At 39.5% G+C, this 275,741-nt stretch overlaps 5 protein-coding genes and 1 long non-coding RNA gene across 11 annotated transcripts; 3 read left to right on the top strand and 3 right to left on the bottom strand.

The window, feature by feature from the left end:
• Positions 1-45,308: 45,308 nt before the first annotated feature.
• Positions 45,309-49,085, bottom strand: LOC309512971 (uncharacterized protein). 3 transcript variants are annotated; one of them, XM_082188740.1, is made up of 10 exons: positions 48,982-49,079; positions 48,451-48,652; positions 48,084-48,351; positions 47,829-48,006; positions 47,621-47,697; positions 46,964-47,144; positions 46,600-46,848; positions 46,111-46,282; positions 45,878-46,026; positions 45,309-45,779 (listed from the first exon to the last, which is right to left on the bottom strand). In XM_082188740.1, exons 1-10 carry the CDS (start codon positions 49,073-49,075, stop codon positions 45,601-45,603), a joined length of 1,749 nt encoding a protein of 582 aa, XP_082044866.1. In that variant the 5' UTR covers positions 49,076-49,079; the 3' UTR covers positions 45,309-45,600. The 3 variants fall into 3 exon arrangements, with proteins under 3 accessions (XP_082044866.1, XP_082044868.1, XP_082044867.1); XM_082188742.1 differs by lacking the exon at positions 47,621-47,697 and having other exon boundaries at positions 48,982-49,085; XM_082188741.1 differs by lacking the exons at positions 45,309-45,779; positions 45,878-46,026; positions 46,111-46,282 and having other exon boundaries at positions 46,791-46,883.
• Positions 49,086-49,338: 253 nt separating this feature from the next.
• On the top strand, positions 49,339-51,360 carry LOC309512185. The gene is made up of 5 exons (XR_014210918.1): positions 49,339-49,726; positions 50,011-50,199; positions 50,271-50,333; positions 50,433-50,580; positions 50,662-51,360. It is a non-coding gene; the product is annotated as an uncharacterized lncRNA (long non-coding RNA).
• Positions 51,361-55,766: 4,406 nt separating this feature from the next.
• Positions 55,767-78,780, top strand: kansl3 (KAT8 regulatory NSL complex subunit 3). 2 transcript variants are annotated; one of them, XM_082188652.1, is made up of 20 exons: positions 55,767-56,094; positions 57,256-57,541; positions 62,315-62,485; positions 62,714-62,804; positions 63,997-64,182; positions 64,271-64,402; positions 64,546-64,662; positions 64,847-64,945; positions 65,426-65,497; positions 65,580-65,654; positions 65,779-65,936; positions 66,019-66,082; positions 66,327-66,515; positions 66,982-67,138; positions 71,885-71,962; positions 73,567-73,743; positions 75,180-75,267; positions 75,884-76,011; positions 77,805-77,893; positions 78,006-78,780. In XM_082188652.1, the coding sequence occupies exons 2-20, from the start codon at positions 57,327-57,329 to the stop codon at positions 78,252-78,254; spliced, it is 2,535 nt and encodes an 844-aa protein (XP_082044778.1). In that variant the 5' UTR covers positions 55,767-56,094; positions 57,256-57,326; the 3' UTR covers positions 78,255-78,780. The 2 variants fall into 2 exon arrangements, with proteins under 2 accessions (XP_082044778.1, XP_082044779.1); XM_082188653.1 differs by lacking the exon at positions 71,885-71,962 and having other exon boundaries at positions 55,768-56,094.
• A 17,178-nt stretch (positions 78,781-95,958) lies between these two features.
• Positions 95,959-196,099, top strand: bmp1a (bone morphogenetic protein 1a). Its single transcript, XM_082188693.1, has 20 exons — positions 95,959-96,163; positions 128,589-128,702; positions 132,271-132,399; positions 133,617-133,734; positions 137,951-138,129; positions 142,707-142,812; positions 155,858-155,982; positions 161,348-161,463; positions 162,391-162,493; positions 162,596-162,712; positions 164,042-164,187; positions 166,366-166,561; positions 166,935-167,060; positions 178,079-178,239; positions 182,369-182,549; positions 183,995-184,120; positions 185,298-185,425; positions 186,519-186,732; positions 189,072-189,322; positions 192,709-196,099. The coding sequence occupies exons 1-20, from the start codon at positions 96,019-96,021 to the stop codon at positions 192,844-192,846; spliced, it is 2,919 nt and encodes a 972-aa protein (XP_082044819.1). The 5' UTR covers positions 95,959-96,018; the 3' UTR covers positions 192,847-196,099.
• Positions 196,100-199,316: 3,217 nt separating this feature from the next.
• Positions 199,317-272,947, bottom strand: disp3 (dispatched RND transporter family member 3). Its single transcript, XM_082188676.1, has 21 exons — positions 272,479-272,947; positions 236,956-237,930; positions 235,995-236,214; positions 234,242-234,378; positions 229,675-229,809; positions 229,427-229,587; positions 228,086-228,225; positions 226,765-226,853; positions 224,933-225,097; positions 222,496-222,657; positions 218,449-218,580; positions 216,445-216,581; positions 215,084-215,257; positions 214,776-214,902; positions 212,809-212,984; positions 211,416-211,542; positions 211,194-211,339; positions 206,549-206,708; positions 206,193-206,306; positions 203,675-203,850; positions 199,317-202,535 (listed from the first exon to the last, which is right to left on the bottom strand). Exons 2-21 carry the CDS (start codon positions 237,920-237,922, stop codon positions 202,191-202,193), a joined length of 3,990 nt encoding a protein of 1,329 aa, XP_082044802.1. The 5' UTR covers positions 237,923-237,930; positions 272,479-272,947; the 3' UTR covers positions 199,317-202,190.
• Positions 244,206-246,530, bottom strand: LOC309513215 (uncharacterized protein). 3 transcript variants are annotated; one of them, XM_082188959.1, is made up of 2 exons: positions 245,361-246,530; positions 244,206-245,297 (listed from the first exon to the last, which is right to left on the bottom strand). In XM_082188959.1, exons 1-2 carry the CDS (start codon positions 246,513-246,515, stop codon positions 244,497-244,499), a joined length of 1,956 nt encoding a protein of 651 aa, XP_082045085.1. In that variant the 5' UTR covers positions 246,516-246,530; the 3' UTR covers positions 244,206-244,496. The 3 variants fall into 3 exon arrangements, with proteins under 3 accessions (XP_082045085.1, XP_082045084.1, XP_082045086.1); XM_082188958.1 differs by having other exon boundaries at positions 244,206-245,495; positions 245,544-246,530; XM_082188960.1 differs by having other exon boundaries at positions 244,206-245,549; positions 245,754-246,530.
• Positions 272,948-275,741: the final 2,794 nt, after the last annotated feature.

The raw sequence follows: 275,741 nt of genomic DNA, 5'->3' as shown, positions 1-275,741 counted from the left end.
TGATTAAAGTTAAACGCATAGCAGGCACACAAACACTTCATATTGAGTAAATTTGACTGAAAATGGCAGATTAATCCGTTTATATTCTAAAATCGATGTTTTGTTCTGTGTAAATTACCTGTAAATAACATTTGGATGTAAATGGTCCTCTTCCTGACATAAACGCAAGAGTCGCTAATACAGAGCGTCCCGCAGATTACCTTTATGAGATTTTCCGGCTGCTGAATATCAATTCACGCCACACTACAGTCAAGCAATATATAGGCTATTATCCACCAAAATGCAGATTCGTCTCACCATGTCACAAAGCTCAGATCATCTCAAACTTGTTATTTGAACATGACAATGAGTTGAATATACTACCAATAGAGCACCTTTAGGATGTGCTGGAATTGGAGATTCGCATCATGGATGTGCACCCGCCAAATCTGCAGCAACTGAAACTATCATGTAGCCTGGAAATCCAGACCTAAATCTAAAAGATTAATGGTCTGGCATCGACTAATGAAAATCGGCCAGCTCGAGGGGCGGCACCAAGCATGCATATGAAAATCTCACTGCACGCAATTGGATAACACTACGACCAATCACAAAGAGCCCCATACGCTTAGCTACCAGCGGAGCGAACTGGTAGATTAGACTCTAGGATTCAAGCGCCATCTTCTGTTCCTCTTTTAGATAAAAAGCCAAGTCTAACTCGTTCATTATAGTGGCCAAAGCCGTTTCAAACAACTGGTGTTCATCCATAGCCATCTTGCAATGTTTACTAATGACGTCGACGTCACAGCGCTGTCGTCATCTGTTTAGCTCGCCTCTGGCCCGCCTATATCAGATAACCCAATGTGATTGGTGCAGCTCAGATACAAGGGCATATTTAATGTGCATAATTACTTGACGCCACACTGTAAAAATAAAAGGTGCCTGGAGGAACCTTTTGGGGTTCTTCACTTTGCCACACCGGCGGAAACGTCTGTAGATCCTCTAGGCACCCTTTAAAAAGGGGCGGTTCTCTGAGGAACCACACAGGTTTCCTGAGGAACTCTTATATAAGGCACTGTGTGGAACCACTGTGGGTGCCTCCAGGAACCAAATTTCAATTTTATTTTATTTGTATTAAATTAATTTCATGTTGTTACTATGGTTACCACCATTAACTTCTATTATAATAAACAAACTGAACCAAATACAAAATAAGAATTGTTTATTACATATTTTAGATCCATTTTAATACATACACTTCCAAGCACTTGAAAAAAAAAGCTAGTAATAGATTAATATCAATGAATATACACACACACAAAAAGTATGATATATAAGTAACATGAATAATCAACCATGTGTATACAATAGGCTACACAAGAAAAGACATCTCATCAAAATGCATGGAAAACACATGTTCCATGTAATAAATCAATGTAAAAAATTTCAATTTTGACTAATTAAAAATGTCCATCTTCACTTAATTTTAAAACATGTGTTTCAGTCCGCTTGTTAAGTCTGACGTCACTGTTTCCAAGTCCAAAAGCTCTATCAGATGCCAAAAACAAACAACAAACAGTGCTAATATACACTCATTGTGCTGTAATATTCCTGAAAATTAGGATCCTAACCTTTATCTCTATTCCGAAATCTCAGATGGTTAGTTATTCAGCTATTTTGAATCATAAAATGTTGAAGTCTGGGATGCCGTGAGACTGGAGACTGAAATGTACACTATGCCTTTTGAAAAGCTTAAATGTGTGACTTGAATCAACAGTTCCCATAAATGGTTGTTGAGTATTCTCAATATCTAGAAACAAGATAGAAGTAGAGGCTTCGACCCGGAAACAGTATTCCTTATGTCACAACAAGCAGAAAACATTTTCCATTTTAACAGAGTTAAGGTGCAGTAAAATGATCTGTTGTTCTGTGAATGTTCACTGGTGAATTCAGTCATTTCAATAAGAATCCACACGATCAGCAATTTAGTCTTTTTGCCTGTGTAATTTCACGAAATTCACAAATGTGATGCACCTTTACTCGCTGCAACATAAAATGCAATCAATTATAAAATCTTCACAAGGGACACGTGAGGTACTTAACGAGTTAGAAAAGTGAAAAGGTGCATCAGCTTCATTTTCTGTTTGCTTTTCCTCTTTTCTGGTGGATGGTCCAGGCACTTCAGTGATTTTCAGGTCTACAGGAGGATTTTTATTCTTGATCAAACTTGTATTTCAGCTTACCGAGATCCCTGCAAAGTACAAAATGTACTGTTAGTAAGGTTATTAAAGTTATTAAATAATTTCCTCAGCCTTGTGACGTTCCAAACCTGTTTGACTTTCTGTCGGTGGAACCCGAAAGCAGATCTCAGGCATAATGCAACCCGTCACCATTCAATATCACTGCATGAAACACAAGCATACATTTTTTTTGTAATTCATTCAAACTATTCTTATGTACACTTGTCTAGTTAAATTCAATGCAACAATTTATGTAAAAATGGTTAAGCTCCAAAAATGTCCCAGAAAAGATCCTAAAAATAGTCAATGAGTTCACAACTCATGTGTTATGGGTTGTGTTGTAAGTCTTCTGAAGTCATATAATAGCTTTTTCCTTTTTTTTTGTCGAAAAAGACTAAACTTTAAGTTATAATTCAGGGTTCAAATGTCTTATATTCAAATGCATATGATTAAGGTATAGCCTATAAAAAATGCATAGCATTATTGGCTCCAAACCTGTGATATTATTTTTCTGAGTAACATGAATGAGATTTGAGAGCATGAGGGAAGATTTTCAGAGAATAACTTATTAAAAAAGTACACAGTCAAACAATACAATTTCACACAGAGAAAGTTCATAGTAATAAAGTACTTGCATGTGGTGTATAGGTAACTTACTGTAATTCAATGTTGCCACTGAAACGTTCAGATTATTTTAGAAATGTACTGGTTGTTCTGGGGAAACCAAAGAACAAAGCTGATTATTCACAACATAATATTTATTGACCAGTAAATGGCTTTAAAATGGTATTTGAGAGAATGGGGGCACCTGTAGTAAGTAAAGTTAGGCTAAACAAAAACAGACCAAACTATATTAACTGGCTTTTGTTATTCATAACAAACGCCAATGACGACAGCAGGAATCAGCTAAATTAGTTAGGCTATCTCAGCAATTTGAAGACATAGTTTTACAGAATATGTTGAATTGAATGACTAAATCAATCTAAGACAATAAGTCAATAATTTCCATTTGTTCATTAACTTACGTTAGATCAACGTAGTTAGCATCGCGGCTAAAACCTTCATACCAGATACTGTGCAATAAACGAGTGGTAAACACTGTAAAAAAGTAGTAATGTATAATCAGTTTAGTTTATATATATGTGTGTTTGAATATATAGTGAGTTGACTCTGTATTTATATTTATTTGGCGAGTTTACAAACCTTGTAACGGAGAGCCGATCAAACGGCGGAAGCTTTGATGAGAGGACGGAGCCGTTACCCGATGACGTCGATCAGCTGAGCTTTGTTGCGCGCGAGCAGCGCGAGGATCACTGAAGCGACGACAGCAGAGGAATAGCAGCAGTTTCGTGACAGAATAAAACTTTTCTAATAATAATTTATGAAGAAGTAGGTAAAAATTATTATTTTATTACTATTATTTATTCAATAATAATGAATGAATTCTTCTTATTAATATTATTATAATTTAGTGTTGTTGTTTAAGGTTTAAATTAATCAACAAAATAGGCCTATAGATACTAAATAAATGTAAGCTACCCAGGTGAAAAAGACGTAGGCTACTGTTAAATGTATTAAAAATGCATTAAAGTATATTTGTATTGTAGGCCTACTAAAAACACACTCAAGTACATTTTTAATAGTACGTCTTTTTTCACCTGGGTATGTATACTGAATCAAACTTAAGTAGCCTATAATAATAATAATAGGATAATAATATTCTCATTCTGGCCTCACAGAACCATTGGGTTCCTCCAGATGCTGGCTTTAACATAAGAGATCTTCCAGGAACCACTTAAATGTTAAAAGATCTTCCAATAACCCTTTTATCGCATTCAAGTTCCTCTATTTTCCCCCAAAGCACTTCGAGGTCTCATGGTAATGAAAAGGTGACTCCAGAACCTCTGAACTAAATACAAAGTGCTTAAAGGATCCCATAAGTTCCAGCAAGAACCTCAAAGAATCTCAATGCTCCTCCAGTAACCCTACAGGAGAAAGAGCTTTGAGGCACTTAAATTACATTTTGAAGTTCCTTGAGTATCCGACAGGATATTTGAGGCTCCTTTAGTTTTTACAGTGCAGAGTAACTCGCTGAGCAAATTCAACTTGTGCTCTCGTGAGAACTCTGGATTTCCAGGGAAACTATCATGTCAATATGAACCAAAATCTCGAAGGAATGTTTCCAGCACCTTGTTGAATCTAAGCAACGAAGAATTAAGGCAGTGCTGGCGAGTGTAGGTTTGAAGTTGAAAAAAAAAAACTTAATTGTAAGCAATAATTCATTTATTTAACAATATGGCTTATCATGCAATCATACTATGCGTAGGCTACTCTTCATAATTATCAGGTATTATCACATATTTTCCTCATTTCTTGTTTACATTCTTTGCAGTTTGGGGTCAGAAAGACATTTATAGAGCGATATAAAAAAATATACATTTTAACAATGCAAATTATATAATTTCTCATCTATACGTTTATGTTGTGTTTTGGGGGATGTAAAGTACTTTTTTTTTTCCTGTTTACTGCAAAATTCCTCAACTACACCATGTGCATATGAAATATACAATTTTATGAAAAAGTAAACACTTTATTGATGATCAAAATTAAAAATATTTAATGAGCAAATGTTTCTGGATATTGATCTAGGTGTTAGAGGCAGAATTCTGCCATCTGCCGGTTAGAGACATCTATATGTTGTAAGCTCGCGCTCGATCGGCCCAATGGAGGCATCCGACCAGCGCGGAAGGTCTTAACGTGTTACTGTCCTTTTCTCGAGCAAAGTATTTTTTGATTAAATGCAATACATTTGAATATGTATTCTCTCGTTATTTCATCTGACTCCATAAATGAAAAGGTTTTAATGATATCTTTGGATCATTAATTGTGAGCGAATGTTTGACTATTCCTTTTAAAATAATGTCAAAGTCAGTTAGAATAATCAAATGTAACAATTTATTATGTCAGGTAAATGTATCATGCCAATGTCATAATCAATTCAAAGATAATCGATACAAAACATCAAATGCTCTGGAATAAAGAGAAAAGATGCAACCCAACATTAAGAAACACATGAGGCTGAGAGGTCTCCCTCTCAGCCTCCCGGGCAAATCTGAGTTACAGAAAAGGCCTCGAATCCTCTGCTGCATTTCATTATATAGTCAGAACCTCTTTCACTTGGAAACATCTTTTAACAATAGAAATTTGCATTCAGAGGTTACACCTTTGGGTGTAGGGAGACCATTTGTCTAGAGGCCAACCCCTCCTTGTGTGCCAGTTATCCATAAACTCTTAAAAACCTTATTACCTTTAGTTTTACTTATTTGGAAATTAGACATTTGTACCAGTCGCACTGTGACATTTTAAATGATACCAAACATGAAAAATACTCTGTGATAATAATTTACATTAAACTATACATTTTCTTTGGTTAATTCAGGTGATCATCTGAGCATGAGAGAGAGGGGGTGAGGGGAAAGGGAAATAGATTAGGATGACTCGGAGGTGAGACTTTCGTCTCGATGGTGCATGAGGGCTAGTTCAAATGGTAATTTCCAGAGAGGTCCTTTTTCCTCTCAGGGTCTGGTCGCTCTTCAAACAGACTGTCCGGCATTTCCTAATTTCTCAATTCTTACAATGTATGATTGGAAGATGGCGCCGATGTCTGTGGCATGCCGTCTGAGGTCCTCCCTGTTCACACACTTGCTATGCTTTTATATATGTCTCATTTAGTTTTAAATTGCAACGCTACATTGGTGTATGACCTACCATCTACCATCTACCAGAACAACTACCATCATGGAAACCTCCTGGTTTAATGTAATGAAATGGATGGTCACCTAAAACCTACTATTTGTCCTCAGGATATTATTTTACCTCTTTTCCTGAGAGAAATCATGGACACAGTTGGCTCTGGCCTGTTATCGATTATTAACAAATAGTCCAATCATTTTAAGCCAAAATGGGGGTCAACCTTGAACAAATTGCAACAGAAGCAAACTCAACTGATTTTGTATCCCCAATATGTCCTGAGTAAGGAAAAAAAAAGGCCAGAAGAATCCCATTAGGGGAAAGTTTCGAAAAAATACCCAAATATAGCTTATTCATACACCTATTCATTCTTTTTCTTACGTGAATAGGGTAATTTTTTTTAACCTTTTAGATATCACCATGAAAATCAGTTGAGTTTGCTTCTGTTGCAATTTGTTCAACCCTTTTTCATAAAATGACTGGACTAAAATGTTTGTCTACTGGTTCCTTCTCGAACAGTCTTAAATTGGCTGTGATCACGCCATATCTCAAAAAACAAAACCTGGATCTTCCATCTCTTTCTAACTTTCATTCTATTTCTAATCTACCTTTGATCTCAAAGATGATTGAGAGGGTTGTACTGACTCAATTACAATCTTATTTGGCTATAAATTCTCCTCAAACGTTTCGATCTGGTTTTAATGTTTTACAAAGTACTGAATCTGCTCTTTAAAGAGTTTCAAGCGATAATTTTACAGAAACTGTTTCTGGGAAACCCATAGCTTAAGTTTTATTAGATCTGAGTGCTGCATTTGATTTGGTCGACCATGAGGTCCTGTTGAGATGCTTTGGGCCTTCGTGGAATAGTCTTACAGTGGTTCTTGATTGTGGTGTCTATTTTTCCTTAAAACATAACGATAAAATTGCTTTACAATCACTGTTGGCCTGTTTAAAAGAACTCAAGCTTTGGCTTTCAAGTAATTTTCTTTAAATGAAAATAAAATTGAAATAATTCTATTTGGGCCTGAGGAAAACGTCTCGGTATGGTAACCCTCGTTCCCTGAAGGAGCGAACGGAGACGCCACATCAGAGTGATCCGGCTGATAGGAATCTCGCTAGAGAGCAAATCTACTTCCAGTGTAAATAAACGAGCCAATGCACATTTGTGTGCAATCATTTGAAGCAGCTGCTCTGCCATGCAGCACGGGTATATAATGAGCAGAGGTGCAATTGCACTTCAGTTTTTCGCTGAAAAGCCAAGCAGTTGGCCCGGCCAGCAGCGGGGTACAGGAGCTGTGGCTACGAAACGTGGCGTCTCCGTTCCCTTCTTCAGGGAACCAGCCTTACCATACATAATTGAGAAGTTCCCTTTCAGTCGGTCACGTTCGTCGCAACGTTGGAGTCCCTACCAAAGTGCCACAGCTGCTGCCAACTTCCAGTGCCCTATGCAAGCCTCCTACCCCTTCTTGCCTGGAAGGACGATAGTAGAGGGCTTACACAGAGAGTGTCTGTCACTGTTCTTCCGTGGTAACCCATACAGCGAGACTATTTGGATAACACTGGTAAAGTGTGCCCTTTCCATTAGGAGAATGCTGCAGAAGCCACATTCTTCCCCGAAGGAATTATATGGAGATATACATATGGACTAACCCGAAGGTTGTACTGCATATGAGATACTGGGTGACTTAGGAAAGACACAGGCTTTCATTTAGCAGCAACCATGGAAGAATACACATATGGGATACCCGCAGGGTCGCACATATGGAGCCCAGCCTAGACCTGGTTCTCAATGATTCAACAGATAAAGGCCTGGCGCCGGATGCTCTGCCACGTCCGGCTCTGAGGGTGGTGGAGAACTCGACAAGTTTTTCACTCTGAAGCAATAAATGCGTACAGTAGGGCGCAGCAAGCCGACAGAGCCGGGCCTCTCATTGCTTCTACCAGTTTAGGGTGGGAACACGGGAGGCGACCGGCTCTACACGTAGGCTATAGAACCTAGCGAACGTGTTAGGTGTCGCCCAGCCCACAGCTCTACAGATATCTGTTAGCGAGGCGCCACATGCCAATGCCAAGGAAGATGCAATGCCTTTCATAGAGTGAGCACGCAACCTGAGCGGGCAGGGCACGCCTTTTGCTCTTGCCTTTGTCTTTGCCCCCCCTTTTGGCAGGGGCCTGGACAGGCTGGGCAGCCTGCATGCGGCTAGCTCCTCGGCGCCGCTTGGGTGGAGGCTGCTGCTGTGGCACGGGAGCAAGGGCATACGCAGGAGGACGCCTTCGGCGACGGGCAGACTGAGGTGCTGTGGGCAGTGGATGGGTGGAGGCAGCAGCTGACCACAGAGGGAGGATGTGTTTGATGGCCTCAGTCTGCTTCTGTACAGCCGAGAACTGCTGGGCGATGTTCTCGACCGTGTCGCCGAAGAGGCCGGTCTGGGACACGGGGGAGTTAAGGAACCTGACTTTGTTGGTCTCCCTCATGTCCGCAAATACAGCCAGAGATGCCGTTCCTGGACCACCATCATGCACATCGCACGACCCACCGACCGTGCGGTCACCTTCGTCGCTCAAAGCGCAAGGTCCGTCGCGGCAGAAAGATCTTGAAAAACTTGGGGATCATGACCACCCTCGTGCAGGTCCTTCAGTGGCTTAGCCTGATGGACCTGCAACAACGCCATGGTGTGTAAGGAAGAGGCGGCTTCCCCACGGTAAGCCTGGTAAGCATTGCCAGTTAAGTCTGACGAGTGCTTACAGGCCTGGGAAGGGAGACAAGGCCCCCCAGCCAGGTGGAGTTAGGGCACAGTTGCATAGCAACTACGGAATGGTTTCTGTCAGTGAAAGGTGCCGTCCATGAACCAGTGAGCTCCTCATGCACCTCCGGGAAGAAAGGAACCGGGGTGGGTGTCTGAGAATCTGTCGTTCCCGAAGGAAGCAATGCAGCTGAATCATCATCCCTGGAGAAGTCTGATACACCCACCAATACAGCGATCAACATCCGGTCATCGGGGGGAGCGATGAAAGATACGGCTGGTACACACCTCGTGGATGGTCCAGCATGCTTTCTCGGCAGCTCAGCTGGCTGCGGAGTGCTGGTGGGATGAGGGTTCCAAGGAGGTTGGTTCCCCGAAGGAAGCGCACTCACCGTGATCGTCAGGTCACCTGCACCTACTGCCTGAAGTAACCCTTTGAGGATGGTTAGATCACGGCCGAGGCGCAGGGACTCCGCCCCTTTGCAGGAATGAGAGTCTCAACCGTAGCTCCAAGATGGTCATCCTCCCACAATGGGTACATGACTCATCCACAAACTCAGCATCCAGAAACACACAAGTAGAATGACATCTTTAAAAAGACGCAGCACCACTTGTGTATGCTCTTTCAGTGAACTGCTCTCCTTGGTGCTGAAGCATTTGTAATTTTTTTGACAAATGAAAAATAAGCTTTATTCCTTCGATTATCCCGGTTTTTTTTTCAATGTTATTTTTTTCATTTTTTTTTACACACCTTTAGAGTAGACCAACCAAAACAAGCCCAGTTTTTTGGTTTGTCTGTGTGTGTGTAAAAATTAAATAAAATAAATAAATAAATAAATCTGAGCAACTGATTAACTAAGGAAAATACAACTGGGGTCGTACTGATCCCCAAACACCATTTGAGAGTTCAATAAAAATAAATAATTTTTTTTTTTAAAAGTCCTCACAAAACCACAGCCCTATTCACAGTGAACAAATACTTGCAGATAAATAAACAGAACCAACGAAATAGTTTTATTATAAGTTGCAATAATTCAATTGAATTATATAATAGGAAATGGTAAAAGGATACTTTTTCCATTTAACAAATTTGAATGGCAATATCAATCCAAAATCAAAGCCCATATCTAAATTAAAAGAGTGGATCATAATGTTTTAGATTAATATAGTTCAGTTGCCTTGAATGCCAAAGTACACACAGAGACAGGAACACAAAATTATAGCCCACATAGCAAAAATCAAAGTTAACTTATTAGATTCTATAATCATATTGTCACAGAACAGAGACTCACAACAAAATGGGTTAAGGTGAGAAACAGATTTATTATAGTCAGATGGTTGCAAGCATAAGCGGGTGCAGATAAATGAGAATGTCTTTGAGAAATGGTGGATGGAGATACTGACAGTTTTTTCTGTTGTAGATGATTGCAGATGACAAGGAGGTAGATGGCAAGAGCACACACCGATGTTGGAAGCGAGGCGAGTCGTAGCTGGATGAGGAAACAGACAAAGGAAACCAGGAAGACGATGGAGACTTGTTGAAACAGGACGGGAGACTAACAGACATAACAGACATAACATAAGTCAGTCCCTCCAGAAAAACGCGATTATGCGATCGCATGATTCAATGCATAATCAGCCAAAGTCCGCATATTTATGCGGGGGACGCATTTTTTCAAATACGCCGCACTTTCGCCGCATAAATTGCAGATTTCCGCGTGCAAAATATGCGGGCTTGCATGATTTCATAATCCCCGCATTTTCGTTGCAAAAAATCACATATATCTTAGCAGAAAGTTGAAAAATTATGCGTTTACTTCAGGGGGGCAGGGTTTTATATTATTTTGAAGTTTCCCCGGGCGCTGCCATTGGCTAGTGGACCCCCACCTGCTGTTAGCATCCCATTGACTCCCATTCATTTTGGTGTCACTTTGACAGTGAATAACTTTACAACTGAGGCGTTTAAAGACTCCATTTGTCCATTATTTATTTCTAAAGAAACACGAAAATGTATAAAAGGCTCCATTACCTTGTAGCTTACATTATGGCCCCGTAGAAGCAATTTTTGTAAAAATAGGCTAACGATTGCGTCATAACCACGCGACTCTCTGTCGCACAGTAGAGAATTACCGTATGGACAGGAGGAGAAGCTCGCGGGCAATCGGGGGGACGTGGAGGCAAAGTGACAAAATAATTAATCAGAATACATAGCAGAAGTTTCTCCTGCTCCTAGCTCATGGACACCTCCTACTCACACTCCCGTCTCTGCAAGTTTCGGAAGGGAATGATTCAGATTTCTCTTGGCACAGCTACTAGAAGACAGACGGGTTGCTCACGTCACATCTACGTCGTCAAGCTCAGTTTGAGTCTGCGCAGTACGCTCGACCCCCAGGAAGTAAGAGTTTCTAATTGACTTCACTTTGTCTCCGTTGAATCCAATGGGGTCGCTGTGTCCATTTCTTTTACTGTCTATGGTCAGATCCCATCTACGGAGAGCCTTGGCACTTCCTATTAGCCCCTTTGTATCGATCTTGGTTGCAGTTCCATTAGAATTCCACTGGAGGTGATCGCGGGCGAGTGCAGACTGAATGGGAGTCTATGGGGCTAGACGGCTAAATGTGTCTCTTTCACCCGACTGCCATTGAGAAATCTCAAATTTTATTGTAGGTTTTGCAAGTTCAACATGGGTTATAAGTCGAAAATTGAATGAACGAGTACTTATGTCCTTTCGATTTCTTACAGGCTGAGTTGTTGTTGCCCGTAACACGCTAGCATTCTGCTAATGAACGCTGATTGGTCAGTGAAGGACTGATTACGACCAGAGATACCGCTTGATGGCATCGTGGCATCCGAAGCGGGACCAGAAACAAACAAAACAAAAACTCTTCTAGCACGTGTATTTACCTGTGTCAGCTGTGTTGTCGATGCCTCGAGAGAAAAGAAAGTGCAGAGCGCGAAAGCACCAAAGTGACTGAAGGATCGCCGTAAAGCAGTATCTCTGGTCGTACGATGTGTATGACGTCATTGACATTTTAAAAGACTTTTTAAAGCAAATAAGTGACTCTAAAAAATCTAACACCCAGCAATGTGTAATTTCTTTGCATCTCCTTTCGGATACAACATTCAAATTACTAGACAAAAAATTATATCCTGAGAAAAGTGGATTTTGATGGGTATAGCGCCATAGACCTCCATTCATTCTGCACTCGCCTGCGAGCGCCCCCGCATGGACTGAAGGATCCGTGTTACTGCAGCCAGTCCAGAAACCGGAAGTAAGCAGAGAGTGACAATTCTCTTCCCATTAGACATTCTCTGCTATGGTTTACTTCACACAAGCGCAGCCATTTCCCCTGTTGCCATGGGAACGTTATGAAGTGACGTAATTACGCAACATCATTGAAAAGCTGCAAACCCAGGGGGGCAGGGTTTCATATTATTTTGAAGTTTCCCCGGGCACCGCCATTGGCTAGCGGACCATCACCTGCTGTTAGCATCCCATTGACTCCCATTTATTTTGGCGTCACTTTGACAGCGAATAACTTTACATCTGAGGCGTTTAAAGACTCCATTTGTCCATTATTTATTTCTAAAAAAACTCGAAAATGTATAAAAGGCTCCATTACCTTGTATCTTACGTTATGGCCTCGTAGATGCAGTTTTTGTAAAAATAGGCTAACGATTGCGTCATAACACGCGACTCTCTGTCGCACAGTAGAGAGATTACCGTATGGACAGGAGGAGAAGCTCGCGGGCAATCGGGGGGACGTGGAGGCAAAATGACAAAGTGATTAATCAGAATACTTAGCAAAAGTTTCTCCTGCTCCTAGTTCATGGACACATCCTACTCACACTCTCCGTCTCTGCAAGTTTCGGAAGGGAATGATTCAGATTTCTCTCAGCACAGCTACTAGAAGACAGACGGGTTGCTCACGTCACATCTACGTCGTCAGGCTCAGTTTGAGTCTGCGCAGTACGCTCGACCATCAGGAAGTTAGTGCTTCTAATTATGACCGCCGCTAGCGTAGCTAGCCGGTCATATAGGGATTGTCAAAGTTTTTTTTTCTTTTTTTTTTTCGTCACCTTACTGAATTTTTCGTCAACGATACCAGGGACACCGAAGCACCGGGGAACATGAAATTTGGTGGGCATGTAGCCCCACTAGACTTCTAAGGAAAAATTTCGTTTGGTCCCCGGGGGCCACTCCCCCCCCGCGCTGGGCCCCCCCAAACCCCCAAAAATGCAGTTTTTCCTAAATAACTACCTGAACCGTGGCACCGAGGATGAAGAAATTTTTATGGTATGTTGGTCTACTAGACTTTTACAGAAAAATTTCGTTTGGTCCCTGGGGGCCACTTCCCCCCCCGCGCTGGGGCCCCCTTAAATTTTTCGTCAACGATACCAGGGACACCGAAACACCGGGGAACATGAAATTTGGTGGGCATGTAGCCCCACTAGACTTCTAAGGAAAAATTTCGTTTGGTCCCCGGGGGCCACTCCCCCCCCGCGCTGGGCCCCCCCAAACCCCAAAAAATGCAGTTTTTCCTAAATAACTACCTGAACCGTGGCACCGAGGATGAAGAAATTTTTATCGTATGTTGGTCTACTAGACTTTTACGGAAAAATTTCGTTTGGTCCCCAGGGGCCACTTCCCCCCCCCGCGCTGGGGCCCCCTTAAATTTTTCGTCAACGATACCAGGGACACCGAAACACCGGGGAACATGAAATTTGGTGGGCATGTAGCCCCACTAGACTTCTAAGGAAAAATTTCGTTTGGTCCCCGGGGGCCACTCCCCCCCCGCGCTGGGCCCCCCCAAACCCAAAAAAATGCAGTTTTTCCTAAATAACTACCTGAACCGTGGCACCGAGGATGAAGACATTTTTATGGTATGTTGGTCTACTAGACTTTTACGGAAAAATTTCATTTGGTCCGCGGGGGCCACTTCCCCCCCCGCGCTGGGGCCCCCGTAAATTTTTCGTCAACGATACCAGGGACACCGAAACACCGGGGAACATGAAATTTGGTGGGCATGTAGCCCCACTAGACTTCTACGGAAAAATTTCGTTTGGTCCCCGGGGGCCACTCCCCCCCCGCGCTGGGCCCCCCCAAACCCCAAAAAATGCAGTTTTTCCTAAATAACTACCTGAACCGTGGCACCGAGGATGAAGAAATTTTTATGGTATGTTCGTCTACTAGACTTTTACGGAAAAATTTCGTTTGGTCCCCGGGGGCCACTCCCCCCTCCCCGCGCTGGGGCCCCCGTAAATTTTTCGTCAACGATACCAGGGACACCGAAGCACCGGGAAACATGAAATTTGGTGGGCATGTAGCCCCACTACACTTCTACGGAAAAATTTCGTTTGGTCCCCGGGGGCCACTCCCCCCCCGCGCTGGGCCCCCCCAAACCCCAAAAAATTCAGTTTTTCCTAAATAACTACCTGAACCGTGGCACCGAGGATGAAGACATTTTTATGGTATGTTGGTCTACTAGACTTTTACGGAAAAATTTCGTTTGGTCCCCGGGGGCCACTTCCCCCCCCTGCGCTGGGGCCCCCGTAAATTTTTCGTCAACGATACCAGGGACACCGAAACACCGGGGAACATGAAATTTGGTGGGCATGTAGCCCCACTAGACTTCTACGGAAAAATTTCGTTTGGTCCCCGGGGGCCACTCCCACCCCCCCCCCCCCCCCCCACCCGCGCTGGGCCCCCCCAAACCCAAAAAAATGCAGTTTTTCCTAAATAACTACCTGAACCGTGGCACCGAGGATGAAGAAATTTTTATGGCACATCAACCTAGCCCATAATCACTCATTTGTGATTTGCGCCCCTCCCATAAAAAATGAAAATGCAATATTATTCTGCTTTAATCGCCCCTATCTTCAGTGGAGATGTTCAGAACTGCACCATATTTCATGTGTATGATTAACTTGACAACCTCTGGGGGTATCCTCTGCTAAGTTTTGTAGAATTTCATCCATGGGGGGGTATAAAATAAATTCATTTATGTGCACATTTAGTGACTGTACACTCATCGGCCTGTAGATGGTGCTGTTGAGCGAAGGGTTGCTGGTTTAGGATGATACTGTCACACACACACACATGCAGGAATACAAACAAACGCAAGCATGCACACACACTGACATCCACACGCACAGACACACACCCATTACACACACATACAAATCCACATGCACAGACACACACACACACAAACACACACGCGCACACATGTACGCACACATACATACACGCACAGACACACACACACACACACACACACACACACAGACACACACATACACAAATACACACACATACACACACACACACACACACACACACAGACAGACATGCACATACTATTACTTTTTTTAGGTATATACATAAACACGCAATACAGCCAAATTACTCCACGTCATTTTTTTTTGTGGAAATCCAGTGCAGGCCTGAGCGGCGGTCATATTTTGTACCGCGATGCGGTACATCTAGTTGACTTCACTTGTCTCTGTTGAATCCAATGGGGTCGCTGTGTCCAGTTTATATACTGTCTATGTGCAAACCCTGCGATGCCGATGAAACCATGATGATTTGTAAGTTTGAGCCATGTGTTTATTAAGGTCTGAAATAAAACAAGATGAGAACTTAAATATTCCCAGCACTTTATGTGATGTAGTATGCTTGCTTATCATAGGAAGTAACAAGAAATGACTCTTTACATTAAAGTAGTAGCCTAGTGAATAGGGTGTTGGGGGAATAACTTTTTTTATTTTTTTTATCAAACCGCAGTTTTTGCAAGTTCCCGCAATTTCATCTCATAAAATTGCATAAATATCCCACATATTCCATCGCATTTTTTAAGAAAACGTGCCGCATAGTCAAGGATTTTTGCCCGCAACAATCACAAAAAAACTCAGCGTTTTTCTGGAGGGACTGATAAGTGGTAAGTGCAGACAGGTAAGTGAGTCCTTACTTGTGAACAAAACCAGACAAAGTGCCAGAGTGAAGTGTGTGCTTATATGTGTCTGTGATGATGAGCAGATGAGTTGCAGGTGCGGGTGATTAATACTCAGGTGACAGCGATCTTTGTGATTGAGTGGTGATGGAGCCTGATCCCTGACACATATAAATATATTATTATTATCAGTTACATACAGATACAGTAACATAGTTAATATATTTTCTTAATTTGACATTAGAATTGTTACATTCTGTTCAATGTGATTTGATTCATTATTATTAATGAACCAGTTAATGGTAATGAGGAAACACGAGACCACCTTGTGGAGACCACTGTGACTGTCAATATTTTTATTTAATCCAAAGAAATGCATATACATATTTTTTTATTACAGTGTAGCCAATATGTGTTCACATGTTTGAAGTCCCTTTGTCCAGACCTGAAGGTGAGGGCTTATGTAAATATTCTGTGTTTGCCAATACCAGCATCACTGTTTTTGGTTAATTTTTTACATGAAACAACACAACCTCACATGTTTTCTCCTATTAACATCACTAAGATTTATGAAGAAAAAAAAAACAGGATTTGCATTTAGAAAACTGTAAGTTAAAGTCCCCCTGTGGTGAAAATCAAGCTTTTTTATGTTGTTTATATGTCTATGTGGTGTTTTTAATATGCTTTAAGACAAGCCATGTGCAAAGTCATAAGTAAACACCAAAGACAGTCTCAAAAACACGGTTTAAAATCGCTAGTGTTTCTGACATCACAAACTACCTTGTAACCAATCAGATCAACGTGTGATCGTCAACGAGTGGATCTCTGAGCTGGTGTGAGTGAGTGGAGGCGGGCTAATATGCACATTTAGAGATCTGCATATACTAAATGGTGTACAAATCTACAATGGTGTAGAGTTATATTCAAGCTATTTGAAGGCTTGAAGACATTTTTTTTTTTTTTTAAGAAAAAAACATTTAAATATGTCATTTTGGTGATCAAAGATACGTTTTAAGGGATACAATTATTGACAACAGGGGGACTTTAAGTACATACGTTTTGGTGCTATTTGCACAATTTCACTATAAGTACTTTTAAAAGAAATTCTTCCAAACAGATCACCAAGTTGTTTTGTATTTTTTCAACTGACTTACCTACTGTATAATATGCAATAAAAATTATTCAACCCCCTTAACCTGCAAGACATTTTGCTGCCGAGAACAACATTTTATGAAAACAATTCAACAAAGGCTTCAGTAAACTATTATAGAAAGTTAAATAATACACATTTGAGTTATTCCGAAAAAGTAAAGTTGATGAAAAATCAAATTGGCTCTAAACATTCATGTACAAAATTATTTAACCTGACCCAAGCTTCGGTAGATTTGGATGTGTACTTTGGGATGTTTGTTCTGCAGGAAAGTCCATTGATCATCAGGCTTCGGTCTCTGCACTGAAGGCATAACCATCTTTGCCAAAATGGCTTGATCCTTCAAAGAATTCATGTTGTCCTTCATACAGTCAAAACATTTTAAACTTGTGAATAATGCAGCCAACTGAGTCTAGGGACTTTTAGTGTTTTGGAAATCTTCTTGTAGCCATAGACTTTCTAATTTAATAAAACAATTAGTGAGAGCTCTTTTGACTTGGCCATATTTGCTACTCAACTTTAGCACATGCATGGGCTAAATGTGTATGCGTGACAGAACATACAGTTTTGTTATATAGTTTACAAAGGCTCAATTGTATTTTAACACAATTTTGTACCATAAAAGTGACTTAAAATCAACAGGGCTGAATAATTAAGACATATACTGTAGCTGTATTACAAAACAAATCCTATTATTCAAAAGCATTACATTATATATTGACATTATCACTTTTAATTTGCCAATACTGTTGTGGATGCAATTTAAAAAAAAATCTGTATCTTTAGGAAAACGTATACATTTGTAAATCATTACAATCCCCGTCCAACTATCCCCATATAGACCTTATGTAGCCCCGCCCCTTTTCAGCGCTGCGCTCGTTGTCTTTTGACTTCCGGTCTGTATTTTCACAGCGATTTTAAGTGTTTATTAATGAACGGCTCGTTTTCCTAATCTTCCCGGTCGACTGACATTTGTTAAGTCATCTGCTTTAAACATTACAGCCCTCATGATAACTTAACTTTACATTAAGTAAATCCACTTCAAAAGCTAATTACTCGTGGACAGCAATGCCATAGAAATATACAGAGCGACCGCAAAAACGGAAGTTAAAAGACAATATTCTAAAGATGGCGGCGTCCTCGTTTCTCTGGCGCATAAGGTCTATACAGTTGAATAATTTTGATTGCAAATGTACATAAAATTACCATAGTAACGGAAAAGACTATCTCGTCATTTATTTGGAATAACAAGCCAAGGCGAATAAGTCTAAAGCATCTTGTTAAGCCAAAAGAGGTGGGAGGTTTGGCTTTGCCTAACTTTCAAACGTATTACTGGGCAGCCAACTTTAGAAGCTTACTGTACTGGTGCCGGCATGATTTGCAACTGTGTAAACCTCTCTGGGTGCAAATAGAGGCTGTTTGTTGTTCCCCAGTCACATTGACATCTTTGCTCTGTTCTTCTATCCCTCCTACTCATAGTATCTCAATTAAGAATCCAATTGTTAAACACTCTCTGAGGATTTGGACTCAGTTCCGCAGAGCTCTAGAGCTTAAGGGTCTTTCTTCAGCTGCACCCATTGCAAGTAACGCTTCCTTTCCACCCCCTCTTTTTGATGGGGCTTTCAATATTTGGAAGTCACGGGGTCTAGTTACAATTGATCAGCGATTTATTGATAATAATTTTGCTTCATTTGACCAACTTAAAAATACATTTTCTTTGTCCGGTTTTTTCAAGTTTGGAGCTTTGCCCGTAAACATTTTCCGTAGTTCCCCTCTGCCCCTTCTAGTGGTGTCTTGGAGTGTATTTTAGACCAGCATAAATGTATAAGGGGTGCCATTTCAAAGATTTACAGTATAATAAATGACAATCAAACCCCATCTAGCGGGTCATTAAAATCTCTCTGGGAGCAGGACTTAAGTATTTTGTTAGAAGATGAAACCCGGCACACTATCTTAAAAAGGATACATTCTTCTTCAGTTAGCTCTAGGCATAGGCTTGTATTTAAGGTAGTGCATCGTATTCATTGGTCTAGGGTGCAACTTGGAAGGATATTTCTGATATGATATGTCTGATTTAGACCCCACCCGCCCACACTGTGTTGCGGAGCCAGCCTCTTTGTTTCATTCTTTCTGGTCCTTTCTTAAGTTATTATGTTTTTTGGGGGGAATTTTTTGTTTTTAGTCTCAGAAATCCCAACCCATTGACAGCTTTATTTGGGGTCCTTCCGGAAAATGTTAAACTTAAAGTATTAGAGAGGGATAATATTGCACTTTGCACACTGTTGGCTAGACGACTTATACTAATCTCCTGAGACCCTGCGTCCTCATATGAGGACATTACATTTTTGCCTCTTGACACAATGATAGTCAAATTTGTAAATCTTAGACCAGTTGGCCACATTTAGGGACACTGCCCACACCATCCTGTGGTGATATCACAACATTACACCAATGTCAGTGAGAAGAAAATGGCTGGAATATCAGCAAAACACTTCTACACCAGTCAGGGGCAATTCCAGGATTTTATAAATGGGGGGGCACAGGGGGGACCAAGAACCAGTGAGGGGGGGCCCATGGGAAATCAGAAAATTCAACTGGAAATAAATACTTGTTTAGAAAAAATTACGCACGATTTCAAAAATATTTGCAATGCCCTGTTGCCCTAATATAGATAAATGTGGCACTGCATTTATTGGACCACACAGTTTTGTTCTAATAAATAAAAATAAATAAAAAAGACTCTGTCCTCTTTTCATTCTCAACTCCCCCCACCCCCCACTAAATTCTGCCTAAAAATAAATAAAAAAACATTAAGTTTTGAAATGACATAGAGTTGCATGTAGTTATGGTGTTAGTTAACGTTCTCACATTTTATGTTTACCATGCCATGGCTTTTTTGGACAAATATTATTGTGCCTTTAGTCTTTAAAACAACATAAATTAGTATATCTCTTTTATATTTATGTGGTGGAGTGTGCTGCCGCTGAATACCACTGACAAGTCCTCTCTGTAACGTTAGTCTGAAGAAGTTACGTTAGCTAATCTAACGTTAAGGTCCTTGCACACTAACATACCCACATGTGCGATATTTCAAAATATATACTGTAATTGAGTGTGTATACCATAAACAGTGACGTGTCGAGGTGTCTCTCTCTCCTGTTTGAAAAACGCGGACCAGTGATTCTGCTTTGCGATCGCAAATCAAGCAGTGATTGACAGCGCTCTGATCCAATGGCGTTGGGCATTGTCATGTTGACAGTAAATCTAGCCCAATGATGTTGGGGGGGGGGGGGGGGGGGGGGGGGGGGCACCAGGGGGGGCCAATCATATTCCAGGGGGGGGCCGGTGCCACCCTGTGCCCCCCCTGTAGACACGCCCCTGACACCAGTTCCCGAAAGAAAAATGACCCAGGTAAAAAATCTATTCAAATTATATGAATGAAACAAATGTATTTATGTACAATACTGTCTCTATCATCATATGGGGATTAAAATTTGACATATTTTAGTAATAGTAGCACTCTAGGACATCAGTAAATGTGAAGCACTCGTTTGAGGACATTGGGACTATATAACATCATTTATTCTATCATGTGGTTAGCTAAACTTGGGAATATTTAGAAAAAAATTAATTCCCATTGAAAAAACAACAACATTTGTCTGTGTGTGTGTGTGTGTGTGTGTGTGTGTGTGTGTGTGTGTGTGTGTGTGTGTGTGTGTGTGTGTGTGTGTATATGCATTATCGAGTTAACATTGAAAAACTGGTTTGCTTTAGTGCAGAAAACTGGTAAAAATCAAGAAGTTTAAAATGAAAGTGAGCCAATAAGTGGTCTTCTACTGCTCTCTGCTGGCCATTACCATTACTATTATAACACAATCAGATTTTGTCAGTTTATCACTTCATTTGTACTGACACTTCACATAATTGCTAGTACTATGGTAAATCATAGACCCACTGTCCTCACATGAGGACATCATATGGTAAATCATAGACCCACTGTCCTCACATGAGGACATCATATGGTAAATCATAGACCCACGGTCCTCACATGAGGACATCATATGGTAAATCATAGACCCACGGTCCTCACATGAGGACATCATATGGTAAATCATAGACCCACTGTCCTCACATGAGGACATCATATGGTAAATCATAGACCCACTGTCCTCACATGAGGACATCATATGGTAAATCAAAGACCCACTGTCCTCACATGAGGACATCATATGGTAAATCATAGACCCACTGTCCTCACATGAGGACATCATTTTCTGCAAAAACTACTTCCTGTACAAAAACAAATTTTAGTTATTATACTTATTAGGTCCTACTTATCCCAAATAGCAAGAAAAATGATAAAATGCACACCAGGCAAACTCTCGGGTCTCAGGAGGCTAATTAATTGGAAGCTGCCATCTCCTCCAACCTATCGTTAGTGGGTTTTTTACCTACTTTTTGCCCTCAAACTTGAAAAGATTAAATTTGGAGTTAGAATGAAACCCAAACTTTTCTTGAAATCTTGGAGGCCTTTTTTAGATTATTTTAAGGAGACAAGCTCTGGTTAAATTCATTTACAATTGTACTTCATTTCTTAAAGTACATTTTTTTTGTTTTTTGTTTTTTTTTGATTTTCAAAAGTGAGGTTATAAATATTCCTTTCTCACAAATTTATTGTGATGTGTAATAAGAACATTTTATTAAATCATTAGAAAAAAGTAATTTGAACAACTCTTTTATTAACAGCTAGTTAATAAACAATACAATCAAATAATAATTTTACAGTAATTTTACAGTAAAATTGTTTTCCAGCATGCATTGGCCTCTATACATGGACAAATGCTAAGGTATAAACTATTTTTACAGATATAAGATGTTCTCTTTTTAGCTTTACTTTAAAAATAAAAAAATGTTAGCGATACAAATAAGCAGGAAAGCCTTGAATGCCAGACCTTTTGGTTATCAAGATTGAACCTTTTTTAGTTGTTTATTAATTTCAGTTGGCAGCGTAGTCCGGGTTGGATCACATCACTGATTTGAATTTTCAATCATTGGAAATTACTTTCCAACAGCACCATAGGCACACTGAATATCGGGATCCGTTGGATGAAACACTTTAAATGTACATGTGCTGTAATCATACTTCACAGTGCAGCCTTCAGTATGGATAATCGCTCTGTGCATCCTGTAACAAAAAGCACATATTACTGTATGGGAAATTTCTTGGCATATAAAACTTTCAAAATACTATCCATAATCACAGAAATAAAATTTAAGCCCATCCCTCAGTTTGCAAACACATAAATGAAAATAATGTGTAAATTCAGCACCTGAAAACTGTGATATGAAGCTGTTTTAAATACAAAAAGGTGAATGCAACATGAACTAACCATGAACAACACTTGTGAAAAGTAAATGTTATTTCCTAATTGAAATGTGGTTATGTTAAAGTTGAAACTTGTATTCAAATATATTTGTAATTCCAAATGTAATGATGAAGTTGCAATTTATATTAACTTTAAATTTAATATCAAATAGCACACTACAGTAAACATTATAATCAAGTACTTTACATTTGTTTTAGTATGTTAGTCAACACATACTTCTGCATATCAAAAGATTATTGAAAGATTGATTTAAAATGTACTTTAAGGTAAGATTCTAATTTGACATTATTACGAAGTGCACTTTTTAAAAGTTTACTTAAGTGTGTACTTAAGACAACACTTAAGTTGTCTTTTATTTCATTAATATTATATACAGTATATGCAAGTACAGAATTGTAACAATATACTTTTAAAGTTTGATGTAAACTACAAGTGCGCATTCAGTATCTAAGCACACTTATATTCAGCAATAAAATACTTTGCAGCATTTTTTAATCTTGGTTATTGTTACTTTTTACATATACTAACACATTTTAAACATTTCAAGTTATTGATAAATTACCAGTTAATGTAATATGAACAATTATGAATAAACAATAAATATTAGTATATTAAATTAATACATTAACATATCCTTGACTACTAAATGCTGTTAGTCTGTGATACCAAATGCATTACCTTATGTTAATGAATTAAACCTTGGAATTTTTTAATTCATGATTTTGATAGATGACTTTCTTGAATTTTATTGTTATTATTATTATTTTTTGTTACAGTCTAAAGTTTCCTCTCTGGCTGAAACTGAGGGACATGTCTACATTTGATTTAGTTTTAAAGAACAACATATTTGGTTTTGTAAAGTTTTCACAATAATTAACGTTAAATATTTTACGTGTCACAGCAGTCCATTCCATTGGAGTTGCACACGCATCTGATACATCTGTCATTTGTCCAAGTACTTCCAAATGCATGTTTGGATTTATCATAGCCATCCATACAATATGTTGCCCCTATATGAATTCAAACAAATTAAGAGTTATTAATAAGAAATACAGTGTTCATTTACCTAATAGTGTACATACTGTTGGCTAGTTTACATTAAATATTCTTTGGGGAGCTGATATGTCCTGCAGTGTGACATGGTATACTTCATATGAAACTTTTATAACCATAGTTCCTCTTCAGTCGGTCTCTCGACGCCACGTCGGGGACCGACGAATAGAAATCTCGCTAGAGAGGCCAATCTACTTCGAGTGAAACTAAACGAGCCAGTACACATTGGCGTGCAATCATTTGCATCAGCTGTTCAGCCACGCAGCACGGGTATATAATGAGTAGCAGGTGCGATTGCACTTCAGCTTTTTGCTTCGGAGCCGAGCACTGAGTGTGATACGAGAACGAGCGAGCTCTTCATCGCGACCTCTCATGTCTGGTGCGGGCTTTACAGTCTTATTTTACTATCTTTTTGTTTTCTTCTTCATTGAGCAAAACAAAAAGGCTGTACAGCTGGTACGGTACACCAAGAGCGCTGAAAAGCCGTTCTCGCGGCTGGTAAGACCGCCGTGAAGAGAGAGACAGCACACGACAGACTGCATACTTCCCTGTCTGTTTCCGCTGTGACCGTTCCCCTGTGTGCTTCAGCACCAAGGAGAACAGTCCCTAAAAGAGCTTACACGGGTGGAGCGCGTCTTTTTAAAGATGTCACTCTACATGTGTGTTTCTGGATGCGGTCGTTACCTGGGATCGCGGGATGGTCACGAGCGCTGCATTGCGTGTCTGGGCATTGAACACACTGAGGCAGTGTTCGTGGATGAGTCATGTACCCATTGTGGGAGGATGACCATCTCGGAGCTACAGTCGAGACTGAATTGTACCCAAGAAAAGCGGTAGGTTACATCCAGACTTGGAGCTGCGAGTTTTGAATCAGAGCCTTCACAAGCTACCGTTCAAAATGCTCACGCAGAAACGCATTTTCATCTGTCTCCGAGATTCTATAGCCTGGACATTCCTTCTACGCCAGGCACTCTAGTGCTCTCGTCCTAAGTGTTCCTGTGCGCAGATTTACACTGGAACAGGCAGGGCTCGTTGTGGCATAGTGGGTACTCGTTCCCCAAAGTGTCGTAATCTATGCAGTTGGAGTTCTCTCGAAAGGGAACGTCTCGGTTTACAACTGTAACCCATGTTCCCTGAGAAGAGAACTTGAACTGCATAGATTACGAAACTTTGGGGAACGAGTACCCACTTGCTTCATCACAGAAGCTGACGCTGTTGTGTGCCAGCGTCCCTTTGTAGCTTCCGTGTATGCCGTAACACGTTACGTCATGACGCAACGCCAATCAGGATTGGAATAGTTTAATTCATGCTTCAGACGCGCTACGCTGGGGGCATTCCCCAAAGTGTCGTAATCGACGCAGTGTCTCGTTCCCTTCTCAGGGAACATGGGTTACAGTCGTGACCCGAGACGTTTTTTTCAATACTACACATAACAATGATTGCAGTTAAACTCTGCAGGGCAGTGGCCATCCACAAAGACACCCTTGTTTTATGACCTCTAATTAATTGAAAAACTACTTTTAAAAATATAATACTGATTTGTTACAGGACAAGACTGAAAAATAAAATAGGGGAACCAAAAAGATGATTAAAATTGTAAAAAAAATAAAATAATTTAAAGATATTGTGTTAATAGGACATTATAGATACAGTTTCCTTTAAACATTTATCAATTTTGATAGTTTACCTAAATATTTGTTTTGCTGCAAAACAACAGAGTGATGAGTAACTCGTGATGCTCTAATGAATCATGCACTTTTATTAAAAATGTTAACTTCGTGTTGATATTAAAAGACTTTAAAAAGTCTCAGTAGTGCATTTATTATTTTTTCACAATATGTGAGGGCAAAATATGGTATTACAGAATGTGTATTTTCATTTACCTGGTTTTCGAAGTTCATGGAAACAGGCAGGATCGCTTAAAGAGACAAAGGCACAAAATACCAAAACCAGAGCCAAATATGTCTGTAAAGAGAAAACTAGGAACTTATTATAAAAACAATGGTATACAACGGTAAATGTTTATATCGATTTTCATATCTATATTTGAAATATAGATATGAAATATAGATATAGATATATTGATTTTTACTATATTGAAATTCAGTAGAATTAAACTCACCATTTTTGCAAGTTTAGCAGATGATGGTCTGATGAAATGAAATGCAGTTGTAGCACATTGGGTCTTTTTAAACAAAGCAGAAGAGGGGTGGAACATCTGGCCAAACCACATGATCACTGATGATCAGCTTCTATGATTATCGACTTTGAAGACTTGAAACGTATTATGCTACATAAAAGTGCAAAGGTCTTTTTAATGTAGGCGTGATGGGCCTCTAAGTTCCTTTACGGATAGGCTATAGAGTATGTGAAATGTATTTTTGTGAATATTTGTAGTGTTATTGTATGGTTATTGGTTGCTGAATTTGTAGTTTATTGTGAAATCGTTATCTAAAGCTAAGTATTTTTCATTGTATCAACAGTAACTTATCATAAGCAGTTTCACAATCTCTTTCACAACACCAGATGACTTTAACTTACTACTTCTTACATATTTCTCAATTGTATTATGATTGTGTCAACCCCATGTGATTTCCTCATTGTGTATTTTATGCTGAACTCTTTTTTCCCTTTGCATATTCAATAGCCAACATTATGACCTTAAACACAAGCTAGCCCAACCAAGCCAGTCCAAGTTAGTATTTTAATGCTCAATATATGAAAGCAAAACGATGAATACAGAGATAATGTTTGAAAGTGTCCATACCTAACAAAGGGAAATACACCAGTTCAGTGTAACCCTGAGATCTTAGTACATTATGCAAAATTTCTCTTCTGTGATCCATGGGAGAAGAAAATTAGGGAAGGTTAATCATGACAATTTTCATTTGTGAAATGGTTTCCACTAAAGATGCAGAGTTGCATATCCTGGCAAAGCTTTTGGATCTGGACCTCCTTGGACCCTGGAACAAACCAAAAAGTAACCTTTCATTGGCCCTCAGGATTGTTGTAGTCAGTAAGATGATTTTATACAGTTTATAAAATAGATTTAGAGACTTTTAGTGGTGAATAACTAGTATTTTAGATGAATGTTGTTGTTTTTTTTCGTGACATCGTATGTGTGTTCAGACTGATTACATGTGCTTGACCCTCTGCCTGGTATGGACTATGACCTTAGGTTATTATTGTCAATAAACTGCGTTTGAATTCTCACTCTCTCTGCTGAATGCTGTCATTCCACCAACACCAAATCATTACAGTAAATTGTATTTTGTACATATAAACAAGTTTTGATTTTGGCGAGTTCACACTTACAAATCCTCAGATAGAGTAAAGGAGTATGCGTATCTGCCGTGCTGTCTGAGGAGAGGTCTCTGAGCTCTGTATTTTGGCCCGAACCCAGAATACTTCCCCTATATTTTGGCTGTTGCAGGAACCAGCCAAGATTGAGGAGTCGAGGTGGTGGAGGGATGATGAAAACTGTTGAGGAACGTATGAGTACGATATTATTGCTGAATATTAAGGGCCTTTCCAAATACCCACACTTTCGGTCTTTGCAATTGACTACTTGTCTACTTACATGACATATTTCCTGTATTTGGCCCAAGTGTTCAAGTAGGCGTGAAGACTGCAAGTGTGTGTAGAACTTTTCATTACCCGATTGGACACACTTAGTGGGCCCTATCATACACCCGGTGCAATGCAGCGCCAGGCGCGTCGCGAATGTTTTTGGCTAGTTTCAGCCCGACACAGTTATCATTTTCACATCCTGCACCACGTTGTTTCAATAGCAATTTAAAGAGCGTGTTAGTAATGTGCGTCTATATGCGGGTCCACAGCGCGCACACTTTGTCCCGTGTGGCGCGAGCGCAACTGGCTTTTAAAGGGAATGGGAGATGAGACTCTGATTGGTTTATTTCATGTTACGCCCAAAACACACCCATTACTCATAAAGAGAATAGGGACAACCCTTTTAGACCATGCGCGGGGTGCGCCGACCATTTTTCCAGTCATTAAACTAGCAAAAGTGGATTCGGACACACACTAAGTGCACTTGCGCCATACGCTTTAAGACCATGCGCTTAGATTGTTAAAATAGGGCCCATTGTGTTGCAAAAATGCAAGTGTTTACAGAGCTTTATTTTGATTTTCAATACTTTGCATTTTGAAAATAAGCTTCTACATGTCCGTCCAGTAGTCCCTGTGTAACAGAAGACACAATTTAAAATTGTGGTGCTTCTAATTAAGTAATAAAAAGCAGTTGCAAATGTTGTACACAATACACATAGCCTACTCATCTTTGCACCAATAAAAAGACACTTTAACTATTTGTTTTAATACCAAATTATTATTATTTTTTAATACTTTGTTTATTGAGATGCAACAACTTATGCCAGTGTAATACAACAATATCATACATTAAAAATTTAGATCTCTTTTACATAAAAAAACAAAACAAAAAAAAAACAGGCCTAAGTGAATTAGGATAGCTACACATTAAGAAGAGTTGGAAATAATCATGCATACAAGAGAAGCACATCATGATATGAGAGTAGGTAATTTAGGAAAAATAGTAAGTGATTAAATGACTAATGATTTAGCAGTAATAAAATGCGAGTGAAAATAGGTTGAAAATCAAGTTATCTTATCTCTTTCTACCTCATTCATTATATTACTAAAATCAGAATTGAAATAATGGATATAAAGTGTTTCCCAATAGTCTTTAAAAAAGACAATTTACCTCTCAAAATATATGTAATCTTTTCCATCGACAAACAAAAAGACATATTATTGATCCACTGTACAATAGGTGGCTTTTCCACTTTCTTCCAATCCATAGCTATTAAACGCTTTGCTTGAAGGATACACGTCAATGAATCTACGAGTGTTGCTACAGTGTACAATATTCTCAGGAAAAATCCCCCAAATAAAAATTTCTGGTCTCATTGGGAGATTGACAGATACCATCTGAGAAATGAGTAAAATTACCTCTTTCCAAAACTGCACCTTAGGACAATTCCACATGCAGTGCAACAGTGCCTGATCAGTTGAGCATTTAATGCATGTGTCTGGAAAATTCTGATTAATTTTATTTAACCTAACTGGAGTAAAATACGTTCTCATAATCCAGTACTGTATTAATTTGAGATTACTGTTAATAGTTTGCGATTGAGCATTCATACATATATTTTCCCATATATCTAAGGAAATGTTCATTTTTAAATCTTCTCTCCAGAAGAACAATTTGGATTCTGAAGATTCTTTAGAGTATGACTCTAACAATTTATAAAACATCGATATTAAGCCTTTAGATTGGGAAGACTTTGATAGTAAAATCTCAAAAGAAGTCTTAGTGGATATTGTAAGCTTTGTACCTTGGTAGGAAGAAACATAGCTCCTAAACTGAAGGAATTTAAAGAAATGTTTTTTGGGAATATCAAACTGTACTACAATCTCCACAAAAGATATTAACTCATTTCTATTATAAAAATCCAAAATTTTTTGCAGCCCTAAATCATACCACAGCTTAAATCCTGGATCTGATGTAGCTGGTTTGAAACTACCCCATATTGGGGTATAACATGATAAAGTATTTGACTGACCTACATAATTATGCACATCGCACCAGACTTTAATTGTATTAATGAAAATAGGGTTATGAGATATAGGGCCCTATTTTAACGATCTGAAATGCAAGTATCAAACGCGAAACGCAAGTAACTTTGTGGGCGGATATTTGTGGGCGTAACGTGCAATAAACCAATCAGAGCGTCATCTCACATTCCCTTTAAAAGCAGGCACGCTTGTTCTATGACGGATTGCTATTATAACGGTGGATTTGCCAGGCGCACGCCAGGAGCGGTTCACAGCCGAGGAGACCGACGTTCTCGTCATGGCCATAAAAGACACTTTGTCAGGTGTCCTTATATACTTATGTGTCTTGCCACTATTGGTCAAACAGGTTTGATCCGTCATTACTACAATTAGCTTGAATAATTTGGGTAAATGTGTAAGCTAGATTTATGCCTATTTTTTTCACATCTTCATGGACACCACAATGATTTCCCTCGTGTGGTAATATTTTTCCTTGTAATTATTTATGGTTTACAAAAATGGGAACTGCTGCGTCTGTGTAGATGAGAGAAGCAAAGTGTATGCGCGTTGTGCACACGCTACATTACAGCATGCACCCTTAAAATAGCATCTGAATAATGCGCCACTGTCTTTAGACTAGGTTTTTGCTGGTCTGTAGCCGAATTGTTTTCTGGAACTGCAAAATAGCACCAGGGAATGTTTGCGCCAGAACATGCCTCTCTTTTCGCTGAACCGCCCCCGGGAGCGCAAGTTCATTCCCTAATTTACCGACATGCGTCTGTGGAGGGAAAAGTCCGCTGTGTGTCAAGTGCAAAATAGGAATGATACATGCGTCGGTGTACAAAGTCAATTATGCTGGGTTCATGATAGGGCCCCTTATATCTTTGCCTTTTCTGAGAGTTTTGATATTTGTCGAATAAAGATCAAGCGTAGCGTAAGTTCTGGCAGGTCATGTTAGTCAAGCTCGCATCAGCTGACCCTCAGCTGATCCACATCTACCTATAGGAATACGACGCCTATCACCGTATACATATATAAGCTCCTTCAGTATTATCAGCAGATATCGCGTTTCTCAGGAGCTAATTGAATGCAAAATTCGGCAGGCAAACAACATCATCTCACAAGGAATTGTGCAATCGGGAATTTAGCAAGAGGAATTCGTTCCCCACAAGGATTTCACCTCAGATTCATCTTAAACTTGAACACGAGATTTGCCGCATTGATCATAAGTTGCGTCTTTGTAGGCTGAAATTCAGCATGGTGGTAGCCTATATTTAAGCTGTGTAAAAAAAACATTAAAAAAAATAAAAAAACACTATTATTGAAACACTGCTTGTTCTAAGGCTATCTAGTGGCTATTAAAAACTGCTTGCTTTAAAAGCTGTTAGTTGCTATTTGTAGAGTTGATAAATGTTAAATCTAGTCTGCATTTTGTCAGTTATTGATAAATCTACATGGTGTCAGAAGAGGTCGAACATGGCACAAGGTCTCCGCCGTATTGATCCGCTAATCTTCGACGAGCACATTGCTGACAACTGGAGCAAATTCGAAAAAGAATGGCGCATATATTGCAATGCTGGTCTATCAGACAAATCGAAAAAGGTGCAGGCGTAAACTCTGCTGAATTTAGCGGGCCCCGACGCGGTGGAGAAATCCGAGGCTTTCACGTCTGCAGAGGGAGAGAACAGAGAAGATCCCGATGTATTACTGAAAAAGTTTGCAGAACTCTGCTTGCCTACAAAGAACATTATAATGGACAGACACGTCTTCAACACGACTAATCAAAAACCTGGTGAGTCCATTCAGTCGTATGTTTCCACCTTAAAGTTACTCGCAAAAAAATGCGACTTTGGAACTTTAAATGACGAGCTAATCCGTGACCGCATAGTTTGCGGGATTGAAAGTGACGGCGTGCGGAAACAGCTGCGAAAAAAATCTGACGTTGGACTCTGCAGTTAATATATGCCTGTTATATGAGCAATCTGAAAAGAGCACAAAAGAACTGAAACACGAGACTGAAGTATGTGCAATACAAGATCGCTGCATCAATTTGCAACAGATATCACGTCCCTGATAAACTCAAGTGCTCTGCTTTTAATTAACAGTGCAACAACTGTGGAAAATGGAACCATTTTGCAAAATGCTGTAGATCAACTCCATCATACAAAACGGCATCACAGTCACAAACTCGTGATTACCATCCTAAACAAACTACTGCACAATTCAGAAACTATAAGCCTAATCGGGTGAATGAATTAGGCACGAATCTGGATACCCCTGAGGACACTTTCTATTGTGAGACAGTGGATGATGTTTCGCAGAAAGGTGAAATATTCACAACAGTGCAACAGACACACGGGCCTGGCCAATTGAAACTGAAGGTGGACACAGGTGCCAAATGCAACGTTATATCTGCCCACCAGTTACATCTCATTGCACCCTCAGCTCACATAAACACTACTGAAAAAGTTAATCTCATTGCATATGGTGGGCATGAGGGCACAACGATACTAGATTGTGAACAAGGCCAACTAAAATTCCATGTTGTAAATCGCAATGTGAGACCACTACTAGGATTGCAAGACAGTATAGCTATGGGTCTGATACAGTTAAGACCACATGTGCATGCAGTACAAAACCAAGAACCAGAGGTACAAGAGTTCAGTGATCTGTTCGACACCACAGTGCTTGGCAAACTGCCTGTTGTTTATCACATGCGATTAGACATGTCAATAGCGCCCTCTGTCTGTGCCCATAGCAATGAAGGGGAAAGTCATGGCAGAGCTTGAGAGAATGACTACATTGGGTGTAATCACCCCTGAAACCGAAGCCACTGAATGGGTGTCTGCCATGGTCGCTGCCAAAAAGAAAGATGGCTCTGTAAGAATCTGCATAGATCCTGTGCATCTCAACAAGGCACTCCTAAGGCCCCACCATCCACTGAAAACCATTGAGCAGGTCATCGCTGACATGCCGGGTGCCAAGGTTTTCAGTATCCTCGACGCAAAATGTGGATTTTGGCAAATCCCCTTAGACGAGGCATCTTCGAAGCTGACCACATTCATGACGCCTTTTGGCAGGTACAGATTCCTGCGCATGCCTTACGGAATTTCCACTGGCAGTGAAGTGTTCCAGCGATCCATGGAGCAGCTCTTTGATGCACAACCATGTCAAATTGTGGTAGATGACATACTAGTCTGGGGCTGCACACTACAGGAACATGATGAGCGACTGAAACAGATACTCCACAAAATCCGCGGCTGTAACATGAAATTAAACCCTGATAAGTGCAAATTTCGTGTCACCTCAGTGTATTATATAGGCCATCAGCTACAACTACAGCTATCCGCCAAATGCCAAAACCTGAGGACAAACAGGCCTTACAACGGTTTCTTGGTATGACCAACTACTTATCGAAATTCATTCCACACTATAGTGACGTTACAGGCCCTCTACGTGAACGGTTAAAGCAGGATGTGGAATGGTCGTGGCATGAGCTGCAGGATGCCGCTTTCCAAAAGCTGAAGGACGCTGTATCCAGTCCCCCAGTTCTGCAATTCTTTGATGTCACCAAACCTGTCATCCTTTCAGCTGACGCATCCCAACATGGACTGGGCGCTGTGTGTCTTCAGCAGGGTGCTCCTGTTGCATTTGCTTCACGCGCCTTAACACCAACTGAATCTCGGTATGCCCAAATCGAGAAAGAAATGTTAGCATTAGTATTTGCGACGAAGAAGTTTCATGACTTCATCTACGGCCGACCCGTCAACGTGGAAACAGATCACCAGCCCCTCATCACAATCTTAAAAAAGCCGCTACACACCGCCTCAGCACGTCTTCAAAGTATGATGCTCAAGCTCCAACGTTTCAGTCTCAACGTGATCTACAAACGGGGCAAGGAACTCTTTGTCGCTGATGCCCTATCACGTGCTCATCTCCCCTCCACTGACCCTCCCCTTTCGGATGACCTGCTAGAGGTAATGACACTTCAAGTTCTCTCATCACAGCGGACAGAGGAACTCCGAACTGTTGTAAAATCTGATCCCACATGCCAAAGACTTGTTAACATGATAATGCATGGCTGGCCAAACTCCTTCAAAGAGCTCTCACATGATCTCCGCCCATTCTTTTCCATGAGAGAGGAATTTGTTGTTGAAGATGGACTGATTTTTCGAGGACAGAGACTCCTGATACCACCATCGCTACAAAGTTACTACGTGACTCAGCTACATCAAGGCCATCCAGGTCTGGCGGCCACAAAACGCAGGGCAAAAGAAACAATGTACTGGCCCACGATGTATGATGATATCGAGAGAGCAATCTCTCGTTGTGCTCCTTCTAATGCCCTTAGACCCCATCAATCACATGAACCGATGCAACCACACAATGTTCCTGATCTTCCCTGGATGTTCACTGAGGCAGACATATTTGAATGGCATGGAAAAAAGCATTTGGTTCTAGTGGACTCATTCTCTGGTTGGTTTGAGCTTGACCATCTACCCGACATGAGAAGGGTCACTGTAATTGCGAAACTTAAGAGACACTTTGCCGTCCATGGCATTCCTGACGCTCATGACTGACAATGCACGGCAGTTTGTATGTAGCGAATTTTCTGGTTTTGCACGTGCATGGGACTTTGAGCTCATTCGGAGTAGCCCATATTACCCACAATCCAACGGGCTTGCAGAACATGCAGTGCGATCCGCCAAGCATCTGCTAGAGAAATGGCACAGACAATACGTAAGGAATCGACGTCTGCTCCTCGGTGTTCAAGAGCCTGCGCCCACTGATTGTTCAGAAGATGATTACAGGCCACTTCCACCAGTATCACCTCTTACAAACCTCTTGTCATCTACAGTGTTACCGTCTCAGAGCGAAGCACCTGCCACTGGTGTTGTCGCTGAAACTGCCCAACCTGTAGTGACTCGGTCAGGGAGAGTTAGCCATCCTAACCCACGTTATCAGGACTATGTAACTGGTTAAATATGCCCGTCACATTTATTACAGTGTTACATGTTATACTGCTTATTCACATGTTCAGTTGGTAAGTGTTAGCTTAAGGGAAGGGATGTAGAGTTGATAAATGTTATATCATAGTTGATAAATGCTATAGCCCTTTAAGGGTGGTGTTACATGGGAAGGTGGGTGTGGACCAGAGTGCAGAGTTGCAGGAGTGTAATGCAAGAAGAGAGAAATAAAACAAGGAACACGTTCGGTTAAATCTAGTCTGCATTTTGTCAGTTATTGACAAATCTACACTATTGGTAACATGGTTGTTTTACTTTCAAGGTTATTTAGCCCAGTCGTTATTTGGAACATGGCTTTGTTTTAGGCTTATACCTGGTGTCATTGTCACATGCTGTGCTAAGCTTATCAGGCATCAGTAATGTGCTGTCATTTCAGCAACATTGCTATCAGTACTGTATGGTGGTTGCTAGTGCAATGTTATCGATTATATGCTTGTTACTTGGGCTTCTAGTATTTTGCGCATACTGTCCTCAGCAACATGCTGTGGTAATCAAGCGTTGTTTATGCTATCTGGTTGCATTGGAAAAATGCCTGTTCTTTATTCTATCTGATTATTGCAACATGCTGTGTGTTAAAGTTACCACATGCTTGTGGCTAAAGCTATCTAGATATTGGTAACATATGGCGCTTTTCCACTGCATGGTACGGATCGGTTCGGCTCGGTACGGTTCGACTCGGCGCGGAACGGTTCGGCTCGCTTCGCTTTTCCACTGCGTGGTACGACTCGGCTCGGTACGGCACGGTTCAGTTCGCTTTAGCTCGGTTGCTTTTCCACTGCAGTTAGTACCGCTTCAAAGTGGGTGGGACTGATCGTTATAGTTACCGTCTCTACTGCCATTACATCATCATATTAAATGCGAATTTTCCATTCCGTGTTTCCCCATCCACTCCTCGGCAACCAACGAGAAGAACGTCTGCACCTCGTCCATCGTCTGCACCTCGTTTTTTTTTTTTTTTTTTAAGCAAATACTTTTAAAACAGGTGCTACAGCGTTGGCTGTTGTTTACTGGCTATTTAAATCTAGCGGGTTTAGTGTCTCGTGTCGTAAATACAATGACGCTGGTATTGATGATTCTGTCTGACCAATCAGTGATCTGCAGTGTTTTCACGTCACATTTTAGTATCGGTACGGTACGCTTGGAACCTCAACAGAGGTGGTACCATTTAAAGCGAGCTGAAGCGAGCCGTACCGTACCGTACCATGCAGTGGAAATGCGCCATAAGTGAGCCGTACCGAACCGAGCCGTAGTTAGTTTAATTAGTTTGTGGATTTATTTCATACAAAATATTTCATCCAGCACTTTCTGTTTGAAGATCGGGATATATTATGCCAGCATTTGGTGGGAGGAGGAGATGAAGCTGGCCATAGTGGTCTGTGCAGAAGACTTGTCTGGTTGTCGTGGTCTTTGCTGAGGATTTGTTGCAAGGGCTGTCAAGTCCAGGGGCTCTCAACTTTCCTGCAGAGTTTAGCTCCAACCTTGAGCAAACTTACCTGCCTAACTAATCTCAGAGCTTGATTAGCTTGTTCAGGTGTGTTTGATTTGGAGCAAAACGCTGCAGAAAAGTGGACCTTGAGGGCCAGAGTTGAGAACCCCATGGTCTTGATAAGGTCTTCACAGGGGATCTGTCTCTAGCGCTTGTCTAGTTTTCATGGTCTCCACTAACACTCAGGGCTGTGTTGTGGTCGTCTCAGGGTGCAGATCCACCATCTGGGTCTGGACTCTGGATGCGGACTTTAACCTCGACTACGGTGACCTTGGGATATAAAGATGAGACAGACAGACTAATATTAGCATAGATGCCTCCTCTTATGATGTATCAAATACATTGGATGTTATGGCCAGTGTTGGGGAAAACGCAACGTGAGTTACATAATCAGATTACTTTTTTCAAGTAACTAGTAAAGTATTTGCCTTTACAACAAAATATCTGAGTTACTTTTTCAAATAACACAAAGTACTTTGTTTTGCCAATTGACAGCTCTCCTGTCCTCATGTTGAGAGAAATCGGGAGTGAGTGCAGAGGCGTTGTGGGCGCTATGTGAAAATGATGGGTATTATAGTTCTAGACATGTGAGCAGGGGGTTATTCCAGTAAGCAAGGTTATCTTACTGTAAAACATACACTGAACTCTTGGTTTGTACATCCAAACCTTGCTTACTAGAGGAATGCTGGTTCCAAAAACACATCTGGGAGTAAGTTCAGCAAACCCAGAGTATGTTCACCGTTAACACACAAGACATTCTCAACAGAGCGACGAATCGACGAGTCAACATGGAAACGGACGCAAAAAGCATGTTATACTACTTCTTTCTTCTTTTGTTTAATGGCTAATTACATACTTGGTGAATATCGCCACCTTTTCGGTGGTTGTATTTAATCTTTATACTTTATGTATTTAACCCTTTCACGCATAGTGGTCACTACAGTGGACAGCTATTAAAAAAGCATTTTCTTGAATTTGCACGGGTTTTTATGGCAAAGTTGCACATCAGCCTCTTCATTGGACCCTGGTGCATCATCCTATAAATTGCAACCAAGTGCCAAGCCTTTGTGTTTCGATTTTTTCCCCCTCCAATCCAAGATGGCCAAGGGTCAGTCAGACATGCCAAGTTGCTCCGGAATATCCACCCATTCCTTCTATCCTAGGAGACTCTTGTAGGTAAAAAAAAAAAAATTGCAGCATCAAGCAATATCTAATGAGTCATATCACAGTAAAATTTTCCAAGTTTTGATTTTAGATTGAGAGAAAACTCTGATTAATCACATGTCCACTGTAGTGGACTTCATGCATCAACTGCTATATTTCAGCTACAATTCATAATTATAATGTGAATATTGTTTTTGAAATTTAAAACTTAAAAACTTAATCTGCAGTGACTTTTTTTACTGTAAATAAATGTACTTGTATTATTAGAATGTAATTTTCATTGACATCGAAAAAAGTCATGTGATTACATAATGTATGACACTTGTAATGCATTACTTTACTTGTTAGATCAAAAAGTAATCTGATTTCGTAATGCATGTTACTTGTAATGCGTTTCCTTACTCATAACATCAAAAAGTAATCTGATTACGTAATGCATGTTACTTGTAATGCGTTTCTTTACTCGTTACATCAAAAAGTAATCTGATTAGGTAATGCACATTACTTGTAGTTAATTACTTGTTAGATCAAAAAGTAATCTGATTAGGTAATGCATGTTACTTGTAACACATTACTTTACTTGTAACATCAAAAAAGTAATCTGAATGCGTTATGCATGTTACTTGTAATGCATGTTACTTGTAATGCGTTACCCCCAACACTGATCATTTCAGATGAGATTGAAAGAACGTATCGCTAGGTTTTCTCAGAGGAGGGCTATGATAGAAATGTGCATGTCCATCTTGAACATAATCAGAATTATCAGCTAATAAGGGTAAATCTCCATACTCTGGTGCACTGCAGGAAGCATCTGAGTGGTTTCCACAGTTGTACCTTGACAGACTGTAGAAAATTCTGATGGAATCACGTCCTCATGTTCTGATATCAAAGATACGCGAAGTGCAACTTGCATGAAGTTGTATGAAGCCTTTGCAATATTTTGCATTTATATTTTTTGTATATATTTTATAGTTTTCACATGTTTTGATATAATTGTATTGATTAGTTTGTTAAATTCACATACTTTATCTGTTTGATTATTGTCTTATATTTAATATAGTATATCTTAAGTTTAAACCATAACCGCATGCTGTCCACTCAAGTGGACATCTGAAGATCTCTTTGAAAAATTTGTAAAAAAAAATCAATTAAAAAAAAACAATTCTTGTTTTTCATGCCCTACGAGCAATAAAAACACATAGGAAAAAAATCCTGACTGAGGTTATCATAATTCATGCATGAAAGGGTTAAAGGGGTCATGAACTGGCTTTTTACATTTTTTTATATTGTTGTCTGAGGTCAACTTATGACGTTCGCTTGATTTTTACATTCAAAAACATCTAAATGAATAAGTAATAGGCTATTTTCTGCCCTAGTTTTGCTCCAAAACGCTCGGTTTTTATGGGCGTGTCGCATTGAAGACTTGGAAAATAACGCCCACTGCTGTGAGTGGATAACAGTTTTGCATATTATAATGAGTTTCAACTCACTCGTCAGTGCACGTGGGGGAAATTGTTTTGAAAACTTCCAATGTTGTAAAATGGCAACCGGAATGATTCGCCCATATACATGTTCGACCCAGAGTCCGATCCCGAATCGCAGGACAATGAACCAACAACACCTCAAATACAACGGATACTTCAGCCTGTGACAGCGTGGTAAGTTATTGTTAATTGTTTATGCTACTTCTAATGTATCTTTAAGGTTTTTATAATTTGATATTATAGTGTAAGCGAATATGATCGTGAAATTCTTTTGTCAAAATAAAAAAAAATACCAATAATGTGAAACAATTATGCATACATAATCCTTATACGTTTTGGTTGTGACAAGTCAGGTATATGTACTTGTACTTACCACTGATATATTATAAATAATGGTTAAATTACTGTTTCGTGTTAATGAATTATTAATGAATAAAACAGTTTGTCGAATGTTGTACCTTAGTTTTTCGTTCAACATGGTCAGTGAGGTGTAAAACATACACACTGTCGATAACTAAAAACGTCTTTTTTCAATAACCTGTAGGTGTAACTGTGCAAACTGTGCTGTTATGCCAAGAGAAAATATATGCTGCTTGGAGATTCCTCAGGTAAGTACAAGACACACAATGTTTATGTTTACTTATATTTATGTGAATGTTTTTAATTATATATATATATATAGAGAGAGAGAGAGAGAGAGAGAATTAAAGTGTTCTTGTTTTGTAGATTGTTACAAGGATTAACCAGGTACCAGACATACATACATGACCCATCACCCAGGCTTTGAACCAGTGTGCCTTAATGTGTATTCTCTGCAGAACGCACTTAATGTTTACAGAGCTGATTATGGCGCCTTGAGACTCAGAGGAATAGAACCGTAAGATTTGTGTAATGTCAAAAAAGTCTTTATAATTCACTTTGTAATACAATAACTTTTTTTGTAAAGCAGTCATTACATTAGAATAGAATTTAAGTAAATTTCATACAACAGTATGTTTCAGTGAAAACGTACTCGGTTACTAACGTAACCTCGGTTCTCTCTAGAAGAGGGAACGAGTACTGCGTAAGATATCTTACGCTAGGGGAAAATCCTTTTCCGCGAGATATTGAAGCCAAAAATTATCCTTAATTTTGTAATAATGCAAAACGCGTTGCAGCAGCAATGCAGACATAGGCGAGACAGCTCGCGCGCCTATTGGCTGCTCTGCGGCAACTGCAGCAGCCTATCGAGCGAGGCCTGGCGTGACGTCAGACCCAATCAGGGCACTTCGCGCCCGCTGCGTCACGTCCCGCCGAAATGGGCGTGGTCTAGGCCTATAAATATCGCTCGCAGGCAGCTATTATTTGGTTTTTCATCATCGAAGCAACCAGAGCGTGTGCATGCACGGCAAGATACGCAGTACTCGTTCCCTCTTCTAGAGAGAACCGAGGTTACGTTAGTAACCGAGTACGTTCTCTTACGAGAGGTCTCTCGTACTGCGTAAGATATCTTACGCTAGGGGACCCAGTGTAAAACGCCGTGCATGCTGAGATCTGACACCAAAGACCCAAGGGCGAAAGCCCGGGGTACATATAGTGCACAATCACTCAGTGAACTCACAGAGAGTCCGGGAAGAGGGAGGGGTGCAGCCTCACTTTTCCACATAAAGTAGCGTCGAAGGGACGCAAATTTCATCATACAGACAGGGCGGGGTACGGCCTGAACTGATGGGAAAAAATGTGGGTCTTACACAGTTTGCCCAGCTTTAAACTGTCGAAAATTGAGCTGTGCTCAGTAAACGCAGCATTCTGAGCTGAACGCATCAGGTCAGATAATACTGGTAGTTTAGACCGACAGCAGCCTGGCCTGCAGGGCGGGAACCTCTAGGTTATAAAACCTTATAAATGTAGACGGGGAGGCCCAGCCTGCCGCCATACAAATATCTTGCAAGGCAATCCCACTTGACCAGGCCCACGAAGAGGCCATGCCTCTCGTGGAATGCGCTCTGACACCCAAAGGGCACTGCATGCCCTTGGAGGCGTATGCCAGCGCTATAGCATCAACTATCCATCTGGATAGGCTCTGTTTCGACGCGGCTAGTCCCTTAGAACGTCCGCTAAACGAAACAAAGAGCTGTTCCGTCTGTCTGAAAACAGACGAGCGAGACACATAAGCTCGTAATGCCCTGACTGGACAAAGGAGGCTCGCGTCTCTTTCCTCATCAGGGACCGGTAGGGCTGACAGAGAGATAATCTGCGCCCTAAACGGTGTGTTGAGGGATTTTGGAACATAACCGTGCTTAGGTTTGAGTATAACTTTTGAGTCATTGGGCCCAAACTCCATGCACGCCGCGCTCACAGAGAGCGCGTGCAGATCCCCTATGCGCTTCACTGAAGCGAGAGCCAGCAAAAACACCGTTTTGAAAGACAGGTGTTTCAAATCGATTGACTGTAAAGGCTCAAATGGCGCACCTTTCATGGCTTCCAGAACCGTAGAAAGGTCCCATACGGGGACTGAGGGAGGTCTGGGAGGATTCAGTCTCTTAGCTCCTCTAAGGAAGCGGATGACTAAATCGTTCCTTCCTATTGACTGACCAAGCGTTGTTTCTGAGAACGCTGCTATAGCCGCCACATAAACTTTGAGCGAGGAGGGGGCCCTGCCCCCATCCAACAGCTCTTGTAGGAAGGAAAGCACCTCCGTCACATCACAGTTTGTGGGTGACACACCACGGGCTGTGCACCAGCCCGAAAACACTGACCATTTCGAAGAATAGAGTCGTCTTGTAGACGGAGCTCTAGCCTGCGTGATCGTGTTTAATACTCCTTTAGGGAGTCCAACATGTACCCGTTGATGGCCCAGACATGAAGGGACCATAGTTCCGGGTGAGGATGCCAGATCGAGCCGCGGGCCTGTGAGAGGAGATCTCTCCTCACTGGTACTGGCCACGGGGCAGTACTTGCTAACTGCATCACGGCTGGGAACCAAGGTTGGTTTTTCCAGAACGGTGCTACCAGCAGTACTGAGCATCCTTCTTCCCTGATCCGTTCTATCACCTGAGGCAGGAGAGAGACGGGGGGAAAAGCATAGAGCGGGCGGCGGGGCCACACATGGGCCAGCGCGCTCCTGCTCTTGGAGAAAAATTCTTGACAGTGAGCGTTTTCTTGAGACGCAAACAGGTCCACTTCCGCTCTGCCGAATTTCTTCCACAGCAGTTGGACTGTCTGTGGGTGTAGAGACCATTCGCCTGCCGGAACATTGTTCCTGGACAGTCTGTCTGGTCCTATATTCATGATCCCTGGCACGTGCGCTGCTCTGAGCGAGCGCAGGTTGCACTGAGCCCATACCAGGAGGCGTTCTGCCAGCCTGTACAGTTTCTCGGATCTGATGCCGCCCTGGCGATTTATGTAGGACACCACAGACATGTTGTCCGAACGGACCAAGACGTGGTGACCTTTTATTTGGGGACAAAAACGCGTCAGTGCGTTGTCTACTGCCAGCATTTCGAGGCAGTTTATGTGCAGGAGCTTCTCCCGTTCTGACCACTGGCCGAAGAACGGTCTGCCCTCGAGCAGCGCTCCCCATCCCGAGGTGGACGCGTCCGTGGACACCACTTTCACCCTCGAGGAAGTCCCCAGGCTTACACCTGATTGGTACCAGTCGTTCGCTTTCCTGGGTTTCAGAGCTGTAACGCATTTCTGATTGACCCTGAGGCGAAGCAAACCGGGTGCCCACGCTTCGCGTGGGACTCGCGCTTTCAGCCAAAACTGCAGCGGGCGCATGCGGAGCAGACCCAGCTGGAGCACTGACGATGCTGAGGCCATGAGACCTAGCATCTTCTGAAATCTCTTGAGCGGGACAGACGCGCCGCAGCGAAAAGAGTTCGCTGTGCGTCGAATGTCTACCGCGCGCTGTTGTGATAGTCGCGCTATCATGGATAGTGAGTCCAGTTCTGTGCCCAGGAAAGATATTTTCTGACTGGGTGACAGGGAGCTCTTCGCCCAATTGACACTCAGACCCAAATCCTCGAGGTGATCGAGTAAAATGGTCGTGTGTTCTATGAGCACTGCGCGAGATTGCGCTAGAATCAGCCAATCGTCCAAATAGTTCAGCACTCGCATGCCTCTCATTCTGAGGGGTGCGAGCGCCGCATCCATGCACTTCGTAAATGTACGGGGTGCTAGGGACAAACCGAACGGCAGGACTGTGTACTGATATGCCTGGCCCTCGAAGGCGAATCTCAAATATCGCCTGTGACGTGACGCTATCTGTATTTGAAAACATGCGTCTTTCAGATCTATTGACACAAACCAATCTCCTTGGCGAATCTGCACAAGGATTTGCCTGGTCGTGAGCATCCTGAACTGTCGCTTCACAAGCACTTTGTTCAGTTGCCTTAGATCTAGTATGGGTCTGAGACCCCCGTCTTTTTTCGGTACCAGGAAGTATCTGCTGTATAGCCCTCCCTCGCTCTGATCTTGAGAGAGAGGTTCTATGGCCCCTTTGCTCAATAGTTTCGTCACCTCGGCTCGAAGTAGATGTGCTACTTCTGTTTCTACCGTGGTCTCGACGCGCGCCACATAGCGGCGAGGGCGTCGGCGAAACTGCAGCGAATAGCCTCTTTCTATAATGTTCAGCACCCACTTCGAAACCCCGGGTAGCTTTGCCCATGCGTCTGCATGGATAGCTAGGGGTCGAATACGAAGCGTGCTCCGCTCGCTCAGCGATGGAGAAGCTTCGGTGTGCTGTAACACAAGCGTGTCGCTCGTGACATTTGAGGCATGGGGCGCGCTGATGACAGCGGGCAGATTGCCCGCGCTCGACTCCTCTGCGGTGGTTAACCGCGAGGGGGAGGGCTGGGCGGTTCCCGTGGGAACTGTCATGTCTATGTGTGGATGTGGGCGCGGGACAGCGGGCACATTTATCACACCGAAAGCATCGTTCGCTTGCGTGAAGCGAGTGCACGTTGGTTTCGTTTTTACAGAAACCGTGAGACATGCATAACGTGGTGTTAGTGGGCACATTCACCATGTTTGAAGCGCAATCGGTCTGAGCCGATTCATGTGCGCGAGCCCTGTGTGACGGGCTGTGCTTGTGTGTAGAGATGGGCACTGGGCAGTGGGCATTCTTCTTACACAAAGCACCATCGGCCGTGGCCGGGACACCAGAAAAAATTCACACTTATGGGATTTATCTGGGTAGCCGTAAAAACGGCGTTTGTGTGCAGGCAAGCGGGTGACAGAACCGACTTGTTTACTGCAGGATACACTGGAACAGTCACATTTACTGGAACTGAACGAGCGAGAAGTTGCCATAGAAACAGAGAGCGTCAACATGCTGGCGTTTATTGCAGGCCTGCGTGCATTACAACAGGCTTGTTCACTGCAATATTGACATTTCCAGTCGCCTGAATTCCAGAGGGGAATGGGAAATGTATAGGAAAAAGGAGGTTGGTCCGTCCGCAGCGGGACCAGAAAAACTCCCTTTTTTCCTTACGCCAGTGACGCACGGAACACCATAGAAACGGTGTTTGGGTGCAGGCGAGCGGGTTGTACAACGCGCTCGTTGGCTGCAAAATACACATCTGCAGTCGCCTTTTCAGGGAACTGACAGAGCGAGCATTGACGGCATAATTTTATCTGCCGGTAGACCCGGGGATCGAACGCGGGTCTCTCGCGTGCAAAAACCTGAGAGTCTGCCACTGGGCCACAGGGGGAGACACATTGTAACTCAGTTAGCGCGAGTATTATAAGAGAGCGTCAACGTGCTGGCGTTTGTTTGCAGGCATGCGTGTATTACAACAGGCTTGCTCACTGCAATACAGACATTTCCAGTCGCCCGAACTTCAGAGGGGAATGAGAAATGTACGAGAAAGAGGAGGTCGGTCCATCCGCGGGGGGACCAGAAAACGCTCTTTTCTCCTTTCGCCAGTGACGCACGGAAACCATAGAAACGGTGTTTGGGTGCAGGCGAGCGGGTTGTGCAACGCGCTCGTTGGCTGCAAAATGCACGTCTGCAGTCGCTTTTCAGGGAACTGACAGAGCGAAGCATTGGCGGCATAATTTTAACTGCCGCTAGACCGGGATTCGAACTCCGGTCTCTCGTGAGAAAAACCAATGATTCCGCCACTGAGCCACAGGGGGGGAACGCAAAGGTTTTCGGATGCACGAGCATATAAGAGCGTCACATGCTTTCTTCGGCGTATGCTTGCAGGCGCGCTTGTATTAAAACAGGCTCGCCTGCTGCAATATTGATATTTCCAGTCGCATGATCAGGGAACTGGGAATATGTATGAGAAATTGAAGGTCAGTCCATCCTCGGAGGGACTAAAAAACACATCTTTCTCCTTTCGCCGGTGAGTGACGCATGAATGGGGCGCAGAAGGCAGGGTAGCTTTCTTATAACGTAAAGAAAAACTAACCCCGACCGTCCGCTTCCAGCCTCCCTTGTGAGCGGCGCAGTTTGCGCGGCTTGAACAGAGGGAGAGAGAAAGCTAGCCCCGTGACCGCCCGCTCCTGACATCCTCTGTGAGCGGCGCGGTGTGCGCGGCTCGAACAGAGGGAGAACAGGTATCGTCCCCCAAGCAGGCAAGGCAAGCGGGCGAACCGGCAAGCTTTGCGGGTTGGGGGGGGGGGGGCGGAGGAGCAGTCTCGGAGAAGGATGCCAGGTGAGTCCTCAGAGTCACCATAGGCAGTACCTAACTCGCAGTGAGGGCAGTCGCCGTCAGCGAGTGCGAGAGCTGCGTGATCAGGAAAAGGGGCGTCTTGAAAAAGACGCCCAGCTCTTTTAGTGCAATGGGAGTGTGTGTCGCGGCGGCGAGCACACACACATACATAAACACAGTAGCAGAGAAAGGATATAATGCCGGAAAGCGCAGCAGGAAGGCAAGGAAGGCGGCGCGGCCAGCGACTTCAGTGACTCGTCCCGCTGAAGGTGCTCTCTCTCGACGGCGCGGCTTCTAATCCAGCTCCAGCGATGCGTGTGCTTCGCTTGAAGGATGAAAAATCAGATAATAGCTGCCTGCGAGCGATATTTATAGGCCTAGACCACGCCCATTTCGGCGGGACGTGACGCAGCGGGCGCGAAGTGCCCTGATTGGGTCTGACGTCACGCCAGGCCTCGCTCGATAGGCTGCTGCAGTTGCCGCAGAGCAGCCAATAGGCGCGCGAGCTGTCTCGCCTATGTCTGCATTGCTGCTGCAACGCGTTTTGCATTATTACAAAATTAAGGATAATTTTTGGCTTCAATATCTCGCGGAAAAGGATTTTCCCCTAGCGTAAGATATCTTACGCAGTACGAGAGACCTCTCGTAAGAGAACACTATTTTAACAAGAACAGTTTGATTGTTTTTGTGTTTTTTTTTTTAATTCAAAATCAATACAATAGATGTAATGACAACATTTGTCATCAATTCACAATAATAGCAGATAAAGCAATTTATCTCATTTTGTCAATGTCTTTCACATTAGGCGCTACAGGCACTTAGCGTACAGGACCTTTGTGAGCTGGTGCTGGGGCTATCTGGGCAGGAAGATCAGGGTTGTTATCCCGTCTTGTGTTGTCCTGCGCATACGCCAAGAGTTTCCAGACGCTGGAGGCAGCTAATAGGATTTAGACCTCCCCTTGATTGAACCGTGATACATGCCTTGCGATGGCCTCTTCCATGGAGGGTCTGTCATACTGGGCAGAGAGTGTTTCAGGGACATTTAGTTTGTGGATCTCCTCCATGTAGGGAAGAGGGTCTGGGATTACCTTTTCAAAAAGGAATGTCATCAAATTGATGACATAGCCTTGAAAAAAATAATTGCACAATAGATATTATGCATGTTATTTACTGATTTGAAATTATTTACTTTATTGTGAACAACAATAAATTTGTTCAACTTACAGTATGTTTCCTGTGATTTTAATGGCCTCATGGAGTATATTCCTTTTTTGGCTTTGGGAAACAAAAGCCTATACATTGGCGTTCCAGTCGATGTTTTAGCCTGAGGACGATTTGAGTTCTCGTTGAAATGCATACCTGCCAAATAAAGTCTGAAATAAAAACAACTAAATACATCAACAAAGTTATTAAAGACATCATTATAGCGGTTTTAATCATATGAATTTAAAACACACCTGCACAACATTCCAAGGTAAGGATAAACCACATTTTTGGGTGCAAAACGTAAAATGACACTGTGAAAAGATTCCAAAGACGAAGTTTGAAAGTGAGGACTGAGTTTCTCGATATCTTTCATCATTCTCTTGTTTGTAAGAATCTTTTCGACAGTACATAGTGCTTTGGTTCCTGTAACCAAATAACAAACAATTACAATTGTATAAAAAAAAAAAATTGGTTACCGGTACACTTTAATTTTAGGTGTCCGTGTTACAGTGTAATACTACTGAGTAATATCAATTAACTACATGTTCCTACTATAGGGTAATGGTAGGATTAGGGTGTTTTAGGGTTAGTTGCATGTAATCATGCATCATTTACTGTGATTAACAGGTGTAACAAGGACACTTACCAACATATTTATGAAAGTAAAAATGGTCTGTACATTTACAAACGTTAAGCAATATATTTTGTCAATTTGAAACAAATAAATGTAATGTGGTCACCTGGTTGGAACCATTTGCTGCGATCAGTCGATTCACGGATTTCATGGTCGCACTGGGGGTATGATGGGTTGTCATGTATGTGTATGTCTTGAATATGGTTTACCATGGACTTCCATTTTGCTACCCGCTCCACAGGTGTTTTTGAAGTAGCTCCAGTCCAGTAGATGTGATTTTTTATGCTATGCTGCCACTTTTTCACTACTTCACAGTCCTTATCTTTGCTGATTTTTTCCAACTTCTTAGACAAGCCTGAATAAATTAGTATTTACAATATCACGTGTACTCTGGAAATAATCACATCATCATTGAACATACGGGAATTACAAGTAAAAAATCCACATTTACAATAAAGGGGAAAAGGTACCTTTCTCCAGATGCCAGACATCGTAGAACTGTGGTATGTTTATTTCCCTCAAAAATGTTTGGATCTGTGGGTGGCGATCTGTAACAATGCATTCAAGCTTCACACCATGTGCCTCTAGATGTTCAAGGCTTCGTTTTAATCCCTCCTTTTCCATATGGTAACTTCCTGCTACCTCATTGCTCTATGGGGGGGGTACATACAAGCAGCAAATGTTATATGTAGTTAGTGCAGTTGAATTTAGTTTATTGATGTATTGGCGGGGACACTATACTGTCAAAGGAAACCGAGGTCCTGACTCTCTGTGGTCATTAAAAATCCCATGGCACTTCTCGTAAAGAGCAGGGGTGTAACCCCGGTGTCCTGGCCACATTCCACCCATTGGCCCTTAATCATGGCCTCCTAATAATCCCCTTACATTGAATTGGCTCTATCACTCTCTCTCCTCTCTCCACCTATAGCTGGTGTGTGGTGAGCGCACTGGCACCGTTGTACTGTGGCTGCCGTCGCATCATCCAAGTGGATGCTGCACACTGGTGGTGGTTGAGGAGAGATCCCCTGATATGATTGTAAAGCGCTTTGGGTGTACAGTAGTACATATGAAAGCGCTATATAAATGCCTCATTCTATTCTATTCTATTCTATTCTATTGGTACTCACCTGCACTAGCTGTATGTCCAATATGATGTTGCTCGCAAGGTCCATTAAGGTATATGCACCATACTTTGCTGAGTGGCCTAAAATATATTTGTATGTGTGACTACATATATATATATGGTCATAAAAAATGATACGATTAAAAAAAAAAAGACTGACAACAGTACACAAATTTAATTAATCTACACAGCTAACACAATTATTATTTTACCTGGTGAGTCCGCTCTCATATCACCACCCGCTATCACTTTGTCCCCCTGGCTTAGCTGGCGCAAGACTTCTTCTTGTTCTTTCTTCCACGTATAGATTATTGCAGGTTCCAGATACATGCTGGCATGCTTTCGAAAAGTTCTGTGTGTAATCATCTTGACATGCATTGCGTTGAATACCTAAGTCATATACAAAACATTTTTGTATTTAATCCATTAATTATATTAGTGAATTTCAGTATTTCCTTTCCAAGTACCTTTTGTAATTTGAAGAAGGATGCGCCAGTGAAGTATATGGCAGCAGATAACTGGAGGTTGCCCAAAGGTGTGCTGCCAACAACAGGTTGGCTTTGCCATTTTCTAAAGTATTGACAATGTGGGCACAATTGATCAATTGCAACAAAAGAACCTTTTCTTCGAGGCCGAACGTCACAGCATCTCGTGCACACTGGGCAGGTTTCAAAAAGTTGCAGGAGGCACTTTTCAAATACAATGTATTTTGTATCCTGCTCTATCGATGTACATCTTCAAACGAAAGAAAAAAAACTAATTACATTCCAACAAAGTTATGTGATTTCTTAAACAGGCTATAACGAGAGAATAAAGAAGATAAAATCCACTTACAGAAGTTGTGATGACTCTGTGACAGTCGTGACAGACTCAGCTGGATCATATGTTGTGTCCTGACTATCAAAGACTTCAAAAGAAACACTTTTCTCCTCCTCCAGTTCTAGACAAGCTTTTTTTGCTGGCCTAAAATCCTTCAAAGGTGTTGAAGTTGTGAATGGAGCACCTACACTTTTACATGACACCTCGGTCTGTGTTCCTATAAAAATAAATACAAGAATTTTAAAAATATATATTATTTATACATATGTTATGTACTAAAAACATTAACTTCAACATTTAAAAACAAGCCTATATGTGATATGTCAGAAAAAATACAACCAATCAACCATTAACACGCCTTTAAAAAATACAATGTACAATGTCACATTATACATTAAAATGTCTGACCATTGCCACCAATAAATACTTTTTTTTGTATAAAAACCAACCTTTATAGGCACATTTGTGTTTAAAAAATTTAAAATAAGTTGAGTTGACAGAGATGCTACTCACATGAGTGACAAGTGTCCAGATATAAACACAAACCTTTGCTTCTGAATTTAGGTCCCAAGGTTCCAAAAGCCAGCTGTGTTCCCTGTGATGTTAAATTAAATTCTGTTTGACAAGCTACATCCTTCATAGTTGGTCTCCATGGAAACCCAGGGAGAAAAAAGCGAGCTACATAGGCTACTTAGGTGAAACTGAGTTGGAGGTTTTAATGCTTGCTTATGAAGACTATAAGCCCATTATAAAAAAATAAAAAGCAATACTGCTGCATCAGCAAATGAAAGAGAGTTGGCTTGGCAAAAAATAACGGACAGAGTAAATGCACGAGTTTATAAAATTATAAATGGGCTATTTTCCTCTTTCATTGTGACGCAAAAAAATATTTGGGGCATGTAGTAAAAATAGACAAGAATTTACTTGTTGGCCTCCATACATTTCTTAATATTACAGTAGTAATGCACATAATTGTCTAGTAATATGTTGGCCTCTTGTTTTATCAGGTGTAATCCTTCTGGAGCCAGAAGAAGTGTGAGCTAAGTCAAATTGAAACACAAAAACATTCTCCAACAATGTAATTTAGTATTTAATGTAGCCTAATTTAGTTTTCTATGTAGCCAATAGAAAGAAGGCTGAGGCCCGTAAAACAGGTGGGGGTCCACCTCCACCTTCCCTCACCCCAGCTGAGGAGCTGGCGCTGTCCCTTAATAAAGGGCGACCTGTGGTCGATGGGATTCCAGGGGCAGTTTGTCAGACTCAGCTACCAAGACAAGTGGCTTAGTAAAATGTAGGTGTATCATATTAATACTTATGATTTATTTATGTTTTCACTGTTTTTGTCAGTGTTTTAATAAAGCACCATTTTAAAAAGGCATTTTGAATGCATTTTACAGTCATTGATTCACTTGTGCAGTATGCATGCTGCTTTGACTGCATATGCTGTGTACTGTAATCTTATTACTAGTACTCTTAGATGTTCCTAATGTCCTTTTTTATTAGTTGTATTTGTTTAAGAATATACATTGAGTATTGAATATGCATGATTATCTTATTGGTTTAATTATCTTGCAGTTGCTGATGGCCACATTGTATTATTGGATCCTCCTGCAACACCACACTCTATCACAGTTGTAAGTGATTATTGTCTTTAGGTTTCTGTTTGCTAGACCAAGCATCCTTCCTTATTTTCACTGTAGGATGACAATGAGGAGACCACTTCTGCTGTGACAGAAACAGAAAATGTGGGGAGGCCCATTAGAGGTATGATGCATAGAATGAATTCCCCCTTTTTTGCATAAGAGAACAAATAAATTGTCATTGTCATTTTACAGAATATGGCAGGAGATTTTAATACAGATGAGGGTCCATCTACCTCCACACAGAATCTTAGCATTGTAAGAAATGTTCTGCAGTTCTCCTTCCTCATTTAAATATTTGGTCTGTGTTTGTATTACAGACTTTATCAGTCATGTTTAATTATTCTGTCTTTCTAGTTGCCTGCCAAAGAGCTGTATAAGGTCCACCTTCAAAAGCAAATCAGAAAAAGTGACATGGAGATGGACCTTATACAGCTTCAAATGGAGGAGAAAAGGCTTAACCTAAAAAAAGGCCAGACTTGAATTGCTGGAGCACCAGCTTAAGGTGGGAAACAGTGTGTGAACATTAATCTGTCATTTGTTGAATGAAATCTAAAGCAATAAATACAAATGTCTTTTGTTACAGGAAATAAAGAAACCATGAACAACACTTGACTGTTAACTGGTTTTAATTAAAGTGATTTTGGCAAATCATGTCTCGTACCACCCTGCCATCTCTTTGGTCTACTGGGTTCACTGGGGGTTCCTCTTGGCCATCTTCATCAAGAGAAGGGGGGGGGCCCTCTCACCTCTCAGTGTGGCAATGTTGTGAAGAACAACACAAGCAGCTGTGATGTCACATGACCTTTCTGGGTTGACCCTGAGCCCAAGCAGGCACTGAAACCTTGCCTTCAGGATGCCTATGGTCCATGTTCTGCTGTGGGCCAGGTTGAATTGTGCCTGTGGTCCAGGCTCAGGTTCAGGGTAGGGTGTCATCATATAGGGCAGACAGGGGTACCCTCTGTCCCCCAGCAAGTAACCATTGAAGTGTCATATAAAGGTAGTTAAAGTGTATAATTGCATTAAAAAAAAACATAAAAAAAAATAAATTAAAAAAACATCGTGTAAGGCAAAATTTGTGGCACAATGATGCCTCCCTAAACATTCTGGCATCATGTACAGACCCTGGCCATTTGGCTTCAACATTAGTGATGAGGTGGGTTGCATCACATATTACCTAGTTAGTGGGGACCAGTAATGAGGGTGATTTAATGGTTTAAACACCCAAACATTTAGCACCCAAAAAATCTATTGTCACCTGCACATTGATGCTATGGATTGACTTCCTATTAACATAGTCTCCTTCATTGACTGAAGGAGCTTTAATGGGAATGTGGGTTCCATCAATGCACCCAATTACATTTGGGAACCCTGAAATTGAAAGTTATATAATTAGAAACTTTTAAAATTATTGTGACTGTCACTGTATACAGTATGAATAGATTAAGTATAGTGCTATGTAACTAAAATGGTCTTTCATAGAATATCATAGAATGGACAAACCCGCCACTCTGTGGAATTCCTCTTTAATGACCCTCAGTGGTTTATGGCCAGGGAACTGCACAAAAGTGTGTAGGAACCGTTTGAGTGCAATGCATACTGTACGAACAGCCCTACTTTTGCCTTTCCCACATTAACAGTTGCCTTTCCCACATGCTCTGCATCGACTATTGTATACAAAAAACTCACCGTCGCAAAAAAAGTTAAATAAATGGAGTTAAATATTTAACTCCATTATCTTCGTTTAATAAATTAACGATTCTTTTGAAAAACGGTAACGCTCCCGCAAATATTCATTTGGATACGAAAACACATTGATACGTGGTTGTATCACCCTCTCACGGCGGAAAAGATTTCGTATCATCTGTGCTTCCACATCCACTGGATCGTCTTCAAAAGGGCACGCCATGCTCAGTAACCTTCTGAAACAAACTAACCCTGGAACATAACCTGCTACCGAGCAGGTTATCTTCAGAGAGTAAGTTCCTATGGTTACATACATACCCAGAAAGTTACCTCCGTTTTTGGAACCGAAAGTTGAGGTTATCCACTAACTTACCCTTAAACTTACCCGGGTATGTCACATAACCTGCTTTCTGGAATACCCCCCAGGTTTGTCATCACGAGGTAGGCGTAGGCCTATGTTATTTAGCTATGCGTGTTGCGTGTAATGCACGAATCGGTGGGCGGGGCTAAACCGGCCGTGTTGAAGTAGGCGTTGATCTTCTTCTTCTTGTTTAATGGCGATTAACTCCAGAGGAGCATTATCGTCACCTACTATGCGTTGATCTTCTTCTGCGGGGGTGGTGTTTTATCCTCTTTGTCGTCATAGTTCCCCACTTTGAAAAACGAGTCGTTTGCTGAGCCTGGTGTCAATAAAAGCTTTTATTGGACTAACAAGGACGTTTCAGGTTCTGAAACTTACAGGATATTCGTATAATATAATGATGACCTCTTATATGTCAAAAGCTCAAGGAAAATTTGATTTCTCACTTCATCATCCCTTTAATCTCACTTTATTAACCAATGTCTTTGCTGCTGACCTTAGATGATTCAATTTAACCATGCTAATAAGCAAAAATGACAAATTAGATAAACAGAACATTTGTGTTTCATTTTGTTTTTTTTATAAGAGTGTTGAACTTTCTTCTCCTGCATCCTATTCTTCTGCGATCCGTTTGGCCTAATTTTTACAGTCTTAATATTAAATATATTACTATCTTAATAATTATGTAACCTTTCGCTGTCCCTCCCTATTTTTATTTAATAGTCGTTTTAGTGGCTTAATCCTGCGAAGAGTCATTTATATGTTGCTTCATGGATGTCTAGAGCAAGATAATCAGTAAGTTTAATTTATTCATTCACCAAAGCAGATTTTAAGTCACACACTAACAAAAAGTACCACCGTATTTTATGAGTACCATTTACTGTAAATACCAATGTGGTAATTATTCTCTACTGTGAAATTACTATCTAGCACCATCACGGTGTCATGGAAATGAGGTGGTAACACTAGTAGCTAATAGCAGATTAATAAATATAACTTGAAATAAATAAATAAATAAATAAATAAATAAATATAACTATAAAAGCAAATGTTTTGTTTCAAGTTAGTCAATGGTCTCTTAGGGAAAACAATTTTTTTTATATATACTTTTCCACAAAAATGTTTTTTTAAACAATTATTGTGAATTGGTATAGCCTATAATTGATTTCATAAATATGTATGAAATTAATTTACATAAATAGGACTAGAGTCTCTAGACCCAAATAAATGAGTGTTATCTAAGTGTCAGTCAGACCCAGACCCTATACAGGCACAAAAATGAAAACAAATGCCAGACCACGATTTTAAATAAAGAAAAGTAGCCTACTCATCCAACATTTTAGCTAAACCAATGGATAGCTCATCATTAATAGCTAAATTTTTGTGAAATCCAAATATACCGGTACTAAAAGAAGCATATAGTAATAATATGTACCATATGAAAAATATATCAAAAACAAAGCACCAGAATACTTTTTTTTTACTAGGAAAATTATTTAACAAGGGTCACCAACATCTTCAAAGGCGGTGTTTATAGTGGTAACACTGTGGCAGTGTGAAGTCCAGGACTTCCTGAGAGGCGCGCGTAGGTCGGTTCCAATATATAGTTCCAATACGCAAACCAGGGAAAGAATGCACAAATCGAGTTATTATAGACCAATTGCTTTGACAATAAATAATAAATACTTATCCAAATATCATAAAATACCATGGATCCAGCTGTGTGTCTAGAACACGAAATAAGAAAAGCACGAATAAATAGAGAGAGTGTACTGGCAGTTTTCTTTGATATAGAGAAAGCATATGACATGATGTGGAGAGAAGGGCTGTTAATCAAATTAGGTAAGTATTAAAGGTCAAATGTATAGATGGATCAAGGGTTTTTTATTAGGGAGAGCAATACAACTTAGAATAGGAAACCATTATTCAGAAAAGTTTATGATCGAAAACTCCACAAGGAAGTATAGTGAGTCCTTTGTTATTTTCTATAATGATAAATTATATATTTGAGGATTTGGAGAATGGGATGGGTTTTCACTTTTTGCTGATGATGGGGAAATCTCGAAAAGGGGAAGGAACATTGATTTTATTGTAAAAAATTACAGGAGGCTATTACAATAGTTGAAGAATGGTCATATAGATGGGGTTTTCAATTCTCAGTTGACAAGACAAAGATAATGTTTTTTACAATGAAAATAATTGGAGGTGAGGTAAAATTATATAATCAAGAACTGGAAAGAGAGAAACATTTTAAGTTTTTTAGGGTTGTGGTTTGACGAAAGAATTACATGGGCGATGCATGTCCAGAAAATATTGGACAAATGTAAGAAAGTGATAAATATAATCAGCAGCAGCAGATACGTCTCTTAGAAAGTTAGACAGTATACAGCATCAGGTACTGAGACTATGTACAGAAGCTATAAAAACTACACCAATTATAGCACTACAGGTAGAAATGGGGGAAATGTCATTAGAAATGAGAAGGATACAGTTATCACTGAATTATTGGGCTAATTTACAAGGCCATAGTCAAGAGCATCCAACACAAGACACTTTAATAATACTCTTGATTTCATTCTTACTTATACTAACACTTATGTTAATGTCGTTGTTTTTTATGGCTTCTTTTGCTGCCTTATCTGCCATTTCATTTCCTTGGATACCAATATGTGTGGGTAGTACCCATAAAAATATCACTGTAAGTCCCATCATTTGACTTCTGTATAATGTTTGCTGTATTTCTATTAAAATGTCTGGTCTACTTTCCAAATGACTGTATTGTAAGCTAACCAATTGATGAACTTGAGTCTGAACAAACAACTGATCTCCTCTTATCTCCTCTATCCACTGTGTTGCTAATAATAGTGCAATGATTTCCCCTGTATAAACCGATAACTCATCACTGATCCTTTTCCTTATTGATAACTGAAACTCTGGAACAGTAAAAGCAACTCCTATCTTATTGTCTTTACTCTTAAATGTGTCTGTGTAGATCTGAACACAGCTGTGGTACTCATTAATATATGTCTGCACATTACATGAATTACACTCCTTATACAGGTTTTTTTTTTTTTTTTTTTTACAATGTAAAATCTACTGTGGCGTCTGAAAGTAACCAAAGTTTTATTACTGGATGGGGTATAGTTGGATTAACTTTTAACAGATTAAGTTCTGTTGCTTTCTTTCACAGAAAAGAAAGCTTGCTTTCCATCCGAAGCTTTTCGTTTTCCTCCTCTCTTTTTTCCAAGAGGGCCATAATGAGGAAAGGTTGAAGGCAAGGTGGCAAAAACAATGGGATATGGAGAAGAAAGGTTGATGGATTTACAGAATTCAAAGGAAACTGGGAGAGATGAGAAGTGCAGGAAAAAACAGGAGAGATGAGATAATAATATCAAGGATGAGATTTGGACATACAAGACTAAACAGTATGGGAAGGTGTGAATTTTGTAAGCAATAAGAAACTGTGGAACATGTTATGCTATACTGTCAGAAATACGAGCCTGAAAGAAGAATTCTAATAAAAAATAAACAATAAATAAAAATGCAATTTATACTAGGAGATATTTTACTAAATAACTCGGGAAATGAATGTTATAGTTTTATTTTTCGGGAGAGGATTCTCAGTCCGGGTTTCTCGTAGTCTCAACAGCTACATTGACGCCGACTGTACTCCAGTCCGTGTTTCTCGCAGTCCCAACAGCTACACTGACGCCGACTGCACTCCAGTCCGGGTTTCTCGCAGTCCCAACAGCTACACTGACGCCGACTGTACTCCAGTCCGGGTTTTCCGTTGAGCCGCTGTGGCGCGGTAGTACAACAAAAGACAGTCGTCTGTAGCTAAACCTTTATAGAGTGGATTGGAGTTGATTGTTTCCTCGTCTCATGATCCCAAGTTCTTCAGTATTATTTACAGAAGATTCTGAAGATCGTCCTTTGGACCGAAATGACATGAAAGGAGCCTGATAGCGGACAGTAAGTATTGTGTACTGAGTTAGCCTCAAAGCTAAGAGCCTACCAGACCATAATATAACACCGTAATGCCGAAACGTAAACGTTTGAGGGTTTTCTACGTATTGCTTCATTGGTCAAGTAACACAGGGGATATTTTAGTTAGATTATTGCGATTTAAAAGCTCAACTGTATCAAACTGGCATGAATGTGACGGACTGTGTGGCGCGGGCCCTAAACACGCCCATGCGTGAAGATTCGCGACTGGCGTTGCCACTCATGCTCGCGCGTCAGCCACCAACTGAAACTGTTACATTAAATGAACATTTAACGTAATTTAACTAAGCTAAGCACTGCAACACCGTCCTCCTCCGTATGTTGTATATATTTGCAGCATTTTTAGTGGTTGCAACAGCTTATGAGGCTTTCTTGACGTTAAGAGGCAGGGTCCCCTACAAATTGTATAACCTACAACATTTGACATGATAATAGTTTTCTTCATTGTTAATACATTGTCATTTGATAAAGTTCAGATTTCACTAACAGCATCACTTGAGTGCAAATTGGTCATTCCATTAATTTCGGAAACTTTCTCGTCTCATTTTTGATTTTAAGATTTATTTTCTCGAAGAAAGACAAACATAAATAGTCATGAAAGCCAAAATAATAAATGTCATGAATGTATATTGACGGAGTAATTCACTATTTTGTCGAGGGGGTCAAAATGATATTTAAAGAAAAATTAAAAACCAAAATCTAAGAGGATATTAAGACATATTTAGCCTAATCATTTTTGAGTTACAGACATACACACTTGGGGCAAAAAAAGGTGCCTTTCCCCATTTTTAACTGTCACCGTTGGCATATAATGCAACAAAGATTGCTAAAATAAACAGATTTTACTAATAGACCTACCAATGTCTGTAAAAAATAAAATAATGCTGCAATGCTATGTTTCTAAAGTCATTTTACCCCGCTGTGATTTGGCTCTAAATTCTCAGGTGAAAATTACATTCATGACATAATTTTTTTTTGGCTTCCATCTTTATTTATGTATTTCTTTCACTAGAGAAAAAAAATCTAAATAAATGTTTTCATCCGGGGACCTCTGGTTGAGTTGACACGGAATGACCCAAGTGTTCTGTTTATCAGCATGCTTGATACTGATAGGTTGTTTAATTCTAGGGTTCATGTTTACGGTGCAAGCGTCCCTTTTTTGCGGGAACCGCAGAGCCTCCGTGTGGGGCTAGAGGACCATGTTCCGCCCTGGAGGAGAGAGAGACTTCCAGACGTCGGCCCGAAGGATGGGAACGTCCCTGCTCTTCCAGCTGTCGGTTCATGAGCGCGAGTTGGACCTCGTGTTCCTCGACCACAGCTATGCCAAACCCTGGAACGCCCACCCGGATGCCAGCAGTGCCCGGCCCACCCGCATGCTGTTCGTCACGCCTCGACGGCAACCCGAGCCCTCTGTGTGAGTATTCTCTTCTAGAAGATTGCCAGAAGTAGGGATGTGCGCAGCGACTAATTTGAAAGTCGTTTAAACTGAAGTTTTGTAACCGAGACGTCGACTAGTCTAAAAGTAAGAAACCCTTTAAAGACTTGTGTTTATATATGATCCATTTGAGCACTTAATCTATGAATCAAACAGTCAGATCCCATAATAAATGCAGCTGAACGCCGCACACTTGGTGAATTATTGAGTTATTTTTTTCAGAGTAAATACATGATGGGCATTTGCTTGCGAGTCCTGAATATGGTTACGCATGGCTCTAGTGGAGTTGTGCCAGTTTGAAATGGCACAGCTTACATAAAACATTTCATGTTTTATAAATTACTCCCGCATCTCTCGATTGTCTTTTGGTCATTTCTGTGCTCTCCGTCCTTTAAATATAAATGTAACAAAGTTCAAGGCACATGGAAGAATGGGGAACCGGTGAACGGTAAACTGAAGTTTTAAAATAAATCAAATTAAACTAAACGGCAGGTGCTTCATAGCTGACTTAATGTCCCAACTTAAATGTCCCAAGCCTGGTCTTCTCTCGTCTTCCGCTGTCGTCACTCCCGTTTCACACATACTCCATTTGCAGTGCGTTATGTGGTGCGTATTTTTTTTCCGTACCCATGTTAACAGGTTAGAGCTTTCACAGCGATCGTCTCCGCACCGAGTCTATTTTTGCTGTGCTGCAAAAGCTGAATTAAAGTGACAGAGCATGTTTTGTGGTCAAAATGAACACAGATTGACCTGAAAATGTAGTAATTTCAAATGCATAAATGCGTTTAATTAAATAAAATGTAGTAATCTCACCATAAATGCGTTTAATTAAATAAAATGTAGTAATCTCACCATAAATTTAATTAAATACTACTATTTTTCACAGTCATCTTTTTACTTCAAGACCGGGGTAAATCAAGGAAAACTACAATTTACTTCAACAAGGCGACATAATGAACAACACTCGTCTCATTCGTGGAGGTGGAAAAACAAGTTCTTTGTGACATGCAATATTTATTGTATAAAGATTTAAATTATGCAAAAGAAAGGGCATGAGTGCTGTTTTTGTCAATTTTAAGTTTTAATTTAAAATGTATGCGATTTTAATATAAGTACATGGTTAAATATTTTACCACTTGCTTTAACAACTTAATATATAATTATATATAAGTAATGCATTGAATAATACGTTGTTTAAATTGTTCAAACATGAATACGTCTATTAAAGAGTGTATATATGTGTACAAAGAGTACAAAGCTTGATGGCTCGTGCCCTGCTCTTCACCATATCATTAAACGACAGTAATTTGAACGATAAAATCTTGTGTCAGTGTCGACTAGTAGCAGCTGTACCGTTTAGTCGACTAGTCTTGCACATCCCTAGTCAGAAGCACGGTCTCTTTTACCTTGTTTACACTGGAATTGACATCCGTTACGGGTACGTCTCAGATAGCCTATTTCTTCTTGAGTTCAAATGTGACTGTTAATGGTTTAGCACTGTCCGCTTGTGATCGGATTGCCTGAAACAAATGTTACATCACTGGTTTGTGACAGTGACATCAACTGTGCTGCAGATTGTCCCCCATTATTATTTAGACATTTCGGGCAAATTATTATTTTTTTTTCTGAAATTCAGTTTTTCTGTTATTATCATTTTTCCAGAAATAGTTGTAATCAAATTAAGGCATAAAACTATTTCATGAATATTTTAAAATATAATTAAAACTTTTCTTTTTATTTTAATCTAGGGCTGTCACAATTCCTCGATTAAATTCGAGTACTCTATTTTTAAAAGAACCTCGATTGCAATTTACTCATGTCAATGAACTGGCAAAATCCTGGAAGTTTTAATTCCACGGACGTGAGGCTGCTTAATGTCTTAAAACCTTTTAAAAACTATTCTAGAGTATAGTTTTAATGTGATTTCACTAAGACTGCGATTCAGTTCAATAATTCTATGCCCTGTGGGTTTAATATATATGTGCTTTAATTATTTGCATGCGTGTACGTGTGTCTCGGAGCGGCTCCGTTCACAGTAAATGCTGCTCCACATGAACTGTTATCATTTACACAAGTGAAGCGCGTCTCACACTCCGTGTCTGTGTGCTGTGAGTTTGGGTCGCTTTGTTATAACATAAATCTGGAAACGCAATATGCGCCATTTCATCAAAGTTTTAATGTAAAGAAGATATAAACCTACGCCAACACAGGAGAATGCTTCAATATGTCATATAATATAGGGCTGGGTAAAAAATATAGATTTCTCGATTTTAATCAATTCTCATTTTTACGAACCGATATCGATTCTTAAATCCCAAGAATCGATTAGTCATCCTGTTTTCAGTTGATTAATGAATGGAACATTTTTGCGCGCATCCCATCCAATAAATCGCAATAATCTTTGTGCTTTGTTATTATTGATATGAAAAAGTCTCAGATTTCAAATTACGTCCATTTTCTTCAAAATTCAAAAACATAAATACAGTTTTGGCCCTGTGGCGTGAGGTCGCTCTGGCTCAGCTCAAGAGAAGCAGCAGCGCGGACTGGAGCGCACATGACCTTCTCTTCCGCCTTAATAATACCAGTTACAGCGAGAAATAAACACGAATGAGCACCTGAAAGTGTGTTAAACGATAGAGTACAACTTATCGAAGTCCGTATCATGTGACATGGAATCGCTCAATCGGTGTTTCAACCGTGGAAAGACGTTAGAAGTAAACAATGTCATGTAACGTCACATTTACCTCAGAAAAAACATATCCAGTGACCATAAACTCGTCAGTCAGCAAGAAAAATGAACTGTAGAGAGGAACATTTTGTTAAATATATGCACCATATTACATATTCATTATAATTTAATGTTCTTCAATATTTAATGCATGTTTGAATAAATCTAGAAAGTTTTTTATGACAGCCACCATTTAAATGTTTACATTTCATATAACTTTATTATTATAAAAATAAATAAAAGTGTAATTTAAGTTTATACAAATCAGTTAATTTTTACCTTCAATATTATAGTTGGCTAATGAAGCCCATAGGCTACAACTGACTCCCATAGTTTACAGCATTAGTTAAGAGATTTGTTAAAAGATTTGAAGTTTGCCATATATTGTACCTGATATCCAAAATAATCAATATTGAATCGAATCGAATTTCAAGCTTGTGAATTGAAATCGAATCGAATTGTGAAATTTGTGTCAATACCCAGCCCTAATATAATATATGTATTTTATAGTAGTCGTTTTAAAGGCCATTGTTTGCTTGGGTCTATTTTTATTACTACAAAAAAAAATCTGATTACTTGAGTAATCGTCAAAATAATCGACCTATTACTCGATTGCCAAAATAATCGTTGGTGACAGTCCTAAAAAAAATCATTTTGTTTTTGAGCAAAACGAGGTGCTGCACAATAGAGGTTTTACTGAATCATAAGGCCCTAGACATTTCAAAGCTAGTTACCTATTTATCAGTAAACGTATATCACGTAGAGGTCTTCACGGGTCTACTTGGATCCGAAAACCCGAGGTCCGACCCGAGACCCGAGCGGTTTCGGGTCCAAAACTCAGACGAATGTCTCGGACACGGGTCGGGTTCGGTATTAGTGGCCTCGGGTCTCGGGTAATTTAAAATAAAAATGCTTATTCCAAATAGACCCGAGAAGACCCAAATTATGTTGGGCATTCAACAAAATTGCATTATTTAAAACAACTCTATGACACCGTTCTCTCACTTTTTCTAAGTGAGAGAGCGAATCCGCGCTTCTACGTGCAATGGGCTAAGCACGGTTGCCTCCGCATTTATTTACTCAGTTATTAATTTGCTTAGTTATATAATTTATAATTTCAATAAGTGAACAACCCCAATAAACTTGGGGTAATCAGATTTTTTTTTTTATTCATTAGGCTACATTAAAGATCGGAATTTTCTTCAGGAAACTGGCAGACTTGAATAAATAGCAGCAAACAATAAACGATAAAAATTGCAAAAATTGTTTTAATAAATAATCCAAAGTTTGAACATTTATGAGTAGGCTAAAACATTTTATTTTGAACGTGCGTTGTGTGACTGTTTACAGTAAGCAGACACGTTGCTCAAATAAAGAAAAGTTGCAAAAATAAAGACATATGCCTACATGGTATTTGACCTGCTATGGCGGTTCTAATGCCTTGTTTTTAATCTGGTTTTATCTAAACAACTTTTTAACAACGGGATTGTAGGCTAAATAACAAAATTTTTGTAAAAGTCAATGACTGGGAGACTTTGGATATTTTATTGAAAATCTGTTATAGGCTACATTTGAAAAACAGCCATCGGTAAATTTTACCCTGTGGTGGTTCTAATGTTAATCATCGTATGGTCCGGTAAATAACATTATGCCAAATTTTATAGGATGTAATGGGTTACCGACCGTGATTTCAGCACTCCACCGCGTAGGCCTACTTGCGCGTCTATGTTAAGTGCATTTTTAAGAAACGCAGGGCTGCAGGCTGTGCACAATGTAAATGCCGTTTACGTTCGGGTCCAGTCAGGTTCTAAAGGAAATGGCGTCAGGTCGGGTCGGACTCGGGTCTAATTTTATCGGGTCTGTCTCGGGTCGGGTTTTTCTCTAAAAAAAATTAATTTATGCACGTCGGGTTCGGGTAAGTAGTGATTCGGGTCGATTCGGGTCGGGTACAGTTTTTAGGACCCGAGAAGACCTCTATATCACGTCATAAAATGTATAATTGGTTGTGATGTTGTCCACTACAGTGATTCGGACATTTCCATTGATGTAGAGACGGTCAAACCCACTCCGATGCCTCTCTATGACAATCAGAAAGCTCGCAGTGTGATGAACGAATGTGAACGTCACGTTCTGTTTGCACGAACCGTCGCTGATGGACCACCTCCTCCCGATGATTGGGAAGAACACATCAACAAGTAAGAAAAACTACTCTCAGTTAATTACAACATCACAGAAGTTTGAGAAGGAGGATGTTCATATTTTTGTAGGGTCTTTCAGCAACACAGATCTCCAATTCTTTAGTTTTTATACGGTCTGACTGTCGCAAGAGATTTCCATGTTCAAAGAAAAGGTTTTCTTTTGGCATGGTCATGTTTGAGAGATTGCTGATACGACTGTTTTTGCTCCGTTCTGTTCTGTTTTAGGGCTGGCTGGTCGTTGGCTCAGAACAAGCTCTTCAATAAAGTATTAAAAGCCCTACAGGCAGAAAGACTCGGCAGACTGGCCAATGATGGTGTGAGTTTTCAAAACTGGGTTTATCTTGCAAGCTCTGTTTTTAATCAGTCAAATCCATGAGATGCTGTTTCTTAAAGATCCTCACAGTAGTATCATATATATATATATATATATATATATATATATATATATATATATATATATATTAATATATATATATCTATCTCACAAGGCTTAGCACTGAGCAGTAATTTATGCCAATGTTTCTTAAAGTGATATTGTAGTTCACCCAAAAATTAAAATTCTTCCATCATTTACTCAGCTTTATGTCATTCCAAACCTGTGTAATTTTCTGTCTTCTGCAGAGTATAAAAGAAGATATTTTTAAGCATTTTGGAAACCACACAGTTTTGGATACCATTGACTTTGATTGTATAAAAAAAAAGAAATTTCTCAAAATATCTTCTTTTGTTCTCCATTGTAGAAATTAAAATCATAAAGGTTTGGAACAACATCAGTTTGGACTAAAGGCACCATAATCACACAGAGATGCAAACTTGTCAACTTTCGACAAAAATCACCGGTTTGATCCCAAAATTGGTAATTTGTGTGATTTGTGTAAATACGATACGTTTTTGAAATTGGCCGTTCATATTCTGGTGTTTTCAGTGACTTTGAGCGGCTCTGCTGCTCCACATGAACTCCCTCTCTGCATGTGCTGTGAGGTTGGGTCACTTAACAATGAGAATCAGTCTCTCTGTGAATTTCCACCAAAATAAAAGCCCTGGTTTAACATTTGAATGCAAATAAATTAGGATAACCATAAATATTAGTATTATAATTTTATTGTAAAATATATAGAGAGAATTTAGTGACTTTTCCCTCTTTATTCCACGTTTTAAAGCTGATATTTTAAAGTTTTGGACTTACATCCATGAGATGCTGTTTATTAAAGATTTGGACCCCAGAGGGGTCACGTGTTTGTCACCTTTTATATCATTGATGAGTTTGCCTTTTAAAGATAAGCCCTGTCTGTTTTTATCATAATTATATTGTTAGATTTAATTATTTGCATTTTAGCAGTGTTTTCTCCCTGCTGTCCACTAACCAATCAACACAACCCACCAGTTTGACAGTTTACTCTTTTATATGATGCATATCTAGTCTAGTGACAGTCTATAAGAGGGAAATAGTTCTGTGAAAGTTGTCAGGTTGTGCTCTCTCTCAGTCTCTGTGTCTCTGGTCTCCACAGGCCTGTAATGAACCTGTCTTACGCAGGATAGCTGTGGATAAATGTGCTCATAAGGTACGCCACGCTCTGTCCAGTGTCAGCTGGGATATAAAGCTGACACAGTGGCTGCATAGCACACTTGTGGAGTCTTTGAGTCTTGCTATGCTGGCGGCTTACCTTGATGTACTGCAAACACTCAAAAGCAAGGTGGGATATCTTATTATCATACCACTGTGTGTTTAGAGTCCATAAAGAGTGGAGGTTACAGGAGACTGTTTTTATCCTTCTCTTTTAGGTACCATCCCTGATTGACCGGATGCTGCTGTCATCCTCTGTAAAAACAGGAGCTGCAGGGGCTGAAGCTCTTTCTCTTCTCCTTAAACGCCCATGGGACCCTGCTGTGGGTGTACTCTCACACAACAAACCAGTACGTACCAGGCTTTATTTTGTTGGTTTATTCATTCCTATCGAGAATGAGAGAGATTTGTGCGTGTTAATATTTCTTTAATAATAAGGTCTTTAACAGAACATGTCTGAATCAAATCTGAGTGTTCATGTTTTTATTTTCAGAGTAAACTTCCTGGATCTCCACTGATCCTGTTAGCTCCATCAGGGCCAACCAACCCTGCCTTCTCCACCTCTCGGCGAATGAGATTCTGGCAATCTCAGCTCTCCTGTCTAGGGAAGGTATGCAAAATCATAAGCGAACCACTTTGATTTTAGTGTTCTCCACAATCATTTCTGATGTTGGCTTGGTTACAATGAGAGTAACGGCATTTCGTGAATAAACTATTACATTAAATTGATAATTCTTGCATTTATAGAGTCCCTTTTTAAAGTCTATTTTGTGTCTGTTTGTTTTGTGATTCAGGTCATTCCCATAAACGTTCATGTGGGCAGTGGAGCCAACATCGGAATCACGCAGTGTTTAGAGCACATGATCGGCACAGTCAGAGGAAAGGTCATTGAGGTACGAAACGACACTGTTTCCACTTTCGCTTTACAGAAAAAGATAAATCAGGGATGCGATTTTTCTGTATCTGACAGCCGTAAATCCAAATGATGTTAGCAATTTGTGATTATCTTGTTCTTATAAGAAATTAAAGGTGTATTCTTATATTACTTGACTGTTTGTACACATAAATGTCTATGGAGAGCATTTATTTGTGGCATGGTGTCAAGTACCACAGAAAATAATTTGTACACATACCACAGTTTGTGAAGTGTGATTCAGGATTTTTTTTATTTATTATTTCAAAAAAAAAGATTAAGAAGTATCAAATTAGAATATCTTGTGTAGTTTCTAAAGTGCTTCAAGTTTTTGTTTATCATTTGCCATTTGTACTGTTAAATGATCATGTTCATGGTGATGACAGGGCAAAAATAGATTTTTATTTTTTCCCGATAATAAAGTATATTTGAAGGTAAATTGTATGTATTTGCTCTCTAGGTTCATAGTCACTTTCCCCATAAACCAATCATCTTGGTGGGCTGGAATTTGGGGTCATTAATCTCTTGTCATGTAAGTCTCTCAACAACAGTTTTCTAATTTCTTGTCTATGGTCGGCTGTGAACTGATGATAGATGTCTATTTTTGCGTCCAGGTTTCCCTTATGGAGTACATGACTGCTGTTGTGTGTTTGGGTTTCCCTCTGCAAACTGTCAGCGGGCCACGAGGGGTAAGAGGAAACAGTTTCTCACTCAGTGTAAACCGCTCTTTGTCATGATGAGCTTCATGAAATCAATTAGCAGATACTTTTAAAATGGCTGGCGGAGATGTAATGTTTGTATTGTGTTTGTCAGGATGTGGATGATCCGCTGTTGGACATGAAGACTCCTGTGCTGTTTGTGGTTGGTCAGAACGCACTACAGTGCAGTCCCGAGAACATGGAGGAGTTCAGGGAAAAGATTCGAGCTGATAACAGCATGGTAGTTGTCGGAGGGGCAGATGACAACTTGAGGTTTGTGTCTTCAGACGTTCACGTGTGTTTCTGGGGAATCCCTCTGTATAGACTAGTTGAAAACACTCGGCTTTGTTTACAGGATCAACTCCACTAAGATGAAGACAGAAGGCCTGACCCAGACCATGGTGGATCGCTGCATTCAAGTCAGTACTTTTTGTTCCTCACATCGTGATCATTTAAAGGCAAAGTCAATGAAGCATGACTTAAAATCACTTCCTTGAGAGGGATTTCTTAAGACATTCAGGGAGAGGCTAAAGTCCAGCACAAGACAAAGTCTATTTTTAGGGAAAGCTGACCTTAAACATTAGCTCTGATAAATGCATAAAGCTCTGTCTTGTGTGACCTCTTTAGTCTTTAGCCATAATCTTTTTCCCCCCCTTTTTTTAGGATGAGATAGTTGATTTTCTGACAGGAGTTTTGACCCGTGCTGAGAGTCATGGTCATGGCTCTGGTGAAACACGAGATTTGGATGCCGAGAAGAAGAAGAAACCACGCCGTGAGCTGCCCTTTGACCTTGAGAGGTCACGACCCTCTTCACCTGCTGTGAGGGTACCCATCTCCCCATCTGGTTCAGAGGCAAGACAAAAAAATGCTCAAACATGTAGGATTTAGAGTGCTGAAATATGAACGCCTGAAATAAGGTCTGTGGTTAACACAAGCTTAAGATATTTTCACATTTTATTGAAGTCACGTGACCGTAGTGTAGTTTGTTTATAGCTTACGTTTAGCTTTTTGCTTCTGGCGATTGGCTTCTAAATACATACACGTTCATTTGTGAAGATTATCTTGTCAGTCGCAGAACTTCGGTTCTACATTGATCCAATATCTAAAGCCAATGGAAAAAAATGTATTGGCTTTGTCTCATGGGAACCAGGGTGATGCTAACTTTAAATACATCGTCAGTGCAGCACTCTATAGCAGCAGATATAAAAGGTTTATCTATACCTACATAGAAAAATTAAATGCATAAGAATATGGCTAAAACCAATCAGAACATGTAGATAATTAAGTTAATCGAAAATCAATATTGTTTTCCCTCCAGGATATGTCCAGTGTCTGCAGTAGTCCTACAGCCAGTCCCAAACCCAAGACTGTCGGGCTTTCTCCAGCTCAGAAATCCAGTCTCATTACTGCCACACAGCTTCTGAAGACCCACATGCAGCGCTCAGGAACGGTGCTCACACACAAGCAAGCACAAGGTGTGTATCTTTCCAGGTGCAAGTTCACAGATTCGGCCCCAGAACTCTTAGAAAGCTTACATGCAGGATGCTTTTTCACATTTTGTCTGTGTTATTAATAATGCTAAGATTATTTATGCCTTGTGGGAGACAACTGCACGTAACATAACTCGTAACAAAACCAGCAGGGTCATTCCGTGTCTCATCAAACATTTCAGAAACTTCCCCGGCTCAATTTTTAGATGGTTAGTATTTTTTTTCTGTAGAAAGACGAAGATAAATAGTGATGAAAGCCAAAATATTAAATGTCATGGATGTATATTGACTGAGTATAATTGACTGTTTTGTAGAAGAGGGTCAAAATGACCATTTTTCACTTGAGATTTGGAGCCAACTTACAGCGGTGTAAAAATGACTTTAGAAAGATGGCAGCATCATCATTTTATTTTTGCACAGAGATTGGTAGATCATTAGTTGAATCTGTTGACTTGAGAAATCTTTCTGGCATTATTTACTCGATTGCAACCTGTCTTTTGAAAATCATATTTCATATGTTACAAAAACAGCATTTTTCCACCTTAGAAACATTGCTAAGCTACGTAATATGCTATCAGTTTCTGATGCAGAAAAGTTAGTTCATGCATTCATGACCTCGAGACTGGATTACTGTAATGCTTTACTAGCTGGTTGTCCTGCATCCTCAATAAACAAGCTGCAGTTAGTCCAAAATGCCGCCGCTAGAGTTCTTACTAGATCAAGAAAATATGATCATATAACACCGATTTTATCATCACTGCATTGGTTACCTATAAAGTTCCGTATTAATTACAAGGTATTGCTACTGACCTATAAAGCCCTAAACGGCTTAGCTCCAGTCTATTTAACGGATCTTTTATCACCCTATAATCCATCGCGCTCTTTAAGATCACTAAATTCAAGGCTTTTGGTCATACCTAGGATATCCAGAACCACCAAAGGAGGGAGAGCATTCTCACATTTGGCTCCAAAACTCTGGAATAGTCTTCCTGATACTGTTCGTTGCTCAGACTCGCTCTCCCAGTTTAAAACTAGATTAAAGTCGCATCTCTTCAGCCAGGCATTCATATAATCCTACAGTTCAAACTACAATCCGGCCTCTAGCTCATAAATGCCAGAGGAGAACTGGCCCCCGACTGAGCCTGGGTTCTCCCAAGGTTTTTTTTCTCCATTAGGTCACCTGATGGAGTTTTAGGACACCATTAGGTCACTTGATGAAGTTTTTCGGTTCCTTGCCACTGTTGCCTTTTGGCTTGCTCAGTTGGGGATATTTTGGGGATATTTAATTTAATTTTATCAATCAATAAATTCCTCTTGAAACAAACTTTGTTGTATTATTTTAATTTAATACTGTGAAGCTGCTTTGATACAATCTGTATTGTGAAAAGCGCTATACAAATAAACTTGACTTGACTTGACTTGACTATATGCCAACGGTGACAGTTCAAAAATGGCAAAAAGCACTTTTGCCTCAAGTTTGCATGCCTGAAAGTAGGGATGTCCCGATCAGGTTTTTTTGCCCTCGAGTCCGAGTCCGAGTAATTTGATTTTGAGTATCTGCCGATACCGAGTCCCGATCCGATACTTCTATAATACATAAAAAAAGAATAAAGAAGAGCGAAAAAACAGATCCAGGATGTTCCTTATTTTTTATTTAATTCACCTTATTTTAACATTCAACAACTCTGTTAACAAACAGAGCACTTCTGTGAGGTAGCTTGAACAATCAAGTAATAAATAACATAAATTCTTCACTTTTGGACTTTAGTGCAACAGTAAATATAAAAAAAAGTCTAATATATAAACAAATAGCACCTCAACTTAAAATACCCGGCAGGAATGTAAACAAGTAAAATATAAAAGTGCCACAGTGTTTGCAAAGCCAGTAATGTGCTTTTAGGAACTGCACTCGCCGATTTTACACTGCATGCGTTAGCAGAGCGTGCAGCGCGTATTTTTTTCGGCACCCATGTTAACAGATTAGAGCATTCACACCGCACGCAGAGGCGGCGCGGCAGTGCGTAGCAGAGCAGAGCAGCAGTGCCGCGATCGTTTCGGCGCAGAGTCTATTTTTGCTGCGCCGCTTACGCTGAATTAAAGTGACAATGCATTGATCATGGCCAAAATACACAGCAGTTTTATCCAAAAAGTGCATTGATGATATCTATTGTGTTTTAAACAGTCAATCAAATGACCAACAGGCAGCAATTTAAAAAGAAAACAAATGTCCAAAAACAAACTTGTTGCCAGAACAATAAAAACAAAGATGATAAGTTATATAAATGAAATTATTAATAAAATAAGCTTCTTGACAAGTCTTTTCTCTTAAATGTATTTGAAAACGAAAGAAAGCAATGCCAACTTATCCATTATAGAGTACTCTGTCTGTACACACGCCGTGGTTCAGCCGCGCGTGACAAACGCTGCTAGTGTGAAAGCAACACGCGCGTGTCCTGCTCCTACTCACCATACACACTGCTCCTGCGCTGCTTACGCTCTGCTCGCGTGCAGTGTGAAACCGGCGTAACTCTGTGCCACCGCATAACTATAGATGTGTTCAAAAATAATGAGAATATATATACATATATATCCGAGTCCTGATCGGGAGGTAACGTCCGATTCCGATCGAGTCTGAAAACACGTGATCGGCGATTTCCGATCACGTGATCGGATCGGGACATCCCTACCTGAAACTCAAGAAGTATTCCACAGAAAAGTTTATTAATGATAATCTATAAATTTATAAATAAAGATCTTGAATACTTTTAGATGTACAGTCATTAGGGATGGGGCCGATCCGATCCAGTATCGGTATCGGGACCGATACCAACGTAATTCACGTATCGGATTTTCCCGATCCAACCTGCGGAGATATCCGATATCCTTGAGTCATGTCTGCGCTTTAACGTTGTCTGCTGAAATGACTCCAAAAGTGATTCCCGCCGGCTAGTCTGCTAGCTGGCTGCAAACTGCGGAATGGATTTCCTGAACGGAGGCGCGGCTCAATGAGACACAGAGTTATGAGACACGCCACCGCTCAGGAAATCCATTCCGCAGTTTGCGGCCGCTGTGTGGAAATTCTTCACACTGGAAACACCGCAGAGCAAGACAGCAAAATGCAATGTTTGCAAAGCCGTAATTCAGAGCTCGTTGAAGCTCCCACGCGTCGTACAACACAACGAATGCAATCAAACATTTAAAAAAGCACCACGTTACTGTGCGTTCACACCAAACGCGAATAGCGCGTCAAATTCGCGTCTGCCGCGTCTAGTTGGACGCTTGAATATTTTGAATCCATTCGCGCGCCCAGAGCGAAATTGACGCTCGTAAAAAGCAAAAGTTTGAAGCGAAATTGACGCGCGTCTGAGGCGAAATCCGCTTGTCTGTTTGCACATGGCTGATGTTGATCGAGCATTCATCGAGAGAGTTACAGCATCGGAGCGAGGATCACACTTTAGATAGTGTGTGTGTGTGTAAGATGTTTACACTTGCACTTTTCTTATTTCAAGACTCAAGTATTTGACATTTTGGGAATGTAATAAATATTGACATGACCTACAGTTGCATATTTGTTTTCAGAATGGGATTTTTCCTGTTAACAGGATTTTCTGTTTTTCTGACTTCCTTTTCTGACCTTATACTTACCATACATGCATAAATATGTAGGCCTACATATCATACTTGCCTGTTGAGAGGAGTTTATTTCAGCATCATATAAAATAAACAATAATGATAATAATAATATTAAAGCAAACACAGCTCTGGTATCGGAATAGTATCGGTATCGGCCGATATCCAAATTCAGGTATCGGGATCGGATCGGAAGTGAAAAAATGTGGATCGGTGCATCCCTAACAGTCATGATAACTTTAGAAAAATATTATTTATGGCACTCATACAGGTGTGTTCTATGCAATTGAGCTGATAGAAGAGGAAAACAAAGAGAGATACATTTCTAAATGTAACATTCTTTAGATATTCCTAGAAAAAAAGTCTCTGCTGTGTTTCAAAGTGACCCACATTTGGTGTTTGACCACTGACAATGTGTACAATTGACCAATTTACTCATGGAGCCACATTAAGATCTCCATATCTCTGAGATTGAACCATCGAGGGCCTTTAAAATGAAGATGCCAAAAGGAAAGTTTAAGAACCAGAATCTAAAAGAATATTATTAAGATATATTTAATACTTCTTGAGTAACAGGCATCCAAACTTCAGGCAAAAAAAAAAAAGTGTAAAAATACAAAAAATCTCTGTGTAAAAATAAAATAATGATGCTTTAAGTCATTTTTACACCCCTCTAATTTGGCTCCAAATCTCAGGTGAAATGTTCAATTTTGACCCTCCTCTAACATTTGAGCCGGGAAACTCTGGTTGAGTTGACACGGAATGACCCAGTAGTTAAACATGTGTCTCATGACCCCTGTGTTCTGTTCCATGCTGTTTTTGAAGAGCGTGTCTTATGTGTATCTGCATAACTTGAACACTAAATCATGTTTAAGCCTGATTGGGCCTCTTTTAACCCTGAGCTGTTCTGCTGATGCCTGTGCATGTTAAATGACAAGGTCTACACAGTTAACTATCTGGGAATATGTAGTCACATCATCCTTGTTTTGAGGAGAATCCCAGATCCCATCATTGCAGTAATGTTGTGTGTGATTCCTGTCTCTTCTATCCCCTGTGCTTTCCTTCTTCACTCTCTCCATCTTTGTCTTCCGTTCGCTACAGCTCAGTTTGCTGCTTTTATGAAACATAATATGCTGGTGAGGAAAAGCATTCCTCCTGGCAGCCCTTCATGTCTCTTTGGTGAGTATCTCTCCCTCTCTTTTTCCTTCATTCTTTTGTCTGTCTGCCCCTTTCATGTCTTTCTTTAAAGTTATCTGTCATGTCTGTATCACAAACGTCCCTTTTAATGTTTCACCAGCTTGCGTTTGCAAAAGGCAATCACAATAGTTAATGCTTCAAATAACGACTGCTTGCAAATGTATGTTCTTCCTGGCAGACACTATCTTAAATCAATGTACATTTTTCCCTGCTTAATATGTTTTAAAATAGTTTTCCCTAACAGAGTAGGTGCATTGTTTACCTTTTCACACGTTAACACATTTAAGGTATTATTTGATCAATACATTGCCTAGGCCTATATTATATTATATTATATTATATTATATTATATTATATTATATTATATTATATTAATTATTGGCATCGGTCAAGTTTTTCTGTGCTGAGTAAAGTTGGAAGTGGAACTTGTATTGACAGCTTTGAGATCCCAGATTGCCTTGGTTATATTATTTACAGTAATGTCGCAATTGTTGTTTTAATTGAGAATCAAATAAATAAGCATAACAAATATTTATTTTAATGTTAATACATCATTTTAATAGGCCTTTAAAATCTGAGTTTGCATAAAACATTATCCATATTAGGATACTTTGACTTATGAAAGAGCCTACAAGGCTTTAAAACTGAACATAATCTCAGGCTGCCAGTCAGTGCAGTTACATTGTTATGCCAGAAGGTGGCGGCAAGGGGCCGTCGTTATGATTGTGTCATTATTAAACCATTAATCAAACTAATATGCTTAAATGCTGATTCATTCATGAATGAAACAATGAAATGAACTTTGAGCACCACTTTACAAGGCTCAATCGATGAGCGACGCATCACCTGGGTAACGCTGATGTTTCACGTTAATAGCATTGATTCCATGCACTGGGCTAAAATTTGATTTAATTAGATTGAACTTATTGGCTTTTTAATAAGACTAAAAAGCAGAGAGTTTGCCTCACTACTGAGGATGATGCAGAATTACATGATTACATACTAAATTAATTTGTTACCGCTTTACAATTTTTACCACGCTATTCTTCCAAACTCTTCTTTTTTTGTGTGTGTGTGTGTGTGTGTGTGTTCAGTTGCACTTGCTTGTATGGATTTCTCACCACAAGCTTCTCAACTGAAATCGCAACCTTGTTAGTGTCAATATATATCATCCATTGATTGTAATTAAACCAGAATCATTTCACGTGAACATTGTTGTTTCCCCATAGCAATGAGAAATAAATTATGCTGTAATGGCTAAATTGTACATCATCAATTCCGGTTCACTTTTGCAAATAAGGACAGATTATTTTCATACTATAATTACATATTTATTAGTACTCACCCCTACCCCTGTTGTCAAGCAGTCTTGAGTGTGTTTCCTTTCTGTGCGCCTGAGGTCAAAAAGCATCTTTCACACAAACCGAAATAATTTTGGGTCCGACTCTATTGCAAGCGTCTTAATCTGTACCCATAGACCTCTGCAGCACTTCATATTAACTGTATGGGCTCCTTGTGAGTCCCTGAGTGACCTTGAGACGATAGGAGACTGTTGGAGCTTAACCCCCCAGCATCATGTGTTTCAGTGCCGGTGCCCAGTGAGCAGGTGGAGGGTTTGGACCGAGACGACATGAGGCTCCACCTCAAGAGAAGACAAACTCCCAGTCCCACTCCCAACAAAGCCTCCAAAAGAGCCAAGATCAAAGTGACCATCGTGTCCCATGGAGACGCGTCAGGAAGCGCTGGCTCCACTGCTCAGGAAGGTAGTGAAAACACAACCCGCTCATTAAACAATCTGTGCCACATATTGATGCATTTAGGCGGAAGGAGGAACGTCTTCGTTTAAGCAATTTTCAGCCAGAAAGATTACTTTAATTTGCTTTGTGAGTGAGCCTGTTGTTCAGCCATTTCTTTAACTCTTTCCCTGCTAGCATTTAAAAAACAACAACATTTTTGATCATTTTCACAAAAGTTTCATGGCCCCCAGAATATATTTTTGTATGAACGAATATCTGAACATGCCTTGTAGGAAGAAGGCATTCTGCTTTTAAACAAAAAATACATGTTTTATTCTAGCTTATCAACACTTGAATGTTGGTAAGTTTCTTAAAGCTGTTGCATTAATGGCATGTGAATGTTCATGTCATTCTGAACAAATGCATTAATATTCATTCAAAGTAATTCATTCAAATTAACAAAAATGTTGCACTTATTTTGTTGTTGTTGTTGCATTTTTTTCAACTTTATATGGACAGGCTTTTAATCTTGAAGAAACAAGTTCTACTTGTGTGATGAGATTGCATTCAACCCTGCCCAACGGTTAGCTTTAGATCTGTGTTTTTGTGAAATTTGTATGATTTATGCAATATCATGTTGTATCAGATAATGTCCCCACACTTGCATAACTTCATTACACCGCATTTGGACTATATTTTGTAAGTTTCCACGTATACACAGAACCTTGTTTTTGTCAAAGACTACGTCAGATCAAAACACAGATGGAGTAGATCGAGCTTTCCATCAAAGATTCAGGACTCTTTCAGAAGATGCCTGATAGCGCCTCCTACCGTATAACAGTGAAAACACGGAAAGCTGGACATGTCCGTCAATGGCGGGGAAAGAGTTATTCATTGATGCTTGTATAAGCTAGGTTTAGATATCAGATCCACACAACATGCTAAAGCAGTAACTTGTATTAGTTGGGCTGGTTGATGCAGTGACACACAACCGTTCAAAAGTTTGGGGTTTGGGGAGATTTTATGCTCACTAAGGCTGCATTAATTTGATAAATTCAGTGAAAACAGTAATATTTTGAAATATTATTACAATTTAAAATAACTGTTTTCAATAAATATATATTTAAATTTAATTTGGTCCTGTGATCAAAGCTTTTTTCCCCAGGATTTTTGAAAGGAATAGAAAGTTCAAAAGAACAACATTTATTTGAAATACAAGTATTTTGCAACGTATGTCTTTACTGTCGCTTTTGATCAATTTAATGCATGCTTGCTGAATAAAGTTATTCATTTTTCAAAAACAACATACTGACCCCATAGTTTTGAATGTAAGTGTACTTCTCCAGTAAAGCCATTATATAATTAAATCTCGTAATAGCCTACATAATCCCAGGTAAAATTTGAAAAAGGTGTCTTAGGCCACCTCACGGTGTTGACGCTTGTATTCCTGTTTTTCTGTGCAGTGGGTTTGTCAGGAAAACCCCTCGGACTCACAGTGGGCCAGACGGTATCGGGGGCCAAAGAGCTGTCTGAGCTTCTCAGTGCACAAAGGTACCTTTATCTAACACACCAGATAAATTGTACAGAAGAGATAAAAAAGCCTGTTCATACAAACATGACTGTTCAAAAACAGTGCAGTGGCTTTGGGCATGTGACCAAAAGCGTGAGTCTTTCTGGGTACTCAGCTTTATTCGCAGTGTAATTGAGAAGAGATTAAAACCACAAATTTGTTTTCATGTCATTCTGAACAAATGCATTAATATGCATTCATTCAAACGAACCACATTTTTGCACTATTTTCTTTACTTCGTATGGACAGGCCTTTAATCTTTAAGAAATAAGTTCTACTTCTGTTCTTGTGTGATGAGATTGCAACCGTGCCCAACGGTTGAGATTGCAACATTTGCATGATTTATGCAATATCATGCTGTATCAGATCAGATAATGGCCCCCCACTTGCATGACTTCATTACACTGCATCTGGACTATATTTTGTATGTTTCCACTTTCCAACCTGGTAAACGTGTGGGAAATAATTAATAAAAAAAAGCTACACAAGTGTAGAATGTGATTGGTTTCTTTTTTTTCTTTTTTCTTTTTGTCAGTTCATGTCAGCATCTGTGTTTATGGTGGCTTGATTCTGATCTGGTATCCTCGGCTCTTTTAGGTCAGGAGGTTTGGCAGATGTGTCTGGAGTTTTGGGTTCCAGTGAGGGGTCATTTCACAGCCTTCAGGGCAGCGTGATGTCGGGTTCTTCCTCTCCTGTCCAGGCTCAGGCCCCCGCCACTGCTCAAGGTACCACCACCTTCAAATTCTGCCAACAGAGGCTGCGTTCACACTTGGCTTTAACATGCGATCACCGTGACCCGATGAAGCAGATTGGATCATCAGCCAATCAGGGCACCGTGTGTTTACACTTGGCAACATTAAGTGGCTTGTCTACCTGGATAACTTATGTGGGCTGCGTTTCCCAAAAGCATCATAAGCCTAAGTCTTACGATGCGCAGCCCAGGGGCCGGTTGCATAAACCTCTAAGACTAGTCTTACAAGTTAGACATCAATTTATTTTCTTTAAGACGGTTCATAGCTTTTTTAAATCAGTTACATAAAAACGTAGATAAGCTTACTTTGATACCGAAAACTAAGACTGACTGCCCCTGACTATCTGCTAGTAGGTCATACTAGAACTTAAGACACTGTCTTAACATTATGGCTATGTTTATGCAACCGGCCGCAGATCTGTCATGGAAAAATGACCCCTATGCAAAGTTCAGTGTGTATGTGGACAACATCCGGATACAGGTCACATGTTAATGCTAAGTGTAAATGATCACAGTCTTCTGCAAGCTCTTTGTTTAATAAAAATGAGTGTTAATTTTGTTAATGAAAACTGACACAAATGTTTGATTACCTTTTTTGTCCAAGACTAAGACGAGACATCAACATTATTGAACACTGACTGTGACTATATCAACATGCAATATTGTTGACCAAAAAGGTGACACTAAAATGCAGTTAAAAAAAAACAAATTCAAAATCTATATATATATTCAACCAAAAAAGGGGAGAAGAAATATTATATACAGTGTTTTTTTTGTGTTTTTTTTTTACAATTCTCCACTACTGTTTATACATGGGGTTGCCAGATGTCAAGAGTTTAAATCCCCCAATCAGAGCGTTTCTCTTAAAAGGGTACATTTTCTGCCGTCTTTTTACTTGATGTTCACAACCTGCACAATGTGCATGGGATGAAAAATCTAATTATTTTGTATAAAAAAAAATTAACAAATATAGTGAATGTATCTATGTAGGTTATGCTGTATATGTGCAAAAAATGGTTAATATATAAACATTCTAAACCAAAAAAGTGCGTTACCGCAGTATGTTAACTTTAGTTTCTTTATGTGTGCTGTGCCAGTACATAATACATTATATATTATTATCCATTGCCACTAACACTAAATGTAATCAAATCAGAGTCCGTAATGTGTTTTGGTGATTTCCTAGTTTAGGTCTATTCATTTTGTTCTGCAGAGGAAAAAAGTGAATCTGCATTCAGTTCAAAAATAATAGTTTTTAAAACATTTTTTTGATCTGTTGTCTACTAAAAGTTAAACAACTGCACTCGTTTCTGAATATTTAATCATTTAAATTGTCTAACAATAAAAAAAATTACAAACATAACATTTGTAAATAAAATAATTGTATAAAATCACCACCGCTATTGACGTATTTGAATGCCATTGCAACGGCTGTTTTCTGTCTTTTTTTTATTTTTATTTTTTTACTGATTTCCACACAAGTTAAACCACTGCTTTTAAGCGTGACGGATTCTGAATAGCTGTTTATGTCTGATTCCAACAACATTGTTTCTCTGTGCCGTTATTGTTATAGTTGTGGTGTGGATTCTGCCATTCTATTTAGAACGATTTTTGGAACTAAATCTTTATCATTCTTGTTATAGTTATCGTCCTTTGTGTGAGCAGACCTTTAGACTAAATGGAAAAAATTGCTGAGAAAAGTAACTCTAGTTTGAATCCTTTTTGACTGTGTGTGTGTGTGTGTGTGTGTGTGTGTGTGTGTGTTAGGTCCCTCTGCCAGTAGTCTGCTTCAGGGCCTCAGCCTCAGTCTGCAGGAGATCAACACCAAATCCCCAGGCGTTCCCTCCACCACACAGGTGCCGGCCCAGTCACACAGCATATGCTTCTGAAACGCACGTCTTTGTCTAAAATCACTATAAATCATCTAATAAACATGCTTGTATGATTCCCTCTTGTGGTGTTGTCCAGGTGTCAGGAGGGAAGCCCCAGTGTCAGGGGCAGGTGTTGAGCTCTCTCAGCTCGGGAAGCGGGACGCTAGTGCGCGCGGTGCCGGTCGTGTCTACCAAAACCACAGCGATACACCAGCTCCTCACCAACGGCGGCCTGGCCAAACTAGCCAATAGCCTGCCGGGACTGGCCCACGTCTCCAGTCAGAGCACGGGTACGTCCTCGTCGCCACTGATGACACAGCGCTCCAAACAGAGGCGTCCGCGATGAGTAGCTGACTAGAGTAGCAGTAAGGTCAAAGGTCAAATCCATGAAAAGGATTAGCAGAAAAAAGGTGTCGGACAGGTAAATGTTCCGAAAGAGCAATAAACATCCAGCTGAGCATGTAAATATGTACCATAAACAAACATTTGTGTAGATTTGCACTTTTTTTTATGCATGTAAAAAGATTTATTTGGGTGATCTTCTACAATTATTGGGTTTGATTAAGTTCCTCTTTGCAAACTAATGTACTTTTATACAAGTTGTTAATTTGAGTGCGTTCTAGGGGTTGACCTTTAACTCAAACTGCTGTTATGCACAAAGGACCAAAATATGTCTATGACAGCTGTGATAAATCCCCACATCACCAGCTTCATTCAGTGTGCTTAATGTGACCGTCTCACTGTTGTTTTATGTTTCAGTTTTCTGTTTGCTTTTCTCATTTCTGTTTTTTGTTCTGTTGGATGAGGTTTATGTAAATCATAATGCTTGCTCTACTCACAAAGACATTCATTAAATCCCCGACAGCAAAGTATTTCCTACCTCTTCTTTGTGTCATTATTATTGTTTTCTGTTTTCATCTCCTCCCAAATTGCATGCATTAATGTTCTCTATTGTTTGCTGAAGTTATTTAAATGCAGTGCAAATTAAATAAATAATAAAAAAAAGCAAATTATGGATTATTAATCCATAATTGTATGGTCAAAAGCAATACTGGGATTATTTCTGCAGGGTGTAGACTGTATAGAGAATATATAGTATGCAAATGTTCTGTAAATTGTATAATTTATTTTAATGTTAGGCAGTGTCTGCTGTGCATAAAGCAGGATTCTGATTTTGAGAGCCACTAATTTATCTGATGGACAAGATTTAAGGCTTTTTTAAATTTTTTATAATCAGATTGCAAAAAAGTATTTATGGATACTCGCTGAATTAAATATGCACACTAAGTTTGTGCATACTTAATCACTATTTTAGTAGTATCTAGTATCCAGTATATTGTCAGGGTTTCTGTGGGGCTTAACGTCTTATTTTGCATGCATTGCAAAAAGTGAATATCTTCCTCAGTATTTTTGTGCTGTTGTCCAATACTAATATTATATTAAGTCTTGAAAAATTAATTTTGTCAATTTTTTAAAAATAAAAACTTCCCTTTGAATTAAGTTGATTTTGAGCCCGTTTGGCAGGTTAGTTAGTTTTAATCATAAACTCACTTCATTTTGATCAATTTCACAGAAAACAAGACTTGAATAATTTGTCGTTTTGCATTTCAATTAAATGTGTCTTGAATTTAAAGGGATAGTTCACCCCAAAATAAAACTGCTGTCATTATTTACTCACCCTCATGTCATTCTTAACACGTAACACTTCAGTTCATCTTCAGATCTTTATAATGAAATCTGAGAGCTTTCGGTCCCTCCATTGACACTTGAGACATTTGTACTGGAAAACAAGACAAAAATACTGAGGAAGAACATCAGTTTCTGCACTGCAATCAGAAGATAGAGTAGAAGTTATTTCCATATTTTACTGTTTGATAGCAGAGCAGTTCAAGCTGTGAGTGTAAAGAATTGAAAAGTAATGGATATCTGTTGGAAGTAATCTGTTGAAGAGATCTCTGAAGTGTTGCTAATACAACTCATTGTGTTTCTCCATAGACATTTACATTTAGAGATCATATTGTGTTCCCTTCAATTTATTCCTTGAATTTTCTTTACTTGGTCTTTAACAGGTCTTAAATGAATTAACCTTCATAAAACCTGCAGAAACCCTGATTGTACGCTATAGGATCTCTTTCCATACACTCATTATTCAACACGAACGTTAGCGCTCCCAGCTGACACCTCATCACAATGCAGTCACACACCCACACACACACTGCTTTATGTGGCCCTCGATTGTTGTTCACAAAAGGGTTTATTATACACAACATGAAAAGATTAAAAATGATAATTAATGAATGAATGTAATGTAAAAACATTTATTTTAACATTTATTATTTTGCATTTCTATTATGCAGCACACACACATTTCTGAGGTCCGTGGCCATTTAGACCATCGTTTGATCAAGTTTTGGAATGTGATGGACTATAAACACTAAAATAACTAAAGCAGCGCGGATGTATTTTTATTAAGTAAATATTTAAATATTGCTGGAGAATAACTAGCTTTTTTTTTTACATAATAGGTTTGTAATAAGGCTTTTTGTCATGCGTAGACTAATAGCAATATTTACAGTAGTTCAGTACTTTAATGAGGGAAAAAAATAGTTTGCTGGGTTCCTTTGCCGTAAACAAGATTCATGACATTGTGTCTTAATATTTTCCTTTTTTAAAACAAAGGGATTTTAATGAGGAACAAATGACCTCATGCACTTGGTGGCTAATTCGTACAAATTCATAAGATCTCATTCATAAGTTTTTCGTATAATCTTAAGCCTACGCCCGGTGACGGTTATACACTGCCTGGCCAAAAAAAAAAGTCGCTGTTTGGATTTAAATAGGCAAATGCTTAAGGCAAATGCTTGCATGTGATATTTTTGCCAACAGTTCTTCTAACCCCAATGAGGAGTGTGCAGCTTTTCATTTCTTAAACCACCATGTGTGAAGACACATCATGGCCATATTCCAGGATGATAATGTGCAGATTCATCAGGCTCAGATTGTGAAAGAATGGTTGTGAGGATCATGAAGAATCATTTCCACACATGAATCGGCTCCTCTGAGTCCAGACCTTAAATTCACTGAAAGTGTTTGGGATGTGCTGGAGGAGACTTTACAGAGAGCTGGACTCTTGCATTAACCATACAAGATCCTGGCTACTCGGGATAAAAGTGCAACTATGAACTATGAAACGCATCTATTTAGATAAACAAAAATCTTAATGCTGTTATTGATCATTTTGCTTTTGATAATAGGCTTTATAGGAGGTGAATTGAAAAAAATCTATGATTAATTCACCTGCATCATATATAGCCTATAAAACATTATTTTATTCATTAGGCTACTTGATATCATAGTAAATCTGATTCATCACATTATAAATTATGGACAAAACATAACAGGTTGCATTAAATTACAATTAATAAGCAACAGAGAATAACATGTCCGCATGTATAAAAGCAATGCCAAAAATGTTGTTGTTTCCAAACAACCCGTGATTATAATATTCATGGACAAGAAAAGGCTAACAATATTTCTTGTCTTCAAATATTGTTCCTGTAATGTGTGTGTCATCTGCAGGGCTGAAAGCTCCCACCACCATCACAGTGACGTTGCGAGGGCAGCCCAGCAGAATTCCCTCTCTCAGCCACACGGGGGCGACAGTGCCCTCTCACAGCGCACCTGACCACCAGGTGTGTGACCCGCTGTCACCAAAATATATTTCACTTCTTTTGCTTGATGTACCAGAGCTGAAACAGAACAGTTGGCTTTAGGCTTCTCTTTGTTTTAACTCGCGCTCGACAAATCAGAAGAGCTCATCAGTCTTTTAGGATTTTCATTAACATTGATTAGTCCATTTAGGGGGGTTTGTGTTAACTCGCAGCCACCACAGTTGGATCAGTGCCTTTAGTGCTCCGCAGTGCGAGCAATCAGTGTTGCTGTAGTAACCGTCTCATTGACCATGCAGAGAGATGAAGTGTAATTATTTGCTTAATCACTCTGAAGAGCGTAATTATATGCTTGTCATTTTTGATTTGGATCACTTAGGTATTAGTAATGGTTTAGTTAATTTAAGAATGATTATGATCCATAAAAACACTATTGGCTAATTGTGTCTAACGTTACTAGTTAGATAAACTTAAATAAGCAACATCACACGAGCAAGAGTGCATAGGTTTGGGTGTCTTATTAATAATAAATTAATAATTTTATTCAGCAAGGATTAATTAAATTGATCAGAAGTGACAGTTAAGACATTTATACTGTTTCAAAATTGCAAACAAATGCTGTTCTTTTGAACTTTCTGTTCATCAAAGAATCCTGGAAATAAATGCATCATGTTTCCCACAAAAGTATTAAGCAGCACAACCCTTTTCATCACTGATAATGAGAAATGTTTCATGAGAGGCAAAATTGGCTTATTAAGGATCATGCGACACCTGGAGTAATCATGCTCAAAATTCATCTTTACATCACAGGAATAAAATGCATTAAAAATATATTGTAATAATATTTCACAATATTCTTATTTTACTGTATTTTGATCAAATAAATGCAGCCAGATTTTGAAAAACATAAATGGTGGTGGACTTTCTGCAAGTTGCATCTTTGCACCAGTAGGTGGCGACAAATGACTATCTTTATGAGTCTTTTCAATAAAAAAACATTCAGGAACGAAACAATCCTGTTTTTAGTGATCAATTGGTGCAATTTAGTGAGCCTCTGCATTGGGTGCGTCTCAATCAGCTCTGTAGTCAGGGCACTGATCAGGGAGTCGGCCATTATAAGGGCTCTCAATCGCGAAACCCATCCAGTGCACTAAGACAATCCCACAATGCACCGCAAAAACTAGGGAGCATCAATGCTCCCTATGCTCCCATTCCTTACGTCACATTTCTGAAGCATGAAACATAACACACATGAGCCAACTCAATAAATATAATGACAAGCGATAGAAGATTTGAAAAGACAAACTTTTTTTATTATATACACTATTATACACAAAAGTATTGGGACACCCCTCCAAATCACTGAATTCGAGTGTTCCATTCATTTCCATCGCCACAGTTGTATAAAATCAAGCACCTAGGCATGCAGACGCTTCTACAAACATCTTTGAAAGAATGGGTCGCTCTCAGGAGCTCAGTGAATTCAAGTGTGGTACCATGATAGGTTGCCACCTGTGCAATAAGTCCATTCGTGAAATTTCCTCACTACTAAATATTCCACGTTCAACTATTAGTGGTATTATAACAAAGTGGAAGCAATTGGGAACGACAGCAACTCAGCCATTAAGTGGTAGGCCACGTAAAATCACAGAGCGGGGTCAGCACATGCTGAGGCTCACAGTGAGCAGAAGACGCCAACTTTCTGCAGAGTCAATATCGGCAGACCTCCAGACTGTGTGTGGCCTTCAGATTAGCTCAGGAACAGTGTGTAGAGCTTCATGGAATGGGTTTCCATGACCGAACAGCTGCATCCAAGCCTAACATCACCAAATGCAGTGGAGACGTGTTCTCTGGAGTGACGAATCACACTTCTCTGTCTGGCAATCCAATGGACGAGTCTGGGTTTGGCGGTTGCCAGGAGAACGGTACTTGCCTAAATGCATTGTGCCAAGTGTAAAGTTTGGTGGAGGGGCGATTATGGTGTGGGGATGTTTTTCAGGGATTGGGCTTTTCCCTTAGTTCCAGTGAAATAATGTCTTAATGCTTCAGCATACCAATACATTTTGGAGATATCATGCTCCCAACTTTGTGGGAACAGTTTGGGGAATGGCGCCTTCTTATTCCAACATGACTGCGCACCAGTGCACAAAGCAAGGTCCATAAAGACATGGATGAGCGAGTTTGGTGTGGAGGAACCCGAACTCAACCCGACAGAACACCTTTAGGATGAATTAGAGCGGAGACTGTGAGCCAGGCCTTCTCATCCAACATCAGTGCCTGACCTCTCAAATGCGCATCTAGAAGAATGGTCAAAAATTCCCATAAACACACTCCTAAACCTTGTGGAAAGCCTTCCCAGAAGAGTTGAAGCTGTTATAGCTGCAAAGGCTGGGCTAACTCCATATTAAACTCTACGGATTAAGAATGGGATGTCATTAAAGTTCATGTGAATGTAAAGACGTACCAAAACTTTTGCCAATATAGTGTATCTCAGCATAAACACACATCGCTAGACAGGTAGTGAACACATGTAGTTAACATTTATAATAAATATTCAGCTAACATTTTGTAAGGGCGTGTAACAACAATGTGTTTAAAGGGTTAGTTCACCCAAACATTTTAATTCATATAAAGCAATTGAGTCTCTTCAGAAAATTTTGGATTAAAACCGCTCAATTCATATGGATTAGTTTTATGATCTCTTTATGAACTTTTTGAAGTGTCAAAGTGGTAGTTTTGCGGATGGTCAATGGAAGGACAGAAATCTCTCAGATTTCATTAAAAAGATCTTCATTTGTGTTCTGAAGATGAACAGAAGTCTTACTGGTTTGGAACGAAATGAGGGTGAGTAATTAATGACAGAATTTTCATTTTTGGGTGAACTAACGCTAAACAGCATAAAAAATGATATAAAAAGATATAGGTCTGCCTGTTTGATTAATACCAGCGGTAACGTTCTACAACGTTGTATGTTGACGTCGTTCGTAGTCATGTCACTGGAAACTGAGTAATCAATGTGCAGTGAACCAAAGTCCTTACCAGTGTACATGGTACTGATTGAGACGCACACATTGAATCATTCACTCAACAGATTTGTTCGAAAATCAAATTCATTTGAAACCGAATCGCCACTACTGTGTGTTTCTCTGAGATGTGCAACAGTTGATTACATTGGCTTCATTTAAAACTGTTTGTTGGGAGAGTGAAAACAAAGTGACAATACTGTCTAAAAATGTACGTAGGCATAATATTTAAAACACAACAATGCATTTGCCATCATAAGAAATATGAGCACTTTTGGAACACTACTCATCTAGAGAATTGTATGTTATGTTCATGTGTTCAATTGATATTTTATCTTGCAGTGACCAGAAGCTCATTGAAATGGATATGTGAAGCTGAAATGGCCATCACTGAAATCCAACAGCACAAACGGATGAACCCGGAGGAATCAAATGGATTTAAACCCGGTTTAAAGACTCATTTGCCTCACAACCTTCAAGAGCGCCCTCTATAGACACTGTCTTGCACACATGGACTGAAGACTTGACTTCACACTCATGCATTTGTCTATTTGTATTATTTTCCTTAATCTGCAGCACTTTGACTGTGCAGTGTCATGAGCAATGTTCCGTTTGTATTTTTTATATTTGTTTCCCTCCCCAGTTTTAATATTTTTTCCATACAGCACTTCAAAATATATTTATTGGGAAATTTCACAAACACTGTTTTTCCCTTGCCGTCTACTTTAACAAACAAAAAATGATGTTTTGCCAGTACAGAATATTTGATTCAGTTGATTTTGCAAAAAAATTGTTTGTTGTGAAAATGTTTTGCACAAAACCCCAGCAGAGCCTGAGTGTTATTTCCTTACAGCCATAAAGCGCCTGAGAGAAATGGATCATTAAACTGTAAAAAAAATAAATTCAAAACGTTTAAAAGATGATGTGAGATTTTTTTATAGTTTTTAGATTAACCATGCATCAATCATCCAATGCATTTTTGCACGGCTTTCCTCATGACAGCATATTGCTGTCCTTCAAATAACCGTTCTGATTATGCCAACAGGGATAATAATGTGTCTGCCTGATTAAGTCACAATTGTTTTGATTGCTGATTGCTGTTATTGCCTCTAATGAGGGAAACCAGTAGAGGTTGAAACGCTTGAAACTGAATGATAGACACTGATTAATGCAGCGATTTGTGTCCTCAAAACATTATGTTTTTAGAAAGAAGAACAATACATGGTGATTGTGAAGCGCTCGAACTGATTACATGAAGATGTTCCTAGTTAGTTGCTGAAGGATTCAGAAGGTTCGTAGAGCAGAGGTTATCAAAATGTTTGTTAACTCAAAAGTAAGCTATTTCATGTGAATGTGCAGGCAGGGTCTAAAACTAACTCCCAGGTGGTTGCTAGGCTATTTTGGGTGGTTGCTAAGGTGTTTTGGGTGACTCTAAAGTGGTTGCTTGGGTATTTTGGTTGTTAGATGTCTGCCTACTGGCTCAAGGGTCGAGAGTTTGTTTAACCCTTGTGCATTATGGAATTACCTTTGCACCAATAATAATGAACGTAACTTTTCAAGAAACTAATGCAAATATAAATTGAAACTGAATAAAATATCCATGAAACTGAAAAACAAAACAAAAAACGCAGGCACATTTTTTGACATCGTTTTTAATACACTGCATGTTTTGCTAACTGTTTTCACATCTTTCTTGCACTGATCTGAACTAACAAATGCGCTTCTAGACTTTTCATCTATGGTTCTGAAGTTTTCGATCGCCATTCTGGCACATATCTCTCGCGGGGGCGGGGCTAGCAGCAGTGTGTACTCATTGGCTACTGAGTTTTTGATTGACAGCTTCTTGACCTGGAAGTGAAGATGTCAGTGTTGTGTTAATGTGTGGATGTAAGCATCTGTAAGCACAGTTTTCTATTACATTTTAGTGATATAAAGTTTATATCTGTATTTATCTGCTGCTACACTACATTGTTGAGATGATTTCTTATAGAATGAATAGTTCAGACGAATAAAATCATTATCATCAGTCATCGTCGCTATCAGAATACTGGATACTAGTGGTAAGTCAGATTTAAAAAAAAGTTTTAATATACTAATACTATTTATAATACAGTACTTGTTTTTTGAGGTGGAGAGGTATTTTAGAGCTCAGTAAGAGCCCATAACATTATACAGCAGTGTTGTCTTGATTTAGCCCAATCATTACAGGGCCTGTTTATCTACATACGGTTACAGTCTTCGATTAGATCATATTTCCCCCCAGCCACCCCAAACAGCATTGGGCTAGAGTACTGTACAGTATCTGTAGGCCTACAGTACAGTACAAAAAGTACTGTATCTGACAACCGATGCTATTGGACCAGAGCACTGTCAATCACTGCCTGATTCAACTTTGGCAATGTAAAGCCTTTTTACCATGCCAATAAAGCTATTTAAACCTGAATTTGTAAATTGCTGATTAATTTGCGATGCAGAGTTTTTGAAAGAGGAGAGACACAACTTGACCACAGACCACATCTCTGTTCATGAATATCGCACTGGTCGCAGTGAGTCAATATTTATTCTGATTACTTTTGTGTGACTGATCAAGCTATTATATGTAGGCCTAGCTAGTATGAATAAAAAAAATATTTTTGTGTCCATTCTTGAATAGTAAGAATTTAAAAATGCTCAATTCAAATGAACATTTCGGAGAAAAATGTTTAATCTTTAATAGTTTTTAATAATAAATATATGTCCAAATGCAAAACCTAATACATGCAAGTAATTATGACTGAAAACATCCAGCAGCCAGGGAATACACACAGCCATGGATATTTATTTATATATAGGGCTATACAGCCATCTACTGGTTACACAACAGTATTACAGATAAGAAATGGTGCATGAGGTATATTTATATTATGTTTGAAATCAATATTTTAAGTCTGCAGTTTGTTATGTGGGAGTTCAAAGCCATTTGATTTGTTAGATTATAATACATTTCTTTTCTCATTATCCAGGGAGTGGAGAAACTTTTCCATAAACACAATTCTGATGCTGACATAGAGGACGGAGTGGTACTAGAGATCCACTGTTCACATCAGACAAGAATCTTGCTTTGTTCAGACACATAATCTTTGAATAACTGGAATCTTGATCTTCAGACACCTGATATTAAGCAAATATTTTAATTCCTTTGGAGCTCTATATTAAAACAAACACAGTTCACAAGTACACAAGAGGTTGCACTTTATTCGTATTAGTCTGTGCTGATCTCGGATTAGCATACCAGCAGCATTTGAATGTTAAGGGGATAGTTCACCCAAAAATAAAGATTCTCATGTATTTTACTCACCCTCATGCTGTCCTAGATGCCTTTTAATTTCTTTTTTTTACAAATAAACACAAATTAAGATTTTTAGGAAAGTAATCCATCTCTTACTTTTACTGTAACAGGAACTATTCAAATGATAATTGCATCATTTAAAATGTATATGAATTTTAAATATGTATTCTGTATTTGTTCTTGTGCATTTTTTATAGTAGTGTATATCATGAGAATACTGTGCATTACATGTATTGTATGCAGTTAATGTTTTGTGGATTCTCGTCTTTCCTTTCACAACATAATTGCATCCAAGACTTTCACTTTGATACTTGTGTATATGCTGTAGTGACAATAAAGAATGCAAATTTATTTGAATTAATTCATATTTTCAATTACATTCATTCAACTGGTTTTATAAGTCACAATTGAAATTGTTGATGATTGTTAAAAATGTATTTCCAATTTTAAATGTTAGAAGATAATATTGACTAACTAGTAAAATTATCAGCATGATAAAAAAAAATGGCAACATGAACATTCTTTGTGTGAAATATATAGCCTAATGAAATGCCCTAGAGGTTGTATCATCTGACAGCAAGCCACGATTGTAATTTTCATATTGTTTAAATTCCTCTTAATTAAGTGATCATTAATTGTGATGGTATAAATGCATATGCTAACAATGTGATGTGTGATGGCCATGATTGCCGACCCTGATTACCTGTTGAAGTATGACACACGCGTATACTAGTATTCTCTTTTAATTGTAATAGGTCAACCTAATCAGAGCCTACAATGCAGAAGAATCATCGGGAATAAACAAATATTCTCCCAAAACATTGGACACTATACAATATTTTCAGTATTTTATACAGTAGGCTACTTTAATGTACAATTACACCTGAATAGACTGAATAGATCTCTTGCACTCCTAAAAGCTTCTGTCGACAAAGTAGTAACAGCAGATAAATACAGATACAATTTTAAAAACAAAACTCATAACTTAATATCACTAAAATGAAATAGAAAGCTGTGCTTACAGAAGCACGTCCTGCGTCTGTAAACACAACACTGACGTCTTCACTTCCAGGTAAAGAATATGTCAATCAAAAAATCAGTAGCCAATGAGAATACACTGCTGCTAGCCCCGCCCCCACGAGAGATATGTGCCAGAATGGGAAACTCAGGGAGCGTAAACGAAAACTTCAGAAGCGTACATGAAAAGTCTGGAAGCGCATTTGTAAGTTCAGATCAGCGAAAGAAAGATGTGAAAACAGTTTAGCAAAACATGCAGTGTATTAAAAACGGAGTCAAAAAATTTGCCTGCGCTTTTTTTTTCCGTTTTTTTTTTCTTCAGTTTTACAGATATTTTATTCAGTTTCAATTTATAATTGCATTAGTTTCTTGAAAAGTTACGATCATTATTATTGGCACAAAGGTAATTCCATAGTGCATCCTAATGGACAAATTTGTCTTTAAAAAAAAATAAAAAAAATTATGCCATTGTGTTAATAACAACTGCATGCATTTTGGCATAGGTGTGTATTTTTATTGGAATTTTACTATTTCACCCCCATTTCCAAATTCTATTCTGCACTAGGTACACAAAATACTTCCTCTCAGCACCATTTGGACAAAAATGTCCGCATTGAAACCCATTAAAACTGCAATTTTTAATCCCAGGGCCATTTAACTATAAAATGATGCAATCTTTGCTAAGAGGCTTTCATTCTGTTGGCAGGTATTCAAAATTTAAATGTTTACTATTTTTTACCAGGTTTGGCCGATAAAGCAAATACTCGCTTTATTCCTGTTTTCTGCTTCGGCATATTATAGAGCCAACTGGATAACTTATGCAGCCATAATTGTGTGGGTGTGTTGGTATGGATGTCAGAGTGTGGTTTGTATGTGTGTAATAAAAATAATTTGTGTGCTTGTAATATTTGAGGGAGAAAAACTCAACTGCAAATCACAAATCCAACCACTGTGTGCACCAGTGGAGTTTTGCTGGCATCTAATGGGGAAAATCTGGTACTGCGCCCAAACAAAATCTTACCAAAAGCAATTTTTTTGAGATATCAATCTCAAATTTGCAACACAACTTGTTTAGATTTATGGCTTTGATTTTCTAGCAGTTATAGAGTACAATATGTTTCATAAAATATTTTAAGATTTATTAATTTTTTTTACTTCAACAATAATCTTCCAAGGGTCTTCTTTAAAATTAGACCAAACTATTTTTTGACTAGGACATTTTTGCTCACTATGGTCCTATTTGTAACTTTTTTAATTGATGCACAAGTGTGTGTGTGTGTGTGTGTGTGTGTGTAGCATCACCCCTGCGTTCATGTTCATGCTTGCATATTCCCTGTTCTCTTCCATCTCTTCAGTCCACAAATTCCCGTGGGCATGCTACTATTAAAAACACCTGTCCTGGTTTTCCATCATGTCCCTCTTAAGTAAATTGAAAGGATATGATATAATGGTGCCATTGTTTCATTTCCAGTCTCTCAACACAGTTTGCCTAGAGGGCTCAGGGGCATTTCCGGATGGTCAGGGCAGGACAGGACAGGACAGTTTCTCTTCCAAGCATCATAAATCCAGTTTGACATCCAGGAGTGATTCTTTTAAGATTATTTACAGGATTGTGTACATAAAAAACGGATTAAACTTTTCAAAGAATTCCCAGTCGTGTTTCCAGTGGGGGATTTGCATAATGAAATTTGAAATGTGACACAAAGATGGTTTTAATCTCAGAAATATCGCAGTCCTTCCTGACTAACAGAGCTTTCTAGACATTCAAATTTCCACCTGAAGGATAAAGACGAAACATGAATCAAATCACACGCTCGGTTTGCGTGTGAGAAACGTAACAATCTTTCAGAAGGGGAATAAATCATTATTTTGCTTAATCCTCTGACTCATATCAAACAGGATATACATACTTGGCTACAATCACAAAAAACAACAGTGTATATCAAGTTGGGTTATTGTCCAAACACTGACTCAAAGTGGGAAGACACAGAAAACACGAATTGTTTACAATGTCTTTCTTTCCACATCTTTAAAGTTAGTGACATTTCTGACGCACTGAAATCCTAATAACAAGTTTTCACATTATGACCACGATTTTCCGAGAATTCAAGCCCTTCACTTGTTTTGATATCAACTCTATTACACTCGGGACAGACACTCATAAAGTAATGGTTAACTGGCTTTACTTGTTCCTTATTCTACTATGTTCAATTTGAGCTCTGATGACTCTGGGGTAAAAATAAAATGTATTTTATTTATATATAGTATTTAATATATTTAATATTAATACATATTATAATGTAATATTTATGTAAAATAAAAAATATATCTGGTTCTACATTTAATAAAACAATCAAAGTGAATAGCTTAATTTAAGTTTGAATGTTTTAATTATATATATATATATATATATATGTATATATGTATATATATATATATATATATATATATATATATATATATACATATATATACATATACATATATATAATGGTATCTGAATTTGATTGGCCAGTAGGGCAACAAGGGATTGTCATTATGAGTGAGTCATTGAATCATTCATTCAGCCGATTGGTTCAAATAACTGATTCATTCATTTGAACCAATCGGCTGAATGAATGATTCAATGACTCACTCATAATGACAATCCCTTGTTGCCCTACTGGCCAATCAAATTCAGATACCATTATATGTACATTCAAACTTAAATTAAGCTACCCACTTTGATTGTTTTATTAAATGTGGAACCAGATATATTTTTGATTTTACATAAATATTACATTATAATATGTATTAATATTAAATATATTAAATACTATATATAAATCAAATACATTTTATTGCAGTTTTCTGTGGATCACTTGTTGTGGCCGCATCACAAACAAATAAATAGGCTAAATAAAGCGAGGAAGCGGGGCGCAATGGCTGCAAGCGGCAGCACCACCAGTCGCTCATCACAACTTGTGGCGCACAACCATATAAAAAGGCTAAATAAATAAATAAAGCGGAGTGTCTGCAAAGCGTCTGCCAAATGCATAAATGTAAATGTAAATATGAATAAAATAATAATAAATTAAGCGGAGCTGCAGGTGGCCACAAAAAAACAAGGAAAAAAGCAAACAAACAAACACCACGGCCTATCTCTGAAAAATAATAGCCCTATGAACTAAATAATAATAATGACTTTTTATTTATATTTTTCCTGTGAAGGACAAATAGCCTAAATGTATGTAATCTCTCTATTTATAAGGTATTTTGAATGTTTTTAGTCAGTGGAATTTCTCGCGATCATTGACCTGATGAGATGATAGATAATGACAAGTGAATGATGGGTAATGAGAGCATCAACAACACGGAGTGAAAGAAAATGGATCGAGGAATGAGAAAACGGCAAGTAGAAAAGGGTGGAGCAGGAAAAAAAGAGAGAGAAGAAGCGTAAGGCTTTATTGGCTGAAAGTGGGAAAAGCGTGGCCTCTCAGTGCTAAAATTGCCAGGGCCTCTTTTTGGTGCCAGTCCGCCACTGGTGACAGAGCAGAAATAGACACCTGGCAACATTATAACAAATCTAAGTTACTTAATATTAACTTCTTGTTTATTAAACTGTTGTGTAAAAAAGCAGGGTCAGACCTGCAATTATTCTTTTTTCATAAGTTATGTTCAAGATCCAAGGTAAATCCTTTGCCACTATTAATGTTACACACAAAAATGTTATTCGAACTCAAATAACTTGAGATAATCATTGAGCTGTCAGCCGTGACTACACAGAAAAAACACATTAAATCCTAATAAAATATATCTTTTTTATCAGCTAAATGATATTACTGTCTTGTTGCAATACTGTATTGATTTCAGAGAGGCAAAAATATAGGAATATATATTTTATATATACACACTATATATAATAATAACACTTTTTTTCATGGTATAGGCTACTGGCTACATAGGTTTGCTCCTCGGGTATCAAGACCATGACCTTGCTGTTGTGAGCATAGGTCAACATAACCTATGGCAAGATTAACAACATCGATTCTCGAAATATCGATTCTTGACATGGAGTCAAAGGCAGGAGGGATACTCCTTTGAGTTTCATTATGATGATTTTTTGCAAAGAAAGGAAGTGATTAAAGACTTATTTAATGTCTTCTGGGATCTCATATTACATCAGATCCATGCAACAATACTGTGAACTCCTTCTGGATTCAGTGAGTAAGCACTAAGCAGAAGTTAACATCATCATTACATCCATAATAGAGAAACTGCAATTATAGCAACAGATGCATGCAGGGGAATTCCACTACTCCACATCACTAAGGCCCAGAGGTTCAAAAAACATGGAATTCCCCTTTATTAAAAAGAAAAGAAGTGGATACAAATGTAGTAAAGAACACCGTATCCCACTACAAAATCAATGCTAACCAGAGTGTTTATTATATGATAATATGAAGAAAGACTGGAAGTATTCATAAGTGTGGCTTACATCGTGAGGAAAGCTGTTTAGCGACAATATCTGAACTTCTATCCCCTGGCCTAAACCATTCAGTTTACTACATGAGAGAATCAAAATAAAGAACGGTATTCCTAGACAAAGAGCCAAAGAGGCAATACTAACTAAATGGATCATGTAATATCTGTACAACAAAACAACAAAATTATTGATGGCAAAGACCTTCTAAGTAATGGAAAACAACATTCAGCTGGAACAAATTACATGCTTCCCTCCACAGTCTGAAATGTGCTGTTAGCTTGTATGAGGACTTGTGTGCTGTTTATGCAATAAACTATAACATTGATCACTGAGACGGTTCTGCACTGTGATATTGACACTCTATAGCAATGATTAATATCGGCTAAGTCATTATTTACAAATAAATCAAATAAAAAAATAAATAAAAAAAACATGTAGAAATGAGCATAGTGCAAAAATAATTGCGGCTGTGAGCCTTCCACATTTCCCACATTACCGATATCGTCACCCTCTTTCTCCCACCTTGCGATGGCCCTCGTGACCAGGATATTGTCCATGATGATATACGTGAAATTAATTAGCATGTGTCAGTTTAACTATTGACAAAATCACACCGGGACATTCAAATCCGCGTTTGCTCTGCAACTGACACAGAGAAAGCAGTTTCAAATAACGATTGTATCAATTACATGATTACGTCACTAGGTGGCGACAGGTGACTGTTAAAAATGTGTTCGTCATTGAATCAATCATTCAAGACATTTGTTAAAAATCACTGATTCATCCAGTAATGAAACAAGTGAAGTATTATGAGTGAGTTGTTGAATCATTCATTCAAACCGACTTAATTTTTTTTAAATAATTCATTTAAATTAATTAAACATTTTTAAATAGACTGAAGCAATTTACATTTTGTCAGAATCTCTAGTAAATGACATGTTTGGTAGTTTGTCTGTTCAGAATCATGGGAGAATCATCAAACCAAAAAATGGTGGTTCTCAGTTTATCCGGAATTGTGCGGCTCAGCCTTATTCCAAAATATGTAATATATTTAACATCAAAAACACATTTCCATTTAAAATATTTGCTTTACTATGAATTGTCTACATTTTGCATGTGTCTACACTTTCTTGCCTATGATGTAAATATAGATATACCCACAAGTAAATTCAGAAGAGATTTTAGGATAGCATCCTGCCATAGTCAATGTTTTTTCACATTAGGCTATGTGAATCAATATTCATATTAAAATAATTTCTGGTAATCAGCCTATTGTGGTAAAAATCCATTCTCTCCGTTTGCTATTTTCCCCATAAATCTAAAACAGGAATGTGCTCCAATGTGACCTCACACTGGAACAGGATTCTTGTATAATTATTCTTATTAAAGCTTCTTATTCAAGTTATTCAATTAAGAGCAGTGAGTGATTTTCTGTTTTTCTTTTGTTGGTGCTTTTATTATATCACTGTGCTTTAATACACAGATCTCATTTACACATGTGATTTACGTTCACAGACATAACTGACTGTTTATTATGTGAACTTTTTGACATAACTTTGCGTGTATTTGACAGCTTAAGCAAAAAGAAAACCTGCTTCGGGTGTGTGCGATTAGAAAACCACTGAAGTTTAAACTATTATGCCTTTAAGACGCATGCAAAAAAATACTTTTATGATGATGAAAAACTGCAATGCCACAATAGAGATAATAATCAAAACCAAACCGATGTTTTGCTAGTTTTGGCAGAGTTTCTGAGGCACGAGCTGTAAAGGCACAGCAATATTCTGAAGCAGTAGCTCATTTGCATTTAAAGATACATGCTCAAAAATGAGTGGGGCCTATAATTAGTGCTACATATACATATGTGTGTGTGTAAATGTATACACAGACGCACACACATACATACTAAACTATACACACACCCATACAAACACAAACTTTTATGTTAGATGCGATTAATCGCGATTTATTGATTTGACAAAACCAGGTATAATAAATGATCTGTGGAGCATTTTGAGCTTAAACTTCAGACACACATTCTGGCGACACCTGAGACTTATATTAGGCTGCATCTTGTAAAAGGGGTAAAGTATTGTTCATTTGGATAACATAGGCAACACAGTGCACTCACAGCAAACAAGCTCTCAGGGAACAAAACACAGACACATACGCAGTTAACGGAAACAACACAACACACACAAAGAACAACATACACAGGAAAGCTGCACGCGCACACACACACACACACACACACACACACACACACACACACTGGAAACGCAACATAGAGCAACGTATACACCTGGAACTCGGCACACAGAGGCATGTCACAAACCAGTGTGAGAAACAGCAACACCTCTCTCCTGCAAAGTTTGTAACCTATGCACTGGCACACAGCCCAGCTGCACAAATCACTTCACCGCTATGAGAACACAATGTGTGTGTGTGTGTGTGTGTGTGTGTGCGTGCGTGCGTGTGTGTGTGGAGGCAGAGCCGCGCTTAAACCCGCCCTCGAGAGAGATCTCATTTCCCCTAAAACCTCCCATTTTTCCTCCGCCGATGATCTGTCTCGCCTGTACCTCTCTCTATCCTGCTCCACTAGCCCGGTCATGGAGCTCGCAGCGAGGTGTGTGTTCCTGCTCTCCAGCTTCGCCGCGCTCGCAGCGCTCGATCTGGACGCGATTGAGCCCGGCTTCTATGTGGAGACCAGCAGCCCATCAGATGTGATCGACTATAAAGATCCCTGCAAAGCTGGTGAGCACGAAAGACATTTGTTTACACTGCTTTGATAGATGCAAGCTTTCGCGCAAGCCACGTAATGCTGCTGTGAGACTGTGCGAACTATTAACTGTAGATGACAGCGGAGCCGCGCAAAATAAACACGCGATCCACGGCGTCACTAAACGCACGAATACTTTGCGCAAAGTGTACTTGTTGTTGACACAACGGTGTCTTAAAGATTACGCGATGTTTTGACATCCAACACGAAACTTTATACCTGGAGGTGTTTTCTTTTGTCAGATCACAGCCGAAAAGTTTTTCTTCGTTTTTTTTTTATTTTTGGTTTGTTTACATGAAGTTTCGAGCAAGTTTGATTTTGCGAACGGTTGAAATTCAACATTGACATTGTGTACATTTTAATACAAGTTAAAGTGCAATAAAAAAGTAGGCTATTTGCGAAACTTCTCATTGGGATTTTGGGATGGTTTGCAACAAAGTTGCAGATTGGGTTGCTATAGGTATATATCTTTATATATCTATATTTATTATTCCCGAGATAGTGTTCTCCGTTAGTGTTGGAACATCCCCCCCTTTGCCATGTCACTCTGTTGAATGACGTAGTGACCGGCCGGCTCGATTTTCCTGCACAAGGTGAACTACGTCATCAATCACAATAGTTGCCCTATGACGTAGGGGGATCAATTTTTTCCCCATTGCTACCACTAAACTAAGAGTTAATACTGCATACTTTTTTAAATATGTGAAACGGAGTAGTATTCTACATTACTGTCACATGACCTTATTACATGCCTGTTTAATTCAGTAAGTGGCACCCTGTTGTCATACATTTGGTTATAATATATTGTATTTGTAAATGTAAAAAAATTAAAATAATTGCTAGACAAATGATTTGAGATAAATAAATGTAAAAATCATGGTTCATTTGTTACTCAACTGAAAAATATATGCACACATACACTGCAAATATAGTAGGCTAAGTGCAGTATAGCTGTAGGCTATATCTTGCACGCACCCAAAGTTAGGCTATAAAAAGTGCTTTGCCTGATGTCCCTAATTTCATGGCTAGACCAGACTTGTACTGTATACCCACATATTTCTGAGGATAACTTTATCTTGACCTAAAATCAACCAATTATGTTTGATATAATTACGGTTTAGTAGCTCTAGGGAAGTAATTAATTCTTTGGGTCCCAAGAGAAGCAATGACTATTTTCACATGTCCTGTTGTCAGGGCAAGTGCCCTTATTTTGTTGTTAGCCAAAAAGAGGTTATTGAGTTTCACAGCTGAAAATGTTTACTAGGAAGGAATGGGAGGGCAAAACTTTCAGCATCTGACTTGTGCTTGAAATTTCTCTGGATTCTAAAAGGTGCCTCCCTCAACTTTATGTTTAGGTGACAAGTGTTCATACCAATTTTTTATGGTAAAGTACTTTCTCCAATCCCAGATTAATATTAAGAGACCGCTTTAAGTAATCCATTGCTTGGTTGATTTCCCTTAAAGGATTAGTCACCCAAAAATGAAAATTCTGTCACTAATAAACTCGCCCTCATGTCGTTCCAAACCCGTAAGACTGTCGTTCATCTTCACAAATGAAGATCTTTTTAATGAAATCTGAGAGATTTCTGTCCCTCCATTGACAGCTACGCAACTACCACTTTGACGCTTCAAAAAGTTCATAAAGAGATCGTAAAACTAATCCTTTTGAATTGAGCGGTTTAGTCCAAATTTTCGGAAAAGACTTGATCGCTTAATATGATGAACATATTTAATTTAGGCTTTTATTCACATATAAACATTCAACAACTCACACATCAGTTGTGGTTAACGGAAGATCAAGCATGTTCGTTTGATGTGCGAGAACCAATGAGGTTTGTTCTTGCGAGTCAAGCAGGTTCGGTTGAGCTTCTGTTTATGTTTGCTGATCAATGTTAATATGTGAATAAAAGCCTAAATTAAATATGTTCATCATATTAAGCGATCAAGTCTTTTTCAGAAAAATTGGACTAAACCGCTCAATTCAAAAGGATTAGTTTTACGATCTCTTTATTAACTTTTTGAAGCGTAAAAGTGGTAGTTGCATAGCTGTCAATGGAGGGACAGACTCATTAAAAAAATCTTCATTTGTGTTCAGAAGATGAACGAAAGTCTTATGGGTTTGGAACGACGTGAGGGCGAGTAATTATCGACAGAATTTTCATTTTTGGGTGAACTGTGGTGCTATAAAAACATTGCTGTTTGTTTGAGCGCCCTGACCCTCAACAGAGCAAAAGTGGCTCAACCAACGGTCGAGATTGGGGCGGCATTATCTCTTTAGCCAACCAATGACAGACGAGGAGAGTTTTCTGAGAAACCAGTTTGTTTTTGCTCTTCCGTGACAGTAGAATTTGAGAGCAGTGATCAATAACTAAAGATTTTAGGTCCATACAGGTTTGGAACAACATGAGAGCGAGTAAATGATCATTTTCATTTATAGGTTGAACTATCACTTTAAGAGAACATGCAACCGATCTGCTATGAAAATAAAGGAACAGAACTTTAATTTAGCTTTAGGTTTCTACAGAACATTGACTGTAATCTTCAGCTTGTGGTGGGATGTTGTGGATTTCCTTTGTTTTTCCACCTGCAGGATGACTTTTCACTGGTTTTTACGCTGTTGAGTGGATGGACTGAATCCAGGTTTCTTAAAGCTCACACAGAGGTCACTCCGGAGACGTGTAAAACCTCAGAGATCTTGGTCTCTATTAACTTGTCTGCTACTCCTCTCCACCTCCTTCCTAACTCCCTCTCTTTCATCTTCCTCTTTTTCACTCTTTCAGGCCTAGCTTTTTTCCTTGTCCTCATTTGCAGCTGAATGGGGTCCTTGGCTGTTCATTTTTACATTTTCACCCCTCTGAGAGACAGACAAGTGGCTATAGGACAATAACGCAGCCCACCAGCTGAAATTGGTATTCCAGGCAGATTAGGCTGGTTGACCCGCAAAGGCTCAGGGGGCCGTCGATCTCATACTAGGATTAACTTCCCAGATTGTTCTGTCACTCTGTGATTCAGGCTCTCCAGCGACGTTAAGCCAAAGCCATTCTGTTTTCGTGTGTGACTCCTCGCTATCGCATTTCATGCATCATTCGAGTTAGCTTAGCTAAGAGAAGTGGCTATATTTTGGCTTTCTCTACATATTTGTGTTTGTTTGTTCGGTACATGAGTTTTTCGTAAAAAGGAAGCCGTGTATTTACACTGGATGTTGTGAGTCAGAGTTCAGTGGCCGTTATGACGCGATACACCAATTATCCGTTCGTTCACAGCTGTTCGTGTCCTTTTTTATAAACATGTTTTCGCAGTTTAATAGTTTGGTCATCACAATCTCCGAACAAACAGATTTTGCAAGGCCAGTGTGGAAGTGATGCTCTTAATTTTTGTCTGTGAAACTTCCTCAGAACATTGGTTTTCGCTGGTCTGGAAAGAGTATTGGCCAATCTTTCATTACCCCTAATACCTTAACTATGATGTCAATACCCATAGTGCCTTGCTCTCTGACCTGATTGGACTGTTAAACGTGTCTATAACTTTAGAGAGCGCTCGCCTCTCTAAACAACACACCCTTCATCCCTCTCAGATCTGAGTGGTAGAAGAGGACGGGGTTTGGGATTGGTTCTGGATGGGGTCCAAACGGCCCAGCTGGAGCAGAGATTATGTGACACGAGAGGTCTGCGTTTACGAGAGAGGAGTAGGAACACAGATGTAATGTGCCTTGTTTACACTTCATCCAAAGAGAACGTTCATGGTAGAACGTTCATGACGCTAAAACTCGCCACATATCTGATCTGAATTACATTACATTCCTTACATTCACACCAGCAAAACGTGTTATTCGTTTTTTAAGGGAAATATTCAAATGAATTGATTGCAATTATTTGAGGCATAGTAAAAATCTAAAATGATCACCCTCAATTAATTTAAACATGTTTGACTTTCTTCTGTGGAACACCAGAGAAGATATTTAGAAGAACTGTTTTTTTGTCAACACAATGAAAGTGGGGTCCAAAACAAGGAGGCCTTTTAAAAAAAAAAATCTTCTTTTGATGTTCCACTGAAGAAAGTCAAACCAATTTGGAACATGCAGGGTGAGTAACAGATTTGTCTTTTTTGGGTAAACTATCCCAATAAAAATGGGGTATACTTCGTTTTTTCGCTTGCCGTTATATCTCATGCACAGTCTAGCATTGAAGTCTTCAAAATATTCTCAAATTGATCATTAGCCCATCTGGATGTGTGCCACTTATGATGATTCACCTGACCTTTCGAGTGCAATAACAAAGTTGTGCCATCTATATACTGGAGTCGTACAATCACGAGTACCTTCTGACCTCCTCAAATATCAATGGTTGTCGTTTCCACCTTTGTCTTCTGTTATTTTCATTTGCGTTGTCCATTTTCCACTAGATTTTGAAAGCTGTGAGTGTTGCCACCTAGTGGACCCACGAATTGGTGCAATAAATAAATAAAGTGCACTTTCGGCTTTTAAAGTCAGCATGAAATAGCATGAAATCTATTTTCTAAATGCGTGTTATATCGTGAACACTCATCCGTGTCAATATTTTTTAAATGTCAAAAATGTAAGTTTCCTACAGACTTCTCTCTGTTGGCGTACACAGGATTCTCCAATAATTTAATCTGCTTAAACCTGGCCCTTCAAGCTTACCTGCTTTCAATTGTATCCACTTTTTGAGTGCCACACCTGCATCTCAACATCCAATCAACAACTGATGAACAGAACCAAGTCCCCGCCCTACACTTTTTCCTTGTCGATATTCCATTTCGATTGAATGTGCATCACTATATGGAAAAAAAGATCTGTTGCTACTCCATGGCGACTTTTACACTCACTGTGAGGCAAGATCATCATGTATCATGTATACATTTAGGCCTTTTCCTCACATCATTTTTTTATAGGACTTAAAGGGTTAGTTTACCAAAAAAATTATAATCCTGACATAATTTTCTCACCCTCATGTTCCAAACCCGTACGACTTTTGTTCATCTTCGAAACATAATCCATATGAATTGAGTGGTTTAGTCCAAATTTTCTGAAGAGACTCGATCGCAGTATATGATGAACAGTTTGAATTTAGGCTTTTATTCACATATTAACATTGATCGGTGAACATATACAGAAGCTCAACCAAACCTGCTTGATGCGTGAGAATGAACCTCATTGGTTCTTGCAGAAGCTCAAACGTGCTGTGTAACACGAGAATGAACCTCATTGGTTCTTGCTGAAGCTCAAAGGTGCTGCGTAACACGAGAATGAACCTCATTGGTTCTTGCTGAAGCTCAAACGTGCTGCGTAACATGAGAATGAACCTCACTGGTTGTTACAGAAGCTCAAAGGTGCTGCGTAACACGAGAATGAACCTCATTGGTTCTTGCAGAAGCTCAAAGGTGCTGCGTAACAAGACAATGAACCTCATTGGTTCTTGCAGAAGCTCAAACGTCCTGCGTGACACGAGAATGAACCTCATTGGTTCTTGCAGAAGCTCAAACGTCCTGCTTGACACGAGAATGAACCTCATTGGTTCTTGCTGAAGCTCAAAGGTGCTGTGTAACTCGAGAATGAACCTCATTGGTTCTTGCAGAAGCTCAAACGTGCTGTGAAACACGAGAATGAACCACATTGGTTCTTGCTGAAGCTCAAAGGTGCTGCGTGACTCGAGAATGAACCTCATTGGTTCTTGCAGAAGCTCAAACGTGCTGTGAAACACGAGAATGAACCTCATTGGTTCTTGCAGAAGCTCAAACGTGCTGCGTTACACGAGAATGAACCTCATTGGTTCTTGCAGAAGCTCAAACGTGCTGCGTAACACGAGAATGAACCTCATTGGTTCTTGCAGAAGCTCAAACGTCCTGCGTGACACGAGAATGAACCTCATTGGTTCTTGCAGAAGCTCAAACGTCCTGCTTGACACGAGAATGAACCTCATTGGTTCTTGCTGAAGCTCAAAGGTGCTGTGTAACTCGAGAATGAACCTCATTGGTTCTTGCAGAAGCTCAAACGTGCTGTGAAACACGAGAATGAACCACATTGGTTCTTGCTGAAGCTCAAAGGTGCTGCGTGACTCGAGAATGAACCTCATTGGTTCTTGCAGAAGCTCAAACGTGCTGTGAAACACGAGAATTAACCACATTGGTTCTTGCTGAAGTTCAAAGGTGCTGCGTGACTCGAGAATGAACCTCATTGGTTCTTGCTGAAGCTCAAAGGTGCTGCGTGACTCGAGAATGAACCTCATTGGTTCTTGCAGAAGCTCAAAAGTGATGCGTAACACGACAATGAACCTCATTGGTTCCTGCTGAAGCTCAAAGGTGCTGCGTAACTCGAGAATGAACCTCATTGGTTCTTGCTGAAGCTCAAAGGTGCTGCGTGACTCGAGAATGAACCTCATTGGTTCTTGCTGAAGCTCAAAGGTGCTGCGTGACTCGAGAATGAACCTCATTGGTTCTCGCACATCAAGCAAACATGCTTGAGCTTCCGTTTACCGCAACTGATATGTGTGTTGATGAATATGTGAATAAAAGCCTAAATTTAATTTTTTCATCATATAAAGCGATCAAGTCTCTTCAGAAAATGTGGACTAAACCGCTCAATTCATATGGATTAGTTTTACGATCTCTTTATGAACCAAATTTTTTATTTTTAGGTGAGCTATCCCTTTAACTTATAATTTCCATGAAATACACCAGACAACAAATATACACAGAGGCCGCAAAGCTCTGACTGCTAGCTTGCACTCATCTGTAGCTCTCACATGGCAAATGTTGATCTCCGTCTCTTTCCCCAGCGTGGTTTTAATAAAGCACTCTTTGACCTGATTCCCTGTTGCACCACTCACCAAGAAATGTGGCGGTGCTTGAATTCCTTCTCTTCGCGTCTTCAGAGTCTGTCTCATAGCTCGGCGCGGAAAACCACAAGCACAGACAGTTCAGCTTGAGCCGCTGGCCGAGTGCAGAGACTGTCATACATGCACAGCTGGTGACATCATACACTCCCATGGTTCATTTTTCTGTGGGGAGGATTGGTGGTTATTTAATGACTTTTCAAGTGATTCCACATAATTCCAAAGAATTTCAGAGTCAGAATCTGTTGGAAAAATGAGTGAAATGTAGTAGTTTTAGGCACGTTTGTGGAATAGAGTGTTTAAACCATCTTACTATATCTCATTAATGGTGATGTAATATTTTCAATGTCAAAATTCTCTCTCTTATACTGATTATGCACAACAAGTAAGCTACTGGTAAGACACTTGTGGCGCTCTGTTGTTATTAAAACATTGTGCTGTTTGTTTGTTTGAGCATCCCGACCAGCCCAGCATAGCAACACTGGCTCAACCAATGGCGTGAAATTGGAGGCAGGGCTATTTTGTTGGCTAACCAATTCTGTTTGGCGATGCAAGTGGCATAGAAACACACTTCTTTGAATATTCCACGTTTAAAGGAACCGTATGCAAGAAATGTATTTCAATTAATCATAAAATGGCCCTGATATGTCACTAGACATTAAGAAATCATGTTCATTTCAAATACTTATATCACTGACAACAGTAGTCCGGCCAGGATATTGTCATTTAAAAGTGAAGTTGCAGCCCTCAACTGATGTTGATGTTGTCATGTTGTGTTTTGGCCTGATGCTCCACCCTCCACCTATCTACCAATCACGAAGTCAGTAGTGTTTCGGCATCCGGGTTGCCAGCTCTGCTCTAGTTACCACAGCTGCAGCTACAAACGTGTCGGATAAAAAATGTCTAACATTACGAAACCTATGCATAATTACTTCGCAAAACATCTCTCATGAAGCATAAACATAATTATCAGAAAAAAAACGTACTGTGTAGGACTCGTCACTTGCCATTGGAAGCTCCTTGTAGCAGCCTACGTTCCTGCTGGTTCCTGCAGCCTAACTGGCAACCTCGAGTCAGGGGGGAGGGGGAGGGGATACACCGCTCTACAGTAATTTGAAAATGATTGCAGTACCAGTTTTGGCCACAATCTTACATATGGTTCCTTTAAGAATGTTAGATTTAGATTTAAAAAATAAAACAAAAAACTACAAAAAACATTACTATTTCTGTTAAAAAGTGTATTATTTAAATTGTAAAGTTTAAGGGTTTTAGGCGTTACATGGTCATGGAAGCGAAACTGTAAAACTGGATAGAAAGGAGAGAATTAAGAAAATATATAATGCTGTTGATTGAGCTTAACTGTTGAACCTGGAATATTCCCTCAAGTAAAATGATTTTTGATCCATGCCGCTTCTTTTGCTTGTGCTTTGTGATGATGATTTAAAAAAAACGCTAAAACACTGGGTCTTAAAGGTATAGTTCACCCAAAATTTTTATTAGCCCATGATTTACTCACCCTCAAGCCATCCTAGGTGTATATGACATTCTTCTTTCAGACAAATACAATCAGAGTTATATAAAAAAAATGTCCTGGCTCTTCCAAGACTTATAATGGCAGTGAATGGGTTAATAAAGGCCTTCTGAAGTGAAGCGATGCGTTCGTTTAAGAAAAATATCCATATTTAAAACTTTATCGACTAAAATAACTAGCTTCCGGCAGACGGCCATACGCAACGATTTTTACGAAAGAGTTTTTCACGCCATTTTACGGCAAAAGAGTAACCCTGAACTTGACGCACAAAGTAATGACGAACGGCGTTGCCCAGCCCTGTTTGTTTGAACCGCGAGAGGCGTTCTACATCCTACGTCATACATCTTCAATTATTTTGGCGTAAGTCGACTTGCGTAGGCCATGAGTAAATCATGGGCTAATTTTCATTTTTGGGTGAACTCTCCCTTTAATTATGGCTTTTACAGGACATAGTGACAAATGCACATGACCTGACTGTAAGGAAAATCTCTCTCAGTATTATAGGAATCTCTGGAACTTGAAAAGTGAAATTGTCTGCTTAAAAATATAAGGCTGTATTTCTAACCCGAAAACCCTCCCGGGAACTTTTGGAGCATTCATCTAGATAAACTCTCCCGTTTATGGAATGAAAAATGAATGAGAAGCAGTCACGCACAATTACTGTACGCCTCTCTGACTGCAGTGTCTTTTTCCTAGAGGGATTGGAGAGCTGTGTGTGTTGCGTAACATTTGTCTGTCAACATTATTTCCATAATCCGGCCTCAGGACAACAAATGAGAAAGTTTAATTTGTAAGACCTTTCCCATAAGCTTCAGGATTCACCCAAACTCTCTTAGTGCTGTTGTTTCCTGTCTGCACTAATTGGTTCACTGAACCTGCCACGTCTGGTGTGCAATGGACATTTATAACTGTAACCGAGCCAAAGATTTCCTCTCTTTCCTCCCCCTCTTGCCCTCTGGGTGAGGATCACAGAAAATGAGGGCTAGATATAGGAGATTGAGATGAGATGAGGTGAGGTGAGTGTGCCGGCAGACTGTAGGTCATTCAGTGCATGCCAGCATGGCCCAGTCCTGTGGGTTTCTGCGTCTGTCTGCCAGCTGATGTGACTGTGGCACATTCAGACCCCTCTGGCAGCTAAACCGTGAACTATACATCACCCTTCTGCACCTCTGAACCCTGACTATATCATGTCAGACTATACTTTGAATTAATCCAATTGCATTACAGTACAGAATGGCTCTTTCGCCATAATCCTGAACATTGTATAAGCATTCATTTCATCTGTCAATGAACGGAGCGTGTAACCGTCACATCCTTTGGATTTTCCCTGCAAACTCATCCAGAGTCCTTCACATAAAAATCAGTCTACAGGATAGACAACCTAGGAAGTCTGGGAAGGTCTCGTTTTTTAAGTTTCGTCACAAGCTGTTAACACATTAGCTTCGTTTCCATCCGAAGTTGCGAATTTAACTTATGCGCAAAGTGGAATATCGCATGAAACATTTGCGAATAAAGTCACTTCCTGATTAACTGGCACTAAATATCACTAAGAAAAGTTGGAGAAGCCACTGTATGTTGCGTCTCAGAGCGCAAACGAAACGCAATAAACGTTATCTTGTTTTCGGAGGCGGTATATGGATGCCTGTTTCCGCCACAGAATAAAAAATAAAAAAGCTAATTGCAACTTTTTTTCCTCACAATTCAGACGTTTTATTTCAGAATTGTGTGATATAAAGTTGCAATTGCGTGTTATAAAGTCAGAATTGTGAGATATAAACTTGCAATTCTGACTTCATAACAGGCAATTGCGACTTTATATCTGAGGAAAAAAGTCACTTTATAACTGGCAATTGCGAGTTTATATCTCACAATTATGAGAAAAGATGTCCTAAACTCAAAAAAAAAAAAAAAAAAAAAGATGTGAAAAGTCTTTATATTTTCGCAATTTTGAGATAAAAAGAGAGAGAGAGAGATAGAGATAGATGAATACCTCAGTTTGATCTGTTGTAAAGTTGTGCAATATAATGTAATATACAGTGTGACAGGCTATAATCTTTTGTCATTCTTCTCTCTTTTTTGGAAAAAGTAGCTTGTTACTGGAAAAGCTTTGCCATTTTAAAACCGGCTTAACTGCTAACAAATATGTAGGGCTATTTAAGGGATATTTGCCCAAATTTTTTTAATTCTGTCATCATTTACTTGCCCTCATGTTATTCACTTTCTTTCTTCCTTGGAGGTCAATACGAGTGTGTGTGTCACTGCTTTTAGATTTGAGTTTTAACCTTCCAGTGATGCTTGCATGAGTGTTTCAAAGCCAGCTGAATGTTAGCACACAGCTTGAGTTCGTACATTTGACTCAGATAAGAGAAGGTCAAGAGAGGTAAGAACATGTAACAATCATGCGGAGGAGGAGGAAGAGGAGGACATCTGGTTTTCATACATCTGCCATTTCTAAGAACCTGTATATGTTGTGATACTGTGCTTTTAAGCCAAGGAGCAGCTTCCTGTTTCTTTTTCTCTTGTCCCAAGATGGGATATATAAGCTTTGCTACTTTCTGCTGAATGAGTTATAACAATCTAAATCCATTGCCCTGCAGCAAATACTCTAGTGAACTCCAAAAGTATGTGAAAATGCTTCTATTTTGCACTCTTTTCTAATTTAATGTTCTTAATTTAAAGTCAAGAATATGTGCAGTGCAGAATCTGAACTATTTCTCATTCATTTACACCATAAGGTGTTAAGTTCTTTGAATTCTTTGAATAATTCTAGAAAATTGCGTTTATTCCAGGTTTTAGCTAGTGCTGGCAAATTGTTTAATTGCGATTAATCCCATCTAACATAAAAGTTTGATTATATATTTACACACACACACACACACACACACACACACACACACACACACACACACACACACACACACACACACACACACACACACACACACACACACACATTTTATATAAACACGAACTTTTATGTTAGATGCGATTAATCGATTTGACAGCACTAATATATATATATTTTAAATGTTTAATGCAGTATATATTTTATTATAGTGTTTCTTGAACTTATACCATTTGAGATAATAATTAGCATTGTACCAGAGTTTTTATATCACGAGAAACATAAATCTAGTCTGGCCGGTAGCGTATTTAGCGTATTAATTGGCCAATAAACACTCACTCTTCCCATTTTCTTCTAAAGCAAATGAGTAGAGAATATGAAAAAGGAGAGAAACTTCCATCTCAAGATGCTCATCACATAATTCACCAGTACGAGCCTGTTCACCACCTCCGGCCTTGCACTCCATTTGTTCAAGTTCCATTTGCTGAGCAAGATCTAACAAACAACATGAGCCCTGTAGATGTCTTCAGCATGTGTGTGTATACAGAGCGCGAGAGCATGTACGGATGTTTATATATGTGTGAAGAGTGCTTTGTGAGCCGTACTGATGTGAGCAGGCAGTGAGTGATGAAGTGATTTGAAGAGTGAGGCATGTTTTCCTCTGGGAAGTGTTTAAGCAGACTTGAGAGCGTTGTGGGTGTTAAATGTGCGGTAAGCAGATTTCATTGTGTGTTTATTGGCATTCTGTAACACTGGACCACAGGTCAACTTTTATTTCGGTTTCGACAAATTTCAGCTCTCGGCCCGAGCTTTATGCTTGAGAAATGTTTTGTTCATGTCAGGGAGATATCTTCCCACACATCTATGCCGTTACATGTAAACATTACAGTACGCTACCGTTGTAGTCTACTCTAATGTGCCCTTCATTTCTACAGGTTCTACTATTAGGATCTGTACAGAGTGTTGTAGAGTAGCTAACTAACTAGAAGTAGTGATTAGTACCATCTTAAGCACACTTTTACTAGCATGACAATAGTTCAGCTGTTTAAGGGCTGTGACACACCAAGCTGCTGTTGGTGAGCGTCTTTTGGGTTAGTTTTTGCGCTGTGACCCACACTCTGGTCGGCGTTAGTTTGCCCGACTCAGCACGTTGAATCGGCGTCAGGCCCGTCAGTGAGACAAATCACTCTGTTCAGTTTAGCGAGCGACACTGAAGCTGTCAAATGCGCAACTCATAATTTTAATTAGTAAAATCAGCTTGTAGCTAGGCTAGCTACAGTTTCAAAGTGGCTTCCCACACAAGTTTTTTAAATATTTTATATAGTTAAATTATACATTTAGCCTAAAATATATACATATTACAAAGATATTAGCCCCTCAAACAATTGTTTAGGGTTTTTAACTTTAAGTATTTAGCAACACTACAAGATGCTAACAACATAAAATGCGCAACTTTTAACTTGTGTAACTTAGCTAGCCAAGCTACAAGCACATTTTACAAAGTAACTTCCCACACATTTAAATTATAGAGATAAGATATCGCCCCTCAAACTGCTTTACTGTAGTTAGCACAAGTTGCAAACCGCATTGAAGCCGTTGATTTTGTTTGTAGCTTGTAGCTTGGCTAGCTACCGTTTCAAAGTAGCTTCCAGAACACTATTACTATTAGCTCCGGGGCACTAGTGGTTCCTGTCCCTGGAGTTTGTCTGTCCACATTCTCTGAAGGTTTCAGCTAATTAGCCTCACAAGAGTGTGCGCATTGTCTTCTAAATAAAGATGAGCCTCATATGATGCATTAGAGGGAACAATATGCTTTGTTGTTGGTGTGAAACATTTAGAAAACCTTGGGAGTACTCTGTCCAATCATCTCTTTCACACCTAATTAGCCACAATAATGAGAAGGCAAACTGACCATGAAAAGCGGGTGTTCATTTGCTCACTAAGCTACCGACACCTCTGCTACGTTTGTGTAGCTCAGAATAATTCATCCCTTCAATCTAGCGGTGACTTTGGAGGGTAAACAAATATAATGTAACCTTTGGCATGTATTTAAACTGCAGTTCATTCAACTGTAGATTGTTTACAAGCACATAACTGTTTGGAGAGCACTAAGGCTACTAGGTTTAAAAATGCAAATGTGATGAGTGGTTAAGTGTTCGGATGGTTAGAGGAGCCATTATTCACACATTCAGATCGAAACGATGCAGTGAATACAATGAAAAAGGAAAATTTAGTGCAAAAATTGGTCATACAGCCCTCGAAGACATTAATTGCTGTTTTCGCTCATCAGGTGTCATTAATATTGGTGTGTAAAACGAGGGCGGTTTAGCTGATGGTTGGATCAATAGCTCTTTGTAGATAGTAATTGGTTTGTTATGGTTAGACAGACCGCAGCCACTGTTCTGACCCCCTGCTACCCTACAGCAACTGTTTCCATTTAACACAGACACGCACATGTTTGTGTGTGTGTTTAATTGTGCACGTGCACAGACCCAACCTGGTGAATATGCTGAAACCTTTACCAAATAATTATTTAAAAGATAAATGGAAAAAATAAGGTCTTATGGGTCATTTTTGTTTTTCCCAGGGTGTTTTTTCATTGGTATGGGTAGATATTGTATATTGGGGTACTAATAGTTTAGTAAAACTATGTGAATTATGTAATCCGATTACTTTTTTTCAAGTAACTAGTAAAGTAATGCATTATTTTTAAATTTAAAACAAAATATTTACTTATATAGTTACTTTTTCAAACAAGTAACGCAAGTCACTTTGTTTTTCCATTTATTGACTGAAAGCTTTCCTGTCCCCATGTTGAGAGAAATGTTGAGGGAGTGTAACCGGGAGTAACCGGGAGTAACCGGGAGTAACCGGGAGTAACCGGGAGTAACCGGGTCAATCGGTAATTTAACCTATTGGTCAATCAGGAGTAATCGGGAGTAAGCATGGTGTGCGCTGTGTGAACGTGCGTTATTGTAGGTCTAGACTAAATTTGAGCTGGCATTTACTCATCTCACTTGTAGAAAAACAGATTCAGTATTCCTCAAAATGGATAAAAACAGTGACATGCAAACTCAGAATATTATGCAAACCTGCAATAATTGTTAAATAACACAAATATACTTTATGTATTTAATCTCACTTTATTAACCAATGTTTGTGCTTCTGACCTTTGATGATCTAAATCAATCATGCAAATAAGCAAAAATGACTTGCTTTACTTTTAACCCTCTTCTGCTCTTCGCGTGTCGGAAAAAATTTAAGATTTTTTTTATTTTTTTATTTATGAAATGAATGTACTATATTTTAGTTTGATAATGCTTTTTTATTTAATATTTTGTATTTATAGGGGATTTTTTTTATACAAAATTATATTTACATTGTATTTATAATCCATTTATTCACTTTTTGAGCATAGACCTGAAAATTAAACCTTAAACAAGTTGTGTTCCAAATTTGAGCTTGATGTCTCAAAAAAATTGCTTTCAGTGAGATTCTGTTTGTGCACAGTACCAAAAAATTTCACTGGATAAAATTCGTCTCCCATTAATTTCCAATGTGGTCATTTTTGACCGCGAGGAGCACAAGTGTGACTATTTTTTACAGGACCATTTAACCTTTTCAAATCATGTCGATGATTTTTTTTTTTGTGTGTGTGTGTTCACATAGCAAGTGCCAAAACATTTACCAAGTTTCACACCATTCCAATGAAGCAAAAAATGTTTGGGTCAAAAATGACAGAAAACCACCAGAGTAACTTTCCCAAACACTAGTCATACATATATATATGTGTATGGGGTGTGTTACATTTTACTGACCCAAAACTTTTGAACGATAAAGTATACTGAAAACATGCGACCGCTCTGCGACTAACATGCCGATCAAGAAGGACTATGAGTGCAATGAACGACCTGTTTGTTTTCCAAATGGCAGGCATCTCTTTGGTCGTGTGGTCTTCTGAAGTCAACGACCGTTCCCCCCCGGCCGTCTGAGAGTCTAGCCGTCTGAAAACAGTCGCACTTTCTTCATCCCTGGCCTCCCTCTGACAATCCCTGAAGGCAACACAGCTTGTTAGGGAATAAAGCCCATTCCCCAGTCCACGGCTGGAGTCTAGTCAGGAACACAAACTATGATTAGCCATCTCAAACGCTGTAGTCGCGTGGGCTTCTGTAGCCTGATATCCAAATTGCAGCGTCAGGAAATGTCAAGGTAAGCATTTGCTAAGGAAGAACAGCTGGAAGTGTTTTTGCAGGAGAGAGGAGTGAAGGGGCTGCAGTGTTTACAAGATTCCCTCATCCTCACGATCCTAACACTAATGCTTTACGCCATCTGGGTCTGTCCAGAGAAGAAATTTGTTTGTCTTACAAGAAAAGAGATGCCATTTCCTCCAGGGAAATGTTAGTTTATTATTGGATTTGCACATGCTTGTAAATATTTCCTCAACACTCTAGTCTAAATAAACAACAGTTCTCTGGACATTTGACTGGGTGAATCTCACTGGTCCATGTCCAGGTCACAAATCACCTCAAAATCAAATCAAATATTATTTTACATAAAGAAAATAAAGCATATCTAGAACCTTTAAGTTTTTTGCTTTATTTATTTATTTAACAACATTATGGCTTATTTCCCTCCCCAAATTTTCATTACCACAATGCATCTACTTTTACTTTTTATTTTTACTTTTGTGTAAAAATAAACTTTTACTTCACTTTATTATTAAAAATAAAATTCATGGTACTGTAATACAATATTTTTACTGCATAAAAATGTCCATACATTTACAGTCCAAAATGTTTTTTTTAATCATTTGAATAAAATATATATGGCTTATAACAGGCCAATAACCAACCTTAATTTAAAATAAAAATCTAAATATATATTTAAAACAACATATATATATATATATATATATATATATATATATATATATATATATTAATATACTATTAACAATTAAAACAACACATTTTAATATAACATTGGTGTTGTAATAAAGTAAAGGAAAAAGATAGGAAAAAAAGTAATGCAACTTTTTAAAACTTATTTTGCCATATATATATATATATATATATATATATATATATATATATATATATATATATATATATATATATATATATATATATATATATATATATATATACACACACCCCTAAAGAAGACAGTAAGTGAAACCGGGAACAGAGCAGTCTTCATGAATGTGAATAGTGCGTTAACACTTCAGGAGGGTTCACAGTAGTAGCCATGACAGGTATTATCATTCGCAGTGGGCTTGTAGTCTAACATGCGTCTGCCTTAAGACCCCTGGGCTAGACTTTCCCACCGTTTACCTCAAAGATGCTGAAAGGCTGAAATCTCTGGTATTGTGGGTGGTAACTTTAAGACCTGTCTAGACCTCACATGTTATCCCGTCAGGGCTTTGAATAGAAACCAGTCTAGGTGAAATGGGTGCCAAACTGGCTTTTGTTAATGAAAGTGCTGTTGTATTTGGAGCCAAGGTGATTGTGGAGAGGGGTCAGGCAATGAAAAACGCGTGAGAGAAAGAGTTACCCAGCTGGACCTGGTGTTGCAGCTCATTTAAAAGCATCAAGTCTAAGCGTTCAAACCTAATGCGTCTACAGTAAAGCTTCTTTAATTGCTTTTACTCTCTGTCCCAACAACAAATATCTCTCATGGGTGGTGGAGAGTGTGAGTGACAGTCATAATTGTGTATTACTGCAGACAGTCACTGAATTATCTGTCGATGATTAAAACTCCTTGCGCATATTGAGGTCTTCCTAAATGGAAAATTAAAATTCCTTATTGTCAGTTTTAGACTGATATATCTGTCATTTGGACTTGAAATGAAAAAGAAATGTTTCTTGAGCAGAGTGATTTCTGAAGGATCATGTGACACTGAAGACTGGAGTAATGATGCTGAAAATTCAACCTTAAAATAAAAAACAATTACTGTAAATTTTTATATTTAATACATAATATTACTTTTTTACTCTATTTTGATCAAATAAATGCGCCTTGTGTGAGCAGAAGAGACCTCTTTCATAAACATTATAAAATTGTACACTTTTGAACGGTAGTGTAATACATATGTATTTATTATATAAACTGTTTGCTTTTGTGTGATGTGTCATCCACGCCACTAGGTGTCAGTATAGTCCAAGATGATTGTTATATCAGCCAGCACAACATAAAACAAAAAAAGTACTGATAGCACATTTAAAGGCCAAAATCAACATGACACTCACATATCCTGGTAGTTTGAACCCTACAAATTGAACAGTCGCATCGATAATTTTTCTATTTTAGGTTGAAATGTTAAATCAAGATCATGCAGTGGCTTCTGAAGTTCTTCTGCAGCTGTTGAGTGTCTCTGTAATGAATGTGTCTGGATAAAGACCAACTGCAAACCCCAATCTGTCACCGCACTCCTTTCTTCCACTTCATCAAATACGCCACATCTTTTCTCAGTGTCATTTATAGACCCTCTTTCGGTGTATCCACTGAAGTTCATTAGTTCATGGCCATTGTGTTCCAGATTTGTAACGCAAAGCCTGCGAGGAGATTCTGTGACTGTTTAGGCCTCGCGCTCCGATAAGCTCTTTTTCATTTGGGTGTGTAGAAAGCATGAGGATTGTGATTTCGTCGGTGAGGAGTTCGAGCTAGAGAGACAGAGAGGATTAAAACGGGAATCCCCCAAGGACACACGGATAAAATGCGTAGAAATGAAATGAAACAAGGGAGGTTGGGCTGCACTTGTTCTCGCCAGTTTTGGCATCTGATGGGGCACAATTACACGCTAGATTAAAGGGCTTGTAGAGATATGGAGGATTGTGTCCCTCGCTCGGGAGGGTTGAATTTAGGATCTCTATTGGACTGGAGGAGGCTGTTTGTGCCATGTGTCGCTGGCATTCTCTCTTGAGACTGTGGCGCTGGCATTGGTGGTGTTGGTGTCTTTGGAGTCCAGGTTTATGAAGGTGGTGGCCTAGCAACTGTTTGTTTGGGTTTTCTGTCGGCTTTTTCTCGTACAGTTGTTTTGGGTTTCTTTATACACCTTAAAGGGATAGTTCACTTTGAAATAAATTTTTGGTATGTTTTAGCTTACCTCAAGGGCATCCAAGATGTAGGTGTCTTTTTTTCCGCAGTAGTTTCAATTTTTATATTTTTAGGTCAAACCGTTCTTGTCTGTCAGTCATATAATGCAGGTCTATGGTCATTATCTCAAAACACAAGCACAGAGTCCAAATTAAAACAATTCCCCGTCGTCCAAATTAAACAATTCCCCATCGTAAGTACACATTGATGGCCTAAGACACGAAACGAGCGGTTTGTGTGAGAAAACGAACAGTATTTATATCGTTTTTACCACTTATACACAGCCATGTCCAAGTGATCTGATCTGACGTGTACGCAGACTGGTGCATAGATATATACACTAGATGTCGCCTTGTCTACGGCAGTTCATTGGAACGAATGTCTTTAAGGCGACATCTAGTGTATATATCTATGCACCAGTCTGCGTACACGTCAGATCAGATCACTTGGACATGGCTGTGTATAAGTGGTAAAAACGATATAAATACTGTTGGTTTTCAATGTGTATACGATGGGGAATTGTTTAATTTGGACGACGGGGAATTGTTTTAATTTGGACTCTGTGCTTGTGTTTTGAGATAATGACCATAGACCTGCATTATATGACTGACAGACAAGAACGGTTTGACCTAAAAATATAAAAATTGAAACTACTGCGGAAAAAAAGACACCTACATCTTGGATGCCCTTGAGGTAAGCTAAAACATACCAAAAATTTATTTCAAAGTGAACTATCCCTTTAATGCACTTGAGTAGTCTTAAAAACATCTTATTATAAAAACAAGTCGCTGTTTGGATTTAAATGGGCAAATGCTTAAGAGTCTATACACTGTAAACCCGAATAAGTTAGCAGAACTCAAAAAATGTAAGGCAATCGATTGAATTTAAGGCAATTCAAAGTTTAAGTAAGCAGAACTGGCAGATTTTAAGTTTGTACTTAAACATTTCAAGTTAAGAACAATTAAAATCAGAGTACACTTTTTCATACATTTAACTTAAAACCTTCATGTAATCTCAATGTGAACACTTTCATTAGTATTAACTCATAGTTTTAACAAGCTAGTTTGCTAACATATGCAAAGCATGCTGGGAAATAGACATCCCAGCCGTTTCAGTTAAACTTAAGTTTGTTTAAATTAAAATAAATCATTTCATAAAACTCAAAACAATGAAACAGTTCAGTTTACTTAAAATATATCAGTTCTGTGAACTTGAAAGAAAAAGAAAGTGCTAAATACTCATAAAAGTTAATTTGACTGAACTAATTAGTTTAATTTAAGTTTGTCCTACTCAAACCAATTAATTATTTTGAGCGTTAGGGTTTACAGTGTAATTGGATCATTATTGCAGTGATTATTATGTTTCTAGCATGTTATATCTTTGTTGTGTTAAGTGTTATGATGTTATTTTCATCAAGAGGTGCATCAGTTTTTGCTCAAGATCTTCTATCGTCAATGCAAGAGTCCAGCTCTCTGTAAAGTCTCCTCCAGCACATCCCAAAGACATTCAATGAATTTAAGATCTGGACTCAGAGGAGCCGATTCATGTGTGAAAATGATTCTTCATGATCCTCACAACCATTCTTTCACAATCTGAGCCTGATGAATCTGCACATTATCATCCTGGAATATGGCCATGATGTGTCTTCACACATGGTGGTTTAAGAAATGAAAAGCTACACACTCCTCAATTAGGGTTAGAAGAACTTAACCAAACATATAACATGGAAACATAATAATCACTGCAATAATAATCCAATCATAGACTCTGAATCATTTGCCTATTTAAATCCAAACAGCAACCTTTTTGGCTGGGAAGTGTATATTAATGATTTATGTATTCTCTGTATCTATCATATAATATATCATATGTGTGTATGGACATTACTGTTCAAAAGTTTGACGTCAGTAAAAACAGCAAATATGAATTAAATTGTTTAAAAGTGACAATGAAGACATTTTATAATGTTACAAAAAATTTAGTTTTAAATAAATGCTGTTCTTTTAAACTTTCTATTCATCAAAGAATCCTGATAGAAATCAGTAATTTGCTATTACTTTTATAAATAATCAGACAATTTTAAGGAAACAATCAAATTGAATTGAATTGAATACTCATAGACAGCGATGTGTCTCACACATTTTTAATAACGTATTTAATATTGTCGTTGGTATTGTAATTTTAATTTTAGACAGATTGGGAAGATACATTTGACCTGTTCGCAAGATATATTGCCAGAACTTATTTAAACATCCAAAGTAATTCTGGTTCTTTAATTCTGATTCCATTTCTGTTTCTCATGCAACATTCAAAATGTATAATGTATACAATAAAAAAAATAAAAAAAAATACATATATGATGTTCGTAAATAATATTTTTTTATTTTAGACAAACAGGGAGAGTAGGCTAAGGTATCAGGATATTGACATATATGATAACATCCAAAGTAATTTTGGGATCAGAGGTTATTCCATTAAATAACAAATGCTCATCTTGTAAATATGATTGTTTCAATTTGATAAATTAATTATTGATAAATGATTAATGTGTAAACTATTAGTGAAGCAGCACATAGGCGTTGTTACGTGGGTACCTGTGACTTTAAGCTGCGTTCACACTACAAGCGACTTTGTCGCTGCATGTCGCCGGTGGCTGGCGATGAGGTCGCTAGTGGGCGTTCCCACTACCGGTTGCCTTGTAATGTTTATGAATAACATCCAATGACAGCGAATCAGTTTTCTTGCCGCTAAAAACAAACATTCTGGAGAGAAAATATTAAATATTTAGACTCGTAAAGCATGTAAGTAAAATGAACGAGTACCTGGGTCTCACAACTCCGAAAATATCAGATCAAAATTGAAAATAGGCGCTATCTGTATAAACAAACCACATATTTGAGCTTTAAACAACTACATTCTCGACTGAAAAACTCTTATAACTACATTTCATGACACAATAACAGTAGTATTTTAGATTTTAAAAAATACTCCTCCATCTTTCTGTCGATGGGGCGAGGGGCTGAGCGGAGAAGGATGATGACGCGCGCTCCAGGCTCCACTCCTATTGGTTGTCGCTCGCGAAAGTCGCTCTTCATTTGCATAAAGTTAAACATTTCTCAACTTTGTCGTGTCGCCAGACACGCCCCATCCAGTCGCCAACGGTCGCGACCGCGCGTGTCGCCGGAAGTTGCCCGCTCCCCATTGAAATGAATGGTATCGTGTCGCTTTGTCGCGTGTAGTGTGAACGCAGCTTTTACTCAGCGCTGATCAGGATGGGACGATCTCGGTCATGTTTGTGTGTTTGTGATTGCCAGATGAGAATGAATCATCATTTCACACAGTAAAGAGTGAAAGACTTCTGCCTGCGTCCTCGTCTCTGGAGCGTCTCCATGTGTTCCCTGACATCTGCTAGCTGGATCTTATTAGAACGTGTTTTGAAACCATTTGGAGATCTCACACTCTTTTACGGCCTGCTTTATTAATGCCACACTGTATGGCGTAATCACTCGCTGTCCTTCTCTTTCATCCAAACTCTTTTATATGTGTGTGTGTGTGTGTACTTGTACAACTATCTTTGTGAGGACCAGTTTGAGTTTTAGACCAGTGAGACACAGGCACATCTGAGAGCCCTTTAAAGGCCTGTTTGAGGGTCAAGACTTGGTTTTAGGGATACAGTTATAGTTAGGTTTAGGGTAAGGGTTTGGGTTAGGAATTTAGTTGTGATGGGTATGGTTAGAGTAAGAAGCTAGAGATTGCATTGTGTCAATGAATGTCCTCGCAAAGAAAGATGTACCTGTGTGTGTGTGGGATGTTAGGGTTAGCGAGAGGATCTTTTGTTCTTGGCATGTTCCTCCAGATCTGTCTTCTGAGCTTGTCTGGTCTTGTCAGGGAGAATTTACACCTTTGTTTTTGTTAGAGTGCAACCTCACATAAAGTCATTTGCTAGAATTACCCTCATATAAGAGACACACACACAGAGAGAGAGAGAAAGAGAGAGAGAGAGAGAGAGAGAGTGCACTGCAAAAACAAATCAGCGTTTTCTTGTTTTCCAGTAAATATCTAGTCACTCTTTATATAAGGTTTCTTTAACTATTTTGTACTTACATAAAAAAATAATGGTTAGGTACAATGTACTCGTTGCAAAACACTTGCTGAAACATGTACACACTGTTTAGTAAGGCTAGGGACTGGTTTTGTGGTATGGTAGGTTTAAGGGTTGGTTAAGGGTCAAAGGTCAACAGTGTAATAATAGATGTCCTTACATGCAGGTATTTTTATTTGTTACACTTTATTTTACAGTGCTCTTGTTACATGTTGTTACTATATATAATAACTATAAATTATACATACATGTATGCAACTAATCCTAAACCAAACTTAATCCTAACCCTAACCCTAATCCTATAATAAGCATATGCAGTTAATTAATGGGTACCTAAATGTATAATTACACTGTACCAAGGACAAGGACATCTTAAAATAAAGTGTAAACCTTAAAAAAAAGAAAAAGAAAAAAGTACCATGTAAAAACATGTGTTTACTCAATAATTGAATTTGATCAAATTATTAATTTAAATGTTTGTACATAGTAGTTAAGGACACTTAACATAATGTAAGGCCAAATATCTAATATTATCTTAAAAACAAAATTATTAACGTGTGAAGTAAAATTGCATAAAATATTGAGACCTGTTTGATTATATCTTACGTTGATTTTATTTTAACTGTATTATATCCTGCCTCATTAACAATATAATTTTTTTATCACATCTAAGATTATTTATCTGAATTATATCTGAATTGTATTCATATTTCAAGTAAATATTTATACTATTATACTAAATTATGAATTTAAGAGAAAATAATAATTTGCCAATAGTCTAAAAAATAGGGTTTGAAATCCTTTTTATTTCCATAATATCTGTTATGGAGTGAAAGGATTATTCAGCATGAAAAAATGTATGGCAGGACATTTAAACATTTTTTTTTTTTTTTTTTTAAATGAACCTTATCATAAGAGTAATTTCATGACATAATAACAGGTCGTCCTGTATGTAGCGTGGCACTAGTGAGGACATCGCGATGAGAAGATTAGTTTTACAATTTACGATCCAGTGGAACTGTTGTTCTCGCAGCTGTTTTCTCTGGATTCTCTTCGCTTCTCATGGCCTGTGGTCGTCTGTGTGGATGTGGACTTTGAGAAGTAAAACCCTATCATTTCAGCTCTGTCAACTGTTTTTAGTTCTGTTTTTAGATCAGAGTTCAGTGAAGTGTGTCTGCAGACCTAGAGAGCTCAAGAGAGAATGAAATCACATTTAAACAGTGTTTCTAACAGGTACCAGTTTATATTAACAAAATGCTTCTTTGATGGTTATGTCACGTTCTCTAAGACTTTGACTGCGGTTTGTACATGATGAACACAGATGTCATTTCTGTTTGAAAATGAGTAAATTGAGCCATCGTGACAAAGTTGAGCACATTTGAACTTTGACAAGAGCCAATGGGAGTGCAGACAGCAATGTGATACTTCAGCTTGATACAGATTGAGTGCTCTGTCCTTAAAGGGATGGTTCATCCAAAAATGTTAATTCTGTTATCATTTACTCACTCTCAAGTTGTTCCAAACCTGTATGAGTTTCTTTCTTCTGTTGAACACAAAAGAAGATATTTTGAAGAATATACTGATGACGGTAGCCATTGACTGCCCTAGTATTTCTTTTTCCATTCTGTGGAAGTCAATGGATACCGTCAACTGTATATTCTTCAAAATATCTTCTTTTGTGTTCAACAGAAGAAAGAAACTTGGTAACACTTTATTTTACAGTGTCCTTGTTACATAGGTTACATGTACTTACCATAGTAATAAGAGTAAATTATGCATAATCACATGCAATTAACCCTCAACAAATCCTAATCCTACCCTAACCCTATAGTAAGTACATGTTGTTAATTAAAGCTGCAAGCAGCGATGAAAGGGCCCTCGCACTCGTGCCATCGTCACTCGGTGGCTTTAGAAAGACAGAGCATGGTTGGGCAATGTGCATTTAAGGAGGTATATATAGTAGTTGCTAGCATGTTTAGTATGTTTCTAGCATGCTTAGTACACAATAGTTATGTGGTTAGTACTGCATTACTGTTTTAATCATGTCAGTTTCTGTTGCCAGTAGGTGGGGCTATGTCTACATCTGAATATCGCTATGTAGATGTGTTCAGTGCAGGACTTTTATCAAACATGTGAAGTTTGGGGCAGATTGGACATTGTATGCTTGAGTTACAACAACTTCCTTTAGCATTTCTTGCATATTTTATGATGTTTATAGCATATTACATATTAATTTTGGGGTAGATTGGACATTGCATGCCTGAGTTACAGCAAATTCATATTTAATTGCAGTAATAGCATGCTTTAACACTTAGCTAAGTATTTGATAGCATGTTTCTAGTATGTTGCTAACATGTTTAGCAGTTGGTGGCACTTTTTTATATGTTATTAGGAGTCCAGAACAATGTTAAACATCACTTCCTGTTGCCAGCAGGCGGCGCTATGACTATATCTGAATATGAGCATGGACTTGTGTTCAGGAGATAATTCTTATCAAACGTGTGAAGTTTGGGGTAGATTGGACATTGTATGCTTAAGTTACAACAACTTTCTTTAGCATTTCTAGCATGATTTAGAACTTAGCTATGTGTTGCTAGCATGTTTCTTGCATGTTACATATTAAGTTTGGGGCAGATTCGACATTGCATGCCTGTGTTACAGCAAATTCCTATTTAATTGCAGCAATAGCATGCTTTAGCACTTAGCTAAGTGTTTGCTAGCATGTTTTAGCATGTTTCTAGTATGTTGTTAGCATGTTTAACACTTGCTGGCACTTTTTAATGTTTTTATATGTCCACAACAGTGTTTAACATGTCACTTCCTGTTGACAGCAGGTGGCGCTATGACTGTAACTGAATATGAGCATGGTCATGTGTTCAGGACAGAACGTTTATCAAAAGTGTGAAGTTTGGCGCAGATTGGACATTGCCTTCTTGAGTAACAACAACATCCTGTTTCATTGAATTAGCATGCTTTAGCACTTAGCTAAGTATTGCTAGCATGTTTTAACATGTTTCTAGCATGTTTAGAAGTCAATGGCATTTTTAACATGTTGCTAGAACGGCATCAACGTGTTAAACATGACACTTCCTGTTACCAGTAGGTGGCGCTATTACTATAACTGAATATTCTCATGTAGATGTGTTCAGGCCATGCCTCTTATCAAACGTGTGAAGTTTGGGGCAGACTGGACATTCCGTGCCTGTGTTACAGCAAATTCCTATTTAATTGCAGTATTAGCATGCTTTAGCACTAAGCTAAGTATTTGCTAGCATGTTTTAACATGTTTCTAGTATGTTGTTAGCATGTTTAGCACATGCTGGAACTTTTTTATATGTTATCAGGAGTTCACAACAGTGTTAAACATGTCACTTCCTGTTGCCAGCAGGTGGCGCTATGACTGTAACTGAATATGAGCATGGTCATGTGTCCAGGACAGAACGCTTATCAAAAGTGTGAAGTTTGGCGCAGATTGGACATTGCCTTCTTGAGTAACAACAACATCCTGTTTCATTGAATTAGCATGCTTTAGCACTTAGCTAAGTATTGCTAGCATGTTTTAACATGTTTCTAGCATGTTTAGAAGTCAATGGCATTTTTAACATGTTGCTAGAATGGCATCAACGTGTTAAACATGACACTTCCTGTTACCAGTAGGTGGCGCTATTACTATAACTGAATATTCTCATGTAGATGTGTTCAGGACAGAACGATTATCAAAAGTGTGAAGTTTGGGGCAGATTGGACATTCCATGCCTGAGTTACAGCAAATTCCTATTTAATTGCAAAAATAGCATGCTTTAGCACTTAGCTAAGAGTTTGCTAGCATGTTTTAGCATGCTTCTAGTATGTTGTTAGCATGTTTAGCACTTGCTGGCACTTTTTTATATGTTATTAGGAGTCCATAACAGTGTTAAACATGTCACTTCCTGTTGCCAGCAGGTGGCGCTATGACTATAACTGAATATGAGCATGGTCATGTGTTCAGGACAGAACGCTTATCAAACGTGTGAAGTTCGGGGCAGATTGGACATTCCATGCCTGAGTTACAGCAACTTCCTGTTTCATGGCGAAACATCGAAATTTGTCAGGCCGCCGAGGACCCGCCCTTCGACGAAAACTCAAGATCTTCGCAATTTAACGTCGCAAAGGCCTTAAGATTACACTCACCAAATTTGAAGATGATCAGATTAAAACTGTAGGAGGAGTTCGTTAAAGTACGAGGCCTGAAAATGGCAAAAACTGCACAAAAATCTGAGAGGAAGTTCAAAATGGCTGACTTCCTGTTGTGTTTAGGGCTATGCTCCAAGAGACTTTTTTGTAGGTATTAGGTCATTACATGTATGTACCGAATTTCGTGCACGTACGTGGAACGTTGCGGGAGGCGCACTCCGTTGAACTTTTATAGGTGGCGCTATCGAGCCATTTTGCCCCGTCCAATTCTGAAACCTATATCAGATGTAAATTTTCGCCAGTTCTGACGCGTGTGCAAAGTTTTGTGAGTTTTCGAGCATGTTTAGGCCCTCAAAAATGCAATTAAATGCGGAGAAGAATAATAATAATAAACAGAGCAATTCCAAGAGGGTCCTCACACCATCGGTGCTCGGGCCCTAATTATTATTACTCAGTACTTATATATATAACTACAATGTAACAATGACACCAGACCTTAAAATAAAGTGTAACCAGAAACTCATATTGGTTTGGAACAACTTGAGAGTAAATACGTGATGACAATTACAATTTTTGGATGAACTATCCCTTTAAAAATGACTCATGCAGTCATTCGAGTCGGTGACACTCAATACACTGTAAACAAAAGTTGCTGCTTTAAATTTTTAAGTTCAATCAACTTGGATGTTTAAGTCATTTCAACTTAAATTACATTAAACTGACTTAAAAAAATCTTGAATAACTTAAAAAAAGAAGTTAAAATTGCTTAACTTATTGTGATGAGTTAAAGCAATGTAATGTGCCTCATCAGTATTGTACAAGATAAACGGTACATACAAAATTAAATTTATTCAATCTCCCCTTAAATAGCTAGCTTCTTTTTGTACTTTTTTTTTAAAGCATAGCATGACTATAGTTAAATAACTATGTAATATACTTTCTGTGTAAATCTGAGCTTTTTTCCTAAGCATTAGTGACAAGCAAAGAGCAACAGAACATTGTATTAGTTGTGTTTGGTTTCTATTTACTGTGTTGCTCTGGTTAGCCACGCCCACTATGATTTTCATTGGTCCAAAATCCCTCTCCACATATATTACTGTTCAAAAGTTTGGGGTCAGTTTGAATTTTAAATGTTTTTTTTTTTTTTTTTGCCGTCTCTTTTGCTCATCAAGACTGCATTTATTTGATCAAAGCCACAGCAAAATAGTAATATTGTGAAATATTATTACAATTTAAAAGAACTGTTTTCTATTGATATATATAAAAAATGTCATTTATTCCTGTGATCAAAGCTGAATTTTCAGCATGAATACTCCAGTCTTCAGAGTCACATGATCCTTCAGAAATCATTTTAATGTGATGATTTGATGCTCAAGAAACATTTCTTCTTATTATCAATGTTGAAAACAGTTGTGATTCTTCATGTTTTTTTTTTTATACATTTATTGTCAGGATTCTTTGATAAATAGAAAGTTCCAAATAACAGCATATAAATAAAATATAAATTGTTTGTAACATTATATAAGTCTTTACTATAACTTTTTATCAATTTAAATGTTATCATCCTTGTTGAATAAAAGTATTAATGTATTAAAAAAAATATATTGCCGTCCCCAAACTTATATCAAACTTATATTTTCTAAATTATATGTATTTTGTGGACAGAAAAAGCAGACCTACTTGTCTTTGGAAACTGGGTTAGAATAAGGTATAAGCAGATCATAGCTTGGCAAGCTAGAGTTGCAGAGTTGCTTATGAGTGTTATGTGTGTGACACCAATAAATAAAATATCAAAATACTCTGATACGACAACACAGCGGCAGCAGAGTGTTTGGTGAACGAATAATTGCTTCATTGTGCGGTGCAGAAAGCTTCAGGTCTGTCTGTCCCACTGACCTCCTGCCTCAGGCTGGGTTATGAGGTGACTGGAGTCTGTTTGATCCGTCTCTCACACACACACACACACACACACACTTCATGTGCCCTACATCTTTACTAACTGCCTCCTGGAATAGACGGTAAATCTTGCAAACATGCTAATGTTCATAGGCTTTAAAAAAAACAGCCTCAGGCCTCACTCTCTCTCTACACACACACACACACACACACACACACACACACACACACACACACACACACACACACACTGTCGCAACACTTTTCATATAGTAGCAAACAGCCTGTGTTATGAGTCTCGTAAAGTCTTTCTCTTCGGTAATTTCTTTTTTTCAAGCCTCATTAAGTAAAAGAATGTGTGCTACTTTCCAGGTGTTGGCTAACTAAACGCGGTGTAGCGTTGTCTTGCCCAAACAAGATACAGTGCAGTATTTGAAATATACATTACTGCGATTATGACACAGATACACATTGTTTTAGACATGATACCATTGAAATACCTTGGGTGTTTAGACATGTACCATGGTAAAACCATGTTTCTTGGGTGAAGTAGCTTAAAAACTTACATATCGTTGCTACATAAAAAGACTGATAACTTGTATTCGGCACGACTGTCATAAAAATTTAAAGGACAGAACGATTCTGAAAGTTTCTTATTGTATTTTGGAGGATATGGGAGTATTATTCATGTGTTTACATTAGTAACAATAACTCGTTTTTGGCAGAAATCATGGTTCCATGGTAAGATTTTGGTTAACCTACCTAGAAGAAATTTCAGCAGAATTTCAGCTGATTTTTCAGCATCATTACTCCAGTCTTCAGTGTCACATGATCCTTCTAATATGCTGATTTGCTACTCAAGAAACATTTCTGATTATTATCAATGTTAAAAACAGTTGTGCTGCTTTATAAATCTTACTGACCTCTAACTTAATTTAAACAGTAGTGTAGTCATGTACATGCATGATCTTGAGCAGTTCTGGAAAACCATTCAATGTTTTGAAAGGCTTCATGTGTTTTTCTCAGTGCTTTTAACTGGCAGATATACAGTCACCCTTAGCTTACCCACTGGGTATGTTCTCTGTAAAACCGCTTTAAAGAATATTTATTGTGGGCTGGAAAATGCTTTAAAAATTTTAAATCAGTTTATTGAATTGAATCGTTTCTTTAACAACTCAAATAGTTAAAAAGATACAATGTTAACTGAATTCAAAGTGAATATTAACATTTATTCGGAGAAAGGTTGTCGAGGTTCGGACAAAATGTTAATTGCTGCAATCTATTAAAAAATATTTATTTATTTTAAATTATTATAATTTTTTTAATCAGTTTGAATGTACAATTCACTGACCATTCATAAAGACTTCACTTGTTTCATTACTGGATAAATCAGCGTTTTTTAATTAAATTTTTTTAATGATTCGATGACAAATACATTTTTAACAGTCACTTGTCGCCACCTACTGGTGTAAAGATTTAATCGATACAATCGTTATTTGAAGCGTCAAGTTATACTTTCAAAAGGTGATTTTTGCTCTATTTTGATCGTTATCTTAGACATCACTGTTTATATCCGAACTGTAAACTTTTATCAAAGTACTTCTCTGATAATATGAATTATTGTAAGACTGAAATAATGATACTAGTGGTAGCGTCAACACAAATTTTAATGTTCGCTGTGATCGTACTTGTCAAAGGTTTAATATACATGTGTGAATCGTTGTCATTTATGAATAAGATCGCGTGTGTGTTTGAATTGAGACTGCGTGCTTTCGACGATTAATCGTGCAGCTCTTGTCTCTATACATAGACAATTTATAGTTGACTTATATTTTAGGAAGGGGCATCATATTTCATCATTTTTGGGAGTGGCATCTCAAGGACTATGGGGGGTTTTCAGGGGGATTGTGTCGTGCTTCATTGGTCTGCGCTCAAATTCAGAAAACGCTTTCAGACCATCCAAACAGACTGAACTCTAATAACAATCAGACTCTCCTACAAAACCTCTGGTGTGAACGCATTTAAAAGTGGACTTCAGGGGGAAAATATAAATGCCCCTTATCTGAAGAATAGTTTTCCATTCAATTATAATTCATTTATTTCATCATCGCACACATTTGTGTTAATTAGCTGCCCTTGAATCTGAAGATTCTGTTGAGTCTCAATCCCAATCAAAGTGGCAACGCTTCTAAAGATGCAATTAGTCCCCGACGAGCTAATTAAACTCTACAAATGCATCTATTTCCATGTAGGTCACCAGCGTCCTGTTGTGTAGATCATTAGAGGCGTGCAGTCGATATCATAGCTCGCTTAACTTCCTAATGCTAATCAGCTGCTCTCTTTTGAGGGATGATTTATTTATCATGGCACGAGTGATGACCCCAGCTATAAATGGTATCGTAGATGATCATTAAAAAATGACGAGGTGTCTGTCAGCAGCTCGATGGACCCTGCACGCCTGTAGAGGGTTGTTTTTAAATAACTGTTTGAAGTTGTGAGCCCTCTTTACAAAGTACACAATAAATTAGATTTCACACCATCTGCTACAAACCTCATGAGTAAGCTCACATAAATAAAAGCACAAATAATGTGAATGATGTATAAAGACCATGCAAAATTAATTATTTGAAGTGCAAATGATTGATTCATCATTCATTAGTTGTGTTTAGTAAAGCAAGCATCACTATTACAGTTGTTGATACTTGAGGTTAGTGATTATTGATCTAACCACTAATCAACCAAATCACCCAAACACAACTTAATCCTCCCCAATCGGGAGAAAAAACAGTCCTGGGCTGCATTTCCCAAAAGAATTGTAAGCCTAAGTTGAGCGTAGAACAATTGCTACTAATGGTTCTACGATCAAATTAGGCTTACAATGCTTTTAGGAAACGTAGCCCAGGGCAACAGGCAGCAGGACTCGGGGTTTCCATGTCTGCACAACAAAACCTGCCCAATTGCTAATCAAAACTAGGCCAATCACAGCCAAAACTGGCCCAGTCACGTTCCAGGGGAGTCCCTTGGTAAAAATCTCATTGCAGGGGGTAAAAATCGTGTTCCAATTCAAAACTGGTTCCAGCCACGGACTTGGCAACACTTGCTGGACTGGAGCTTGATACGACACATGGGCAAGGCGTCCATACACGAGGAACATTGACAATGATTTGGCACAGGACAGAGAACAAAAAAGGGGTGCTTCTCAATACTCAAATTGATGCTTCCTCGTTTACATGCTCCTCTGTCCTCCAAGCCCGTGAGCCGGAAACAGATCGAACTCAGCCAGCTTGATGGACATCTCGCTTTCAAGTGATGCTTGAGTGATCAAGAATATTCCAATGTACAAATAAGGTTTCCTTTGATTCTTCCGTCCTCATTTTCTTTCCTTGCATCCTTTCCTTGCATCCTAGCTGGGTGGGTGGAGCTGAGAGGTGAGGAAAGGAAACCAGGATGTACAAATAACATATTAGAAGCACCCAAGGAGTAGAAATTGGGAAGGAAATGAGGAGGGTAATGAGGGAGAGCAGGTGGGACAAATAAACCAATGAGAGAAGAGCACATGGCACACAGAAACAAACAAAAGGCGTGTAATACCCTCATCTGCCATTGGTTCCCAAACAGAAAGCAAGACAGTCATAAGTGCACGGAGCATAGATGTTAGGACCCCGACACTGAACCTGAACTAAGACTAGACCGAAGTGTCAGGATCCAAACTCCATGACCCGAACACAGACATAAGAGCGCAATAAGGCCCAAAGAACCACTCCAAAGCCGTACGCTCACACAAACACACAATTTTTGATTCATTCATTTATTTGATTTGAAACCAATTTTTGCCATAATCATTGCTTGAAAAATTGCTTGAAAAATGAATCATCTATATAATCATTGCTCTTTATGTTTGTTGCAGTGGCTTATCTTGGAGACATTGCACTGGATGAGGAAGATATGCGCATGTTTAAAGTGGACCGCATTGTGAATTTAGCCCAGAGAACGGTCACAATTCTGAATCATACCGATACAGGTAAGTGTGTATGTATGTGTGAGTTTGAGTGTATGGGAATGGTTTATATGAACTTTGTGCCAGGTTTAATTGGCACTCAGAGACTCAGGAAGAGAACTTGAAGCCATATGTTATTAAACCAATAGAGAACGTTCAAGAGAAATCAAGAAACAGTTCCCACATTCCCAAATACAACAGGTTGCTGATGAAATCTGGCAAAATGACAGCGATTTTTCTCATAATTATCCTCTAGTTTTATCATGTTTTCACCCCTGAAGATTGGAAAGGGGTGAAAGCAAGACAGGGCGAAAAAAAAAAATCAAGAGATGATGAGGAAATTGGAACAAGGGACAGAATTCAACTTCAATTTACAATATTACAATATGTGTGTGTGTAGGAGTTAGCATTCAAAATAAAATTTAAAAAACAATAGAAATTAGCATGCTATTCTGTGAATGTTGAAACGGATATGAATTAGTGGTTATTATCACTGAGCTTAGTAGACGATTTAAAATAACTTATTTGTAACTGAAACATACATTAGCCCCAGAAAAGTATTTGAACCCAAACTAAAAATTATGAATGTCATTGATTTAGATCAGGGGTGCCCAATCCTGTTCCTGGAGATCTACCTTCCTGCAAAGTTCAGTTCCAATCCTGATCCAACACACCTGAAGCAGCTAATTAAGATCTTCAGGAGCACTTAATAATTACAGACAGGTGTGTTGGATCAGAGTTGAATCTGAACTCTGCAGGTAAGTAGATCTCTAGGAACAGGATTGGACACCCCTGATTTAGGGTACGTTTACACGACAACGATGTACAAAAAAAGGAAAACGTTTTTTTTTTCTTGCGTTTTTCCGGAACAGATGACAACATTGTCAAAACGATCCCCATCCACACAGATCTGCAAAAACTTTTATAAACACTGTATTCTGCTGCCAGGCCAGTAGTTGGCGATGCCACTTGAGACTCGTCACTCTTGTAAAGAAACAAAATTCGCATTTTTGTAGTTTACATGGAGACGATAACGGTATCATTTTCAAAAACTTGCACTTTGAACTGTACTGTTGATCTGGATGAATACACTTCAGTGGGAACTAGCTACTTTAGCATCTGCATCGACAACATTGTAACACATCCAGACATATCCCAACCAGAAACCATGGATAAACTGTGAGGTCCGATCCATGCTGCATGCTCGCTCCAAGGCATTTGTCTCAGGTAATGCCAGATATGACCTACGAAGAGCCATAAGGGACGCCAAAAGACAATACAAACTGAAACTAGAGGGTCACTACACCACCGCGGATACCCAACACGTGACAGGGATTAGAAAGTATCATAGGCCACAAAGGCAGAAGCAGGGCTAAGATCACTGACAGTCACATTACACCAGATGAATTTAATGAATTCTATGGCCGCTTTGATGCCCTCAACACCGAACCACTGGGGAGAGAGTTGGCCAGTGGGAGCAAGCTGAACCAACCATTCACAATCACATCTGCAGATGTGGCAAAGACTCAGAGGAAAATAAACCCCCGGAAGGTAGCCGGCCCGGACAACATTCCTGGACGAGCACTCAAGACCTGCGCATGGATGCTAGCAGATGTCTTTGCGGAAATATTCAACCTGTCCCTCTCACAAACCTCAATTCCCACCTGCCTTAAGACATCCATCATCATACCACTGCCAAAAAAGGATAAAGCAACCTGTCTTAACGACTACCGGCCCATTGCATTGACTCCTATAGTTATGAAATGCTTCGAGAGAATCGTCATGAGCTACATCCAGACGATTGTACTGGACACTCTGGACCCTCGCCAGTTCGCGTACAGACCAAACAGGTCTACAGAGGACGCTGTCAGCACAACATTACACACAGCCCTCACGCACCTAGAGACCAGGGACAGCTTTGTTCGACTGCTGTTCATCGATTTTAGTTTGACGTTTAACGCGGTGATACCATCCAAGCTCGTCAACAAACTCTCCACCCTTGGTGTGCCACCCACCCTGTGTAACTGGGTCCTGAACTTTCTAACAGGCAGACCCCAGTCTGTTAGAATGGGCAACCACACATCCAGGACAATAACTGTAAACACAGGAACTCCGCAGGGTTGCATACTGAGTCCCATGCTCTACACACTTTACACCCATGACTGTGTGGCCTCCCAGATTAACACCAGCATCATCAAGTTTGCTGATGATACCACAGTCATTGTACTGATATCTGGGGGTGAGTCAGCATACTGAAAAGAGGTGCCTTGCCTTGTGAAGTGGTTTCAGGACAACAATCTCTCCCTAAATGTTAGTAAAACAAAGGAGATGATTGTTGACCCACGGAGGAGGAGGAAGCAGCACCCACCACTGCATATTGGAGAGACTGCGGTGGAGAAAGTGAGCACATTCAAATTCCTTGGTGTTCACATATATCTGGGGATCTCTCCTGGACTCACAACATCACACACCTGGTGAGGAAATCCTGACAGCGGTTGTATTTCTTGAGAAGGCTGAGGAAATTTGGCATGCCAGGCAAAATCCTCAGCAGCTTCTACAGATGTACAATCGAGAGTATCCTCACCAGCTCTATCACTGTCTGGTTCGGCAGTTGTACAGCATGGGACCACAAGGCTCTGCAACAGGTGGAGAGAGCAGCCGAAACCATCACTGGAACAGCCTTAACAACGCTGGAGAAGATCTACCAGATCAGGGTCAACAGGAGGGACTGCAACATCATTTAGGACAGTAGCCACCCCCAGCATAACCTATTCACACTTCTATCACCAGGAAGATGCTACAGAAGTGTGAAAGCAAGGAAAAAAACAGCTTTTACCCACAGGCCATCAGGCTTGTGAATGGCACTCACCCACTGCCCCTTCCCCCAACAATGCAAACAACTGCCCTCTGATCTTGAGAGGTGCAATGATCCACCCCACCTTACACACACACACACACACACACACACACACACACACACGCACAGGGACATGGAAGCGAACAACTACTGACAACCTACCTCTGCAGACTTTGCACTGACTCCTCATGTTTACATGGCATATACATGCACAACTACTTACTTTTTGCACATTGTTATTTATGTCTTTTTGTCCTTTATGTCACTTGTTATTGAGGCTTAGGGTGTTTAATTGATGTCTGATGTTGCTGGGAGGATTCGCAGGATAAGAATTTCATTGTACTGTATGACGACTGTTTCATGTACATATGCCAATAAAACAGTTTGAAGTTTGAATCTTGTTTTCAAAAGTTTGCATTTTCAGGCCCCCAGAACACCATTGCCGTGTAAATTAACGGCCAAAAACGCATAAAAAGTTTTCTGTTTTTATTTGAAATCAGTGTCATGTAGAAAGTATTTGGGCTGTTTCTGGTTGCCATATGCTAGTGGAACAGGCCCACACAATTTTGCAAAAGTGGATTTGGTAGGACAACTTATTTATTTACATGTAAATGTAAGATGTAGAAGTTTAAATCTAATCTCTCTTTCTCTGAAACTTGTGATGATGTGATAAGGATGCTCCAGACTAACAGTTTCATAATCAACCATCTGTTCATTTTATGTTGGAAATGGTAGGTTCACTTTCCAATGACACCAGTCCAAACAATACGGCATCCCATCGCAGGAAGAGGGCAGCAACGTCCAGACCTGAGAGGGTGTGGCCTGAGGGTGTCATTCCTTATGTCATCAGTGGGAACTTCAGTGGTAAGTCACGTCCACATAAACAGCTATTTATAGTGAAAAACAACAGCATATGATTGCATTGTATTGTAGGTTGTGGCAAGCAGTGCGGGGCCGAGAGCCGTGGGAGCTGAGCGAGGCTGGTGGCACAAGTGCTAATAAGTGTCACCTGCTCGCCACACCGGTCTCGAGTCCCAGGGAGGAGCTCCGGAAGGATAAAAGGAGGAGTGACTAAAGTGAAGGACTCTCTCCTTTTATCCTTCCAGAGCTCCTCCGTGAGACTTGAGACCGGTGTGGCGCACTCGCGCCACCAGCCCCTCCCTCCTTTCCACATAAGTCCCAGACAGCAACATAGTGTCGGCCCAGATCCGGCCCACATCTGGGCCGTGTGGAATCCAGATGTGGGCCGGATCTGGGCTGACACTATGTAGCTGTCTGGGGTAGAAAGGGTTTGTGGAAGAAATTACATATTCACATGTCTAAAATCGGTCAGTCCAATCGAGCCGCACCTTATTTTTTACCTTATCACCTTATCACCTTAAAGATAATTTTTTTACATGAGGGTGAAAGATTTCCCTGCACAGATTTTGCAACAAGTTTAAGATGGTCACAAGAATTTGCTATGTTGACCAACATAAAGCTTCTTAATTTGAAAGGGACTTCTGTGTGAGCTGTGCTTCATACATCACTACACTATTGACAATAGACAATGACCTTTTTTGCCTGCAAATCTTTTTTTTTTTTTTTTTCACTAATGGTGACCGCACATTAAAGTCGGCATGAAACAGAGGTAGCGTTAGTCTTTTCTTCCCTATTGTGATGCATATCCGAGTGAAACGGCTTCTTGAACAAGAAAAAATGTAAGGCAGGACGGGACTTGATTTAGTTTTTGGAGAATTGATTGGATGGTTGTAGTTTGCTATTGGTGGAATTCATTTGAGTGACAGGTTGCCCCGCCCTCACACCAGTAAACACGTCATGAGAGAAGAGATGTCGTTTCAAGAAGAATGGGAATTTATTTTGTTTAAAGATTATGAGGTCACATGAATTTAAATAAATAATGGTGTACACAGATAAATCATTTATGATAAATACTGCAATATTCCACAAAAAACGAGAATGGTCAGTTTTGGTTTCATGGTGACTTTAAAAGTTTGGTCACACTGCTCACTCCTAGTCTGTGTGTGTGTGTGTGTGTGTGTGTGTGTGTGTGTGTGTGTGTGTATTTGTGTGTTGTACAGGTAGCCAGAGAGCCATATTCAGACAGGCTATGCGACACTGGGAAAAACACACATGTGTGACGTTCATTGAGAGAACAGCAGAGGAGAGCTACATCGTCTTCACCTACCGGCCGTGTGGGTAAGTGTGTGTGTCGTAATGGGCTTGTTAGAGGATGTGTGCAAGCTTCACAGGGGTGTGTATGTGTTGCTGTGTGTCCATGTCTTGTGTCAATGTGAGAGAGTTTCCACAGCAGGAGGACGAAACCTTTGACTCTTCCAGGAAGGAATCAAGCTTGCTTCTCTTGTTCATGTGGAGTGTGTGCTTTTCACTCTTTTCTTTCCCTTCTTTCCTCTTTCTTTTCAGTCTCTTCCTGATTTATCGCTCAAATGGTTTTCCATCCTCTTCATCCGATCTGTTCCTCTGTTCCTGCTTATCTGCTTTGTGTGCCAACAGACGGATTTGTGTGTATCTGTGTGTGTGTGTGCGCCCTCATGTCTTGACCTTGCGATTACTCTACGCTTCGCTGAGGAAACACCAGCCGTCTGTATCACACTGTTCGCTACGGGACTGTCACCTGAACATGTGTGTTTTATACTTGCACAATGGCTCCCCATAGATGCTTCAATAGTTTAGACCCCAGCTTGACAATCACATCCGCTGGACACAAATCAGCCGCTGGAGACTGTGTTGGCACGTCGGTGTTGCTCTTAAGCTGCTTCTGTCTGCTGGAAAAATACAAGTTACACTGAAAAGAAAAACCTACTGTAAAATTCTGACCTTAATTTTGCACCTTGAAGAAATAAGATATTGTTTGAAGGGTAATATTACACAATTTGTTACCTTAAAAGTGCAACATTATTATGACATTGTAGGACACACAGGAGCAGGTGGGATTTTGTTGCAACTAATTTTGGAAAGTGTGTTGTTGCACTTTTTTTTCTTGAAATCATGAAAAATGTAGTCTGAAATCTCTAAAGCTTCTAACTTAATGTTCTAATCTCACATACTTGACAAAACAAATCCACTGAATGGATAGACAAATAAAAAGTGCACGTTTTCTTCATTGACTTATATCAAAGGCAAGTCTTTAATATATATATATATATATATATATATATATATATATATATATATATATATATATATATATATATATATATATATATATATATATATATTAACTTGTAAACTTGTAAAGCACACTTTCATTCATTCATGCAAGTATAAACTAAAATAGTAATAGTATTTGTACTACTACTATAACTTAAAGCTGCAGTCCGTAACTTTTTTGGGTTAAAAATTATCCAAAATAAATGTTTGAGCAAGTACATAACCAGCCAGTGTTCAAAACGATCTACTCCCCTTAGCTCGATTCAAAATGGTAAGCTTGTAATAATGTTTTTAATTCCAGTGGTACTGGTGGATTTCCGTGGGAAATACACATAAAGTACACATAAAGAAGAGTCTCGGCTAGTAGGCTATATTGAGTGTGAGGATGTTGGAGGTGGAGATTTATAGCCTTTTCTCACAGCACTTGATATAACTAAACTTATTAATTTGATGGCGGATCCAGAGAGGTTCAAACGACAATCACCATTGACAACTGGAGATTCATCCGTTGTAAAAGACTTCGGACTTCGGATTGGCTACAGAAAAAAAGAGACTGCAACCGGCCCATGCGAAAACAAGGATAAATATCGTAAGGGCATTACATGTAGTCACGCAATGCTGATGTTGTTAACATTAACAATTTGAGAACAAAGTATAAATTTGCACGGTTTGACGTGATATGATAAGCGATCGTTAGATTTAATCAGTGCGATTTAATGCAATGCTTTTTTCCCCTTAGTTGGTCAGAACAAAAGTGGATGTTACTTACTTGTTCAGACGACATTTTCCGGTGAAAATTCTTATGTTGGTCATACTTCCAAAAAGTAGAATCTGTGATTGCGAATGCCAGTATCCACACCGGCGCGGCGACTGACAACTGCACATTCTCCTCAAAACATTGGATTCATCCGCGCCGTACCGTGCCGAGGCACAACACACATAAAGTTGATAATTCCGCAAATAACTGCAATTGCAGATTTCGAACAGAGATGGCGACAAAGAGGAAAAACTACGGACTGCACCTTTAATGTTTGTAGTAATAATAATGATAATGCATACAAGATAATGATAATAGATACATATCAGAGATTTTGATATGACCATTTCTCATCATCCTTCAAGAACAAATGATCCTAATTGTGCCATTCATATTCTATTAGTGTATTAGTTATTATGTATATATTACTGTATATCAACGTCACTGGTGTCCATTTTACTCTTCCCAGTGAATTTTAGGAGAAACAAAGTTAATACCAGAAATGAAATGTGATTTAAAGAGCAACATCTTAGAGCAATAACAGTTTCCTTTAGGACGTCACATTCAGTTCACATAATAAGAGCATACAATGCTAGAAATTAAAAGTGAGACAAATGCATAACTAATGATTAATGATTTCCTCAATGAGCTTGTTTGCAAATGAAGAAAGTCAGTCATACTGACAGAGAGAAATGTAGCAGACTGTTTGCTTTCTCACTGTTTAAGTAGATGTGCCATTGCGGTCGGGCAGCGAGGGGAACTTCATAAACTATACCTCTGTGCAGGCTTTGCCAGGCGTTCTGTGGAAGTACTGGTGTGTGTGTGTGTGTGTGTGTGTGTGGAGGTGACAAAACATTACGATTTTTTCCCCTTTACAGGCAGCATTAGTTGCCAATGCTCTGATGAGCCCGTGTGTGTGTGTGTGTGTGTGTGTGTGTTCAGGCGATTCCTCTCTGTGCTGTGCAAAGTTCAAGGCAGAGTTTCTGGAGCGAGCCGCTGGGTGCTCCATAATTAAAGACTGATCTTTTGCACCCACATGTGGGTTTGTGTGTGTGTGTGTGTGTGTGTGTGTGTGTGTGTGTGTGTGTGTGTGTGTGTGTGTGTGTGTGTGTGTGTGTGCGTGCAGATCGCAGGCAAGCAAGCTCTCAGCAGTTTTTCTCCCACATATCCCAGCGCTTTCAGAAAGGGATTGTTTGATTGTGTGTTTTGTGTGTCGGTGTGTGTCTTATCGTGCACAGGCACCCCGTTTCTCTCTGGATTTTGCAACACGCAGCTCTAAGCAAACTTACAAAACAAACGATGCATGACATTTTGTTCGAGTTCACTTTGTGTTCTGTGTCAGTTTGTAAGTTCGCTTGCTTGTGTGTTGTGATCCAAGATAAGAACAGTATTTCACTCAAAAGGAAAATTTTATGTTTTTATTTTATTTATTATATTATGAATAAAGAAAATGAAGCTTACTATATGCTTCTGTGTAATGTGAAAAAAAATACATTCTAAAAATGCTGGGTTGTTTCAACCCAAATTTTTGTCAAATATGGACAAACCCAACCGTTGGGTTAAAAAACGGATAGGGTTGTCCATATTTGACCCAAATTTGAGATTAGAGTGTATATATTTAAACAATGATTATTACATAAAGTATCTATACATTGTGGTACTACTGTATTTGTTTTACACAATGTAATTTATGCAAATTTTGTTGTAAGAAAAAAAGTGTGTCCTAGCGGTAATGAAATTAGATTTTTTTGTTTTATAGTAATGACATTTTTCGTGTGGAAAATATGCTTAATTGTCATTTATAAAAAAAAAAAAGCAAAATTGGTCCTAAAATAGGTTTAATTTTATGAGGTATTAAATTGAGTAATTATACATTAAATATATGAATATTATATGAATTACAATATGACTATTTTATACAGATTAAAAATGAATTCTATAAATATTAATAACATTTGTAATTAATTACTATTTATAATGAATAATATTCATAATAACGATAATAATATAATAATAATAATACATTTTATTTCTAATGCGCTTTTCTTAAACTCAAAGCGCTACAATATACAAAGAAAATAACAACAATAAAATACAATAAAAAGTCTCATTCAGTTACAGTAAGCAGCTCTAAACAGGTGTGTCTTTAAAGAGTTCTTAAAAGAATCCAATGTTGGAGAGTCTCTAATTTCCGGTGGTAGAGCGTTCCAGCGTTCCATAATATTCCCTTCGATTTTTGGATGAAATATAACCCAGACTTATCTGTGTGATATTCAACCAATCATCATGATAAATGCAATACACATCTTATACAATATGACAAACATGACTGAAAGATAATGACAAGGATGTCAATCACAACAAGACCTTTTATGAGGTTTACATAAAAAATCATTTTGTGACCAATGAAATGTTTAATATTTCAGTTTGTTTGATTCATGCAGTATGAAGTGTAATATTAATTGTGATGTGGATGAACCTCTGCAGGTGCTGTTCGTATGTTGGCCGGAGAGGAGGGGGTCCGCAGGCTATATCCATCGGGAAGAACTGTGATAAGTTTGGAATTGTGGTGCATGAGCTCGGTCACGTGATCGGATTCTGGCATGAGCACACGCGACCCGACAGAGACGAGCATGTCAGTATTATACGGGACAACATTCAGCAAGGTAGGAAAAAAATGTCAAATATAGCTCATGTTTGCCTGAAATGTTCTGTATTGGAGGTTCAGATTACACGTGTAACTAAATACTGTCATGGTCATTTGTAGAGGTGAGGTCAGCACTCCACCAACAAGCATGAAAGACGATTTTGTACCATCGTTCAGGGAAAACAACCCGATTGTACAACACGGCCCAAATTCTGCACTACTGACCTCAGCAAAAATCACCTGTGTACTCATTTCTTATCATGAATGTTGGGCAAAATATTTGTTAGTTTTACTTAATACAGTTTTACTCTGACTGTTGGTTGCAACATTATGATTAATATACAGTTATACCTCAAATGTACTGACACTCATAACCTGCATTTGATAACAAAACATCACACTAAATGGCTTTATTTTTTTTTATAAAATATAAATAGAGTAGTGGCCAAAAGTGATGTCCAGCCTAGGAAAATAGACATCTTCACCCTTTATTAAAGTATTGTTAAAATACTTTACACCCTTGCCTCATTTAGTATACGTGGTTCTATGAATATGCAAATGAGCCCCGCCTCCACTCACTCACTCGGCTCAGAGATCCACTCGTTGACGATCACACGTTGACCTGATTGGTTACAAGGTAGTTTGTGACATCAGAAACGCCAGCGATTTCAAAGCGTGTTTTTGAGACTGTCTTTGGTTCACTGCAGTTTTAAGGAGAAAATACTCAGCAATGGTGTTGACTTATGAATTTACACATGGCATATTAAAAACACCACATAGACATATAAACAACATTAAAATCTTGATTTTCACCACTACTTTAAAAATTTTGTAAGCATATTGCACAGTTGACAGAGTCAGTTGTTTAATTTGGGATATTTGGCCAGGCTGTCATACAAAGAAATTATGAACACACGCAAAAACGAGAGAACCAGTGAAATATTAATAACTGTTTATGTTTGCTTTTTCCTGTGAGCTTTTTGTATTCCTATGCTTTTTTTGTTTTGGTAAAGCAATACATACATTATCATACTTTGGGCCAGATTTACGAACAGCCTGCGTCAGCACAAACCCTCTTTTGGCGTTAAAAAACTAGGCTATGTCAGGGTTTACCAAAGACACGCAGTGAAAAATTTGCACTGAAAAGGCATGGACAGGGTTATTTTTTTTATGGCTGACCTTCTTGCATATGCAGTATTTAAATGAATCATGGAAGGTGATTTACTAAGGTTTGCGCTAGTCGAGTTACTGGTATTTGCGCCATTTACCGTCCAAAAAAAAACACTAGTTTGCCCTGTTTAGTTAATCTGGCCCTTTATATGATAAAGCAATGCATGCTTTCCTCTACATACTGGTTACCTGTGTGAACGTGAGTAGAACTGACTTCATCCACTAAAAATAGCCAAAACACCAGCTTATTAATAGTAACTGTGCTAAAATGATGGAGCAAAGTTAATTTAAAAAAACTATCATTTGTTTGCAGAAGTTCTTTGTTTATGGCATTTTGTATCAAATGCAGTGAAGTTCAGTACTTTAATGAAGTGTCCAGATATTTCCACGGTCCCTGTACACCTAGAAATATCTCAACAATGGACCAGCTGTGCACCTAGATGTAGATCCCAAAATCCTTCACAACTTATTAGGCAGCATTAATGAACAAGATATCCTGAAACGATGACTGTCGTTAGACATCTGTGGAAAAGGATCTCATTTCATCCTCATTATACGGCACAAACTGATTCTCAGCAGAGGCTTGCATTCAGACATTTGCTTGGAAAAATGTCTGTGGCTTTAGAAATGAATGTGGCTTTAGAAAGCTAATGATATAACTTATATTAAATTTATCAGTGTTTTACCGTACCTTAATTATATTATATATTTTAATATAAGAAGAAATGTGCTTCAGTGTTTGTGGTGTTGCCATGCTAACCACCCAGTATTTGTAAGAACATAAAAAGATTCAACAACTGAGACGCAAACCAAAGAAGTTCCAAAGACATTTGACGAACAGAACTGGAACAATGTGTCCCTGAACAAAGAGGGAGTCGATATCAAAAGTAGCAGTCAGTATGTGGTGTTTCCACCAGCTGCTTCCAGCGCTACAGTGCGTCTCATCCTCATGGACTGCACCGCGCTTGCCAGCTCCTGCTGTGAGACGTTGCTCCACTCTTCCACCAAGACACTTGTAAGTTCTCCAACACGTTTGGGGGACGTTACAGACATTGCGTTTTGTTGCTCTGTTCACATCTGCAGGTCTATGGCACGTTCACACAGCTGATCAGGGACCTCTTAGTGTCTTAAAGGACAAGTTCGGTATTTTACACTTAAAGCCCTGTTTACAGATCGTATCTGATGAAATAGAACGGTTAAGATTAAAATTTGGACACATGCTCCTGTCCCGAGAATTTTAGGTTTATTTCGCTTTTGTGGACCTATTTTGCCAAACGCGTCACACCCGTGATTCTTCCGTTGAGAGCTTGAATAATAGACACTCCAGCCCAGTTGGTGGCGATAATGCAACTTTGCCAATTGCAAGCAAACCATGGGCATTTCATTGAATACACAGAAGAAGCAGAAGAAGAAGCGGCGGAGTAATACCGTAAAGGTGCTGCGGTCTCACAGCACGTCCTATTAAGTCAATGGAGTTGGACAAAAACTACGATAAAACCTGTTGGAATGCATCTTTTTCAGCGATTTTTGAGGGAACATATCAGTGAACACCCCCTGACCACTCGGTGGGTTTCACGTCTTTGTAAATGAAAGTTTAATGCGTTTTTAGGACGGAATCTTCCAGTGCATATAGACAACCATTGTGGGGGTGGGGGGGGGGAGCGAAATAAACCTATAATTCTCGGGACAGGAGCATGTGTCCAAATTTTAATCTTAACTGTTCTATTTCATCAGATACGATCTGTAAACAGGGCTTTAAGTGTAAAATACCGAACTTGTCCTTTAAGTCTGGGAACTTAATTGTCCACCGCCTGTAAGCCTTTAGGGTCTTAAAGGGATAGTTCACCCAAAAAGAAACATTCTGTCATTGATTTCTCACCCTCGTGTCGTTCCAATCCCGTAAGACATTTGTTTATCTTCGGAACACAAAGATGAAGATCTTTTTAATGAAATCTGAGAGCTTTCTGTCCCTCCACTGACAGCTACACAACTACCACTTTCAAGCCACAGAAAGGTAGTAAAAACATCATTAAAGTAATCCATGTGACTCCAGTGGTTTAACCTCAATTTTATGAAGTGATGCCATTCTTTCTTTGTACGAAAAAACTAAAACAAAAAAACATGATTAACCACTTCATTTATAAATATTAATCTCCAGCGCAAGTTGAAAAAATTCCCTATTTAAGGGTATAGGGGGGCGATTTAGGATCCAGCCATTGGTTAAACCCTTTCCAATAAAGATCTGCAAGTCTTATTTGAATTTTGCATATTTATATACCATGGTCTGTCTGAATATTTGATTCTGATTGGCTGGAAGGTGTGCAGTAAAACTGTTTAATGCACAAGTAGTTCCAGGTCAATTTAATCGCCCTTCTATATGAATTCGCTGTTTTCATTAAAGCACGCATGCACACGCACACACACACACACACACACACACACACACACACACACACACGTATGTCACTGGCACACAGATTGGAGATCGCGCTGCATGCGCACAGAAGTATTCAGGAGCACAGAAACTTGTTAATAACAGAAAAAGATAACAGGTGGTCTAGTGGGTTAAACCACTGAACTGATAAATCGAAGGTTGCTGGTTCAATCCCAGCAGTCACCACCAGTGTGTCCTTGAGCAAGACACTTTACTCCATGTTGCTCCAGGGGGATTGTCCCTGTAAGTCGCTTTGGATAAAAGCGTCTGCCAAATGCATAAATGTAAAAATGTAAATGTAATAAAATAGCTTTGCTACTGAATGGATTACTACTGAATACATTATATTTCTCTGCAACAATGGGATACATCACTGGTTTTGAAGTAATTAAACTCACAGCTTCATTGTTTGTAGAGAGAGATGCTGAACAGACTCACACATACATCTCTCATCTCTCTCTAATTAATTCAAATAAATTCTATAATTAATTTATTCAAATAAATGTCATGTTATGCAATACTTTATCTCTGTGTCTGATTTTTAAGCGGGCAGAATGCTAGATCGAATGAGCCGTAACTGACGAAATTAACCGTAAATTTGATCAATAACAACTTTAACTTGTCAATGCTGGCAAATGATCATGATATAAGCGGGATAATCCACGACTAGCTGTGCATTAAATGATTTTAATGCACTACATGGATGCAAAGAACCTTCCTCTGCGGAGTGCATTAAAATCATGTAATGGACAGCTAGCTGTGGATCATTTCTTACTTGAAAAGTTGTTTCTTTTTTTCTTGTTGCTGAGTTTATAATAATAAAGAGAATAATGAAATAATCCATAAAATGTGATAATGTAATAATGATGAATCCATAAAAACAATCTTTGAAAAAACAAGCAGACAGCCTCTTTTGTTGACAATGACTGGTATGGGCTCTTACAGTTCACATCACTTCCTGCCTCAGTCTCATTTTTGGTTTCATCTCATAGGACAGGAGTACAACTTCCTGAAGATGGAGCCTGGTGAGGTGGACTCGCTCGGAGAGGTCTATGACTTCGACAGCATCATGCACTATGCAAGAAACACCTTTTCCAGGTTAGAATCTGCTCTTAGGAATATTGTCTTATTTTTCATAATTTCACTCATAATGTCCACTCCTTCACTAATCATATACAATATATAAATGACATAAAAATTATATAGATCATATACATACATGCATGCATGCATACATACATATGTACAGTTATAATCAAAAGTATTCAACCCCACTTTTTGCAATGAACAAATCAAATAAAAGTAATTGAAATAATTCAACACAACAAATGTTTCAAGTGGTTTCCCCAAATTCAACTGAAAATGCAATTTTGAATGACTTCTGCAGTCTCAAAATTACTCAACCCCCTGAATAGAATCCCTCACAACAGCACAAATATACAAAACGCAACTAAATGCAACTAATCAAGGGCTTCATTAGTTTCACCAGGTGTGCTTGAGCAAGAACACATGAAATATCTGAACTGACTAGGTTTGTTGAGTGTCACGTTTGACTGCATGTTAGAAATATGGCCAAAAAATGGTCCAAAAAGTTAGAGAAGATATCATTGCCCTTCACAAACACGAAACAGGATACAAAAAGATGGCGAAGGCAATAAATGTTCCTAGAGACACTGTTGGAAGCATAGTTCACAAGTTCAAAGTTAAAGGTACAGTGGTTACACTACCTGGACAGGGCAGAAAAAGGAAGCTATCAATGGAAGAAATCTGGAAAAAAAAACAAAGAGGGTTCAGAAAAACCCTCGAGTGACTGCAAAAGACACGACATGGCATGACTTGGTGGCAACAGGCACTTAGGTTTCAGCTTGCACATTAAGGCGTGTACTAAACACATGAGGTTTCCATGCCAGAACTCCAAGACTTATACCACTACTGACCCAAAATAACAAGAAAAGTGTTCAAAATCATTTAAATAAGCCACAGAAGTTTTGGGAGCGATGAAGTTTTCTGTTCTGTGGAGCGATGAAACAAAACTGGAACTTTTCGGTATATCTGGAGGAAGAAGAGTGAAGCATATACTGAACACTCTGTCTACAGTTAAGCATGTTGTGGCTCAGTGATGCTCTGGGGCTGCTTTGTATCCTCTGGCACTGGAAACCTGCAGCGTGAGGAAGGCAAGATGGATTCATTAAAGTATCAGGAAATTCTAGGAGAAAACGTCATGCCGGCAGTGAGGAAGCTGAAGCTTGGGTGTCATTGGATCTTCCAACAGGACAATGATCCCAATCATACCTCAAATTCCACCAAGGCTTGGTTGCAGAAGAAGTCCTGGAAGATTCTACAGTGGCCATCATTGTCAGCTGGCTTGAACCCCATAGAAAATCTCTGGTAGGATTTGAAGAAAGCTGGTGTCTGGTTATACATCTCGTTTGCAGCAGGACATAACAGCAAAAGGGTGTTCTACTAAGTACTAAAGATGCTTGCCATGAAGGGGTTGAATAGTTTTGACACTGCAGAGGTCATTAAAAGTTGCATTTTCAATTGAATTTGGGGAAACCACGTGAAACATTTGTCATGTTGAATAATTTTGTTTACAACTGTATAGATCTCAAATAAATCATATAAAATGAAATATAAATAATATTAACCACACAATTACACTTAAATTTTTACATAGCAAATGATAAAACAGACAAAAATCTAATTGACTTACATTGAAGGAAAAAATAATGAAGAGAAATGGGTCATTATTTACTCACCTTTGGTCCAAGACTGTATGCTGCTATTTTAATGAAAGATATAACTCTTTCAAAATTACAATAGTTCATGGTGACCATGATCTGGACTAGGACATGAGTTTCAGAATGAGGTAATATTATATCAGCTATATAACATCATATAGCTCAGGATTATGGCCGAGTTGTATGAGCTTATATATTTCTGCTTTTTTTTCCCACTTGCTTTTATTTAAATTTTGTATCCTTGTCACTGTGCACTGTTTGCCAAGAGCTGCATAACAATTCTTCAAAATTGTTTAGTGTTCCAAGCAAAAAAATATTAGCACACAGGTTTGGAATGAGGAAGGTGAATAAATAACAAAATGATTTTCATTTTTGAAAATCACTGAGTTCTAATTGTTTTTTGGAGCAGGTTTTTGCGTTCCACTAAACTGCTCTTTAATAGTTTTGTTCATAAACATGTGCTAGACGGATGGCTCTGAAAAAACAGTGGGACCGGATGCAACTGTCAGTTTTATTACAGCAGTATGTCAAGTTAAAAGAAGAGCAAATGCTAAAAACGGATCTCAAGACATTGCATTTCTCTGCTCTGCGGCTCTCATTTTTAAATGCAAGAACATGTTGCATTTTGAACGGCCCCTTAGGGGTAAGAAACCACCTTGAAATGCCCTTGCATGAAACCAGAACACGCGAGCAACTACATAACAACATGCTGAAAACACTTACCTAACGTGCAACAGAACCCTGGTAAATACCGACAACACTCAGCAAATTTTTCATGGGCAGACAAAACTATAATATAATAATTTTGTCTTTTATACTTGTAATAGTCATAGTTCAAACAGCTATTCACATTGTTTGAATATTAATCTTTTTTTGTTGAGGATTCCTCGCTTTCCTCAATTATTCCTCATTATGAATAATTAAAGTGTCCCTATTATGCTATTTTTAAGGTTCCTAATTTCGTTTTTTTAAGGGGTCCTATAATAGGTTTTTATGCATCCAAGGTCAAAACTTTCATTTTCTTATAATATATATCACAAATCACCTCATTTCTCAAAGAGTCTGAAAACGGTTCCTTTCTAAGAGCCTACTCTGCTCTGATTGGTCATATGGTTCAGTCTGTTATGATTGGTCTACCGCTTACAGCGCGTGTCGGAAACTCTTCCAGTCTCAGCTGCAACTACAGTGTTTGAGGGCGGGGTCAAATTAGACTGTTTGCGGGCAGCCAATGAAGACCATAGGCTGGCATTATGCAAATGTGTTGCATTGTTACATAGGTTTGTAACAGGAAAGTAAGACTGGAATTGCTGACGACTTTTTTTCGGCAGTTCAGAATCGATTCTTTCTTTTAAGAGACAATAACTTTGACCATTAAAACTTTGCTGACCTTTTACATTCACAAACAGCTATATAACACACTGCATGAAAGGTTATATTTGAAAAGGCATAATGGGCCTAGATGCGCTGTTTTATTCACACTCAGACTTCTCATTAGTTTCCTCAGGGTGACCTTTGAATGTGGCATCAGCACTTTGAGGCGGGCATGGCTATCTGAGCATCTCGCTCCTCTTACACTCGTTCTGCTGAGCTTTCACAACGCCGCTATTGTGCTTCTCGCGTGCCTGTTAGTTGTTCGGAGAGTAATCTGAGCCAGTCGGTTTTTGTGTGTGGAAAGGTTCGGTGCAGACATCATCTAGCTTCAGTTCTGTTGATGATCCGATCTCTCGACGTCAGCTTAATGTAATTAACTTCCTGTTTCTTCTCGTGCCTCTGTGACTATAAAGGTGGGCGGTAGGACAAAACCTCATGGTATGATTTTGTTTCACAGCAACTATATACACGTCTAAAAGCAGCTACACTAACCCTATCTATCGTGGTATAGATTTATCCAAATCTCTACTGTTAAACACATTTCTACTGTCGCACAGAATAAAACCACCATACTGCCAGTACCATTTGATGGAGCCAATAAACTTGGACAAGGGTTTAAAGATTAGGCTTTATTCAGCTTTCCACCAGATTTACTTTTACTGTGCCACAGAGAAAAAGAGAAACAGCCTTTCGTTCATGACGTCTGCTGTTTTTGTTTTTTTGAGGGTCTAGCATTGGTGACTTCAGCACTGATCCTCATAGAAGTTTAGTTTGACACAGCAGCAACACAAATATAGACAGATAACAGTAAAGATTAGTGAAATTTGTGCAGAAAAGATCAATTCTATCACCATTTTAACACTTCTATTCATATGTGACAGGAGGAAATGAGATTTAAATTGGTGGTATATTTTCAGCATTGATCTTAAGACATTTAACTGAGTCATGACGTTATTAATGTAGACGCATTTTTATTTGTCTGTAAATAACATTAATGTCAAATGTTTCATCATCTCTGTGTCTGAACTGTCCCCTGTTGGACTGACGGACCTCTTTTTTCATCCTCAGATGATAACACGCACACATGCATTTATACACGTACACACACACACACACACACACACACACACACACACGTACACACACACGTACACACACACACACACACACACACACACACACACACACACACACACACACACACACACACACACACTCACTCACTCATTTCTGTTGATGACGTCTGTGAAACCACTCAGAGTTATCCTGTCATTTAGCAAAGTGTACTCTGTTATCACTGTGGCTCTGACTTGGCTAGCTTTATGTTAGACACTATTTGATAATATTTTTTTCATTTTCAGTTGTTTTTCTGCATTTCACCTGTTTCTGGAATTTTCTTTCTGGCATATCTTTTTAGCGATAGCAAAATCCAAGCGAGAACTAATCCAAATCAAGTTTTACCACATTTTTAGGCATGCTAATGCTAATCTAGACTAATCTGTAACTTTACCAGTTTTCAACCCGTTTTGTGTTATTACAGTGTCTGTAGTTTATGTAAATGAACAATGTTTACTTGTTCTCCGTGTTACAGTACCTGGGGAGAGAAATTCATGTTTATTTGTCAGCAAAAGTCCACCGGATGACGCAAAACGATTTCGTGAGGACTACAGATTATCCTTTTGCATTTTTGCATTTTTGTGTCCCTGCCCACAGACAGTCGGATCGACAGAAGGTTATTAATAGAACAGTTATTGTGAGGGTAGGTTTTTCACTTAAAATTGTTTTGTTGTTTTTCTGCTCTTTAAACAGCATTCTGGTAAAAATGGAATACCTTTACGCGATGGCGTTTTGCTTCGGTGTAACTGACAGATCTACACTTCCTTTCCCTTCCTAAAACACTGTGTTCGTGGTCATTCAGTTTGAAATGTTGACTACAAACATGGAGGATTTTCAGATTTTCCATTGCTGTCTTCTCTCCAAATTTATGATTCTTCGCAGCCTTAGTAACTAGTAACTTAGTAACAAAAGTAACTAACTCCCGCTAAACATTTACTCTTTGAATTCTTGCACCTGGGAATAATACAAGACGACACCATTATGACTAAAAGTTTGCTCAGAAGTATTTCCTACTAAAGCATGCTGGTATTTGACTGATGTAAGCGTATCCATAGCAGACTAGTGGGAATGGCATTGGATGGCAACATGCCTGGTGCATTATGGGTATTGACGTTTTGGCAAAAGGGAAGACAACAGGCTTTTTTCTCTGTTTTCTCTTTTCAGGTAGCACCAATTCACTTTCCCCCCCCCGCCTTTCTACTGTTTATCCAGCCAAGTTTTATTGAAAGCCCATTTTGTCAGCGGTGAAGTAACCCTTTAAGTGTGGCTGATTTTCAGTTTGGAAATGTACTTCACACATTGAAGTATTTTAAATTTTATAATAAAAAGCATTATGTTATAAAAATGTTATGATACCACAAAGCCCTCATGCTGTAAATTATTGTAACTCATATGTACTATATACACTACTGTTCAAAAGTTTGGGATCAGAAAGTCTTTTTTTAAGATATTAATACTTTTATTCAGCAAAGATTAATTAAAGTGGTCAAAAGTAACTGCATGTTACAAAATATTTTTATTTCTAATAAATGCTGTTCTTTTAAACTATCTATTCTTCAAAGAATCCTGGAAAAAAAAACGTTTTATATCATGGTTTGCACAAATATAGTAAGCAACACAACTGTTTTCAAGATTGATAATAATCAGAAATGTTTCTTGAGCAGCAAATTATATAATATTATAATGATTTCTGAAGGATCATGTGACACTGAAGACTGGAGTAATGATGCTGACAATTCTGCTTTGATCACAGAAATATATATATATATATTTATTTTTTTTATCACAATATTCAAATAGAACAAAGTTCTTTGAAATTGAAATAATATTTCACAATATTACTGTTTTTACAATATTTTTGATAAATAATTTCAGCCTTGGGGAGCAGAAGAGACTTATTTCACATATACATCTAGTAACTTTTTACATATATATATATTTTTTTTTTTTAAAGTACTATAATTTAATACACACTAATCATCCCAAGTATTTTGGGATTCAGCCCATCTTCTCTTGAAGAAAAACTTTTTATATACAGTAGAAGGAAAAGAAATGTGAGCTGTAGATTGAGATGCCTCGTATTATTCTCAAAAGGCTCGGCTAATGGGATTGAGGAATGTTATTCCCATTTCATGTGTTTATCAAAAGTTTTTTGTGACTAGTTTTGACAGCCTACAGCCAACATTCCCCCAGAGTACGGGTAACATGAGTCGAGGCACACGCAAACGCAAGTCTACACAGTCTCTATATGAGAACCATCTGTTTCCTCTTCTTTTGTTCTCGTTTTCCCCCTTTTACTCCCCCTCTGTATCACTTTTTTGAACAATTTACAATTCTGTTAATAATCGTAGGATTACAGGTTCCAGTCCAATGTAAGTTCATGTTCCAGTCCCATATTATGTTTACATAGTTTAAGGGTTATTGGGAATATGAAATTGACTTTATATTAACATATTATTTATTAAAACCAAGTGGAAAGTTGTTGTTGTTGATGTTTTTGTTGAAGCATTGCTTCAAAAAGAAGAACTACAATAATACATTAAAGAGCATATTCGTGCTGCTTCATGTAACTAGAAGTTGTTTGGCTTTTGTATTGCCTCCCTTGCTTAATTACCGGTAAATGAGTCTGTTGTCAAATGTACAACTCTCATTTAGTTTAACATAAATAGATGGAGAGAAAGAGAGGGAGAGACATTGATCCCAGGGGGAATTTAGCAGATAATGTTTTTTGATAGACACACTCGATCAGTCCTGTTTTGCATAATCACTTAAGCTCTCATCAAAAAACAAAAGGTTTAATCATAACATCCTGACCAATCAAACTCCTGCTAGTACCCATTTATATAGTAGTTTTACTGCTAAATACTAAACTGCTATTATAAATGAACTATTTAGCTAAACAGACAAAGCATTTTGCTGCTGATTTACAATTAGGCAACATTATGATTTTGCTGATTTTAATGTGCTTTTTATTTGGCCCTTAAAGGTGCAGTAAGCTATTTCTGAGAATCAGTTGAACTCTTTTGATATTTGAAATCAACCCAATTAACCCCCCCCCCCCCCCCCCCCCCACACACTTAATTGCTCCGCCCCCCAAATGCACAAGCACACAATCCAAGAGTGGATTTCTCTTTATCATAACAGATGCAAAGGAAAATAAAGCTTTGCAAAAATAATATGAAGCTGATGAACATACAAGGAAGAACAAAAAATGAACATATAAAAAATAAAATAAAAGCAAGTATATAAAAGCAAGAGTTGGTTGTCAGTCGCCAGCAGCACACACTCAAAACCAGTGTTACTCCCGTATGGAGCAGAAACAAGGCAATATCTGGGTCCTTTTTCAGGCCTTCCCGCTTCGGTCTCTCCAGAACTGGAAAGATTTTCTAATATTAACACGAGTCCTATCTCTTGCCTGATCATAACCCATCTTTTTCCAGTGATATTCCTCTGACCTTTTATTTTTTGTAATGTCTCTCAGCCATCTCTCTTTCTACAGTCTTCAAATCTCTCTCTTGCTCACTCTCTCTCCTCCCCCATCATGGGTGGACACACCCCCTACTGCTGATTGGCTCACTCTCTCCTCCCCCACATTAGTGTATATGCCCCCTACTGCTGATTGGCTACAAGTTTTTTGTGAAGTTCAGTTTGATCCTCTTTCAACATCATTTTTCAGATGTCGCTTACTGCACCTATTTATAACGAATATGTGGTGGTGACATAATAGGTAGGTGTGGCTCTGAGGCTTTGCCTTCTTTGACGTGGAAATCTGTTCTTATGCTCTTGGGAAAACCCCTTCTTTTTAAGCCGTTTCAGAGTAAAGACAGGGAATGTGAAATAACAGTTTTTAGTAACCTCACTTGCCTTAATTTAGATACACATCAAGATTTTAGCCCCGATTTTTACTCGCCGACAGTTTGTGGAAATTGCAGACAATTGCCTGAAATCTGAGGCAAATTGGTGCTTGTTTACGTGAGTGACAATCCCGTAATGTCAATGATCAAAGACGTGATCTGAGAGAAGTGCAGATGTGTTGTTGATGCCTGTAAGATATTTAGCATGCTACATATCTGGACCTGTCAAGAGTCCAGGAGCGTGAAATGTGTTTTGACTGGATATTACATCAGAGGTGATCTACAGCCAATGAGAGAGCAAGATCCAGGGCAAGGGAAAGTTCAGGGGGAGGAGTCAACGATCTGCAACCAAACATCAGCAAACATGGCTTCTGTAAGCAACCATTTATAGTAGTATAGTAGTACTCTTCTTTTTTTCTTTTCCGCTGCAAATCAATGCACATACAACTTGGATCGCAAGCATCTTGCAGTTTATGATTTTAGTATTATGTGAGAATCCTTGTCTCACGCGTGATTTCATGTTTCACTCACATGTGTTTGGTTGTGAAACCTAGTTTGTAGACCAGGCAGAGTTGTCAACGGTTCTTCCTATTAAAATGCTGTGTAATGTGTGATCCACTTTCGCCGATCCGTCGTGTAATGTACTAATGGTACAACTAATGGTACCCCAGACAGTCATGTATTGTCTAGTGTGAGAAGGACAGCGATCGGACGATTTTGAAAATCTTGCAAATTTCCTGCGGAATTGGGCTACTTTTACACTGTCGGCACGGGTTGTATTTTTTAGTCCACGGGTTGAAGCGAACCCCCTCTGCCCAGAAGAGGATCTCCCCTGGATGGGCTAGTTTGGGCCATGATTGGGCGGTTTTTGTATAGCAATTGGGCTGGTTTTGTTACGCAAACCTGGCAACCCTGCTACAAGGACTAGTTTCTTAAAGCATTTTCTGGGAGTGTGCTGGAAAACTCAATCCAAGAGTTAAGAATAGCACAGAGCAGATATAGACTACATGGTGAACTCATCCTGGGCTGCTTCCCATAATTATTAAATGATTACTAGATTTGGTGTACTTGAGGCATCTGGGTTGTATTTTACTCTTGAGTTTATCATATATTTCTCCTCTCCTGTATCTCCTTTTTCTGTCCGTTATACCAGAAATTAAAGGGTAACACATGGATTTATCGTTCTATTCAAGAATCTTGACTTTGCAAGAAGGACATCAGAAACTTCACAGCAACTTGAGAGAAGCTAACAGTCCCTGCGTTCTGACTGGCTGCTCTGTTTGTCCACTGTCCTGTTGTCTTTTTTTCCCATCATCCCTGCTGTGTTTGCAGAGTACTCGTACTGTAAATCTCCGTGGGAAGACAGGTTCTTTGATTGCACTTGTATCGGGAGGATTTCATGGCCTTCCCTCAGGTTTTTTTTCTTTGAAACGTTTCTCCCCGAGAAGCGAGTGAGCCCTCCTAGCTTTTTGTCTGGGGCATGTTTTCCGACCTCCTTCTTTGTCTCCTGGCCCCCGTTCCACCCACCCTACTCAGGGAAGTTTTTCTTCTTGAAACTGGTACCGGCAAGTTGAGCCAAAAGCAAATAAAGAGCTTGCAGTATGTCTTCAGTGTGAGATGACACCAGCCGAGCGCTAGCGCTCACCCACACATCTACTGTTCCGCTCTTATACTCACACACCGACAACAAGGCTGAAGCTTACAAAAACAGCCAGGTCACATTTGACCCCAAAATCAAAAGAGACAAACATTATTTCACATAAATAAAATGAAGCAACTGTTGAAAATTACATTTCCTCACAGATTTTCACTGTAACGCAATTCTTTTTACGCTTTTTGTAATTCCCATTATTGTAAAAATCTCATTAATGTAAAAAAGTGAGTCTAATTACTTAGTCTTATTACAGTTATATAAATACTGTAAAACATACTGTAATACAGTTATTTTTTATTTCAGTGAGCAGAAAAATTATATATTTTAATATTGTATTAATATAATAAATATTTCATTAAATATTAAATAATGTATGACATTTACTTTTACTTTTTTTTTTTTTTTGCATTTCAGTGATGATAATTATATATATGTGTATTTATAATGAATATATTCTGTACATTAAAATGTAAGATAAATGTATGGTAGGAAAAAAAAAATTCTACCCTTTTTGATCATTCAATATGACCTGGAATTCATCTTAAAAGCTTTCATGGGATTCACATACCGTACATGGTATGTTTTATGTTTTGATTCAAATTAGTCTGTTTCTTGTAGCTGTAAAAAAAAACTTTGTGTTTGACTTGAATCTGAAGAAAGTAGCCTACATATTTATATCACTAAACTGTTTATTTACTTGAAATGTGGGTTGCATTTCTCTGCTGATTCCTTTCATTTAAAGCTTGTAGTTGAGCTCTGGAAATCCATCCTTCCCTATTTGAACATGCCTGCTGTTGACTGGAAGGTTCCCATGGGAACAAACAAATGAGCAGACCCTCACTAGCCACCGCGGAGTGAAAAGCTAGACGATAAACTAGCAAAGAGTGTCAAAGTACGAAAAGAAGTGCGAGAAAAGAGACAGGTTTTTGATACTGAATCACTCTCTGTTGAACTGAGCAAACGTTTTTTTCAGCCTGAGTTACAGTAGTAGGACTGGAGAACGTGACTTCTCCATATTTTATCCATATTTACTCTTATTTTACGCTTATTTCCAACACATTCTCATGCTGTCATGGCTTCTTAGGAAGCCTCAACTCTGAAGTGACCAATCAAGAGTCCAGTGACATCATACATGAGGAGGTTATAGCCAAATAGAACGTGGATTCAGATCATGTTTCGGCTGCCACTGTGTCAGGCCTATGAGACCGACCGGATTTAGTGACTGTCCCAGGAGAGGTCATTGTTTTTGTATCAGTGGTAGAGTCATCAGACCATTGGGGTTTTTGTGATGTTTTTAAGTCACTATGATCCAGACTACTGTTGATGGGTTGGATGTTAATACAGTTGTAGGTTTGCTGGGTTGGAAAAGTTTACGATCTGTTCCCTCAAACCACATACAGAGGTGGTCCAGACAGTTCACAATGCGTCCTGATGTGTAACAAGCTAGGTTATTTGAGAAACTTTTGGAAAAGCCTATTCATATGCATGAAACATTTGCGGTCACAGACTAATTTGATACATATTAAAGGAATAGTTCACTTCAAAATGAAAATTCTGTCATCATTTACTCACCCTCAAGTTGTTCCAAACTTGTATGAGTTTCTTTCTTCTGTTGAACACAAAAGAAGATATTTTGAAGAATGTCGGTAACCAAACAGTTGACGTTAGCCATTGACTTCCATAGTATCTTTTTTTCCAACGATGTAAGTCAATGGGGTCCATTGACTTACATAGTTGTCTGGTTATCGACATTCTTCAAAATAAATAATTTTGTGTTCAGCAGAAGAAACTCACACAGATTTGGAACAACTTGAGGGTGAGTAAATGATAGAATTTTCATTTTGAAGTGAACTATTCCTTTAACAAACAGCGATCTGTCTTGTCTGATCATTTGTGATTGAATCACTTGAGACACATGTTAGTAACCAGTGTTAAACTATCATTGTCACAATACCTTTTTTGTCTCATGGTACAATACCAGCTTAAGAAGAATCACCAATGTAAGTAGTATGGCGATAACTCTATTTTTGTGTTGATGTATCATTATTTTAGGGACTGTTTTATTTTAATAATTTTTTTCAGTTTACACAAAATAACAGTACATTTTGGAACATTATTTTACAAAAATTATATAAGATCTGTTTGTATTTTTTTTAAGTATTCACTTTCACAGAAAATTGAATGGAGAATCTGTAAAGCCAAAACTGGATTTTTGAACTAGTGATGCACCGAAATTTCCGGAACTGAAAATATTTGTCTGAAAACTGCAAACAAAAATAAATTTTTCGTTTGGCCTTCTCCAATTACCCAGTTTGGCTGTGTCAACATCTATTCCGTGCACATAATGTGGATACGCTACAGCAGCTAAACATGACTCACTTCACTATGATCAAAAAAGGATGCTAAAGTCGCAATATGTTAAATTTGTTCAGTTGAAATATTTAGAGGAGGCTCGTCGTCACTTAAGAACTTTACTACGACTGGATTATAAGTTCAATTAACCAAATGTAATTACCAAAGCTTCTGTTTTAGTTTTTGGCTGAACGAGAACTTTTGGCGTTTCAGTGAAAAATGTATGTCGGTGCATCACTATTTTGAAACTTACAGTTATGTCTTCAATAACGAATATGAGCATTATAAACGATCTCAAACCTTTCTGAAGTCCACCAAACTCATCTTTGGAGGTGCTTGTGCAGTTCACTTTCATGTTGTTTTATTTCATATCCGCTATTTTGATGCGTTATAATTGTTATGTACAGATGCGTCAGACAAATGTTTTTGTCTTTTAAATGTTTGCGTAATTCGCTTCATAAGATGCTGTCAAATAGCTGTGCTTGCTGCACTGGACTCGAGTAATACATGCCAATACTGAGCGAGTACTGCATGTGAAATCATACAGATACTGCAGTGCATCATGGTACTATCTTTTGAAAAATATGGGTACCTCCGGTATTTTGAGGCTTAGACATTGCAATACAACCAAATGGGAGTCAAAGATGTCAAATGTTTTTCAAACCAAGGCAAAGCTCTCTAAGTATAATCTACATTGTACAGTGTTACACTTAACACAATAACTGAAGAGCAGGCGAGCCACAAAGCCGCAACTTCCATGACTGCTTCCTCGGATAACGCAGCTTGGCTTGAATTCCCTTTGGATTGTTGTCTGCTCCACAAATGATTACACAGCCTGTTGAGTTCTGTACATCTGCTGAAACTTGCCATCTTAAAACGTGAGATAACGTTTGTGTTTATACAAGTACACGTGATTCTGTGTGTGGGTGTGGAGAGGATTGTTAGACATTCCTGGAAACAAGAGATAGTGAATGAATAAGAGACAAGAGGATTAAAATAACAAGAAGGATTTGTTCATTCTGATTAAAGTGATGCCTTTTTTGTTTTGCTGACAGAGGGATATTTTTGGACACCATTCTGCCACGATATGATGTGAACGGAGTTCGGCCGCCCATCGGTCAGAGGACCAGATTGAGCAAAGGAGACATCGCACAGGCACGCAAACTTTACAAGTGTCCAAGTAAGAAAATAACAGATATGTAAACATAAAATTTTTACAGAATTACAGAAGGGTAATCTGGCAGATCCTTCTGCGTAAGGAAGGTGAAGCTCCTGCCTGACTCAACAAGAATAATATATGGTGGAGATAGAAAATCTGGGTCATTGGAAACTTTAAGCACATCATGAAAACATCTCTGACTGCAAACTTCACAAGTATTCAGGTCTGGGCAGCACTGTCATGCAAAGAATATATATATATATATTTTTTTTAAATATATATATTTTTTTTTTATCAGTATTTTTGCCATTTAAAATGTCTAAACATCCTAAAAACTAAATAAATAGCAAAACATAGTTTTGCTAAAGCATAAATATTACAATATTTAGCTATGTCTATGTTTAACAAATGCATTTTGGAAATGTTTCAAGTAAATTGGCCTTTTTTAAAGAATATTTAGATAATTTAGATGGAAAACAAGAAAAAAATACTCATGAAAAACACATTTTAAGATCATTCAGTCACATTTGCCCCTATTTAATAGTATAAGGGCGGGACACTAAGTTTATGTAATCTGGAAATAACATTGCATCCACAATTGATGTGGTACGGTATCTTGGCGACAGTCTCCGTTACTCTCGGGCTCGGAAAGGCCGAGTAAACACTGGTCGAGCACAGGAAGTTTGTAATTTGTCTTCTTTCCCTGATAAAACAGAGAAGAGAACAGTTGCTTTGTAGGATACAGCAAATAAATGCGGTAAAGGACATTTTTCATGTAAACTTTACAGAGATGTTCAAACACACACTACCAGAGAGGCAACGAGTGTATCCTCAATGCAAACCAGGGTCTATTAATTGTCTTAAATTTTTTTTTATTATTCAGTTTTATTACATATTAGTTCATTTAAAAAGTAAATCAATAAAATGAAATGAAAATGTTAATAAATAAATAACTGGAATCATGACACGGCAAAATGTGATGATTAAAATTCAAAAGGATATGATTTAATTCAATATTTATTTAATTAAATAAATAAAAAAAGTGTAATAAAACAAGTTCAAAGTAAAAAATAAAATAAAACGCAGAATTGTTCTACAGGCTTGTAGTTTCAGACCAGTTCTCAAGCAATGAATGCCTCACATTTATGCCAAGTGATTGCTATTAATGAATTATGACAGTGTTTACTTTATGGTGTTTATGTTACAATTTGTTGAGTATTTTATCTCCCTCGTCTTTTTGAATGAGCAGCTGTAAGTAAAGCATAGACATTTCAAAATAAGTTTCCTGTTAAAAGCTTTTTTAAAGTGTTTTCGTAGATATTTTGGTTATAATAAACTGTATTTGGCATTTAGTTCAATGTTAACATTTGTAGGTTATCTTTATTTAAGAATTTAAATAAATAGATTTTTCTTGTAATGGCAAGTGTTAGGTAAGTTACTCTAAAAAAAAGTAATTAATTACTAGCTACTAACTGACCATTCGCAAAGACCCGCCCCCTTTAGCAGTGATGGGAATAACGGCGTTATAAATAACGCCGTTACTAACGGCATTACTTTTTCCAGTAACGAGTAATCTAATTGATTACTCTTCTCATCTTAATAACGCCGTTACCGTTACTGCCAAAAAATGCGTCGCGTTACTATAACAACTGATGAAGCTGTTTTTTTTTCATTAGACCAACTAGATCTCTGAGCGAGAGGCAAATACTTTTTCTTACTGTTCTTCCTTGGTTAGTGGACAGAGCACGAGACAAGCGCATAAATGCTGACGATTGGCTAAGGTAGAGTAAAATTTCATTGTAAGCCAATCAGAGGTAGAGTTGGGCGGGTGTTCGAAAGCACGCATAGTAATGATGGGCATTCGGCTCTTTTGACTCAGCTCACTGAAAAGAGCCGGCTCTTTTGGCTCACCAATGGCTCTTTAAATGACTTTGACTATAATATTTAAATTTTTATTACATAATTATTTATTTTCTATAGGCTAAATTTGTAAAAATAGAGTCGGCTCTTCAGATATGCGAGCCAGCTCCCGACGTTCACCTAAAAGAGCCGGCTCTTAGAGTCGGCTCATTCGCGAATCGCGAACGACCCATCAAAAGCTCATTCGCGAACGAGTCGATCCATCATCACTAACGCTCATGAATTGCGAACGACCCATCATAACGCAGAGTCGGACAGGACAGGACACACAAGGAACAACACAAGCCAGTCAGTCAACGAGAGACAGGTATCAAACGTTCCAAAACATCTATTGTGTTATTTGCATTGATCCACTATATAAACATAATATCTACATACATGGCATTTGATTGGAGGCTAGTCTCACTTTGTCCCACAGCAACATTTTTTTTTTTTTTGATGTGTGTACAATGTTTCATGTTTCTGTTAATAATGTATTGTATTAAGTGTACATTTCATTATAATATTCAGATTTATCATAAATAATTGAACATGCACATGTATTTTAAGTTCTGTTAAAGAGGGGTAGAGGTGGGGTCACAATTGAGCATTTAAAATTTAATTTTACTTGGAAGTAACGCAATAGTTACTTTCTTAAGTAACTAGTTACTTTTAAAATTTGTAACTGAGTAACTAATTTAGTTACTTTTTGGAAGAAGTAACTAGTAACTGTAACTAATTACTTTTTAAAAGTAACTTGCCCAACACTGCCCTTTAGTTACTGTTATTAATTTTGATATGAAACAATGTCACATCTTTTTTTTTTTTTCTTTTTTTTTTTTTTACATTGAAGTAATAAATACCGTTTTGTGGCTCTTTAATGTGTCTGACAGATCGCTGTAGAGCCTCAGTTAAAGCTGCTTGTGAACCGATCATATATTCCTTCTAGTTAATTTATAGCATCAAATAAACATGAATGAACATCGGAAGGAATGTTGTTTAAACCGCGGAAAGACGTCAGTACACACTGATTTTTTAAGTTCAAGTCCACCGGCGTTAATCTACTAACTCTCCTGACTGCTTTGTGGGACAAAATGGCGGATTCTGCTGAAAGCAGATTATGATTGGTCAGATCGCCTGTCAATCAAACTCCAGGCGAAGGGTGAATTACATCTTTGACCGTGTAATTAGATTCCTGTACTAATTACTCTCTCTAAAAACAAGATTCATTTAATTGCATTACTTATCCGTACTTTCTAAATCCCATACCAACCTAGGCCAACTGAACAACACAAGGATAGACACGAAACGGCTCCTTTGATTCTTTAAAATAAATAACATAAAATTGCATACATTATTCTTGAACTGACCAAAGTATTTGAAGGGAGAAGATTTCATTAAAAACACTAATTTTAACTTTAGACATTTTTGATGTTAAATCTACTTGTTTTAACCATAGAATGGTTGTAAACCATAGAAACAAACAGGGAGAGAACAGAGGAGAAATGAACTAATAAACAGCCTCAACAGAAAAAAGAAACTCAAACATGAACAGAACAGAGAAACAGATAAAAAACAAACTCAAAACGTGACACTACTATTGTTTTATATATAGAATTGTTCTATAGTCTTTACAGTATTTAATGCAATTACATCAGAAGTAACTAAATTACAGAAAAAAAATAAGAGTAATCTCTTACTTTACTTTTTCAAGGGAAAAGTAATTCAATTAATTGATTACTTAGTAATGCATTACACCCAACACTGGTAATGGCAAAATATTCTGTTTATTACTTTTCTTCAAACATTATTATTGTATCAGAAAAATACAGTATCAGTCAACCCCTAATACGAATGTATTGATGCACACACCAATTTCAATACATACATTATATATACAGTACTGTGCAAAAGTCTTAGGCATGTTAATACCTGGGGGGGGGGGGGTGGGGGATATTAACATGCCTAAGACTTTTGCACAGTACTGTATATATAATGTATGTATTGAAATTGGTGTGTGCATCAATACATTCGTATTAGGGGTTGACTGATACTGTATTTTTCTGATACAATAATAATGTTTGAAGAACTAAGCCTAAGACTTTTGCACAGTACTATATATATATATATATATATATATATATATATATATATATCTCTTATAGAACATAGTTTCAAACATAGTTACCCTGTTTGCTGATAGCAAGTCCTCACTAAATGTGTGCTGCAGCCTATATAGTAAAAAATCTATATTATGATTAATTTTGAGATTGTTTGAGTTGTTGGACATACAGTTGATTTGGATATACAGTATAAATCTTAAAGGTCTTTTAAAAAGTCTTACATTTGATTTTGAAAAATTCTTGCTAATAATAATTGACACCCTGTCAAACACATTGTAGGGCTGTAATGGGAATTTTTGGAAGTTTTATATTGAGATTTGTCTTTAGCATGGCTTTACTGGAAAAAACAACCCATAAATATTCTCATCTGGGACTGTTGCTCATTTTACAAATATGGCTCTCAGTTTTTAAAGTTCTGACAGGCCTGTTGTGGAGGAGCCTGTGTCACATGACGTATCCATACAGCTGGATGATGTGGCCGTATCACATTCTGGGAAAACGAGGTGTAAGTGTTGCAGATATCTTGCACAGCATTCCTTGCCTGTGTCTGTCACTTGCTGTGGCTTGCCAGACCGCTCGGTAATGGTCCTAAACACTGAAGACACTCCACACTTGGCCTGAAGAATCTCTGCTCTTGCTACTCTAGTTTAACATGACTGACTAACTCATGTGTGCAGAGCACATGTGGATAATATAAGGAGTGTAAACCACTAAACAAGGTCAATTTTTGGGGGGTGAAGTAGTCATGTAATAGTCATGTAATAAGCAGGATAATGTTCCACCAGTTGCTCATTATTGCACAATAATGACTTGAAAGGGTAATCAGGACCCCAGCATTAAGCAGATTGCACATGTTTAGTTATATGAATATATCGTGAAACTGCTGGTATTTTAACATTTAATGAAGCAATGCTGGTTTGCCATGTGTATTTCCACAGTGACCACTAGAGCGTTTAATCACACATTTAATAAAGTACGCTGCCCGTGTTTTCATTTTAATTGCACACAGCACCGTATAATTGAAAATCTTTGTTCGAATTTTGCACCACTTTTGTTTCCTTCTCTTGCTCTATGCTGTGAATATTAGGCAGGTGTGTAACATTAGAAGCAGATGTGCTTCATAACATGAAAGTGCTCAAGGCGCACACTATGAAAGACAATCCAGACTTTTTCGTGGTCTTTTGTCTTTGTTGTGTTCTGTGACGCACAACAATGTTTTAAATACAAGGAGCGTACTGTCATTGTGGGCCGTTGTGTAACTAATCAAATAATCTTGTTTTTGTGTATTGAACTGTTCAACTCCTTTTGAGCATTGACAGCTAATGACATTTCTTTCTTTCTCTCTCTCTCTTTTTCTTTCTTAGGATGTGGAGACAGTTTGCAGGAGAGTAGTGGGAACTTCTCTTCTCCTGGTTTTCCGAATGGTTATTCAGCATATATGCACTGCATATGGAGAATTTCTGTCACACCAGGAGAAAAGGTGAAGCCACCAGAAGCTCTGATGATTCGCTCTGATTAGTTGTGAGAAATGTTTTTAGGCATTAGGATTGTTTATGGAATAAACAACAATATTGGTCCCACATAGATTTGGGAAGTCAAGATCATTTTGGTTAATCTGTTTGTTCGAACCGTTCTTTTCAGTGAGCGAGTTCAAAAAACTGATTCACTGATTCAACACTTCTTCACACACCATTTTCAACTACTTTTCACATACATTATCACATTTCACAATAATTGTATCCCTTAAAACTCATCTTTGATCACCAAAATGACATTTAAAATAGATTTAAAATGTAACTCTAGTCCCTTGCCTCATTTAGTATAGGCGGTTCTATGAATATGCAAATTAGCCCCGCCTCCACTCACTCACTCCAGCTCAGAGATCCACTCGTTGACGATCACACGTTGATCTGATTGGTTACAAGGTAGTTTGTGACGTCAGAAACAAAAGAGTTTTAAGGAGAAAATACTCAGCAATGGTTTTGACTTATGAATTTGCACATAGACATATAAACAACATTAAAAACTTGATTTTCACCACAGAGGGACTTTAAAACAATTTTAAGAGGCCCGACTAAAGAAAATATTCTGTCAAATATGGTTATTTACATTTCTCACCATATAGTTTTACTCCAAAACAAATGTCCTGCTCAGAGTGGAGTAATTTACACTCTACAGAATGCTTCGATTGTATCATTAAAAAGAACCAGATTTCTTTATGAATCTGACTTAACTACCTCCACACAGTTTGACTTAACAATCAAAATGAGGCACATTTCAGAATTATGAAGCCTATAGACAATCAGCCTCCTTGCTTCTAATTCCACATATTGCTTGTGATCATTACACTTGCACAGATTTAAACTTTCTCTAGTAACAATTGACCATTTTTGTTTTATTTCCCAAGATCATTCTGAACTTTACATCTATGGATTTATACCGGAGCCATTTATGCTGGTATGATCATGTGGAAATCAGAGATGGATATTGGAGGAAAGCACCATTGAAAGGTGTGAGATGAACCGCTGACATTTCAGAAGAGGAATATGAAACAAGTAATAGTGAAGCTTGATAATTAAAGTTGAATAATTTGCTTGTACCTCTGTATGCAGGTCGATTTTGTGGGGATAAATTGCCCGAGCCGATCGTCTCTACAGACAGCCGCCTGTGGATTGAGTTTCGCAGTAGCAGCAACTGGGTGGGAAAGGGCTTCTCTGTGGTTTATGAAGGTACCAGCAATCAACCAAATCAACAACCATTAAATAGTCTAAAATATGTACTATTGTGCATAGAATAAATTATAAAGAGGAACTATTGTACTTGTGTATGTATAGTACAGCTTAAGTGCCACCATCCCAATTGAAAAAACATTCCTGGTGATGCCAAAGTATTTATACTTTATAATGTGTATTAAGACATGCCAGTACAGGGACACACAATGTCAAAAAAATTGTGCCTTGAGCTCATACTATTGACATTTTCATGTAAACATTCATATTTTTAATAATTTGCTGTGGCAGTAGCCTTGCGTTTCTCATACATTTTTCTAAAATCAAAAGAGTTTGGGGCAAAATTAGCTCAAGGCTGCAATTTCATGGTCACTGACTAGGGCGAGTCCAGAGTGCTCAGAATAACCTGTCAACAGAAAACATTGTCAAATTCATTTATAATAAGAGTTTGCCCCACAGACCTAAATCCATCTGTAACTGATATACTGAGAGTTTCCATTATACTGGGTACACACCAAAAGATAATCGGGCTGATTTTGGGCCGATTTCCCCCCTTCCGACAATCCTAGCTATGTCCCGATTATCTTGATGGTTCTACAGATTATTTTTATCAGATTTTCCCTTGGTGTGAGGTGTGTTAAGAGTCTCTGAACCTGCTCGGAAGAACATCGGAGCCGCCCCGATCACGAATCCAAAATCCTGATGTGTGGGGGGAACCCCGAGGACAATATCCAATCAGAAAGCGAGATGATGGAAGACGGAAGCATAACAAACGCAGTCATGGCGCAGCACAAAGTGAAATTGATGTGGACAGCAGAGATGGAGGGATGGGAAAAAAAAGTTACATTTTTTCGTGAATTCTCTGTGAAAATCATTCCAAACACTATCATCGCAATTTCTTCCTGCATATCGTCCGCCATGCTTATTCTGAAGTCTCGCGAGATTTTGCGAGATTTCCTGTGTTCACAGTCGAGAGTCTGGTTGAAAATCTGTTCGTGTGTGGTGTGCTGTCTTTGTCACATCATGGCACACCACACACACTAACGGTTAAATCTTTTTTTTTTTTTTTTCATGTTTGTGGTCTATCACATTTTGAAAATCTCATAAGATGTTAAAAAAAAATGTTGGTGTGTACCCAGCATTAGGAAAACGCCTAACAATATCGTTTTCCTGTAGTTTTTGTTGTGAAAAAAGGGATTTTCTTGCTGTACTGTCATGTTTTGCAGGCTCACCGTCCCTCTGGTACTTATAGGTCTATATTACAAAAAAAAGAAATGATGATGTTGATTGTTAACAATGAAGTGAACACTGTTGTCTTTTATCTTGCAGCTATTTGCGGTGGGGAGGTGAAGAAAGACAATGGTCAAATTCAGTCCCCGAACTACCCAGATGACTACAGACCTAACAAAGTGTGTGTGTGGAAGGTCACTGTGGCTCAGGGATACCACGTAGGCCTTACCTTCCAGTCTTTTGAGGTATGATTGGGAAAAAAAAGTTCTTATTACTGCATAATAAGCATGTAATTAATTGTTTATACTAGGGCTGTCAACGCGTTAACGCAAAAAATGTCATGCAAAATAAATTACTGAAGCACGTGATGTTGCGTCATTAGTGTAATTTACATCACGCAGTTTAGATGATCTTAGAAGTCGGGAGTTTATCAAACTGAGCATCTACAATGGCACAAGCACCTGTAACTTTGGGAGGTGGACATTTCTATTCTAACCCTTAAATCCAAACTCTGTCATATTCTGTGATTGTTAATCGCGATTAATCGCACATTTTTTTTTTTTATAAACAGCCCTAGTTTATACACCATGTTTTAATGTTAGAGTGTGTCCTAAACAAGAAATAAACCTAATAGGATTGGAAAAAATAGGGCTGCAACTCAATAATAAATAATTTAATATAGGCCCTGATATACTTCAAGCAAAATCGAAGAACTAACTTATGTGACGTCAATACGAACAAAATCTGGCCGAAACGAACTTCGTTTTAGGAATTCGAAACAGCTTTGCTAAAGCCAACTTTCTGGAAAAGTGTCGGATGTTCGCTAAAAGTATATCGCTGGTCACGTATTTCGAACTTCGTTTTACCCCTAAACAAAGAACGAAAAAGAACTTCACGGTCAGAATATCGGGGCCTTAACTGACAACAAATGTTGTACACAGTACTTTTTCAATGAAAAAAACCCACACATTTTATTACATTTTTTTTATTTATGGCGTAATTTTTCACTCACTTGCTGATGGATCAAGCTGCTTTTCAAAATGGAAATGCTCACATTATAAGGATATAACAGATATTATAAGAATATAACAGATGTTCTTATAATGTGAGCATTTCCATTTTGTAACGCAGCTTGACAAAAAAGCCATCATTGTTCATGGATCTGCATACATATCAATCAAATGTAATGAAATTTCTATGAACATTGGGTCTCATTCACTTAATTTACAGAAAAATAGGAACAACTGAAACCACACAAAAAGCACTTACACTGTACGGCCTTAATCGTGTTAAGAAGTTATATTTCATCCTAACACGACTATAATTATATTGAAGTATTTTGCATTAATTGTATTATATAACCCATATATAAAATTATATAATAAAATTATTAAATAATACAATTTAATTTAATCTTTAATGCATTCCATCATAGACTACAGTTAAAGAGTAAGAAAAGCTGCGTTCCCAGACAGCAACATGGTGTCGGCCCAGATCCAGCCCAGCTCAGGGTTATAGCTTCAGCTGCGAGGTTTCTCTGAATAATATACGCTTGTGTACAGAGCGTATCTGTAATCTGGGTCTGTATTAAAGGTGTTTATTGTGAGAATTGGTGAGAATGGCACACTTGGCATTGCTCGAGGATCGGGCTGTCTGCAAACAGCGCAAGTTTGACGCGAGTGACGAAAGGCTGAAAGGAAAGCGTCTGCGTAAAGCCCTTTTATGGAGATGGTTTGGGCGTGTTTTATGCTAATGACTAACCTTGTCCTCGCGGCCACTCATTTAGAATACTCCAAATTCACTAATATCAGAACAATGTTAAGAACAAATTAATGTGCGTATAAGCGTGTTGTGAATTAGGCGGAGATTTTTCGTGAGAAGATCTCCTGTGCGTACAATTATGAAATAATCCACACAATTATTAGTGAATGAGACCCATTGACTTTAATGGGAAGTCCATCACATCGTATTTTTTTTTAAACTGAATATAGTTGCTACTTGCTAGGTGCTTTCAAACTTTATATTGTAACCTTTAATTGCATTTTAAATAATTTTTTATTTAGTGTCATTTGTCTGGCTGATATGTCATGTCATGTTTCTGAGTTTAGTTTCGATTGTCTCTAACCAGCTGGTGTAAATAAACTCAAACTCCCCATGATCTTTGAAATAGAAACAGTGATGTTGTAGATCTGTCCATTTAAATGAAAACGGGAAAAACATTCAATTTTGTTTCTGCTTCATTCTTTTCTTAAGATATTCTTGACTTTGATGAAAAGGTTGGTTACAGTTGCAGCTGGTTGCCATCAAATGTAAATGGCACGTCTTGCTTTGAAAGAAAAGAAATACATGTTAGGTCTTTCAGGTTTAAATTTAGTTTTTCCATTCCCTTTTTCTCCATTATCTTTTTGTCTTTCCAATCCAAGATTGAGAGGCATGATAACTGCGCGTACGACTACCTGGAGGTTCGAGATGGGAACTCAGAAAGCAGCCCGCTGTTGGGCAGATTCTGTGGTTATGACAAACCTGATGATATTAAATCCAGTTCCAATCAGCTCTGGATGAAATTTGTGTCTGACGGCTCTGTCAACAAGGCTGGATTTGCTGCTAATTTCTTCAAAGGTGAGGTTTGATGTTTGTTGTTCTCTATCAATGGAAATGTCTGAGCTTTGATGATTGGCTTTAAAGCTCGGAATTTTACTTCAATTTATAGCTTGAAAGTTTACATTATAGCTAGTATTTATTCTTTTTTATATTTGTATTTATTTTCAGTGAAATTCAGGAATGCACATATACAACTTTTGGCCAATCACCAATATGATGCAAAAAGAAAAAAAAATAAGCCCTGCTATTATCCGTTTCCAGTTTTGACTTAAATCATACAATGCCATTAATGCTAATGCTACAATATTAGCATTAAATATCTCCTCAGATGATAGCATCACTCCTGTAAGATACTGTAACTCATTAAGTTCTGCTGCTTTTCTTGTTGCAGAAATGGACGAGTGCTCCAGACCCGACAACGGTCGCTGTGAGCAACGCTGTGTCAACACGCTCGGCAGTTACAAGTGTGCCTGTGACCCTGGTTACGAACTGGCGGCGGACAAACGGAGTTGCGAGGGTCAGTATGTGAACAGTGCTTTGCTGGTTACAGGCCAGTGCCATATTTAAAATGATAATGGCGCCATTATACGGTAGCATCGAGGCGAAGCTGTACAAACACCCTGTGTGTGGTTATAAAGATTCATTTTAAAATTGTTTTAGGGCAATGACATCACTTTTTTACAGGTTTGTAAGAAAAATTCGTAAGAAGTTCTCAAATATTTACTTAAGAAAATCTGATTGTATGGCAGTCCTTTCCCAAGACTCAATGATCAACGCAAAGGCTGTATTTTTGCACTGCATTAGTAATAATACTAATCCAGCTGAAAATTTTCATAATTATTCAATTTAAAATGAGGTCCCTGTTTTCACTCATTTTCGTAGAGTTGTCGTTGAGTTTCAAATTCCGCAAAAAGTCACGTCACGGATAATTATGACCGATCATTCAGAGTTTTAGTGCAGATTCCCAAAAAAAGTTAAATGTATTATATATATATAGCAAGGGGTTGCACTTTATTTTACAGTATGTGTACATACAGTGTACTTACCTAAGAAAGTAGTGGTTAATATAAGGTAACTACATGGGTTAAGGGTAGGTTCAGGGTTATTGCACAGTTATTCTAATAACTTTAATAAGTACATAGTATTTACATGCTGAACAGGACTGTAAAATAAAGTGCTACCATAGCTAGAGTTATATTATAATGTTTAATACTTGAAACAACCCAAATTAATTAATTTTAACTTATTTACAGAGATTTTTAAGAACATTCTACTCAGGAATTCAAATTCTTCTTCAGTTTTGTTATAACAACAATAAAAAAAAGAAAAAAAAAAGATAACAACATTCTTATAAGGTACACCATCGCTGTGTCCGAAAGCGCATACTTTCTGAGTAGGAACTATATTTAAATTTTAATTTACCTCACGCTTTTAAAAAAGTACTGTGGCCGGGCGGGGAACGACACGACAGAACAAAAAGACTTTAGTGAGCCCCGGAGGGTGAGTTTATTGAACAGCGTGGTGAAAACAAACAATACTGGTGGGTGAGGTGACGGCGTCGTTGATGCTCGTGCTGGGTGAATCCTTCCTTCCCTGGTGCTTTCCTGGTGACAGTGGCCGGTGAGGGGTGGGTGCGGGAACGCGCGTTCACCCCGGTGAGTGAGTCCAGGAAGTGCTGAACCAATCGGTCACGGCGAGTCTGGGGAATAAGCGAGACAGAGAGTCGGTAAGTATTACCCTTCATTGGAGATCCTTCTCTCTCGTCTGTGGTGAGCTATCTGCTTATATTGAAGGTTTTTCCGTGATCGATTGGTCCGTGGTGAGTGACTCCAGGTGCCGCTTGTGTGTTGCCAGGGCGACGCTGATTGTTCCTCGGGACTCCCGCCACACTCCCCCCCCCAAGCGACGTCCTTGTCCCGGAGGTGGAAACAAAAAGGGGAGACCAGGGGTGGGAGGGGAGTGACCCCTGACAGACCTGAATACGCTGCCCAGGACCGAGAGAGACCGTCTGCGTTGGTGTTGCTGGAACCGGCCCGATGGCGCACATCAAAGTGGAAGTCCTGGAGCGAGAGGAACCACCTTGTGACTCGGGCATTCGTGTCTTTCGCCCGGGCCATCCACTGCAGAGGAGCATGGTCTGTAAAGAGAGTGAAATGTCGGCCTAACAAATAATACCTCAGCTCCAGGACTGCCCACTTGATGGCGAGAGCTTCTTTCTCCACGGCTGCGTACTTTCTCTCGGCCTGGGACAGCTTACGGCTGATGTATATCACCGGATGCTCCTCTCCCTCCTGTATTTGGGAGAGCACGGCCCCCAATCCCGTGTCCGAAGCATCCGTTTGGAGCAGGAAGGGACAGCTGAAGTCTGGAGCACGCAACACGGGTTCTGTTGTCAGGGCCTGTTTAATGTGTTGAAAGGCTTGTTCGGCCTCTTTAGTCCAGCTGACCCGTTCTGGCTGTCCCTTCCTGGTCAGGTCCGTCAGGGGGGCGGCTATAGAGGAGAAACTGGGGATAAAGCATCGGTAGTATCCCGCCAACCCCAAGAACGCACGTACCTGGGTCTTGTTGAGGGGTTTTGGGGCGTCCAGGATTGCCTTGACCTTGTTCTCCTGTGGCTTGACGAGTCCTCTTCCTACTGTAAAACCCAGGTACCTTGCTTCGTTCATGGCTAGGTGGCATTTTCGGGGGTTGGCGGTTAGCCCAGCCCGACGGAGCTCGGAGAGCACCCTCCGGAGTCGCTCCAAATGGTCCTCCCATGCCTCCGAGTGGATTACTACGTCGTCGAGGTAGGCCGCTGCATAGGATTGGTGAGGGCGGAGTACCACGTCCATTAGGCGTTGAAACGTCGCTGGGGCCCCGTGCAGGCCAAAGGGAAGGGTCCGGTAATGCCAGTGGCCAGAGGGTGTCGAGAAGGCTGTTTTGGGCCTGGCTTCTGTGGAGAGGGGGACTTGCCAATAGCCTTTAGTAAGGTCGAGCGTGGTGATGTACCGGGCCCTTCCCAGGCGTTCCAGAAGTTCGTCCACTCGGGGCATGGGGTAGCTGTCAAAGTCGGAGATCTCATTTAGGCGTCGGTAGTCATTGCAGAAACGTAGGGTGCCGTCCGGTTTAGGCACCAGGACTATCGGGCTGGACCATGGGCTCCGGGATGGTTCAATTACCCCCAGTTTGAGCATCTTCTGTATCTCCTCCTCTATAGCTTGCCGGCGGGCCTCTGGGACTCGATAGGGCCGTTGCCGGATGACGACGCCAGGAGGAGTGTGGATGTCATGGGAGAGGACGTTAGTCTGGCCGGGGTTGTCGGAGAAGACGTCCTGGAACTGACCGACCAGGTGCCGCAGCTCTGTCTTTTGGGCGGCGGAGAGGTTAGGGTTGGTGTCCACAACCACGGGGTCTGGGACGGTGAGAGCGAGTGCTTGGTCTTGATCCCCGACCCACTTCTTCAACAAGTTGATATGGTATAGCTGGACGGTTCGTCTACGACCAGGTTGTCTTACCCTGTAATTGACTGGGCCGACTCGCTCTTCTATGGTATATGGGCCTTGCCACTGAGCTAGGAACTTGCATGCTGCATTGGGGACCAAGACCATCACTCTATCTCCTGGTTGAAACTCCCGCGGTTGGGCCGCCCGGTTGTAGAGACGTTGCTGGGCTTGTTGGGACTTTACCAAGTGTTCCCGGACTAATGGCATGACGCGGTCGATCTTACTCCTCATGTCTTGAACATGTTCGATGACGGTCCGGTATACTGCCGGCTGCTGTTCCCAGGCTTCTCGGGCTACGTCGAGGAGACCACGGGGTTGTCGTCCGAAAAGGAGTTCGAATGGAGTGAAGCCCGTGGATGCTTGTGGTACCTCTCGGATGCCGAATAGAACATAAGGAAGAAGCAGGTCCCAGTCCTTTTTATCTTCTGCAGCCACCCTTCGTAACATTTGCTTCAATGTCTGATTAAATCTCTCGACGAGCCCGTCGGTCTGGGGATGGTAGACTGAGGTTCTTACTTGCTTTACCTTCAGCAGCCGGCAGAGGTCAGCCATTAGCCGGGACATAAACGGGGTTCCCTGGTCGGTCAGTATCTCCGACGGTAGACCCACCCGGCTGAAGAGCAGGAACAGCTCACGAGCGATGGCTTTGGCGGTGGCTTGGCGAAGGGGGACTGCCTCCGGGTACCGGGTGGCGTAATCGACGATGACCAGAACGTGTTCGTGCCCCCGGCCAGACTTCGGCAACGGCCCCACGATGTCCATCCCGATCCGCTCAAAGGGCACCCCAATGATGGGTAAGGGGATCAACGGGCTGGGGGGAGGTTTCCGGGGAGACGTCCGTTGGCACATGGGACAGGCTTGGCAAAACCTTTTTACTTCTGCTTCGAGCCCCGGCCAGTGGAATCTGTCCCGGATACGTTTGGTTGTGTTCTGGGCCCCCAGGTGGCCGGCCATGGGGTGGGAGTGTGCCAACTCGAGGACAGTTTCCGTCTTGCTCTTTGGGACCACTAGAAGATGTTTAACCTCCCCCCGCCGCTCCGCGACACAGTACAGCAGACCGTTTTGGACGACGAAGTAAGGGAGAGGGTGAGGTGCTGGAAGGACCTCCTGGCCCTCTAGGAGGCGTACTTGTCGCCAGCAGTGTTTCAGTCTGTCGTCCTCCTTCTGGGCTTTCCCGAAATCTCCCCCTCCAGTAACCTGCTGAAAAACATTATGGAAGAGGTTAGTGTTATGAGTGGGGGACTCACCCTCTCCTCCACTGCCGGACGTCAGCAGGCTGGAATGGCTCTCGGACCCCCGCGACGGTTGGTGACGTGGGCGCCGACGCGGACGAGCAGGCTGTGTGGCGATGGCCAAAGCGGCGTCCAACCCCGGCCAGTCACGTCCCAACAGCAGCGGTACTGGTAGGTCCTTCAGGATTCCGACTTCGAGAGTCCAGGCTTTTCCACCTTTATGGAAGGTAAGTATATTAGTAAATACCTGGCGGGTGTCCCCGTGGACACAGGTAATGGGCATTGTTGACTTGGAGCTTGGCCGGGGTTCCAGTGTGCTGGGTCGAGCGAGGGAGACAGCGCTCCCCGAGTCCAGCAGGGCTCGGTATCGTCGGCCCTGGACCTTCACGGTGGTCGTGGGTGCTCCTCGGGGGGTCTTTCGGTGAACCACACAGCCTGCCATCCATGCCTTGGTCGGCGGGGAGGGTGGATCAGTGGGCATCGGCTCGTCGCGGGGGCTGGACGGTCTGTGTACTGGTCGTGGGGTGCCCTCCGACGGCCGTCGCTCCTGGATCACCCTCCGGGGAAAAGGCGGCGCTCGCTCCCCGGCCTCCCGGTGGTAGGTGGCGTCCGCCAGTTCGACCGCTTCAATAAGTCCACCGATGGTCTTGGGACCCCTCATGCCGGCAGCTTGCCTCATCGAGCGCGGCAGCGCTCTCAACATACGGTCGACTACTACCCGTTCGGTGACTTGAGAAGGTGATGGGGCGTCTTCTAAGAGCCAGTGTTCGGCCAACCGCATCAGATCGGCAGCCTGGGCGCGCACTGGCAACCGGGCTTTAAACTCCCAGTCATGGAAACGCTGGGCAGCGGTGGTCGCTGATAGTCCAAGGCGACCTAAAATCTCTCTTTTTAATTCGTTATAATTATTGTGAGAGGATGCTGGTAATGAAAAATATGCCCGTTGGGCCTCACCCGAGAGCAACGGTGCCAGTGCTGCAGCCCAATCACCTCTCGCCCAGCCCTCTGTGCGGGCAACCGACTCAAACATTTTTAGGTAGGCCTCGATGTCATCATCTGCGGTTAGTTTGGGTAGTAGTCGAGCGGCGGTGACGCGTGGATCGGGTAGGGGAACGTTTTGAGCGGCCGGGAGGCGTAGATCTGCTAAATAACCTTGAATTTGTCCATGTTGTTCTGTCAGGAGCTGAAAACATTGTTGCTGGCGGACGCTCACCTCTGTTAGTTGTTTAACCAGCTCCTCCATACTGCCGGGGAGGAGCACGCCTGAAAAGAAAAAAAGAAACCGGAAGTAAACAAAAGATCGTCTTGTTCGTCGGCGTTCTCAGGCCCGTTCACTTGCCCGCATTCTCCACCACCTTGTGGCCGGGCGGGGAACGACACGACAGAACAAAAAGACTTTAGTGAGCCCCGGAGGGTGAGTTTATTGAACAGCGTGGTGAAAACAAACAATACTGGTGGGTGAGGTGACGGCGTCGTTGATGCTCGTGCTGGGTGAATCCTTCCTTCCCTGGTGCTTTCCTGGTGACAGTGGCCGGTGAGGGGTGGGTGCGGGAACGCGCGTTCACCCCGGTGAGTGAGTCCAGGAAGTGCTGAACCAATCGGTCACGGCGAGTCTGGGGAATAAGCGAGACAGAGAGTCGGTAAGTATTACCCTTCATTGGAGATCCTTCTCTCTCGTCTGTGGTGAGCTATCTGCTTATATTGAAGGTTTTTCCGTGATCGATTGGTCCGTGGTGAGTGACTCCAGGTGCCGCTTGTGTGTTGCCAGGGCGACGCTGATTGTTCCTCGGGACTCCCGCCACAGTACGTTCTATATAGTATGAAATTTGAGTAGTATGAATGTAATCTTGACGTACTACATCCGCCATGTTCCAAATAAATGTTTATATTCAGACTATTTTAGACTGGATGGGACGGCAACTGCTGTGGAGTATCCCAGTACCAGTGTGACTCGTCGTAGACATAAACAGAGAAAAGTTGCTCTGGGTACAATGTTCTTCTGCAAGACAAATGCAGTTTTGTTTATTAGGAGCAAGAGTGCCAAAAGTTAGATAGTGTACCTTTAAGTGTTTTTGGGAATACAAAATATTCTTAACTTGATTTTTAAGTTAGGAAATGAGAAAATAATAGTAGTTTAATCTTAATCATGTTTCGTGATTTTGGCTCCAGGATCCAAGGGAGAACTTTTATAGATGTAATTTCTGCGCCACTGATGTCACCGCTTGGAATTGTAAAAAGTATATTTGTAAATGGGTTCCAAGAACACTCCCCTTGCCTTCTATTGGTCAAACAAACAGATAGCCCCGCCCCAAACGTACACCATTGTTTGACCCAATATTGCTGTGCTGGTCAGGCTTCTTAAACAGAACAATTCAATAGTTTTAATAGCATGTATACACTTTTGGTGTAATCAACCTACAAAAGGCTTATTTATGCATATTACTAGGGGTGTAACGGTACATGTATTCGTCCCAAACCGTCACGGTATGGGCGTCATAGTTCGGTGCATACAGTCAGATGACGAATACAGTCAGTTACAGGCAATCCACACTCCAATCCAGAAGGGGGCGCGCGCGGTAATGCAACACTGTTTGCTAACCGTCACAATGAGAAAAAGAGCAGAAGACATGTTCTATGCACCAAACCAAAACAAGAGTTCAGATGGCACGCAAGAGCTTGCTAGTTGCCTATATGCTGAGTTTCGATTAATTTTTGTGACGAGCTCCACAGACTTCATGTAAAGGAAACAAAAGCACAATGTTTTTATTGTGAGTGTATACAATGTCTTACTCTTATCTGTATAACCATAAATTAGTATTTTAAGTTGTTTCCGCTGTTATATTGAAACAAAATCATTCGGCAGTGTGCCGATTTGTGTCGTGGAAGTCTCACTACAGTCCAGTGATGAAAAATGCGTGTCCTGGAAATGGGAAGCCTCAGGTGCCGCTTCACTCGCTGTCTCCTTGAGGAAAGGTGAAGAAGGCTCAGATGTAGATGACACTTTTTCTCCTTCTCGCTCATCTTTGCATCTCGTGAACTTTGTGCATCCGCCATTGTCACCGCATGTTAATAAACTCTCACGCGCAAAGAAAATGACAGTGTAGACTAAGCGCAACACATTAATCTAACTATCCAATAAGTTTGAAAACATTTTACTGTACAGCATTGGTCAATCTATTTATTAGAGTAACAAATCAACAACTCCATATTTTTTTAAAGATTAGATTATTACATTATTAAGCTTGGAAGAGCCAGGACATATTATTATTATTTTTTTATAACTCTGATTGTATTCGTCTGAAAGAAGAATGTCATATACAAACTATCCCTTTAAAGGGATAGTTCACTTTGAAATACATTTTTGGTATGTTTTAGCTTACCTCAAGGGCATCCAAGATGTAGGTGTCTTTTTTTCCGCAGTAGTTTCAATTTTGATATTTTTAGGCCAAACCGTTCTTGTCTGTCAGTCATATAATGCAGGTCGATGGTCACTGTCTCAAAGAGCAAGCACAGAGTCCAAATTAAAACAATTCCCCATCATCCAAATTAAACAATTCCCCATCGTAAGTACACATTGATGGCCTAAGACACGAAACGAGCGGTTTGTGTGAGAAAACGAACAGTATTTATATCGTTTTTACCTCTTGAACACAGCTGCGTCCAAATGATCTGAGAGCGCGGGCGGGTATAGATATATACACTAGATGTCGCATTGGCTACTGCGAATTCTATTTAGTCTATTCTATTCTGTTTAATTTGGATGATGGGGAATTGTTTTAATTTGGACTCTGTGCATGCTCTTTGAGACAGTGACCATCGACCTGCATTATATGACTGACAGACAAGAACGGTTTGACCTAAAAATATCAAAATTGAAACTACTGCGGAAAAAAAGACACCTACATCTTGGATGCCCTTGAGGTAAGCTAAAACATACCAACATTTAATTTCAAAGTGAACTATCCCTTTAAGGCTAACATATTCATACTAAAAGCTCAAAAAACTTACATTTTGATTTCAGGGGGTCTTTAAGAAACTTCAATGGCACAAGAATTACCTTTAAGCAGCTGGCAGCAGTGTCCTCATTCTGCCTCTAGTGGACGGTCTGTGCTACTGCATCCTCTTAATTACTACTCCTGCTTGCCTGTTGACACACCGCCGACATCTGTTTTGTGCTATTGGCTTGGGGCTGCCAGCAAGTTATGAGCACCTTCCTCACATCGACAGCAGGCTTGCCTGGCTTTCTTTACCCTCCTCCGCACGACACTTACAAAAGCGCTGCTCTGTGTTTCTGAGTGGCTTCAAATAACCGTGAAGTTTGGATCATATTCTTCTTGAACAAAGCACAAAAACAAACAGTTTGGGTTAAAGGTCAAAGCATTCTTAGATAAATTGTTGTCTAACAACTAATGCCTCGTGTTGTATCGTCGGCTGATATCGGTATACGCGAGGCAGTTGCTAGGACAGCACGTACCCTGCAGCTGCTATATTGAGCAAAAATCTGTTTGTTCAGACATGCACTGAGATGACTCAACAGCTCAATCGTGACAGCCTGGAGCGATCAGAAAATGATTGTCCATTAGATAAAAGAAAGACTGGCCGAGCGCAGCTTCCCGGTGGCTATCATATCAGTAGTAAATCCAACATTATCATAATGACTGTGCCGCTCTTTCTCACAGAACAGCCAATGTAGAACAGATTTGCTGCACGACAGTCCTGTGGGAATAGAGACAGATAGAGCTTAAATGTACACAACGCTCAAACTTCAAGGGCTGTCCAAAGGCTTCTAAACGGCATGATGGTAGCCATGGAAACATCTCTCCCCGAGCGCATGTGTTCAGTGGAAATCGCTGTAGGGGATCCGTTCCTTCATTTGGATCGTACCGCATTAAACTAAACTACTCTGTCTTTCTGCTTCGTGTTTTGATGAGATATGAACCCTGGGGTTGTTCTCTGTGTATTTTAATTTAAACAGGACTGTTCTTGTTATTTTATGTGTACCCTCCGCCTGTTTAGACAAACCTCAAGCTGTTCAGCTTGATAAATTGAAAGTTTAAGAGTGCTTTGAATCTAGGTGTGTGGTGCATGAGATATTTAAGCAGACTTATAGTTTCCAAAGAGTTGTTTGGTGTTTTCCCTTTTTTTTTAAGGGGCTGTGTTGTACATTTTTGCATTTTTTTCTTTTATTGTTATGTTAGTCAGGAGCTGAATTAAACCTGAATAATCAAAGTAATTTTTGTTAATTGACCTATAAGACTTCTATACAACCAATGCAGGACACGTGTGAGAGAGATAAATGTACTACTATTATACTATGTAAATATTGATTTACATTAGTTGGAAAGCCTATTTGCCATTACGCTGGATGATTAATTTTTTTTCAAATGCCAATAAGCTTTGTTAATTGTGACTGGCACTCAATTTTACCGGGTTCGAGTGATACAATGTAATTTACTCTACAGAGCCTATTCAGTCTGCTAAATACGGTATAATGAACTGTCTAACAGGCTAGTATAAAATTCCTTAAGTAGCGACTAGTTTATTTTTCTTTAATAAGACTATGCAAACATTAAATGCGTTTTGGATTTGGCAGGTTTGATCAGGATGTTCTTATCCAGTATGTGTCTTGATGAGGTCTTGGCTGGCGTTGCTGTATTTAACAACTTTTGATGAGGTCCACACTGATTCCTTTGCTCCGTCCAGTTGTCAACAGAGGAGAAATCCCTCTTTGTGATTGTGTTGGTTGGTTATTTTCCCCCACTCTAGCTAGAACATGACAGCTGTACAAATGGATTTTTAAACAGCAGCCACATTTTTTACTATAATATCATATTTCTTATTGAAATATGAAAAATAATACAGACATAATAAAAAGCGGGGCACTACTTGCAGGACGAGGGACAAAGCTTCCAATTTCAGGACTGTTCCTCAAAATGCAGAACAGGTGGTCACCCTAATTAAAGAGGTCATGAGATGAGAAATCAAATTTGCCTTGAAGAGGTCTTTGAACCATTGACACATCCTGCAAGTTTTAGAGATTAAAAAGTCCTTTTTCCCTACACTAGATGTGAGCATCGAACCCATTATAATCACTGACGCTGTCTACACTGGATAATTATAAAGATGGGCGTTCAGTTTCTGACATGCTCAACACACTTGTGTCTGTCGACAACAGGACAAATGAAAGAGTGAAAGAACGTTTGCTTTGACACGTCCAGTTTCAACAGCTCGTTTGTGTCTCCGTACAGACTTCAGAAGGATCCCAGCGTCGGAAACAAGTGGATAGTTTATTTTAATGGCGTCCCGGATCACGTCAGAGGATTATATTTTGCGCATTTTCAAGCATTTTTTGTAAACTAGGCACAGTGTAAAGGAGAGTTTCTGCAAATCACAAAACATAATTAAAAAAATATCAATGGTGTTCAGTGTTGTTTGGATGTTTTGACGCCAGAATTTTAATTTTTGGGTTAACTGTTCATTTAAATATATAAACCGTGGTAGAGGGGAAAAAAGTGTGTGTGTGTGTGGAGGGGCTGAGTCCACTTGCAGATCAACAGAAACTCAAAATAAATCACACATTTGTGCCTTCAGATAAAGTTTAAAGCCAAGGATAACAAGACTTTTCAAAGAAAACAACCAACCAACATTCTATATAAAACAATACTCTACATAAACAGAGCATGAGGGGAATTTTATATTCCTTTAATTTTCAAGTAAACCTGAAGACCATGATTATCTGGTTTAGATTGGTCAACAGATCCTGTTGAAATCAGCTTTTGCCGTTTGTCTTAAAGATGTTTTTCTGTTGTCTTTTTCTCTAGCTGCCTGTGGGGGTTTCATCACCAAGCTGAATGGGTCCATCACCAGTCCAGGCTGGCCCAAGGAGTATCCGCCCAACAAGAACTGCATCTGGCAGCTGGTGGCGCCCACGCAGTACCGCATCACCCTGCTCTTCGACGTGTTCGAGACTGAGGGGAACGATGTGAGCACTAGGTTTTTGCCTCTCAGTGGGGTGGGTTTGTCTGGTTCATTTCAGCTCGATAGTGTGAATCACCACAGGGCTTTTGGGACTGACTTCTCCAAATTGCCTTCATGTTTTCTCACTTTTTCATTGCTGATAGCTTAAGGCAATTTTGCCTGGTGCAGCTCACATGACGAATACACTCATGATTTTCTGTTAAGTTGAAGGGTAGTTTTCTGGTTACATGTATGTTTATTTAAAAAGCCTCAGGAAGTTTATAACAGAGCTATTCTGTTACCATAATTGTTACCATATCAGTTACCTTATGGCTTCCAGCCTGTCTTTATATTATTATGACCGCCGCTAGCGTAGCTAGCCGGTCATATAGGGATTGTCAAAGTTTTTTTTTTTTTTTTTTTTCGTCACCTTACTGAATTTTTCGTCAACGATACCAGGGACACCGAAGCACCGGGGAACATGAAATTTGGTGGGCATGTAGCCCCACTAGACTTCTAAGGAAAAATTTCGTTTGGTCCCCGGGGGCCACCGCGCTGGGCCCCCCCAAACCCCCAAAAATGCAGTTTTTCCTAAATAACTACCTGAACCGTGGCACCGAGGATGAAGACATTTTTATGGTATGTTGGTCTACTAGACTTTTACGGAAAAATTTCGTTTGGTCCCTGGGGGCCACTTCCCCCCCCGCGCTGGGGCCCCCTTAAATTTTTCGTCAACGATACCAGGGACACCGAAACACCGGGGAACATGAAATTTGGTGGGCATGTAGCCCCACTAGACTTCTAAGGAAAAATTTCGTTTGGTCCCCGGGGGCCACTCCCCCCCCCGCGCTGGGCCCCCCCAAACCCCAAAAAATGCAGTTTTTCCTAAATAACTACCTGAACCGTGGCACCGAGGATGAAGAAATTTTTATCATATGTTGGTCTACTAGACTTTTATGGAAAAATTTCGTTTGGTCCCCGGGGGCCACTTCCCCCCCCGCGCTGGGGCCCCCTTAAATTTTTCGTCAACGATACCAGGGACACCGAAACACCGGGGAACATGAAATTTGGTGGGCATGTAGCCCCACTAGACTTCTAAGGAAAAATTTCGTTTGGTCCCCGGGGGCCACTCCCCCCCCGCGCTGGGCCCCCCCAAACCCCAAAAAATGCAGTTTTTCCTAAATAACTACCTGAACCGTGGCACCGAGGATGAAGAAATTTTTATGGTATGTTGGTCTACTAGACTTTTACGGAAAAATTTCGTTTGGTCCGCGGGGGCCACTTCCCCCCCCGCGCTGGGGCCCCCGTAAATTTTTCGTCAACGATACCAGGGACACCGAAACACCGGGGAACATGAAATTTGGTGGGCATGTAGCCCCACTAGACTTCTAAGGAAAAATTTCGTTTGGTCCCCGGGGGCCACTTCCCCCCCCGCGCTGGGGCCCCCTTAAATTTTTCGTCAACGATACCAGGGACACCGAAACACCGGGGAACATGAAATTTGGTGGGCATGTAGCCCCACTAGACTTCTAAGGAAAAATTTCGTTTGGTCCCCGGGGGCCACTCCCCCCCGCGCTGGGCCCCCCCAAACCCAAAAAAATGCAGTTTTTCCTAAATAACTACCTGAACCGTGGCACCGAGGATGAAGACATTTTTATGGTATGTTGGTCTACTAGACTTTTACGGAAAAATTTCGTTTGGTCCCCGGGGCCACTTCCCCCCCCGCGCTGGGGCCCCCGTAAATTTTTCGTCAACGATACCAGGGACACCGAAGCACCGGGGAACATGAAATTTGGTGGGCATGTAGCCCCACTAGACTTCTACGGAAAAATTTCGTTTGGTCCCCGGGGGCCACTCCCCCCCCGCGCTGGGCCCCCCCAAACCCCAAAAAATTCAGTTTTTCCTAAATAAATACCTGAAAAGTGGCACCGAGGATGAAGAAATTTTTATGGTATGTTCGTCTACTAGACTTTTACGGAAAAATTTCGTTTGGTCCCCGGGGGCCACTCCCCCCTCCCCGCGCTGGGGCCCCCGTAAATTTTTCGTCAACGATACCAGGGACACCGAAGCACCGGGGAACATGAAATTTGGTGGGCATGTAGCCCCACTACACTTCTACGGAAAAATTTTGTTTGGTCCCCGGGGGCCACTCCCCCCCCGCGCTGGGCCCCCCCAAACCCCAAAAAATTCAGTTTTTCCTAAATAACTACCTGAACCGTGGCACCGAGGATGAAGAAATTTTTATGGCACATCAACCTAGCCCATAATCACTCATTTGTGATTTGCGCCCCTCCCATAAAAAATGAAAATGCAATATTATTCTGCTTTAATCGCCCCTATCTTCAGTGGAGATGTTCAGAACTGCACCATATTTCATGTGTATGATTAACTTGACAACCTCTGGGGGTATCCTCTGCTAAGTTTTGTAGAATTTCATCCATGGGGGGGTATAAAATAAATTCATTTATGTGCACATTTAGTGACTGTACACTCATCGGCCTGTAGATGGTGCTGTTGAGCGAAGGGTTGCTGGTTTAGGATGATACTGTCACACACACACATGCAGGAATACAAACAAACGCAAGCATGCACACACACTGACATCCACACGCACAGACACACACCCATACACACACATACAAATCCACATGCACAGACACACACACACACAAACACACACGCGCACACATGTACGCACACATACATACACGCACAGACACACACACACACACACACACACACACACACACACACACAGACAGACATGCACATACTATTACTTTTTTTAGGTATATACATAAACACGCAATACAGCCAAATTACTCCACGTCATTTATTTTTGTGGAAAGCCAGTGCAGGCCTGAGCGGCGGTCATATTTTGTACCGCGATGCGGTACATCTAGTTATATTATATATCTCATATTTTAATAGATGCCACTAACATTGCTTTAATATAACAGCAACATCATTAAATGAGTGCTAAATAAAATAGTTTTCTTTTTCTTTTAAGAAAACGAGGCAGTTGGCTCAGGCTGGGTTTTTTAAAAAGCTATTACTCTGTTGAATAAGACGACGCACTAAAACGTGTTTAAATTAGCTGCAAGTTTCCCTGAGCATTTTATAGCTTCAAATTAATAGCCTACTATAATTGCTGGGTAAATTAAAGCTGGGAATATTTTGGGTCCACACAGGTTTCGCTCTATCGACTAAATCAGTGACATGTTGTCAATTACCACAGAAAATAATTACGACCACAAAAACAAATCTGTTTACAATAATGGGCATACATTGAACGTCTATAGGGCAAGAGACTGCAGATAGTTACATAATGTTCATTTCTTATACAGTTTAGTTCAAAGTACTGTTTACATGGAGCAAACTCTTACTCCATCCACAAGAGCTACGTTGATAACATTTAACCAGATGTTCACCCGCCATTAAAAGGATGATTTACATGCTCAAAAACACATGTTTTGTATGTAAGAATGAACACAAGTGCTTCTAAAATGCGAGATGCACGTTTCTGCTTTTAAACCCTTCGGGAATGTCTTGCCACGTAGACGTCCATTGTAAGTGCATTACTCTGAATATGGTTTTTGTTTGTTTTGTGGATATTGTCTGTAGTTATGCTGTCAGTAGAACTTAAGTGGAACATTCATTCATTGTTCTGGCACTCGTTTAATAGTGAAAGGTGTGAATTGTCACAGCTTTATCGATTGCCAAAAACAACATTTGTTCCAGAAACGACTGTACAGCTTGTGAACCATTACTGTCAAAATGTGCTGTGAACCACAATGAAAAGCTGTGATCATCAATGAATTATTTGGAGCATTTTGAGCCACTTTTGTTTCTTTGTTTCTTACAAAACAAACATGTCCCACTCCTTTTCTCTCTCAATTTTTGATTTATACGTTTACATTTTACATTTATCAAACACTTTTATTCAAAGTGACTAATAATACATGCAGATGTGATTAATACAAAGCAGAAAACAATGCAATACATGCCACTATCATATTACCCTGCTGAAAAGACAAGTGTTTTGGGTTACCTTGATCAAGAAGGACCTTTCTCAAGACATGTGGTTGACCAGCAATGTTTTAAAGGTGAACTGCAGGCTGCTGTATGACTCCGGTTTGCTTTCTCCTGTGCAGGTGTGCAAGTATGACTTTGTTGAGGTGAGGAGCGGACTCTCTGCCGACTCCAGACTGCATGGGAAATTCTGCGGAGCTGAGAAACCGGAGGCCATCACCTCTCAGTACAACAACATGCGCATTGAGTTTAAATCCGACAACACTGTCTCCAAGAAGGGCTTCAAGGCCCAGTTCTTCTCAGGTGAGTGCGTGCTATTTATTTAAAAAAATAAAACGTCAAACAAAACATAGCATGTCCTGGAAAAGGAAAAAACTGACATAGATGTTATTGAAATGTGTATTATGTTTGTTTGATGTTATGTGTGATGTATTATATTAGAATGATTTCTGAAGGATCATGTGACACTAAAGACTGGAGTAATGATGCTGAAAATTCAGCTTTGCCATCAAAGAAACATCAGAGACATGAACACCCGCCAAATGCGGGTGGATTTTAGCATTGGCGTGTAATGCAGTCACTCCTACTAGCCACTTTGGCGGGTTGAATTTTATATATAATATTCACATTTTTCAATTTTAGTCTTTTAAAAAGGCATCTGAAATAATAAACTGAGTGCAATGTAGTGTTGTCAAAAATATAGATTTTTCGAGACATATCGATACTGAAATATCTTAAACGCTTTCTATACTCATTAGATACACGATACCAGCTGCGCTTTCTCACTCTCTCATCTCTCCGACAGCGAGTTACACACAAACCCGCCTCCCCTCACTCATTCATTTCATTTGCTGAGTATTGTTGGTGTTACAGGGCTTGGATTTCGGCGTGGGGTTGTGCGTATTGTGCAAAATTTTACCCATTCCCGTAGATTTTTTGCTCACACCCAAAGTGTGCGCACATAAAGCTGCCTCTCAGCACTACATTGAGTTCTTTTTTGCTGCTTATTGCACTTAAACAGTGTCACAAAATAATGTCAAAATGCCGGTCTTGGCGAGTATTCACATAAACACAGTCAGTTACAATATGTTATAAGCGAACATAAACAGTTGAGAAAGAAAACGCATGTGTAACAGTATAATGGATCCGTGCGTCAGGTCTTAAAGTGACAGCAGCCTAATAAACCTGCTGCCAAATTATGAGATAATATAAAAAATATCTACTTGGTAGTTTTCCCCCATGGTATCGATGTCAAAATTGTGGCCAGTGAAAATGAGTGGCTTGTAACTTTGGAAAACCACAAGCCACAGTGGCTGGTGAGCAAAAAAGTGAATGTCAAGCCCTTTGACTATATAAAAGTGTGTATATATAGCAAAGAATTGCTGGCCTTGGTAGCACTGTCATTGATTCAAACTCGCATACCAAATTAATTTTAAGTTTACAGTTCTTATGAAAAAGTGCAGTGTAAAATTGTCCTGATTTATTGTCTGTTTTTATTTATTATAGAGGGGAATTTAAGCACTCTGGGTCTGGGATAATAATATGATGACAAATTTCAACAATTCAACATTTTAAAATTGAGAAAAAAATTGTTAAAGAAACACAATAAAAAGTGTAATTCTATTATAATCTGTCCTGTTAAAGTAGAATAAAGTCTTTATTAAAATATATATATATATTTTTTTTTTAAACATTCTAGGGGGAAAAAAGTGAGTGTTTTGTTGAGATCTGGTGCTTTGTTTTCACAGATAAAGACGAATGCTCTAAGGAGAACGGCGGATGTCAGCATGAATGTGTGAACACTTTTGGCAGCTACAGTTGTCAGTGCAGAAGTGGCTTTGTACTTCATGAGAATAAACATGACTGCAAGGAAGGTGAGAAAAAAACACACACACACACACACACACACACACACACACACACACACACACACACACACACACACACACACACACACACACACACACACACACACACACACACACACACACACACACACACACACACTTATCTTATATGTGGATACACAGAGAGGCAGTGTTGCTTTGAAGCAATAAGCCATGAGTGGCCATGTAAACTTCCTCAAAATCATAGCGTATTGTTTTATAAAATAGTAGCAACAACGATATGATAAAATAAGCCAAGTTCAATATTTACCCTCATGTTGTTCCAAACCTGTATGACATTTCTCTTCTGCGGAACACAAAAGAAGATATTTTGAAGAATGCTCATGCTTTTCTTCTTTATACAATGACAGCTGATCACAGCTACAGTATCAAGTGCTAAAAAGGAAAAATAAGTGCCATAAAACAACCATAATCATGTTCAATATGCTTCTTCGGAAGAGATACCATAGCTTTGTGAGGAACAGACTGAAATGTAGAATCGTCCTCTGTGTTAGCTTTCAAGTCTTGTTCTTTATTCCACATAATCAAAATTGCCGCACATTTGATTATGATGCACACAAGATCCATCACGAGGGGAGTCAATTTAAGCAACACGAGGCGAGTAAATGTGCACAAGATTGTCATTCCTGTGAACTATCCCTGTTCTTTTAATATATTAATATCCAATCAGAGCTGAAACTGTCTATTTTATAAGGAAGGATAAGCCACAACCCTAGATTAGGGTTGGAAATTGGTTTTGACAAGTATTTCACTAAATCGAGCAGAATTAGATGCTGGATGCCTGGAGGATCTCTGTGTTTTCTCTATGAGAAATGAACAGCAGTCTGGTTGTTTTAGATTCCCTATTAGCACAAGAATGCTCAGAAACCTTCACCATTGATTTAAGCTCACTGGCACTAACTAGTGTCTGAATATTTTTAGAGAACGCCTTCCTCTTGCGGGCATAAATAGAAAGAGTAGCAGTGCTTGGGAGAAAATAAGTAAAATGGTGGAGAAAAGGTGTTTGAGAAGGTTATGAAATGCAATGCCGAAAACCACAACGATTCTCAGTGTTTGAATGTGGCTCATGTGATGAGCAAGAGGATGAGACTGCTTGTGTGTATACTCGAAGTTGGACATCACGTGTTATTGGTATCTCTTGCAGCCGGTTGTGATCACGTTGTGAACAGCGTGAGCGGGACCATCACCAGCCCTAACTGGCCAGATAAATACCCCAGTAAGAAGGACTGCACCTGGGCCCTGTCCACCACTCCAGGACATCGGATCAAAATAGTATGTACAATCTCTCTCCATCCATATTTACAATAGTTGGGAAATGTACAGCAGTGGCTCCGCATTACCATGTGATATAACCAAACAGAATAGTTAAACGGTAGGGAGAATTGGCTTAAGACACACTCAAAGACACATAATCGGAGTCGACATAAAAGAAACACCATGGCAGGTGTCGATTTAAAAGTATTCCCATTTTCCTACCATATTTGTAAATGAAATTCGTTCTTTGATTCACCAAGTACCGCTTAAGTTAACTGTCAGCCCCCCCTTTTGAGCATAGCACTTAACTTAAATGGTTGTAATTCATGAATGCTTTTCAAATACACACCTAAGGTTGGTCAGGAGATTATTGCAGAAGCACTTCAAAAAATGAAACTATAAAACAGTTATAGAAGTTTACATTTACTGTAAAGCAAATTTACTGAACTAAACATTTTTATTTCATACAAAATAGATATTTTACTAAATAATTAGCTAGAAAATCAAAGCCATATGCAACAATAATAACGATTCATAACAATGGAACGTAGACGCCAAAACTCTTGTGGATCTGCTCCCCCAAATCCCTCCGTAACTGGAGTAAATTTGGCAAATAAATAATTTACGGACAGTTACATACGTATTCCCAACAATTTATTATGTTAGCATATTAATATTAATTAGCCAGTCACTGAAATCATTTTCTCTGAAATGGCTTGGGTATGCAGAGCTTTCGCAGCTTATATGGACTGTATGACCCTGAATTTCATGTTTTTAAACTCAAAAACACATTCTATGTTCACGCAATGTATTTTTGCATTTCATTGCGCTGCTCTTCTGTTGGTTTTTTATGTAAACTTGTGCTAGACAGACGCGTTTGACCTGTTTTTCAATCCACTGCCCTGCATTTCGCCTTTTAAAACTGTGTAAATGGTCCTATAGGGGTTGTTTGCACAGAACGCATTTTTGCATTCTACTTTGCTGCTTCTCCATTGGTTTTTATATAAACATAGCGCTCGATTACATCGGAAGTCTTGTATCAAGAAGCTTTATAATTCTTGAAAATCTGATGTTTCCCCGTTCAAACTTTGACTTGAGCCGCTTGTTTCAGGCTTTCAATGAAATCGACATGGAGCCTCATCTGGAATGTACTTATGACCACATTGAGATTTATGATGGTCGGGATGGGAAAGCGGCAAGCCTCGGACGCTACTGCGGCACCAAGAAACCTCAGCCAATCATATCCACCGGAAACAAGATGTTCATCCGCTTCTACTCTGATAACTCCGTGCAGAAGAAAGGCTTTGAGGCTTCCCATACTGCAGGTGAGCTCACATCTATCTAAATTAATTGTGCATCAACGTTACATACTGGAGTCTGTAAGAGACTGGTAGTCTTTTATAATATAACCTTATACAAGCCAAACTTATATAATACAACTATAAGAGACTGTGCAGTGCTTTGTTTTATTCCTAAAAACAGGCTGTGGTAAAATCAAATTAAATGGCTTTTTGCTTTGTAAATCTTTCCCCGCCAGCTTTTTTTCTTTTTAAGTTGACAGTCACAAAAATGTCATGGCCCCCAGAATATTTTGTTGTATGAATATCTGAACATGAAATATGTTTAAGTATAAAAAAAAAAAATGTTTTATCCTAACTTCATGCATTATTTTTTAAATCAAACTTGAATGTGGGTAAGTTTCATTAAAAAAAAATCAACATTTTAAACAAAAAGCTGAGAAAATTGCTTTTTTGACAAAGACTTCGTCCGGATCGGATTCAGAATGAACGATCAAAACACAGATAAGAGTAGATTGAGTCCATCAACACCTCCACCTTAAAAGTCTTCGAATTTGTTTTGGGTCGACATTTTATTCAGTAATGTTAGGCAGTTTTGATTTATATGCTGTTTAATGTTTGATAATCACATCATTTTACATGCATGTGCGTCAGCAATGCTTCCGTCGCTTGTTTCTGCTTCTTCTTCACCTGTGTTTTGATCCGGAGATTCAGAACTGTTTCAGACGATGTGTATTAGCGCCCCCTAGCATATAACATGAAAACATGGATTGCATGGACATTTCCATCAATGGCGGGAAAGAGTTAAGATGCTTAAGATGCAGTGTTCAATAATTAATATTTTTGTAATGTTAATAATAACTAAAACTTTTTTTCCATTTAAGTAATGTAGTTCATCAGCCATGATGTAGGCCGTTTATGATTACCATATTTAAGCGATTAAAGATCATACTATCAATGGTGCTACTTGTAATTATATTAATTGAAAGATTTGGAAATTACTTTCTGGACATTTCATGGTTTGTAACACATTATGTAAAGTTCAGATTTTCAAATATATATTTCATTTTCAATATATTTTTTATATATTCATACATCATATTTGAGAGCTAGACCTAACCATTTTATATTTGACCTTTTATGTTATTTCAGATGTTCGCAAACCCTTGTGGGCTCATGAGGGAACTGTAAAATAAAGATGAAATATTTTGTTTACCTGTATGTTATTTGGCCATTAACCAACATTAGAGAAACATGAACATGTGAATATCTTGTTAAATTATTGAAATATTATATTAAAATATTAAGTGTAAAGGCCCATTCACACAATATTAGCGCTCACCCCAACGCATGATAAAGTTTTTTTTTTATTATATGCACACACTGCAGTTTTGTCGTCTGCCACTTTAAATGCTTGAGCTCTTTAAAGTCAGGTGGATTCTGATTGGCTGTCAATGTTTTTATCATTCATCAGCTGGAAAAAAATTGTCCAGTGATTTCAACTATATTGTCTCCTTGTGCCGTTATCGTTACAGTTGTGGTGTGGACTAACTCCACATCTGTTTTTAATGTAGAATGCTTTTTAAAACATTATCTTTATCTTATTGTTAAAGGACAAGTTCGGTATTTTACACTTAAAGCCCTGTTTACAGATCGTTTCTGATGAAATAGAACGGTTAAGATTGAAATTTGGACACATGCTGCTGGCCCGAGAATTTTAGGTTTCTTTCGCTTTCCCTCCCCCCACCTCCAAAATGGCTGCATATGTGCACTGGAACAATCCTTCCTAAAACGCATTAAACTTTCATTTACAAAGACGTGAAACTCACCGAGTGGTCAGGGGTTTTCACTGATATGCTCACACGAAAATCGCTGCAAAAGATGCTTTCCAACAGGTTTTATCGTAGTTTTGTCCAACTCCATGGAGTTGGACAAAAACTACGATAAAGCCTGTTGCAATCTGTTGCAATCACACAGCAGCATGTGTCCAAATTTCAATCTTAACCGTTCTATTTCATCAGAAACGATCTGTAAACAGGGCTTTAAGTGTAAAATACCGAACTTGGCCTTTAATGTCCTTGGTGTGAACTGGCCTTATCTAATATTTTAGGTCAAAGGTGTTCGGGGGTGACAAAAGAGTTTGGAAATCCCAAATGTATAGCATGTATTAGAGCACTATGTGTTGTATCTCAATATAATAATGAAAGTTAGTTGCTAAGCTACAGCGCTGTGTTTACGTCATTGGGTGCTGATCTCAGTCACAAGTCTGGCTACACAAGACTATTGATATACAGTCATATGCTGAGATGCTGAAGTCAGACTCACCTGTGAATTACCTCACATGTTCATTTTCCTCTCTTCTCCAGAGTGTGGAGGTCGTCTGAAAGCGGAGGTGAAAACTAAAGACCTTTACTCTCATGCCCAGTTTGGTGATAATAACTACCCCGGGGCGTCAGACTGTCAGTGGGTGATCACAGCAGAGAAGGGCTACGGTGTGGAGCTCATCTTCCAGACCTTCGAAATCGAGGAGGAGGCCGACTGTGGCTATGATTACATGGAGCTGTTTGATGGAGCGGACACCAAATCACCCAGACTAGGCCGTTACTGCGGATCGGGGGTAAAATACAGATCTAGATTTACTATGTAAAATCTATAAAAATCAAAATGCTTGTACATTGCATGTGAGGATTCGTGACAACATCTAAGCTTAGTAGTAAAAGTGACCTTTAAAGGGATAGTTCAACTACCCCAATCTCTTGTCATTCCAAACCCAAAAGACCTGCGCAAATCTTCGAAACACAAATGAAGATATTTTTAATAAAACCTTTTATAATAAAACCCGGGATATTTCTGTCCGTTCACTTAAAGTCTATTCCACAAAAAGTTCATAAAGAGATTATAAAAGTAATGTATACTTTATGAAACCTGTGTTTTAATCCGAGTCTTCTGAAGAGTAATGATCACTTTATATGATGAACAGATTTAATTGAGGCTTTTATACACATATTGATCCATGCACAAATATAGAGCATATCAAAAATGCTAAACTGAAGCTCAATCGTACTTGCTTGATGCACGAGAACAAACCTCTTGCAGAAGCTTAAATGTGCTTGTGTGAAGCATGAGAACGGGCGCCTTTGGTTCTCGTTAATCTCGCAAGAAAGTTTGAGCTTCCGTTTACATATTTAATGCTCTTTGTGTGTTGATCAGTGTTTATAGTTTAATAAATTCGGTTCTTATGGATTTCTTTTACAATGATGTTTTTGAATCATCAAAGTTTTTGTGCAATGGACTTTTATTAGAGGGACCGAAATCTCTGAGGTTCCATTAAAAAATCTTCATTTGTGTTTTGAAGATGATTGGAATGCGTGAGGGAGAGTAAATGATGACAGAACTGAAATTTTGGGGTGAACTATTCCTTTAGTAGTTTAGCCCACATCATCAACTTGATAATTTTCCATAGAGAAGCTTTTTAATTAAATAAAAAAATTCTACGTGACTAATCACACAGCACCAGCAGTACTCTGTGTGAATGAAGCCAGCTATATGCAGAACCACATTTCTTTGCCTTCTCTCACTTTTAATGACTTAGTTATGCTTGATTAGTTGCTATGAGCCGTCAGACATTTTGTTCACTGGCCCTTACAGTCCTGATTTACCCTGCTGTCCATGACCCCATTACAACAGACCTGTGACGGCGCAACCTGCACATCGACTGAGATATTTGTTTGACTTGAACCGAGAGGATGTTAAACGGTGCGCATTTGTCTCAATCAAGTTTTGGTAACTTGCCATTTAGCACATGCTTTTAATCCAAAGCAACTGACAATTTACTAACAGCGGGGACTATGTCCCTCGAGCAACATGAGCTTAAGTGTGCTGCCACATTAGGCTGTCACAGCCCAAAATAACTCATTAGGCTTGCTCAGAGAACAATCACACAATCTAAATCTTAACATCTTCCCGACCTTTAGCTACACAGTGAAAACTACTCTGAACTGAATCAAGTTTTTTTTTAGGTTTAAACCCTAGTGAGCAGTCTCACTATCCACTTTTCACATAGGCAGCTACCTTCTAAAGCTCAGCATATACTTCGGTTTTTACGAGTATGCTAAGGTGTACAGTGTGCATGATGTAAGTTTCATCATCAGCACACCCGATTTTTCAAACCATGCAAACTTTGCATGCCAGGGGTGTCAAATCTTGCTCCTGGAGGGTTCAATCACTGTCCTATAGAGTTCAGGTCCAACCCCAATTAGACACATCTGAACCAGTTAATCAAGGTCTTACTAGGCATACTAGAAACTTCCAGGCAGCTGTGCTGAGGCAAGTTGGAGCTAAACTCTGCAGGACAGTGGCCCTCCAGGACCGAGTTTGGACATGCACATGTGCCTTTAATTTTGTTTTGTCATTATAAGTTTGTCCACAATGTGGCAAGACTTTTCCAGCTCGTTGGTTCACAGTCGAAAAAGAAACGGAGACGGAAAAGTTTTGGAACAACAACATCAAATATGTTTGACGGCAACAACAACAGAGACCCACGTTGTCGTGCACTTGTGTGAGGGGATTAAGAGATCCATACAACTCTAGTTTAAGTACAAAAACATTTTTATCAGTCAGAATTTCTGGAGAGAAATTACTCTCTAGTAATATGACACATAGGGCCCTATTTTAACGATCTGAAACGCAAGTGTCAAAGCGCAAAGCGCAAGTAACTTTGTGGGCGGGTCTCGGCGCTGTTGCTATTTTCCCGGCGGGATAAATGACTCTTGCGCCAGGCGCAAATCTAAAATGGGTTGGTCTGAAGTAGCTTCATTATTCATAGGTGTGGTTTGGGCGTAACGTGAAATAAACCAATCAGAGCGTCATCTCACATTCCCTTTAAGAGCAGATGCGCTTTTTCCATAGCGGATTGCTATTGTAACGGCGGATTTGCCAGGCGCGCGCCAGCAGCGGTTCACAGCCAAGGAGAGCAACGCTCTCGTCACGGCCGTAAAAGAGAGAAGTTACATTGAAATGGAGAAACCCACCCAAATTAACTTCGGTTAATTTGGGTAAATGTGTAAGCTAGATGTATGCTTTTATAATAAATTGTTTATCTATCTATCTATCTATCTATCTATCTATCTATCTATCTATCTATCTATCTATCTATCTATCGTAATAATGTATGATTTGCAAAAATGAAAACTGCTGCTTCTGTGTAGATGAGAGAATCAAAGTGCGCGTTGTGCACACGCTACATTGATTATGGCCAAGCATGCGCCCTTAAAATAGCATATGAATAACATGCGCAACGCGCCACTGACTTTAAACTATTTTTTCCTGGTTAGTGGCGCAATTGTTTTCTAAACCTGCAAAATAGCAAGAAGGACCGTTTGCGCCGGAACACGCCTCCTCTTTGCGCTGAACCGCCCCCGGGAGCGCAAGTGTATTTCTTAGTTAACCGACGTGCTTCTGTGGAGGGAAAAGTCCGCTTTGCGCGGGTGCAAAATAGGAATGATACATGCATCGGTGTACAAAGTCACTTGCGCTGGGTGCAAGATAGGGCCCATAGTCTTAGAGTTGTAATGTGACTAACTAGGGCTCAGGTCAGGAAGCAGACAGACTGGCTAAACCGACCGTCTGCTAGCCGCCTCACATCACAGAAGTCAGATAAATCTGTGCAAGTCATGTAGTGTATTCTGGTCAATTTTTTTTTTTTTTTGGACTCAACATTAATATTTTAGGTTTAAAGTTAAAAATGTATATGAGTTTGTCAGAGCCAATACTTTGTGGGCAGTGCCCAGACAACCTGACTTCAAGTTCTGGCTCATGGGTTTTCCAGCTCTTGTTGACTCAATGTTGACTTACTCTGGGCACTGAGGTACACAAAAAACAATCCTGTTGATTGACATTTTAAAGTATTTGATAATAATGACGTTGGTTTGATGTAATAAAAGGGAATTGGTTCTATCCAGTGTGCTCAAATGTTGACATCTGCCTCCATCTTTGTGTTTCCAGCCTCCAGAGGAGATCTATTCTGCTGGCGACTCCATCGTCATCAAATTCCGCTCAGACGACACCATCAATAAGAAGGGCTTCCACGTGCGTTACACCAGCACCAAATTTCAGGACACACTCCACTCTCGTAAGAAGTGACCCTTAGTGGCCGGGAGGGGCCATGTAGGGCCTAGGGGGAAGCGAAAGGGCCCCAGGGGGAGGGTCTCACCCATCGCTCGGAGCCCCCCGGCCGCAAAGAACACCAAGACTCGACGGACCAGCCGCAAGAACGCCAACCGCACCTCAGTAGTTCACAGGGGTTCTGGCATCCCCTAATGACTGTGAGGAGTAAAGCCATTCCGCAGTAGACCTTGTTTTTACCTTTTTTTAATTATTACATTCGGGGCAAGATGTGGAGGGGGGAGGGGGGTGGAATGTATTCAGTCGCTGGATACCAATATAGGGGCAAAATCGAAAGGGATTATTGTAGGGAGGGTGGGCATAGTTGATCGGCTACTGGAACCACCCCATTTTTCATCTTTCATGAGCCAAGAGTGCGTTTGAAAAACACAAATACACTGAGTAACTCCTGCAGGAGAACCAAGCAGTCAACCAAACCAATCATCTGTGGAACAGTGGGATAGAGGAAGTGAGAAATGAGTGGAGCAGGGCATTTAAGACGGGGTTCCTTGCAGGTTTTCCAACCTTGAAATGTGAGATTTACCGCTGCACTGTGTCGAAACAATCATCTCTTCTTGACATTATTGGCATTGCTTGTTCATAACGAGTCTCGTTGGCCATTGTGGGCCGGTTTCATTGTCGTTACTTGAGCAAATGACACTTTATGTCAAAGAGATGCATGTGGTACAGCTAAAAGGAAATGTGGAAGTGATGGCACCAGCATTTGTAATAACTCGCTTTTTCCTGGCCACTAGTCCAGAAGGTTCCCTGCCCGATATTATCACTCTCCAGGAGGTTTTCCAGAAACAGTTATCATATTAAAAGACTAATAAACAAAATGTGGCCCATGTCTGATGGCTGTTAATTGTTTTTGCATAAAAACAGAATGGTGGAAAATTCTAAATTTGGTTCAGTTGTCCTTAGTTTAAGCGCACATCCATTCCAAGGTCCGGGTAATGTGCTTCTATCCTCAAAACGCTCATTCTCTGCTTTGCCAATCATTAACAAATTAGGCACAATCACATGAAAATTGGTGGACACTCTTGTGTCCCGATGTCCCAACACTGTTTTCTTATAACACATCCTAGCCTTTTTCCTCTTTCTCAGGCTCTTTCCTTGCAGCCCATGACCCAAATGTTGTTGTTTTTTTGTCATAGTATGAAAGCTGCATGTATGGACCATAGTCAGGGTAGATTCCAAAAAGCTTAAAAAAATAGACGTGACCTATGACCTTAAAAAGGTAGTTCAACCAAAAATGAAGATTCTGTCATCATTTGCTCTCTCCCATGTCATTTCAAACTTGTATGATGTTCTTTCTTCTGCAAAACACAAAAGAAGCAATTTGGAATAACAAATTTGTCCATATAATGAAAGTCACTGGGGTCCAAAAGAACATAACATTGACTTTCATTGAATGGAAAAATCTGTGAACTCTGAAATATTGTTCTTTTGTGTTCCACAGAAAAAAAAGAAAGAAATTGGAATAACTTGAGGGTTAGTCAAAAAAAAATGTTTTTAAATATGCCGTCTACTCTGACTAAGTTCTGTTGTCTGTGCAGCAATCCGATTTTGAGTTAAAACCTGAAATTGTCCTTTTTAGCAGTCTTAAGGTGCCCCATTGCTAGGTGGATGTTGCTCTTACATCGTTGGCTATGGGAAAAACTGTTAAAACTGTGTAATATGTTAATTTGTACCAATAACGTACCTCAGCGTGTGAGAGAGTGGTGGGATGGTGCTATTTCAAATGAGCCCTGCAACCCCAGGCATGTCGGTCACCTGAAATCGCTCTTTCTCCATTGATGTCCAATGTCAGTTGGGAAAAAAAGGATATTAGATGTCAAGTCTGTGCAGAATAGTGCTGAATAGTCTTGTCCCCAGGGTTGATTATTTGATCTAAAGTGTTCCCGCACTCCATTTCCAAGTATGCAGACTACATCACTGCTCCCTACCTCCCACCCCTCTCTCTCTCTCTCTCTCTCTCTCTCTCTCTCTCTCTCTCTCTCTCTCTCTCTCTCTCTCTCCTGCAGAGCTCCTTCAAAGGCTGTCGACTTTGTCTCCTCCGTTTCAACAGCTCTTTTCATCATACAATATCATTTCACACCTGTTTGCCTTTGTGGATTTACCTAAAGCTCTTTTAAATCTCAGGTTCAGGATATCTGATTGTTGTTAGCCACCAAATCATTTCAAGACACTAGATTTAAATCGTTTCAGGACTTGGCTACTGTTTGACTTGGGTGTGTGGAATCCATTAAGGCAAATGATGAGGATTATGGTTTTTAGAGGAAACATTTTTGGGTTTTAAAGGGTTTTAGACGTTTCTGCAATGCCTTCCATCTGAACTTTGAATCAGTTCACCTCGAGCCACGTGTTCACCTCAAGCCTCAAGTTGCTCAATATTTGTTCTTGCAAGCTAAGGATGGTTACGCTTTATGCTCAAGATCAACTAACTTATATCCTAGTTCTTCAAATGGATTTTATTTTGTGTGTCCAAGAGAACGTCTATAGCCAATTTCGCATCTCTGTATTTGAATATGCTTCCTAGCATAGCTTTTTAGAGTAGTGGAGCACTTGTAGATTTTGCTAAGCAAAGCACATTCTCCTAAGCATTATTAATGTTTTTAATGCCCATGTTATTTCCTGTTAGAAATAGAGTGTTTTGTGGCCGAATGTGGGCTTCAAATGATCTGTTTGATCACATTTCTGAAATGTTACCTCAGCATAATAGTGTATATGCTTGATCTGTTCACCCTGACCGGCCTTCCCACACAAGACTTGGTACATGTTTATGCATTTTATCATATGTATGTATGTAAATATGTATTAATGTATTCAAAGTACACTAAACCATAGATAACTTGATGAGAAGTAAGGCTATGTGTAATTGCAGACAAAAGATGCAATTTATTTATATTGTATAGCTAATTTTCACCTATGTATTGCACATAGTGTTAACAAGTGCATCTATTTCATAAAATGTTATTTTCATTTTGAAATGCTTCATGTCACATTTTGTCTTGTAGACTCAGGAATTGTGGACTGACCGTTTAATTAACTGAATAAAATCCCAATTATACCAATTCAATTACAGTAGTTAGCACTATGTAAGAAAGCTAATTAAAGGAAAACACTAGGCAAGCACTCTATTGTAATTTTGAATGCTTTCAATTATTTTTTTTCTATTTCTTTTTTGTAATATAACTGGTGTTTTTCCAAATATAAGCTCAACACTGAAGGGAAAAGTCCTATGTGTATTATTGTCTAATGGTTTCAAGGTCTTGAGCTCACATTGAGGATGGAGTTTGGCTTCCTGCTCATCTTGATGACCGGGTGGATTTCTAAACAAACCACATATTGAATCTGCGAAATAACAGATCATCAATTATGAATGGTCACCACAGTGCATTATTAATGCCTATCTACCATTTCCATCATTAAAAATTAAGCAGAATTGATGGGAAGAGCTAAATAAAGTCAAGCAAGTATTTTAAGCATTTTCACTCTTGCATAAGAAAATGTGCGATTTAGAAATATAGTGAAAAGATGTATTTTTGATTTTACTGTTGTAATGGGAATATTATACTCTATATACCCATAAAGACTGATGTTATACCCATAAAGACTGATGTTAGCTCCATCATAAGTCTTTTTGGGGAGAATCTTGTTGAAACTCAAGAATTTTGGGGGACATATTTCACCCCAATATCAATTGCATAAAGAAAATGCACATTTAACCAGCCATGCAACCATTGTCAGTATATATTGCCATTGTATGTTTGTAATCAGACATCATGCTTATTGTACTAAAATATTTTTTTTATAAATTTTTATTGTGTTGTATAAAAAAAGAAAGAAATGTACTTAGCTTATAACAACTTGACCAAAAGCCCTAAATAGGTTTTATTTTCTTGATGCAAACATAATTTCTCTACATAATTTTAAGGTGAAAATTGACCTGCACATTTCTTTGTGAAATTCACACTTTGTACACAATGTACTGTATGGCATGTTAAAGGGATAGTTCACCCAAAAATGAAAATTGTCATCACTTAGTTGTGCCAAACCTGTATGAGTTTCTTTCTTCTGCTGAACGCAAAATAAAATATTTTGAAAAATGTTGGTAATCAAACAGTTGATGATTGCCATTGACTTCCATAGTAGGAAGAAAATACTATGGAAGTCAATGGGGACCAGAAACTGTTTGGTTACCAACATTCATCAAAATATCATCTTTTGTGTTCAGCAGAAGGAAGAAACTTATACAGGTTTGGAACAACTTGAGGGTGAGTAAATTATGAAATAATATCCCTTTAATATGTGAATATTTCTCTATAATAATCCTTTATCATGAATATTGCAGAAAACCACCAGGTTGAGCAGACAGACCTGTGAAGGTGAATTCTGTGTGGTTTGTATATTCCTGCACACGGAGGGCAGTGGAGAGCTTTTAGGAGGACAGCGAGTGTCTGAAAGTGGATTGCTGCTGAACTGCAGTATTATTTCCAGACTTATTTCCAGAGGTCAAAGGATCAGGCCGATAGAAGGTTGCATGCGATTATTGTTACTTTGTGTGTCTGAATGTTTTGAAAGACAGATAAATGGCAACAATCAAAAAAGATAGACACATTGGGTAAAGTTTGGTGTGCAGAAACACAAATGCAAACATGGTTTCACTGGGGATTTTAACAAACCACATCAGAAGCACAGCGTTACTCTGCAGAACTCAATGTTTGTTTCACCAGAATCTTACAAAAGCCAGCATGAAATTCACCATGATATTACACTTTCATCTTACAAAGTCCAGACACAAAAAAATCACTTTTTATCATGTTTACTTCGAAATACAACTAAGAGCCCTAGGCAGTACGATCGGTACTGCAATCCTCTTCAACGGTTTTCTGACAAATACAAAACAATGTACAGTAACCTCTTACATGAAGGTAGGAAAAATGTTGGCTGTTATAAGAAATAGAGCATCCTGTATGTTTGAGAGGTCTGGGGCCTCATTTCTAAAATGTGCATTTGTGCAAAAGCAGACGTACAAACTTTTTCTTGTGGGCGAGAGTAAGTTTGTAGTGCGTACGTTCGTTCTCTGAATTTGAGAAATGATCGTAAGATCAAATGTTGGACGGTTTCTATGCAACATTTTAAAAATGAGGTTTGTTTCTGTTCCTTAAAGTCAACATGAAATCAAAATGGATCCTATTTACATTCCTGGCCTTATTGAGCATGTTATACGAAGAAAAAACCAACACACTCGCATGGAAATTCATAACTATTTTATGTATTTGTTGCAACTTCGTATGAGTTTGTACAATCTCATTCATACGTTTTCATGTGATCTTCTTGCGCTCCTCTGAGGGTTGTTTAGGGGTGGACCTTCATGCTTCTAAAAATTTTACGCTTTCGTATAAATTAAATTGTATGAATTCACCACCAATTCACTAAACTGTAAAACAGCTGTTCCCTTTCAGTCGCTCACGTTCGATGTAGTCGACGTTACGACTCATTGGGATCACGCTTAGGGAGCCTGTCATCTTCGAGTATTGTTAAAACGAGCCAATGAACATTGGCGTGAGTGAGTTGCATCACACGCTCCGCCCCGCAGCGCGAGTATAAATACAGAAGTAGATGCACGCGCCAGTTGTCTTTCGCTTCGGAGCCGACTGGTGACGGGACCCATTTCCTGAAAGAGCAACACGGGTGTGTTTGCGTCTTTTTCAAGATGCCATTCCATCCGTGCGTTTCTGGGTGCCATTCTGGGTGCGGTAGGGCTCTTTCCCCCTCTGACGGTCACAATAGATACATCACGTGTTTGGGCTTACAGCATGCTGAAGCAGCTCTCGTGGATGACTCATGTTCCCACAGCAGGAATATTACCATATCAGTGTTGAGATCGAGACTCGCCTTCATTCGCGAAGGTGGAGTCCCACTCCCATGCCCCGCTCTAGTATTTCTTTTGGGCCAACTTCCCAGAAGAAGACTGGAGTGCCGCATGGGTTTGCATATTCGTTACACTTCAGTGTTCAGCGAATGTGCGTCTGTCATGTGCGCGGTCATCGCACTCCTACTGGCGAAGGATGCGATTGAGCCGGTCCCTCCAGCCGATTTGAAGACCAGCTTCTACAGCCCGTACTTCATTGTACTCTAAAAAGGTGGTGAGTTACGGCCAATCTTGGACCTGCGTCTCTTGAGTCGGGCCCTTTACAAGCTTCTGTTCAAGTTTAAAACTCAGAAACGCCTTTTCGAATGCTCTGTCCCCAAGATTGGTCTGCAGCGTTCGACCTGACGGATGCGTACTTCAGATCTCTACCCTTCCGCAACGTGTCTCTTTGCCAGTTTGTTTTGGTTCCGTGCGCCGGTTCCGCTTTTTCATTTGCGACAATGGCTAATCGACGTTGAACAACAAATGATTTTATTGCAAATGTTTAATCGCAGAAGAAAAAGAAGACGTCAGCGAAGGTGGTCTGTACGACCAGTGCACAAAGACAGGGAAAGGATTGGGGAATTTGAAACACACAAACCCTTGGGAATTTTAGCCATTTTATCCCAATGGATCTACAGTACCAATTACATCAACAATAATTACATATAGATTGCTGACAGCCAAGAACTTTTTTTACCCTTATTGTTTTAGGTTTTGTAATCAGAGATATAATTATACTGTTTTTGACATGGTCCCTATGTTGACCGCACACCTCCAAGATAAATAAACAGCATACTAGAAAGATCATATGTCAGTGTAATTAGAGAGTAGCCTAATCACAGATGTGAATGGGTTAGAGGTATAGCAGGGATACACTTACACCAAGTGTCTTTGTATTTTCCCATGTTCTTTTTAGTGACAGCCTGCACTCAGTGAAAATTACATTAAGTAATTGCTGTAATCACTGGATGCATTGGCAAATTACATTGAGCCTTTCTTCTGCAATCTGACCAATCACAGCCCTTGTGGTCTGCGTCGCCTCGACGCGTAGTTACAATTTTTTGGAGGTGCACGTCGAGCTACGGCGGAGGGGGCGGAGAGGGGTTCGCGTCGACGCAGAAGGGTCTGCGGGGGTACTCCGTCAATTCGACGCAGAAGCATAAAACAGGCTTAAGCGTGATCCCAATCAGTCATAATTTCGACTACGTCTCTGTTCCCTCCTTCAGGGAACGAGGGTTACATACGTAACCGAGACGTTTTCTCATGATATTGAGTTGGGGCATTTTCACTAATGCCAATTTTAATTTTGCCATTATTTAAGTTTAGAAATTTTAAATTTCTTTCATTAAAGTTTTTTAATGTAAAGTTTTTCATCTAATATTTATAGTTTATTTCAGCTTTATTTCAGTTAAGTAAAATTATTTTTAATTGTTTTAGATAACAAAAACCAAGTGTAACCAAGGCTTTGTGGACTATACAATAGCCAGTTAGCTATTTAGCATTGTTTTACTGTTGTAGCTAACACAGCTTTCTAAAATCTCTATCTGAAGACGAAGTGATATGGTGAAATACACAGGAGGGTTAACTTTTCACTTTTTACCATCCAATCGATTCCTGATGGATGAAACCAAATCAGGCCTAACCTAATTCCACCAAGTGCATCATGTTCCTGGAATGACATCTTTGTTGATCCTGGATCAACATTCCAATCAACCAATCAGATTTGAGGGAGTGTTTACAGTTAATGTCAAGTTGTCAGTGTTATTCACCAATCATTTTCCCTCTGTTTTTGGGGATAAGTTATGTGTAGGGTTAGGTTTAGGGGTAGAGATATAAGGCGCTTTCCGACCAAGTAGTTACAGGAGCTTAGTTATAGGAACTGTCCACTTCTAAACAGTTCTATGAACTACTCTCCCCCAAACTCGGTTTTGCTGTTTGCGTTCGCACTGGCCAAGTGGCCATAGGAACTGGTAGGAGGGGTAAGGGAGTGACGCAAGCACGGCGACTTTTATTTTGACGGAGCGAAGGACCTTTATTTTGACGGCGCTGAGAACGCCAGAGCAAACAATGCTCGCATTCTCTGTGTTCATTAGTTAGCGATCTGTCTCACAGTACTGTTAAACATGTTATTAGATAGAATTGTTATAGAAAGAACACAGTATATGAAAAAAAAGTTATTTGCCTATGCCGTGTGGTTGATGTCCAGTGTTGCTAGCTGAGCAGAAATACATAATCATGTTTGACTTGGTCCCCTCAAAGTTGCGTTGGATTTTCTCTTCAGCATAAAGGTTTAGAGGCCCATCTATCACTGTTTTCCATGTTTGTATCTAGTTTCTGGAGTAAATATATAGGCTATAATCTGTGTGTTTACATATAGCTGTTTTAAAAATGGCAGGTGCTGGTGTTTTGCGTGCGTTCGGTCATCAGCGTACACTAACGTCACGAGTAGTTCCTATTGTGCTGGTTTAGACCCTACTCTGAAGTAGGAGCTAAATTAGTTTCTCCAAATGGAGTTCCTAGAACTAAAATTGTTCCTAGTTCCTGCAGTGCGAATACGCCGACATCCGGGAACTTCCCGCAATAGTTCTAGGAACTGTGAAAAGGTTCCTCCGGTCGGAAAGCGGCTATAGATAGGACAAAATTTTCGAACAGGAATTTTGTTCCAGGATCAACAAAAGATGTTCACCCAGGAACGAGTCTAAATCTGCAAACTCTGCAAAAAAGATGTATGTAGCATTGCAAAAGTAAAACGGCTAGTGAATGTCATTTCTTGCTGACTTCAACCAAAATGTACAGTAGAACTTCGACATTTGGGGTTCAAATAATTAACTCTCAAGTTGAAACACCAACCCTGTTGCAACATCCCTCAAGGGCGGTGTAAAAGTAGCTTTGTCTTAGACTTTCTCCTTCAGTGTTGTCCTGCTCCCGCACGTGAGATGAATTCACAGAATTCATGTTCTTCTCCTCTGAGACTTCAGGCCTTCATCACACTTGAACCAATGTAAGACATGTCCTCACATCCTCTAAATCTCTTCATTCCATGTTGTGAATAAAACAAAATATTGAGGAATAATCAACACTTTTGGTCATACATTAATGCAAGTCCCTGACAGATCGATTCATGATAGCAAAGACAGTGTCATTCACCTAAATGTGTCCGACGTATTTCCCACGTCTGTCAGGGCTTCATGCAGACTGTTCACTATTCACGTACAGGGTTTCCTAATTTCTAACAGTGTGCCACATATGTTAAATACTTCACTTTCCCCAACTTGCTTCCCAATGAGTTCATGTTCACGTATGTTGTCTCACTGTCACAAATCACAGTTGCACACTTGAAATCCACCTGGAATGAGGTTCCTCGGCCTGAAACGGGTGCAGGAGGGATTCGCTGTGTGATTTAGATCAGTGTGTCAGGAGCAAACTGTGATCCAGTCCACCAAAGCAGACCTCCACAGACACCCATGATCAGGACCACCAGAGCGGCTTTGAGCACGGCTCTGGGTGTCCGTGTGAAGTCGGCGGGTCCCATTGTCGCCAGGAGCGCAGTAGTGACCGTGAGAGTGAATGCGATGGAAATTGCCGTGTTGATGGCCACAATCTGACCAAACTTGGCGAAAGGCACAATGACGCAAAAAAAGAGTGGAATGGTTGAGATCACTGTAGTGACGGCACTAGAGACTATGGCAACACCCACGTGATTGGCTGCTTCAAGGGTCCGTAGCTGCCGCTTGATGGAGGACTCCTGTAAGCCAATGCAGAAGAAATTACACTTGTAAAAACTCTTAACATTAATATTCAACTCACGTAAAAAACACTCACACCTTGTCTTCTTCTTTCTGTTTCACGACTTTAACTTTGGTGTCATGTTTTCAAATTGACTTCCTTGTCTCATAGACCTACTATCGTTTTTAATCAAGTGTAAATGGCCCATCATGTTTAGCTGTTTTGCAATTCTGACATAGGGCTTGAGGAAAGGAATGGCAGGAACAGAGCAGAATATAGGATTAGACGTGTTTATCTCATCAGTATGCTGACATTTCTCCTAGTCACTGAGTTTGTTCTCAGTAACAGCAGGCTTTCTCCATAACACTGCAGTCAGAATGGATCAGTGTTTGTGTTTACACAGTTTTTAGGAAGCACTTTGTTTTACAGTCCTGTTTCGCATGAACATACTATTGTAGTAATGACACTAACTGGGTATTAACTAGGTACTAACCCTGAACTTAACCCATGTAGTTACCTTACAGTACTCAGTAAATACATTGAAAGTGCACGTGTTGTAAAATAAGCAGTTGCAAGCAGTTTTTAGTTTTAGCCACAGTTTTTTGTCTCGAGTAAAACAGATGTGAGAGATGTGAGTAAAACATCCAGGTAGTCAAATAGTAATCATGGCGCGAACACACCTAAAGTTAGCTATGAATCTAATGATTATAAATGCATTATTACTGTGTTATAATATCAATAATCAACAATAATCCATTATTTATACAGGGCTTCATTAAGTTATGTATGTAGTTGTTATGTAAGTTGTTATGCTATTATGTATAATGCCATATAAAATGGCACCTGATGTATACGACTGCGAACATGAACTGTATCATCCAGGATAGCTTATCCTACACCAATATAAATGACTCCCCTGAAGCGTGCCAGGGTTCAGTGCCTTGCTCTAGGGCACAATGGTGGGAGGAAATCCCAGCGTCTTAACTGTTCAAGTGATGTCCCAAACCGGGACCCAACTAAGCTTTGGTGTTACGTGCCCAGATCACTACCAATGAAACGGTCAGGTATGTGAATATATCATGAAAACAGTTCAATTTCACCATCACAGGAGATGTATTTTGACACATTTGTTGAGTAATGGATAATTGTAAATCATACCGAACTGTGATTGGCCAGTCCTGAAGTTTCAGGGTCCCCCGCCAGTAGATAGCCTTCCACTAGATGCAAGCAATAGTCCACCGAAGAGCCCACCAATATGGAGAGAGAGATGGCTTCAACCGCACCCATCTCCCACCCGAGCCAATACATCACCGCCACCACCAGACACACCATACCTGCCAGTGCCAACACACACGTTATGAAGTCATTTCAAGATTTAAGACTTATTTTAAAGAGGACCTATTATGTCCATTATAAGTCTTGATTTTGTTTTGGGGCATAACTAGAATGGGTTTTCATGCTTGGATGTTCAAAAAACCAACTTGTTTTTCAAGTTCAAGTTTCAAGACCAACTATGGTCGCAAGTTACCAATATAGTTCAATGATTTGACGTTTTTCGAACCATAGTTCTATGAACATTAGCAAACTCCGGAGTATGATGTATAAAGGAACCCACGATTAATCAAACATTAAATAAAGCTAAATGACATGGAAAAGCATGACTGTTTACACCTGGTATTAAGACGCGTTTTGGGTGATCAGATCACAAATGGACGATGCTAAATACAGGTGTAAACGGGGTCTAAAACATTTTGAACGCTCAAATGTCCACTTCTGACCGCTTCCAGAGGTAGTCGAAAACGCATTCGACCGGATTGTTTTCGTACTGTAAACACTCATGTGGTCAAATGTGTTCGAACAGCCACAAAATACGTTACAATTATGGGAAGCACGCTAGCCAGTCGGGATTTAAACTTTGTCGGCTGGAGACCCAAGTTTGGTTTAAAGATGAAAAACATACCAAGCACAATGTTCTCTCAACAATCCTGATTTCTAACACACACTCACAGCGTTCGGCTGATCTTGCAGCTGTCAGAGCAGAAACTAAAGTTTGTGTGTTTTTCTGTCGTCTCTGACTGTCTCTTTTCTGTCGTTCATTATGTAAATTGTGTGAGCTTATTTTGTCCATTTGATCAAAAGATCTGATACATTTACCCACCCATAGACCCTCCCCTCGAAGAAATCAGGACAGAAGTAGATGAAAGTGGACAGAAGAGATGGATTAAAACACCAGGTGTAACGGGAATGTGTCTCCTTCATCTACTTGTGATCCGATCGACCAAAACACATCTTAATACCAGGTGTAAACAAGGCCGAAGTGGTCGAAAGTGGACAGGCTCAAAACATTTTAGATCCTGTTTACACCTATATTTAGCTTGGTACACTTGTGATCCGATCGCCCAAAGGGGCTTCATTACAGTAGATTCTTGGAGATCAGCACTTAGCAGAAGTTATTACTCCTCCACCTGCACGTGACGTCATTCTCGACAGTTAGTTCCGGTCTCTATGAAGCCCCTCCTTCTGGAAAGCACAATGTGCTCTGATTGGTCAGCTGCACCAGCGAGTTGGGATTTGTCAACTGCTTCAAGCGTGTTACAGAAATGTCACGCCACGCCATATAACCGTGAGTTTTAACACACTAAATAACTAAAAAAGAGGTTTGCCTTGGGTGGGAATTACTTAAATAACAAATATTGTGAGGAGTTTGTTCCCGGAAGAAAACTCAAGACTACTATGGAGGAGTTCAAGGGAGTTCAGAAACAGTGACACTGACACTAATATAAAGAAGAACTCCCTTTGAAGTGATACTGTGCTTTGTATCTTTGCAGAACTTTTTCATGCTCAAACAAGAACATTACAAACTAAAAATAAAAAGCATAATAGGTCTTCTTTAAACAGCTCATAAACACTCTGGTTCTGTTTTTGTCCTTTTCACTGTTTTTATTCCTTCCTCTACTTGAATTCAAGCATCATTGCACATTTTTTAAATCTATTTCCTTGTTTAGCTGGACATAAAAGTGGGATGATTTTCAGAGTCTCTTTTCATTTCACATAATTTGTATATTCGTTCAGACTGAGTAATCACTACTGATAATATTTCTGGTTGAAAGGAAGTTAAATTATGTTCATGTCTGGCATATTGTATTAACATATAAATGAGATGGGAATAGAGCTGCACATTTCAAAGGCAATGATTTCCACCATCAGTACATATTACATGAGTCAATTAAATTCAACAGAATTAAAGAAAAAGGCATTTGATGACTCCAAAAGGAGACGCAGCATTTAAGTATCCTCAATGAAAAGTAGTTTGCCATAAAAAATGGTGGTATACTATTTCAAGGGGACAATGATGATCTATCAAAAAAATTATGAATCAATTTATAGACCACTTTAGATTTTTTTATTTTTTTTTTTTTTTTTATTGTGACTAATTGCTATTATAAGCACAGATGCAGTAATGCATCATTTTTTTTGTAATTCTCATTATTCTCAATGATTCTCATGTACTGTAATCAGTGTTATTTTACAAGCATGTGTACACTATTACAATATTAGTAAAATGTAGGCTTAATTTTCTTCCTGTGATTTTTGGGCTGAAATGATATACTAACAAAAATAATATCAATATTAATATTTTGTGCAGTGACTGAATGTTTGCAAAGGTATGACATACCCAGAATGCTCAGCAGGATTGGCAGCAGCAGAAGGGGATGTGCAGTAAACACAGCTACCGCTGCGACGCAGATGGCAAGTGACAGCAGGAGACTGTAGAGGGCGCTCTCTACACCTACAGTAAGTGCATAAAGAGGAGTTCAGAGAGGGAGTCTACCCATGTTAAACGTCATATAAATAGAGAATCTGAATGTAGATTCATTATCGTCATTTGTTGAGAGTGAGGTTAATGAGCACTCATGTTAATGATGTCTGCGCCTCAGACTAATCACTCTTAAATTGCTCATTTGTTCAAGCAGAGCCAATTTTATCAAAGCTGGTTTCTGTCTTTGCCATGTTCTATTTTTGCTCTCTTGCCTATAATTTCCATGAAGATCTGTTTCCAGTGTTGGCAGGTCTGGAAGCCTCGTCTCAAGGCAGACGACGCTGGAAGTGAGGCGAGCTGCTTCTGCAGGAAACTCTCCCATTGCAGGAAATCAGAGTGAGTCTGAAACGAAGACTTTCCCTTGTAGGTGGTCTGAATCATAGAGACAATGAAAATGAAGAAAGAGTTGCATTAAAATTCTTAATCACCTGGAGTATGACATCAAGTATTGAAAATGATGCTGTCACCACGTGTTGCAGGGGTGTTCTGAAATGAGGAGGCGAAGTCCTCACAGTTTTTTTGTTTAGTTTAGTTTTTTTATTTATTAAATGACAATATTCATGTCCCATTTACACTTAATGTTGTCACATTCTCCAGCTTAAATAAACATTACATTAGGCCTACATTAAAAAATAAAATAAAAAGAAACTAAATATAATTCTATTTTATATTTTTACGTTTAAGTATAAATCTCATCAATTTTGCTTTTTAAGCATTTTTACATCTATTCCAAAATAATAACTAAAGGCGGTAACAATTTAAAAAAATGTATTAGTGAATGATGTTCAGCTGTTCTTTTTAATAGTCAACTTATTTTCAGTCATCAAGCTCGATAAACAACTGATCACTGACATGAAGATGACCAAGCTGATTGCTTACAAAAAAAAAGAAACAGTCGTCATGTTTTTAGGACATTTCAAGTTTGATTTTGACGTGACAAAGCGGTTTGTTTACTTACTTTTTAATCAGTCTTCCATTAACGCCATAATGTTGTTCATTCAGAATGATTTGTGAACGGGCATGAAAACAAGAGGCAGGATTTATCGCACAAACCAATCATAACCAATCATATCCAATCATAGTGCGATTGAGGCATTGCCTTCTCTTACGTGACTTTCCCCCATTCAATCTCAGTTACCCCCTGCCAAACCCAGTGCATGGTCTGATAAAACTCAATGGGCTTCTTTAGTGTTACTTTAGAAAAAAAACTGTGATTTATACACTTTTTAATGTCACGTTTCGTAATATTTGCATTGTTTTATTTTTATAATATGGATTATTTTCTCATCTAATTTTTTGAGGAGGCACTGCCTCCCTTGCCTCCTCAGAGGACACGCCCCTGGCACTTCTTTATTTTAAGTACCCTCACTTTTTCTTGCATATTAGCACTTCTCACATGTTGCCAGTACTCTGACCACCTGCACCGAAACATAGAATCAGGTTATTAATGAATTGTATACAGCGCTACCTCTGAGCTTTTATAAGCCAAACTGAATGGACCAATTATCTGCGCAATATGACTGAAGCCCAATTGTTTCGTTTTGCATGAGTGGAGCACGAATCACCAGTGCGCCCAAGATTTGCGCGAGCCATTTCTCTGATGATCAAATCTGCGACCCATTTGAATTCTATTGAGAATGTACCTCTTTAAAACGCTATGGAGAAAGTCAAGCGTGATCTAAAACAGCCAATAACTAAAAAGACTGATGAAAAGAAGAAAACATTGTGCCAACATAAATTAGAAAGCTTTTTAAACTACTCATGACCAGCTTTCCTAGAATGTAGGCCTATCACGTTCTATTGTATTTATCAAAAAGAACTGCACTTCGCCTGCTTCTATTCCCTCTATCTGGTCTCACAGATTAAGCACACAGAAGTCCTCTTCTACGTACATACATCGCGGAGCTCGCTTATCCTCTCTAAGGCCACTAAAAAAGATCAGAAATGACTCTGTGCTTAACAAGAGTGTCCAGCAGTGTGGGAATTTTGCCCTACTCAACACTCGTTCATTAACTGGTTCTCCGAGACCTAATTTCTGATAATAACTGTGATATGCTGATGCTCACAGAAGCCTGACAAACATTAAATGACTTTGTTGAACTCAATTTGCGCTCTCCTCTTGTATTTTGTATTTTGTTTTAAGACTAAAATGTATATTTTGACAGTCAGTATTTAGTCAGTATTTTGACTAAGCCCCGAATTGGAGGCGGGGGTCTGGCGGTGGTCTATCATCAGAGTCCTCATATTGAGCCGTCTGCTTTTCATGATGTGACATCATTTGAATATTTGCCATTTAAAATCACGGGTCACTCTCCCCTGCTTATAATACTGGTCTACCGTCTTCCTAAAATGATATATAATACTATTATAATACTTTCTGCCTGTTTCAGTTTTCCCAGTGCAGAATACATTCTTAATGTCTATGATGAAAGTATTTCTACTTCTTTAAATCAATATGCTCCCTTAAAATCTAGATATGTTCCATCCTCTTGCACTTCTCCTCAGTTCAACACTGAGCTTAGGGAAATGAAAACCAAGGGCTGCCATCTAGAAAGCTTTTATAAGAAAACTGGCCTTATTGTTCACTCCTTGGCATATACCGAACACATTCAGCAGTATAGGGAAGCTCTTAATGCAGTTCGATCAGCAATTGGAATTACTGGCACAGCCTTTGTCTGGTTTTCCTCCTGTTTGACAGGGAGGCAACAATTTGTTACCAGAAGCACAAATCAAGGTTAACTCAAGGTTCTGTCTTGGGCCCTCTTCTATTCACTATTTATATGTTACCAATTGGACAAATAATCAAACGCTATGGGTTTATCTTTCACTGCTGATGACATTATTTTAGCACAACTCCCACCTCAGTGTTTCCTCCGCCTACATTAACAACTTGCATCAAGGAACTCAAGCTTTGACTGGAGGCAAATTACCTCAAATTTATCTCAGGTAAAACGGAGGTAATACTAATCAGCTAGTTCAAGCAGAGTTTTCAGAGGGCTGCAGAGTTTTGAACATATTGTAATTGTTTGATATTTTTAGCTGAAAGGCCATATGAAGTGAGTTACAGTAATCTAGCTGAGATGTGACAAAGCCATGTACAACAGTTTCAGCATCCTGCTGACTAAGAGAGGATCGAATACAAGAGATACTGTATTACGTAGGTGTAAAAACTTTACCACTTTACCAATGTGATTATTAAATGAAAGAGTGGAATCAATGAGAACTGTCTTAGAGGGCATTATCAAGTCACCATCCAAATCTATCAGTTCACATCACTCACACAAGAAAGAATGAGCACATTACTCCAATTCTCTGTCAGCTTCACTGGCTTCGGGTTTCTTGCGCATAAACTTCAAGGTACTAATTCTCACTTACAAAACTCTTTATAACCTTGGTCCTGCATCTTGCTCCTACATATTTATCTGATTTACTTCAGGCTTATGCTCTGGATTGTTAGTCACCCCTAAGTTTAGTCTGGTGACTATGGGAGCCAGGTCTTTCAGTGTTGTGGCTCCCAGGTTGTGAAATGCTCTTCCTCAAGACATCCGTCAAGCATCCTCTCTTCTCTCCTTTAAAAACCTCTTAAAAACAAGTTTTTTTCTCTGAATATTACTCTTCAGCTCTCGGTCTATAAATGGTATGTTATGGATATGCTATTCGTTTGAATCCCAAACACAGTATGACATTCAATTGTTGCACAGTAGGTATAGGTAATATAACCCGTAATGTTAAAGTCCCCCTGTAGTCAATCATTTTATCCCTTAAAACTCATCTTTGATCACCAAAATGACATATTTAAAAGTTTTTCCCTTGAAAAAAAAAAAAATATTCATGCTTAAAATAGCTTGAATGTAACTCTACACCCTTGCTTCATTTACAGTAGTATAGAAACATGATTATGCTAATTAGCCACTCCACTCACTCACGCCAGATCACAGATCCACTCGGCCAACCTACTGAGGTAAACACTGCACAATGTTATTGCTCTTCTTTAAAACGTCGGACACATAACGGTAATTAATATGATTAGCCTTTTGCTTGACTATGTTATCAAACAGCTAATATTGTGTTGCTAATGCTACACAAACCATGTTCCCGTTCGCCATCTCAGTCTGCCTTCTAACAATCATCAGAAAGGCTTTGAATAACTCAGAACGTCAGTGGAGAAAGGGAAATAGTTCATCATAACATCGTAATATACATCATACACCCCGCAATATTGCTAAATCTACCTGATTTTTTCACATCAACAAAACAATATACTGGGATAACCTGGCATCTCTCGAGACTCCCCTGCTAGTTCGCTGTTAATGATATGCTAAAGCCCACCGGCACGTTGATCTGATTGGTTATAATGTAGTTTTAAGGAGAAAATACTCAGCAGTTGTATTGACTTATGATTTTGCACATGGTTTGTCTTAAAGCATATTAAAAACACCACATAGACATATAAACAACATTTCAAAATATTTTACCCCAGGGGGATTTTAAGAGATATTTTGTATGGCGAAGCTGTAGTGGTCAGGAAATATTCTAAGTGGTCAGAATATAATAATATTGTAAATGTGTTTTTAAAAGAAAATCAAGGTGTATGTTATATATAGGCTATGATGTTGAATACATTACTGTGTTAAAATACATTACCAATACAAAGACCTGGAAGCGAGCGAGCGAGTCCAAGTGATAAAAAGTAACAAAAAAGTAATATAACACTACTTTCAATAAAAAAGTAATGTAATTTGTTGTACCTTTAAAAATAACTCTCCCCAACACTGGCTGTCACACTCTCTAAAAGGGGAAAATGCACCATAAAATGACATTTTTGTGTGAACTATTGAAATGCCGTAGGGAACTCACTGATTCAAAAGCCATAGAGATCCAGTGCACTCTCCCGCCCTGCATGCCCACTGCACCATGGGATAGCTGGCCAGGCAAGAGGTTGGGCTCGGGGAGAGAGTGACACTCCGGGTGAAGTAAGGGCAGAATGGATGTGAGGCTGTTTCCTGAAAGAGAGAAACGGGACGTGGTAAAACTGTGACCGACTGATATGAGAAGGACTCGTGGATGATTCTCCCTCACCTGATGGCAAACACTGAGCTCCACCGGGCTTCACCAGCTTGGCATTGGCACTGATGGCTTTGCACAGCTTGCACAAGTGCCCGATCTCATTAAAAACATCAAAGTCTGGATCATAGATCACACTACCCTTTGAGGGAGAAGAACGTCAATAATCACTCAATTAATTATTCATAAATCAGCTTCAAAGGAAATCAATCAATGTACAATGTGCAGACTGAGACGACATTAATTAAAAATCTGGGTTTTTTCAATTTAAACCTGAAAATAATTTAAAACAATAATAAAAAATTAAAAAAAAACTGTAAATCCTGACATATGAAATAAAAGTCCTATTTTATGTATTGATACATCATGCTTTTATGGCTCATATAGTATGATATATTGAGAATATGAAGCTCAAACTCGAAAAAAAACAAAAAACAAGCAAACTAAGTAAAATATTCAATTTGGTGCAGTTGCTGATATTTATATGGCCAAAAAGGAAGATGAAATTCTGATAGTTTGTAATGTAAATCAATAATAACATAAAAGAGACTACTTAAAAATTATTATTATTAACTATATAAAATGCATCACTCTGTATCTCCCAATAATATGTTTATATATTAATATAGTTTTATGATCAAAGCTCTGTAGGTTTAAAACATAATGCAATTTAATATAATGATGTCTGAGAGATGAACAAATAAATGTTCCTCAAAAGCCTGATGTATCATATTTGATATTCATATTTCCAACAAAAAAAAAAGAAAGATGGATGGATAAACAACTAAACCTAAGTTGTTCATCTTGAAATATTACTAACAATATAAAAGTTATTCTTACATTTACTTTAGGAAAATCTGTAAAGATTTCACAGCAAAAAGACACGTGAACCACGAGCTAAAGTGGGACATTTTTACAATTACACTAAAATGCCTTTTACTTTCTAAAAAAGTCTAAACTATCAATCAGACGACAGAAGGTAGTAGATTGTGTACAACAGGTTATTCAGCAAAGCTATGATCAGGTTCATAATTAAGGCATCTTAGAAATCTGTGCATCAAATATGATATACAGTAGGCTTTATAGGGTTAAGGTTCTAGATCACCTTCTAGAGTAAATTTGTGACATTGATCAAAAATAAGAAGCAGTTTTTTGGTGCCTTTCATTCATTGGTATTCAAAGTAATGGGAGTTGAGGGAAATGTTTCAAAGCATGCACAGATTCATGCAGACAAACTAATCCTGATATCCAACTATTTAGCAAGTGTGTGTAAACTGGGTCGCAGCTACTATGATTCTGATGTTGATTCTGATTATTCTCAAGCATTTTCACAAATGGAGTTTACATTATAGTAATTGTTTTTAATTTCTGCACTGTAAATAGTGTAAATAGTTTTATTCTGTCTTACCAGGTCTCCAATAACATGGTTGTCTGAGCGCTGAGTGCGGTTGACCCCCAGTATGCCGAACACCACAAACACCATGGCTCCGGTGTCCACTAGAGGGCGCACTGCTGGTTTCCCACACTCTCCTCCTCTGCAGGGGTTAAAGCCTGAAGTCCTGGAGATCTTCATCTGGGTGGGAGCTGATCACATATAGAAGATGCATCTGACACTTAGCAAACTTTCAAACTGTCATAAAAGAAATGTATCCAGCATCTCCTGCAGAAGTTTGGGGCATATCAAAGGAATATTGATTCAGTCACAGCCATATGAATCTACTTTTTTTTTTCTTTCTTTTTTTTTGAGAACCCAATATTTTTTCAAGAAACACAGTACATTTTAAATTATTTATCAACTACCCATTGCTCACATAAAACAGATCTCAGTTGTAGATATTTTTAAGTTACTGTACTTACAAGGTCATTCATGTGTAGACCCTTGTGAAAAAGAAGTACACTTTAGCAAACTTATTCAAGAGTTTTTTAATGCAGAAATAATATACTTTAAAAGAATATATACTTAAATGCATTGCAAACTGAATGTAACGCTTTCGGACACTTAATTGCAAGTTAATTACAATGAAATTCAAATGTATTTTTATTAAATGTAATTAGTTGAAATTTAGTGCTTTTCTGACCCACTCAAGTTGGCCTTAAAGGGATAGTTCACCAAAAATGAACATTCTGTCATTAATTACTCACCCTCATATCGTTCCAAACCCGTAAGACCTTCGTTCATCTTCTTAACACAAATGAAGGTCTTTTTAATGAAATCTGAGAGCTTTCTGTCCCTCCATTGACAACTACGTCATTGCAACTTTCAAGGCTCAGAAAGGTAGTAAACACATTGATAAAATAGTCCATGTAACTACAGTGGTTCAACCTTAATATTATGAAGCGATGAGAATACTTTTTGTGTACAAAACCCCACAAAATAATGACATTATTCAACAATCTCTTCTCATCCAAGTTATTCTCCTACGCTGTTGAGGTGCACTACGTCTAGAAGCGGTTCTATGAATATGCAAATGAGCCCCGCCTCCACTCACTCACTCAGCTCAGAGATCCGCTCATTGACGATCACACGTTGACCTAATTGGTTACAAGGTAGTTTGTGACGTCAGAAACACCAGCGATTTCAAACCGTGTTTTGGAGACTGTCTTTGGTTCACTGCAGTTTTAAGGAGAAAATACTCAGCAATGCTGTCGACTTATGAATTTACACATGGTTTGTCTTAAAGCATATTAAAAACACCACATAGACATATAAATAACATTAAAAGCTTGATTTTCACCACAGGGGGACTTTAAGTCTTCACTGTATGAATTAAAAAGACACTAATATTTATTAAAGCTACAAAAGTTCAAAGTCAAGAGCAGTGAGTGAATTTCTCTTATTCTTTTGTTGTTTGATTAAGGACATAGACAACATCAGTATATTAGGCTACTGTCACTTTAAGAGCTAATGCATGTACCCTATATATTGATACACATCAAATTCTCCCTTCTGTTTACCTTAACTCAATACATAAACCTACTGTGTTTACGAGAATACTCAGATTTTGACATTTCTGTGAGTATTTGACTGTTTAGCTGTGCCCAGAAAGCTGCCTGTCAGTGAGTGTGCGAATACTGAATATGAGTTCTCTTTTGCGGCATATTGCACTTTTAATAACTTTTTGTAACATCAAGCAGGTCCCACTCTTTATTACTCATTCGTCCATGTTCCTTTATCGCTAATGTGTCAATAACTCCTGCCCACTAAAAGCTGCAGGTAAGACTTTAAATTTGACATTATTGCAAAGTGCACTTTAAGTATACATAAGTGTGTTAAGAAAAAGAGTCCTGAAAGCGCACTTCTTTTTCACAAGGGGATGTTCTGCCACAACCTTAAATTATGCACAACTTCAAATACATTTAAAACCATGCATGTACCAGCAGGAAGTGGGGCGTAAAAGCTGCCCTGAGTGGGTCCGTCGGGCCCAGAGCTGAACACACACCCCGGAGGGCCCTCACACACACGACTGGGGTACGGGCTGTTGGTGTGTTGGGCAAAATACAGCTTCCTGTCAAAAACACACAAACAGGAGATCAATTACTGGATTATTATAATCCAAGATCTTTTCCAGGCATTTTGATTTGTTCAAATGGGGCACTGAGGTCTATACAGGGTTAAATGTTGCACAGTTGAGAAGCAATAAAAATGATTTCAATCAGTCACGGCTCATCTGTGAACCTCACACTCGCCTGCTGTGTTGCTGCTCAACCGAAGCCACGTAGAACTCAAACTCTGATCTCCAGCGACGGCTGCCGTCACATGACCGCAGTGTGAGCATCCAGCGAGGGCGGGGGTGATAGGCGTGAGACACACACACGGTCATCCGCGTGCTGAAGTTGCTATGGGGACTGCTGTAGGCCTGTTACCGTGACAACACATCGATCAGTGTTTGTCAGCTCAGATGGAATGGGGCTATAAGGGCAACTGAAGCGTGCTGAGGTGATGCAAACACACGCCAGGACTGATGGCATTCCCGAGGCGTCGCAATAGATTGTGTACATTGAAAGCTTTGTTTTTTTCACTGAGGCATTAGCAAACAGGCGGTAATGGTTTTTGTCTGTGTAGTGAAGTAATAAGCAATGTGAAAAACACATTTGCCAACCAACCACAATTATGTTTTCAAGAAAATGGCTTATCACAGCTGTCTCTCGACACAACCGTTTGTGCTCGAGTAAACCATTGTTTCTTTTTCTTTGCTTAATATAGTAAATATACTGGCAATAATGCAAGCCTCTGTGTGTAAATTTAAATGTAAAATAATTAGCTTTTTCCCCAATTCATTCGTTTGGATATAAATTTAATTGACCTCGGCTCACAGGATGTTGAACTGGAATGACAGGAAGAGGAATTTACTGAACTGTAATAGAGAGCCTAAGTCCCGCCCCTCCGCTTCCGGCTCATGGGACCTTATTTCGGAAAAAAATATGTACGGTAGTCAATGGCGAGAGACAACTTATCTTTTTATTCCATCTGAACTGTGCCCTGAATTACACATATGATGTTTGTCAATTTATCGCTCAATGAAAATCGCTCAATGAACTACATCTCTCGTCTCGCACAATGTACGTATGTGTGCAGTCTGGTACAAAACACTCAGGCATGACGGCGTAACGTTACGATTATAACTTATGTCTTATAACGTAAGACTATAGAAAAAATGACAGACGTTAGCTTCAGTAAAGTTAGCTTCATTCATTGAGAGAAAAGTCTATGAATTTAAACATCCAAAATACATTTGTGCATTATTTGTCTTCATTCAAATTTAACTCATATTCAGGAACAGAACGTCTCGGTTACGAATGTACTGTAACTCCCTCCCTGTAGGAGGGAACGGAGAAGTACACTGAACGTGACCGACTGAAAGGGAACTGGAATTTAAAGGCATTCTCAATTCTCTCCTGAACGGCACGCAGTCCTGGTGTTTGTCTGTGTGTGTGTGTGTGTGTGTGTGTGTGTGTGTGTGTGTGTGTGTGTGTGTGTGTGTGTGTGTGTGTGTGTGTGTGTGTGTGTGTGTGTGTGTGTGTGTGTGTGTGGGGCCATACAGACCTGAAAGAATGGCACATCCCCGTGCCCGGCTGATGATGCTTGCCAGGGTGCAGGTACACTGGCACTGAGTGAATAGCGATATAGAGGAACAGCTGAGCTCATCTCCAGCATAAACACATAGACAGTCAGGAGACCACCTGCAGAATTTTATAAGAGACTTCTTTCAAAAACATAAAAACAATCGTAACAACCCTAAACTTTGAAAAGGTAGTGCTTGAGGTCTAAAATAATGTTTTTGCAAAAACGTATCAACTGACAGTTCAACTGACAACCCTTGACCCTTTGTGCTATAGGCGGTATTAGCCATTATGTTTTGCATATACTGTATTTCTACTAAAACAGAATTTTGTCAATGTTTATGAGTGCACTAGCATTTATGACCTCAAAACTAATAGACATGGACACAAAACATTAATTTGGATTTAATAGATTATTCTATAAACCAATAAAAACTTGCAACAGCATGTCAGTGGATGTAGATCAACAATGGGGTGCATTTGTTTGCATTTTATTTTGTGATTTCACGGGAGAAGAGTTAAATGTGAGAGAGCTGTGTGTGCCTCGTAAAAACGGTGATGTTTTATATGAATATGTAGCCCATGACATGGCCCTCCCAAAAAATGTTTTACGACTGGTAAGGGGACGATTCAAAGTGAAATATCTTCAATTAGATACTCAGCCACTGTTCAGGGAGGAAAGACTGCATAATAACAGACTTTTTTGATTTCAGAAATCCATTGCAGTTAAGAGAACATCCAAACTTCGGTTTTGACAGCACATTAAGTTAATTGATTGTGGGAATATAGACAAAAGAAGATATTTTAAAGAATATGGGTAACCAAACAGTTGATGGGCCCCATTGACTTCCACAGTATAAGGGAAAAAATACTATAGAAGTCAAATGGGGCCCATCAACTCTTACCCTACATTCTTAAAAGTATATTTTTGTGATCAGCAGAAGAAAGAAATTCTTGTGGGTGAGTAAATGATGGCAGAATATTCATTTTTGGGTGAACTATTCCTTTAAAGGGACTTTGTTATAGGTAAGTTGCAGTATGATAGCTGATAGTTGATCAGTTGAGAACACCAGGGGAACTGGAAGCAACAGTTAAAGTCCCCCTGTAGTTCAATTAATTGTATCCCTTAAAATTTGATCACCAAAATTACATATTTAAATGTTTTTTCCTTGAAAAAAATAAATAAATCTTCATGCCTTAAAATAGCTTGAATGTAACTCTACACCCTTGAATGTAACTCTACACCCTTGCCTCATTTAGTATAAGTGGTTCTATGAATATGCAAATGAGCCCCGCCTCCACTCACTCACACCGGCTCAGAGATCCACTCATTGGCGATCACATGTTGACCTGATTGGATACAAGGTAGTTTGTGATGTCAGAAACACCAGCGATTTCAAACCGTGTTTTTGAGACTGTCTTTGGTTCACTGCAGTTTTAAAATATAGTCTCTGCAGAGAGAAAATACTCAGCAATGGTGTTGACTTAAGAATTTGCACATGGATGGTCTTAAAGCATATTAAAAACAATTAGACATATAAACAACTTTAAAAGCTTGATTTTCACCACATGGGGACTGTAACTAAATATTAACTACTTGCAAAAGAATAAGGCCTGCAACATTTAAACATCTACTCTGGCATGGCACAGGACGTAAAACCACAGTGAAGAAGACAATAACATATTTTATCTGATGGAAGTGTTTTGACCTGGATAATGGATAGGGGATGCAGGACACAATTATTTTTTGCAAACCACTGTCTATCTTGGCCAACCTGGTTAGAGCCAGTAAAACCCCTTAACTAAGCTGGTGGGGTGAGCAGATTAACCCATGTTCTGAACCCGGTTTACCAGCTTGACAACCTTTCGCTGGTACAGTATGACCTGGTTCCTGCAGCAGGGAATGCATCAAAGACTGATTAAGTTTTGATAAAACAGGTGTCAGTGTTTTTCCACCCGTTCCTCCCAGAAGCGCAGAAAAACAAACCTGCGAGTGTCTGTGCGGTGCTGTTGGATGCTGGTTTGGACTGATTTGAGGGAATTGTGGGATGGTTCCCTGAGGTAGAGCTTGTGAAATCAGCAGCGCTGTGAAGATTATGAGGTCGCTCCATAAAAACACCTGGGAGACACAGAGAGGTCAGACATGTCAGTCTGTACCGCTTCATTTTTTGTTATGTCTCAAATATAGAGCTAGTCAGTGGAATTTTTTAGGCATGTACCATTGTACTATTAGCATTAGTACTAGTATTATTAATATTACTACTAGTATTATTAGTGTTGAATCTGGGTGTACAGTATCACACAACTATGTTGATCATAGCATTTATCACAGCACCATGCGGTTCTCATTTGATATCATAATTGTACATGAGCAACATTAGCAGTATGCAACGTACACTACATGTACACTTCTGTTCAAAGGTTTGGGGTCGGTAAGGTTTCTAAATTAAGCCTCTTCTTATCACCAAGGCTGCATTTATTTGATCAAAAATACAGTACAGTAATATAGTGAAATATTATTACAATTTATCTATTCATCTTAATTTTTTTGTGGAAACGATGATGCTTTTGAAGATTTTACAATGAAGATTTTTTGATGAATAGGAAGTTCAAAAGAACAACATTTATGTGAAATATATTTTTGTCATTTTCAAAGTCTTTTCATTCACGTTTGATCAATGTAATGCATCTTTGCTGAATTAAAATATATTTATTTCTTTAAAAATAAATAAAAATGTACTGACCCCCAGACCTTGATTGGACATAATAAATATTACAAATATTCAAAAAGTTAGAAATACACAATTTGGACAAAAGTATTGGGACACACCCCTTGGTTAATGAATTCTGGTGTTTCATGAGACTCATTGCCACATGTGTAAAATCAAGCACCTAACCTTGTAGTCTGCATTTACAAACATTCGTGGAAAAAAATGGGTCGTTCTGAAGAGCTCAGTGAATTCAAGCGTGTTATTGTGATAGGATGCCTCCTTTGCAATAAGTCAGTTTGTGAAATGTCATTCCTGAGTTATCAAATGAAATCAGAGTTATATTAAAAAATATCCTGGCTCTTCCAAGCTTTATAATGGGAATGAATGGTACCCTAGATTTTGAAGCCCAAAAAGCGCATCCATCCATCATAAAAGTAATTAATACGGCTCCAGGGGTTAATAAAGACCTTCTGAAGCGAAGCCGTGGGTTTTTGTAAGAAAAATATCCATAATTATATACTTTATAAACTGTAATCCCTAGCTTCTGGTGACGGCCGTATGCAAGTTCACAAGAGAGTCGAGTTCTGGTCGAAGAGTGACCTCTGACCCGACGCATGACATAGGATGTAGGATTAGTGTAAGCTTAGGTGAGAGTCGACGCCTCTCGCAGTTCAACAAATAGGGCTGAGCAACAAACTCAAGCTCCTCCCACATTTATCTTTAAAAATGATCCTTTTAGACTTCTATTTCATGACCCGTGTTTTGTTTTACTCTATCCTCTGAGCATTCGTCAATACGTCATGTCTCGGGTCAGAGTTCACTCTTGGCTTGAGGGTGAGTAAATTATGGGATAATTTTCATATTTGGGTGAATTAACCCTTTAAAAGTGGCCAACACTCTGCTGATTCCATAGCTGAAGAGATCCAAACTTGCACTGGCATTAATATCAGCACACAAACTGTGCGGCGGGAGCTTCATGGAATGGGTTTCCATGGTCGAGCAGCTGCATGCAAGCCTAACATCACCAATTACAATGCCAAGCGTCAAGATGGAGTGATGTAAAGCACGCAGCCTGGACTCTGGAGAAGTGGAAACGTGTTCTGTGGAGTGATAAATCATGCTTTGATTCATGGAGTTTACCAGATGCCAGGAGAATGTTTCCTGCCTGACTGCATTGTGCAAATGAAAAAAGTTTGGTGGAGGAGGGATAATGGTATGGAGCTGTTTATAAGAGGTTGGGCTAGACCCCTTATGCTTCCAACTTTTTAGATTCCAGCATGACTGTGCCCCAGTGCACAAAGCAAGGTCAATAAAGACATGGTTGGATGAGTTTGGTGTGGAGGAACTTGACTGGCCTGCTCAAAGTCCTGAACTCAACCCCATCAAACCTTTGGGATGAACTGGAGCGTAAACTGCGAGCCAGGCCTTCTCATCCAACATCAGCGCCTGACCTCACAAGTGCTCTACTGGATGAATGGGCAAATATTCCCAGAGAAACTTCTTGTGGAAAGCCTTCCGAGAAGAGTGGAAGCTCTAATAGCTGCAGAGCAGCAGTCGTGGCCTAATGGACTTGTAACCTGAAGGTGGTGGATTATATTCTCAATATCGGCAAGAAACGACTGAGTTGCCCTTGAGCAAGGCTCCTAACCCCCAATCACTCCCCGCATGCCAGAGTGAATGGCTGTCCACTGCTCCGTGTGTGTGTGTGTGTGCACGGTTTGCAGTGTGTGTGTTTACTACTCAATGCTCCTAATGTGTGTGCACTAACTTGGATGGGTTAAATGCAGAGGACAAATTTCAAGTATAGGTTACCAGGCTTCACTTCAAAGCTGGGACCAACTCCGTGGCGTGTTCGCACCGCAGGAATTAGGAACGATTTTAGTTCTTGGAACTCCTTTTAGGGGAACTAAATTAGCTCCTGCTTCAGAGTACGGTCTAACCCAGCACTATAGGAACTACCAGTGATGTAAGTGTATGTTGATCAGCCGAATGCATGCGAAACACCAGCATTGCCATTTAATAAAAAGCCATGTACACAAAGTTTATAGCCTATATATTTACTCCACGAACTAACTCTACATACATGGAAAACAGTGATAGATGGACCTCTCAACCTTTACGCTAAGGAGAAAATCCAACGCAGCTTTGGACTAAGCTAAACATGATTATGTACTTCTGCTCAGCTAGCAACATTGGGCATCAACCACACAGCAAATGCTAATATTTTTCATATTCTGTCTACTTTCTTTGTATAACAGTTCTATCTAATAATGTATTAGACAGGACTGTTAAACAGAGAGTAAACTTATGAAGATGGAGAATGGGAGCGATGTGTGTTCAGGCTCTGCCGTTCTAAGTGCCGTCAAAGTAAAAGTCACATCAACAAGCCCAGCTTACGTCACCTCAGAGTTCCTACTGGCGGTGCAAATGCAACCAGGAAAACAGCCCTAGGAGAACAGTTAGGAACCACGCTGGTGGCTAATTCCTATAACTGCTCCTAGAACTACCCAGTGTGAAAGGAGCTATTGTCTATGTATTTAGATTGCAGAAACTGGGATGGCCTCAGCCCTATGGCCCTAAAAGGTCATAGAAAGACCAATCAATGAATGAATAAATTTAGAATGCAGTATCATTACAGTTCCTGTTGGTGTAATGGTCAGGGGTCCCAATACTTTTGTCCATATAGTGTATATTTTTGGGCCTTTTTGCCTTTAATTTGTCAGGATATAGAGAGACAGAATGGGAAATTATGTGGAGAATAAAAAATAACATTTCATTATTATACATATTTCAAAATCCATGTTCAAGATTTTGAATCTTAGAAACTTACGTTTTCATATATTTATGACTGAATATATAACAACTGCTGTTTTAAGCATTATAATGTTTTTGTTACATAGGATACTTGATTCTGGTCAATTGATGGCATTCTGTGCTGGAATATTTTTGCTAAACAGTATAATTGATCATTGTTATAAAAACAATTTCTTCCAAAGCTAGTCTAGTTTCATGTCTCCTGTGTGATAAATAATGTACAGTCAGCCAGTCATAACAACAAAAAATGAAGCCCTTGTGGGTGACACTAGACCCTGGTGCAAAGCAGATATTATTCCTTATGTAATGGCTTATTGATGAAAGCTATTTCCTGACACCCAAATATTGTCTCTTCTCAAGTTTCGGCTCATTGCCCACTGCCTTCATCTACTCGATGTATCTTGCCATGAGCAGAAAATCTGTAGTCTAATTAAATAATGCAGCACAAATGAGTCAAGCGATCGTTTTCTATGACCCACGAGAGTGCACTGAACTGTTTAGAAGCCCACCTGAGCACATATGGCAGGAGATCCCCTGAGCGCTCAGGTTACTGCGCAGGTCCAGCAGTCTCTGTAGGTTGGTGTCTCTGTGGAACAGCACAGGCGCGTGACTGGCCGGCCGCAGGAGACAACAGCAACACACCGAGCCCAGCAGAACCAGAACATACACACCTGAAAAAGCAGACAGGATTAGACGTGCGATGTGGACGGGGGAGGATGTTTATCACAACAAGCTAATGCTGGGTTTTAAATGCATCCTGCTACATTATGCATGACTGTATTAAGTCTATAATTATACAGCCGTTGTTTCAACACAGCTCAGGCTGCTCACCTAATAAGCAGTGGTGGACTGGGAGAAACCTGGCTCTAATTTAACTTATTGACATGCATAAAGCTGTATAAATATGCATACTGTATACACAATAGGCGTTTGTTGAAATTTCTTGGTACACTCCACAAGCTTAATTGCAATGTCGCAGACACACACGTAAGAGATGCAGTTCACAGCTCTTTTGTTTAAACTGTGAATAGACTGACCTTGAGAATAAGAAACAAATTACAGGGAGTATGAAGCAAAACAGCCAGGACATTTTTTATCTTACTCATGCACAAAAGTGTGTACTTTAGCAGAAAAATCTGAACCTGACTTGCACGAGTTCACTATTGTACTCTTTGTTCGTTTTTGGATAATCATTTATCAGACATTTATACCTGTGTAAGCATTCTTTAATCAACAATTCTTCTGGTTCTTGTAAAGGTATATTCTTAAAATAAATTTAAATAGACAATCCTGCTTTAGTTACAAAGTAAATACTGGTAATCATTGTTATTTTAGTATTATTTATATACTATTAAAGTATTTGTTAATATTTTATCATTTTAGCTTAAGTTTTAGTCATTTTGTTGTGTGCTTTTGTCATTTTTATTAATAATAAAAATACATTTTATTTGCAATGCGCTTTGCTTATACTCAAAGCAGAAAACAAGCAAATTAATACATAATACATGAGTCAAAATAAATAATACCTAATGCAGTTAGTTGCCAATATAGTTTTAGTTCTGATTTCAGTTTTAGTTAACAATAACAACACTTCTGGTAAGATATCTACAGCATACTACTCACATTCTTTTTTGCATAGTGGGTTATGCATAGAATATCTAAATGATGTACTAAATATACGCAGTATACAACCAGAGAACACTTCATCAGTACCGCATCCCACAATGCACTTCATTTCATCAAACTGCCAAAAGGACGTTTACACAAACTTGTATAAAAAAAAAATTTAAAAAAACATATAATGTTTATTTCCAAGTTTATCTGTAAATGTTCTTGACTGTGTCAAAAATGTGTCTCAACTATTTTAAGAAAGAGTAGGCAGTATACAGTGTTATGCAGTATGCAGCAAGCAGAATGTTAATAGCCCACATTAAAACTGCACAGTATGTATTATATATTGCAAACTATTTTTTAAATAATAAGCAAATCAGTATAAGCATTATTCTACACTATTCACAGTAGTCCAAGCTCTAGTATGCAAACATTGTGGTCACATGACCTCATTGCAGTGCATGTGTAATTCAATAAACGGTGTCCAGTTATTATAGTCTATAAAAATGTCTCCACATTTGGCAGTCTGGTCAAATAATGAGTCAAGGAAGAGATGTAGCAGATATTATCGGTTCATCCATCACACTGCGGTATACAGTATCCCATGCTCTGTTGCACACTGCACATTTTGACAAGTGTAGTAAGTCATCCAGTTATTTTATGCATACTGGAAATTTGCATACTATTCAAACATACTATATATAGAGAGAGTATAGAGATTACTTGTTGCAGGAAACAGAATATTATATTCCTAACAGTCTGGTTCACACTGCAGCTTATTTTTGGCGAAGAACTGTCCATGTAACACTCTTGTGAAAAATAAGTGCATTTAATTGCTAAAGTATACTTCTTTTTCACAAGGGCAAAGTAACAAAAGTTTGTTTTTATGTGATGTGAGTAAATCTGAAGTACTGTAGCACTGCACACAAAGTGATGTGCACTCAAGGATATCTCTTTTACATGCTATCAAATGTCTCAAATTAAAATCTTATATGATATTTTACATGAAACTCACAAACATTAGCAAATCAAGCAACTGGTTCTTCATCTGAAGCATTTATTGTACCCTAATTGCTTTGGGTTCAGACAGACTGATAACAGCCTGTGCACCACAACTTCAGAAAGTACCATATAAACCAGCCAATCAGAGTGCAAGGTAGTTTTGTGCGTGCCATACATCAGACAGTACAGAACAGAACAGAACAGTCTGTGAGTGCATTGTCTGCGCCTGAGAGCAAATTAGTAAAGATGCTTAACTAATGTGAGTATTGTGAAAGCACATCACGTCTTTCGAGGGAACCACAAATGTTCCTAATTATCACAAATGTTACTGACCTATGATAGCTTTCCGTTTGTCGACGACAGGCTCTGCCACCCAGTGTCTCAGGAGCCTCTGAAGGTGTGCACTGACAACTCCCACGCTGCCCTCAGAGGACACGGACAGAGGAGCTTCTACAGAGAGCGACAGCAGGGCAGCATCCGACTCAGACTCATACACACCTGGACAGAAATCAAGACATCCTAATTTGAGATAATGCGCCAAGGTTTTCATCTAAAAGGGGTCATGTCATGATAAATCTAATTTGCCTTGATCTTTTGACATATAAGAGGTCTTTGTACCATTAAAACATCCTGCAAGTTTCATAGCTTAAAACGTCTTACTCATTACAAACAAAGCATCAAGCTCCAAAAACGGCTCGTTTTGATATTGGAATCGGTGCAATTTGCATATGACTGCCTCCAGAGCAAGACATCGACGAATAGTTACACATCATCGCATCATAGGCCCCGCCCACTGCTGTTTAGTCGCTTATTTGCAGACATTTCCCTAGACGCGTCAAAAGCAAATAAACCCATTATAATCACTGATGCTGTCTCCAGTATACAGATGAGAGTTGAGTTTCTGACATGCTCAACACACTTGAGTCTGTCAGCAACAGGGCAAATGGAAGAGTAAAAGAACGTTTGCTTTGACACATCCAGATTCAACAGCTCGTTTGCGTCTCTGTACAGACTTCAGAAGGATCCCAGTGTTGGAAATAAATGAGTGCTGTATTTAATGGCGTCCCAGATTACATTGGAGGATTGTATGTTTGTTCGGAGCATTTTGTTTTGTAAACGAGGAACAGTGTAATGGAGAGTCACAAAGAAACTTTTGTTGACAGACGAAGCAGCCGACTGATCTACGGATCTAACAGCAGCTGCATCTCAAACCAAACGTAAATGATTAATGCTTTATGGGTAAATTACAGGGTTTTTTTATGGATAATGTTTCTAAATACTAACTCACGTGCAGTATTGAGTGGGCGTTGATGCTGTTTCCTATGTAGTGACATTAGCCAATCATAAGTGGCCGTTTACTGACTTAAAAGAGCCGCCCCTTAAAAACAAATCATTTCAGACAGTGTCAGAATAAAGGCTGAAAATAATTGTTTTTGTCTGCATATTATATATATATATATATATATATATATATATATATATATATATATATATATATATATATATATATATATATGATTGATTGATTGTCATGATTGTCATGATTGTCATGATTTTTTTTATTTAATTTTTTTGTGCAAAACGTTATCAATATTAGAAGTGAACCATGACATTCAAGTGATTAAAAAAATGCATGTCATGACCTCTTTAAAATAAACAGACAATTAAAATAGACCCTATTTACCTCCTTACGTCACATTCCTGGTCTTATAGTAAATAATAATAATAATTTGTTACATTTATATAGCGCTTTTTCTGAGACCTCAAAGCGCTTTACATAGAAGGGGGGGATCTCCTCAACCACCACCAATGTGCAGCATCCACTTGGATGATGCGACGGCAGCCATGTTGCGCCAGAACGCCCACCACACACCAGCTTACTGGTGGAGAGGAGACAGTGATGAAGCCAAACAGTATATGGGGATGATTAGGAGGCCATGATCGACAGAGGCCAAGGGGCAAATTTGGCCAGGATGCCGGGGTTACACCCCTACTCTTTTTCGAAGGACATCCTGGGATTTTTAATGACCACAGAGAGTCAGGACCTCGGTTTAACGTCTCATCCGAAGGACCATCCGTGCACCAACGAAATGATTCAGTGGTGCTCATTATTCCACATAAGAAATTGTATTTGCAATCTTTTATCAAAATAAAGTAATCCTTACCTGGTTCCAGTTCTACAGTTATTAGAGCAACATCATCATCATCTGAGAGGGGACTAGGGCTGGCGGACAGTTTAGTTAATGTGGTCCACCTGTTAGGTTTAACAATCTCAGTGTTAAAGGGATAATTCACCCAAAAATTCCATATATGTCATCATTTACTCACTCTCGTGTCATTCCAAATCAATATGCCTTTGTGTCGCTCTTTTCCATGCAGTTGCAATGAATGGGGACTGAAGTTTTCAGTCTTCAAAAACAATGTTAAAGAACCATAAAAGTGTCCATGACATGACTTGAGCAAAAATGTTATTCACCAATAATCTTTTCCTCCAGTAAGCTGTCAATGGATCACTCTGTCTGTGAATTTAGCTTGAGAACTGGAGCAGTCTGAATCATGAACAAATCATTCAGACCTGTTTTGTGAACTGGGTCAACTAATTATTTAAAAAGATTCAACTAAAAATAACGATTCGAGTTTGGTTCGTGTTGTTTATGTCAAGAAGACACTGTTTTCTGCATTGCAAATCCACTTTGATGCACTTCTAAAGGATGAGGTTACTGTTCGTATCACTGTGTATCAAGTGCTGAGGAAGATCCGGAGCTGAAATTCAGATATGGTTAATGAGCAATTGGTTTCCGAAACACACTATAAGTGGTCGACCAATCACAACAGACTAGGACGTCTGACCAATCAATGTAGAGTAGGCTCTCGGAAAGGAGGGGCTAGAGAAAATGTATTCTCTTGTCAAACCGTTTCAGATACTGTGACAAAAGATGTGATGCTACAGTGTATATTATGAGAAAATGATTGTGTTTTTTTAACTTGGATGCATGTAAACCTATTGTAGGAGACCTCTGAAACTAAACGTTTAAAATAGCCTAATGGGGCACTTAAATGTACTGAAATTGCATGGAAAAGAGTGACCAGCACATTACAATTTTAAAAAGTGTGTGTTTTGCAGAAGAAAGAAAGTCATGATTTGGAACGACATAATGTTAATGATGACAGAATTTGCATTTCTTGGTGAACTATGATTTTAAAGGCATAATTCATCCAAAAAAGAAAATTGTATTCACCCTCATTTCATTCCAAACATGAATGTCTTTCTTTCCTCTGCGGAACATAAAATATATTTTGAAGAATTTTGGTAACCAAACTGTTTTGGTCACCACTGACTTCCATTGTATGGACATTTCTTAAAATCTTCTTTAGTCAAGCAATTGCACCTTTAATGAATGATTTATGTGATAAAAGATGTAAAATTTAAAGAAAAGAACATGTACATTTCTCGAAAAGACATTTGGAAAGACATAAAAACTCTACCATTTGGGACAGAGGTTGCCATTGGTAGCTCCACACTGGGTCCAGATGCAAAGGGCAGCAGGCATGAGAATGGACACCCAAAGCCAGCAGCAGCTCACAATGAGAGACATGAACAGACCGAAGTCATGAACCGCTGGGATCTAATGTCGCATGCAAAACAGATAAAGGTCACACGTCAGGTGTTGGCAGAATTTTTTTCCCTTTGCATGTTTTAAAATAATTTAACCGGCGGGATTCTCATTACGTCAATACGCTACTGAATAAACATGAGATGGTGACAGAAACATAAAAGCCCCCTGGGTACAAAAGCTACTGTGAATAAAAATATCTCTTTAAAAATAAAGAAAGGGTTGACTTTCGGCTCTACATGTTCTTTCTGCTTATTACATCAGTTGTGTTTATTTTTTGATTGATGTTAGATCCTGAGCTTCAAAGTAGGAGGTCATGTAGGAATCCGCAAGTTCACTCAGAACTTTGGCTCATTTAATCACACCACTTAAAGCTTAAACTTGTTTTGATGGCAGAAAAAAGCCCTTAATACAGAATGTAAGGGTCACAGGTTTGTGACCCCTTACAAATAGCCAATAGTGTTCAGTTTACCTCACAGACTGCAAGTCGTACTTGACAGCACCATGGAAGCGAATCCGAGCGCTGATGAAATGTCGGATTCAATAATAGAGGTGTGAAAAAATTCTAGCCATTTCATTCTTAACCAACGTACGGTTGGAAAATGGAATAAAACGTTTGAGCAACCGAACACACATCTCCGACCCATGTTGCTCAGTGACGTACATCAACGGTCGCTTTGGCCATGTGGTGTTTATAGCAAAGGGAACGGGACGTTTTACATTCTAGAGAGCATTTGATTGGACAGAAGATGTGATGAGAAGCTGAAGTCCGCGGTGATGTCATAAAAATCCATGATCCATCTTAGCGGAAGTGAGAGACTGTAAGTTTTGCGAATTTTGTCATTGATTTGGAACACACCAGCTTATTCATAACCTTAAGGCTAACATATTCATACCAAAATCTAAAAAACAAACATTTTGATTTCAGGGGGCCTGTAAGCAACCAACTCTGATAAGCATGAATTACGTTAGTACGTTGAGGTTAGCCAATCATAACAAAGAGATTTTAAAGGTATAGCAGCAAAAACAGCTTTTTGGTTTGGAAATGGTTTGGGAAAACTAAAATGCAACTGTTTTGGGTGCAGGAAACCTTGACTAGCATTGTATGTGAACTACGAAAGTGTAAATGTGGTCTTAATGGTCTATATGTTAGCACATCTTTGTTTCGACAATTGATTTTCTGGCCGTGTTTATCCTGCTCCGCTGACTGCACCTGTGAGAAGGTGTTTGCAGCATACGCTGCTGCCGTCGTGAAGGACGTGAGGAACGTCGCTCTGCCGGCTGTCTTTACTGTGTAGATCATACGCTGCATTGAACAAGTCAGGTGGGCTGACTGTCTGAAGGTACTTATGAACACAAACACATCATCCACACCTAGAAGGAAAGACAGAGGAAGACGGTAAGACCAAAGAACCTGTTTATTTATAATGTGGAAAGCTCATGGGTTTTTATTATTCTCACCGATGCCGATGATGACGAAGGCTGCCACTCCGTTGAGAATGCCGAGGTATTTCACTCCAAACGCCACATGATACAAGAAGAGCGCCACGAGACAGCTCAGACCAATACTGGCCAAGCCAAAGAACGTCAGAAACACTGAGGAGAAACAAAATGGATATGACGCATAATGCCAAATCAAAGCACTTGAGACTTTTAGTGTTCAAGCACAGTGATCTTTTGTTAACTATACACTACAAGCTACTGCCAAAATTACCTATTTACAAGCGCATTTTTTTAAAGAGTAGCCTATTTACTACAGCATTTATTACTTATACATTTACACAATACGATTAATAAAACTAGAAAGTAGAAAAATCTAAATTGATACACCTTAAATAGCCACCGCCTACACCAAAAGTATATTAAAATAAATGTAAACACTTAAGTTATATGCACTACCATTCCAAAGTTTGCAATCAGTAAGATTTTTTTATGTTTTCTCTGGATGGATTTATTTGATCTAAAATACAGTAAAGTGCCAATATTGTGAAATATTATTACAATTTAAAATAACTATTTTAATATATATATATATATATATATATAAAAATATATAAAAATAAAAAAATTCATGTGATCAAAGCTGAATTTTCAGCATCATTACTCCAGTCTTCAGTGTCACATGATCCTTCAGAAATCATTCTAATATGATGATTTGCTGCTCAAGAAATATTTCTGATTATTATCAATGTTGAAAACAGTTGTGCAGCAGTTTTTGTGGAAACCGAGATACATTTTTTTCAGGATTCTTTGATGAACAGATAAATGCTGTTTATGTGGAAAGAGAAGAGCATTTATTTAAAACAGATATTTGATTAGATCAATTTAATGTTTCCTTCCTGAATGAAAGTATTTAAGGGATAGTTCCCACCCAAAAATGAAAAAAATTGTCAATAATTACTCATGTTTTTCCAAACCCGTAAGACTTTATTTCATCTTCGGAACACAAATGAAGATAACACGAGAATGAACCTCATTGGTTCTTTCACGTCAAGCGAACATGCTTGAGCCTCCGTTTACCATAACTAATGTGTGAGTTGATGAATGTTTATATTTGAATAAAAGCCTAAATTAAATCTGTTCATCATATAAAGTGACAATTTGGACTAAACCACTCAATTCATATTGATTCGTTTTTAAAAATCTCTTTATGAACTTTTTTGAAGCGTCAAAGTGGTAGTTGCGTGAACTGTCAGTGGAGGGACAGAAATCGCTCAGATATCAGTAAAATATTTTCATTTGTGTTTTGATGAACGAAAGTCTTATTGGAACAACATGAGGGGGAAAAATTGTGTGACAAAAAATCTTACCCCGACACCAACCATTTCAATGGTGTAATTCAAAAACAAAAAAAGTAATGAACAGCACATTTTACTAAATTTTGTTTAGCTACTGCAAAATCTTGCTACAAATGCTGCACCGACTCAAAATAATCAGCAAACCTTTTCTTTTGGATCAGTTTATTTATTTAAATCAATTATCCAAATCAGGCGTTTCAGTAAAATGAAGGGGTGCATGCACAATAAACTGCTGTAAAAAACAGCAATGTAGCAACAGTAGCAACAATAGCTTTGTACTGTACTTAGCATCAATACTTCAAGCTAATTTCTCCAACACAAGCACCTCTTGACAGGTCTGTTTGTACTCACCAACACCTTAATGTCAAATTCAAAATATCTGACACTCTTACAAACCAAAGTTTTGAATTTACCATTAGCAATCGCAAAACTGCCAAGATATTTTTGGCCCACATGCTTTTTCGCACTAGGAGATGTTTTCTGTGGTTTCAAGCTTTTATCCCTGAATTAACTGAAAGTGCTGTGGCGTACAGAGAGTGCTAAAGGTTTTGCAACAAACAGTCACAAACTGATGTGCAAGCTGAGTGGAACGACAGCGTTCGAGAGCTCTCTATTGTTTCTCAAACAAGGTAGCGCATTGCAAGTGCAGCAGACACATTTAGGGAAGGTTATATGATATACAGATAAAGCACAAAGGTCAAGTTACATAACGTGAAAAAGCGTCATTAAGGTTTTTATAAAAATGTCAAATGGAAAAGTGGTGTTCCCTTTTCCATTATCCAGACGGTTGTTGGTGCAGCAGCTGTGAGAAAATAAGCCTCATTTTAGGAATGTCCTGACAAAAATAGTATAACGACCTGAATATACCGAGAAAACCAGCTGTGGAGCTGTGAGACGGCCAAATCAATAAGATTTACTTGATTAATTGCCCAACAACTAAAGTCACAGATAGTACACCTTCAAGTCTGCATCCTCTTGTGCTTTTAATAGACTCATAGCCGAAATACATGTTTACTGCTTATTTAGTCGTACTGCAAAATGTGTGGGTAGTCTGTGTAGGTTCAAGGCATCAGTCAGATTTCATTTCAGAAATCGTTTGCAGCTTATCTGTAGACACAAATGTTGACACAAAGCATACTGAGGCCATTTATAGATGGCAAATCCGACAAAACAACAAGTCATAAAAACAAGGCTAAATCAAGGCTTGCATCATATCTTTAACAATATTTTAGCAAGACTGAAACACTGTCTAGATTAATTCGCACTTTACAATAAGACTCAATTTGTTAACATGATTAATACATTTGTCACCATGAACTAACAATTAACAATTTTTACAGCATGTACTAATTTAAATTAATGTTAAGTTATAAATATGTTATTGATCATGTGTTTTTTATAAAACACAACTTAAAATGATGTACTGTACATATCTCAATTTTGTTTTTAAGAATTCAATAACGAGCAGTTCCAAGTCATGACGCATTATTCAAACCAAACAGCACAACTGTGAGAGTGACACAGTGACACAACATTTATAGTTTTAAACTGTTCAATATATATGAGGTTGTGTAACTTACATTGATTTTAGACACAATATCGCCAGATACTGTACTTTGTCTGTTTGCTCTGCCAAGGACAATAGCCCCACAGATGTCAAAAGCAGAACCAACAGTTTCTCTCAGAGCAACACATAGGGCCCTATCTTTCACTCAGCGCAATTGACTTTGTACACCGACGCATGTATCATTCCTATTTTGCACCCGACGCACAGCGGACTTTTCCCTCCACAGACGCACGTCTGTAAATTAGGGAATGAACTTGCGCTCCTGGGGGCGGTTCAGCGAAAAGAGGAGGCGTGTTCCGGCACAAAAGTTCCCTGCAAACCATACATAATTACAAGGAAAAATATTCCACATGAGGGAAATCATTGTGGTGTCCATGAAGATGTGAAAAAATAGGCATAAATCTAGCTTACACATTTACCAAAATGATTATACGCCTGTTTAACTGAAGCTTATTTGGGTGGGTTTCTCCATCCCCAACTGACCAGGAAAAACCTAGTCTAAAGTCAGTGGCGCATTGCGCATGTTATTCATATATTTTAAGGGCGCATGCTTGGCCATAATCAATGTAGCGTGTGCACAACGCGCATGCACTTTGATTCTCTCATCTACACAGAAGCAGAAGTTTTCATTTTTGCAAATCATACATTGTTACAAGGAAAAATATGAACACACGAAGGAAAACATTGTTGTGTCCATGAAGATGTGAAAAAATAGGCATAAATCTAGCTTACACATTTACCCGAATTATTATACGCCTGTTTAACCAAAGCTAATTTGGGTGTGTTTCTCCCACCGTTTTACGGCCCTGACGAGAACGTCGGTCTCCTCGGCTGTGAACCGCTCCTGGCGCGCGCCTGGCAAATCCGCCGTTATAATAGCAAGCCGCCATGGAACAAGCACGCCTGCTCTTAAAGGGAAGGTGAGATGACACTCTGATTGGTTTATTTCACGTTACGCCCAAACCACACCTATAAATAATGAAGCTACTTCAGACCAACCCATTTTAGATTTCCAGAGATCCACCCACAAAGTTACTTACGTTTCGCGTTTGATACTTGCGTTTCAGATCGTTAAAATAGGGCCCAAAGTGGTGTTTCCTTGCTGAATTGATCAGTCTGCTTGTATGAATTGTTAGGTGAATAATTCAATGACTCACTCACAAACAGAGGCTGCATCTGAAATCGCACACTCTCTGAGTAGGTATGTCAAGTGAAAAAGCTGCTTATTTTGCGGCCGTTAAAAAAATACATTCTATATAGTATGAATGTGTGTATGATTCATTAGCACTAAATAACTAGATTAATAACAAAGTGCTGTAAACAGTAAAACTATTTGCACTACAAAAGAGTGTGTGTTTTTGATTACAATAATAAATTAAAATAAAAACAAGAAATGCCAGTTTGCAACATCAAGCAGCATTACATACTGTTTTTGTACAGTTTATAACTGAAAGCAGCTTACTGTTAACTGTTAACTAACTGTGAATTAATTAATTAATTACTCGATAAAACTGTGTATTGGATTGTAAAAGCAACTATATAATGATCATAGGCATCTCTAATCTGTGCTGACTGAACAACAACGACCTTAAGTGGGCTAAAACCCCTGTAATGCATGGTATTTTTAGGTTTATTTGATTAGAATGCTTGTTGAGTGTCTTACCAGAAAATGAGGTTAGAACATACACAAGGACAGTAATGCATCCTCCACTGAACAGAGCCAGCAACATGTCACTGTGGAAGGTCTTCCGCACCTCATCATCAAATAACTCTGTACCCCCGTACAACACCTTCACTTTACTAGAGAGAGAATAAAAAAACAGAAAATTGGATGAGAGGGGAGGGTAGTCAAGATGAGAATGGGTTATGTTTGACATCAGACAATATGTAACAAGAGAAGGACCAGATGAGGGGGATGAGAGAGAAAATGGGGAACATTAGCAGATGGAAAAAGATAATCTTAATTACATCGAGGGGCTCTTAAAGGAGTTATTACTGTATCAGAGATACAATGAATGTCTATTTTGTGTCTGGCCATTGGCTCATTTCTAGGCTTAGTTCCTACCATTGTCATCCCAGCAGTAATGATTGTCATTTGAAGAGCATCTGCATACATTCACTTGACAGCAGTGAGTATAATAGCGTTGTTTTGCAGATGTAATAAAGCTTTGGGTCATTGTCTTAGATTCATAACTGGCGTTGTTTGGTGATCATCCTTCCAAAAATTACTACAACCAAAATCGAAACGGCTGACTAACTGACTTCTGTCTTTGACACTAAGGAATACTTAGTGGCTTAATAGACTCCCATTTTGTGTTTAATCATTTATATATAACTCATTAGTTTTGCATTAGTAAAGTGAACAGTCTTTCCAGCTGCCACACAGAAGAGCGGGAGGACTGAGCCGTGATTCATCACCATCGTGCCACTGAGATCGTCTTTGTAAGTTGATGGCTCAGTTTTATGGACGTAAAATTTGTAATTTCTGCAAATTCTGCAATATAGCAATTTTCATGCACACTTACATTTTCATTTAATACAGTATATTACTTTTATAATAAAAATGCCCTACTTATGTATGGAGTTGAGCATATATATATGAAGAGTTCAGATGCAAAAGCCTCTAAATGCCATCTGAAATGTTCTTATAGAATGATCATTTTTATCAAGCTTGTATATTTAAATTCAATAATTTCACTTAAATGGCAATGCAGATTACCTATTAATTGTCATTTAAGTGAAATTACTGAACTTAAATACACAAGCTTGATAAAAATGATCATTCTATAAGAAAATTTCAGATGGCATTTAGAGGCTTTTGCATCTGAACTCTTCATATATTGATTGCTTTTGGAAGACATTTCCTATGGCAGGGAGGGCTCTTTTTTGTGTGTGTGTGTTTGGAATTACAGAAATGTATTTAATAAACAACATTATGCAGAAAAATTATCAAAAGAGAATCAAAACTGCAAACTGTATGTTTGGTTTATGCTTTAAACAAGTAAAATCCCTGTGGCGTGAGAAATTAAACTCAAGATATACACGTCTCTAAATGACTTGCTTCTTTGGTAATTATATATTTAAGGAAGTTTGGAAATGTCTCAATGGCCATATGCATATGGAAATTATATGCAGATGAGGCTATTAATATCATTTAAAAAAAGATAAGCTCAGGGAGAACACAGGGAAACAAGGCTTCTGCTAACTTGGATTTATAAAGTTAATTCTGCACGTTTCCAATGACCATATTTAATGCCCAACAAGCCATCATGAATCTTCTGATGAATCCTCTGGTTTGCATGCTTGTTGAATTGAATTTGCATTTAACCATACATGGTATTAGACCAGACAAATAAACAAAAAGCTTTCTTGTTTACGTAACTAATACCAACACCAACTGCAATCTCAACACCCACCTGGTGGATTGTTGTGAAAGGATGTTTGCATACTGCACCACAAATTCTCTGAAGAGACGTCTCTGTTCTAAAGGTCTGTCTTGAAGAGAGTAAAAAGATTGAAGAGGAGCTCCAAAATGGATCTCACTGCGAAGAAGAGAGGACTGAAGCTTGTCTGGTGAGAGAGTCTCATCCACATACCAATAAAACTGTGGATGGGTGATCGCCAAGCTCAGGGCACCTGAGAATAGAGGATACTACAATCAGGGAGTTTTATGAAAAACATTTCAGTTACTGGTTGGAATGATTGTGAAAGAGGCCTTGAATATCATACAACCACTATTTGTTGTTACTTTTTACAATATTTGTCAGGGGAGTTCTTCTCCTGGACATTTATCTGCAAAGTTTAACTCCAACTCTAATTAAACGCACCTAAACTAGCTAATCAAGATTTTGAGGATCACTAGAAACTCACACTGGCCCTCCAGGAGCAGGATTGGACACCCCTGATATCTGTTAACCAGGGCAAATCCAATTGGAAAACCAGGCCATCCCATGTATATTTTGCCGGTCCAAGATGGTATATCACCTCAGCCTGATCTTCACCAACTGGTCAACCATCTAAATCAGGGGTGCCCAATCCTGTTCCTGGAGATTCAGCTCCAACCCTGATCCAACACACCTGAAGCAGCTAATTAAGATCTTCAGGAGCTTGATATACAGACAGGTGTGTTGGATCAGGGTTGGATCTGAACTCTCCAGGAACAGGATCTAAACAAACTAGAACCAGCTAATGGCCAACTTGGAGACCATGAGAACAGTTAATCAAATAAAACATACTTCTGTTTTAGAGAGTTTAGCTGAGCTTATTTGCTACAAATGAGCTTCATTTTACACTCTTTCTCTATTAAAATTTAATTTACTGAGAATTACTGAATCATTAGTAGAGAGTGGGATAGTTTGCCTCCCCCAAACGACTCACCGTGTATATCAGCTAGATCAGGTCCCATTCCATCATAGTAGATCTTCCCTGCACGCTCACTGGGAAAGAGGTAGGACAGGAGGGAGCTTGGAGGAGAGCAGAAGGAAGGTCCCAGGGGCAAGTCTCGCAACGCCTCCAGTGGCTTCCAGCAGAACTGTTGAAACTGAGGGTGCTGCATTAGAAGTCTCTCCACGTGGTGTATGGTGTGAAGGCGTTCAGGGGTGAAAATGTTGTTATCCTTGTCGCCCTGGGCCACAAAAACTAGCTCTATCCTCCAGAGGGCCTGGGTCTGGAGGTAGGAGTAGCCTGAAAATCTTCGCTTCCTCATTAAGGGTGAGTCTGGTTTCCTGTGATCTTCAACATCACTGGAATTGAGTGCTGCTATCTTAGGGTTTGTTGAGTCTGTCTTTTCCTCTTTCATCTTGTTGTTTTTCTCATTTCCAAACTGTCTGGTGTCATTGTGTACCCCTGTCTCAGTCTCAGCAGGTTCTGTGACATTCGTCATTGCAGAGACGTCCTTCCCTTTTCTGTTTACCATGAGCAACAAAAGGTCCCTCAGAGCATTGGCTTCAAAGTCAAATCCATCGGCATCACGCCTGTGCCTGTCCCAAGACCCCAACTGACTTTTCAGGGCAATGGCGAGAGCGTCAAAACGTTCTGCAGAGGCATGACTCCTGACCTCGAATGCGCTGTAGGAAAGGTCAATGTCTAATGGTTCACAGTGAAGGAACATATAAGCTGAGAGGGTGAAGGGTACCAGAAATCCCACAGCCAGAACCAGCCCGCTGGCCCAGGGCTGCGTATACACCCAGCCCAAAGCCCACCACAACCCCTTACAGACCTGCTCCTCTCCATTTTCCCGTTCTGTTCCTTCTTCTCCCTCCTCCTCCTCATCTTCCTCTTGCTCCTCAAACTCGCTTAGGTTCCAGGTACCTTGGAGCAACAAGGGTTCATCTTCCGAGTCCATGGCAGGCACTACAACAAAGACACAGAACACTAACATTAACGCCTTTGGGCCTTGTGTGTACTCTCGCTTGTGCTTGGACAGGTGAATACTGCGATAAAGTGCACTTGATTTACGGAGCATCGATAAGAAAGTGCCAGGTTATTTTCAGATGGCCACTGCTAAGACAAGGACAAAGCCGTGAAATCTGTCATTCTGTAAGTGTAATAGTGTAAGGTTTTGGCCTCTGGGTAGTGAGTGGTGAATGGAAATGAGGAAACAGTGAACCGAGTCTCACAGGCCAGCGATCAGGCTGGCAGATGGTTTGGCCTCTGGTATTAGATGCTGAACTCAGACGTGTGTGTGTGTGCGATAATATATTCTTCTCATCGAATTGTGAGGAGATTTCATAGCAGGGGAGCCTAGTGAAACCTTTATGGGTGTATGTGCAGGAATCTTTTTGGGAGGATTCAAAGTTGTTTTGCATTGCATATTTAAACCTTCCTCCCCCTTTAGTCAGTATACTGTGAAAAAAAATCGAATTCCTGTAAAAATAATATATGCATCCACTAAGAATCACCTTGACACAGTTATTGTAAAAAGTGAAGTTAGTTTTGAGGAAATATCTAAGTACAGATGCCTTACTGAAATGTATTTGCTAATGCAGTGGTTTCGAAAGCAAAAAAATATTCATAACCACTCCCCCACCATATACACTAAGATATTTTTGGTATTTCTTCTGTAATTATGACAAAGCTTAAAAAATGTATTAACTGAAACTGTGAGTATTGATATATTAAATTAACCACGATTCCTTTTGTGATTCCAGAAGTTTAAAGGACTGCAATAGTTACATTCATTCCACACCTTGATTGTGTCTATTTTATTAGCATTTTAATTTAGAGTGAGAAAAAAGAAAAAAAAAGTAATTTATTTATTTAAATACTTTTAAGTCATCTTGACACTTGGAAGTTTGCTGAGGGCCCCTTTGTTGTGACTTTACATTTATAAGTGTAACGCAACTTTTTCAGAAACGTGATAGTTGGATTCAAGTGCAGCAGAAATATTTATTTAAACAAACACAACAACAGTAAATCCAGGCAGTAACGTATTATACCAAACATGGGCAGAAACAGAACTGAAACAAACACACACATAACATTCATAAAGGACAACATCAGACAAAGAACATGGGAAACACAAGGTAACAAGGGCTGCAACAAGAAACAGGTGAAAGTGATTAGTAGCTATGGAGATTAATGAGGGTTACTATGGAAACATACCAGGACCTAAGAAATCATGGATAAGCACAGGAAGAATAGCACAGGAACCATGAGAACAGAAAACTCCATATCAACATAAGAATCCAAGACAGGGGAACATGAAACAGGAATCGTGCCGTAAGTGACAACACTAATAGCATTTACACTGTGAAATAAGAATTTATGCTGATATCGTCAAAAAAACCACTTTGCCTTCCACACACACACGCACACACACACATAAAGGGAGACAGAGTGAACTAGTGAGCGAGAGAACAGGGACAAAGAGCCAGAGATAACATGCTATCAGCAGCTGACACACAGTTGGCAGCGTCACTGAAAATTAAATCATTCAACTCGTCTAAGCCTGCCTAATTACTGACAGAGAGAGAGACAGGAGTCCAATGTAAGTCCTGCCTAATGTACAATACAGCCTGGGGCAGCGTGAAACTGAGCTTGTACCATTTCATTTTCAACACAGATTGCCCCCAGAGCCATGTGTGCAAGCGCAAGGCCAGGAAGTCATTGACTTTCACCACAGCGTACAGCCCAGGGGCAGAGAGAGAGTGAGATAAAAAGGAGAAGAGGCAGACAGGTACAGATGCTCCATCTCTATATCTCTTCCCCACAGAGAATCTGAAGATTTCCCTCCTGGGATCAGATGGTCTGTGGTGGATCGATGCTTGATTTAGGAGCTAAATAAACCCTCCTGGAAAACTGATAAGCTGTTGAGGTAATAATTAGCATTCTGAGATAGGAGACATTTAAAAGTCACCTTTCAATGCACAAACACCGTAGGCTGAGCTCAGGTGTACGCTCTAGTGTAAGCTCAATGGGGCTTATGAGATGGGTGCTTCATTTTGAAGTATTTGTTTGTCATCTTAAAAGATTTGTACAGCTTATTTTTAACAAAAAGTTATAGTTCACCCCAAAATGAAAATTCTGTCATCATTTACTACTCACTTTTGTGTTTGTTCCACAATATTATATGCATCAAAAAAAAAAAATTGTATTCGTTATTATTAGTATTATTTGTATTGTTAATGCTTGGTAGAAGGTGATAGTACTAGAAAACGGGCAAAGGAATCTGTTTAAAATTATGCAAAGATATTGAAAGAAAGGGCTACACTTTATTTTAAGTTGTCCATGTTACAGTGTAATTATGCATTTAAGTACTGTGTAATAATAATTAACTACATGTTCTTACTATAGAGTTAGCGTTAGCATTGGGGTTTGGTTTAGGGTTAGTTGCATGAAATTATGCATAATTTATAGGCCTAGCCATTAATACATGTAACGTGTAACAAAGACACTAAATAAAGTGTTACAGAAGAAAGACCTTCATTCCCTTGGTTTATGATGCCTCATATATTGAACTAAATGTAATATTCATCTGTGATTCATACTGAATCGGCAAATAATCTTCTGCTGATTCAAAATTCTCAAAATACAATAATCAATAAATCCAATAACTACGATGACATGGTATAGTTAAACATATTTATCAGTGATATGATTGCAACTGAGCTTTTACATTAATTAATGTATGAGTTTAAATTGCTTTTTTGTCTTGAAGTTTTCAGTTCATTCATGACAGCATTTTGTGCTTCTCCACAGGAGAAGATGGTTATTTTGAGCAGGATGTTTGGTTGGTGGCATCTCAAGAGGGTGGGAACCAACATCTGTCTTCACAGTAGGCTGAGAGCTCAACATCTGCCTCAGCAGAGGACAAATTCATTAGGCTGAGAATACATTTTTGGAAAGAGAGAAACAGACAATCTAAAGCTATTCACAGTCAATGAACCTTGAATATGTCATCATTATTTAAAAAAGAAAAAAAACACTTTATTTCCACTTTTCGAATATTTTCTAATTCAAATCTTGGGTGGATTTACGGCAAAACTGTCACGCCCTATTACTGTCCACGCCTTTTCAGCGCTAATTTATCTCTGCGTGTCTTTAGTAAATCCTGACAGTAGTTTTTTAATGCCAAAAGAGGGATATTATTAATTATTTGTTTTTATACCATGGTATGTCTGAATACTCGATTCTGATTGGCTGGAAGATGTGCAATAAAACCGTTTAATGCACAAGTAGTTCCAAGTCAATTTAATCGCCGTTCTATATTAATGCGTTGTAATGGCTATTTTGAAATATCTCTGTGTCTGATTCAAAGCAGGCAGAGTGCTAAATCTAACGAGCCATAACTGACGAAAATAACCGTCAATTTAGCCCTTCCGGTCAAATTAAATATTGTGCTTTGCGTTGGGTCGTTCTCTGCCTCCAAGTCATGCATAAAATGGTTTAATGCACAGCTAGCCATGGATTATGCCTTTCATAAATATCATTAGGTTTTGGGAAGTCACACCACATTTTACAACCTCAACTAACCCTGCCTTGATGGTCTGCAGGGGCCCTCTTTATAAGGACTGTTTAGCCAGTTTTGTCAGTTAAGTTAGTTCTAGAATGCAGTTGTTGATCTCTTCTTTCATAACCAAACACAAAAACACCCCAAACTGGACTGACAATTGTATTCTTTAGCTGCTGTCTGAACATTTGCAAATATGTTTAGTAGCTATTTTCCTCAATTTAAAACGGCCACATGATATCAAGGCTTTTTCCAACATAATAATAATAATAATAATAATATATTTAATTTATATAGCGCCTTTCCCAAGCTCAAGGACGCTTCACAATAACAGTAAAGAACAAACAATCGGTTCATACATAAATGGACAATAGACATTTGCCCAGTCCAAGAAATGAGCGATTGCAGTTGCATATCGCATTACATTTGGAATACAAACAGAAACAAAAAACAAAACTATTTACAGACAGCATAGAAGGTGGCCAGTTGAAGTAAAGGTCAGATGCAAAAAACTAATGGTACCTAAGGAAACATTATGACTGTAATACAGAGTTATGAAAAATGTTTAGACACGGGTAGCCAGTGGAGTTTGAACAGAATTGGAGTGATATGAGCAGATTGTTTAGTGTAAGTTAGTAATCTTGCGGTAGAGTTTTTAATATATTGCAAACGTGAGATAGAGTGTGCTGGTAGTCCAGAAAAAAGAACATTACAGTAGTCGAGGCGAGATGTGATAAAAGCATGTACCAGCGATTCAGTTTGGCAATACGGTGGAGTTGAAAAAATGCAGCTTTACAGAGTTGACTAATATAAGCGTTGAAGGTCAGTGAAGGGTCAAGAGTGATAACCAAGTTTTTGACAGTGGCAGATGGAATAATTGATGTAGCTTCAAGGTCAAGTCTGGGATATTAATTATATTTTTTAATAGAGATGGTGGACCAGTAATTAAGATTTCTGTTTTAGTCAGATTCAAACTGAGAAAATTGCAGTTGAGCCAAGTCTTTAATTCATTAATACATGATGATAGTGATGTAGTCTGGTGAATAGAATCCAGTCGGCAAGCAGTATATATCTGGATATCGTCGGCATAACAGTGGTATTGAAAACCATGGCAGCGAATAATTTGTCTGAGAGGCAAAATGTAGATAATAAATAGTAATGGGCCGAGAACTGATCCCTGTGGAACACCTTGTTTGAGAATGACAGTGGGAGATTTATAGTTGTGCATGGTGATATAGTATTTTCTGTCAGTCAGATAGGAGGAAAACCAGACTGAAATAAATCAAAACTATTGTTGAGAGATAGATATGACTGTAATTGAGTGGCAACAACCTTTTCCATGATTTTTTAGACATACGGTAGATTGGAGATTGGGCGATAATTAGCATAGTCAGTTGGGTCCAGATTTGGTTTTATAAGGATAGGAATAACCGCAGACGTCTTTAGTGAAACTGGAACAGAGGCAGAGAGAAGGGACATATTTACAAGATGTGAGATAGGAGCAGAAATTACAGAAGTTCAGTGTTTCAGAAGGATTGTTGGTGCGGGATCCAACCGGCATGAAGAAGAATTAGATTTCTGTATCATTTCACTAATTAAGATGGGGTTGGTCAACGTAAAGTTTTTAAGTGTTTGTATAGACTGAGCTTGCTCACAAGTAGAAGTGGTCGGTTCATTAAAAAAAGTCCTACGTAAAGCATCCAGCTTTCCCTGAAAGTGGTGCAAAAAAGAATAGCACAAGTCATCAGATTCTTGTTGACAGGCATTATGTGCATATTGTAACATAAGTATAGGCTGTACAGGTGGTTTCACAAAGTAAAATCTTCCTCACAAGCTAATGATGGTCACTGTTTCCTAGTCTCACATTGTCAAACTACAGGCTGACACTATTTCTTACAACAATAAAGAGCACTGTGAGCCTTTGCAACACAAAAATTTACCAACTGCAAATCTCAGAGCTTTATGTAAGTGCCACAAACCTTGTCCTGCTTTGGAAATCCCACTTCCTATTCCAGATCTGTCACAAAATCTTTCTTACCATGTAAAATGTGGTTGCACCACTTTCTGAGATGTATAGCTTAAGGTTGTTGAGAAAGTCCTAGAGAACGAGAGTAGTCATGATTAATTCAATAGTGCCATGTGACCTGCAAACCATTTGTTGGATCAGCCATGATACTAAACAGCTTAGGAGACAATGTAAGATGTTGGATTCTGACACCTCGGGTAATGAGGCCCATTATTTACAGCACAGCACCATTATGCATGCTTTGCACATTTGCTTTACCGCTTAAATAAACATTAGTTGTCCCCAGATCAGAGGGGGGTAATATCTCTTACGGTGTCAAATCAACCAATTTATCATTTACACCACAACACACATCCCTGGTGCTGACCACAGCAGCTTTGCGCAATCCTGGTTAATGTTCATTTTGACAGCTGAGAGCCAGGATGCTTCACTTGGGATATATTTCAATGCTGAGCAGACACTCATTCTGCATAAAATATTCTGAAATATCAACATGTCAGTTCTAATTTGTTATAATTAGTGCTATACATTTAAAAGTAATCTGCATGGTGCAATAACATAAGAGCAATTACAGCAAGCGAGCTCAAACATTTTCTATTGCCATCCCTTAAAAATGCACTATTTCAATAACGTTTTACACCTAAATGTCACGATACACACACACAGGGAAATAGGCAAGTTCCAAGAGCAGTATTTATTGGGTAATCCGTACTCACAACTAGTCCAGGCAAGGGTCAAATATCCGGTAAGGCAATCCAAAACACAAGAAACAAACATGAACAGGGCAGATGCAAACTTCAGAAGTGCTGTGACATAAAACAAGGACTCCATGACAAACACTGAAACAGACAGGGTATAAATAGACAGATACAAACAAGGTAATGGGGAACAGCTGAGTGCAATAATCAAATGAGTCCAGGTAGGTATTATGGGATATGTAGTTCATGACGCAAGGATGACAGAATAGGGAAGAGAGACCTCTAGGGGAAAACCAGGGAACACCAACCAGACACTGTGACATAACCCCCCCTCTACGGAGCGGCTACCAGACGCACCAAGACCTGAAAAAAAACAAAAACAAAACAAAGAGTTCAGGAGGGAGGTGAAACAACGAAGGATCAGGGGGAGGGACGGGGGGCCAGGTCCATGGAGGGGAACAGGAAAAGAGGGTGATGGCTTAGCCGGCAGCCAGGGCGAAGCAGACGACCCCTCGGACAGCCATGGCGGAGACGAACCGTCAGGCGGCCAAAGCAAAACAGGCTGTGCAGATGGCCCAGCCAGAAACATCAGTCCATCGGGCGGCCAGGGCAGAAACTTTTCCTCAGGTGGCCAGGGCGAAGCAAGCTGTGCAGACGGCCAGGGCAGAAACGTCAGTCCATCGGGCGGCCAGGGCAGAGACTTTTCCTCAGGTGGCCAGGGCAAAGACTCTCCCTCGGGCGGCCAGGGCGGAGACTCTACCTCGAGCGGCCAGGGCGGAGACTCTACCTCGAGCGGCCAGGGCGGAGACTCTACCTCGAGCGGCCAGGGCGGAGACTCTACCTCGAGCGGCCAGGGCGGAGACGACCCCTCGGGCGGCCAGGGCGGAGACGACCCCTCGGGCGGCCAGGGCGGAGACGACCCCTCGGGCGGCCAGGGCGGAGACGACCCCTCGGGCGGCCAGGGCGGAGACGACCCCTCGGGCGGCCAGGGCGGAGACGACCCCTCGGGCGGCCAGGGCGGAGACGACCCCTCGGGCGGCCACGGCTCAGGTACTGGAACTGGCACCACCGGCTCAGGCACTGGAACTGGCACCACCGGAACTGGCACCACCGGCTCAGGCACCACTGGCTCAGGCACTGGAACTGGCACCACCGGCTCAGGCACTGGAACTGGCACCACCGGAACTGGCACCACCGGAACTGGCACCACCGGAACTGGCACCACCGGAACTGGCACCACCGGCTCAGGCACTGGAACTGGCACCACCGGAACTGGCACTGGAACTGGCACCACCGGCTCAGGCACCACTGGCTCAGGCACTGGAACTGGCACCACCGGCTCAGGCACTGGAACTGGCACCACCGGCACTGGAACCACCGGAACTGGCACTGTAACTGGCACCACCGACTGAGGCACTGGAACAGACACCACCGGCTCAAGTGTGTGCGTAGCCCACACACACCACATGGCTGTGGCCATAATGGCCAGTGTCGCGGTCACTGAGGGCTCAGGAACAGACACCACCGGCCCAGGAACAGACACCACCGGCTCAGGAACAGGAACAGACACCACCGGCCCAGGCTCAGGAACAGACACAGGCTCGACGGCGGCCATCTTGTCAGGGGACACAGGCTCGGCAGGCGTGACGTGAACAGGCTCGGCGGCGGCCTTCTTGTCCGAAGACACAGGCTCGGCAGGCGTGACGTGAACAGGCTCGGCGGCAGCCATCTTGTCCGAAGACACAGGCTCGGCAGGCGTGACGTGAACAGGCTCGGCGGGCTGTTCGGGCACGGCCTCCAGGATGACAGCGGGCTGTTCGGGAACGGCTTCTGGTACATTGGGGAGGCAGGAAGTCCTCCTTCTCCTCCGCCTTCTTTGATGGCGAATAGCAGGCTCTGGGCTGAACAGAACCTGTGGTGAAGGGAGCTCTGGGTTGGGCATCACCAGCCCAGGGTCGAAGAGAGACTGAAGTGGAGAGTGGTGCCGGGGCTCACATCTAGCACCTCCCCTCCCACGACCTCCACGGGTCCCAGAAAACCTGGCCAGACGAGTTCCCTCAAATGATTGTCCGTGTCTGATGGAAGGGGACTCGGGGGAATTGACTGTCATGGCCTCCTCAGTCTGACTGACCCACAGCGCGAAACACTGAAAAATGTTCAAACGCGGTTCCGTCTCTCCGGCTCGAGAAACCCCACCATGCTGGGTTCCTCTCCTCCCAGTAGGGGGAAGGATACGGAAACCCGTGCTGCTGGATCTTGACATTTTGATGGAGTCCTTCGGTCAAATATCCGGTAAGGCAATCCAAAACACAAGAAACAAACATGAACAGGGCAGATGCAAACTTCAGAAGTGCTGTGACATAAAACAAGGACTCCATGACAAACACTGAAACAGACAGGGTATAAATAGACAGATACAAACAAGGTAATGGGGAACAGCTGAGTGCAATAATCAAATGAGTCCAGGTAGGTATTATGGGATATGTAGTTCATGACGCAAGGATGACAGAATAGGGAAGAGAGACCTCTAGGGGAAAACCAGGGAACACCAACCAGACACTGTGACACTAAAGAAATAAATATAACTTTTGTCAGTTGTAAATGTACCAGTGGCTTAAAAAAGCTGTTGAGGTGGTGGTCCAAAAGTTTAGGGTGGCGAAGGTTAAGTTAGAGGCATTTAAGCGATATACCCCCCACTGCGGTCGAGGTCCTACATAGCAGTACGGGATGGAGAATGGCCATTCTGCTTTTGCGTCTCACTCCTGCATTTGTCGCCTCTCCAGTCTATCACCTGGTGTTAGTACATTTCCTAACAGTTCATGAGGAGTATCGGGACAGAGCATAAAAGTGGACTAGCTACCCACTCTCTGTCCTCCATTCCACAATTCACTACAACTTTAGGAATGGGCAACCGATAAGGGCCATGTGGTAGGGAGAGTGCTATGGGTCTCTCTCAGAAGCCCCTCTGGTTATACTGGAGGTAGTAGTTGGATGAATTACATCAACTAGTTCCCTGGGAGACCTGTCTATCAGTCAGAGCACTTCCCTAGAGACTCAGCGGCAAAGTTTTTCGGTCCTCAGCTGAAAAGAGATTGGGAAGTCACGCCCTTTGACAACCGGTGATAGAGAGCATGAGGGTGTAGAGCTGATGTAGCACTCCACTCTCTGTGCTCTCTCGCCAGTTCTCCCATGTTCCTTAGGCAGAGCAGGCCGTTGAGATAACATGGTTCTCTCCTTGAGGCATCCTCCGTTCCTTAGAACGGGATGCTTAATACTTTGCTCCCCTTGGAGCTGATGGTTGAGGGTCTAGATGTGGGTAGCAGTCCTCTAGTTCGCCCGTCCCTAGTGGAAGCTGTGGGCAAACACATTAGGCTGTGGTCTATCTAGTCAGTTCTGCCCCGGGTCAGTTAAACAGAAAGTATGGGCAGTACTGAGCTGCGGATGTCACACCTTAGGCTATTTAGCCCTTGTTCACTGGGTGCACTGCATGGCAATCTTTGGTTACAGTCTAGCTCGCTGGTTAATTTCAACAACATTTGTTCAGTATGGTGCAGTGGGTATTAATGTTCCCATAGAGTCAACTCGATGAAGCAGCATAGAGTTACATTTTGAAAGGAAACATCTAGGTTACGGATGTCAAGTCAAGTCAAGTCACCTTCATTTATATAGCACTTTTAACAATATAGTTTGTTTCAAAGCAGCTTTACAGTGATAATAGGAAATTAAAGTAACAGAGATTGTTTTGACTTTACAGCAGCTCTAGAATAAAGTTATTGTCCAGTTAAAGTTAGTTTTGATTGATTCACTTCTGTTGCAAAGATCATTATTTATAAACTTACGGGCCACTTACACGACACCGTTCCAACAGAAAACCCTTAACGTTTTTCGGCCTGCTCACCCACACAAAAACAGTGCCTGGCGGCTCGAGAATGCAAACCCCAAAATAGGTTCCAAGATGCAAGCCCTGAAAGAAAATGAAAAATAATAATGTCTATCTCTGCGCAAGCTTTAAAAACGCAAACCTGTGAAAACGCTGACGGCGTGCACATGTGTATTACGTGTTCAGTCTAGGTATGCGTGTTTGAATATATGTGCGCAGGCATGTAGTCTTTCTTTACAACTTGACCTCAACAAATTACTTGTCTGGCCTTAAAAATTATAATAAAGAATTATTTATCGCTTCTGCGTAGCCATGTGAACCAGAACTATTTTGACAACATTTTATGTGTACAGAGGTAAAGGGAGGGGAAGGAGGCCTTCACAGGGGAGAGACTAGTTGACACTTCAGGACTGTGTTGTCGTCGTGTCTAGGCGCAGGTCCTTCATCAGATCTGGATACGGCCTGGACTGCGGTAAACCTCGGGATAAACAGAGAGACTAATATTAGCGTAGACGCCATTCTTCTTATGATGTAACGAGTACATCAGGATTTATGGGGAGTGTTCCAGGTTCCGGCTGATCTAATCTAGGCAGCCTAACATTGAAATATAGACGTTTATAATGTGTTATGTGTATGCTAGGTCAAAGACGTGTTTATAGTCTAGATTTAAACTGACAGAGTGTGTCTGCTTCCCGGACAATGTTAGGAAGACTGTTCCAGAGTTTTGGTGCTAAATAGGAAAAGGATCTACCGCCAGCAGTCGATTTTGATATTCTAAGTATTATCAACTGGCCGGAATTTTGAGATCGCAATAGACGTGAAGGACTATAATGCGTTAAGAGCTCGCTCAAGTACTGGGGAGCTAAACCATTTAGTGCTTTGTAAGTAATCAGCAATATTTTAAAATTTAGACGATGTTTAATGGGGAGGCAATGCAGTGTTGATAAAACCAGGCTAATATGGTCATACTTCCTGGTTCTTGTAAGAACTCTAGCTGCTGCGTTTTGGACCAGCTGTAGTTTGTTTATTAAGCGTGCAGGGCAACCACCCAGTAGAGCATTACAATAATCTAGCCTTGATGTGATGAACGTGTGGAAGAAATTTTATCTTTCAATGAATCCGCCACTGGTGGACTGTCAAAATAATAAAGAGAACTGCTTATCAGTGGCTCTGTTTACATTCCTGATTGAGACACACTTCTTCAATGGTGTGAAGTAAGTTGGAGCCGTTTGCAAGCTCATGATCAAACTAAAGACAAGGTGTCTGCTGCTGTAGTTGAGGCTGATACGAATCACCAGATGACAGAGAGTGTTTTAATTGTGGTCAGCGGGGCCATTTAGCCTGTAATTATAAATGCCCACTCAGAAAAGTGTGAAAGTGACAAAAATGTCTGGTGTTAATGTGGGTTTGAAAGTAGATCAGTGTTTAATATAAAGAAATTAAAATTTAAAGTTTTCGTCTTAGAAAGAACAAGGGATAAAAATAAGGTTAAAAGATTAAAGTCTTAAGGAAATCATTTTGAAGGAAAGATCTATAATAATAATTTTAATGGATAAATACAGGTTTATTTGAAAACACATGTCATTTCTGTAAAATATGTCTTAAGCTGGGCTAGAGTTAAAATATAGTAGAATGAAAATGTTACAAGTTTATGAAAAGACAGAGTAGCAGTCCTGAATGCCTCAGAGTCTCTCTCTCATTTAATGTCAACTGAAAGCTGTTATCTGAGCCTGTGTCATAAGTGATAATAAGCTATTTATAGTAAAGCACAGTGTTTCAGTTGAAAATCATAGACATGGAGACGTTAAAAGAAACATCAGGGAGCATACAGGGAGCATAACTTTGACAGGGCTCTCTGGATTAATATGTTTAAGAGTATTTATGTAAATTGGAATTGGGAAGTTGAAGATTGAGTCCATCATTGCTTAAAATCCCTTGTCTAGAAATATGAGGAAATATATAGTCTAAATTTAAATAGTCAACTATGTGTGATCAGAATGATAATTTAAAATAATAGACTTGACTGCATAGAAAAAGTGACAAATTGGCTAAGTCACCATACAAATGATCCAGAGAGCCCTGTCAAATTTATGAAAGGCTAGTGGGTGAACAAAGGAGGAGGATGGGAACATCACTGTTGTTTGACTGTCCTTGACTAAGTCTGTACACCACGACCTGACCGGATAGACACAAGATTCGAAAACTGTGAGAATGTGTTGTTTGTAGTTGGCTCTGGCTTCAGAGACAAAACAACAGGCCTGAATTGGGCAAGATAGGCAGTGACCACTGAATTTGAAGTGTTAGTCTTAGTTGCCCTCAAATTATTCTGCTTAAATAGCTGAGTTTGTGGCTTTAACTGAAGCCTGGACATGAATGACAGGAAAATGTGTGCCGATTAAAAACTATCGTTATTTGTTTAGGGTACCACATGATTTTGGGGCGCTGTGGACATTGAACAATTTTGAAGTCAGATGGTTGACCTTTTTTTCATGCCGAGTTAGTATCAAATTTGCTGGATGCTATTTTGTTTGATCAAATTTCTATTTGTAAATGCGCAGCGCATACTAACAAAAAATATTAAATTTTTATAGGAAATGCAGGGCAGACGCAGCTGAAAAGCTGATGCAACAGAAACAATGGAGATTGTGTGTACCATGTTATCTGAAAGTAAGCCTGATTTTTCTGACTCCTTGCAGAGCATGCAGTCTTTTGATTAAGACACAGAGAAGTCTGTTTGGAGGAAATCTGGCTGCAGTATTAAAGACGTGTTTGGGTTTGAGTTGATGGCAAACCTTGTTTACCGAAACATTTCTTCAACCACTATGGTAAATTGATGCACGGGTTGGACCATGCATCAAAAGGGGGGATGATAACTTTTGTTTGGGAAAAAAAATAAAGTTTGCTTTGGATATTATTTGGAAGACCTCATTTATGGTAATGGGAGGGTCTAAACAACAAGTGCCATCAACATCAACTGAGTTGTGAGAACATGTAAAGAAATGTCTTCTCTCCTATAACATTTATGTTTAGGTGAAAGCAGCTCATGGAAAAGCAGCTGATATCCCACTGCACAACATCAAACCGGGAAATGTATTAAGTTATTAGGGGATTATGAAAATCAGACAGTTCTTGTTTCAATTATAACAATTTTGGTGTAGAGTCAAGGCTAATGAGTATTTTACAAAGTTTAGGTTTATGTTCATTTATGTTTTATTTTATGTTCTATTATTTTCTTTTTTATGTGGGCTATACTGTGTTGGCAATAGCAAACAACACTGAGAATGCTTTGACAATGGTTAATGATGAAATGAAACAAATCAGAGATGCTGTTATACAGAATAGATAGTGTTATGGTAACTGCTGAGAAAGGAGGGGTATGTAAAATGTTGGGTACATCATTTTGTTTGTACATTCCAGACTACAGTGACAACATAACCAATATCATGGAGCACAAGAGAATGGCTGTAAAAGAACCACCCATAAGTAATAACTCATGGTTTGAATGGTTCACCAACCTCTGGGGAGAGTGGGGCTATTGAATATGACATACAGTTCTGCCAGTGATATGATCAGAGTTTTGGTGTGGCTGTGCCTGCCATGTGTAATACAATGTTTTCCCAGCTTTAGTAGAGAATGGTGAAAAGTACAGTTTCATATCAAATGCTTCAAATGTCTGATTATGAGGATCAATTCAAAGATGTATGTCCAAAATCATAAATGTGATGAAGTGACTTTGCTGTATTATTATATTAGTTATCAATTAATGATAAAAAGGCGGGAATTGACGAGGAAATTTTATCTATCGGCACTGTTGCTTCAATGCTAGCTTGATTAGCATTAGCCGGCGACGACTCATGAACTTTATCTGTACCTCCTGGCTCCTCAGTATTCGATTTTTCAGGTTTCTTATGCTTTGTCGGCATTGCTCAGGATGTTCAGAAGGAATAACTTGTGATATTTAAGCGGCTAGAATATATTTTAACAGACAATATTACAGACTTGTGGAGAGCTATAAAAAAACACGTTCTTCTCCATTCGGTGCCGGAAGCGCGCCCCCATTCATGTTGGTTTTAAAACTCTCTTGCTATGTTCTGCTGTAAGTGTGACTGGTTAAAGGGTCAATAGCTTGATTCTACTCCCTGAATCCGGTGGAAAACTGTCCCTAATAATCTCCCACTGAATGCCGCCTGAGACTTCATCCATTTACTGTAAGCATGCATGCTCTGAGAATTGAAAGACTGGCAGATATAGCATATCATGAGCACATTAATTATGGTTGCTTCTTCTGCTGTTGCTGTGCTGTCATTGCCGGTCCCCATGCGTGAAAGACATTGGGACTGTAGTAGCAGCTGAGAAATGGGCCAGACCTGCTCATTTCTACCTGTTTGGTTTATTTCTCTCTCCCTCCTGACTTGAGAAAATGAAAGACAGAGAAATGACAATGTAGAAGGCTGTCTAAAGCAAGGTTTTTATGGTTTTGCTTTTCCAAATTTGTCTTTGAATTCTGTTTTAATTATATGTGCATCTTAATACTAGTTTAATTAAAATTTCAGTTTAGTTAATCTTACTTTCAGCAAGGTTAATTTAGGTTTAATTTTTGGCTGATCCAGATCATAATCCCAGTCTGGAGTGCATTTCCCAAATGCACAAGCTCCTTTGTAATCAGTTTAGCGATTCTTACTTCCAACAAACATTCACAAACAGCTTTGCAAACTTGTGTGGTTGGAACTACAGCTCTCGACCTGTGGTTAGAAATTATAGCTTGTTCCACCAGGAAGAATCATATGCCACGTCATTTATTCATAACTATTAGGTCTGGTCAATCACTGCTTGACACTTGGAGGATATACAAGTACTGAACTTTCTCTTTTACATTTGCAGTTGACGCTGAGGTTTCCCTCCATCCTCCCCACCACCACCAGCTTGGTTGTCTTCATCTTCAGACAGGATCAGCTGAATCTGCTTCCCCAGGATTGGGACTAGGACGGGCCCTACGCCAAATAACCTTTCTATACAACTAGACATGAATCATTGTAGCACGCTACCATCTGTTAATCCTTTATAGAATAAATGCCATGTAAACTTTCACCTGCCATCTGAGTCTTTCTGGTAGAAACATAGTATGGAAGCTTGTTTCCGCCACAGAATAAAACATTTTAAAAGATTGCGACTTTTTATCTCTCAATTGCGAGTTTACATCTTGCAATTCTGACTTTATATCTCCCAATTGCGAGAAATAAAGTCAGAATTGCGAGATATAAACTCACAATTGCTAGAAATATACTTGCAACTCTGACCTTTTTTCTTGCAATTGCGAGTTTATATCTCGCAATTCTGACATCTTTTCTCAGAATTGTGTGATATAAACTCGCAATTGTGTTATAAAGTCCAATTCTAAGAAAAAAAGACGGACTTTTCCTCAGAATTGTGAGTTTATATCTCGAAACTCTGACTTTATAAAACGCAATTGCGACTTTATATCACAAAATTCTGACTTTATAACTCACAATTTTGAGTTTATTTGACGCAGTTCTGACTTTATAACGCAATTGCGACTTAACATCACACAGTTCTGACTTTATAACTTGCAATTGCAACTTTATATGAGATGTAAACTCGCAATTGTGAGAAAAATTGTCAGAATTGTGAGATAAAGAGTCGCAATAAAAATTGAAAACAAGTTTCCATACCTGTTAGTATGACATGCAGACCTAAGAAGATCATGCCACTAGCAAGCTAACAATCCATATCCTTCATTCCATTTAAATACATATATTTCAATCTATATGTTTTAGGGTGATGTGAGATAAGAATTTTGTATCAAAATATCCAAAAACCACTTGCACAGTGTTCCATTATCCTAAATGTTTCCAAGAATTTGTAAATTCAGAGAGATTCACTATTTTAAAAAGTGCCTGTCCCTGTTTACTTCTCGCCTGTCAATGACGTAATATCCGTGTTATCCCTGGTTCCCTTTCAAGGGAACTCCCGTTGCGTCGAAAACTGACGCTATGGGAACGCTTTGCGTGATGACGTCTTGAAGCACATGTAAAATCAGTCCAATGGTGTGGCGGAACGTCAGAGGCGGGTGACGTCACGTACCAGGAAACTATAAAAGCCGGCCCAAAACAGAAAACGAAAGCTTTCTGAGTCTTCAGTTGCGCTCTGTGTGAAATCTGTCTGTATATTTGGTGTTGTCTGTCTATATCACATATATATATATATATATATTCAGTATGGCGAGCAATCAGCAGTTTAGAGTGTGTGTCCATCCCTGCCCGCGTTATTTAACGGGAGGTGATACTCACACTCTTTGTGTTGTTTGTTTGGGTGAGGAGCATGCCCAGTCAGCACTCGAGGGTGGTGACTGTGTGCATTGCGACGCGCTTCCATTGCGTTCGCTCCGATCCCGCTTGGCTCGGTTCACGATCGCGATCCCGCGATCGTGATCCGATCCCGATCGCGTTCCCCAGGGCTCTGGTCCCGCCGCTGCCGAGGCACGGCGGCAATCACAGACCTGGGGTTCGCAAATGGATCTATCAGTGGATGTTGAGACGGGCTCTGCCTTATCTCAGCCTCCTTCTGATAGATCCAGTGCCTCTCATCAGGGTGTGGAAGCACGCGTTGCGGTTTCTTCCCCCCCGATGGAGGCACCAATACTGCAATTGTCCAGCTCTGAGGAGTTGGACGTTGTTAGTATTGACGCTGAGTCTGAGGATTCGCCACCTCAGTATCATGCGTTTGAAGAATTGCTTGATGTTATCACTAGAGCTGTCGAGCGATTATCTATTGAGTGGCCAGAAGATAGGCAGGGCGCTCGTTCGAAAAGCAAGCTCGACGAACGTTTCCTGCCATCTTGTGCACAGCCTCAGTGCAGAAGCCTTCCGTTTTTCCCCGATCTCCACACTGAGGTGTCGAGATCGTGGGGGAAACCAGTGTCATATCGAGTGTATACTGCACAAACATCACACTATTCATCCATTCACAATTATAAAGAGCATGGTTATGGGGAGATGCCGAGGGTGGAAGAGACGCTCGCGAGCTATCTCTCTCCAGCAACGGCATCTTCTCTGAAGGCTCCTGCACTTCCATCCAAGCCAGTAAAAGTTACATCTTCCCTGGTTCATAAAGCTTATGCCGCCGCCGGTCAAGCTGCAGTGTGTTTACATACAATGTCCATAATGCAGGCTTACCAGGCTGAGTTATTGGGTGATTCTGAGGATGGCGGGGGTATTAGTGCTGATACGGTGTCTGAACTGCGTAGAGCCACAGATTTGTCTCTCAGGGCCACCAAGGAGACGGCTAAATCCATCGGCCGCTCTATGGCAGCCCTGGTGGCCACTGAGAGGCATCTGTGGCTCAACTTAAGTGACATAAAGGACAAAGAAAAACATGTTCTTTTAGATGCACCAGTATCCACGCAAGGGTTATTTGGAGACGCAGTTAATAGTGCTGTAGCGAAGTCACAAGAAGCTTCAAAACAGGCAGCTGCACTTCAGAATCTTCTCCCCCGCCGTTCTTTCTATGAGGCTGCTGAGCGGGAGCAGTCTAAAAAGAGCGCTGAGCACCGCGCCACTCAGAAACAGAGCGTTTCCTCCCGTGCTCCCCCACAAAAATCTCGGGGACACGGAGGGCGCTCTCAAACCCAGCAGTCTTCGAGGGGTAAAACGGATCTGCGGACCGTTATTACCGCCAAGAAGGCTGCTGGGGAAAAGTCCTGATGTCTGAGGGCTCAGGACAAATGAGGGTAGTCCCCCCGAAGCAGAGCGGTTAACACCTCTTTTCACGGTGCCCGTCTCTCTTCGGTGCCCTCAGGGGACCGTTCTGCCAACCCTGCCACCTCTGGTGTTACAGGGCGCAGCGGTCTCCGGCGAGCACATATCTCAAGGTCCACCCGGAAACGTAGTGGCCTCGGGATGCCCGCCCCCTCTGAGGAGGGTGCTAGAGCAGTCTGTTTGGTCGTTCCCTGCCGGTGTGCCGTTACAGGGCGACGAACCGACTACTCAACAGCAGGAGAAAAATACGGTGCCGTCTCTCTTCGGTGCCCTCAGGGGACCGTTCTGCCAACCCTGCCGCCTCCGGTGTTACAGGGCGCAGCGGTCTCCGGCGAGCACATATCTCAAGGTCCACCCGGAAACGTAGTGGCCTCGGGATGCCCGCCCCCTCTGAGGAGGGTGCTGGAGCAGTCTGTTTGGTCGTTCCCTGCCGGTGCGCCGTTACAGGGCGACGAACCGACTACTCAACAGCAACAAAATCCAGAAACCAGTCTCGAGAGACTGGTACCTCTAGTAGAATATTTGACAGCGTGGAAGCTACTGTCAAATGTTTCTCGTTGGGTCCTGCAGACCGTGGAAAAAGGGTATTAGATACAATTCTATTAACGCCCACCGCGGTTTATGGGGGTCCTGCCCACAGTGGTGGGCCCCGAGCAGGTTCTGGTTATGGAACAGGAAGTAAACACTCTGTTAGAGAAAGGGGCCATAGAATATGTACCCCCCTCCAACAGGGAAACCGGGTTTTACAGCCGGTACTTCATAGTTCCAAAAAAGGACGGGGGATTGCGTCCCATTTTAGATCTTCGAGTTCTGTACGAGTCAGCCATGCAGCTCAAGTTCAAAATGTTAACCTTGAGACAAATCGTGCCACAGATCAGGTCCGAGGACTGGTTTGTCACGATAGACCTCAAGGACGCATATTCCATCCGTCCGTGTCATTGGAAGTTCCTGAGGTTTGCTTTCGGGGGCAAAGCATACCAATATCGAGTTCTTCCATTCGGCCTGGCTTTATCACCCCGCACTTTCACCAAATGCGTGGATGCAGCTCTGGCGCCTCTGCGCCTCCGGGGTATTCGCATCACGAACTACATCGACGATTGGTTGATTTTAGCTCAGTCGCATTAGATGGCGGTTCAACATCGAGATGTTGTTCTCGCCCATATGAAAGAGTTGGGGTTACGGCTGAACGCCAAGAAGAGTGTGCTTTCTCCATTTTAGAGGACCACTTTTTTAGGCGTGGTTTGGGATTCAGTGTCGATGCAGGCGCGCCTGTCATCGCCACGCTTCGATTCCATCCTGGCAGCTGTGAGAAGTGTAAAGCTAGGCCAGCTACTCACTGTCAAACAGTTCCAGAGACTGTTGGGTTTCATGGCAGCAGCTTCCAACGGGATACCTTTTGGACTGCTGCACATGAGGCCCCTGCAGTGGTGGCTCAGGACCAGAGGGTTTTTCCCCGAGGGGCAACCCATTTCGCACAATCAAGGTCACGCGGTGATGCCTACGTGCCTTGGTTATGTGGAAGAAACCTTGGTTCCTGTCCCAGGGCCCAGTGCTGGGAGCTCCTTGTCGTCGCAAACTGCTAACGACGGATGCTTCCCTCACGGGTTGGGGAGCGATCCTGAGGGTCGCTCATCTCAAGGTCTGTGGGAAGACCATCATCGTTCCTGATATTCTATAGCCTAGAGATGTTAGCTGTCTTCTGGGCTCTGAGGAGCTTTATCACAGGTCTCAGGGGACACCATGTGTAGTACATACGGACAACACGTCGGTAGTCGCCTATATCAAGGGGGTTTGCGCTGGCATGCCATTTCCTCTTGTGGTCCCAGGGGAAGTTGCTGTCACTCAAGGCAGCCTACATCCCAGAATATAGGAGCAGACACTCTGTCGAGACAGGGGCCGAGGCCCGGGGAATGGTGGCTCCACCCCCGAGGTGGTGGAGCTGATATGGAAATTATAAGTGGATCTGTTTGCGTCTCGAGAGACGTCTCACTGTCCACTTTGGTTCTCCTTCACGCATCCAGCTCCTCTGGGACTGGATGCTATGGTACAGACGTGGCCGAGGCTACGTCTGTACGCCTTTCCCCCAGTTGCTCTGCTCCCGGGAGTTCTGGAAAGAGTTCGCAGGGACCGGGTTTGCCTGCTTTTTATAGCCCCGCGCTGGCCGGGCAGAGTATGGTTTCCCGATCTTGTGTCCCTCCTCGACGGGCATCCTCTGGAGCTACCCGTCAGGAGGGACCTTCTGTCCCAAGCAGGGGGCTCAATATTTCACCCCCGCCCAGAACTGTGGAACCTGTGGGCTTGGCCTCTGAGGGGGCCCAGCTCATAGAGTCAGGTCTCTCAACTGAGGTTGTTGAGACCATTCTACAGTCCAAGCTCCCTCCACGAGGAAACTTTATGCCCTGAACTGAAGAGTATTCACCTCTTTGTGTAGTGACCGTCGGTTGGATCCAGTCAACTGCCCAATTGGTACAGTTCTGGAGTTCCTGCAGGACCGGTTCACTGCAGGTCTGACCCCGTCCACTTTAAAGGTTTATGTGGCGGCCGTAGGTGCTTACCACAGTCCTTTGGGTGGAATGTCTGTGGGGAAAGACCCTTTGGTATCTCGTTTCCCTCGTGGCACTTGGAGGTCCTCCTCCCTTTCGAAATCGGACCAGGAGGCGAATAATTTGCTTTGCCCTGTTCGGGCGTTAGACGCGTATGTCCACAGAGCTGCCCTGTGGCGTAAAAGTGACTTTTGCTCCCCTAACAAGGGAGGTCCAGTGTCTAAGCAAAGGATGAGCAAGTGGGTGGTTGATACTATCTCACTGGCTTATGAGGCGGCTGGACAGCCTTCTCCTTTGGCTGTCCGGTCGCTCTCTACTAGGAGTATGGCGGCCTCTAAGGCCCTTATATCAGGAGTATCGTTACAGGACGTCTGTGGTGCGGCAGGCTGGTCCTCACCGCACACCTTCGTCAGGTTCTACTCTCTGGATTTAGACTCTACTCCAGGGTCTCATGTTTTGTCTTCTTAGTGCTGCTCACATGATTACACACAGGACAGACATTTGTAGCTATGGAGGCGTTGGTATAGACGTTCCCATAGCGTCAGTTTTCGACGCAACGGGAGTTCCCTTGAAAGGGAACGCCTCGGTTACGACTGTAACCTCGGTTCCCTGAAGAGGGAACGAGCGTTGCGTCGCCCTGCCATATCTCCTTCATGCCTGTCAGCTCGACTTCAGACTTTTACGAAGCTTTCGTTTTCTGTTTTGGGCCGGCTTTTATAGTTTCCTGGTACGTGACGTCACCCGCCTCTGACGTTCCGCCACACCATTGGACTGATTTTACATGTGCTTCAAGACGTCATCACGCAAAGCGTTCCCATAGCGTCAGTTTTCGACGCAACGCTCGTTCCCTCTTCAGGGAACCGAGGTTACAGTCGTAACCGAGGCGTTTTCACTTGTACAGCCATGGTAACCATGGCGACAGACGTGGACAACTGCGTAATGTTTAGGCACGTTGTTGTTGTTCCGTTCAAACATTATGGACCATGGCAAGCAGACTTTGGGACAAAAGGATAACTAAAACGAGGATCAATATCGGCGTGGCGTGTTCAAGATGCCGAGAGCTTCGCGTCCATGACAAACTTGGACTTGACAGAGACGCCGCTCTTGCATGTACTTTATTAGACAGTCGAGCAAATGTACATAAAACAAATCAATGTTATATAGCTCAACTTGATGAAATGTTAGAATATGATCAGTATGTTATTCTAATGTTGATCTAGCTTACTGCTAGTCTCATACAGACAAACTAACACATAGAATAACATAATAATATTCAACACACTCAAATGCAGTTTAATAGTGTAGACCAAGTGAAACAGTTACCTCACAAGTTAAAGTCGCCATGAAATCAAATTTTGCTATTCGTATTTCTATATGTAATATTGTAGTGTTTATTACAAATGATTTATCTGTGCACTTCATTAATTTTGAAAAATTCATGTGCCCTTATATTCTTTAATCAAATATGTTATCCTTCCCTCCCTCCTCGAAACGACTTATCTTCTCTCCCTGTCATGTGATATGGTGCGAGGGCGTGGCAACTCCCCTCAAACCGTTAGTCTGCTATGAGCTAGAGATGGAGAGGAGGAGCGCTAAAGTAAAACCCTGTCCTCTATTCAATATTCCGTTTCACTTGGAAATACGTCACAACACTGGAGAAAAGTCGGTTCATGGCGACTTTAAATTCGTCAAATAAACTGACCTGTGTGAGTAGTAATTCAGCACTTGCGTGTGGTTCGGTAGAATGAAATGTCCTTATTCCTTTATATCCGCGGGACTCGCATGTGGCGCTGATCTCTGTCTCTCATTAGCAATCGCATCTTGCTTTATACCACAGTCATGTTAAAAAACATGAATGTATTCACTCGTCCATAAACATCATTAGATTCATCAGCATGACAGCAAGTCCCATCATTCCGCTTATCACTGCGTCATCAATTTAAATTTTTTGTTTACATTTACATTTATGCATTTGGCAGACGCTTTTATCCAAAGCAACTTACATTGTATTATCCTATACATTTATACATAGGTATGTGCAATCCCCTGGGATCGAACCCACAACCTTGCGTTGTTAACGCAATGCTCTTACCACTGAGCTACAGGAAAGCTGTCAATCTATGCCTTTGTTATTGTAAGAGGTTAGCGACCCCTAGCAGTGATTTTTTTGAACATATTGTAGCTTTAAGAGCTGTAGACGACACGGTTATAACAACAGTGGCAGAAACATGGTGAGCAGTTACCGACACTATGTGGCTGTCTGGGGTGCATGTGTATAAATGACGTAAGAGCTCTCTCAGGATGCGATGTTTCAAACATCAAATAAAGCAAAATAATGGGGAACAAAAATAGTGAAGTAGGAGATACCATGTTCAGAACAGCAGTATCTTGGAGAAATCACATTGTGGAGAAAGCTTCTGACTGAATGAGCTGAAGTGTACACCAATTATGTAAATGTGATTACAAAATTCAATGGCTTTCTGTTGTTTGTGTAAATTACTATAATAATACGACATTAATTGCATCCTCCAATCAATTAATTAGCCAAGCAGAAATTATTACTCCCCCACCTTCAGTGACGTCATTAACGACAGTCCTATATTGTTGAACTGACGTGATTCAAACAACAGAGGTGTGACCATGTTACTACGGTTTCGGGAAACAGTTCTTGGCTATAGTTTCTACAATGATGAATCAAACTACAGTGGTTTGGCAATGAGTTACATTTGTACGGGAAATGCAGCCCTGAATGATTTGTTCTCAAATCAGAGAGTGGTTCCTAATCCAACTAACTCAATGATCATAGTGGGCACAGCTCACACAATGGATTATGAATAAATAATGACAAAACTTTCATTTTGCTATTCCAATGAGGAATCAACAGAACAGTATTATTTTTAAATTAAAGGTACACTATGTAATTTTTTTTTTTTCAAAATTGACTAAAATTAAATAATACATCATCAATCCTTCTTCTAAAACTGATTCACGCTCCGGCTGCTTTGAAGGTTGACATGGAGCAGTTAAATCTCCAACCTCCGGAGAATCACCTGTTTAAAACAAACGCCGAACAGAGGAGAGTCTGCTGGAGAGAAGAGAACGAGACAGAGCTCGTAATAACACCAGAATCAACATCAGCTTGGCTTTTCAGAGATGACAAGAACTGAGGGATTTGAAATGTTGTTACGACACAGTTTTATTTATTTTTTATTACTCCACAGGTGAGAAAGGTATTATATTGGTAAATTGTCACATGTAACTCTCTAACGGAGTTCAGTGTAAAGCATTATCTATTGTGAAGGCTCATTTCATTATGGTTTTTGAAATTGTCTATTAATGGGTAAATCTACAGTAACGTCTTCAGCTAGTCAGGCAACACTTTACAATAAGGTGCCATTAGTTAACATTTAATGCATTAACTAACATTAACATTAACACAAATACATTTATTAAGTTAAGTTAATAAAAATACCTTTGTTTATTGTTTGTTCATATTAGCTCAGGTCCATTAAATAATATTAACAGATACAACGTTTAATTGCGTATTAGTAAATGATGAAATTAATATCAACTAAGATTAATAAACGCTATAAAAGTATTTTCTCATTATTAGTTTATGTTAACTAATATGCTGTAGTTAATTCATGTTAACAAATGATTAATTTATTTCAGTTTTATTTTTTCAACCACTGGAATTATAATAATCTAGTTTCTTAATGATGTCTTTATCTATAATATTGGCTACAATATTAACCCTGGCCTGGTCTAAAGGAAACCTATTGCAAATGGTCCATTTTTTATGCTTCAGTTCCGTGATTTGATTTCAACAGCAAACCAAAGTAAACATTCAAAATAACTGTTCAATTTTACGCTATTTGCCTTGATGCTGCACTCATGATCCACTTTATTCAGCTACGAAAATACTCAGTTGACCTAAATTGCCCCGAAAGCGCTGTTGCCAAACTGTTAGGAGAAAGTATAGACTCTGTTATTTGCACAGTCCCTGTTTCATCCATAACTGTTTTAATGCCCCTCTCCATCTAAGAAATAAAGAGAACGTAATATTTATGGTGCAGTAGCTTACAGCTGTAGTTCAATACAGTGATAAAAAGCCTTCATACTAAGTGAGGTGAGATTCTAGTTATTTATTTCTCCCCTGCTACCGTGCAAGTGGTGATATCTAAATAGATTCAGCTGTTGATTGACAGCACAGGGATGAGCTGTTATCAGCTAGACCAGTGTTGTGTCTGGTGAGGTTGTGAGGTATAGTCTCCTGTGGCATTGTGTTTTTGCTACCCTGTGCAAACCCAGCATGCTCTCTGTCTGTCACATTAGCATTCATGATTGACAGAAAAAAGGATAGAGGCTTGACAGATTTTGAGATGGTTTGGTAACATAATGAACATAAGATATTTAAGGTAACAGCTGCTCACTAAAAGTGTCTAGTGAGCAGTCCGACATTTATGTCATATTTTGTTGCATCTTTCAGTATATTGTTATAAGGCAATGATTCTCAACTGGTGGATCATTAAATTAGTCACATGTGCAGACAGTAGTAGGGAGGAAAATGCTAAATCCAATTAATAAAATGCAATAATGCTCATCCTTTGCCGTTTTAGTCAGTTTGTGAAACAGGGAAGCTATTTTGTTTTAACAATGCTGTGGAATGTGTTCTTGCCTTTAAAAACGTGAGATATGTGGACATCTGCGAATGTGCGAATGATTTGAGCACCTGATAAGAAAGGTCCTAAATGTGTGCGCCAAACGTGTCCATCCGTGCTCATGGTCAGTGGCTTTGAAATGTTTGCACATTATATGTGCAAGACGGAGTGTAAATCCCTAAGTATTTCTAAGTTTTGCCTTTCATATAATCATAGCTTTTCAATTAGCCTTACTTCATTTAACTCTTTCCCCACCAGCATTTTTTTTTTTTTTTTTTTGCCAGCCACTGCCAGCATATTTGATCATTTTCACATGGCCCCAAGAATTTTTTTTAATGAATATCTGAACATGCAATGAATCAAAAGAACAGGGCCTCTGCTTTATAGGCTATATATAAAAAATAAAATAAAAAATAAACTTTTACTGTTATTCTAGCTTCATGCATTCATATTTTTATCAACACTTCAATGTGGGTAAGTTTCATATAAAAAAATAGTTAATAGTGTGTGCAATCACAGGTGTTCGACATCTGTTCACTAGAAGATGTATTCCTTGTCCAGTGTCTGTACCATTTCCCTCCAGAAGTAATGAGCGATAAAATTAGATATTTAAACTATAATTTAAAGTGGCTATGTGTAGAATTCAGAAACCCTTGCTATAAGCGACACCGGTGGCCGTTAAGTGAACTGCAGCCAGCAACTTATTTATTGTGCTCGCACTAGTGCACACGTAATGTACAATACACTAAACTTCATTCAAGGCCCTGGTATACATTTATTGCAGCAAAGTTTATTTTCATTCTTTGCTTATGGATAAAAAGTTGGAAATACCTTTGCAGTAATACACTGTTAGCCAAAATCCAAACGCCGTCTGCACTGCTGAGAGCGATGTTTAGATGAATATGCAAATATGTGCTGCATGCTTTCATCTCAATAACAAAATAAACACAACAGAAATGACAGCGGTGAGAAAGCAGCAGTTAAGAAAGCATGTGGATATGTTCGCACCAGCTCTGCAATTCACTGCCATTATGTCGACAGATGAGGTAATTAAAATTACACTGTTATGATCATTTGATTATAAAGTGAGACTATGCACTAAATAGATCTGGCTCTGTGAGACTATAGTTTGAGTGAATCCATTTTCTTTGCATGACACATTGATATTACAGTACAGAATGGCTCTTTCGGCATGTATAAGCATTCATTTCGTATGTCATTGAACAGAAGAGTGGCTCTCGGGAGCGCATGCAAACATCACATTCTAATGATTTCCCAGCAAAAACGAAGAGTCCTTCACATAAAAATCAGTCTACAGGCTTTCATAGACAACCTAGGAAGTCGGCGAAGGTCTCGTTTTTAAGTTTTATTACAAGCTGTTCAAACTTCGGCAATAAAAAAGCAATTATATGACCATTCTTACATATAGCCTCTTTAACATGCATGTATCTCATGAGCTCCTCACACAAGCACTCATCAAAATGGATGTCTAGTTGTCTATGTCTGATCACTGATGTGTAAAAAGACGAGTCAAAACAAGAAATAATTGCAGTGTGTATCCGGTATGTTCACCGGGGAATGCTAAAGAAAAGAGATATTGGTTTTGTGGCCACTGTAGACATGACTGCAGCTGGCATCTCAAAAAAGATTGTGGAAGTGATTGAACCCCTACAGCTGGACCCTTGTCTTTGCGTAGGCTTCAGCTTCGATGGGGCCTCCATTATGTCTGAAAATAGAGGAGGAGTGCATGTTCTTTTAAAGCGGACCTTTCCCCATGCACTTTACGTGCACTGTAATTTCCATCGCCTGAATCTGGTTCTGGCATCAAGAGTTTCCAGTCACGTCAGCACATTTTTTGACACACTGAATTCTTTACATACATTCATGATGGGAAGCATCCGACACGCCAGGTTTATGGAATACAGAAACAACTTCATCCAAGTCGCCAGTGTCTTGAGCTTGAGCGATCCATTGACACTCGATGGAGCTCGAAATCAGGGTCTGTAAGCAAGGTGCTTATTTTATTGGATTGTATTTTAGAATTACTTGCTGAATGTAGTGGAAGTAGCCATAGCCAGGCAATAATCGAAACACAGGGTCTTCTACAACAGATCCGAATGAAGCGGTTCCTTTTTTTTGTTAGTTATATTTGGGAAACATTTTGAGTGCAGTGACTTCAGCCAGACGCTGCGTGTGTGGACTGTATCCACCTTGTTGATGGCTTTAAAGATGTATGTTCTGTCTTCAGGGATAATTCACAGTGTGACTTTGAGAAAGTGCTGAAACTCACAGATGAGTAAATAACAAAACGTGAAATTACAAACTTTAATGTAACCATCTCCAGACAAAGTTGCCTGCCAGGCTCAGTGACTCAGTTGTTGTTTCAAATCTTGGAAGAAACTAGATGTACCGCATGGCGGTACAAAATATGACCGCCGCTCAGGCCTGGCTTTCCACAAAAATAAATGACGTGGAGCAATTTGGCTGTATTGCGTGTTTATGTATATACCTAAAAAAAAGTAGTAGTATGTGCATGTCTGTCTGTGTGTATGTGTGTGTCTGTGTGTGTGTGTGTGTGTGTGTGTGTGTGTGTGTGTGTGTGTGTGTGTGTGTGTGTGTGTGTGTGTGTGTGTGTGTGTGTGTGTGTGTGTGTGTGTGTGTGTGTGTGTGTGTGTCTGTGTGTGTGTGTGTCTGTGCGTGTATGTATGCGTGCGTACATGTGTGTGCGCGTGTGTGTTTGTGTGTGTGTGTCTGTGCATGTGGATTTGTATGTGTGTGTATGGGTGTGTCTGTGCGTGTGGATGTCAGTGTGTGTGCATGCTTGCGTTTGTTTGTATTCCTGCATGTGTGTGTGTGACAGTTTCATCCTAAACCAGCAACCCTTCGCTCAACACCACCATCTACAGACCATCTACTATTTTTTGGGTTTGGGGGGGCCCAGCGCGGGGGGGGAGTGGCCCCCGGGGACCAAACGAAATTTTTCCGTAAAAGTCTAGTGGGGCTACATGCCCACCAAATTTCATGTTCCCCGGTGTTTCGGTGTCCCTGGTATCGTTGCCGAAAAATTCAGTAGATGAAAAAAAAAAAAAAAAAAAAAAACCACTTTGACAATCCCTATATGACCGCTTTCGCTAGCTACGCTAGCGGCGGTCATAATAATGTGAGGAACAATAATGACCTACGACGCTTATGGAATGAGAGACTGGACCGACAGCTGGCCGAGCTAAAGAGCCGTGTTCATGAGAATCAGAATGGAATAATGAAAGCAGCCGCAGCCTGTCAACCACAGTCCGCGACATTTGCTGACAAAGACATGCTTGAATCACCAAGTCAACATTAAAGCATAAGGATCGAGGATGCTGAGCTGACTGTGTTTACACATCAGATGCGTAGGAAAGCTGAGGGAGGTCAGACATTCCCATCACTAATGGGAATTATTTTTATCCCATATTGTAAATGATGTAATTTGAGAGTAGGCTTTGAGGTCCACTCTATTTCACCAAGATTCACTCACTTTAAAATTCCTGGCCTCGCCACTGGTGAAGCGGCTTCTTAGCTTTTGTTTCTCGTAACTCCGACTCCCGGCCAGCCAATCAGATTAGAGCATTCCATTTTGAAACAACTGTTGCCACTTTTGAAAATGCATCAGACAGTATGTGGACGTGCCTCCTGAGGCCGTGACTACCAATGCTGTATCTGTTCTCTGTTCATGATGGAGACTCTCGGAGGAGTTTGCAGGAGTGTCCCACTGTATCAGATCTGAGAACTCTAGTCGTTTCTCCAAAAGGTTAAAATGAATCTTTCAGCATTAGAGAGAAACCTCGGGCCATAGCAGACTGATGGATGGAGCGGAATCAAATCTCTGTCAAGGTTGCGGCCCCGCAGAGAGCCTTACATTGACAGGCCGAGCATATTTTTTTCTTTCATATCACAGAAGTTCTGCTTTTGAAGAGTCGTTTTTTTCCTCCATGTGATATAAGGCTCTGAAATATCTAAGGTTATCTGGGAGTTCACTGTTCGCTACTGCGGTGTTTTAAATAATTAAAGCAAAGCAAAGATAACAGAGACACAGCCAGAGTTGCTGAATCAAACATGGTGAGAGGGCAAGATGATCGATGTTTGATGAAAGTGTAGACTATATACTGCCTGCTATGTAAAAAAAAGTTTGCAAAACAGAATACATTATGCAACAATACACGTTTCATAGTAAGATGCTACACATGACCTCGCTAGGTTTCTTGTTTAATTCAGTCTCCGACATAAAAACACATTCTGAATCTACATTTTTTTGTGTGTGTGTGTAAGAACGTTTTAACTATTTGTAATCCGATCAATAATGAGGCAAGAAAGAGGTAACAATTGCAGCCAAGGTCAAGTCAGCGACATTGACTTTTGGAATAAGGACCCAATTCAATGTCCTCCTTTTGCAAAGTGTGTACTATATATATAAAATTCTGCAGAAATAGAATGTTATTATGCTATTCTGATAGAGAATATTTTGAATGAATGAATGAATGAATGAATGAATGAATGAATGAATGAGGCATTTATATAGCGCTTTCATATGCACTACTGTACACCCAAAGCGCTTTACAATCATACCAGGGAATCTCTCCTCAACCACCACCAGTAATGTGAAGACAGTAATTTGGGCAGACTCCATCAGGACTTGACTGGCTTGTGAAGTAGCTATTGCTGAAATTGCTGTATGTCAGAGTCCCTCTGAACCCCTCCACCTCCCCCAGCTCCACCTGCCTAGATCTGCTACGGGATTTATGTATGTCTGTTTATGCAGAAGAAGCAGCACATCTTACATGCTAACAGCAGCGTGTCTGTGTAGATATTGGCAGCAGCAAGGCCATACTTGCTCAGCAGCAGAAGCGTATCAAGACCATATTCAATCAAATGCAGTGAAATGCAATTCAGTGAAATTATTCAGAGAGTGGTCATGATTGAAATTCTCTCTCACACACACACACACACACACACACACACACACACACACACACACACACACACACACACACACACACACAAACACACACACACACAAACACACACACACACACACACACACACACACACACACACTTACTTAGCTTTCTAAATGGGGACATTCCATAGACGTAAAGGTTTTTATACTGTACATACTGTATATTTTATCCCCTTACACTAACCCTACTCCTAAACTTACCCATCACACAAAACTTTCTGCATAAAATAATAATAATTTGAATTACTTTATTTTTATACCAGATTTACAATTGAGGACATCCCTAAACTGAGTTTTTTTGGAGATTTTGTCAGGATTTTGTCACTTCTGGGTACAAATTTTGTCCCCAAAATATAGGTAAGTAGGTACAAACACACAATTTTCCACCCTTTTTTCCAGTGTTGTCTTTATTTTTTAGATCTGTATAAGGGAAGCAGAATTCTGTCTTCTTCTGTTTTGTCTCGAATGTCCCTCAGGATGATCATCAATAACCAGCTAAACTAAACACCTGAAGCAGGATCATTTCTCTTTAAATTGCTATCGGAGTTGGAGGAACAGCTGAACCAGAGGAATTAAAATAACAAATATGCAGATATTTAGATTAGGCGTAACTATTATAGTCTGCAAACAAATATTAACCAGGGATTTTGTTGGCATTTTCGAAACAGAGGTGGGATTACTTACTTGCTGTTAGCTAAGAGTGTTGAAACGCTGTTGTTGTTTACTTTTAATTTAACACACTTATCCACATTAGCATTATAATTTTATTTAAACCTCTTTATATAACAGAATGTATTTCTTATTCTGTTCATGCAGAAACAGATCAATGTGTTCAGAATTCTCAAAGGGCCAAACAAAGAGATTTAATTAGTCATCTTTTACTCATCCTCATGTCGCTCCAAACCTGTATAACTTTTTTCCATGGAACACATAAGGAGATATTTTGTAGAATGTTCAAGCTGCCCTTTACCATACATTAAAAGTCAATGGGAATAATGGGAGCTCCAAAAATGAACAGCACCAAAATGGCATTTAAACTCTTCTGAAGAGGAACAGATTTCAATTTAAAGTGATAATTCACCCCAAAATGAAAATCTGCCATCATTTACTGATCCTCATGTCATTTCAAAACTTTGTCCATTTTATTAAGAAATTCAAACAATAAATATCGGCAGCATGAAGTGCACGTGAACTGATCATCTCTTTCTCTTTACTACTTGTTACAGCACAAAATAAACATGAATAAACATCAGAAGGTATGTTGAAAGAGACAGTACAGCTTACCAAAATCCGTATCATGTCTCATGTAATCGTTCAGTCAGTGTTTCAAGACGTCAATAAAACAGCTTTTAGACAATATGTCACGTATTGTTAAAGTTACCTCAGTAAAGCCATTCAATGACCAACTCATTAGTCAGCTAGAAAAGTTAACTCTACAGAGAACTATTTTGATATTTGAACTATATTAGTCATTATATTACATTATATATATACAGACCCTTTCCAAAAAATTAGAATATCATGGAAAAGTTTATTTATTTCCATAATTCCATTCAAAACGTTAAACTTCCATAGATTATAGATTCAGGGCCCACAACTTAAACGATTTCAAGTATTTAGTAGTTTATTTGTACATAATTTGGGCTTCCAGCTCATAAAACCCACGAAAACAGGATTTCAAAAAATTTGAATATTACATGAAATCACACGGTAATTACACAGTGATACCATGGTCATTGAACCAGGTTTGGGTTATTTTGGCAGTGTGGGCAGGTGCAAATCCTGCTGGAAAATGAAGGAAGCATGAAGTGCTCTGAAAATGTCCTGGTAGACGGCTGCGTTGACTCTGGATTTAATAAAGCACAGTGGACCAAAGTCCTCTTTTCTGATGAGAGCAAATTTTGCATCTCATTTGGAAACCAAGGTCCCAGAGTCTGGAGGAAGAATGGAGAGGCACACAATCCAAGATGCTTGAAGTCCAGTGTGACGTTTCCACCGTCTGTGTTGGTTTGGGGAGCCATGTCATCGGCTGGTGTTGGTCCACTGTGCTGTCCACTCAACGCAGCCGTCTACCAGGACATTTCCAGAGCACTTCATGCTTCCTTCAGCAGACAAGCTTTATGGAGATGCTGACTTCATTTTCCAGCAGGATTTGCACCTGCCCACACTGCCAAAATAACCAAAACCTGGTTCAATGACCATGGTATTACTGTGTGATTTCATGTAATATAAAAAAAAAATGAAATCCTGTTTTCGTGGGTTTTATGAGCTGGAAGCCCAAATTATGTACAAATAAACTACTAAATACTTGAAATCGTTTAAGTTGTGGGCCCTGAATCTATAATCTATGGAAGTTTAACGTTTTGAATGGAATTATGGAAATAAATAAACTTTTCCATGATATTCAAATTTTTTGGAAAGGGTCTGTACATATATATGAAGACTTCAGATGAATGAAAATTCAATGACTTCAATGAAAATTACCTATTAATTGTCATTAAAGTGAAATTACTGAACCTAAATATACGAGCTTGATAAAAATGCTCATTTTAGAAGAAAATTTCAGATGGCACTTAGAGGCTTTTGCATCTGAAGTCTTCATATATATATATATATATATATATATATGAAGACTTCAGATGTAGATATTATAAAAGACTTTATAATATATTATTATAAAAATATCCTTGTGTTCGATATCTAATGTCATCCAAATGATTTGCTATTGAATAGAATCAATTCCAGCCCTTATTAGAATACTTTTATGCTGATTTTTGGAGCATGAAAACCCCTGGTTACAATAAATTATTTCATGTATGGAAAAGAGAAGTATGAACATTCTTCTAAACATTTTCTTTTGTTTTCCAGGAAAGAAAGTAATGGAGGTTTGGAATGACCTGAGCCATAAATCATTGTTGATCATTGTCATTTTTGGGTGAACTAGCCTTTTAAAGAACACACTTGCAGCACAAACTGATGTAAATGTTTGTGTCTGATCTTCCCGGAGGAGATGAAACCATGCCACCGTGAACATTAATAACATTTCAGTCAAAATTTCATCTTTGCACATGATCAAATATACAGTCCCATCCATAATGAATCAGAAATGACCCTCACTGCATTCATATCATATATATTCAGTGTAAAAAGAATCAGTTTGCACAACATTTTCCACAGCGGTAGGCTACTAGAGTTTATGGATGCTGATGTTTTAAACATTGATTTTTGCACAGTGAAGTCCCTTCATAAAGGAAATTCAATAAAGTAGCGGCAGAGATCAATATCAATATAATAAGACTCATGCAAAAACCTCATTGTTTTAAATTATTCGAAATGTTTCGTAATACTCTCCCAAGCATTTCCAAGGTATTGTGTTTATATGTGCACATAAACCGAATCTCACGTCTGTGTGGAAGACTATATAACCTTCTCATCAGATGGAAGCTAAAAATAGTCGAGCCCCCCTCCCCTTCCTTGTTTCTTTCTTCACCTGCCTCTTCTCACCTTTTTCCTCACCACCTCATGTGTGAATCTCACTCTCCACACACACTGAAGTGTGAAGTGTGCAACACCACAGTTTAAACGAGCATCAATCTCAACCGTGATTGACTGTCTGGAACAGCCGTATTTTATGACTTATGACTGAACAACAGTGACTCATTCGACCAGTCTCTCTCCAAAATCAGGAAAGTTCACAAGTATAAATAACCACCCGTCTGTTTCCAGAAGACAGAGACGTACTGGACGCAAAGCTAGTCGGAGAAAAATCTGTCTCCTGTACGTCTATTAAATGTTATCAAATGCAGCGTGACAGTGTGAATGTGTGTGTGGCAGAGAAATGAGAGATAAACCGATTGAAGCACCGTGCCAGCGCTTGCTTACGGATGTGTCCACGTCTATTAGATCAAGCGCTCCCGGCTCGCACTGGATGAATGATTCTGCATGAGAGACAGAGAGTTTGCAGATGTGTAGGTGGAGATATTGTGTTTTTAAAGAACTTTCTATTGACCCAATGTCCCCACAAACATGGTAAAACCAGAAATCACCTGCATAATGAGGGACAGTCGATGGTTCCCGTCAATAAGGCTTGATAAACATTCTAAAAAAAGTGTTTATGAAAACATATAAATGCAGAAAGGTTTTTAGGGTTAGGTTTCGGAAAACAAAAAACAAAAAAAATCATTAGCTTACTATAAAATAATAGAAGTCAATGAAAAGTGATATGGAAAGTGATGAGAAGCAGTTTTGGAAATGCTGGATGAGATGAAAACACACCTTGGTGATCCAGGTTTGAGAACATCTGAACAATGTCTTTACTCTGTTGACTTTTGAACTGAACAAAGCTGAAGTGAATTAAAAAGAGAAGTGTCTTACCTGAGTCACTCTGGATTGATGTGAAGGTTTGCACTTCCTCTATGCCAGCGAGTCAGCGCTGCAGTGAAAGCACTTGTCTTTGTTTCTTAATGTAAAGAACACCACAAACTACTTCATCAGATCTTTGTATAACTCAAGACTCCTTATATTTCAGTCACTAAAGGGGTTTTGGACTGTCTTTGCGTTATGTTGGCATCTGTTTGTTTGCACCTCTTCTTTTGTGTGTCTGTACTGTATGTTGTTGTCCTGGCGACAGCTTCACTGAGTTCGCGCTCTTCCACTCTCCTCAGCACCACTCGTCCGCTCACTCTCTCTCTCCCCGCTTTGTTCATTCCTCCATCCAAGCCGATTCATCAGCACAAGATAGAGAGGGGGAGACAGGAGACATGTTCGTGTACAATGCAGTGGTTTGGGAGGGAAAACTAAATGACAAAAACATGGTTGATGTTATTAGTTTGAACATGCATGAATGGTCAGTTAATTCTAAAGCAAAAGCTGTGGATAATGTGATTCTGTAGTATTAAGAAGAGATGTGCACCCCTGTACAGACGAGGATGGTTTGGTCTTACCTAGAGAGAAAAAGAGAGAGAGAGAGGCAGACACACTGGAGGAGATATATAACATACAGAAAGACAAGAAAAGTGTTATCAATGATAATGAGGTCCACTGTAAAAAGTGATCAGTTGACTTAAAATAATTAAGTAAACTTCATGCGTAATTGAAGAGATTAAGCTATGTGAACTTGACAATTCCACATAACTTATTTTTTTCAATTACGCATGAAGTTTATATACTTAATAATTCTAAGTAATAAATAATTAAATAATTAATTCTAATTCTAAATAATTCTTAATAAATTCTTCAAATGATCACTTTTTACAGTGAAACTAAATGTGAACACAGGATAATAGCAAAAGATGTAATATTACTGTCACGATTATGCTTAGTTTCACCCTCATGGACTCTTAGTTTGTTTTTCTTTAGTCACATGTCTCCTTTGTTCTCAGTTTCCCGCCACTTGTTTGTCTCCTAGGTTTCTCATTGCAATCTTGTTTGTTACTATGGTTACCGATTAGTTCCATAATTTGCAACACCTGTGTTCATTCAATCATTTTTGTTCGCCCTTAGTATTTATATGCCTGTGTTTTAGTTCTCATCTGTCGGTTCTCGATAACATTTACGCTGAGTTTGGTTATGTTTTCCTTCTGTTAATAAAGTCTTTTTGCATTAATTGTCTTCATCATGTTCCTGCACACGCCACGCTTTGCTAAAGCGTGACAATTACTAGGCATATTGGCAAGACTTTTCATTGTTACATTATTTTCTCGACAATTAAATGTATAGTTCACCCAAAAATGTATGACCTGTATGACTTGCTTTCCTCTGTGGAACACAAAAGAAGATATTCTGAAGAATTTAAAGGTGCATTGTGTAAATTTTAGTGGTGAGGTTGTGAATTGCAACCAACAGAAGTTACGGTGGCCGACAGAAAAAGATCGTTGTCTGAGACAGCAGAGAATGGCCAGTTAAGCAATGAGGTTTCTTTACAAAGATAAATTTAGAAATTATGTTTACTTAATTATTCAGAAAACGATATGTTACTGCGAATATTATTGTTACTTGTTCAACATTGTGTTGGTGTTTTATTTGCTGACTTCAGCTAGCTTCTTTGCACAAAGAACAACATAGTGACGAAATGTGCTCTGTAGAGCAGTTTGTCCGTTTAGGGCCACTGTAGAAACATGTTGACGCAAAATGGCTATTTCAATGTAAGGGGACGCGCAGTGTATGTAGATAGAAATGGCTCATTCTAAGGTAATAAAAACATAACCATTCATTATGTAAGATCTTTATACACTATAACAGTCACAAGCCTGTTTCAGGGTAAGTTCTCTTCCTCACCACTAGGGGTACTAGAGGGCAACGTGTGTGTATAACTCACACGTGTAACATGGTAGAAGGACTGGGTGTATCATGCAAAGGCTGAAGCATGGCCTTGCCATGTAATTGTTGAGTCCTGGTGGAGAAACATTTGTTTTATGCTCAACTTTAAAGTAAGTGAGGTTATGTATGTCTAACTTGTTTCTTTTGTGTGTGTGTGTGTGTGTGTGTGTGTTAGAAGTGTTTAAATTATATTATTCGGACTATTAAGTATGGTTTGTTTTGATTGTTGTAGAAGGACTTGTTTGTTTTCTGGAGGATTATGGTCCATGAGAAGAAGAATATGTGAGGAAGTTTTATAAGTTCCTTGATACACGAAGCTCTTCAACCCATCATATGACAATCATCTTTTTTGTCCATGGACTCTGCTATTGAGACAGCAAGCATATGGATTAAGACTGACCGTTTTCTGGAGGATATACTGGACATTATGGGACTTTGAGGAATTCAGATAAGACTTTATTCTCTCTATTATCCTTACTTGTCCCATGGACATTGATTGGTCTTGAACTCTATATAAATTTTTTGGTGTTGTGGTTTGGGGTGAATAATTGTGATGGAAGGTTGAACTGAATTGATTTGCATGAATGTGTTTTTGTTTTTTTGCTACTAAATATAAATTACTAAGATTTTGCATTCAATAAAAGTCTTTGGTTTGTGTTTATGCTTTGTTAAATGGACTATGTTATTGCAGTAGGTTTCCTTTATAAAAAATAAATAAGTTGTATTACTAGTTTTGGGTTTAGTTAAATCTAGAACGGTTATAACACCACTGAAAACATAGTTATGTATATGATTGGATTTCTGGATTTCTCTTTTGGAAATTGGATTTCTGTCAACAGATCCTCCTAAATATTACACAATGCACCTTTAAGCGAACAATTTTAGAGAGCACTGACAAAAGTACACTGAGACATTTCTCAAAATTACGTATCTTATTTTGTGTTCCACATGAGGGTGAGTAAATTATGACATGTACATCCATTCATGTACTTTTGCCCCTCATGTTGTTTCAAACCTGTAATTTTTTGAAGAATCATCACAGTTCTTTTCCGTGTATTTACACCATGACTGACCATAATGCCTTTAGAAACATGATGCCAGATTGGATGTCAAATTAATGGTTCTTGCATGGCCTAACAAGATGTCACAAATGACATAATGCCTCAAAACATGAAGAGACTCAGGCTTGGCGGCCATGACGTGAAGAGACTCTGGCGTGGAGGCCATCTTAGCTGAAGACTCAGACGTGGCAGCCATCTTGGCTGAAGGAACCTTCTGGCGTGGAGGGTACTGTGGGATTCTGTGTGAATTATTTAAAA

Source organism: Leuciscus leuciscus, assembly GCF_965113295.1.
Source record: "Leuciscus leuciscus genome assembly, chromosome: 13".
Lineage (NCBI taxonomy): Eukaryota > Metazoa > Chordata > Actinopteri > Cypriniformes > Leuciscidae > Leuciscus > Leuciscus leuciscus.
This window is presented reverse-complemented; position numbering and strand designations above follow the sequence as displayed.

What these genes read in the sequence shown, in the direction of transcription:
- bmp1a (XM_082188693.1), top strand. Translation starts at nt 96,019, where the DNA reads ATGGAGCTCGCAGCGAGGTGTGTGTTCCTGCTCTCCAGCTTCGCCGCG. An exon ending in TAAAGATCCCTGCAAAGCTG is followed by an intron (nt 96,164 to 128,588) that starts GTGAGCACGAAA and finishes TGTTTGTTGCAG; the next exon opens with TGGCTTATCTTGGAGACATT. An exon ending in GGACAAACGGAGTTGCGAGG is followed by an intron (nt 167,061 to 178,078) that starts GTCAGTATGTGA and finishes CTTTTTCTCTAG; the next exon opens with CTGCCTGTGGGGGTTTCATC.
- kansl3 (XM_082188652.1), top strand. Translation starts at nt 57,327, where the DNA reads ATGTTCCGCCCTGGAGGAGAGAGAGACTTCCAGACGTCGGCCCGAAGG. An exon ending in GAGCTTCTCAGTGCACAAAG is followed by an intron (nt 75,268 to 75,883) that starts GTACCTTTATCT and finishes CGGCTCTTTTAG; the next exon opens with GTCAGGAGGTTTGGCAGATG. An exon ending in GCGTTCCCTCCACCACACAG is followed by an intron (nt 77,894 to 78,005) that starts GTGCCGGCCCAG and finishes GGTGTTGTCCAG; the next exon opens with GTGTCAGGAGGGAAGCCCCA.
- LOC309513215 (XM_082188958.1), bottom strand. Translation starts at nt 246,515, where the DNA reads ATGTCAAGATCCAGCAGCACGGGTTTCCGTATCCTTCCCCCTACTGGG. An exon ending in CAGTGGTGCCTGAGCCGGTG is followed by an intron (nt 245,496 to 245,543) that starts GTGCCAGTTCCA and finishes CCAGTGCCTGAG; the next exon opens with CCGGTGGTGCCAGTTCCGGT.
- LOC309512971 (XM_082188740.1), bottom strand. Translation starts at nt 49,075, where the DNA reads ATGAAGGATGTAGCTTGTCAAACAGAATTTAATTTAACATCACAGGGA. An exon ending in TGTCTGGCATCTGGAGAAAG is followed by an intron (nt 46,849 to 46,963) that starts GTACCTTTTCCC and finishes TAATTTATTCAG; the next exon opens with GCTTGTCTAAGAAGTTGGAA. An exon ending in AAAATCACAGGAAACATACT is followed by an intron (nt 45,780 to 45,877) that starts GTAAGTTGAACA and finishes ATTTTTTTCAAG; the next exon opens with GCTATGTCATCAATTTGATG.
- disp3 (XM_082188676.1), bottom strand. Translation starts at nt 237,922, where the DNA reads ATGGACTCGGAAGATGAACCCTTGTTGCTCCAAGGTACCTGGAACCTA. An exon ending in CTTCGTCATCATCGGCATCG is followed by an intron (nt 229,588 to 229,674) that starts GTGAGAATAATA and finishes CTTTCCTTCTAG; the next exon opens with GTGTGGATGATGTGTTTGTG. An exon ending in AACTGTAGAACTGGAACCAG is followed by an intron (nt 225,098 to 226,764) that starts GTAAGGATTACT and finishes ATTTCTGTCCAG; the next exon opens with GTGTGTATGAGTCTGAGTCG.